Below are 279515 nucleotides of genomic sequence, written 5' to 3' on the forward strand. Positions count from 1 at the left end.
CTGAAACAGAGGGTCTGAAACAGAGGGGCTGAAACAGAGGGTCTGAAACTGAGAGGCTGAAACAGAGGGGCTAAAACAGAGTGCGAGAAACAGAGGGGCTGAAACAGAGGGGCTGAAACAGAGGGTCCGAAACAGAGGGCGAGAAACAGAGGGGCCAAAACAGAGGGCGAGAAACAAAGGGTCCGAAACAGAGTGCGAGAAACAGAGGGGCCGAAACAGAGGGCGAGAAACAGAGGGTCTCAAACAGAGGGTTTGAAACAGAGGGCGGGAAACAGAGGGTCTGAAACAGAGCGCGCGAAACAGAGGGTGTGAAACAGAGGGTCTGAAACAGAGGGTCTGAAACAGAGGGGCTGAAGCAGAGGGTCTGAAACAGAGGGTCAGAAACAGAGGGTCTGAAACAGAGGGCGCGAAACAGAGAGCACGAAACAGAGGGCGCGAAACAGAGGGTCTGAAACAGAGGGTCTGAAACAGAGGGGCTGAAACAGAGTGTGAGAAACAGAGGGTCTGAAATAGAGGGTGGGAAACAGAGTATCTGAAACAGAGGGTTTGAAACAGAAGGGCTGAAACAGAGGGTGCGAAACAGAGGGTGCGAAACAGAGTGGCTGAAACAGAGGGGCTGAAACAGAGGGCGCGAAACAGAGGGTCTGAAACAGAGGGGCTGAAACAGAGGGCGGGAAACAGAGGGTCTGAAACAGAGCGCGCGAAACAGAGGGTGCGAAACAGAGGGTCTGAAACAGAGGGTCTGAAACAGAGGGGCTGAAACAGAGGGTCTGAAACAGAGGTACTGAAACAGAGGGTCTGAAACAGAGGGTCTGAAACAGAAGGTCTGAAACAGAGGGGCTGAAACAGAGGGCGAGAAACAGAGTGTCTGAAACAGAGGGCCTGAAACAGAGGGTCTGAAACAGAGGGCGAGAAACAGAGGGTGAGAAACAGAGGGTCTGAAACAGAGGGTCTGAAACAGAGGGGCTGGAACAGAGGGCGAGAAACAGAGGGTCTGAAACAGAGGGGCTGAAACAGAGGGCGCGAAACAGAGGGTCTGAAACAGAGGGGCTGAAACAGAGGGGCTGAAACAGAGGGCGAGAAACAGAGGGTCTGAAACAGAGGGTCTGAAACAGAGGGCCTGAAACAGTGGGTCTGAAACTGAGAGGCTGAAACAGAGGGGCTAAAACAGAGTGCGAGAAACAGAGGGGCTGAAACAGAGGGTCCGAAACAGAGGGCGAGAAACAGAGGGGCCAAAACAGAGGGCGAGAAACAAAGGGTCCGAAACAGAGTGCGAGAAACAGAGGGGCCGAAACAGAGGGCGAGAAACAGAGGGTCTCAAACAGAGGGTTTGAAACAGAGGGTCTGAAACAGAGGGCAAGAAACAGAGGGTCTGAAGCAGAGGGTCTGAAACAGAGGGTCAGAAACAGAGGGTCTGAAACAGAGGGCGCGAAACAGAGAGCACGAAACAGAGGGCGCGAAACAGAGGGTCTGAAACAGAGGGTCTGAAACAGAGGGGCTGAAACAGAGTGTGAGAAACAGAGGGCGAGAAACAGAGGGTCTGAAACAGAGGGTCTGAAACAGAGGGTCTGAAACAGAGGGTGGGAAACAGAGTATCTGAAACAGAGGGTTTGAAACAGAGGGGCTGAAACAGAGGGTGCGAAACAGAGGGTCTGAAACAGAGTGGCTGAAACAGAGGGGCTGAAACAGAGGGCGCGAAACAGAGGGTCTGAAACAGAGGGGCGGAAACAGAGGGCGCGAAACAGAGGATCTGAAACAGAGCGCGCGAAACAGAGGGTGCGAAACAGAGGGTCTGAAACAGAGGGTCTGAAACAGAGGGGCTGAAACAGAGGGTCTGAAACAGAGGGACTGAAACAGAGGGTCTGAAACAGAGGGTCTGAATCAGAGGGGCTGAAACAGAGGGCGAGAAACAGAGTGTCTGAAACAGAGGGCCTGAAACAGAGGGTCTGAAACAGAGGGCGAGAAACAGAGGGCGAGAAACAGAGGGTCTGAAACAGAGGGTCTGAAACAGAGGGGCTGAAACAGAGGGCGAGAAACAGAGGGTCTGAAACAGAGGGGCTGAAACAGAGGGCGCGAAACAGAGGGTCTGAAACAGAGGGGCTGAAACAGAGGGGCTGAAACAGAGGGCGCGAAACAGATGGTCTGAAACACAGGGGCTGAAACAGATGGGCTGAAACAGAGTGCGAGAAACAAAGGGGCTGAAACAGACGGTCCGAAACAGAGGGCGAGAAACAGAGGGGCCAAAACAGAGGGCGAGAAACAAAGGGGCCGAAACAGATTGCGAGAAACAGAGGGGCCGAAACAGAGGGCGAGAAACAGAGGGTCTGAAACAGAGGGTTTGAAACAGATGGTCTGAAACAGAGGGCGAGATACAGACGGTCTGAAGCAGAGGGTCTGAAACAGAGGGCGTGAAACTGAGGGTCTGAAACAGAGGTGCTGAAACAGAGGGCGCGAAACAGAGATTATGAAATAGAGGGTGCGAAACAGGGGGCGCGAAACAGAGGGTCTGAAACAGAGGGGCTGAAACAGAGGGGCTGAAACAGAGGGTCTGAAACAGAGGGGCTGAAACAGAGGGCGCGAAACAGAGGGTCTGAAACTGAGGGTCTGAAACAGAGGGTCTGAAACAGAGGGTCTGAAACAGAGGGCGAGAAACAGAGGGACTGAAACAGAGGGTCTGAATCAGCGGGTCTGAAACAGAGGGGCTGAAACAGAGGGTCTGAAACAGAGGGACTGAAACAGAGGGTCTGAAACAGAGGGGCTGAAACAGAGGGACTGAAACAGAGGGCGCGAAATAGAGGGTCTGAAACAGAGGGGCTGAAACAGAGGGGCTGAAACAGAGTGCGAGAAACAGAGGGGCTGAAACAGACGGTCCGAAACAGAGGGCGAGAAACAGAGGGGCCAAAACAGAGGGCGAGAAACAAAGGGGCCGAAACAGATTGCGAGAAACAGAGGGGCCGAAACAGAGGGCGAGAAACAGACGGTCTGAAGCATAGGGTCTGAAACAGAGGGCGTGAAACTGAGGGTCTGAAACAGAGGGGCTGAAACAGAGGGCGCGAAACAGAGAGTCTGAATAGAGGGTGCGAAACAGGGGGCGTGAAACAGAGGGTCTGAAACAGAGGGGCTGAAACAGAGGGGCTGAAACAGAGGGTCTGAAACAGAGGGGCTGAAACAGAGGGCGCGAAACAGAGGGTCTGAAACTGAGGGTCTGAAACAGAGGGTCTGAAACTGAGGGTCTGAAACAGAGGGCGAGAAACAGAGGGACTGAAACAGAGGGTCTGAAACAGCGGGTCTGAAACAGAGGGGCTGAAACAGAGGGTCTGAAACAGAGGGACTGAAACAGAGGGTCTGAAACAGAGGGTCTGAAACAGAGGGGCTGAAACAGAGGGCACGAAACAGAGGGTCTGAAACAGAGGGTCTGAAACAGAGGGTCTGAAACAGAGGGCGAGAAAGAGAGGGGCTGAAATAGAGGGCGCGAAACAGAGGGTCTGAAACAGAGGGGCTGAAACAGAGGGGCTGAAACAGAGGGCGCGAAACAGAGGGTCTGAAACAGAGCGGCTGAAACAGAGGGCGCGAAACAGAGGTTCTGAAACAGAGGGCGCGAAACAGAGGGCGAGAATCAGAGGGTCTGAAACAGAGGGTCTGAAACAGAGGGTCTGAAACAGAGGGGCTGAAACAGAGGGGCTGAAACAGAGGGCGAGAAACAGAGGGGCTGAAAGAGAGGGGCTGAAACAGAGGGTCTGAAACAGAGGGGTCGAAACAGTGTCCGAAACAGAGAGCGAGAAACAGAGGGGCCAAAACAGAGGGCGAGAAACAGAGGGGCCGAAACAGAGGGCGAGAAACAGAGGGGCCAAAACAGAGGACGAGAAACAGAGGGGCCGAAACAGAGGGCGAGAAACAGAAGGGCCGAAACAGAGGGCGAGAAACAGTGGGTCTGAAAGAGAGGGCCTGAAACAGAGGGTCTGAAACAGAGGGTCTGAAACAGAGGGGCCGAAACAGAGGGTGAGAAACAGAGGGTCTGAAACAGAGGGGCCGACAGAGAGGGTCTGAAACAGAGGGCGAGAAACAGAGGGTCTGAAACAGAGGGTTTGAAACAGAGGGGCTGAAACAGAGGGCGCGAAACAGAGGGTCTGAAACAGAGGGGCTGAAACAGAGGGGCTGAAACAGAGGGCGCGAAACAGAGGGTCTGAAACAGAGGGGCTGAAACAGAGCGCGCAAAACAGCGGTTCTGAAACAGAGGGCGCGAAACCGAGGACGAGAAACAGAGGGTCTGAAACAGAGGGCGCGAAACAGATGGCGCGAAACAGAGGGTCTGAAACAGAGGTGCTGAAACAGAGGGCGCGAAACAGAGGGCGAGAAACAGAGGGTCTGAAACAGAGGGTCTGAAACAGACGTGCTGAAACAGAGGGCGAGAAACAGAGGGTCTGAAACAGAGGGGCTGAAACAGAGGGTGGAAAACAGAGAGCGCGAAACAGAGGGCGCGAAACAGACGGTCTGAAACAGAGGGTCTGAAACAGATGGGCTGAAACAGAGTGTGAGAAACAGAGGGCGAGAGACAGAGGGTCTGAAACAGAGGGTTTGAAAAAGAGGGGCTGAAACAGAGGACGCGAAACAGAGAGTCTGAAATAGAGGGGCTGAAACAGAGGGGCTGAAACAGAGGGCGCGAAACAGAGGGTCTGAAACATAGGGGCTGAAACAGAGTGCGCGAAACAGAGGGGCTGAAACAGAGGGCGCGAAACAGAGGGTCTGAAACAGAGGGGCTGAAACAGAGGGCGCGAAACAGAGGGTCTGAAACAGGGCGCGAAACAGAGGGTGCGAAACAGAGGTTCTGAAACAGAGGGTCTGAAACAGAGGGGCTGAAACAGAGGGTCTGAAACAGAGGGACTGAAACAGAGGGTCTGAAACAGAGGGCGAGAAACAGAGGGTCTGAAACAGAGGGCGAGAAACAGAGGTAGAGAAACAAACGGTCTGAAGCAGAGGGTCTGAAACAGAGGGTCAGAAACAGAGGGTCTGAAACAGAGGGCGTGAAACTGAGGGTCTGAAACAGAGGGGCTGAAACAGAGGGTCTGAAACAGAAGGGCTGAAACACAGGGCGCGAAACAGAGGGTCAGAAACTGAGGGTCTGAAACAGAGGGTCTGAAACAGAGGGTCTGAAACAGAAGGCGAGAAACAGAGGGACTGAAACAGAGGGGCTGAAACACAGGGCCTGAAACAGAGGGTCTGAAACAGAGTGCGAGAAACAGAGGTGGAGAAACAGAGGTTCTGAAACAGAGGGTCTGAAACAGAGGGGCTGAAACAGAGGGTCTGAAACAGAGGGTCTGAAACAGAGGGTCTGAAACAGAGGGTGGGAAACAGAGTGTCTGAAACAGAGGGTTTGAAACAGGGGGGCTGAAACAGAGGGTGCGAAACAGAGGGTCCGAAACAGAGTGTCTGAAACAGAGGGGCTGAAACAGAGGGTCTGAAACAGAGGGACTGAAACAGAGGGTTTGAAACAGGGGGGCTGAAACAGAGGGTGCGAAACAGAGGGTCTGAAACAGAGGGTCTGAAACAGAGGGGCTGAAACAGAGGGTCTGAAACAGAGGGACTGAAACAGAGGGTCTGAAACAGAGGGTCTGAAACAGAGGGTCTGAAACAGAGGGCGAAAAACAGAGGGTCTGAAACAGAGGGTCTGAAACAGAGGGGCTGAAACAGAGGGCCTGAAACAGTGGGTCTGAAACAGAGTGCGAGAAACAGAGGGCGAGAAACAGAGGTTCTGAAACAGAGGGTCTGAAACAGAGGGGCTGAAACAGAGGGTCTGAAACTGAGAGGCTGAAACAGAGGGGCTAAAACAGAGTGCGAGAAACAGAGGGGCTGAAACAGAGGGGCTGAAACAGAGGGTCCGAAACAGAGGGCGAGAAACAGAGGGGCCAAAACAGAGGGCGAGAAACAAAGGGTCCGAAACAGAGTGCGAGAAACAGAGGGGCCGAAACAGAGGGCGAGAAACAGAGGGTCTCAAACAGAGGGTTTGAAACAGAGGGCGGGAAACAGAGGGTCTGAAACAGAGCGCGCGAAACAGAGGGTGCGAAACAGAGGGTCTGAAACAAAGGGTCTGAAACAGAGGGGCTGAAGCAGAGGGTCTGAAACAGAGGGTCAGAAACAGAGGGTCTGAAACAGAGGGCGCGAAACAGAGAGCACGAAACAGAGGGCGCGAAACAGAGGGTCTGAAACAGAGGGTCTGAAACAGAGGGGCTGAAACAGAGTGTGAGAAACAGAGGGCGAGAAACAGAGGGTCTGAAACAGAGGGTCTGAAACAGAGGGTCTGAAATAGAGGGTGGGAAACAGAGTATCTGAAACAGAGGGTTTGAAACAGAAGGGCTGAAACAGAGGGTGCGAAACAGAGGGTGCGAAACAGAGTGGCTGAAACAGAGGGGCTGAAACAGAGGGCGCGAAACAGAGGGTCTGAAACAGAGGGGCTGAAACAGAGGGCGGGAAACAGAGGGTCTGAAACAGAGCGCGCGAAACAGAGGGTGCGAAACAGAGGGTCTGAAACAGAGGGTCTGAAACAGAGGGGCTGAAACAGAGGGTCTGAAACAGAGGGACTGAAACAGAGGGTCTGAAACAGAGGGTCTGAAACAGAGGGTCTGAAACAGAGGGGCTGAAACAGAGGGCGAGAAACAGAGTGTCTGAAACAGAGGGCCTGAAACAGAGGGTCTGAAACAGAGGGCGAGAAACAGAGGGTGAGAAACAGAGGGTCTGAAACAGAGGGTCTGAAACAGAGGGGCTGGAACAGAGGGCGAGAAACAGAGGGTCTGAAACAGAGGGGCTGAAACAGAGGGCGCGAAACAGAGGGTCTGAAACAGAGGGGCTGAAACAGAGGGGCTGAAACAGAGGGCGAGAAACAGAGGGTCTGAAACAGAGGGTCTGAAACAGAGGGTCTGAAACAGAGGGTCTGAAACAGAGTGTGGGAAACAGAGTGTCTGAAGCAGAGGGTTTGAAACAGGGGGGCTGAAACAGAGGGTGCGAAACAGAGGGTCCGAAACAGAGTGGCTGAAACAGAGGGGCTGAAACAGAGGGCGCGAAACAGAGGGTCTGGAACAGAGGGGCTGAAACAGAGGGCACGAAACAGAGTGTCTGAAACAGAGAGCGCGAAACAGAGGGTGCGAAACAGAGGGTCTGAAACAGAGGGTCTGAAACAGAGGGGCTGAAACAGAGGGTCTGAAACAGAGGGACTGAAACAGAGGGTCTGAAACAGAGGGTCTGAAACAGAGGGCGAGAAACAGAGGGTCTGAAACAGAGGGTCTGAAACAGAGGGGCTGAAACAGAGGGCCTGAAACAGAGGGTCTGAAACAGAGTGCGAGAAACAGAGGGCGAGAAACAGAGGTTCTGAAACAGAGGGTCTGAAACAGAGGGGCTGAAACAGAGGGTCTGAAACAGAGGGTCTGAAACAGAGGGGCTGAAACAGAGGGTCTGAAACAGAGGGACTGAAACAGAGGGTCTGAAACAGAGGGTCTGAAACAGAGGGCGAAACACAGAGGGTCTGAAACAGAGGGTCTGAAACAGAGGGGCTGAAACAGAGGGCCTGAAACAGTGGGTCTGAAACAGAGTGCGAGAAACAGAGGGCGAGAAACAGAGGTTCTGAAACAGAGGGTCTGAAACAGAGGGGCTGAAACAGAGGGTCTGAAACTGAGAGGCTGAAACAGAGGGGCTAAAACAGAGTGCGAGAAACAGAGGGGCTGAAACAGAGGGGCTGAAACAGAGGGTCCGAAACAGAGGGCGAGAAACAGAGGGGCCAAAACAGAGGGCGAGAAACAAAGGGTCCGAAACAGAGTGCGAGAAACAGAGGGGCCGAAACAGAGGGCGAGAAACAGAGGGTCTCAAACAGAGGGTTTGAAACAGAGGGCGGGAAACAGAGGGTCTGAAACAGAGCGCGCGAAACAGAGGGTGCGAAACAGAGGGTCTGAAACAAAGGGTCTGAAACAGAGGGGCTGAAGCAGAGGGTCTGAAACAGAGGGTCAGAAACAGAGGGTCTGAAACAGAGGGCGCGAAACAGAGAGCACGAAACAGAGGGCGCGAAACAGAGGGTCTGAAACAGAGGGTCTGAAACAGAGGGGCTGAAACAGAGTGTGAGAAACAGAGGGCGAGAAACAGAGGGTCTGAAACAGAGGGTCTGAAACAGAGGGTCTGAAATAGAGGGTGGGAAACAGAGTATCTGAAACAGAGGGTTTGAAACAGAAGGGCTGAAACAGAGGGTGCGAAACAGAGGGTGCGAAACAGAGTGGCTGAAACAGAGGGGCTGAAACAGAGGGCGCGAAACAGAGGGTCTGAAACAGAGGGGCTGAAACAGAGGGCGGGAAACAGAGGGTCTGAAACAGAGCGCGCGAAACAGAGGGTGCGAAACAGAGGGTCTGAAACAGAGGGTCTGAAACAGAGGGGCTGAAACAGAGGGTCTGAAACAGAGGGACTGAAACAGAGGGTCTGAAACAGAGGGTCTGAAACAGAGGGTCTGAAACAGAGGGGCTGAAACAGAGGGCGAGAAACAGAGTGTCTGAAACAGAGGGCCTGAAACAGAGGGTCTGAAACAGAGGGCGAGAAACAGAGGGTGAGAAACAGAGGGTCTGAAACAGAGGGTCTGAAACAGAGGGGCTGGAACAGAGGGCGAGAAACAGAGGGTCTGAAACAGAGGGGCTGAAACAGAGGGCGCGAAACAGAGGGTCTGAAACAGAGGGGCTGAAACAGAGGGGCTGAAACAGAGGGCGAGAAACAGAGGGTCTGAAACAGAGGGTCTGAAACAGAGGGTCTGAAACAGAGGGTCTGAAACAGAGGGTGGGAAACAGAGTGTCTGAAGAGGAGGGTTTGAAACAGGGGGGCTGAAACAGAGGGTGCGAAACAGAGGGTCCGAAACAGAGTGGCTGAAACAGAGGGGCTGAAACAGAGGGCGCGAAACAGAGGGTCTGGAACAGAGGGGCTGAAACAGAGGGCGCGAAACAGAGTGTCTGAAACAGAGAGCGCGAAACAGAGGGTGCGAAACAGAGGGTCTGAAACAGAGGGTCTGAAACAGAGGGGCTGAAACAGAGGGTCTGAAACAGAGGGACTGAAACAGAGGGTCTGAAACAGAGGGTCTGAAACAGAGGGCGAGAAACAGAGGGTCTGAAACAGAGGGTCTGAAACAGAGGGGCTGAAACAGAGGGCCTGAAACAGAGGGTCTGAAACAGAGTGCGAGAAACAGAGGGCGAGAAACAGAGGTTCTGAAACAGAGGGTCTGAAACAGAGGGGCTGAAACAGAGGGTCTGAAACAGAGGGTCTGAAACAGAGGGTCTGAAACAGAGGGTGGGAAACAGAGTGTCTGAAACAGAGGGTTTGAAACAGGGGGGCTGAAACAGAGGGTGCGAAACAGAGGGTCCGAAACAGAGTGTCTGAAACAGAGAGCGCGAAACAGAGGGTGCGAAACAGAGGGTCTGAAACAGAGGGTCTGAAACAGAGGGGCTGAAACAGAGTGTCTGAAACAGAGGGACTGAAACAGAGGGTCTGAAACAGAGGGTCTGAAACAGAGGGTCTGAAACAGAGGGCGAAAAACAGAGGGTCTGAAACAGAGGGTCTGAAACAGAGGGGCTGAAACAGAGGGCCTGAAACAGTGGGTCTGAAACAGAGTGCGAGAAACAGAGGGCGAGAAACAGAGGTTCTGAAACAGAGGGTCTGAAACAGAGGGGCTGAAACAGAGGGTCTGAAACTGAGAGGCTGAAACAGAGGGGCTAAAACAGAGTGCGAGAAACAGAGGGGCTGAAACAGAGGGGCTGAAACAGAGGGTCCGAAACAGAGGGCGAGAAACAGAGGGGCCAAAACAGAGGGCGAGAAACAAAGGGTCCGAAACAGAGTGCGAGAAACAGAGGGGCCGAAACAGAGGGCGAGAAACAGAGGGTCTCAAACAGAGGGTTTGAAACAGAGGGTCTGAAACAGAGGGCAAGAAACAGAGGGTCTGAAGCAGAGGGTCTGAAACAGAGGGTCAGAAACAGAGGGTCTGAAACAGAGGGCGCGAAACAGAGAGCACGAAACAGAGGGCGCGAAACAGAGGGTCTGAAACAGAGGGTCTGAAACAGAGGGGCTGAAACAGAGTGTGAGAAACAGAGGGCGAGAAACAGAGGGTCTGAAACAGAGGGTCTGAAACAGAGGGTCTGAAACAGAGGGTGGGAAACAGAGTATCTGAAACAGAGGGTTTGAAACAGAGGGGCTGAAACAGAGGGTGCGAAACAGAGGGTCTGAAACAGAGTGGCTGAAACAGAGGGGCTGAAACAGAGGGCGCGAAACAGAGGGTCTGAAACAGAGGGGCTGAAACAGAGGGCGCGAAACAGAGGGTCTGAAACAGAGCGCGCGAAACAGAGGGTGCGAAACAGAGGGTCTGAAACAGAGGGTCTGAAACAGAGGGGCTGAAACAGAGGGTCTGAAACAGAGGGACTGAAACAGAGGGTCTGAAACAGAGGGTCTGAAACAGAGGGGCTGAAACAGAGGGCGAGAAACAGAGTGTCTGAAACAGAGGGCCTGAAACAGAGGGTCTGAAACAGAGGGCGAGAAACAGAGGGCGAGAAACAGAGGGTCTGAAACAGAGGGTCTGAAACAGAGGGGCTGAAACAGAGGGCGAGAAACAGAGGGTCTGAAACAGAGGGGCTGAAACAGAGGGCGCGAAACAGAGGGTCTGAAACAGAGGGGCTGAAACAGAGGGGCTGAAACAGAGGGCGTGAAACAGAGGGTCTGAAACAGAGGGGCTGAAACAGATGGGCTGAAACAGAGTGCGAGAAACAAAGGGGCTGAAACAGACGGTCCGAAACAGAGGGCGAGAAACAGAGGGGCCAAAACAGAGGGCGAGAAACAAAGGGGCCGAAACAGTTTGCGAGAAACAGAGGGGCCGAAACAGAGGGCGAGAAACAGAGGGTCTGAAACAGAGGGTTTGAAACAGATGGTCTGAAACAGAGGGCGAGATACAGACGGTCTGAAGCAGAGGGTCTGAAACAGAGGGCGTGAAACTGAGGGTCTGAAACAGAGGTGCTGAAACAGAGGGCGCGAAACAGAGATTATGAAATAGAGGGTGCGAAACAGGGGGCGCGAAACAGAGGGTCTGAAACAGAGGGGCTGAAACAGAGGGGCTGAAACAGAGGGTCTGAAACAGAGGGGCTGAAACAGAGGGCGCGAAACAGAGGGTCTGAAACTGAGGGTCTGAAACAGAGGGTCTGAAACAGAGGGTCTGAAACAGAGGGCGAGAAACAGAGGGACTGAAACAGAGGGTCTGAATCAGCGGGTCTGAAACAGAGGGGCTGAAACAGAGGGTCTGAAACAGAGGGACTGAAAAAGAGGGTCTGAAACAGAGGGGCTGAAACAGAGGGACTGAAACAGAGGGCGCGAAATAGAGGGTCTGAAACAGAGGGGCTGAAACAGAGGGGCTGAAACAGAGTGCGAGAAACAGAGGGGCTGAAACAGACGGTCCGAAACAGAGGGCGAGAAACAGAGGGGCCAAAACAGAGGGCGAGAAACAAAGGGGCCGAAACAGATTGCGAGAAACAGAGGGGCCGAAACAGAGGGCGAGAAACAGAGGGTCTGAAACAGAGGGTTTGAAAGAGATGGTCTGAAACAGAGGGCGAGATACAGACGGTCTGAAGCAGAGGGTCTGAAACAGAGGGCGTGAAACTGAGGGTCTGAAACAGAGGTGCTGAAACAGAGGGCGCGAAACAGAGATTATGAAATAGAGGGTGCGAAACAGGGGGCGCGAAACAGAGGGTCTGAAACAGAGGGGCTGAAACAGAGGGGCTGAAACAGAGGGTCTGAAACAGAGGGGCTGAAACAGAGGGCGCGAAACAGAGGGTCTGAAACTGAGGGTCTGAAACAGAGGGTCTGAAACAGAGGGTCTGAAACAGAGGGCGAGAAACAGAGGGACTGAAACAGAGGGTCTGAATCAGCGGGTCTGAAACAGAGGGGCTGAAACAGAGGGTCTGAAACAGAGGGACTGAAACAGAGGGTCTGAAACAGAGGGGCTGAAACAGAGGGACTGAAACAGAGGGCGCGAAATAGAGGGTCTGAAACAGAGGGGCTGAAACAGAGGGGCTGAAACAGAGTGCGAGAAACAGAGGGGCTGAAACAGACGGTCCGAAACAGAGGGCGAGAAACAGAGGGGCCAAAACAGAGGGCGAGAAACAAAGGGGCCGAAACAGATTGCGAGAAACAGAGGGGCCGAAACAGAGGGCGAGAAACAGACGGTCTGAAGCATAGGGTCTGAAACAGAGGGCGTGAAACTGAGGGTCTGAAACAGAGGGGCTGAAACAGAGGGCGCGAAACAGAGAGTCTGAATAGAGGGTGCGAAACAGGGGGCGTGAAACAGAGGGTCTGAAACAGAGGGGCTGAAACAGAGGGGCTGAAACAGAGGGTCTGAAACAGAGCGGCTGAAACAGAGGGCGCGAAACAGAGGGTCTGAAACTGAGGGTCTGAAACAGAGGGTCTGAAACTGAGGGTCTGAAACAGAGGGCGAGAAACAGAGGGACTGAAACAGAGGGTCTGAAACAGCGGGTCTGAAACAGAGGGGCTGAAACAGAGGGTCTGAAACAGAGGGACTGAAACAGAGGGTCTGAAACAGAGGGTCTGAAACAGAGGGGCTGAAACAGAGGGCACGAAACAGAGGGTCTGAAACAGAGGGTCTGAAACAGAGGGTCTGAAACAGAGGGCGAGAAAGAGAGGGGCTGAAATAGAGGGCGCGAAACAGAGGGTCTGAAACAGAGGGGCTGAAACAGAGGGGCTGAAACAGAGGGCACGAAACAGAGGGTCTGAAACAGAGCGGCTGAAACAGAGGGCGCGAAACAGAGGTTCTGAAACAGAGGGCGCGAAACAGAGGGCGAGAATCAGAGGGTCTGAAACAGAGGGTCTGAAACAGAGGGTCTGAAACAGAGGGGCTGAAACAGAGGGGCTGAAACAGAGGGCGAGAAACAGAGGGGCTGAAAGAGAGGGGCTGAAACAGAGGGTCTGAAACAGAGGGGTCGAAACAGTGTCCGAAACAGAGAGCGAGAAACAGAGGGGCCAAAACAGAGGGCGAGAAACAGAGGGGCCGAAACAGAGGGCGAGAAACAGAGGGGCCAAAACAGAGGACGAGAAACAGAGGGGCCGAAACAGAGGGCGAGAAACAGAAGGGCCGAAACAGAGGGCGAGAAACAGTGGGTCTGAAAGAGAGGGCCTGAAACAGAGGGTCTGAAACAGAGGGTCTGAAACAGAGGGGCCGAAACAGAGGGTGAGAAACAGAGGGTCTGAAACAGAGGGGCCGACAGAGAGGGTCTGAAACAGAGGGCGAGAAACAGAGGGTCTGAAACAGAGGGTTTGAAACAGAGGGGCTGAAACAGAGGGCGCGAAACAGAGGGTCTGAAACAGAGGGGCTGAAACAGAGGGGCTGAAACAGAGGGCGCGAAACAGAGGGTCTGAAACAGAGGGGCTGAAACAGAGCGCGCAAAACAGCGGTTCTGAAACAGAGGGCGCGAAACCGAGGACGAGAAACAGAGGGTCTGAAACAGAGGGCGCGAAACAGATGGCGCGAAACAGAGGGTCTGAAACAGAGGTGCTGAAACAGAGGGCGCGAAACAGAGGGCGAGAAACAGAGGGTCTGAAACAGAGGGTCTGAAACAGACGTGCTGAAACAGAGGGCGAGAAACAGAGGGTCTGAAACAGAGGGGCTGAAACAGAGGGTGGAAAACAGAGAGCGCGAAACAGAGGGCGCGAAACAGACGGTCTGAAACAGAGGGTCTGAAACAGATGGGCTGAAACAGAGTGTGAGAAACAGAGGGCGAGAGACAGAGGGTCTGAAACAGAGGGTTTGAAAAAGAGGGGCTGAAACAGAGGACGCGAAACAGAGAGTCTGAAATAGAGGGGCTGAAACAGAGGGGCTGAAACAGAGGGCGCGAAACAGAGGGTCTGAAACATAGGGGCTGAAACAGAGTGCGCGAAACAGAGGGGCTGAAACAGAGGGCGCGAAACAGAGGGTCTGAAACAGAGGGGCTGAAACAGAGGGCGCGAAACAGAGGGTCTGAAACAGGGCGCGAAACAGAGGGTGCGAAACAGAGGTTCTGAAACAGAGGGGCTGAAACAGAGGGCGCGAAACAGAGGGTCTGAAACAGAGGGGCTGAAACAGAGGGTCTGAAACAGAGGGCGAGAAACAGAGGGTCTGAAACAGAGGGCGAGAAACAGAGGTAGAGAAACAAACGGTCTGAAGCAGAGGGTCTGAAACAGAGGGTCAGAAACAGAGGGTCTGAAACAGAGGGCGTGAAACTGAGGGTCTGAAACAGAGGGGCTGAAACAGAGGGTCTGAAACAGAAGGGCTGAAACACAGGGCGCGAAACAGAGGGTCAGAAACTGAGGGTCTGAAACAGAGGGTCTGAAACAGAGGGTCTGAAACAGAAGGCGAGAAACAGAGGGACTGAAACAGAGGGGCTGAAACACAGGGCCTGAAACAGAGGGTCTGAAACAGAGTGCGAGAAACAGAGGGCGAGAAACAGAGGTTCTGAAACAGAGGGTCTGAAACAGAGGGGCTGAAACAGAGGGTCTGAAACAGAGGGTCTGAAACAGAGGGTCTGAAACAGAGGGTGGGAAACAGAGTGTCTGAAACAGAGGGTTTGAAACAGGGGGGCTGAAACAGAGGGTGCGAAACAGAGGGTCCGAAACAGAGTGTCTGAAACAGAGGGGCTGAAACAGAGGGTCTGAAACAGAGGGACTGAAACAGAGGGTTTGAAACAGGGGGGCTGAAACAGAGGGTGCGAAACAGAGGGTCTGAAACAGAGGGTCTGAAACAGAGGGGCTGAAACAGAGGGTCTGAAACAGAGGGACTGAAACAGAGGGTCTGAAACAGAGGGTCTGAAACAGAGGGTCTGAAACAGAGGGCGAAAAACAGAGGGTCTGAAACAGAGGGTCTGAAACAGAGGGGCTGAAACAGAGGGCCTGAAACAGTGGGTCTGAAACAGAGTGCGAGAAACAGAGGGCGAGAAACAGAGGTTCTGAAACAGAGGGTCTGAAACAGAGGGGCTGAAACAGAGGGTCTGAAACTGAGAGGCTGAAACAGAGGGGCTAAAACAGAGTGCGAGAAACAGAGGGGCTGAAACAGAGGGGCTGAAACAGAGGGTCCGAAACAGAGGGCGAGAAACAGAGGGGCCAAAACAGAGGGCGAGAAACAAAGGGTCCGAAACAGAGTGCGAGAAACAGAGGGGCCGAAACAGAGGGCGAGAAACAGAGGGTCTCAAACAGAGGGTTTGAAACAGAGGGCGGGAAACAGAGGGTCTGAAACAGAGCGCGCGAAACAGAGGGTGCGAAACAGAGGGTCTGAAACAAAGGGTCTGAAACAGAGGGGCTGAAGCAGAGGGTCTGAAACAGAGGGTCAGAAACAGAGGGTCTGAAACAGAGGGCGCGAAACAGAGAGCACGAAACAGAGGGCGCGAAACAGAGGGTCTGAAACAGAGGGTCTGAAACAGAGGGGCTGAAACAGAGTGTGAGAAACAGAGGGCGAGAAACAGAGGGTCTGAAACAGAGGGTCTGAAACAGAGGGTCTGAAATAGAGGGTGGGAAACAGAGTATCTGAAACAGAGGGTTTGAAACAGAAGGGCTGAAACAGAGGGTGCGAAACAGAGGGTGCGAAACAGAGTGGCTGAAACAGAGGGGCTGAAACAGAGGGCGCGAAACAGAGGGTCTGAAACAGAGGGGCTGAAACAGAGGGCGGGAAACAGAGGGTCTGAAACAGAGCGCGCGAAACAGAGGGTGCGAAACAGAGGGTCTGAAACAGAGGGTCTGAAACAGAGGGGCTGAAACAGAGGGTCTGAAACAGAGGGACTGAAACAGAGGGTCTGAAACAGAGGGTCTGAAACAGAGGGTCTGAAACAGAGGGGCTGAAACAGAGGGCGAGAAACAGAGTGTCTGAAACAGAGGGCCTGAAACAGAGGGTCTGAAACAGAGGGCGAGAAACAGAGGGTGAGAAACAGAGGGTCTGAAACAGAGGGTCTGAAACAGAGGGGCTGGAACAGAGGGCGAGAAACAGAGGGTCTGAAACAGAGGGGCTGAAACAGAGGGCGCGAAACAGAGGGTCTGAAACAGAGGGGCTGAAACAGAGGGGCTGAAACAGAGGGCGAGAAACAGAGGGTCTGAAACAGAGGGTCTGAAACAGAGGGTCTGAAACAGAGGGTCTGAAACAGAGTGTGGGAAACAGAGTGTCTGAAGCAGAGGGTTTGAAACAGGGGGGCTGAAACAGAGGGTGCGAAACAGAGGGTCCGAAACAGAGTGGCTGAAACAGAGGGGCTGAAACAGAGGGCGCGAAACAGAGGGTCTGGAACAGAGGGGCTGAAACAGAGGGCGCGAAACAGAGTGTCTGAAACAGAGAGCGCGAAACAGAGGGTGCGAAACAGAGGGTCTGAAACAGAGGGTCTGAAACAGAGGGGCTGAAACAGAGGGTCTGAAACAGAGGGACTGAAACAGAGGGTCTGAAACAGAGGGTCTGAAACAGAGGGCGAGAAACAGAGGGTCTGAAACAGAGGGTCTGAAACAGAGGGGCTGAAACAGAGGGCCTGAAACAGAGGGTCTGAAACAGAGTGCGAGAAACAGAGGGCGAGAAACAGAGGTTCTGAAACAGAGGGTCTGAAACAGAGGGGCTGAAACAGAGGGTCTGAAACAGAGGGTCTGAAACAGAGGGGCTGAAACAGAGGGTCTGAAACAGAGGGACTGAAACAGAGGGTCTGAAACAGAGGGTCTGAAACAGAGGGCGAAACACAGAGGGTCTGAAACAGAGGGTCTGAAACAGAGGGGCTGAAACAGAGGGCCTGAAACAGTGGGTCTGAAACAGAGTGCGAGAAACAGAGGGCGAGAAACAGAGGTTCTGAAACAGAGGGTCTGAAACAGAGGGGCTGAAACAGAGGGTCTGAAACTGAGAGGCTGAAACAGAGGGGCTAAAACAGAGTGCGAGAAACAGAGGGGCTGAAACAGAGGGGCTGAAACAGAGGGTCCGAAACAGAGGGCGAGAAACAGAGGGGCCAAAACAGAGGGCGAGAAACAAAGGGTCCGAAACAGAGTGCGAGAAACAGAGGGGCCGAAACAGAGGGCGAGAAACAGAGGGTCTCAAACAGAGGGTTTGAAACAGAGGGCGGGAAACAGAGGGTCTGAAACAGAGCGCGCGAAACAGAGGGTGCGAAACAGAGGGTCTGAAACAAAGGGTCTGAAACAGAGGGGCTGAAGCAGAGGGTCTGAAACAGAGGGTCAGAAACAGAGGGTCTGAAACAGAGGGCGCGAAACAGAGAGCACGAAACAGAGGGCGCGAAACAGAGGGTCTGAAACAGAGGGGCTGAAACAGAGGGGCTGAAACAGAGTGTGAGAAACAGAGGGCGAGAAACAGAGGGTCTGAAACAGAGGGTCTGAAACAGAGGGTCTGAAATAGAGGGTGGGAAACAGAGTATCTGAAACAGAGGGTTTGAAACAGAAGGGCTGAAACAGAGGGTGCGAAACAGAGGGTGCGAAACAGAGTGGCTGAAACAGAGGGGCTGAAACAGAGGGCGCGAAACAGAGGGTCTGAAACAGAGGGGCTGAAACAGAGGGCGGGAAACAGAGGGTCTGAAACAGAGCGCGCGAAACAGAGGGTGCGAAACAGAGGGTCTGAAACAGAGGGTCTGAAACAGAGGGGCTGAAACAGAGGGTCTGAAACAGAGGGACTGAAACAGAGGGTCTGAAACAGAGGGTCTGAAACAGAGGGTCTGAAACAGAGGGGCTGAAACAGAGGGCGAGAAACAGAGTGTCTGAAACAGAGGGCCTGAAACAGAGGGTCTGAAACAGAGGGCGAGAAACAGAGGGTGAGAAACAGAGGGTCTGAAACAGAGGGTCTGAAACAGAGGGGCTGGAACAGAGGGCGAGAAACAGAGGGTCTGAAACAGAGGGGCTGAAACAGAGGGCGCGAAACAGAGGGTCTGAAACAGAGGGGCTGAAACAGAGGGGCTGAAACAGAGGGCGAGAAACAGAGGGTCTGAAACAGAGGGTCTGAAACAGAGGGTCTGAAACAGAGGGTCTGAAACAGAGGGTGGGAAACAGAGTGTCTGAAGCAGAGGGTTTGAAACAGGGGGGCTGAAACAGAGGGTGCGAAACAGAGGGTCCGAAACAGAGTGGCTGAAACAGAGGGGCTGAAACAGAGGGCGCGAAACAGAGGGTCTGGAACAGAGGGGCTGAAACAGAGGGCGCGAAACAGAGTGTCTGAAACAGAGAGCGCGAAACAGAGGGTGCGAAACAGAGGGTCTGAAACAGAGGGTCTGAAACAGAGGGGCTGAAACAGAGGGTCTGAAACAGAGGGACTGAAACAGAGGGTCTGAAACAGAGGGTCTGAAACAGAGGGCGAGAAACAGAGGGTCTGAAACAGAGGGTCTGAAACAGAGGGGCTGAAACAGAGGGCCTGAAACAGAGGGTCTGAAACAGAGTGCGAGAAACAGAGGGCGAGAAACAGAGGTTCTGAAACAGAGGGTCTGAAACAGAGGGGCTGAAACAGAGGGTCTGAAACAGAGGGTCTGAAACAGAGGGTCTGAAACAGAGGGTGGGAAACAGAGTGTCTGAAACAGAGGGTTTGAAACAGGGGGGCTGAAACAGAGGGTGCGAAACAGAGGGTCCGAAACAGAGTGTCTGAAACAGAGAGCGCGAAACAGAGGGTGCGAAACAGAGGGTCTGAAACAGAGGGTCTGAAACAGAGGGGCTGAAACAGAGTGTCTGAAACAGAGGGACTGAAACAGAGGGTCTGAAACAGAGGGTCTGAAACAGAGGGTCTGAAACAGAGGGCGAAAAACAGAGGGTCTGAAACAGAGGGTCTGAAACAGAGGGGCTGAAACAGAGGGCCTGAAACAGTGGGTCTGAAACAGAGTGCGAGAAACAGAGGGCGAGAAACAGAGGTTCTGAAACAGAGGGTCTGAAACAGAGGGGCTGAAACAGAGGGTCTGAAACTGAGAGGCTGAAACAGAGGGGCTAAAACAGAGTGCGAGAAACAGAGGGGCTGAAACAGAGGGGCTGAAACAGAGGGTCCGAAACAGAGGGCGAGAAACAGAGGGGCCAAAACAGAGGGCGAGAAACAAAGGGTCCGAAACAGAGTGCGAGAAACAGAGGGGCCGAAACAGAGGGCGAGAAACAGAGGGTCTCAAACAGAGGGTTTGAAACAGAGGGTCTGAAACAGAGGGCAAGAAACAGAGGGTCTGAAGCAGAGGGTCTGAAACAGAGGGTCAGAAACAGAGGGTCTGAAACAGAGGGCGCGAAACAGAGAGCACGAAACAGAGGGCGCGAAACAGAGGGTCTGAAACAGAGGGTCTGAAACAGAGGGGCTGAAACAGAGTGTGAGAAACAGAGGGCGAGAAACAGAGGGTCTGAAACAGAGGGTCTGAAACAGAGGGTCTGAAACAGAGGGTGGGAAACAGAGTATCTGAAACAGAGGGTTTGAAACAGAGGGGCTGAAACAGAGGGTGCGAAACAGAGGGTCTGAAACAGAGTGGCTGAAACAGAGGGGCTGAAACAGAGGGCGCGAAACAGAGGGTCTGAAACAGAGGGGCTGAAACAGAGGGCGCGAAACAGAGGGTCTGAAACAGAGCGCGCGAAACAGAGGGTGCGAAACAGAGGGTCTGAAACAGAGGGTCTGAAACAGAGGGGCTGAAACAGAGGGTCTGAAACAGAGGGACTGAAACAGAGGGTCTGAAACAGAGGGTCTGAAACAGAGGGGCTGAAACAGAGGGCGAGAAACAGAGTGTCTGAAACAGAGGGCCTGAAACAGAGGGTCTGAAACAGAGGGCGAGAAACAGAGGGCGAGAAACAGAGGGTCTGAAACAGAGGGTCTGAAACAGAGGGGCTGAAACAGAGGGCGAGAAACAGAGGGTCTGAAACAGAGGGGCTGAAACAGAGGGCGCGAAACAGAGGGTCTGAAACAGAGGGGCTGAAACAGAGGGGCTGAAACAGAGGGCGTGAAACAGAGGGTCTGAAACAGAGGGGCTGAAACAGATGGGCTGAAACAGAGTGCGAGAAACAAAGGGGCTGAAACAGACGGTCCGAAACAGAGGGCGAGAAACAGAGGGGCCAAAACAGAGGGCGAGAAACAAAGGGGCCGAAACAGTTTGCGAGAAACAGAGGGGCCGAAACAGAGGGCGAGAAACAGAGGGTCTGAAACAGAGGGTTTGAAACAGATGGTCTGAAACAGAGGGCGAGATACAGACGGTCTGAAGCAGAGGGTCTGAAACAGAGGGCGTGAAACTGAGGGTCTGAAACAGAGGTGCTGAAACAGAGGGCGCGAAACAGAGATTATGAAATAGAGGGTGCGAAACAGGGGGCGCGAAACAGAGGGTCTGAAACAGAGGGGCTGAAACAGAGGGGCTGAAACAGAGGGTCTGAAACAGAGGGGCTGAAACAGAGGGCGCGAAACAGAGGGTCTGAAACTGAGGGTCTGAAACAGAGGGTCTGAAACAGAGGGTCTGAAACAGAGGGCGAGAAACAGAGGGACTGAAACAGAGGGTCTGAATCAGCGGGTCTGAAACAGAGGGGCTGAAACAGAGGGTCTGAAACAGAGGGACTGAAAAAGAGGGTCTGAAACAGAGGGGCTGAAACAGAGGGACTGAAACAGAGGGCGCGAAATAGAGGGTCTGAAACAGAGGGGCTGAAACAGAGGGGCTGAAACAGAGTGCGAGAAACAGAGGGGCTGAAACAGACGGTCCGAAACAGAGGGCGAGAAACAGAGGGGCCAAAACAGAGGGCGAGAAACAAAGGGGCCGAAACAGATTGCGAGAAACAGAGGGGCCGAAACAGAGGGCGAGAAACAGACGGTCTGAAGCATAGGGTCTGAAACAGAGGGCGTGAAACTGAGGGTCTGAAACAGAGGGGCTGAAACAGAGGGCGCGAAACAGAGAGTCTGAAATAGAGGGTGCGAAACAGGGGGCGTGAAACAGAGGGTCTGAAACAGAGGGGCTGAAACAGAGGGGCTGAAACAGGGGGTCTGAAACAGAGGGGCTGAAACAGAGGGCGCGAAACAGAGGGTCTGAAACTGAGGGTCTGAAACAGAGGGTCTGAAACTGAGGGTCTGAAACAGAGGGCGAGAAACAGAGGGACTGAAACAGAGGGTCTGAAACAGCGGGTCTGAAACAGAGGGGCTGAAACAGAGGGTCTGAAACAGAGGGACTGAAACAGAGGGTCTGAAACAGAGGGTCTGAAACAGAGGGGCTGAAACAGAGGGCACGAAACAGAGGGTCTGAAACAGAGGGTCTGAAACAGAGGGTCTGAAACAGAGGGCGAGAAAGAGAGGGGCTGAAATAGAGGGCGCGAAACAGAGGGTCTGAAACAGAGGGGCTGAAACAGAGGGGCTGAAACAGAGGGCGCGAAACAGAGTGTCTGAAACAGAGCGGCTGAAACAGAGGGCGCGAAACAGAGGTTCTGAAACAGAGGGCGCGAAACAGAGTGCGAGAATCAGAGGGTCTGAAACAGAGGGTCTGAAACAGAGGGTCTGAAACAGAGGGGCTGAAACAGAGGGGCTGAAACAGAGGGCGAGAAACAGAGGGGCTGAAAGAGAGGGGCTGAAACAGAGGGTCTGAAACAGAGGGGGCGAAACAGTGTCCGAAACAGAGAGCGAGAAACAGAGGGGCCAAAACAGAGGGCGAGAAACGGAGGGGCCGAAACAGAGGGCGAGAAACAGAGGGGCCAAAACAGAGGACGAGAAACAGAGGGGCCGAAACAGAGGGCGAGAAACAGAAGGGCCGAAACAGAGGGCGAGAAACAGTGGGTCTGAAAGAGAGGGCCTGAAACAGAGGGTCTGAAACAGAGGGTCTGAAACAGAGGGGCCGAAACAGAGGGTGAGAAACAGAGGGTCTGAAACAGAGGGGCCGACACAGAGGGTCTGAAACAGAGGGCGAGAAACAGAGGGTCTGAAACAGAGGGTTTGAAACAGAGGGGCTGAAACAGAGGGCGCGAAACAGAGGGTCTGAAACAGAGGGGCTGAAACAGAGGGGCTGAAACAGAGGGCGCGAAACAGAGGGTCTGAAACAGAGGGGCTGAAACAGAGCGCGCAAAACAGCGGTTCTGAAACAGAGGGCGCGAAACCGAGGACGAGAAACAGAGGGTCTGAAACAGAGGGCGCGAAACAGATGGCGCGAAACAGAGGGTCTGAAACAGAGGTGCTGAAACAGAGGGCGCGAAACAGAGGGCGAGAAACAGAGGGTCTGAAACAGAGGGTCTGAAACAGACGTGCTGAAACAGAGGGCGAGAAACAGAGGGTCTGAAACAGAGGGGCTGAAACAGAGGGTGGAAAACAGAGAGCGCGAAACAGAGGGCGCGAAACAGAGGGTCTGAAACAGAGGGTCTGAAACAGATGGGCTGAAACAGAGTGTGAGAAACAGAGGGCGAGAGACAGAGGGTCTGAAACAGAGGGTTTGAAACAGAGGGGCTGAAACAGAGGACGCGAAACAGAGAGTCTGAAATAGAGGGGCTGAAACAGAGGGGCTGAAACAGAGGGCGCGAAACAGAGGGTCTGAAACATAGGGGCTGAAACAGAGTGCGCGAAACAGAGGGGCTGAAACAGAGGGCGCGAAACAGAGGGTCTGAAACAGAGGGGCTGAAACAGAGGGCGCGAAACAGAGGGTCTGAAACAGGGCGCGAAACAGAGGGTGCGAAACAGAGGTTCTGAAACAGAGGGTCTGAAACAGAGGGGCTGAAACAGAGGGTCTGAAACAGAGGGACTGAAACAGAGGGTCTGAAACAGAGGGCGAGAAACAGAGGTAGAGAAACAAATGGTCTGAAGCAGAGGGTCTGAAACAGAGGGTCAGAAACAGAGGGTCTGAAACAGAGGGCGTGAAACTGAGGGTCTGAAACAGAGGGGCTGAAACAGAGGGCGCGAAACAGAGGGTCTGAGATAGAGGGTTTGAAACAGAGGGGCTGAAACAGAGGGTCTGAAACAGAAGGGCTGAAACACAGGGCGCGAAACAGAGGGTCAGAAACTGAGGGTCTGAAACAGAGGGTCTGAAACAGAGGGTCTGAAACAGAAGGCGAGAAACAGAGGGACTGAAACAGAGGGGCTGAAACACAGGGTCTGAAACAGAGGGACTGAAACAGAGGGTCTGAAACAGAGGGTCTGAAACAGAGGGTCTGAAACAGAGGGCGAGAAACAGAGGGCGAGAAACAGAGGGTCTGAAACAGAGGGTCTGAAACAGAGGGGCTGAAACAGAGGGCGAGAAACAGAGGGTCTGAAACCGAGGGGCTGAAACAGAGGGTGTGAAACAGAGGGTCTGAAACAGAGGGGCTGAAACAGAGGGGCTGAAACAGAGTGCGAGAAACAGAGGGGCTGAAACAGAGGGTCCGAAACAGAGGGCGAGAAACAAAGGGGCCAAAACAGAGGGCGAGAAACAAAGGGGCCGAAACAGATTGCGAGAAACAGAGGGGCAGAAACAGAGGGCGAGAAACAGAGGGTCTGAAACAGAGAGTTTGAAACAGAGGGTCTGAAACAGAGGGCGAGAAACAGATGGTCTGAAGCAGAGGGTCTGAAACAGAGGGTCAGAAACAGAGGGTCTGAAACAGAGGGCGTGAAACTGAGGATCTGAAACAGAGGGGCTGAAACAGAGGGCGCGAAACAGAGGGTCTGAAATAGAGGGCGCGAAACAGGGGGCGCGAAACAGAGGGTCTGAAACAGAGGGGCTGAAACAGAGGGTCTGAAACAGAGGGGCTGAAACAGAGGGCGCGAAACAGAGGGTCTGAAACTGAGGGTCTGAAACAGAGGGTCTGAAACAGAGTGTCTGAAACAGAGGGCGAGAAGCAGAGGGACTGAAACAGAGGGTCTGAAACAGCGGGTCTGAAACAGAGGGGCTGAAACAGAGGGGCTGAAACAGAGGGTCTGAAACAGAGGGCACGAAACAGAGGGTCTGAAACAGAGGGTCTGAAACAGAGGGTCTGAAACAGAGGGCGAGAAAGAGAGGGGCTGAAATACAGGGCGCGAAACAGAGGGCCTGAAACAGAGGGGCTGAAACAGAGGGGCTGAAACAGAGGGCGCGAAACAAAGGGTCTGAAACAGAGGGGCTGAAACAGAGGGCGCGAAACAGAGGTTCTGAAACAGAGGGCGCGAAACAGAGGGCGAGAATCAGAGGGTCTGAAACAGAGGGTCTGAAACAGAGGGTCTGGAACAGAGAGGCTGAAACAGAGGGGCTGAAACAGAGGGCGAGAAACAGAGGGGCTGAAAGAGAGTGGCTGAAACAGAGGGTCTGAAACAGAGGGGGCGAAACAGAGGGTCCGAAACAGAGAGCGAGAAACAGAGGGGCAAAAACAGAGGGCGAGAAACAGAGGGGCCGAAACAGAGGGCGAGAAACAGAGGGGCCAAAACAGAGGACGAGAAACAGAGGGCCGAAACAGAGGGCGAGAAACAGAAGGGCCGAAACAGAGGGCGAGAAACAGTGGGTCTGAAACAGAGGGTCTGAAACAGAGGGTCTGAAACAGAGGGTCTGAAACAGAGGGGCCGAAACAGAGGGTGAGAAACAGAGGGTCTGAAACAGAGGGGCCGAAACAGAGGGGCTGAAACTGAGGGCGCGAAACAGAGGGTCTGAAACAGAGGGGCTGAAACAGAGGGGCTGAAACAGAGGGCGCGAAACAGAGGGTCTGAAACAGAGGGGCTGAATCAGAGCGCGCAAAACAGCGTTTCTGAAACAGAGAGCGCGAAACCGAGGGCGAGAAACAGAGGGTCTGAAACAGAGGGCGCGAAACAGATGGCGCGAAACAGAGGGTCTGAAACAGAGGTGCTGAAACAGAGGGCGCGAAACAGAGGGCGAGAAACAGAGGGTCTGAAACAGAGGGTCTGAAATAGACGGGCTGAAACAGAGGGCGAGAAACAGAGGGTCTGAAACAGAGGGACTGAAACAGAGGGCGCGAAACAGAGAGCGCGAAACAGAGGGCGCGAAACAGAGGGTCTGAAACAGAGGGTCTGAAACAGATGGGCTGAAACAGAGTGTGAGAAACAGAGGGCGAGAAACAGAGGGTCTGAAACAGAGTGTGGGAAACAGAGGACGCGAAACAGAGGGTCTGAAATAGAGGGGCTGAAACAGAGGGGCTGAAACAGAGGGCGCTAAAGAGAGGATCTGAAACAGAGGGGCTGAAACAGAGGGCGCGAAACAGAGGGTCTGAAACAGAGGGCGCGAAACAGAGGGTGCGAAACAGAGGGACTGAAACAGAGGGTCAGAAACAGAGGGGCTGAAACAGAGGGTCTGAAACAGAGGGACTGAAACAGAGGGTCTGAAACAGAGGGTCTGAAACAGAGGGTCTGAAACAGAGGGCGAGAAACAGAGGGTCTGAAACAGAGGGTTTGAAACAGAGGGGCTGAAACAGAGGGCGAGAAACAGTGTGTCTGAAACAGAGGGCCTGAAACAGAGGGTCTGAAACAGAGGGCGAGAAACAGATGGCGAGAAACAGAGGGTCTGAAACAGAGGGTCTGAAACAGAGGGGCTGAAACAGAGGGCGAGAAACAGAGGGTCTGAAACAGAGGGGCAGAAACAGAGGGCGCGAAACAGAGGGTCTGAAACAGAGGGGCTGAAACAGAGGGGCTGAAACAGAGTGCGATAAACAGAGGGGCTGAAACAGAGGTGCTGAAACAGAGCGTCCGAAACAGTGTGCGAGAAACAGAGGGGCTGAAACATAGGGGTGAAACAGAGGTACCGAAACAGAGGGCGAGAAACAGAGGGTGAGAAACAGAGGGTCTGAAACAGAGGGTTTGAAACAGAGGGGCTGAAGCAGAGGACGCGAAACAGAGAGTCTGAAATAGAGGGGCTGAAACAGAGGGGCTGAAACAGAGGGCGCGAAACAGAGGGTCTGAAACATAGGGGCTGAAACAGAGTGCGCGAAACAGAGGGGCTGAAACAGAGGGCGCGAAACAGAGGGTCTGAAACAGAGGGGCTGAAACAGAGGGCGCGAAACAGAGGGTCTGAAACAGGGCGCGAAACAGAGGGTGCGAAACAGAGGTTCTGAAACAGAGGGTCTGAAACAGAGGGGCTGAAACAGAGGGTCTGAAACAGAGGGACTGAAACAGAGGGTCTGAAACAGAGGGCGAGAAACAGAGGTAGAGAAACAAACGGTCTGAAGCAGAGGGTCTGAAACAGAGGGTCAGAAACAGAGGGTCTGAAACAGAGGGCGTGAAACTGAGGGTCTGAAACAGAGGGGCTGAAACAGAGGGCGCGAAACAGAGGGTCTGAGATAGAGGGTTTGAAACAGAGGGGCTGAAACAGAGGGTCTGAAACAGAAGGGCTGAAACACAGGGCGCGAAACAGAGGGTCAGAAACTGAGGGTCTGAAACAGAGGGTCTGAAACAGAGGGTCTGAAACAGAAGGCGAGAAACAGAGGGACTGAAACAGAGGGGCTGAAACACAGGGTCTGAAACAGAGGGACTGAAACAGAGGGCGAGAAACAGAGGGCGAGAAACAGAGGGTCTGAAACAGAGGGTCTGAAACAGAGGGGCTGAAACAGAGGGCGAGAAACAGAGGGTCTGAAACCGAGGGGCTGAAACAGAGGGTGTGAAACAGAGGGTCTGAAACAGAGGGGCTGAAACAGAGGGGCTGAAACAGAGTGCGAGAAACAGAGGGGCTGAAACAGAGGGTCCGAAACAGAGGGCGAGAAACAAAGGGGCCAAAACAGAGGGCGAGAAACAAAGGGGCCGAAACAGATTGCGAGAAACAGAGGGGCCGAAACAGAGGGCGAGAAACAGAGGGTCTGAAACAGAGAGTTTGAAACAGAGGGTCTGAAACAGAGGGCGAGAAACAGAGGGTCTGAAGCAGAGGGTCTGAAACAGAGGGTCAGAAACAGAGGGTCTGAAACAGAGGGCGTGAAACTGAGGATCTGAAACAGAGGGGCTGAAACAGAGGGCGCGAAACAGAGGGTCTGAAATAGAGGGCGCGAAACAGGGGGCGCGAAACAGAGGGTCTGAAACAGAGGGGCTGAAACAGAGGGTCTGAAACAGAGGGGCTGAAACAGAGGGCGCGAAACAGAGGGTCTGAAACTGAGGGTCTGAAACAGAGGGTCTGAAACAGAGTGTCTGAAACAGAGGGCGAGAAGCAGAGGGACTGAAACAGAGGGTCTGAAACAGCGGGTCTGAAACAGAGGGGCTGAAACAGAGGGGCTGAAACAGAGGGTCTGAAACAGAGGGACTGAAACAGAGGGTCTGAAACAGAGGGTCTGAAACAGAGGGCATGAAACAGAGGGTCTGAAACAGAGGGTCTGAAACAGAGGGTCTGAAACAGAGGGCGAGAAAGAGAGGGGCTGAAATACAGGGCGCGAAACAGAGGGCCTGAAACAGAGGGGCTGAAACAGAGGGGCTGAAACAGAGGGCGCGAAACAGAGGGTCTGAAACAGAGGGGCTGAAACAGAGGGCGCGAAACAGAGGTTCTGAAACAGAGGTCGCGAAACAGAGGGCGAGAATCAGAGGGTCTGAAACAGAGGGTCTGAAACAGAGGGTCTGGAACAGAGAGGCTGAAACAGAGGGGCTGAAACAGAGGGCGAGAAACAGAGGGGCTGAAAGAGAGTGGCTGAAACAGAGGGTCTGAAACAGAGGGGGCGAAACAGAGGGTCCGAAACAGAGAGCGAGAAACAGAGGGGCAAAAACAGAGGGCGAGAAACAGAGGGGCCGAAACAGAGGGCGAGAAACAGAGGGGCCAAAACAGAGGACGAGAAACAGAGGGCCGAAACAGAGGGCGAGAAACAGAAGGGCCGAAACAGAGGGCGAGAAACAGTGGGTCTGAAACAGAGGGTCTGAAACAGAGAGTCTGAAACAGAGGGTCTGAAACAGAGGGGCCGAAACAGAGGGTGAGAAACAGAGGGTCTGAAACAGAGGGGCCGAAACAGAGGGGCTGAAACTGAGGGCGCGAAACAGAGGGTCTGAAACAGAGGGGCTGAAACAGAGGGGCTGAAACAGAGGGCGCGAAACAGAGGGTCTGAAACAGAGGGGCTGAAACAGAGCGCGCAAAACAGCGTTTCTGAAACAGAGAGCGCGAAACGGAGGGCGAGAAACAGAGGGTCTGAAACAGAGGGCGCGAAACAGATGGCGCGAAACAGAGGGTCTGAAACAGAGGTGCTGAAACAGAGGGCGCGAAACAGAGGGCGAGAAACAGAGGGTCTGAAACAGAGGGTCTGAAATAGACGGGCTGAAACAGAGGGCGAGAAACAGAGGGTCTGAAACAGAGGGACTGAAACAGAGGGCGCGAAACAGAGAGCGCGAAACAGAGGGCGCGAAACAGAGGGTCTGAAACAGAGGGTCTGAAACAGATGGGCTGAAACAGAGTGTGAGAAACAGAGGGCGAGAAACAGAGGGTCTGAAACAGAGTGTGGGAAACAGAGTGTCTGAAACAGAGGGTTTGAAACAGAGGGGCTGAAACAGAGGACGCGAAACAGAGGGTCTGAAATAGAGGGGCTGAAACAGAGGGGCTGAAACAGAGGGCGCGAAAGAGAGGATCTGAAACAGAGGGGCTGAAACAGAGGGCGCGAAACAGAGGGTCTGAAACAGAGGGCGCGAAACAGAGGGTGCGAAACAGAGGGACTGAAACAGAGGGTCAGAAACAGAGGGGCTGAAACAGAGGGTCTGAAACAGAGGGACTGAAACAGAGGGTCTGAAACAGAGGGTCTGAAACAGAGGGTCTGAAACAGAGGGCGAGAAACAGAGGGTCTGAAACAGAGGGTTTGAAACAGAGGGGCTGAAACAGAGGGCGAGAAACAGTGTGTCTGAAACAGAGGGCCTGAAACAGAGGGTCTGAAACAGAGGGCGAGAAACAGATGGCGAGAAACAGAGGGTCTGAAACAGAGGGTCTGAAACAGAGGGGCTGAAACAGAGGGCGAGAAACAGAGGGTCTGAAACAGAGGGGCAGAAACAGAGGGCGCGAAACAGAGGGTCTGAAACAGAGGGGCTGAAACAGAGGGGCTGAAACAGAGTGCGATAAACAGAGGGGCTGAAACAGAGGTGCTGAAACAGAGCGTCCGAAACAGTGTGCGAGAAACAGAGGGGCTGAAACATAGGGGTGAAACAGAGGTACCGAAACAGAGGGCGAGAAACAGAGGGGCCGAAACAGAGGTCAAGAAACAGTGGGGCCGAAACAGAGGACGAGAAACAGAGGGGGCGAAACACAGGGTTTGAAAGAGAGGGTCTGAAACAGAGGGCGAGAAACAGAGGGTCTGAAACAGAGGTTCTGAAATAAAGGGCGCGAAACAGGGGGCGCGAAACAGAGGGTCTGGAACAGAGGGGCTGAAACAGAGGGGCTGAAACAGAGGGTCTGAAACAGAGGGTCTGAAACGGAGGGCGAGAAACAGAGGGTCTGAAACAGAGGGCGAGAAACAGAGGGTCTGAAACAGAGGGCGAGAAACAGAGGGCGAGAAACAGAGGGCCTGAAACAGAGGGTCTGAAACAGAGGGCGCGAAACAGAGGGCGCGAAACAGAGGGCGCGAAACAGAGGGCGAGAAACAGAGGGTCTGAAACAGAGGGACTGAAACAGAGGGTCTGAAACAGAGGGTCTGAAACAGAGGGTCTGAAACAGAGGGCGAGAAACAGAGGGTCTGAAACAGAGGGTTTGAAACAGAGGGGCTGAAACAGAGGGCGAGAAACAGTGTGTCTGAAACAGAGGGCCTGAAACAGAGGGTCTGAAACAGAGGGCGAGAAACAGAGGGCGAGAAACAGAGGGTCTGAAACAGAGGGTCTGAAACAGAGGGGCTGAAACAGAGGGCGAGAAACAGAGGGTCTGAAACAGAGGGGCAGAAACAGAGGGCGCGAAACAGAGGGTCTGAAACAGAGGGGCTGAAACAGAGGGGCTGAAACAGAGTGCGATAAACAGAGGGGCTGAAACAGAGGTGCTGAAACAGAGCGTCCGAAACAGTGGGCGAGAAACAGAGGGGCTGAAACATAGGGGTGAAACAGAGGTACCGAAACAGAGGGCGAGATACAGAGGGGCCGAAACAGAGGGCGAGAAACAGAGGGGCCGAAACAGAGGTCAAGAAACAGTGGGGCCGAAACAGGACGAGAAACAGAGGGGGCGAAACACAGGGTTTGAAAGAGAGGGACTGAAACAGAGGGCGAGAAACAGAGGGTCTGAAACAGAGGGTCTGAAATAAAGGGCGCGAAACAGGGGGCGCGAAACAGAGGGTCTGAAACAGAGGGGCTGAAACAGAGGTGCTGAAACAGAGGGTCTGAAACAGAGGGGCTGAAACATAGGGCGCGAAACAGAGGGTCTGAAACTGAGGGTCTGAAACAGAGGGTCTGAAACAGAGGGTCTGAAACAGAGGGCGAGAAACAGAGGGACTGAAACAGAGGGTCTGAAACAGAGGGGCTGAAACAGAGGGTCTGAAACAGAGGGGCTGAAACAGAGGGTCTGAAACAGAGGGCGAGAAACAGAGGGACTGAAACAGAGGGACTGAAACCGAGGGTCTGAAACAGAGGGTCTGAAACAGACGGTCTGAAACAGAGGGGCTGAAACATAGGGCGCGAAACAGAGGGTCTGAAACTGAGGGTCTGAAACAGAGGGACTGAAACAGAGGGACTGAAACCGAGGGTCTGAAACAGAGGGTCTGAAACAGAGGGCGCGAAACAGAGGATCTGAAACTGAGGGTCTGAAACAGAGGGTCTGAAACAGAGAGTCTGAACCAGAGGGCGAGAAACAGAGGGACTGAAACAGAGGGACTGAAACCGAGGGTCTGAAACAGAGGGTCTGAAACAGACGGTCTGAAACAGACGGTCTGAAACAGAGGGTCTGAAACAGAGGGCGAGATACAGAGGGACTGAAACAGAGGGTCTGAAACAGAGGGTCTGAAACAGCGGGTCTGAAACAGAGTGCGAGAAACAGAGGGACTGAAACAGAGGGTCTGAAACAGAGGGTCTGAAACAGAGGGTCTGAAACTGAGGGTCTGAAACAGAGGGCGAGAAACAGAGGGGCCGAAACAGAGTGCGAGAAACAGAAGGGCCGAAACAGAGGGCGAGAAACAGTGGGTCTGAAACAGAGGGTCTGAAACAGAGGGTCTGAAACAGAGGGGCCGAAACAGAGGGTCTGAAACAGAGGGCGAGAAACAAGGGTCTGAAACAGAGGGTTTGAAACAGAGGGGCTGAAATAGAGGGCGCGAAACAGAGGGGCTGAAACAGAGGGCGCGAAACAGAGGTTCTGAAACAGAGGGGCTGAAACAGAGGGCGCGAAACAGAGGTTCTGAAACAGAGGGCAAGAAACAGAGGGCGAGAAACAGAGGGTCTGAAATAGAGGGTCTGAAACAGAGGGTCTGAAACAGAGGGGCTGAAACAGAGGGGCTGAAACAGAGGGAGAGAAACAGAGGGGCTGAAACAGAGGGGCTGAAACTGAGGGGCTGAAACATAGGGGTGAAACAGCTGGTCCGAAACAGAGGGCGAGAAACAGAGGGGCTGAAACAGAGGGCAAGAAACAGAGGGGCCGAAATAGAGGGCAAGAAACAGTGGGGCCGAAACAGAGGACGAGAAACAGAGGGGCCGAAACAGAGGGCGAGAAACAGAAGGGCCAAAACAGAGGGCGAGAAACAGAGGGTCTGAAACAGAGGGTCTGAAACAGAGGGTCTGAAACAGAGGGGCTGAAACAGAGGGCGCGAAACAGAGGGCGCGAAACAGAGGGCGAGAAACAGAGGGCGCGAAACAGAGGGTCTGAAACAGAGGGGCTGAAACAGAGGGCGCGAAACAGAGGGTCTGAAACAGAGGGCGCGAAACAGAGGGTGCGAAACAGAGGGTCTGAAACAGAGGGTCTGAAACAGAGGGGCTGAAACAGAGGGTCTGAAACAGAGGAACTGAAACAGAGGGTCTGAAACAGAGGGTCTGAAACAGAGGGTCTGAAACAGAGGGCGAGAAACAGAGGGTCTGAAACAGAGGGTCTGAAACAGAAGGGCTGAAACAGAGGGCGAGAAACAGAGTGTCTGAAACAGAGAGCCTGAAACAGAGGGTCTGAAACAGAGGGCGCGAAACAGAGGGTGCGAAACAGAGGGTCTGAAACAGAGGGTCTGAAACAGAGGGCGAGAAACAGAGGGTCTGAAACAGAGGGTCTGAAACAGAAGGGCTGAAACAGAGGGCGAGAAACAGAGAGTCTGAAACAGAGAGCCTGAAACAGAGGGTCTGAAACAGAGGGCGAGAAACAGAGGGCGAGAAACAGAGGGTCTGAAACAGAGGGCGAAAAACAGAGGGTCTGAAACAGTGGGCCTGTAACAGAGGGGCCGAAACAGAGGGTGAGAAACAGAGGGTCTGAAACAGAGGGGCCGAAACAGAGGGCGAGAAACAGAGGGACTGTAACAGAGGGTCTGAAACAGATGGTCTGAAACAGAGGGGCTGAAACAGAGTGTCTGAAAAAGAGGGACAGAAACAGAGGGTCTGAAACAGAGGGTCTGAAACAGAGGGGCTGAAACAGAGGGCGCGAAACAGAGGGGCTGAAACCGAGGGTCTGAAACAGAGGGTCTGAAACAGAGGGCGCGAAACTGAGGGCGCGAAACGGTGGGTCTGAAACAGAGGGTCTGAAACAGAGGGGCTGAAACAGAGGGCGAGAAACAGAGGGTCTGAAACAGAGGGGCTGAAACAGAGGGCGCGAAACAGAGGTTCTGAAACAGAGGGCGCGAAACAGAGGGCGAGAAACAGAGGGTCTGAAACAGAGGGTCTGAAACAGAGGGGCTGAAACAGAGGGGCTGAAACAGAGGGGCTGAAACAGAGGGCGAGAAACAGAGGGGCTGAAACAGAGGGGCGGAAACAGAGGGGGCGAAACAGAGGGACCGAAACAGTGGGCGAGAAACAGAGGGGCCGAAACAGAGGGCGAGAAACAGAGGGGCCGAAACAGAGGGCGAGAAACAGAGGGCGAGAAACAGAGGGTCTGAAACAGAGGGTCTGAAACAGAGGGGCTGAAACAGAGGGGCTGAAACAGAGGGGCTGAAACAGAGGGCGAGAAACAGAGGGGCTGAAACAGAGGGGCTGAAACAGAGGGGGCGAAACAGAGGGACCGAAACAGAGGGCGAGAAACAGAGGGGCCGAAACAGAGGGCGAGAAACAGAGGGGCCGAAACAGAGGGCGGGAATCAGAACGGCCGAAACAGAGGGCAAGAAACAGAGGGCGAGAAACAGAGGTTCTGAAACAGAGGGGCTGAAACAGAGGGCGCGAAACAGAGGGCGCGAAACAGAGGGTCTGAAACAAAAGGGCTGAAACAGAGGGTCTGAAACAGAGGGCGTGAAACAGAGGGTCTGAAATAGAGGGTCTGAAACAGAAAGCGAGAAACAGAGGGCGAGAATCAGTGGGTCTGAAACAGAGGGGCTGAAACAGCGGGCGAGAAACAGTGGGGCTGAAACAGAGGGCGAGAAACAGAGGGTCTGAAACAGAGGGTCTGAAACAGAGGGTCCGAAATAGAGGGCGCGAAACAGAGGGCGCGAAACAGAAGGCGTGAAACAGAGGGTCTGAAACAGAGGGGCTGAAACAGAGGGCGAGAAACAGAGGGTCTGAAACAGAGGGCGAGAAACAGAGGGGCCGAAACAGAGGGCGAGAAACAGAGGGGCCGAAACAGTGGGCGAGAAACAGAGGGTCTGAAACAGAGGGTCTGAAACAGAGGGCGCGAAACAGAGGGCCTGAAACAGAGGGTCTGAAACAGAGGGTCTGAAACAGAGGGTGAGAAACAGAGGGTCTGAAACAGAGGGTCTGAAACAGAGGGGCTGAAACAGAGGGCAAGAAACAGAGGGTGAGAAACAGAGGGGCTGAAACAGAGGTGCTGAAACAGCGGGGCTGAAACAGAGGGCGAGAAACAGAGGGGCTGAAACAGAGGGGCTGAAACTGAGGGGCTGAAAGAGAGGGTCCGAAACAGAGGGGCCGAATCAGAGGGCGAGAAACAGAGGGACTGAAACAGAGGGTCTGAAACAGAGGGTCTGGAACAGAGGGGCTGAAACAGAGGGCCTGAAACAGAGGGACAGAAACAGAGGGCGAGAAACAGAGGGTCTGAAACTGAGGGTCTGAAACAGAGGGGCTGAAACAGAGGGCGAGAAACAGAGGGTGAGAAACAGAGGGGCTGAAACAGAGGGGCTGAAACAGCGGGGCTGAAACAGAGGGCGAGAAACAGAGGGGCTGAAACAGAGAGGCTGAAACTGAGGGGCTGAAAAAGAGGGTCCGAAACAGACGGGCCGAATCAGAGGGCGAGAAACAGAGGGACTGAAACAGAGGGTCTGAAACAGAGGGTCTGAAACAGAGGGGCTGAAACAGAGGGTCTGAAACAGAGGGACAGAAACAGAGGGTCTGAAACAGAGGGTCTGAAACAGTGGGGGTGAAACAGAGGGCGCGAAACAGAGGGTCTGAAACAGAGGGGCTGAAACATAGGGGCTGAAACCGAGGGTCTGAAACAGAGGGGCTGAAACAGAGGGCGCGAAACAGAGGTTGCGAAACAGAGGGTCTGAAACATAGGGTCTGAAACAGAGGGCGCGAAACAGAGGGCGAGAAACAGAGGGCGAGAAACAGAGGGTCTGAAACAGTGGGCGTGTAACAGAGGGCCTGAAACAGAGCGTCTGAAACAGAGGGTCTGAAACAGAGGGTCCGAAACAGAGGGCGAGAAACAGAGGGGCTGAAACTGAGGGTCTGAAACAGAGGGCGAGAAACAGTGGGTCTGAAACAGAGGGGCTGAAACAGAGGGGCTGAAACAGAGGGCGAGAAACAGAGTGTCTGAAACAGAGGGTCTGAAACAGAGGGGCTGAAATAGAGGGTCTGAAACAGAGGGCGAGAATCAGAGGGCAAGAAACAGAGGGCGAGAAACTGAGGGCGAGAAACAGAGGGTCTGAAACAGAGGGGCTGAAACAGAGGGCGAGAAACAGAGGGGCTGAAACAGAGGGGCTGAAACAGAGGGCACGAAACAGAGGGGCTGAAACAGAGGGCGAGAAACAGAGGTTCTGAAACAGAGGGCGAGAAACAGAGGGGCCAAAACAGAGGGCGAGAAACAGAGGGGGCGAAACAGAGGGCGAGAAACAGAGGGTCTGAAACTGAGGGTCTGAAACAGACGGTCTCAAACAGAGGGCGCGAAACAGAGGGAGCGAAACAGAGGGCGAGAAACAGAGGGTCTGAAACAGAGGGAGTGAAACAGAGGGGCTGAAACAGTGGGTCTGAAACAGAGGGTCTGAAACAGAGGGTCTGAAACAGAGTACGAGAAACAGAGGGGCTGAAACAGAGGGCGAGAAACAGAGGGTCTGAAATAGAGGGTCTGAAAAAGAGGTTCTGAAACAGAGGGGCTGAAACAGAGGACGAGAAACAGTGGGTCTGAAACAGAGGGCGAGAAACTGAGGTGCCGAAACAGAGGGCGAGAAACAGAGGGTCTGAAACAGAGGGCGAGAAACAGAGGGTCTGAAACAGAGGGTCTGAAACAGAGGGTCTGAAGCAGAGGGGCTGAAACAGAGGGCGCGAAACAGAGGGTGCGAAACAGAGGGCGCTAAACAGAGGGCGAGAAACAGAGGGTCTGAAACAGAGGTTCTGAAACAGAGGGTCTGAAACAGAGGCGCTGAAACAGAGGGTCTGAAACAGAGGGGCTGATACAGAGGACCAGAAACAGAGGGTCTGAAACAGAGCGTCTGAAACAGAGGGCGCGAAACACAGGGCGGGAAACAGAGGGGCCGAAACAGAGGGTCTGAAACAGGGCGCGAAACAGAGGGCGCGAAACAGAGGGCGAGAAACAGAGGATCTGAAACAGAGGGTCTGAAACAGAGGGTCTGAAACAGAGGGCGCGAAACAGAGGGGCCAAAACAGAGGGCGTGAAACAGAGGGGCCGAACCGGAGGGCGAGAAACAGAGGGTCTGAAACAGTTGGTCTGAAACAGAAGGTCTGAAACAGAGGGGCTGAAACAGAGGGGCTGAAACAGAGGGGCTGAAACAGAGGGTCTGAAACAGAGGGCGCGAAACAGAGGGCGCGAAACTGAGAGGGCAAAACAGAGGGTCTGAAAGAGAGGGGCTGAAACAGAGGGCGAGAAACAGAGGGTCTGAAACAGAGGGTCTGAAACAATGGGCGCGAAACAGAGGGGCCGAAGCAGAGGGCGAGAAACAGAGGGTCTGAGACAGAGGGCGCGCAACAGAGGGCGCGAAACAGAGGGCGCGAAACTGAGGGCGCGAAACAGAGGGTCTGAAACAGAGGGCGAGAAACAGAGGGCGAGAAACAGAGGGCCTGAAACAGAGGGTCTGAAACAGAGGGCGCGAAACAGAGGGCGCGAAACAGAGGGCGCGAAACAGAGGGCGAGAAACAGAGGGTCTGAAACAGAGGGACTGAAACAGAGGGTCTGAAACAGAGGGTCTGAAACAGAGGGTCTGAAACAGAGGGCGAGAAACAGAGGGTCTGAAACAGAGGGTTTGAAACAGAGGGTCTGAAACAGAGGGCGAGAAACAGTGTGTCTGAAACAGAGGGCCTGAAACAGAGGGTCTGAAACAGAGGGCGAGAAACAGAGGGCGAGAAACAGAGGGTCTGAAACAGAGGGTCTGAAACAGAGGGGCTGAAACAGAGGGCGAGAAACAGAGGGTCTGAAACAGAGGGGCAGAAACAGAGGGCGCGAAACAGAGGGTCTGAAACAGAGGGGCTGAAACAGAGGGGCTGAAACAGAGTGCGATAAACAGAGGGGCTGAAACAGAGGTGCTGAAACAGAGCGTCCGAAACAGTGGGCGAGAAACAGAGGGGCTGAAACATAGGGGTGAAACAGAGGTACCGAAACAGAGGGCGAGATACAGAGGGGCCGAAACAGAGGGCGAGAAACAGAGGGGCCGAAACAGAGGTCAAGAAACAGTGGGGCCGAAACAGGACGAGAAACAGAGGGGGCGAAACACAGGGTTTGAAAGAGAGGGACTGAAACAGAGGGCGAGAAACAGAGGGTCTGAAACAGAGGGTCTGAAATAAAGGGCGCGAAACAGGGGGCGCGAAACAGAGGGTCTGAAACAGAGGGGCTGAAACAGAGGTGCTGAAACAGAGGGTCTGAAACAGAGGGGCTGAAACATAGGGCGCGAAACAGAGGGTCTGAAACTGAGGGTCTGAAACAGAGGGTCTGAAACAGAGGGTCTGAAACAGAGGGCGAGAAACAGAGGGACTGAAACAGAGGGTCTGAAACAGAGGGTCTGAAACAGAGGGGCTGAAACAGAGGGTCTGAAACAGAGGGGCTGAAACAGAGGGTCTGAAACAGAGGGGCTGAAACAGAGGGCGCGAAACAGAGGATCTGAAACTGAGGGTCTGAAACAGAGGGTCTGAAACAGAGAGTCTGAACCAGAGGGCGAGAAACAGAGGGACTGAAACAGAGGGACTGAAACCGAGGGTCTGAAACAGAGGGTCTGAAACAGACGGTCTGAAACAGACGGTCTGAAACAGAGGGTCTGAAACAGAGGGCGAGATACAGAGGGACTGAAACAGAGGGTCTGAAACAGAGGGTCTGAAACAGCGGGTCTGAAACAGAGGGCGAGAAACAGAGGGACTGAAACAGAGGGTCTGAAACAGAGGGTCTGAAACAGAGGGTCTGAAACTGAGGGTCTGAAACAGAGGGTGAGAAACAGAGGGGCCGAAACAGAGTGCGAGAAACAGAAGGGCCGAAACAGAGGGCGAGAAACAGTGGGTCTGAAACAGAGGGTCTGAAACAGAGGGTCTGAAACAGAGGGGCCGAAACAGAGGGTCTGAAACAGAGGGCGAGAAACAAGGGTCTGAAACAGAGGGTTTGAAACAGAGGGGCTGAAATAGAGGGCGCGAAACAGAGGGGCTGAAACAGAGGGCGCGAAACAGAGGTTCTAAAACAGAGGGGCTGAAACAGAGGGCGCGAAACAGAGGTTCTGAAACAGAGGGCAAGAAACAGAGGGCGAGAAACAGAGGGTCTGAAATAGAGGGTCTGAAACAGAGGGTCTGAAACAGAGGGGCTGAAACAGAGGGGCTGAAACAGAGGGAGAGAAACAGAGGGGCTGAAACAGAGGGGCTGAAACTGAGGGGCTGAAACATAGGGGTGAAACAGCTGGTCCGAAACAGAGGGCGAGAAACAGAGGGGCTGAAACAGAGGGCAAGAAACAGAGGGGCCGAAATAGAGGGCAAGAAACAGTGGGGCCGAAACAGAGGACGAGAAACAGAGGGGCTGAAACAGAGGGCGCGAAACAGAGGATCTGAAACTGAGGGTCTGAAACAGAGGGTCTGAAACAGAGAGTCTGAACCAGAGGGCGAGAAACAGAGGGACTGAAACAGAGGGACTGAAACCGAGGGTCTGAAACAGAGGGTCTGAAACAGACGGTCTGAAACAGACGGTCTGAAACAGAGGGTCTGAAACAGAGGGCGAGATACAGAGGGACTGAAACAGAGGGTCTGAAACTGAGGGTCTGAAACAGCGGGTCTGAAACAGAGGGCGAGAAACAGAGGGACTGAAACAGAGGGTCTGAAACAGAGGGTCTGAAACAGAGGGTCTGAAACTGAGGGTCTGAAACAGAGGGTGAGAAACAGAGGGGCCGAAACAGAGTGCGAGAAACAGAAGGGCCGAAACAGAGGGCGAGAAACAGTGGGTCTGAAACAGAGGGTCTGAAACAGAGGGTCTGAAACAGAGGGGCCGAAACAGAGGGTCTGAAACAGAGGGCGAGAAACAAGGGTCTGAAACAGAGGGTTTGAAACAGAGGGGCTGAAATAGAGGGCGCGAAACAGAGGGGCTGAAACAGAGGGCGCGAAACAGAGGTTCTGAAACAGAGGGGCTGAAACAGAGGGCGCGAAACAGAGGTTCTGAAACAGAGGGCAAGAAACAGAGGGCGAGAAACAGAGGGTCTGAAATAGAGGGTCTGAAACAGAGGGTCTGAAACAGAGGGGCTGAAACAGAGGGGCTGAAACAGAGGGAGAGAAACAGAGGGGCTGAAACAGAGGGGCTGAAACTGAGGGGCTGAAACATAGGGGTGAAACAGCTGGTCCGAAACAGAGGGCGAGAAACAGAGGGGCTGAAACAGAGGGCAAGAAACAGAGGGGCCGAAATAGAGGGCAAGAAACAGTGGGGCCGAAACAGAGGACGAGAAACAGAGGGGCCGAAACAGAGGGCGAGAAACAGAAGGGCCAAAACAGAGGGCGAGAAACAGAGGGTCTGAAACAGAGGGTCTGAAACAGAGGGTCTGAAACAGAGGGGCTGAAACAGAGGGCGCGAAACAGAGGGCGCGAAACAGAGGGCGAGAAACAGAGGGCGCGAAACAGAGGGTCTGAAACAGAGGGGCTGAAACAGAGGGCGCGAAACAGAGGGTCTGAAACAGAGGGCGCGAAACAGAGGGTGCGAAACAGAGGGTCTGAAACAGAGGGTCTGAAACAGAGGGGCTGAAACAGAGGGTCTGAAACAGAGGAACTGAAACAGAGGGTCTGAAACAGAGGGTCTGAAACAGAGGGTCTGAAACAGAGGGCGAGAAACAGAGGGTCTGAAACAGAGGGTCTGAAACAGAAGGGCTGAAACAGAGGGCGAGAAACAGAGTGTCTGAAACAGAGAGCCTGAAACAGAGGGTCTGAAACAGAGGGCGAGAAACAGAGGGCGAGAAACAGAGGGTCTGAAACAGAGGGTCTGAAACAGAGGGGCTGAAACAGAGGGCGAGAAACAGAGGGTCTGAAACAGTGGGCCTGTAAAAGAGGGGCCGAAACAGAGGGTGAGAAACAGAGGGTCTGAAACAGAGGGGCCGAAACAGAGGGCGAGAAACAGAGGGACTGTAACAGAGGGTCTGAAACAGATGGTCTGAAACAGAGGGGCTGAAACAGAGTGTCTGAAAAAGAGGGACAGAAACAGAGGGTCTGAAACAGAGGGTCTGAAACAGAGGGTCTGAAACAGAGGGTCTGCAACAGAGGGCGCGAAACAGAGGGCGCGAAACAGTGGGTCTGAAACAGAGGGTCTGAAACAGAGGGGCTGAAACAGAGGGCGAGAAACAGAGGGTCTGAAACAGAGGGGCTGAAACAGAGGGCGCGAAACAGAGGTTCTGAAACAGAGGGCGCGAAACAGAGGGCGAGAAACAGAGGGGCTGAAACAGAGGGGCTGAAACAGAGGGGCTGAAACAGAGGGCGAGAAACAGAGGGGCTGAAACAGAGGGGCGGAAACAGAGGGGGCGAAACAGAGGGACCGAAACAGAGGGCGAGAAACAGAGGGGCCGAAACAGAGGGCGAGAAACAGAGGGGCCGTATCAGAGGGCGAGAAACAGAGGGCGAGAAACAGAGGGTCTGAAACAGAGGGTCTGAAACAGTGGGGCTGAAACAGAGGGGCTGAAACAGAGGGGCTGAAACAGAGGGCGAGAAACAGAGGGGCTGAAACAGAGGGGCTGAAACAGAGGGGGCGAAACAGAGGGACCGAAACAGAGGGCGAGAAACAGAGGGGCCGAAACAGAGGGCGAGAAACAGAGGGGCCGAAACAGAGGGCGAGAATCAGAACGGCCGAAACAGAGGGCGAGAAACAGAGGGCGAGAAACAGAGGTTCTGAAACAGAGGGGCTGAAACAGAGGGCGCGAAACAGAGGGCCCCAAACAGAGGGTCTGAAACAGAAGGGCTGAAACAGAGGGTCTGAAACAGAGGGTCTGAAAAAGAGGGTCCGAAATAGAGGGCGCGAAACAGAGGGCGCGAAACAGAAGGCGTGAAACAGAGGGTCTGAAACAGAGGGGATGAAACAGAGGGCGAGAAACAGAGGGCGAGAAACAGAGGGCGAGAAACAGAGGGGCCGAAACAGAGGGCGAGAAACAGAGGGGCCGAAACAGAGGGCGAGAAACAGAGGGTCTGAAACAGAGGGTCTGAAACAGAGGGCGCGAAACAGAGGGCCTGAAACAGAGGGTCTGAAACAGAGGGTCTGAAACAGAGGGGCTGAAACAGAGGGCGTGAAACAGAGGGTGAGAAACAGAGGGGCTGAAACAGAGGTGCTGAAACAGCGGGGCTGAAACAGAGGGCGAGAAACAGAGGGGCTGAAACAGAGGGGCTGAAACTGAGGGGCTGAAAAAGAGGGTCCGAAACAGAGGGGCCGAATCAGAGGGCGAGAAACAGAGGGACTGAAACAGAGGGTCTGAAACAGAGGGTCTGAAACAGAGGGGCTGAAACAGAGGGCCTGAAACAGAGGGACAGAAACAGAGGGCGAGAAACAGAGGGTCTGAAACAGAGGATCTGAAACAGAGGGGCTGAAACAGAGGGCGAGAAACAGAGGGTGAGAAACAGAGGGGCTGAAACAGAGGGGCTGAAACAGCGGGGCTGAAACAGAGGGCGAGAAACAGAGGGGCTGAAACAGAGGGGCTGAAACTGAGGGGCTGAAAAAGAGGGTCCGAAACAGAGGGGCCGAATCAGAGGGCGAGAAACAGAGGGACTGAAACAGAGGGTCTGAAACAGAGGGTCTGAAACAGAGGGGCTGAAACAGTGGGTCTGAAACAGAGGGACAGAAACAGAGGGTCTGAAACAGAGGGTCTGAAACAGTGGGGGTGAAACAGAGGGCGCGAAACAGTGGGTCTGAAACAGAGGGGCTGAAACATAGGGGCTGAAACCGAGGGTCTGAAACAGAGGGGCTGAAACAGAGGGCGCGAAACAGAGGTCGCGAAACAGAGGGTCTGAAACAGAGGGTCTGAAACAGAGGGCGCGAAACAGAGGGCGAGAAACAGAGGGCGAGAAACAGAGGGTCTGAAACAGTGGGCGTGTAACAGAGGGCCTGAAACAGAGCGTCTGAAACAGAGGGTCTGAAACAGAGGGTCCGAAACAGAGGGCGAGAAACAGAGGGGCTGAAACTGAGGGTCTGAAACAGAGGGCGAGAAACAGTGTGTCTGAAACAGAGGGGCTGAAACAGAGGGGCTGAAACAGAGGGCGAGAAACAGAGTGTCTGAAACAGAGGGTCTGAAACAGAGGGGCTGAAATAGAGGGTCTGAAACAGAGGGCGAGCATCAGAGGGCAAGAAACAGAGGGCGAGAAACTGAGGGCGAGAAACAGAGGGTCTGAAACAGAGGGGCTGAAATAGAGGGCGAGAAACAGAGGGGCTGAAACAGAGGGGCTGAAACAGAGGGCACGAAACAGAGGGGCTGAAACAGAGGGCGAGAAACAGAGGTTCTGAAACAGAGGGCGAGAAACAGAGGGGCCAAAACAGAGGGCGAGAAACAGAGGGGGCGTAACAGAGGGCGAGAAACAGAGGGTCTGAAACTGAGGGTCTGAAACAGACGGTCTGAAACAGAGGGCGCGAAACAGAGGGAGCGAAACAGAGGGCGAGAAACAGAGGGTCTGAAACAGAGGGAGTGAAACAGAGGGGCTGAAACAGTGGGTCTGAAACAGAGGGTCTGAAACAGAGGGTCTGAAACAGAGTACGAGAAACAGAGGGGCTGAAACAGAGGGCGAGAAACAGAGGGTCTGAAATAGAGGGTCTGAAAAAGAGGGTCTGAAACAGAGGGGCTGAGACAGAGGACGAGAAACAGAGGGTCTGAAACAGAGGGCGAGAAACTGAGGTGCCGAAACAGAGGGCGAGAAACAGAGGGTCTGAAACAGAGGGCGAGAAACAGAGGGTCTGAAACAGAGGGTCTGAAACAGAGGGTCTGAAGCAGAGGGGCTGAAACAGAGGGCGCGAAACAGAGGGTGCGAAACAGAGGGCGCTAAACAGAGGGCGAGAAACAGAGGGTCTGAAACAGAGGTTCTGAAACAGAGGGTCTGAAACAGAGGCGCTGAAACAGAGGGTCTGAAACAGAGGGGCTGAAACAGAGGACGAGAAAGAGAGGGTCTGAAACAGAGCGTCTGAAACAGAGGGCGCGAAACACAGGGCGGGAAACAGAGGGGCCGAAACAGAGGGTCTGAAACAGAGGGCGCGAAACAGAGGGCGCGAAACAGAGGGCGAGAAACAGAGGATCTGAAACAGAGGGTCTGAAACAGAGGGTCTGAAACAGAGGGCGCGAAACAGAGGGGCCAAAACAGAGGGCGTGAAACAGAGGGGCCGAACCGGAGGGCGAGAAACAGAGGGTCTGAAACAGTTGGTCTGAAACAGAAGGTCTGAAACAGAGGGGCTGAAACAGAGGGGCTGAAACAGAGGGGCTGAAACAGAGGGTCTGAAACAGAGGGCGCGAAACAGAGGGCGCGAAACTGAGAGGGCAAAACAGAGGGTCTGAAAGAGAGGGGCTGAAACAGAGGGCGAGAAACAGAGGGTCTGAAACAGAGGGTCTGAAACAATGGGCGCGAAACAGAGGGGCCGAAGCAGAGGGCGAGAAACAGAGGGGCCGAAACAGAGGGTCTGAGACAGAGAGCGCGCAACAGAGGGCGCGAAACAGAGAGCGCGAAACTGAGGGCGCGAAACAGAGGGTCTGAAACAGAGGGCGAGAAACAGAGGGCGAGAAACAGAGGGCCTGAAACAGAGGGTCTGAAACAGAGGGCGCGAAACAGAGGGCGCGAAACAGAGGGCGCGAAACAGAGGGCGAGAAACAGAGGGTCTGAAACAGAGGGTCTAAAAAATGAGGGCGAGAAACAGAGGGCGAGAAACAGAGGGCTCGAAACAGAGGGACCGAAACAGAGGGTGGCAAACAGAGGGGCCGAAACAGAGGGTCTGAAACAGATGGCGCAAAACAGAGGACGCGAAACGGAGGGCGATAAACAGAGGGTCTGAAACAGAGGGTCTGAAACAGAGGGTCTGAAACAGAGGGCGAGAAACAGAGGGCGAGAAACAGAGGGTCTGAAACAGAGTGTCTGAAACAGAGGGGCTGAAACAGAGCGCGCGAAACAGAGGGTCTGAAATAGAGGGCGCGAAACAGAGGGGGCGAAACAGAGGGTCTGAAACAGATGGGCTGAAACAGAGGGGATGAAACAGTGGGTCTGAAACAGAGGGGCTGAAACAGAGGGCGCAAAACAGATGGTCTGAAACAGAGGGTCTGAAACAGTGGGCCTGTAACAGAGGGGCCGAAACAGAGGGTGAGAAACAGAGGGTCTGAAACAGAGGGGCCGAAACAGAGGGCGAGAAACAGAGGGACTGTAACAGAGGGTCTGAAACAGAGGGTCTGAAACAGAGGGGCTGAAACAGAGTGTCTGAAAAAGAGGGACAGAATTAGAGGGTCTGAAACAGAGGGTCTGAAACAGAGGGGCTGAAACAGAGGGCGCGAAACAGAGGGGCTGAAACCGAGGGTCTGAAACAGAGGGTCTGAAACAGAGGGGCCGAAACAGAGGGCGCGAAACAGTGGGTCTGAAACAGAGGGTCTGAAACAGAGGACGAGAAACAGAGGGGCCGAAACAGAGGGCGAGAATCAGAAGGGCCGAAACAGAGGGCGATAAACAGAGGGTCTGAAACAGAGGGTCTGAAACAGAGGGTCTGAAACAGAGGGCGCGAAACAGAGCACGCGAAACAGAGGGCGAGAAACAGAGGGTCTGAAACAGAGGGTCTGAAACAGAGGGCGTGAAACAGAGGGGCTGAAACAGAGGGTCTGAAACAGAGGGTCTGAAACAGAGGGCGAGAAACAGAGGGCGAGAAACAGAGGGCGAGAAACAGAGGGCGAGAAACAGAGGGTCTGAAACAGAGGGCGAGAAACAGAGGGTCTGAAACAGAGGGTCTGAAACAGAGCGTCTGAAACAGTGGGCGCGAAACAGAGGGGCCGAAACAGAGGGTCTGAAACAGAGGGCGCGAAACAGAGGGCGCGAAACAGGGGCCGAGAAACAGAGGGTGTGAAACAGAGGGTCTGAAACAGAGGGTCTGAAACAGAGGGCGCGAAACAGAGGGGCCAAAACAGAGGGCGTGAAACAGAGGGGCCGAAACGGAGGGCGAGAAACAGACGGTCTGAAACAGTTGGTCTGAAACAGAGGTTCTGAAACAGAGTGGCTGAAACAGAGGGGCTGAAACAGAGGGGCTGAAACAGAGGGTCTGAAACAGAGGGCGCGAAACAGAGGGCGCGAAACTGAGAGGGCAAAACAGAGGGTCAGAAAGAGAGGGGCTGAAACAGAGGGCGAGAAACAGAGGGTCTGAAACAGAGGGTCTGAAACAAAGGGCGCGAAATAGAGGGGCCGAAGCAGAGGGCGCGAAACTGAGGGAGCGAAACAGAGGGTCTGAAACAGAGGGTCTGAAACAGAGGGCGAGAAACAGAGGGCGAGAAACAGAGGGTCTGAAACAGAGGGTCTGAAACAGAGGGCGCGAAACAGATGGCGAGAAACAGAGGGTCTGAAACAGAGGGTCTAAAAAATGAGGGAGAGAAACAGTGGGCGAGAAACAGAGGGCTCGAAACAGAGGGGCCGAAACAGAGGGCGACAAGCAGAGGGGCCGAAACAGAGGGTCTGAAACAGAGGGGCCGAAACAGAGGGCGAGAAACAGAGGGACTGAAACAGAGGGTCTGAAACAGAGGGTCTGAAACAGAGGGGCTGAAACAGAGTGTCTGAAAAAGAGGGACAGAAACAGAGGGTCTGAAACAGAGGGTCTGAAAGAGAGGGGCTCAAACAGAGGGCGCAAAACAGAGGGTCTGAAACAGAGGGTCTGAAACATAGGGGCTGAAACCGAGGGTCTGAAACAGAGGGGCTGAAACAGAGGGGCTGAAAGAGAGAGCGCGAAACAGAGGGTCTGAAACAGAGGGTCTGAAACAGAGGACGAGAAACAGAGGGGCCGAAACAGAGGGTGAGAATCAGAAGGGCCGAAACAGAGGGCGAGACACAGAGGGTCTGAAACAGAGGGTCTGAAACAGAGGGTCTGAAACAGAGGGGCTGAAACAGAGGGTCTGAAACTGAGGGTCTGTAACAGAGGGGCCGAAACGGAGGGTGAGAAACAGAGGGTCTGAAACAGAGGGGCCGAATCAGAGGGCGAGAAACAGAGGGACTGAAACAGAGGGTCTGAAACAGAGGGTCTGAAACAGAGGGGCTGAAACAGAGGGTCTGAAACAGAGGGCGCGAAATAGAGGGTCTGAAACAGAGGGTCTGAAACAGAGGGCGAGAAACAGAGGGCGAGACACAGAGGGTCTGAAACAGAGGGTCTGAAACAGAGGGCGCGAAACAGAGGGCGCGAAACAGAGGGCGCGAAACAGAGGGCGAGAAACAGAGGGTCTGAAACAGAGGTTCTGAAACAGAGGGTCTAAAAAATGAGGGCGAGAAACAGAGGGCGAGAAACAGAGGGCTCGAAACAGAGCGGCCGAAACAGAGGGCGGCAAACAGAGGGGCCGAAACAGACGGTCTGAAACAGATGGCGCGAAACCGAGGGCGCGAAACGGAGGGCGAGAAACAGAGGGTCTGAAACAGAGGGTCTGAAACAGAGGGTCTGAAACAGAGGGTCTGAAACAGAGGGCGAGAAACAGAGGGCGCGAAACAGAGGGCCCGAAACAGAGGGCGAGAAACAGAGGGTCTGAAACAGAGGGCGTGTAACAGAGGGCCTGAAACAGAGCGTCTGAAACAGAGTGTCTGAAACCGAGGGCGAGAAACAGAGGGGCCGAAACAGAGGGTCTGAAACAGAGGGTCTGAAACAGAGGGTCTGAAACAGAGGGCGAGAAACAGAGGGTCTGAAACAGAGGGTCTGAAACAGAGGGGCTGAAACAGAGGGCGAGAAACAGAGGGCGCGAAACAGAGGGCCCGAAACAGTGGGCGAGAAACAGAGGGTCTGAAACAGAGGGCGCGAAACAGAGGGCGTGAAACAGAGGGCGAGAAACAGAGGGTCTGAAACAGAGGGCGTGTAACAGAGGGCCTGAAACAGAACGTCTGAAACAGAGGGTCTGAAACAGAGGGTCTGAAACAGAGGGCGAGAAACAGAGGGTCTGAAACAGAGGGTCTGAAACAGAGGGGCTGAAACAGAGGGCGAGAAACAGAGGGTCTGAAACAGAGGGTCTGAAACAGAGGGCGAGAAACAGAGGGCGAGAAACAGAGGGCGAGAAACTGAGGGCGAGAAACAGAGGGTCTGAAACAGAGGGGCTGAAACAGAGGGCGAGAAACAGAGGGGCTGAAACAGAGGGGCTGAAACAGAGTGCGCGAAACAGAGGGGTTGAAACAGAGGGCGAGAAACAGAGGGTCTGAAACAGAGGGCGAGAAACAGAGGGGCCGAAACAGAGGGCGAGAAACAGAGGGGCCGAAACAGAGGGCGAGAAACAGAGGGTCTGAAACTTAGGGTCTGAAACAGAGGGTCTGAAACAGAGGGGGCGAAACAGAGGGCGCGAAACAGAGGTCGAGAAACAGAGGGTCTGAAACAGAGGGAGTGATACAGAGGGGCTGAAACAGAGGGTCTGAAACAGAGGGTCTGAAACAGAGGGTCTGAAACAGAGTACGAGAAACAGAGGGGCTGAAACAGAGAGCGAGAAACAGAGGGTCTGAAACAGAGGGTCTGAAAAAGAGGGTCTGAAACAGAGGGGCTGAAACAGAGGACGAGAAACAGATGGTCTGAAACAGAGGGCGAGAAACTGAGGGGCCGAAACAGAGGGCGAGAAACAGAGGGTCTGAAACAGAGGGCGAGAAACAGAGGGTCTGAAACAGAGGGTCTGAAACAGAGGGTCTGAAGCAGAGGGGCTGAAACAGAGGGCTCGAAACAGAGGGCGCGAAACAGAGGGCAAGAAACAGAGGGCGAGAAACAGAGGGTCAGAAACAGAGGGGCTGAAACAGAGGGTCTGAAACAGAGGCGCTGAAACAGAGGGTCTGAAACAGAGGGGCTGAAACAGAGGACGAGAAACAGAGGGTTTGAAACAGAGCGTCTGAAACAGAGGGCGCGAAACAGATGGCGAGAAACAGAGGGTCTGAAACAGAGGGTCTGAAACAGAGGGCGCGAAACAGAGGGCGCGAAACAGATGGCGAGAAACAGAGGGTCTGAAACAGAGGGTCTGAAACAGAGGACGAGAAACAGAGGGCTCGAAACAGAGGGGCCGAAACAGAGGGCGACAAACAGAGGGGCCGAAACAGAGGGTCTGAAACAGAGGGGCCGAAACAGAGGGCGAGAAACAGAGGGACTGAAACAGAGGGTCTGAAACAGAGTGTCTGAAACAAAGGGGCTGAAACAGAGTGTCTGAAAAAGAGGGACAGAAACAGAGGGTCTGAAACAGAGGGTCTGAAACAGAGGGGCTGAAACAGAGGGCGCGAAACAGAGGGTTTGAAACAGAGGGGCTGAAACATAGGGGCTGAAACCGAGGGTCTGAAACAGAGGGTAAGAAACAGAGGGGCTGAAACAGAGGGGCTGAAAGAGAGAGCGCGAAACAGAGGGTCCGAAACAGAGGGCGAGAAACAGAGGGCGAGAAACAGAGGGTCTGAAACAGAGGGGCTGAAACAGAGGGGCTGAAACAGAGGGTAAGAAACAGAGGGGCTGAAACAGAGGGGCTGAAAGAGAGGGCGCGAAACAGAGGGTCCGAAACAGAGGGTCCGAAATAGAGGGCGCGAAACAGAGGGCGCGAAACAGAGGGCGAGAAACAGAGGGTCTGAAACAGAGGGTCTGAAACAGAGGGCGAGAAACAGAGGGCGAGTAACAGAGGGTCTGAAACAGAGGGTCTGAAACAGAGGGGCTGAAACAGTGGGCGAGAAACAGAGGGTCTGAAACAGAGGGGCTGAAACAGAGGGCGCGAAACAGAGGGTCTGAAACAGAGGGGCTGAAACAGAGGGGCTGAAACAGAGGGAGAGAAACAGAGGGGCTGAAACAGAGGGGCTGAAACAGAGGGCGCGAAACAGAGGGTCTGAAATAGAGGGCGCGAAACAGAGGGGGCGAAACAGACGGTCTGAAACAGAGGGTCTGAAAGAGAGGGCGCAAAACAGAGGGTCTGAAACAGAGGGTCTGTAACAGAGGGGCCGAAACGGAGGGTGAGAAACAGAGGGTCTGAAACAGAGGGGCCGAAACAGAGGGCGAGAAACAGAGGGACTGAAACAGAAGAACTGAAACAGAGGGTCTGAAACAGAGGGGCTGAAACAGAGGGTCTGAAACAGAGGGAATGAAACAGAGGGTCTGAAACAGAGGGTCTGAAACAGAGGGGCTGAAACAGAGGGTCTGAAACAGAGGGTCTGTAACAGAGGGGCCGAAACGGAGGGTGAGAAACAGAGGGTCTGAAACAGAGGGGCCGAAACAGAGGGCGAGAAACAGAGGGACTGAAACAGAGGGCGTGTAACAGAGGGTCTGAAACAGAGGGGCTGAAACAGAGGGTCTGAAACAGAGGGAATGAAACAGAGGGTCTGAAACAGAGGGTCTGAAACAGAGGGGCTGAAACAGAGGGTCTGAAACAGAGGGTCTGTAACAGAGGGGCCGAAACGGAGGGTGAGAAACAGAGGGCGAGAAACAGAGGGTCTGAAACAGAGGGCGTGTAACAGAGGGCCTGAAACAGAGCGTCTGAAACAGAGGGTCTGGAACAGAGGGTCTGAAACCGAGGGCGAGAAACAGAGGGGCCGAAACAGAGGGTCTGAAACAGAGGGTCTGAAACAGAGGGTCTGAAACAGAGGGCGCGAAACAGAGGGCGCGAAACAGAGGGCGCGAAACAGAGGGCGAGAAACAGAGGGTCTGAAACAGAGGGCGTGTAACAGAGGGCCTGAAACAGAGCGTCTGAAAGAGAGGGTCTGAAACAGAGGGTCTGAAACAGAGGGCGAGAAACAGAGGGTCTGAAACAGAGGGTCTGAAACAGAGGGGCTGAAACAGAGGGCGAGAAACAGAGGGTCTGAAACAGAGGGTCTGAAACAGAGGGGCTGAAACAGAGGGTCTGAAACAGAGGGCGAGAAACAGAGGGCGAGAAACAGAGGGCGAGAAACTGAGGGCGAGAAACAGAGGGTCTGAAACAGAGGGGCTGAAACAGAGGGCGAGAAACAGAGGGGCTGAAACAGAGGGGCTGAAACAGAGGGCGCAAAACAGAGGGTCTGAAACAGAGGGTCTGAAACAGAGGGTCTGTAACAGAGGGCCGAAACGGAGGGTGAGAAACAGAGGGTCTGAAACAGAGGGGCCGAAACAGAGGGCGAGAAACAGAGGGACTGAAACAGAGGTTCTGAAACAGAGGGTCTGAAACAGAGGGTCTGAAACAGAGTACGAGAAACAGAGGGGCTGAAACAGAGGGTCTGAAAAAGAGGGTCTGAAACAGAGGGGCTGAAACAGAGGACGAGAAACAGATGGTCTGAAACAGAGGGCGAGAAACTGAGGGGCCGAAACAGAGGGCGAGAAACAGAGGGTCTGAAACAGAGGGCGAGAAACAGAGGGTCTGAAACAGACGGTCTGAAACAGAGGGTCTGAAGCAGAGGGGCTGAAACAGAGGGCTCGAAACAGAGGGCGCGAAACAGAGGGCGAGAAACAGAGGGCGAGAAACAGAGGGCCTGAAACAGAGGACGAGAAACAGAGGGTCTGAAACAGAGCGTCTGAAACAGAGGGCGCGAAACAGATGGCGAGAAACAGAGGGTCTGAAACAGAGGGTCTGAAACAGAGGGCGCGAAACAGATGGCGAGAAACAGAGGGTCTGAAACAGAGGGTCTGAAACAGAGGGCGTAAAAAATGAGGGCGAGAAACAGAGGGCGAGAAACAGAGGGCTCGAAACAGAGGGGCCGAAACAGAGGGCGACAAACAGAGGGGCCGAAACAGAGGGTCTGAAACAGAGGGGCCGAAACAGAGGGCGAGAAACAGAGGGACTGAAACAGAGGGTCTGAAACAGAGGGTCTGAAACAGAGGGGCTGATACAGAGTGTCTGAAAAAGAGGGACAGAAACAGAGGGTCTGAAACAGAGGGTCTGAAACAGAGGGGCTGAAACAGAGGGCGCGAAACAGAGGGTCTGAAACAGAGGGGCTGAAACATAGGGGCTGAAACCGAGGGTCTGAAACAGAGGGGCTGAAACAGATGGGCTGAAAGAGAGAGCGCGAAACAGAGGGTCTGAAACAGAGGGTCTGAAACAGAGGGGCTGAAACAGAGTGTCTGAAAAAGAGGGACAGAAACAGAGGGTCTGAAACAGAGGGTCTGAAACAGAGGGGCTGAAACAGAGGGCGCGAAAGAGAGGGTCTGAAACAGAGGGTCTGAAACAGAGGGGCTCAAACAGAGGGCGCGAAACAGAGGGTCTGAAACAGAGGGTCTGAAACAGAGGGGCTGAAACAGAGGGCGAGAAACAGAGGGCGCGAAACAGAGGGCCCGAAACAGAGGGCGAGAAACAGAGGGTCTGAAACAGAGGGTCTGAAACAGAGGGTCTGAAGCAGAGGGGCTGAAACAGAGGGCTCGAAACAGAGGGCGCGAAACAGAGGGCGAGAAACAGAGGGCGAGAAACAGAGGGTCTGAAACAGAGGGGCTGAAACAGAGGGTCTGAAACAGAGGCGCTGAAACAGAGGGTCTGAAACAGAGGGGCTGAAACAGAGGACGAGAAACAGAGGGTCTGAAACAGAGCGTCTGAAACAGAGGGCGCGAAACAGATGGCGAGAAACAGAGGGTCTGAAACAGAGGGTCTGAAACAGAGGGCGCGAAACAGAGGGCCCGAAACAGATGGCGAGAAACAGAGGGTCTGAAACAGAGGGTCTGAAACAGAGGGTCTAAGAAATGAGGGCGAGAAACAGAGGGCAAGAAACAGAGGCCTCGAAACAGAGGGGCCGAAACAGAGGGCGACAAACAGAGGGGCCGAAACAGAGGGTCTGAAACAGAGGGGCCGAAACAGAGGGCGAGAAACAGAGGGACTGAAACAGAGGGTCTGAAACAGAGGGTCTGAAACAGAGGGGCTGAAACAGAGTGTCTGAAAAAGAGGGACAGAAACAGAGGGTCTGAAACAGAGGGTCTGAAACAGAGGGGCTGAAACAGAGGGCGCGAAACAGAGGGTCTGAAACAGAGGGGCTGAAACATAGGGGCTGAAACCGAGGGTCTGAAACAGAGGGGCAGAAACAGAGGGCGCGAAACAGAGGGCGCGAAACAGAGGGTCTGAAACAGAGGGTCTGAAACAGAGGACGAGAAACAGAGGGGCCGAAACAGAGGGCGAGAATCAGAAGGGCCGAAACAGAGGGCGAGAAACAGAGGGTCTGAAACAGTGGGTCTGAAACAGAGGGCGAGAAACAGAGGGCGAGAAACAGAGGGTCTGAAACAGAGGGTCTGAAACAGACGGGCTGAAACAGTGGGCGAGAAACAGAGGGTCTGAAACAGAGGGCGCGAAACAGAGGGTCTGAAACAGAGGGGCTGAAACAGAGGGGCTGAAACAGAGGGAGAGAAACAGAGGGGCTGAAACAGAGGGGCTGAAACAGAGGGCGCGAAACAGAGGGTCTGAAATAGAGGGCGCGAAACAGACGGGGCGAAACAGAGGGTCTGAAACAGAGGGTCTGAAAGAGAGGGCGCAAAACAGAGGGTCTGAAACAGAGGGTCTGAAACAGAGGGTCTGTAACAGAGGGGCCGAAACGGAGGGTGAGAAACAGAGGGTCTGAAACAGAGGGGCCGAAACAGAGGGCGAGAAACAGAGGGACTGAAACAGAGGTACTGAAACAGAGGGTCTGAAACAGAGGGGCTGAAACAGAGGGTCTGAAACAGAGGGACAGAAACAGAGGGTCTGAAACAGAGGGTCTGAAACAGAGGGGCTGAAACAGAGGGTCTGAAACAGATGGCGCGAAACAGAGGGCGCGAAACGGAGGGCGAGAAACAGAGAGTCTGAAACAGAGGGTCTGAAACAGAGGGTCTGAAACAGAGGGCGAGAAACAGAGGGCGCGAAACAGAGGGCCCGAAACAGAGGGCGAGAAACAGAGGGTCTGAAACAGAGGGCGTGTAACAGAGGGCCTGAAACAGAGCGTCTGAAACAGAGGGTCTGGAACAGAGGGTCTGAAACCGAGGGCGAGAAACAGAGTGGCCGAAACAGAGGGTCTGAAACAGAGGGTCTGAAACAGAGGGTCTGAAACAGAGGGCGCGAAACAGAGGGCGCGAAACAGAGGGCGCGAAACAGATGGCGAGAAACAGAGGGTCTGAAACAGAGGGCGTGTAACAGAGGGCCTGAAACAGAGCGTCTGAAAGAGAGGGTCTGAAACAGAGGGTCTGAAACAGAGGGCGATAAACAGTGGGTCTGAAACAGAGGGTCTGAAACAGAGGAGCTGAAACAGAGGGCGAGAAACAGAGGGTCTGAAACAGAGGGTCTGAAACAGAGGGGCTGAAACAAAGGGTCTGAAACAGAGGGCGAGAAACAGAGGGCGAGAAACAGAGGGCGAGAAACTGAGGGCGAGAAACAGAGGGTCTGAAACAGAGGGGCTGAAACAGAGGGCGAGAAACAGAGGGGCTGAAACAGAGGGGCTGAAACAGAGGGCGCAAAACAGAGGGTCTGAAACAGAGGGTCTGAAACAGAGGGTCTGTAACAGAGGGCCGAAACGGAGGGTGAGAAACAGAGGGTCTGAAACAGAGGGGCCGAAACAGAGCGCGAGAAACAGAGGGACTGAAACAGAGGGTCTGAAACAGAGGGTCTGAAACAGAGGGTCTGAAACAGAGTACGAGAAACAGAGGGGCTGAAACAGAGAGCGAGAAACAGAGGGTCTGAAACAGAGGGTCTGAAAAAGAGGGTCTGAAACAAAGGGGCTGAAACAGAGGACGAGAAACAGATGGTCTGAAACAGAGGGCGAGAAACTGAGGGGCCGAAACAGAGGGCGAGAAACAGAGGGTCTGAAACAGAGGGCGAGAAACAGAGGGTCTGAAACAGAGGGTCTGAAACAGAGGGTCTGAAGCAGAGGGGCTAAAACAGAGGGCTCGAAACAGAGGGCGCGAAACAGAGGGCGAGAAACAGAGGGCGAGAAACAGAGGGCCTGAAACAGAGGACGAGAAACAGAGGGTCTGAAACAGAGCGCCTGAAACAGAGGGCGCCAACCAGATGGCGAGAAACAGAGGGTCTGAAACAGAGGGTCTGAAACAGAGGGCGCGAAACAGAGGGCGCGAAACAGATGGCGAGAAACAGAGGGTCTGAAACAGAGGGTCTGAAACAGAGGGTCTAAAAAATGAGGGCGAGAAACAGAGGGCGAGAAACAGAGGGCTCGAAACAGAGGGGCCGAAACAGAGGGCGACAAACAGAGGGGCCGAAACAGAGGGTCTGAAACAGAGGGGCCGAAACAGAGGGCGAGAAACAGAGGGACTGAAACAGAGGGTCTGAAACAGAGGGTCTGAAACAGAGGGGCTGATACAGAGTGTCTGAAAAAGAGGGACAGAAACAGAGGGTCTGAAACAGAGGGTCTGAAACAGAGGGGCTGAAACAGAGGGCGCGAAACAGAGGGTCTGAAACAGAGGGGCTGAAACATAGGGGCTGAAACCGAGGGTCTGAAACAGAGGGGCTGAAACAGAGGGCGCGAAACAGAGGGCGCGAAACAGAGGGTCTGAAACAGAGGGTCTGAAACAGAGGGGCTGAAACAGAGTGTCTGAAAAAGAGGGACAGAAACAGAGGGTCTGAAACAGAGGGTCTGAAACAGAGGGGCTGAAACAGAGGGCGCGAAAGAGAGGGTCTGAAACAGAGGGTCTGAAACAGAGGGGCTCAAACAGAGGGCGCGAAACAGAGGGTCTGAAACAGAGGGCGAGAAACAGAGGGCGCGAAACAGAGGGCCCGAAACAGAGGGCGAGAAACAGAGGGTCTGAAACAGAGGGCGAGAAACAGAGGGTCTGAAACAGAGGGTCTGAAACAGAGGGTCTGAAGCAGAGGGGCTGAAACAGAGGGCTCGAAACAGAGGGCGCGAAACAGAGGGCGAGAAACAGAGGGCGAGAAACAGAGGGTCTGAAACAGAGGGGCTGAAACAGAGGGTCTGAAACAGAGGCGCTGAAACAGAGGGTCTGAAACAGAGGGCGTGAAACAGAGGGCGCGAAACAGAGGGCGCGAAACAGAGGGCGAGAAACAGAGGGTCTGAAACAGAGGGTCTGAAACAGAGGGTCTAAAAAATGAGGGCGAGAAACAGAGGGCGAGAAACAGAGGGCTCGAAACAGAGGGGCCGAAACAGAGGGCAGCAAACAGAAGGGGCCGAAACAGAGGGTCTGAAACAGATGGCGCGAAACAGAGGGCGCGAAACGGAGGGCGAGAAACAGAGGGTCTGAAACAGAGGGTCTGAAACAGAGGGTCTGAAACAGAGGGTGTGAAACAGAGGGCGAGAAACAGAGGGCGCGAAACAGAGGGCCCGAAACAGAGGGCGAGAAACAGAGGGTCTGAAACAGAGGGCGTGTAACAGAGGGCCTGAAACAGAGCGTCTGAAACAGAGGGTCTGGAACAGAGGGTCTGAAACCGAGGGCGAGAAACAGAGTGGCCGAAACAGAGGGTCTGAAACAGAGGGTCTGAAACAGAGGGTCTGAAACAGAGGGCGAGAAACAGAGGGCGCGAAACAGAGGGCGCGAAACAGAGGGCGAGAAACAGAGGGTCTGAAACAGAGGGCGTGTAACAGAGGGCCTGAAACAGAGCGTCTGAAACAGAGGGACTGAAACAGAGGGTCTGAAACAGAGGGCGAGAAACAGAGGGTCTGAAACAGAGGGTCTGAAACAGAGGGCCTGAAACAGAGGGCGAGAAACAGAGGGTCTGAAACAGAGGGTCTGAAACAGAGGGGCTGAAACAGAGGGTCTGAAACAGAGGGCGAGAAACAGAGGGCAAGAAACAGAGGGCGAGAAACTGAGGGCGAGAAACAGAGGGTCTGAAACAGAGGGGCTGAAACAGAGGGCGAGAAACAGAGGGGCTGAAACAGAGGGCGCAAAACAGAGGGTCTGAAACAGAGGGTCTGAAACAGAGGGTCTGTAACAGAGGGGCCGAAACGGAGGGTGAGAAACAGAGGGTCTGAAACAGAGGGGCCGAAACAGAGGGCGAGAAACAGAGGGACTGAAACAGAGGGTCTGAAACAGAGGGTCTGAAACAGAGTACGAGAAACAGAGGGGCTGAAACAGAGAGCGAGAAACAGAGGGTCTGAAACAGAGGGTCTGAAAAAGAGGGTCTGAAACAGAGGGGCTGAAACAGAGGACGAGAAACAGATGGTCTGAAACAGAGGGTCTGAAACAGAGGGTCTGAAACAGAGGGTCTGAAACAGAGGGGCTGAAACAGAGTGTCTGAAAAAGAGGGACAGAAACAGAGGGTCTGTAACAGAGGGGACGAAACGGAGGGTGAGAAACAGAGGGGCTGAAACAGAGGGGCCGAATCAGAGGGCGAGAAACAGAGGGACTGAAACAGAGGGTCTGAAACAGAGGGGCTGAAACAGAGGGGCTGAAACAGAGGGTCTGAAACAGAGGGCGCGAAACAGAGGGTCTGAAACAGAGGGTCTGAAACAGAGGGCGAGAAACAGAGGGCGAGACACAGAGGGTCTGAAACAGAGGGTCTGAAACAGAGGGCGTGAAACAGAGGGCGCGAAACAGAGGGCGCGAAACAGAGGGCGAGAAACAGAGGGTCTGAAACAGAGGGTCTGAAACAGAGGGTCTAAAAAATGAGGGCGAGAAACAGAGGGCGAGAAACAGAGGGCTCGAAACAGAGGGGCCGAAACAGAGGGCAGCAAACAGAAGGGGCCGAAACAAAGGGTCTGAAACAGATGGCGCGAAACAGAGGGCGCGAAACGGAGGGCGAGAAACAGAGGGTCTGAAACAGAGGGTCTGAAACAGAGGGTCTGAAACAGAGGGTCTGAAACAGAGGGCGAGAAACAGAGGGCGCGAAACAGAGGGTCTGAAACAGAGGGGCTGAAACATAGGGGCTGAAACCGAGGGTCTGAAACAGAGGGGCTGAAACAGAGGGCGCGAAACAGAGGGCGCGAAACAGAGGGTCTGAAACAGAGGGTCTGAAACAGAGGACGAGAAACAGAGGGGCCGAAACAGACGGCGAGAATCAGAAGGGCCGAAACAGAAGGCGAGAAACAGAGGGTCTGAAACAGAGGGTCTGAAACAGAGGGTCTGAAACAGAGGGCGCGAAACAGAGGGCGCGAAACAGAGGGCGAGAAACAGAGGGTCTGAAACAGAGGGTCTGAAACAGAGGGCGTGAAACAGAAGGTCTGAAACAGAGGGTCTGAAACAGAGGGCGAGAAACAGAGGGCGAGAAACAGAGGGTCTGAAACAGAGGGGCTGAAACAGAGGGGCTGAAACAGAGGGTGAGAAGCAGAGGGGCTGAAACAGAGGGGCTGAAACAGAGGGGCTGAAAGAGAGGGCGCGAAACAGAGGGTCCGAAACAGAGGGTCCGAAATAGAGGGCGCGAAACAGAGGGCGCGAAACAGAGGGCGAGAAACAGAGGGTCTGAAACAGAGGGTCTGAAACAGAGGGCGAGAAACAGAGGGCGAGAAACAGAGGGTCTGAAACAGAGGGTCTGAAACAGAGGGGCTGAAACAGTGGGCAAGAAACAGAGGGTCTGAAACAGAGGGGCTGAAACAGAGGGCGCGAAACAGAGGGTCTGAAACAGAGGGGCTGAAACAGAGGGGCTGAAACAGAGGGAGAGAAACAGAGGGGCTGAAACAGAGGGGCTGAAACAGAGGGCGCGAAACAGAGGGTCTGAAATAGAGGGCGCGAAACAGAGGGGGCGAAACAGAGGGTCTGAAAAAGAGGGTCTGAAAGAGAGTGCGCAAAACAGAGGGTCTGAAACAGAGGGTCTGAAACAGAGGGTCTGTAACAGAGGGGCCGAAACGGAGAGTGAGAAACAGAGGGTCTGAAACAGAGGGGCCGAAACAGAGGGCGAGAAACAGAGGGACTGAAACAGAGGGTCTGAAACAGAGGGTCTGAAACAGAGGGGCTGAAACAGAGGGTCTGAAACAGAGGGACAGAAACAGAGGGTCTGAAACAGAGGGTCTGAAACAGAGGGGCTGAAACAGAGGGTCTGAAACAGAGGGTCTGTAACAGAGGGGCCGAAACGGAGGGTGAGAAACAGAGGGTCTGAGACAGAGGGGCCGAATCAGAGGGCGAGAAACAGAGGGACTGAAACAGAGGGTCTGAAACAGAGGGTCTGAGACAGAGGGCGCGAAACAGAGGGTCTGAAACAGAGGGTTTGAAACAGAGGGCGAGAAATAGAGGGCGAGACACAGAGGGTCTGAAACAGAGGGTCTGAAACAGAGGGCGCGAAACAGAGGGCGCGAAACAGAGGGCGCGAAACAGAGGGCGAGAAACAGAGGGTCTGAAACAGAGGGTCTGAAACAGAGGGGCTGAAACAGAGGGTCTGAAACAGAGGGACAGAAACAGAGGGTCTGAAACAGAGGGTCTGAAACAGAGGGGCTGAAACAGAGGGTCTGAAACAGAGGGTCTGTAACAGAGGGGCCGAAACGGAGGGTGAGAAACAGAGGGTCTGAGACAGAGGGGCTGAAACAGAGTGCGCGAAACAGACAGCGCGAAACAGAGGGCCAGAAAAAGAGGGTCTGAAACAGAGTGGCTGAAACAGAGGGGCTGAAACAGAGGGTCTGAAACAGAGGGGCTGAAACAGAGGGCGAGAAACAGAGGGGCTGAAACAGAGGGGCTGAAACAGAGGGTCTGAAACAGACGGCGCGAAACAAAGGGCGAGAAACAGAGGGCGAGAAACAGAGGGGCTGAAACAGAGGGGCTGAAACAGAGGGGCTGAAACAGAGGGGCTGAAACAGAGTGCGCAAAACAGAGGGTCTGAAACAGAGGGCGCGAAACAGAGTGCGAGAAACACAGGGTCTGAAACAGAGGGTCTGAAACAGAGGGGCTGAAACAGTGGGTCTGAAACAGAGGGGCTGAAACAGAGGGCGAGAAACAGAGGGGCTGAAACAGAAGGGCGAGAAACAGAGGGTCTGAAACAGAGGGTCTGAAACAGAGGGTCTGAAACAGTGGGCGCGAAACAGAGGGTCTGAAACAGAGGGGCTGAAACAGAGGGCGAGAAACAGAGGGTCTGAAACAGAGGGGCTGAAACAGAGGGCGAGAAAACGAGGGACTGAAACAGAGAGTCTGAAACAGAGGGTCTGAAACAGAGGGTCTGAAACAGAGGGCGCGAAACAGAGGGGCCAAAACAGAGAGCGAGAAACAGAGGGGCCGAAACAGAGGGCGAGAAACAGACGGTCTGAAACAGAGGGCGCGAAACAGAGTGCGAGAAACAGAGGGTCTGAAACAGAGGGTCTGAAACAGAGGGGCTGAAACAGAGGGTCTGAAACAGAGGGGCTGAAACAGAGGGCGAGAAACAGAGGGGCTGAAACAGAAGGGCGAGAAACAGAGGGTCTGAAACAGAGGGTCTGAAACAGAGGGTCTGAAACAGTGGGCGCGAAACAGAGGGTCTGAAACAGAGGGGCTGAAACAGAGGGCGAGAAACAGAGGGTCTGAAACAGAGAGTCTGAAACAGAGGGTCTGAAACAGAGGGTCTGAAACAGAGGGTCTGAAACAGAGGGTCTGAAACAGAGGGTCTGAAACAGAGGGGCTGAAACAGAGGGGCTGAAACAGAGGGCGCGAAACAGACGGCGCAAAACAGACGGCGAGAAACAGAGGGTCTGAAACAGAGGGGCTGAAACAGAGGGGCTGAAACAGAGGGTCTGAAACAGAGGGACTGAAACAGAGGGCGAGAAACAGAGGGGCTGAAACAGAGGGGCTGAAACAGAGGGTCTGAAACAGAGGGCGCGAAACATAGGGCGAGAAACAGAGGGCGAGAAACAGAGGGGCTGAAACAGAGGGGCTGAAACAGATGGGCTGAAACAGAGTGCGAGAAACAGAGGGGCTGAAACAGAAGGGCGAGAAACAGAGGGTCTGAAACAGAGGGTCTGAAACAGAGGGTCTGAAACAGTGGGCGCGAAACAGAGGGTCTGAAACAGAGGGGCTGCAACAGATGGGGAGAAACAGACGGTCTGAAACAGAGGGGCTGAAACAGAGGGCGAGAAACAGAGGGTCTGAAACAGAGAGTCTGAAACAGAGGGTCTGAAACAGAGGGTCTGAAACAGAGGGCGCGAAACAGAGGAGCCAAAACAGAGAGCGAGAAACAGAGGGGCCGAAACAGACGGCGAGAAACAGAGGGTCTGAAACAGAGGGTCTGAAACAGAGGGGCTGAAACAGAGGGCGCAAAACAGAGGGGCTGAAACAGAGGGGCTGAAACAGAGGGGCTGAAACAGAGGGCGAGAAACAGAGGGGCTGGAACAGAGGGCGAGAAACAGAGGGTCTGAAACAGAGGGTCTGAAACAGAGGGACAGAAACACAGGGGCTGAAACAGAGGGTCTGAAACACAGGGGCTGAAACAGAGGGTCTGAAACAGAGGGTCTGTAACAGAGGGGCCGAAACGGAGGGTGAGAAACAGAGGGGCTGAAACAGAGGGGCCGAATCAGAGGGCGAGAAACAGAGGGACTGAAACAGAGGGTCTGAAACAGAGGGGCTGAAACAGAGGGGCTGAAACAGAGGGTCTGAAACAGAGGGCGCGAAACAGAGGGTCTGAAACAGAGGGTCTGAAACAGAGGGCGAGAAACAGAGGGCGAGACACAGAGGGTCTGAAACAGAGGGTCTGAAACAGAGGGCGTGAAACAGAGGGCGCGAAACAGAGGGCGCGAAACAGAGGGCGAGAAACAGAGGGTCTGAAACAGAGGGTCTGAAACAGAGGGTCTAAAAAATGAGGGCGAGAAACAGAGGGCGAGAAACAGAGGGCTCGAAACAGAGGGGCCGAAACAGAGGGCAGCAAACAGAAGGGGCCGAAACAGAGGGTCTGAAACAGATGGCGCGAAACAGAGGGCGCGAAACGGAGGGCGAGAAACAGAGGGTCTGAAACAGAGGGTCTGAAACAGAGGGTCTGAAACAGAGGGTCTGAAAGAGAGGGCGAGAAACAGAGGGCGCGAAACAGAGGGCCCGAAACAGAGGGCGAGAAACAGAGGGTCTGAAACAGAGGGCGTGTAACAGAGGGCCTGAAACAGAGCGTCTGAAACAGAGGGTCTGGAACAGAGGGTCTGAAACCGAGGGCGAGAAACAGAGTGGCCGAAACAGAGGGTCTGAAACAGAGGGTCTGAAACAGAGGGTCTGAAACAGAGGGCGAGAAACAGAGGGCGCGAAACAGAGGGCGCGAAACAGAGGGCGAGAAACAGAGAGTCTGAAACAGAGGGCGTGTAACAGAGGGCCTGAAACAGAGCGTCTGAAACAGAGGGACTGAAACAGAGGGTCTGAAACAGAGGGCGAGAAACAGAGGGTCTGAAACAGAGGGTCTGAAACAGAGGGCCTGAAACAGAGGGCGAGAAACAGAGGGTCTGAAACAGAGGGTCTGAAACAGAGGGGCTGAAACAGAGGGTCTGAAACAGAGGGCGAGAAACAGAGGGCGAGAAACAGAGGGCGAGAAACTGAGGGCGAGAAACAGAGGGTCTGAAACAGAGGGGCTGAAACAGAGGGCGAGAAACAGAGGGGCTGAAACAGAGGGCGCAAAACAGAGGGTCTGAAACAGAGGGTCTGAAACAGAGGGTCTGTAACAGAGGGGCCGAAACGGAGGGTGAGAAACAGAGGGTCTGAAACAGAGGGGCCGAAACAGAGGGCGAGAAACAGAGGGACTGAAACAGAGGGTCTGAAACAGAGGGTCTGAAACAGAGTACGAGAAACAGAGGGGCTGAAACAGAGAGCGAGAAACAGAGGGTCTGAAACAGAGGGTCTGAAAAAGAGGGTCTGAAACAGAGGGGCTGAAACAGAGGACGAGAAACAGATGGTCTGAAACAGAGAGTCTGAAACAGAGGGTCTGAAACAGAGGGTCTGAAACAGAGGGGCTGAAACAGAGTGTCTGAAAAAGAGGGACAGAAACAGAGGGTCTGAAACAGAGGGTCTGAAACAGAGGGGCTGAAACAGAGTGTCTGAAAAAGAGGGACAGAAACAGAGGGTCTGAAAAAGAGGGTCTGAAACAGAGGGGCTGAAACAGAGGGCGCGAAACAGAGGGTCTGAAACAGAAGGGCTGAAACATAGGGGCTGAAACCGAGGGTCTGAAACAGAGGGGCTGAAACAGAGGGCGCGAAACAGAGGGCGCGAAACAGAGGGTCTGAAACAGAGGGTCTGAAACAGAGGACGAGAAACAGAGGGGCCGAAACAGACGGCGAGAATCAGAAGGGCCGAAACAGAAGGCGAGAAACAGAGGGTCTGAAACAGAGGGTCTGAAACAGAGGGCGTGAAACAGAAGGTCTGAAACAGAGGGTCTGAAACAGAGGGCGAGAAACAGAGGGCGAGAAACAGAGGGTCTGAAACAGAGGGGCTGAAACAGCGGGGCTGAAACAGAGGGTGAGAAGCAGAGGGGCTGAAACAGAGGGGCTGAAACAGAGGGGCTGAAAGAGAGGGCGCGAAACAGAGGGTCCGAAACAGAGGGTCCGAAATAGAGGGCGCGAAACAGAGGGCGTGAAACAGAGGTCTAGAAACAGAGGGTCTGAAACAGAGGGTCTGAAACAGAGGGCGAGAAACAGAGGGCGAGAAACAGAGGGTCTGAAACAGAGGGTCTGAAACAGAGGGGCTGAAACAGTGGGCAAGAAACAGAGGGTCTGAAACAGAGGGGCTGAAACAGAGGGCGCGAAACAGAGGGTCTGAAACAGAGGGGCTGAAACAGAGGGGCTGAAACAGAGGGAGAGAAACAGAGGGGCTGAAACAGAGGGGCTGAAACAGAGGGCGCGAAACAGAGGGTCTGAAATAGAGGGCGCGAAACAGAGGGGGCGAAACAGAGGGTCTGAAACAGAGGGTCTGAAAGAGAGTGCGCAAAACAGAGGGTCTGAAACAGAGGGTCTGAAACAGAGGGTCTGTAACAGAGGGGCCGAAACGGAGGGTGAGAAACAGAGGGTCTGAAACAGAGGGGACGAAACAGAGGGCGAGAAACAGAGGGACTGAAACAGAGGGTCTGAAACAGAGGGTCTGAAACAGAGGGGCTGAAACAGAGGGTCTGAAACAGAGGGACAGAAACAGAGGGTCTGAAACAGAGGGTCTGAAACAGAGGGGCTGAAACAGAGGGTCTGAAACAGAGGGTCTGTAACAGAGGGGCCGAAACGGAGGGTGAGAAACAGAGGGTCTGAGACAGAGGGGCCGAATCAGAGGGCGAGAAACAGAGGGACTGAAACAGAGGGTCTGAAACAGAGGGTCTGAAACAGAGGGGCTGAAACAGAGGGCGGGAAACAGAGGGCGCGAAACAGAGGGCGCGAAACAGAGGGCGAGAAACAGAGGGTCTGAAACAGAGGGCGTGTAACAGAGGGCCTGAAACAGAGCGTCTGAAACAGAGGGTCTGAAACAGAGGGTCTGAAACAGAGGGCGAGAAACAGAGGGTCTGAAACAGAGGGTCTGAAACAGAGGGGCTGAAACAGAGGGCGAGAAACAGAGGGTCTGAAACAGAGGGGCTGAAACAGAGGGGCTGAAACAGAGGGTCTGAAACAGAGGGCGAGAAACAGAGGGCGAGAAACAGAGGGCGAGAAACTGAGGGCGAGAAACAGAGGGTCTGAAACAGAGGGGCTGAAACAGAGGGCGAGAAACAGAGGGACTGAAACAGAGGGTCTGAAACAGAGGGTCTGAGACAGAGGGGCTGATACAGAGTGTCTGAAAAAGAGGGACAGAAACAGAGCGTCTGAAACAGAGGGTCTGAAACAGAGGGGCTGAAACATAGGGGCTGAAACCGAGGGTCTGAAACAGAGGGGCAGAAACAGAGGGCGCGAAACAGAGGGCGCGAAACAGAGGGTCTGAAACAGAGGGTCTGAAACAGAGGACGAGAAACAGAGGGGCCGAAACAGAGGGCGAGAATCAGAAGGGCCCAAACAGAGGGCGAGAAACAGAGGGTCTGAAACAGTGGGTCTGAAACAGAGGGTCTGAGACAGAGGGCGCGAAACAGAGGGCGCGAAACAGAGGGCGAGAAACAGAGGGTCTGAAACAGAGGGTCTGAAACAGAGGGCGTGAAACAGAGGGTCTGAAACAGAGGGTCTGAAACAGAGGGCGAGAAACAGAGGGCGCGAAACAGAGGGCGCGAAACAGAGCGCGAGAAACAGAGGGTCTGAAACAGAGGGTCTGAAACAGAGGGGCTGAAACAGTTGGCGAGAAACAGAGGGTCTGAAACAGAGGGGCTGAAACAGAGGGCGCGAAACAGAGGGTCTGAAACAGAGGGGCTGAAACAGAGGGGCTGAAACAGAGGGAGAGAAACAGAGGGGCTGAAACAGAGGGGCTGAAACAGAGGGCGCGAAACAGAGGGTCTGAAATAGAGGGCGCGAAACAGAGGGGGCGAAACAGAGGGTCTGAAACAGAGGGTCTGAAAGAGAGGGCGCAAAACAGAGGGTCTGAAACAGAGGGTCTGAAACAGAGGGTCTGTAACAGAGGGGCCGAAACGGAGGGTGAGAAACAGAGGGTCTGAAACAGAGGGGCCGAAACAGAGGGCGAGAAACAGAGGGACTGAAACAGAGGGACTGAAACAGAGGGTCTGAAACAGAGGGGCTGAAACAGAGGGTCTGAAACAGAGGGACAGAAACAGAGGGTCTGAAACAGAGGGTCTGAAACAGAGGGGCTGAAACAGAGGGTCTGAAACAGAGGGTCTGTAACAGAGGGGCCGAAACGGAGGGTGAGAAACAGATGGTCTGAAACAGAGGGGCCGAAACAGAGGGCGAGAAACAGAGGGACTGAAACAGAGGGTCTGAAACAGAGGGGCTGAAACAGAGGGGCTGAAACAGAGGGTCTGAAACAGAGGGCGCGAAACAGAGGGTCTGAAACAGAGGGCGCGAAACAGAGGGCGCGAAACAGAGGGCGAGAAACAGAGGGTCTGAAACAGAGGGTCTGAAACAGAGGGTCTAAAAAATGAGGGCGAGAAACAGAGGGCGAGAAACAGAGGGCTCGAAACAGAGGGGCCGAAACAGAGGGCGGCAAACAGAAGGGGCCGAAACAGAGGGTCTGAAACAGATGGCGCGAAACAGAGGGCGCGAAACGGAGGGCGAGAAACAGAGAGTCTGAAACAGAGGGTCTGAAACAGAGGGTCTGAAACAGAGGGCGAGAAACAGAGGGCGCGAAACAGAGGGCCCGAAACAGAGGGCGAGAAACAGAGGGTCTGAAACAGAGGGCCTGTAACAGAGGGCCTGAAACAGAGCGTCTGAAACAGAGGGTCTGGAACAGAGGGTCTGAAACCGAGGGCGAGAAACAGAGGGGCCGAAACAGAGGGTCTGAAACAGAGGGTCTGAAACAGAGGGCGAGAAACAGAGGGCGCGAAACAGAGGGCGCGAAACAGAGGGCGAGAAACAGAGGGTCTGAAACAGAGGGCGTGTAACAGAGGGCCTGAAACAGAGCATCTGAAACAGAGGGTCTGAAACAGAGGGTCTGAAACAGAGGGCGAGAAACAGAGGGTGTGAAACAGAGGGTCTGAAACAGAGGGGCTGAGACAGAGGGTCTGAAACAGAGGGCGAGAAACAGAGGGCGAGAAACAGAGGGCAAGAAACTGAGGGCGAGAAACAGAGGGCAAGAAACTGAGGGCGAGAAACAGAGGGTCTGAAACAGAGGGGCTGAAACAGAGGGGCTGAAACAGAGGGCGCAAAACAGAGGGTCTGAAACAGAGGGTCTGATACAGAGGGTCTGTAACAGAGGGCCGAAACGGAGTGTGAGAAACAGAGGGTCTGAAACAGAGGGGCCGAAACAGAGGGCGAGAAACAGAGGGACTGAAACAGAGGGTCTGAAACAGAGGGTCTGAAACAGAGGGTCTGAAACAGAGTACGAGAAACAGAGGGGCTGAAACAGAGAGCGAGAAACAGAGGGTCTGAAACAGAGGGTCTGAAAAAGAGGGTCTGAAACAGAGGGGCTGAACCAGAGGACGAGAAACAGATGGTCTGAAATAGAGGGCGAGAAACTGAGGGGCCGAAACAGAGGGCGTGAAACAGAGGGTCTGAAACAGAGGGCGAGAAACAGAGGGTCTGAAACATAGGGTGAGAAACAGAGGGTCTGAAGCAGAGGGGCTGAAACAGAGGGCTCGAAACAGAGAGCGCGAAACAGAGGGCGAGAAACAGAGGGCGAGAAACAGAGGGCCTGAAACAGAGGACGAGAAACAGAGGGTCTGAAACAGAGCGTCTGAAACAGAGGGCGCGAAACAGATGGCGAGAAACAGAGGGTCTGAAACAGAGGGTCTGAAACAGAGGGCGCGAAACAGAGGGCGCGAAACAGATGGCGAGAAACAGAGGGTCTGAAACAGAGGGTCTGAAACAGAGGGTCTAAAAAATGAGGGCGAGAAACAGAGGGCGAGAAACAGAGGGCTCGAAACAGAGGGGCCGAAACAGAGGGCGACAAACAGAGGGACTGAAACAGAGGGTCTGAAACAGAGGGTCTGAAACAGAGGGGCTGATACAGAGTGTCTGAAAAAGAGGGACAGAAACAGAGGGTCTGAAACAGAGGGTCTGAAACAGAGGGGCTGAAACAGAGGGCGCGAAACAGAGGGTCTGAAACAGAGGGGCTGAAACATAGGGGCTGAAACCGAGGGTCTGAAATAGAGTGGCTGAAACAGAGGGCGCGAAACAGAGGGCGCGAAACAGAGGGTCTGAAACAGAGGGTCTGAAACAGAGGGCGCGAAACAGAGGGCGCGAAACTGAGAGGGCAAAACAGAGGGTCAGAAAGAGAGGGGCTGAAACAGAGGGCGAGAAACAGAGGGTCTGAAACAGAGGGTCTGAAACAAAGGGCGCGAAATAGAGGGGCCGAAGCAGAGGGCGCGAAACTGAGGGAGCGAAACAGAGGGTCTGAAACAGAGGGTCTGAAACAGAGGTCGAGAAACAGAGGGCGAGAAACAGAGGGTCTGAAACAGAGGGTCTGAAACAGAGGGCGCGAAACAGAGGGCGCGAAACAAATGGCGAGAAACAGAGGGTCTGAAACAGAGGGTCTGAAACAGAGGGCGACAAGCAGAGGGGCCGAAACAGAGGGTCTGAAACAGAGGGGCCGAAACAGAGGGCGAGAAACAGAGGGTCTGAAACAGAGGGTCTGAAACAGAGGGGCTGAAACAGAGTGTCTGAAAAAGAGGGACAGAAACAGAGGGTCTGAAACAGAGGGTCTGAAACAGAGGGGCTCAAACAGAGGGCGCGAAACAGAGGGTCTGAAACAGAGGGTCTGAAACATAGGGGCTGAAACCGAGGGTCTGAAACAGAGGGGCTGAAACAGAGGGCGCGAAACAGAGGGCGCGAAACATAGGTTCTGAAACAGAGGGTCTGAAACAGAGGACGAGAAACAGAGGGGCCGAAACAAAGGGCGAGAATCAGAAGGGCCGAAACAGAGGGCGAGACACAGAGGGTCTGAAACAGAGGGTCTGAAACTGAGGGTCTGAAACATAGGGGCTGAAACAGAGGGTCTGAAACTGAGGGTCTGTAACAGAGGGGCCGAAACGGAGGGTGAGAAACAGAGGGTCTGAAACAGAGGGGCCGAATCAGAGGGCGAGAAACAGAGGGACTGAAACAGAGGGTCTGAAACAGAGGGTTTGAAACAGAGGGGCTGAAACAGAGGGTCTGAAACAGAGGGCGCGAAACAGAGGGTCTGAAACAGAGGGTCTGAAACAGAGGGCGAGAAACAGAGGGCGAGACACAGAGGGTCTGAAACAGAGGGTCTGAAACAGAGGGCGCGAAACAGAGGGCGCGAAACAGAGGGCGCGAAACAGAGGGCGAGAAACAGAGGGTCTGAAACAGAGATTCTGAAACAGAGGGTCTAAAAAATGAGGGCGAGAAACAGAGGGCGAGAAACAGAGGGGCCGAAACAGAGGGCGGCAAACAGAGGGGCCGAAACAGAGGGTCTGAAACAGATGGCGCGAAACCGAGGGCGCGAAACGGAGGGCGAGAAACAGAGGGTCTGAAACAGAGGGTCTGAAACAGAGGGTCTGAAACAGAGGGCGAGAAACAGAGGGCGCGAAACAGAGGGCCCGAAACAGAGGGCGAGAAACAGAGGGTCTGAAACAGAGGGCGAGTAACAGAGGGCCTGAAACAGAGCGTCTGAAACAGAGGGTCTGAAACCGAGGGCGAGAAACAGAGGGGCCGAAACAGAGGGTCTGAAACAGAGGGTCTGAAACAGAGGGTCTGAAACAGAGGGCGAGAAACAGAGGGTCTGAAACAGAGGGTCTGAAACAGAGGGGCTGAAACAGAGGGCGAGAAACAGAGTGCGCGAAACAGAGGGCCCGAAACAGAGGGCGAGAAACAGAGGGTCTGAAACAGAGGGCGCGAAACAGAGGGCGCGAAACAGAGGGCGAGAAACAGAGGGTCTGAAACAGAGGGCGTGTAACAGAGGGCATAAAACAGAGCGTCTGAAACAGAGGGTCTGAAACAGAGGGTCTGAAACAGAGGGCGAGAAACAGAGGGTCTGAAACAGAGGGTCTGAAACAGAGGGGCTGAAACAGAGGGCGAGAAACAGAGGGTCTGAAACAGAGGGTCTGAAACAGAGGGGCTGAAACAGAGGGTCTGAAACAGAGGGCGAGAAACAGAGGGCGAGAAACAGAGGGCGAGAAACTGAGGGCGAGAAACAGAGGGTCTGAAACAGAGGGGCTGAAACAGAGGGCGAGAAACAGAGGGGCTGAAACAGAGGGGCTGAAACAGAGGGCGCGAAACAGAGGGGTTGAAACAGAGGGCGAGAAACAGAGGGTCTGAAACAGAGGGCGAGAAACAGAGGGGCCGAAACAGAGGGCGAGAAACAGAGGGGCCGAAACAGAGGGCGAGAAACAGAGGGTCTGAAACTTAGAGTCTGAAACAGAGGGTCTGAAACAGAGGGGGCGAAACAGAGGGCGAGAAACAGAGGGCGAGAAACAGAGGGTCTGAAACAGAGGGAGTGAAACAGAGGGGCTGAAACAAAGGGTTGAAACAGAGGGGCTGAAACAGAGGGTCTGAAACAGAGTACGAGAAACAGAGGGGCTGAAACAGAGAGCGAGAAACAGAGGGTCTGAAACAGAGGGTCTGAAAAAGAGGGTCTGAAACAGAGGGGCTGAAACAGAGGACGAGAAACAGATGGTCTGAAACAGAGGGCGAGAAACTGAGGGGCCGAAACAGAGGGCGAGAAACAGAGGGTCTGAAACAGAGGGCGAGAAACAGAGGGTCTGAAACAGAGGGTCTGAAACAGAGGGTCTGAAGCAGAGGGGCTGAAACAGAGGGCTCGAAACAGAGGGCGCGAAACAGAGGGCGAGAAACAGAGGGCGAGAAACAGAGGGTCTGAAACAGAGGGGCTGAAACAGAGGGTCTGAAACAGAGGCGCTGAAACAGAGGGTCTGAAACAGAGGGGCTGAAACAGAGGACGAGAAACAGAGGGTCTGAAACAGAGCGTCTGAAACAGAGGGCGCGAAACAGATGGCGAGAAACAGAGGGTCTGAAACAGAGGGTCTGAAACAGAGGGCGCGAAACAGAGGGCGCGAAACAGATGGCGAGAAACAGAGGGTCTGAAACAGAGGGTCTGAAACAGAGGGTCTAAGAAATGAGGGCGAGAAACAGAGGGCAAGAAACAGAGGCCTCGAAACAGAGGGGCCGAAACAGAGGGCGACAAACAGAGGGGCCGAAACAGAGGGTCTGAAACAGAGGGGCCGAAACAGAGGGCGAGAAACAGAGGGACTGAAACAGAGGGTCTGAAACAGAGGGTCTGAAACAGAGGGGCTGAAACAGAGTGTCTGAAAAAGAGGGACAGAAACAGAGGGTCTGAAACAGAGGGTCTGAAACAGAGGGGCTGAAACAGAGGGCGCGAAACAGAGGGTCTGAAACAGAGGGGCTGAAACATAGGGGCTGAAACCGAGGGTCTGAAACAGAGGGGCAGAAACAGAGGGCGCGAAACAGAGGGCGCGAAACAGAGGGTCTGAAACAGAGGGTCTGAAACAGAGGACGACAAACAGAGGGGCCGAAACAGAGGGCGAGAATCAGAAGGGCCGAAACAGAGGGCGAGAAACAGAGGGTCTGAAACAGTGGGTCTGAAACAGAGGGTCTGAAACAGAGGGCGCGAAACAGAGGGCGCGAAACAGAGGGTGAGAAACAGAGGGTCTGAAATAGAGGGTCTGAAACAGAGGGCGTGAAACAGAGGGTCTGAAACAGAGGGTCTGAAACAGAGGGCGAGAAACAGAGGGCGAGAAACAGAGGGCGAGAAACAGAGGGTCTGAAACAGAGGGGCTGAAACAGAGGGGCTGAAACAGAGGGTGAGAAACAGAGGGGCTGAAACAGAGGGGCTGAAAGAGAGGGCGCGAAACAGAGGGTCCGAAACAGAGGGTCCGAAATAGAGGGCGAGAAACTGAGGGGCCGAAACAGAGGGCGAGAAACAGCGGGTCTGAAACAGAGGGCGAGAAACAGAGGGTCTGAAACAGAGGGTCTGAAACAGAGGGTCTGAAGCAGAGGGGCTGAAACAGAGGGCTCGAAACAGAGGGCGCGAAACAGAGGGCGAGAAACAGAGGGCGAGAAACAGAGGGTCTGAAACAGAGGGGCTGAAACAGAGGGTCTGAAACAGAGGCGCTGAAACAGAGGGTCTGAAACAGAGGGGCTGAAACAGAGGACGAGAAACAGAGGGTCTGAAACAGAGCGTCTGAAACAGAGGGCGCGAAACAGATGGCGAGAAACAGAGGGTCTGAAACAGAGGGTCTGAAACAGAGGGCGCGAAACAGAGGGCGCGAAACAGATGGCGAGAAACAGAGGGTCTGAAACAGAGGGTCTGAAACAGAGGGTCTAAGAAATGAGGGCGAGAAACAGAGGGCAAGAAACAGAGGCCTCGAAACAGAGGGGCCGAAACAGAGGGCGACAAACAGAGGGGCCGAAACAGAGGGTCTGAAACAGAGGGGCCGAAACAGAGGGCGAGAAACAGAGGGACTGAAACAGAGGGTCTGAAACAGAGGGTCTGAAACAGAGGGGCTGAAACAGAGTGTCTGAAAAAGAGGGACAGAAACAGAGGGTCTGAAACAGAGGGTCTGAAACAGAGGGGCTGAAACAGAGGGCGCGAAACAGAGGGTCTGAAACAGAGGGGCTGAAACATAGGGGCTGAAACCGAGGGTCTGAAACAGAGGGGCAGAAACAGAGGGCGCGAAACAGAGGGCGCTAAACAGAGGGTCTGAAACAGAGGGTCTGAAACAGAGGACGACAAACAGAGGGGCCGAAACAGAGGGCGAGAATCAGAAGGGCCGAAACAGAGGGCGAGAAACAGAGGGTCTGAAACAGTGGGTCTGAAACAGAGGGTCTGAAACAGAGGGCGCGAAACAGAGGGCGCGAAACAGAGGGCGAGAAACAGAGGGTCTGAAATAGAGGGTCTGAAACAGAGGGCGTGAAACAGAGGGTCTGAAACAGAGGGTCTGAAACAGAGGGCGAGAAACAGAGGGCGAGAAACAGAGGGCGAGAAACAGAGGGTCTGAAACAGAGGGGCTGAAACAGAGGGGCTGAAACAGAGGGTGAGAAACAGAGGGGCTGAAACAGAGGGGCTGAAAGAGAGGGCGCGAAACAGAGGGTCCGAAACAGAGGGTCCGAAATAGAGGGCGAGAAACTGAGGGGCCGAAACAGAGGGCGAGAAACAGAGGGTCTGAAACAGAGGGCGAGAAACAGAGGGTCTGAAACAGAGGGTCTGAAACAGAGGGTCTGAAGCAGAGGGGCTGAAACAGAGGGCTCGAAACAGAGGGCGCGAAACAGAGGGCGAGAAACAGAGGGCGAGAAACAGAGGGTCTGAAACAGAGGGGCTGAAACAGAGGGTCTGAAACAGAGGCGCTGAAACAGAGGGTCTGAAACAGAGGGGCTGAAACAGAGGACGAGAAACAGAGGGTCTGAAACAGAGCGTCTGAAACAGAGGGCGCGAAACAGATGGCGAGAAACAGAGGGTCTGAAACAGAGGGTCTGAAACAGAGGGCGCGAAACAGAGGGCGCGAAACAGATGGCGAGAAACAGAGGGTCTGAAACAGAGGGTATGAAACAGAGGGTCTAAGAAATGAGGGCGAGAAACAGAGGGCAAGAAACAGAGGCCTCGAAACAGAGGGGCCGAAACAGAGGGCGACAAACAGAGGGGCCGAAACAGAGGGTCTGAAACAGAGGGGCCGAAACAGAGGGCGAGAAACAGAGGGACTGAAACAGAGGGTCTGAAACAGAGGGTCTGAAACAGAGGGGCTGAAACAGAGTGTCTGAAAAAGAGGGACAGAAACAGAGGGTCTGAAACAGAGGGTCTGAAACAGAGGGGCTGAAACAGAGGGCGCGAAACAGAGGGTCTGAAACAGAGGGGCTGAAACATAGGGGCTGAAACCGAGGGTCTGAAACAGAGGGGCTGAAACAGAGGGCGCGAAACAGAGGGCGCGAAACAGAGGGTCTGAAACAGAGGGTCTGAAACAGAGGACGAGAAACAGAGGGGCCGAAACAGACGGCGAGAATCAGAAGGGCCGAAACAGAGGGCGAGAAACAGAGGGTCTGAAACAGTGGGTCTGAAACAGAGGGTCTGAAACAGAGGGCGCGAAACAGAGGGCGCGAAACAGAGGGCGAGAAACAGAGGGTCTGAAACAGAGGGTCTGAAACAGAGGGCGTGAAACAGAGGGTCTGAAACAGAGGGTCTGAAACAGAGGGCGAGAAACAGAGGGCGAGAAACAGAGGGCGAGAAACAGAGGGTCTGAAACAGTGGGGCTGAAACAGAGGGGGTGAAACAGAGGGTGAGAAACAGAGGGGCTGAAACAGAGGGGCTGAAAGAGAGGGCGCGAAACAGAGGGTCCGAAACAGAGGGTCCGAAATAGAGGGCGCGAAACAGAGGGCGCGAAACAGAGGGCGAGAAACAGAGGGTCTGAAACAGAGGGTCTGAAACAGAGGGCGAGAAACAGAGGGCGAGAAACAGAGGGTCTGAAACAGAGGGTCTGAAACAGAGGGGCTGAAACAGTGGGCGAGAAACAGAGGGTCTGAAACAGAGGGCGCGAAACAGAGGGTCTGAAACAGAGGGGCTGAAACAGAGGGGCTGAAACAGAGGGAGAGAAACAGAGGGGCTGAAACAGAGGGGCTGAAACAGAGGGCGCGAAACAGAGGGTCTGAAATAGAGGGCGCGAAACAGAGGGGGCGAAACAGAGGGTCTGAAACAGAGGGTCTGAAAGAGAGGGCGCAAAACAGAGGGTCTGAAACAGAGGGTCTGAAACAGAGGGTCTGTAACAGAGGGGCCGAAACGGAGGGTGAGAAACAGAGGGTCTGAAACAGAGGGGCCGAAACAGAGGGCGAGAAACAGAGGGACTGAAACAGAGGGACTGAAACAGAGGGTCTGAAACAGAGGGGCTGAAACAGAGGGTCTGAAACAGAGGGACAGAAACAGAGGGTCAGAAACAGAGGGTCTGAAACAGAGGGGCTGAAACAGAGGGTCTGAAACAGAGGGTCTGTAACAGAGGGGCCGAAACGGAGGGTGAGAAACAGAGGGTCTGAAACAGAGGGGCTGAATCAGAGGGCGAGAAACAGAGGGACTGAAACAGAGGGTGTGAAACAGAGGGGCTGAAACAGAGGGGCTGAAACAGAGGGTCTGAAACAGAGGGCGCGAAACAGAGGGCGAGAAACAGAGGGTCTGAAACAGAGGGCGAGAAACAGAGGGCGAGACACAGAGGGTCTGAAACAGAGGGTCTGAAACAGAGGGCGCGAAACAGAGGGCGCGAAACAGAGGGCGCGAAACAGAGGGCGAGAAACAGAGGGTCTGAAACAGAGGGTCTGAAACAGAGGGTCTAAAAAATGAGGGCGAGAAACAGAGGGCGAGAAACAGAGGGCGAGAAACAGAGGGCTCGAAACAGAGGGGCCGAAACAGAGGGCAGCAAACAGAAGGGGCCGAAACAGAGGGTCTGAAACAGATGGCGCGAAACAGAGGGCGCGAAACGGAGGGCGAGAAACAGAGGGTCTGAAACAGAGGGTCTGAAACAGAGGGTCTGAAACAGAGGGTCTGAAACAGAGGGCGAGAAACAGAGGGCGCGAAACAGAGGGCCCGAAACAGAGGGCGAGAAACAGAGGGTCTGAAACAGAGGGCGTGTAACAGAGGGCCTGAAACAGAGCATCTGAAACAGAGGGTCTGGAACAGAGGGTCTGAAACCGAGGGCGAGAAACAGAGGGGCCGAAACAGAGGGTCTGAAACAGAGGGTCTGAAACAGAGGGTCTGAAACAGAGGGCGAGAAACAGAGGGCGCGAAACAGAGGGCGAGAAACAGAGGGTCTGAAACAGAGGCCGTGTAACAGAGGGCCTGAAACAGAGCGTCTGAAACAGAGGGACTGAAACAGAGGGTCTGAAACAGAGGGCGAGAAACAGAGGGTCTGAAACAGAGGGTCTGAAACAGAGGGGCTGAAACAGAGGGCGAGAAACAGAGGGTCTGAAACAGAGGGTCTGAAACAGAGGGGCTCAAACAGAGGGTCTGAAACAGAGGGCGAGAAACAGAGGGCGAGAAACAGAGGGCGAGAAACTGAGGGCGAGAAACAGAGGGTCTGAAACAGAGGGGCTGAAACAGAGGGCGAGAAACAGAGGGGCTGAAACAGAGGGCGCAAAACAGAGGGTCTGAAACAGAGGGTCTGAAACAGAGGGTCTGTAACAGAGGGGCCGAAATGGAGGGTGCGAAACAGAGGGTCTGAAACAGAGGGGCCGAAACAGAGGGCGAGAAACAGAGGGACTGAAACAGAGGGTCTGAAACAGAGGGTCTGAAACAGAGTACGAGAAACAGAGGGGCTGAAACAGAGAGCGAGAAACAGAGGGTCTGAAACAGAGGGTCTGAAAAAGAGGGTATGAAACAGAGGGGCTGAAACAGAGGACGAGAAACAGATGGTCTGAAACAGAGGGTCTGAAACAGAGGGTCTGAAACAGAGGGTCTGAAACAGAGGGGCTGAAACAGAGTGTCTGAAAAAGAGGGACAGAAACAGAGGGTCTGAAAGAGAGGGTCTGAAACAGAGGGGCTGAAACAGAGTGTCTGAAAAAGAGGGACAGAAAACGAGGGTCTGAAACAGAGGGTCTGAAACAGAGGGGCTGAAACAGAGGGCGCGAAACAGAGGGTCTGAAACAGAGGGGCTGAAACATAGGGGTTGAAACCGAGGGTCTGAAACAGAGGTGCTGAAACAGAGGGCGCGAAACAGAGGGCGCGAAACAGAGGGTCTGAAACAGAGGGTCTGAAACAGAGGACGAGAAACAGAGGGGCCGAAACAGACGGCGAGAATCAGAAGGGCCGAAACAGAAGGCGAGAAACAGAGGGTCTGAAACAGAGGGTCTGAAACAGAGGGTCTGAAACACAGGGCGCGAAACAGAGGGCGCGAAACAGAGGGCGAGAAACAGAGGGTCTGAAACAGAGGGTCTGAGACAGAGGGCGAGAAACAGAGGGCGAGAAACAGAGGGTCTGAAACAGAGGGTCTGAAACAGAGGGGCTGAAACAGTGGGCAAGAAACAGAGGGTCTGAAACAGAGGGGCTGAAACAGAGGGCGAGAAACAGAGGGACTGAAACAGAGGGTCTGAAACAGAGGGTCTGAAACAGAGGGGCTGAAACAGAGGGTCTGAAACAGAGGGCGCGAAACAGAGGGTCTGAAACAGAGGGTTTGAAACAGAGGGCGAGAAATAGAGGGCGAGACACAGAGGGTCTGAAACAGAGGGTCTGAAACAGAGGGCGCGAAACAGAGGGCGCGAAACAGAGGGCGCGAAACAGAGGGCGAGAAACAGAGGGTCTGAAACAGAGGGTCTGAAACAGAGGGTCTAAAAAATGAGGGCGAGAAACAGAGGGCGAGAAACAGAGGGTCTGAAACAGATGGCGCGAAACAGAGGGCGCGAAACGGAGGGCGAGAAACAGAGGGTCTGAAACAGAGGGTCTGAAACAGAGGGTCTGAAACAGAGGGCGAGAAACAGAGGGCGCGAAACAGAGGGCCCGAAACAGAGGGCGAGAAACAGAGGGTCTGAAACAGAGGGCGTGTAACAGAGGGCCTGAAACAGAGCGTCTGAAACAGAGGGTCTGAAACCGAGGGCGAGAAACAGAGGGGCCGAAACAGAGGGTCTGAAACAGAGGGTCTGAAACAGAGGGTCTGAAACAGAGGGCGAGAAACAGAGGGCGCGAAACAGAGGGCGCGAAACAGAGGGCGAGAAACAGAGGGTCTGAAACAGAGGGCGTGTAACAGAGGGCCTGAAACAGAGCGTCTGAAACAGAGGGTCTGAAACAGAGGGTCTGAAACAGAGGGCGAGAAACAGAGGGTCTGAAACAGAGGGTCTGAAACAGAGGGGCTGAAACAGAGGGCGAGAAACAGAGGGTCTGAAACAGAGGGTCTGAAACAGAGGTGCTGAAACAGAGGGTCTGAAACAGAGGGCGAGGAACACAGGGCGAGAAACAGAGGGCGAGAAACTGAGGGCGAGAAATAGAGGGTCTGAAACAGAGGGGCTGAAGCAGAGGGCGAGGAACAGAGGGGCTGAAACAGAGGGTCAGAAACAGAGGTTCTGAAACACAGGGTCTGAAACAGAGTACGAGAAACATAGGGGCTGAAACAGAGAGCGAGAAACAGAGGGTCTGAAACAGAGGGTCTGAAAAAGAGGGTCTGAAACAGAGGGGCTGAAACAGAGGACGAGAAACAGATGGTCTGAAACAGAGGGCGAGAAACAGAGGGTCTGAAACAGAGGTGCTGAATTAGAAGGGCCTGAAACAGAGGGCGAGAAACAGAGGGTCTGAAACAGAGGGCACGAAACAGAGGGCGGGAAACAGAGGGTGAGAAACAGAGGGTCTGAAACAGAGGGGCTGAAACAGAGGGCGAGAAACAGAGTGGCCGAAACAGAGGGCGAGAAACAGAGGGGCCGAAACAGAGGGTTTGAAACAGAGGGGCTGAAACAGAGGGCGAGAAACAGAGGGGCTGAAACAGAGGGGCTGAAACAGAGGGGCTGAAACAGAGGGTCTCAAACAGAGGGCACGAAACAGAGGGCGAGAAACAGACGGTCTGAAACAGAGGGGCTGAAACAGAGGGCGCGAAACAGAGGGTCTGAAACAGAGGGCGCGAAACAGAGGGCGAGAAACAGATGGTCTGATACAGAGGGTCTGAAACAGAGGGGCTGAAACAGAGGGTCTGAAACAGAGGGGCTGAAACAGAGGGCGAGAAACAGAGGGGCTGAAACAGAGGGGCTAAACAGAGGGGCTGAAACAGAGGGGCTGAAACAGAGGGCGCGAAACAGAGGGTCTGAAACAGAGGGCGCGAAACAGAGGGCGAGAAACAGAGGGTCTGAAACAGAGGGTCTGAAACAGAGGTGCTGAAACAGAGGGTCTGAAAAAGAGGGGCTGAAACAGAGGGCGAGAAACAGAGGGTCTGAAACAGAGGGCGAGAAACAGAGGGTCTGAAATATAGGGTCTGAAACCGAGGGTCTAAAAAATGAGGGAGAGAAACAGAGGGCTCGAAACAGAGGGCTCGAAACAGAGGGGCCGAAACAGAGGGCGACAAGCAGAGGGGCCGAAACAGAGGGTCTGAAACAGAGGGGCCGAAACAGAGGGCGAGAAACAGAGGGTCTGAAACAGAGGGTCTGAAACAGAGGGGCTGAAACAGAGTGTCTGAAAAAGAGGGACTGAAACAGAGGGTCTGAAACAGAGGGTCTGAAACAGCCGGGCTCAAACAGAGGGCGCGAAACAGAGGGTCTGAAACAGAGGGTCTGAAACATAGGGGCTGAAACCGAGGGTCTGAAACAGAGGGGCTGAAACAGAGGGCGCGAAACAGAGGGCGCGAAACAGAGGGTCTGAAACAGAGGGTCTGAAACAGAGGACGAGAAACAGAGGGGCCGAAACAAAGGGCGAGAATCAGAAGGGCCGAAACAGAGGGCGAGACACAGAGGGTCTGAAACAGAGGGTCTGAAACTGAGGGTCTGAAACATAGGGGCTGAAACAGAGGGTCTGAAACTGAGGGTCTGTAACAGAGGGGCCGAAACGGAGGGTGAGAAACAGAGGGTCTGAAACAGAGGGGCCGAATCAGAGGGCGAGAAACAGAGGGTTTGAAACAGAGGGGCTGAAACAGAGGGTCTGAAACAGAGGGCGCGAAACAGAGGGTCTGAAACAGAGGGTCTGAAACAGAGGGCGAGAAACAGAGGGCGAGGCACAGAGGGTCTGAAACAGAGGGTCTGAAACAGAGGGCGCGAAACAGAGGGCGCGAAACAGAGGGCGCGAAACAGAGGGCGAGAAACAGAGGGTCTGAAAATGAGGTTCTGAAACAGAGGGTCTAAAAAATGAGGGCGAGAAACAGAGGGCGAGAAACAGAGGGGCCGAAACAGAGGGCAGCAAACAGAGGGGCCGAAACAGAGGGTCTGAAACAGATGGCGCGAAACCGAGGGCGCGAAACGGAGGGCGAGAAACAGAGGGTCTGAAACAGAGGGTCTGAAACAGAGGGTCTGAAACAGAGGGTCTGAAACAGAGGGCGAGAAACAGAGGGCGCGAAACAGAGGGCCCGAAACAGAGGGCGCGAAACAGAGGGTCTGAAACAGAGGGCGAGTAACAGAGGGCCTGAAACAGAGCGTCTGAAACAGAGGGTCTGAAACCGAGGGCGAGAAACAGAGGGGCCGAAACAGAGGGTCTGAAACAGAGGGTCTGAAACAGAGGGTCTGAAACAGAGGGCGAGAAACAGAGGGTCTGAAACAGAGGGTCTGAAACAGAGGGGCTGAAACAGAGGGCGAGAAATAGAGGGCGCGAAACAGAGGGACCGAAACAGAGGGCGAGAAACAGAGGGTCTGAAACAGAGGGCGCGAAACAGAGGGCGCGAAACAGAGGGCGAGAAACAGAGGGTCTGAAACAGAGGGCGTGTAACAGAGGGCCTGAAACAGAGCGTCTGAAACAGAGGGTCTGAAACAGAGGGTCTGAAACAGAGGGCGAGAAACAGAGGGTCTGAAACAGAGGGTCTGAAACAGAGGGGCTGAAACAGAGGGCGAGAAACAGAGGGTCTGAAACAGAGGGTCTGAAACAGAGGGGCTGAAACAGAGGGTCTGAAACAGAGGGCGAGAAACAGAGGGCGAGAAACAGAGGGCGAGAAACTGAGGGCGAGAAACAGAGGGGCTGAAACAGAGGGGCTGAAACAGAGGGCGAGAAACAGAGGGGCTGAAACAGAGGGGCTGAAACAGAGGGCGCGAAACAGAGGGGTTGAAACAGAGGGCGAGAAACAGAGGGTCTGAAACAGAGGGCGAGAAACAGAGTGGCCGAAACAGAGGGCGAGAAACAGAGGGGCCGAAACAGAGGGCGAGAAACAGAGGGTCTGAAACTTAGAGTCTGAAACAGAGGGTCTGAAACAGAGGGGGCGAAACAGAGGGCGCGAAACAGAGGGCGAGAAACAGAGGGTCTGAAACAGAGGGAGTGAAACAGAGGGGCTGAAACAGAGGGTTGAAACAGAGGGTCTGAAACAGAGGGTCTGAAACAGAGTACGAGAAACAGAGGGGCTGAAACAGAGAGCGAGAAACAGAGGGTCTGAAACAGAGGGTCTGAAAAAGAGGGTCTGAAACAGAGGGGCTGAAACAGAGGACGAGAAACAGATGGTCTGAAACAGAGGGCGAGAAACTGAGCGGCCGAAACAGAGGGCGAGAAACAGAGGGTCTGAAACAGAGGGCGAGAAACAGAGGGTCTGAAACAGAGGGTCTGAAACAGAGGGTCTGAAGCAGAGGGGCTGAAACAGAGGGCTCGAAACAGAGGGCGCGAAACAGAGGGCGAGAAACAGAGGGTCTGAAACAGAGGGGCTGAAACAGAGGGTCTGAAACAGAGGCGCTGAAACAGAGGGTCTGAAACAGAGGGGCTGAAACAGAGGACGAGAAACAGAGGGTCTGAAACAGAGCGTCTGAAACAGAGGGCGCGAAACAGATGGCGAGAAACAGAGGGTCTGAAACAGAGGGTCTGAAACAGAGGGCGCGAAACAGAGGGCGCGAAACAGATGGCGAGAAATAGAGGGTCTGAAACAGAGGGTCTGAAACTGAGGGTCTAAGAAATGAGGGCGAGAAACAGAGGGCAAGAAACAGAGGCCTCGAAACAGAGGGGCCGAAACAGAGGGCGACAACCAGAGGGGCCGAAACAGAGGGTCTGAAACAGAGGGGCCGAAACAGAGGGCGAGAAACAGAGGGACTGAAACAGAGGGTCTGAAACAGAGGGTCTGAAACAGAGGGGCTGAAACAGAGTGTCTGAAAAAGAGGGACAGAAACAGAGGGTCTGAAACAGAGGGTCTGAAACAGAGGGGCTGAAACAGAGGGCGCGAAACAGAGGGTCTGAAACAGAGGGGCTGAAACATAGGGGCTGAAACCGAGGGTCTGAAACAGAGGGGCAGAAACAGAGGGCGCGAAACAGAGGGCGCGAAACAGAGGGTCTGAAACAGAGGGTCTGAAACAGAGGACGACAAACAGAGGGGCCGAAACAGAGGGCGAGAATCAGAAGGGCCGAAACAGAGGGCGAGAAACAGAGGGTCTGAAACAGTGGGTCTGAAACAGAGGGTCTGAAACAGAGGGCGCGAAACAGAGGGCGCGAAACAGAGGGCGAGAAACAGAGGGTCTGAAATAGAGGGTCTGAAACAGAGGGCGTGAAACAGAGGGTCTGAAACAGAGGGTCTGAAACAGAGGGCGAGAAACAGAGGGCGAGAAACAGAGGGCGAGAAACAGAGGGTCTGAAACAGAGGGGCTGAAACAGAGGGGCTGAAACAGAGGGTGAGAAACAGAGGGGCTGAAACAGAGGGGCTGAAAGAGAGGGCGCGAAACAGAGGGTCCGAAACAGAGGGTCCGAAATAGAGGGCGAGAAACTGAGGGGCCGAAACAGAGGGCGAGAAACAGAGGGTCTGAAACAGAGGGCGAGAAACAGAGGGTCTGAAACAGAGGGTCTGAAACAGAGGGTCTGAAGCAGAGGGGCTGAAACAGAGGGCTCGAAACAGAGGGCGCGAAACAGAGGGCGAGAAACAGAGGGCGAGAAACAGAGGGTCTGAAACAGAGGGGCTGAAACAGAGGGTCTGAAACAGAGGCGCTGAAACAGAGGGTCTGAAACAGAGGGGCTGAAACAGAGGACGAGAAACAGAGGGTCTGAAACAGAGCGTCTGAAACAGAGGGCGCGAAACAGATGGCGAGAAACAGAGGGTCTGAAACAGAGGGTCTGAAACAGAGGGCGCGAAACAGAGGGTCTGAAACAGAGGGCGAGAAACAGAGGGCGAGAAACAGAGGGCGAGAAACAGAGGGTCTGAAACAGAGGGGCTGAAACAGAGGGGCTGAAACAGAGGGTGAGAAACAGAGGGGCTGAAACAGAGGGGCTGAAAGAGAGGGCGCGAAACAGAGGGTCCGAAACAGAGGGTCCGAAATAGAGGGCGAGAAACTGAGGGGCCGAAACAGAGGGCGAGAAACAGAGGGTCTGAAACAGAGGGCGAGAAACAGAGGGTCTGAAACAGAGGGTCTGAAACAGAGGGTCTGAAGCAGAGGGGCTGAAACAGAGGGCTCGAAACAGAGGGCGCGAAACAGAGGGCGAGAAACAGAGGGCGAGAAACAGAGGGTCTGAAACAGAGGGGCTGAAACAGAGGGTCTGAAACAGAGGCGCTGAAACAGAGGGTCTGAAACAGAGGGGCTGAAACAGAGGACGAGAAACAGAGGGTCTGAAACAGAGCGTCTGAAAAAGAGGGCGCGAAACAGATGGCGAGAAACAGAGGGTCTGAAACAGAGGGCGCGAAACAGAGGGCGCGAAACAGATGGCGAGAAACAGAGGGTCTGAAACAGAGGGTCTGAAACAGAGGGTCTAAGAAATGAGGGCGAGAAACAGAGGGCAAGAAACAGAGGCCTCGAAACAGAGGGGCCGAAACAGAGGGCGACAAACAGAGGGGCCGAAACAGAGGGTCTGAAACAGAGGGGCCGAAACAGAGGGCGAGAAACAGAGGGACTGAAACAGAGGGTCTGAAACAGAGGGTCTGAAACAGAGGGGCTGAAACAGAGTGTCTGAAAAAGATGGACAGAAACAGAGGGTCTGAAACAGAGGGTCTGAAACAGAGGGCGCGAAACAGAGGGTCTGAAACAGAGGGGCTGAAACATAGGGGCTGAAACCGAGGGTCTGAAACAGAGGGGCAGAAACAGAGGGCGCGAAACAGAGGGCGCGAAACAGAGGGTCTGAAACAGAGGGTCTGAAACAGAGGACGAGAAACAGAGGGGCCGAAACAGAGGGCGAGAATCAGAAGGGCCGAAACAGAGGGCGAGAAACAGAGGGTCTGAAACAGTGGGTCTGAAACAGAGGGTCTGAAACAGAGGGCGCGAAACAGAGGGCGCGAAACAGAGGGCGAGAAACAGAGGGTCTGAAACAGAGGGTCTGAAACAGAGGGCGTGAAACAGAGGGTCTGAAACAGAGGGTCTGAAACAGAGGGCGAGAAACAGAGGGCGAGAAACAGAGGGCGAGGAACAGAGGGTCTGAAACAGAGGGGCTGAAACAGAGGGGATGAAACAGAGGGTGAGAAACAGAGGGGCTGAAACAGAGGGGCTGAAAGAGAGGGCGCGAAACAGAGGGTCCGAAACAGAGGGTCCGAAATAGAGGGCGCGAAACAGAGGGCGCGAAACAGAGGGCGAGAAACAGAGGGTCTGAAACAGAGGGTCTGAAACAGAGGGCGAGAAACAGAGGGCGAGAAACAGAGGGTCTGAAACAGAGGGTCTGAAACAGAGGGGCTGAAACAGTGGGCGAGAAACAGAGGGTCTGAAACAGAGGGCGCGAAACAGAGGGTCTGAAACAGAGGGGCTGAAACAGAGGGGCTGAAACAGAGGGAGAGAAACAGAGGGGCTGAAACAGAGGGGCTGAAACAGAGGGCGCGAAACAGAGGGTCTGAAATAGAGGGCGCGAAACAGAGGGGGCGAAACAGAGGGTCTGAAACAGAGGGTCTGAAAGAGAGGGCGCAAAACAGAGGGTCTGAAACAGAGGGTCTGAAACAGAGGGTCTGTAACAGAGGGGCCGAAACGGAGGGTGAGAAACAGAGGGTCTGAAACAGAGGGGCCGAAACAGAGGGCGAGAAACAGAGGGACTGAAACAGAGGGACTGAAACAGAGGGTCTGAAACAGAGGGGCTGAAACAGAGGGTCTGAAACAGAGGGACAGAAACAGAGGGTCTGAAACAGAGGGTCTGAAACAGAGGGGCTGAAACAGAGGGTCTGAAACAGAGGGTCTGTAACAGAGGGGACGAAACGGAGGGTGAGAAACAGAGGGTCTGAAACAGAGGGGCCGAATCAGAGGGCGAGAAACAGAGGGACTGAAACAGAGGGTCTGAAACAGAGGGGCTGAAACAGAGGGGCTGAAACAGAGGGTCTGAAACAGAGGGCGCGAAACAGAGGGTCTGAAACAGAGGGTCTGAAACAGAGGGCGAGAAACAGAGGGCGAGACACAGAGGGTCTGAAACAGAGGGTCTGAAACAGAGGGCGCGAAACAGAGGGCGCGAAACAGAGGGCGCGAAACAGAGGGCGAGAAACAGAGGGTCTGAAACAGAGGGTCTGAAACAGAGGGTCTAAAAAATGAGGGCGAGAAACAGAGGGCGAGAAACAGAGGGCTCGAAACAGAGGGGCCGAAACAGAGGGCAGCAAACAGAAGGGGCCGAAACAGAGGGTCTGAAACAGATGGCGCGAAACAGAGGGCGCGAAACGGAGGGCGAGAAACAGAGGGTCTGAAACAGAGGGTCTGAAACAGAGGGTCTGAAACAGAGGACGAGAAACAGAGGGCGCGAAACAGAGGGCCCGAAACAGAGGGCGAGAAACAGAGGGTCTGAAACAGAGGGCGTGTAACAGAGGGCCTGAAACAGAGCGTCTGAAACAGAGGGTCTGGAACAGAGGGTCTGAAACCGAGGGCGAGAAACAGAGGGGCCGAAACAGAGGGTCTGAAACATAGGGTCTTAAACAGAGGGTCTGAAACAGAGGGCGAGAAACAGAGGGCGCGAAACAGAGGGCGCGAAACAGAGGGCGAGAAACAGAGGGTCTGAAACAGAGGGCGTGTAACAGAGGGCCTGAAACAGAGCGTCTGAAACAGAGGGACTGAAACAGAGGGTCTGAAACAGAGGGTGAGAAACAGAGGGTCTGAAACAGAGGGACTGAAACAGAGGGGCTGAAACAGAGGGCGAGAAACAGAGGGTCTGAAACAGAGGGTCTGAAACAGAGGGGCTGAAACAGAGGGTCTGAAACAGAGGGCGAGAAACGGAGGGCGAGAAACAGAGGGTCTGAAACAGAGGGTCTGAAATATAGGGTCTGAAACCGAGGGTCTAAAAAATGAGGGAGAGAAACAGAGGGCTCGAAACAGAGGGCTCGAAACAGAGGGGCCGAAACAGAGGGCGACAAGCAGAGGGGCCGAAACAGAGGGTCTGAAACAGAGGGGCCGAAACAGAGGGCGAGAAACAGAGGGTCTGAAACAGAGGGTCTGAAACAGAGGGGCTGAAACAGAGTGTCTGAAAAAGAGGGACAGAAACAGAGGGTCTGAAACAGAGGGTCTGAAACAGAGGGGCTCAAACAGAGGGCGCGAAACAGAGGGTCTGAAACAGAGGGTCTGAAACATAGGGGCTGAAACCGAGGGTCTGAAACAGAGGGGGTGAAACAGAGGGCGCGAAACAGAGGGCGCGAAACAGAGGGTCTGAAACAGAGGGTCTGAAACAGAGGACGAGGAACAGAGGGGCCGAAACAAAGGGCGAGAATCAGAAGGGCCGAAACAGAGGGCGAGACACAGAGGGTCTGAAACAGAGGGTCTGAAACATAGGGGCTGAAACAGAGGGTCTGAAACTGAGGGTCTGTAACAGAGGGGCCGAAACGGAGGGTGAGAAACAGAGGGTCTGAAACAGAGGGGCCGAATCAGAGGGCGAGAAACAGAGGGACTGAAACAGAGGGTCTGAAACAGAGGGTTTGAAACAGAGGGGCTGAAACAGAGGGTCTGAAACAGAGGGCGCGAAACAGAGGGTCTGAAACAGAGGGTCTGAAACAGAGGGCGAGAAACAGAGGGCGAGACACAGAGGGTCTGAAACAGAGGGTCTGAAACAGAGGGCGCGAAACAGAGGGCGCGAAACAGAGGGCGCGAAACAGAGGGCGAGAAACAGAGCGTCTGAAACAGAGGTTCTGAAACAGAGGGTCTAAAAAATGAGGGCGAGAAACAGAGGGCGAGAAACAGAGGGGCCGAAACAGAGGGCGGCAAACAGAGGGGCCGAAACAGAGGGTCTGAAACAGATGGCGCGAAACCGAGGGCGCGAAACGGAGGGCGAGAAACAGAGGGTCTGAAACAGAGGGTCTGAAACAGAGGGTCTGAAACAGAGGGTCTGAAACAGAGGGCGAGAAACAGAGGGCGCGAAACAGAGGGCCCGAAACAGAGGGCGAGAAACAGAGGGCCTGAAACAGAGCGTCTGAAACAGAGGGTCTGAAACCGAGGGCGAGAAACAGAGGGGCCGAAACAGAGGGTCTGAAACAGAGGGTCTGAAACAGAGGGTCTGAAACAGAGGGCGAGAAACAGAGGGTCTGAAACAGAGGGTCTGAAACAGAGGGGCTGAAACAGAGGGCGAGAAACAGAGGGCGCGAAACAGAGGGCCCGAAACAGAGGGCGAGAAACAGAGGGTCTGAAACAGAGGGCGCGAAACAGAGGGCGCGAAACAGAGGGCGAGAAACAGAGGGTCTGAAACAGAGGGCGTGTAACAGAGGGCCTGAAACAGAGCGTCTGAAACAGAGGGTCTGAAACAGAGGGTCTGAAACAGAGGGCGAGAAACAGAGGGTCTGAAACAGAGGGTCTGAAACAGAGGGGCTGAAACAGAGGGCGAGAAACAGAGGGTCTGAAACAGAGGGTCTGAAACAGAGGGGCTGAAACAGAGGGTCTGAAACAGAGGGCGAGAAACAGAGGGCGAGAAACAGAGGGCGAGAAACTGAGGGCGAGAAACAGAGGGTCTGAAACAGAGGGGCTGAAACAGAGGGCGAGAAACAGAGGGGCTGAAACAGAGGGGCTGAAACAGAGGGCGCGAAACAGAGGGGTTGAAACAGAGGGCGAGAAACAGAGGGTCTGAAACAGAGGGCGAGAAACAGAGTGGCCGAAACAGAGGGCGAGAAACAGAGGGGCCGAAACAGAGGGCGAGAAACAGAGGGTCTGAAACTTAGAGTCTGAAACAGAGGGTATGAAACAGAGGGAGTGAAACAGAGGGGCTGAAACAGAGGGTTGAAACAGAGGGTCTGAAACAGAGGGTCTGAAACAGAGTACGAGAAACAGAGGGGCTGAAACAGAGAGCGAGAAACAGAGGGTCTGAAACAGCGGGTCTGAAAAAGAGGGTCTGAAACAGAGGGGCTGAAACAGAGGACGAGAAACAGATGGTCTGAAACAGAGGGCGAGAAACTGAGAGGCCGAAACAGAGGGCGAGAAACAGAGGGTCTGAAACAGAGGGCGAGAAACAGAGGGTCTGAAACAGAGGGTCTGAAACAGAGGGTCTGAAGCAGAGGGGCTGAAACAGAGGGCTCGAAACAGAGGGCGCGAAACAGAGGGCGAGAAACAGAGGGCGAGAAACAGAGGGTCTGAAACAGAGGGGCTGAAACAGAGGGTCTGAAACAGAGGCGCTGAAACAGAAGGTCTGAAACAGAGGGGCTGAAACAGAGGACGAGAAACAGAGGGTCTGAAACAGAGCGTCTGAAACAGAGGGCGCGAAACAGATGGCGAGAAACAGAGGGTCTGAAACAGAGGGCGCGAAACAGAGGGCGCGAAACAGATGGCGAGAAACAGAGGGTCTGAAACAGAGGGTCTGAAACTGAGGGTCTAAGAAATGAGGGCGAGAAACAGAGGGCAAGAAACAGAGGCCTCGAAACAGAGGGGCCGAAACAGAGGGCGACAAACAGAGGGGCCGAAACAGAGGGTCTGAAACAGAGGGGCCGAAACAGAGGGCGAGAAATAGAGGGACTGAAACAGAGGGTCTGAAACAGAGGGTCTGAAACAGAGGGGCTGAAACAGAGGGCGCGAAAAAGAGGGTCTGAAACAGAGGGGCTGAAACATAGGGGCTGAAACCGAGGGTCTGAAACAGAGGGGCAGAAACAGAGGGCGCGAAACAGAGGGCGCGAAACAGAGGGTCTGAAACAGAGGGTCTGAAACAGAGGACGACAAACAGAGGGGCCGAAACAGAGGGCGAGAATCAGAAGGGCCGAAACAGAGGGCGAGAAACAGAGGGTCTGAAACAGTGGGTCTGAAACAGAGGGTCTGAAACAGAGGGCGCGAAACAGAGGGCGCGAAACAGAGGGCGAGAAACAGAGGGTCTGAAACAGAGGGTCTGAAACAGAGGGCGTGAAACAGAGGGTCTGAAACAGAGGGTCTGAAACAGAGGGCGAGAAACAGAGGGCGAGAAACAGAGGGCGAGAAACAGAGGGTCTGAAACAGAGGGGCTGAAACAGAGGGGCTGAAACAGAGGGTGAGAAACAGCGGGGCTGAAACAGAGGGGCTGAAAGAGAGGGCGCGAAACAGAGGGTCCGAAACAGAGGGTCCGAAATAGAGGGCGAGAAACTGAGGGGCCGAAACAGAGGGCGAGAAACAGAGGGTCTGAAACAGAGGGCGAGAAACAGAGGGTCTGAAACAGAGGGTCTGAAACAGAGGGTCTGAAGCAGAGGGGCTGAAACAGAGGGCTCGAAACAGAGGGCGCGAAACAGAGGGCGAGAAACAGAGGGCGAGAAACAGAGGGTCTGAAACAGAGGGTCTGAAACAGAGGGCGTGAAACAGAGGGTCCGAAACAGAGGGTCCGAAATAGAGGGCGCGAAACAGAGGGCGCGAAACAGAGGGCGAGAAACAGAGGGTCTGAAACAGAGGGCGAGAAACAGAGGGCGAGAAACAGAGGGTCTGAAACAGAGGGTCTGAAACAGAGGGGCTGAAACAGTGGGCGAGAATCAGAAGGGCCGAAACAGAGGGCGAGAATCAGAAGGGCCGAAACAGAGGGCGAGAAACAGAGGGTCTGAAACAGTGGGTCTGAAACAGAGGGTCTGAAACAGAGGGCGCGAAACAGAGGGCGCGAAACAGAGGGCGAGAAACAGAGGGTCTGAAACAGAGGGTCTGAAACAGAGGGCGTGAAACAGAGGGTCCGAAACAGAGGGTCCGAAATAGAGGGCGCGAAACAGAGGGCGCGAAACAGAGGGCGAGAAACAGAGGGTCTGAAACAGAGGGTCTGAAACAGAGGGCGAGAAACAGAGGGCGAGAAACAGAGGGTCTGAAACAGAGGGTCTGAAACAGAGGGGCTGAAACAGTGGGCGAGAAACAGAGGGTCTGAAACAGAGGGCGCGAAACAGAGGGTCTGAAACTGAGGGGCTGAAACAGAGGGGCTGAAACAGAGGGAGAGAAACAGAGGGGCTGAAACAGAGGGGCTGAAACAGAGGGCGCGAAACAGAGGGTCTGAAATAGAGGGCGCGAAACAGAGGGGGCGAAACAGAGGGTCTGAAACAGAGGGTCTGAAAGAGAGGGCGCAAAACAGAGGGTCTGAAACAGAGGGTCTGAAACAGAGGGTCTGTAACAGAGGGGCCGAAACGGAGGGTGAGAAACAGAGGGTCTGAAACAGAGGGGCCGAAACAGAGGGCGAGAAACAGAGGGACTGAAACAGAGGGACTGAAACAGAGGGTCTGAAACAGAGGGGCTGAAACAGAGGGTCTGAAACAGAGGGACAGAAACAGAGGGTCTGAAACAGAGGGTCTGAAACAGAGGGGCTGAAACAGAGGGTCTGAAACAGAGGGTCTGTAACAGAGGGGACGAAACGGAGGGTGAGAAACAGAGGGTCTGAAACAGAGGGGCCGAATCAGAGGGCGAGAAACAGAGGGACTGAAACAGAGGGTCTGAAACAGAGGGGCTGAAACAGAGGGGCTGAAACAGAGGGTCTGAAACAGAGGGTCTGAAACAGAGGGTCTGAAACAGAGGGCGAGAAACAGAGGGTCTGAAACAGAGGGTCTGAAACAGAGGGTCTGAAACAGAGGGCGAGAAACAGAGGGTCTGAAACAGAGGGTCTGAAACAGAGGGGCTGAAACAGAGGGCGAGAAATAGAGGGCGAGACACAGAGGGTCTGAGACAGAGGGTCTGAAAGAGAGGGCGCGAAACAGAGGGCGCGAAACAGAGGGCGCGAAACAGAGGGCGAGAAACAGAGGGTCTGAAACAGAGGGTCTGAAACAGAGGGTCTAAAAAATGAGGGCGAGAAACAGAGGGTCTGAAACAGATGGCGCGAAACAGAGGGCGCGAAACGGAGGGCGAGAAACAGAGGGTCTGAAACAGAGGGTCTGAAACAGTGGGTCTGAAACAGAGGGCGAGAAACAGAGGGCGCGAAACAGAGGGCCCGAAACAGAGGGCGAGAAACAGAGGGTCTGAAACAGAGGGCGTGTAACAGAGGGCCTGAAACAGAGCATCTGAAACAGAGGGTCTGAAACCGAGGGCGAGAAACAGAGGGGCCGAAACAGAGGGTCTGAAACAGAGGGTCTGAAACAGAGGGTCTGAAACAGAGGGCGAGAAACAGAGGGCGCGAAACAGAGGGCGCAAAACAGAGGGCGAGAAACAGAGGGTCTGAAACAGAGGGCGTGTAACAGAGGGCCTGAAACAGAGCGTCTGAAACAGAGGGTCTGAAACAGAGGGTCTGAAACAGAGGGCGAGAAACAGAGGGTCTGAAACAGAGGGTCTGAAACAGAGGGTCTGAAACAGAGGGCGAGAAACAGAGGGTCTGAAACAGAGGGTCTGAAACAGAGGGGCTGAAACAGATGGTCTGAAACAGAGGGCGAGGAACACAGGGCGAGAAACAGAGCGCGAGAAACTGAGGGCGAGAAACAGAGGGTCTGAAACAGAGGGGCTGAAACAGAGGGCGAGAAACAGAGGGGCTGAAACAGAGGGGCTGAAACAGAGGGCGCGAAACAGAGGGGCTGAAACAGTGGGCGCGAAACAGAGGGTCTGAAACAGAGGGCGAGAAAAAGAGGGGCCGAAACAGAGGGCGAGAAACAGAGGGGCCGAAACAGAGGGCGAGAAACAGAGGGTCTGAAACTGAGGGTCTGAAACAGAGGGTCTGAAACAGAGGGAGTGAAACAGAGGGGCTGAAACAGAGGGTCTGAAACAGAGGGTCTGAAACACAGGGTCTGAAACAGAGTACGAGAAACATAGGGGCTGAAACAGAGAGCGAGAAACAGAGGGTCTGAAACAGAGGGTCTGAAAAAGAGGGTCTGAAACAGAGGGGCTGAAACAGAGGACGAGAAACAGATGGTCTGAAACAGAGGGCGAGAAACAGAGGGTCTGAAACAGAGGTGCTGAATTAGAAGGGCCTGAAACAGAGGGCGAGAAACAGAGGGTCTGAAACAGAGGGCACGAAACAGAGGGCGGGAAACAGAGGGTGAGAAACAGAGGGTCTGAAACAGAGGGGCTGAAACAGAGGGCGAGAAACAGAGTGGCCGAAACAGAGGGCGAGAAACAGAGGGGCCGAAACAGAGGGTCTGAAACAGAGGGGCTGAAACAGAGGGCGAGAAACAGAGGGGCTGAAACAGAGGGGCTGAAACAGAGGGGCTGAAACAGAGGGTCTCAAACAGAGGGCGAGAAACAGACGGTCTGAAACAGAGGGGCTGAAACAGAGGGCGCGAAACAGAGGGTCTGAAACAGAGGGCGCGAAACAGAGGGCGAGAAACAGATGGTCTGATACAGAGGGTCTGAAACAGAGGGGCTGAAACAGAGGGTCTGAAACAGAGGGGCTGAAACAGAGGACGAGAAACAGATGGTCTGAAACAGAGGGTCTGAAACAGAGGGTCTGAAACAGAGGGTCTGAAACAGAGGGGCTGAAACAGAGTGTCTGAAAAAGAGGGACAGAAACAGAGGGTCTGAAACAGAGGGTCTGAAACAGAGGGGCTGAAACAGAGGTCGCGAAACAGAGGGTCTGAAACAGAGGGGCTGAAACATAGGGGTTGAAACCGAGGGTCTGAAACAGAGGGGCAGAAACAGAGGGCGCGAAACAGAGGGCGCGAAACAGAGGGTCTGAAACAGAGGACGAGAAACAGAGGGGCCGAAACAGACGGCGAGAATCAGAAGGGCCGAAACAGAAGGCGAGAAACAGAGGGTCTGAAACAGAGGGTCTGAAACAGAGGGTCTGAAACAGAGGGCGCGAAACAGAGGGCGCGAAACAGAGGGCGAGAAACAGAGGGTCTGAAACAGAGGGTCTGAAACTGAGGGCGTGAAACAGAAGGTCTGAAACAGAGGGTCTGAAACAGAGGGCGAGAAACAGAGGGCGAGAAACAGAGGGTCTGAAACAGAGGGGCTGAAACAGAGGGGCTGAAACAGAGGGTGAGAAGCAGAGGGGCTGAAACAGAGGGGCTGAAACAGAGGGGATGAAAGAGAGGGCGCGAAACAGAGGGTCCGAAACAGAGGGTCCGAAATAGAGGGCGCGAAACAGAGGGCGCGAAACAGAGGGCGAGAAACAGAGGGTCTGAAACAGAGGGTCTGAAACAGAGGGCGAGAAACAGAGGGCGAGAAACAGAGGGTCTGAAACAGAGGGTCTGAAACAGAGGGGCTGAAACAGTGGCAAGAAACAGAGGGTCTGAAACAGAGGGGCTGAAACAGAGGGCGCGAAACAGAGGGTCTGAAACAGAGGGGCTTAAACAGAGGGGCTGAAACAGAGGGAGAGAAACAGAGGGGCTGAAACAGACGGGCTGAAACAGAGGGCGCGAAACAGAGGGTCTGAAATAGAGGGCGCGAAACAGAGGGGGCGAAACAGAGGGTCTGAAACAGAGGGTCTGAAAGAGAGTGCGCAAAACAGAGGGTCTGAAACAGAGGGTCTGTAACAGAGGGGCCGAAACGGAGGGTGAGAAACAGAGGGTCTGAAACAGAGGGGCCGAAACAGAGGGCGAGAAACAGAGGGACTGAAACAGAGGGTCTGAAACAGAGGGTCTGAAACAGAGGGGCTGAAACAGAGGGTCTGAAACAGAGGGACAGAAACAGAGGGTCTGAAACAGAGGGTCTGAAACAGAGGGGCTGAAACAGAGGGTCTGAAACAGAGGGTCTGTAACAGAGGGGCCGAAACGGAGGGTGAGAAACAGAGGGTCTGAGACAGAGGGGCCGAATCAGAGGGCGAGAAACAGAGGGACTGAAACAGAGGGTCTGAAACAGAGGGTCTGAAACAGAGGGGCTGAAACAGAGGGTCTGAAACAGAGGGCGCGAAACAGAGGGTCTGAAACAGAGGGTTTGAAACAGAGGGCGAGAAATAGAGGGCGAGACACAGAGGGTCTGAAACAGAGGGTCTGAAAGAGAGGGCGCGAAACAGAGGGCGCGAAACAGAGGGCGCGAAACAGAGGGCAAGAAACAGAGGGTCTGAAACAGAGGGTCTGAAACAGAGGGTCTAAAAAATGAGGGCGAGAAACAGAGGGCGAGAAACAGAGGGTCTGAAACAGATGGCGCGAAACAGAGGGCGCGAAACGGAGGGCGAGAAACAGAGGGTCTGAAACAGAGGGTCTGAAACAGAGGGTCTGAAACAGAGGGCGAGAAACAGAGGGCGCGAAACAGAGGGCCCGAAACAGAGGGCGAGAAACAGAGGGTCTGAAACAGAGGGCGTGTAACAGAGGGCCTGAAACAGAGCGTCTGAAACAGAGGGTCTGAAACCGAGGGCGAGAAACAGAGGGGCCGAAACAGAGGGTCTGAAACAGAGGGTCTGAAACAGAGGGTCTGAAACAGAGGGCGAGAAACAGAGGGCGCGAAACAGAGGGCGCGAAACAGAGGGCGAGAAACAGAGGGTCTGAAACAGAGGGCGTGTAACAGAGGGCCTGAAACAGAGCGTCTGAAACAGAGGGTCTGAAACAGAGGGTCTGAAACAGAGGGCGAGAAACAGAGGGTCTGAAACAGAGGGTCTGAAACAGAGGGGCTGAAACAGAGGGCGAGAAACAGAGGGTCTGAAACAGAGGGTCTGAAACAGAGGGGCTGAAACAGAGGGTCTGAAACAGAGGGCGGGAAACAGAGGGTGAGAAACAGAGGGTCTGAAACAGAGGGGCTGAAACAGAGGGCGAGAAACAGAGTGGCCGAAACAGAGGGCGAGAAACAGAGGGGCCGAAACAGAGGGTCTGAAACAGAGGGGCTGAAACAGAGGGCGAGAAACAGAGGGGCTGAAACAGAGGGGCTGAAACAGAGGGGCTGAAACAGAGGGTCTCAAACAGAGGGCGCGAAACAGAGGGCGAAAAACAGACGGTCTGAAACAGAGGGGCTGAAACAGAGGGCGCGAAACAGAGGGTCTGAAACAGAGGGCGCGAAACAGAGGGCGAGAAACAGATGGTCTGATACAGAGGGTCTGAAACAGAGGGGCTGAAACAGAGGGTCTGAAACAGAGGGGCTGAAACAGAGGGCGAGAAACAGAGGGGCTGAAACAGAGGGGCTAAACAGAGGGGCTGAAACAGAGGGGCTGAAACAGAGGGCGCGAAACAGAGGGTCTGAAACAGAGGGCGCGAAACAGAGGGCGAGAAACAGAGGGTCTGAAACAGAGGGTCTGAAACAGAGGTGCTGAAACAGAGGGTCTGAAAAAGAGGGGCTGAAACAGAGGGCGAGAAACAGAGGGTCTGAAACAGAGGGCGAGAAACAGAGGGTCTGAAATATAGGGTCTGAAACCGAGGGTCTGAAACAGTGGGCGCGAAACAGAGGGTGCGAAACAGAGGTGCTGAAACAGAGGGCGAGAAACAGAGGGTCTGAAACAGAGGGGCTGAGACAGAGGGCGAGAAACAGAGGGTCTGAAACCGAGAGTCTGAAACAGAGGGTCTGAAACAGAGGGTCTGAAACAGAGGGCACGAAAGAGAGGGGCCGAAACAGAGGGCGAGAAAGAGAGGGGCCGAAACAGACGGCAAGGAACAGAGGTTCTGAAACAGAGGGGCTGAAACAGAGGGTGAGAAACAGAGGGCGAGAATCAGAGGGTCTGAAACAGAGGGGCTGAAACAGAGGGCGGGAAACAGAGGGTGAGAAACAGAGGGTCTGAAACAGAGGGGCTGAAACAGAGGGCGAGAAACAGAGGGTCTGAAACAGAGGGCGAGAAACAGAGGGGCCGAAACAGAGGGCGAGAAACAGAGGGGCCGAAACAGAGGGTCTGAAACAGAGGGGCTGAAACAGAGGGCGAGAAACAGAGGGGCTGAAACAGAGGGGCTGAAACAGAGGGGCTGAAACAGAGGGTCTGAACCAGAGGGCGGGAAACAGAGGGCGAGAAACAGAAGGCGAGAAACAGAGGGGCTGAAACAGAGGTGCTGAAACAGAGGGGCTGAAACAGAGGGCGTGAAACAGAGGGTCTGAAACAGAGGGCGCGAAAAAGATGGCGAGAAACAGAGGGTCTGAAACAGAGGGTCTGAAACAGAGGTGCTGAAACAGAGGGGCTGAAACAGAGGGCGCGAAACAGAGGGTCTGAAACAGAGGGCGAGAAAAAGAGGGGCCGAAACAGAGGGCGAGAAACAGAGGGGCCGAAACAGAGGGCGAGAAACAGAGGGTCTGAAACTGAGGGTCTGAAACAGAGGGTCTGAAACAGAGGGAGTGAAACAGAGGGGCTGAAACAGAGGGTCTGAAACAGAGGGTCTGAAACACAGGGTCTGAAAAAGAGGGTCTGAAACAGAGGGGCTGAAACAGAGGACGAGAAACAGATGGTCTGAAACAGAGGGCGAGAAACAGAGGGTCTGAAACAGAGGGGCTGAAACAGAAGGGCCTGAAACAGAGGGCGAGAAACAGAGGGTCTGAAACAGAGGGCACGAAACAGAGGGCGGGAAACAGAGGGTGAGAAAAAGAGGGTCTGAAACAGAGGGGCTGAAACAGAGGGCGAGAAACAGAGTGGCCGAAACAGAGGGCGAGAAACAGAGGGGCCGAAACAGAGGGTCTGAAACAGAGGGGCTGAAACAGAGGGCGAGAAACAGAGGGGCTGAAACAGAGGGGCTGAAACAGAGGGGCTGAAACAGAGGGTCTCAAACAGAGGGCGCGAAACAGAGGGCGAGAATCAGAGGGGCTGTAACAGAGGGGCTAAACAGAGGGGCTGAAACAGAGGGGCTGAAACAGAGGGCGCGAAACAGAGGGTCTGAAAAAGAGGGCGCGAAACAGAGGGCGAGAAACAGAGGGTCTGAAACAGAGGGTCTGAAACAGAGGGGTTGAAACAGAGGGTCTGAAACAGAGGGCGCGAAACAGAGGGCGAGAAACAGAGGGTCTGAAACAGAGGGTCTGAAACAGAGGTGCTGAAACAGAGGGTCTGAAAAAGAGGGGCTGAAACAGAGGGCGAGAAACAGAGGGTCTGAAACAGAGGGCGAGAAACAGAGGGTCTGAAATATAGGGTCTGAAACCGAGGGTCTGAAACAGTGGGCGCGAAACAGAGCGTGCGAAACAGAGGTGCTGAAACAGAGGGCGAGAAACAAGGGTCTGAAATAGAGGGGCTGAGACAGAGGGCGAGAAACAGAGGGTCTGAAACCGAGAGTCTGAAACAGAGGGTCTGAAACAGAGGGTCTGAAACAGAGGGCACGAAAGAGAGGGGCCGAAACAGAGGGCGAGAAAGAGAGGGGCCGAAACAGACGGCAAGGAACAGAGGTTCTGAAACAGAGGGGCTGAAACAGAGGGTGAGAAACAGAGGGCGAGAATCAGAGGGTCTGAAATAGAGGGGCTGAAACAGAGGGCGGGAAACAGAGGGTGAGAAACAGAGGGTCTGAAACAGAGGGGCTGAAACAGAGGGCGAGAAACAGAGGGTCTGAAACAGAGGGCGAGAAACAGAGGGGCCGAAACAGAGGGCGAGAAACAGAGGGGCTGAAACAGAGGGTCTGAAACAGAGGGGCTGAAACAGAGGGCGAGAAACAGAGGGGCTGAAACAGAGGGGCCGAAACAGAGGGGCTGAAACAGAGGGTCTGAAACAGAGGGCGAGAAACAGAGGGCGAGAAACAGAAGGCGAGAAACAGAGGGGCTGAAACAGAGGTGCTGAAACAGAGGGGCTGAAACAGAGGGCGTGAAACAGAGGGTCTGAAACAGAGGGCGCGAAACAGAGGGCGAGAAACAGAGGGTCTGAAACAGAGGGTCTGAAACAGAGGTGCTGAAACAGAGGGTCTGAAACAGAGGGGCTGAAACAGAGGGCGAGAAACAGAGGGGCTGAAACAGAGGGGCTGAAACAGAGGGGCTGAAACAGAGGGCGCGAAACAGAGGGCGCGAAACAGAGGGCGAGAAACTGAGGGTCTGAAACAGAGGGTCTGAAACAGAGGCGCTGAAACAGAGGGTCTGAAACAGAGGGGCTGAAACAGAGGGCGAGAAACAGAGAGGCTGAAACAGAGGGCGAGAAACAGAGTGTCTGAAATATAGGGTCTGAAACCGAGGGTCTGAAACAGTGGGCGCGAAACAGAGGGTGCGAAACAGAGGGGTTGAAACAGAGGGCGAGAAACAGAGGGTCTGAAACAGAGGGGCTGAGACAGAGGGCGAGAAACAGAGGGTCTGAAACAGAGAGTCTGAAACAGAGGGTCTGAAACAGAGGGTCTGAAACAGAGGGCACGAAACAGAGGGGCCGAAACAGAGTCCGAGAAAAAGAGGGGCCGAAACAGAGGGCGAGAAACAGAGGGCGAGAAACAGAGGGTCTGAAACAGAGGGTCTGAAACAGAAGGGCTGAAACAGAGGGTCTGAAACAGAGAGTCTGAAACAGAGGGGCCGAAACAGAGGGCAAGAAACAGAGGGTGCGAAACAGAGGGCGAGGAACAGAGCGTCTGAAACAGAGGGTCTGAAACAGAGGGTCTGAAACAGAGGGCACGAAACAGAGGGGCCGAAACAGAGTCCGAGAAACAGAGGGGCCGAAACAGAGGGCGAGAAACAGAGGGCGAGAAACAGAGGGTCTGAAACAGAGGGTCTGAAACAGAAGGGCTGAAACAGAGGGTCTGAAACAGAGGGTCTGAAACAGAGGGGCCGAAACAGAGGGCAAGAAACAGTGGGTGCGAAACAGAGGGCGAGGAACAGAGCGTCTGAAACAGAGGGGCTGAAACAGAGTGCGAGAAACAGAGGGCGAGAAACAGAGGGTCTGAAACAGAGGGCGCGAAACAGAGGGCGCGAAACAGAGGGTGAGAAACAGAGGGTCTGAAACAGAGGGCGAGAAACAGAGGGTCTGAAACAGAGGGGCTGAAACAGAGTGCGAGAAACAGAGGGCGAGAAACAGAGGGTCTGAAACAGAGGGCGCGAAACAGAGGGCGCGAAACAGAGGGTGAGAAACAGAGGGGCTGAAACAGAGGGCGAGAAACAGAGGGTCTGAAACAGAGGGGCTGAAACAGAGGGCGAGAAACAGAGGGTCTGAAACAGAGGGCGAGAAACAGAGGGGCCGAAACAGAGGGCGAGAAACAGGGGTACCGAAACAGAGGGTCTGAAACAGAGGGGCTGAAACAGAGGGCGAGAAACAGAGGGGCTGAAACAGAGGGGCTGAAACAGAGGGGCTGAAACAGAGGGTCTGAAACAGAGGGCGGGAAACAGAGGGCGAGAAACAGAAGGCGAGAAACAGAGGGGCTGAAACAGAGGTGCTGAAACAGAGGGGCTGAAACAGAGGGCGTGAAACAGAGGGTCTGAAACAGAGGGCGCGAAAAAGATGGCGAGAAACAGAGGGTCTGAAACAGAGGGTCTGAAACAGAGGTGCTGAAACAGAGGGGCTGAAACAGAGGGCGCGAAACAGAGGGTCTGAAACAGAGGGCGAGAAAAAGAGGGGCCGAAACAGAGGGCGAGAAACAGAGGGGCCGAAACAGAGGGCGAGAAACAGAGGGTCTGAAACTGAGGGTCTGAAACAGAGGGTCTGAAACAGAGGGAGTGAAACAGAGGGGCTGAAACAGAGGGTCTGAAACAGAGGGTCTGAAACACAGGGTCTGAAACAGAGTACGAGAAACATAGGGGCTGAAACAGAGAGCGAGAAACAGAGGGTCTGAAACAGAGGGTCTGAAAAAGAGGGTCTGAAACAGAGGGGCTGAAACAGAGGACGAGAAACAGATGGTCTGAAACAGAGGGCGAGAAACAGAGGGTCTGAAACAGAGGGGCTGAAACAGAAGGGCCTGAAACAGAGGGCGAGAAACAGAGGGTCTGAAACAGAGGGCACGAAACAGAGGGCGGGAAACAGAGGGTGAGAAAAAGAGGGTCTGAAACAGAGGGGCTGAAACAGAGGGCGAGAAACAGAGTGGCCGAAACAGAGGGCGAGAAACAGAGGGGCCGAAACAGAGGGTCTGAAACAGAGGGGCTGAAACAGAGGGCGAGAAACAGAGGGGCTGAAACAGAGGGGCTGAAACAGAGGGGCTGAAACAGAGGGTCTCAAACAGAGGGCGCGAAACAGAGGGCGAGAATCAGAGGGGCTGTAACAGAGGGGCTAAACAGAGGGGCTGAAACAGAGGGGCTGAAACAGAGGGCGCGAAACAGAGGGTCTGAAAAAGAGGGCGCGAAACAGAGGGCGAGAAACAGAGGGTCTGAAACAGAGGGTCTGAAACAGAGGGGCTGAAACAGAGGGTCTGAAACAGAGGGCGCGAAACAGAGGGCGAGAAACAGAGGGTCTGAAACAGAGGGTCTGAAACAGAGGTGCTGAAACAGAGGGTCTGAAAAAGAGGGGCTGAAACAGAGGGCGAGAAACAGAGGGTCTGAAACAGAGGGCGAGAAACAGAGGGTCTGAAATATAGGGTCTGAAACCGAGGGTCTGAAACAGTGGGCGCGAAACAGAGCGTGCGAAACAGAGGTGCTGAAACAGAGGGCGAGAAACAAGGGTCTGAAATAGAGGGGCTGAGACAGAGGGCGAGAAACAGAGGGTCTGAAACCGAGAGTCTGAAACAGAGGGTCTGAAACAGAGGGTCTGAAACAGAGGGCACGAAAGAGAGGGGCCGAAACAGAGGGCGAGAAAGAGAGGGGCCGAAACAGACGGCAAGGAACAGAGGTTCTGAAACAGAGGGGCTGAAACAGAGGGTGAGAAACAGAGGGCGAGAATCAGAGGGTCTGAAATAGAGGGGCTGAAACAGAGGGCGGGAAACAGAGGGTGAGAAACAGAGGGTCTGAAACAGAGGGGCTGAAACAGAGGGCGAGAAACAGAGGGTCTGAAACAGAGGGCGAGAAACAGAGGGGCCGAAACAGAGGGCGAGAAACAGAGGGGCCGAAACAGAGGGTCTGAAACAGAGGGGCTGAAACAGAGGGCGAGAAACAGAGGGGCTGAAACAGAGGGGCCGAAACAGAGGGGCTGAAACAGAGGGTCTGAAACAGAGGGCGAGAAACAGAGGGCGAGAAACAGAAGGCGAGAAACAGAGGGGCTGAAACAGAGGTGCTGAAACAGAGGGGCTGAAACAGAGGGCGTGAAACAGAGGGTCTGAAACAGAGGGCGCGAAACAGAGGGCGAGAAACAGAGGGTCTGAAACAGAGGGTCTGAAACAGAGGTGCTGAAACAGAGGGTCTGAAACAGAGGGGCTGAAACAGAGGGCGAGAAACAGAGGGGCTGAAACAGAGGGGCTGAAACAGAGGGGCTGAAACAGAGGGCGCGAAACAGAGGGCGCGAAACAGAGGGCGAGAAACTGAGGGTCTGAAACAGAGGGTCTGAAACAGAGGCGCTGAAACAGAGGGTCTGAAACAGAGGGGCTGAAACAGAGGGCGAGAAACAGAGAGGCTGAAACAGAGGGCGAGAAACAGAGTGTCTGAAATATAGGGTCTGAAACCGAGGGTCTGAAACAGTGGGCGCGAAACAGAGGGTGCGAAACAGAGGGGTTGAAACAGAGGGCGAGAAACAGAGGGTCTGAAACAGAGGGGCTGAGACAGAGGGCGAGAAACAGAGGGTCTGAAACAGAGAGTCTTAAACAGAGGGTCTGAAACAGAGGGTCTGAAACAGAGGGCACGAAACAGAGGGGCCGAAACAGAGTCCGAGAAAAAGAGGGGCCGAAACAGAGGGCGAGAAACAGAGGGCGAGAAACAGAGGGTCTGAAACAGAGGGTCTGAAACAGAAGGGCTGAAACAGAGGGTCTGAAACAGAGAGTCTGAAACAGAGGGGCCGAAACAGAGGGCAAGAAACAGAGGGTGCGAAACAGAGGGCGAGGAACAGAGCGTCTGAAACAGAGGGTCTGAAACAGAGGGTCTGAAAGAGAGGGTCTGAAACAGAGGGCACGAAACAGAGGGGCCGAAACAGAGTCCGAGAAACAGAGGGGCCGAAACAGAGGGCGAGAAACAGAGGGCGAGAAACAGAGGGTCTGAAACAGAGGGTCTGAAACAGAAGGGCTGAAACAGAGGGTCTGAAACAGAGGGTCTGAAACAGAGGGGCCGAAACAGAGGGCAAGAAACAGTGGGTGCGAAACAGAGGGCGAGGAACAGAGCGTCTCAAACAGAGGGGCTGAAACAGAGTGCGAGAAACAGAGGGCGAGAAACAGAGGGTCTGAAACAGAGGGCGCGAAACAGAGGGCGCGAAACAGAGGGTGAGAAACAGAGGGTCTGAAACAGAGGGGCTGAAACAGAGGGCGAGAAACAGAGGGTCTGAAACAGAGGGCGAGAAACAGAGGGGCCGAAACAGAGGGCGAGAAACAGAGGGGCCGAAACAGAGGGCGAGAAGCAGAGGGTCTTAAATTGAAGGTCTGAAACAGAGGGTCTGAAACAGAGGGGCTGAAACAGAGGGTCTGAAACAGCGGGCTGAAACAGAGGGCGAGAAACAGAGGGGCTGAAACAGAGGGGCTGAGACAGAGGGGCTGAAACAGAGGGGCTGAAACAGAGGGCGCGAAACAGAGGATCTGAAACAGAGGGCGCGAAACAGAGGGCGAGAAACAGAGGGTCTGAAACAGAGGGGCTGAAACAGAGGGTCTGAAACCGAGGGGCTGAAACAGAGGGCGAGAAACAGAGGGGCTGAAACAGAGGGGCTGAAACAGAGGGTCTGAAACAGAGGGTCTGAAACAGAGGGTGCGAAACAGAGGGCGAGAAACAGAGGGCGAGAAACAGACGGTCTGAAACAGAGGGGCTGAAACAGAGGGTCTGAAACAGAGGGCGCGAAACAGAGGGTCTGAAACAGAGGGCGCGAATCAGAGGGCGAGAAACAGAGGGTCTGAAACAGAGGGTCTGAAACAGAGGGGCTGAAACAGAGGGTCTGAAACAGAGGGGCTGAAACAGAGGGCGAGAAACAGAGGGGCTAAAACAGAGGGGCTGAAACAGAGGGGCTGAAACAGAGGGCGCGAAACAGAGGGTCTGAAACAGAGGGAGCGAAACAGAGGGTGAGAAACAGAGGGTCTGAAACAGAGGGTCTGAAACAGAGGCGCTGAAACAGAGGGTCTGAAACAGAGGGTGTGAAACAGAGGGCGAGAAACAGAGGGGCTGAAACAGAGGGCGAGAAACAGAGGGTCTGAAACAGAGGGTCTGAAACAGAGGGTCTGAAACAGTGGGCGCGAAACAGAGGGTCTGAAACAGAGGGGCTGAAACAGAGGGCGAGAAACAGAGGGTCTGAAACAGAGGGGCTGAAACAGAGTGCGAGAAACAGAGGGTCTTAAACAGAGGGCGAGAAACAGAGGGTCTGAAACAGAGGGTCTGAAACAGAGGGTCTGAAACAGTGGGCGCGAAACAGAGGGTCTGAAACAGAGGGGCTGAAACAGAGGGCGAGAAACAGAGGGTCTGAAACAGAGGGTCTGAAACAGTGGGCGCGAAACAGAGGGTCTGAAACAGAGGGGCTGAAACAGAGGGCGAGAAACAGAGGGTCTGAAACAGAGGGGCTGAAACAGAGGGCGAGAAACAGAGGGTCTGAAACAGAGGGCGAGAAACAGAGGGTCTGAAACAGAGGGTCTGAAACAGAGGGTCTGAAACAGTGGGCGCGAAACAGAGGGTCTGAAACAGAGGGGCTGAAACAGAGGGCGAGAAACAGAGGTTCTGAAACAGAGGGGCTGAAACAGAGGGCAAGAAACAGAGGGCGAGAAACAGAGGGTCTGAAACAGAGGGTCTGAAACAGAGGGGCTGAAACAGAGGGTCTGAAACAGAGGGGCTGAAACAGAGGGCGAGAAACAGAGGGGCTAAAACAGAGGGGCTGAAACAGAGGGGCTGAAACAGAGGGCGCGAAACAGAGGGTCTGAAACAGAGGGAGCGAAACAGAGGGTGAGAAACAGAGGGTCTGAAACAGAGGGTCTGAAACAGAGGCGCTGAAACAGAGGGTCTGAAACAGAGGGTGTGAAACAGAGGGCGAGAAACAGAGGGTCTGAAACAGAGGGCGAGAAACAGAGGGTCTGAAACAGAGGGTCTGAAACAGAGGGTCTGAAACAGTGGGCGCGAAACAGAGGGTCTGAAACAGAGGGGCTGAAACAGAGGGCGAGAAACAGAGGGTCTGAAACAGAGGGGCTGAAACAGAGTGCGAGAAACAGAGGGTCTGAAACAGAGGGCGAGAAACAGAGGGTCTGAAACAGAGTGTCTGAAACAGAGGGTCTGAAACAGTGGGCGCGAAACAGAGGGTCTGAAACAGAGGGGCTGAAACAGAGGGCGAGAAACAGAGGGTCTGAAACAGAGGGTCTGAAACAGTGGGCGCGAAACAGAGGGTCTGAAACAGAGGGGCTGAAACAGAGGGCGAGAAACAGAGGGTCTGAAACAGAGGGGCTGAAACAGAGGGCGAGAAACAGAGGGTCTGAAACAGAGGGCGAGAAACAGAGGGTCTGAAACAGAGGGTCTGAAACAGAGGGTCTGAAACAGTGGGCGCGAAACAGAGGGTCTGAAACAGAGGGGCTGAAACAGAGGGCGAGAAACAGAGGGTCTGAAACAGAGGGGCTGAAACAGAGGGCGAGAAACAGAGGGCGAGAAACAGAGGGTCTGAAACAGAGGGTCTGAAACAGAAGGGCTGAAACAGAGGGTCTGAAACAGAGGGTCTGAAACAGAGGGGCCGAAACAGAGGGCAAGAAACAGAGGGTGCGAAACAGAGGGCGAGGAACAGAGCGTCTGAAACAGAGGGGCAGAAACAGAGTGCGAGAAACAGAGGGCGAGAAACAGAGGGTCTGAAACAGAGCGCGCGAAACAGAGGGCGCGAAACAGAGGGTGAGAAACAGAGGGTCTGAAACAGAGGGGCTGAAACAGAGGGCGAGAAACAGAGGGTCTGAAATATAGGGTCTGAAACCGAGGGTCTGAAACAGTGGGCGCGAAACAGAGGGTGCGAAACAGAGGTGCTGAAACAGAGGGCGAGAAACAAGGGTCTGAAATAGAGGGGCTGAGACAGAGGGCGAGAAACAGAGGGTCTGAAACCGAGAGTCTGAAACAGAGGGTCTGAAACAGAGGGTCTGAAACAGAGGGCACGAAAGAGAGGGGCCGAAACAGAGGGCGAGAAAGAGAGGGGCCGAAACAGACGGCAAGGAACAGAGGTTCTGAAACAGAGGGGCTGAAACAGAGGGTGAGAAACAGAGGGCGAGAATCAGAGGGTCTGAAATAGAGGGGCTGAAACAGAGGGCGGGAAACAGAGGGTGAGAAACAGAGGGTCTGAAACAGAGGGGCTGAAACAGAGGGCGAGAAACAGAGGGTCTGAAACAGAGGGCGAGAAACAGAGGGGCCGAAACAGAGGGCGAGAAACAGAGGGGCCGAAACAGAGGGTCTGAAACAGAGGGGCTGAAACAGAGGGCGAGAAACAGAGGGGCTGAAACAGAGGGGCCGAAACAGAGGGGCTGAAACAGAGGGTCTGAAACAGAGGGCGAGAAACAGAGGGCGAGAAACAGAAGGCGAGAAACAGAGGGGCTGAAACAGAGGTGCTGAAACAGAGGGGCTGAAACAGAGGGCGTGAAACAGAGGGTCTGAAACAGAGGGCGCGAAACAGAGGGCGAGAAACAGAGGGTCTGAAACAGAGGGAGCGAAACAGAGGGTGAGAAACAGAGGGTCTGAAACAGAGGGTCTGAAACAGAGGGGCTGAAACAGAGGGTCTGAAACAGAGGGGCTGAAACAGAGGGCGAGAAACAGAGGGGCTAAAACAGAGGGGCTGAAACAGAGGGGCTGAAACAGAGGGCGCGAAACAGAGGGTCTGAAACAGAGGGAGCGAAACAGAGGGTGAGAAACAGAGGGTCTGAAACAGAGCGTGTGAAACAGAGGGCGAGAAACAGAGGGGCTGAAACAGAGGGCGAGAAACAGAGGGTCTGAAACAGAGGGTCTGAAACAGAGGGTCTGAAACAGTGGGCGCGAAACAGAGGGTCTGAAACAGAGGGGCTGAAACAGAGGGCGAGAAACAGAGGGTCTGAAACAGAGGGGCTGAAACAGAGTGCGAGAAACAGAGGGTCTTAAACAGAGGGCGAGAAACAGAGGGTCTGAAACAGAGGGTCTGAAACAGAGGGTCTGAAACAGTGGGCGCGAAACAGAGGGTCTGAAACAGAGGGGCTGAAACAGAGGGCGAGAAACAGAGGGTCTGAAACAGAGGGTCTGAAACAGTGGGCGCGAAACAGAGGGTCTGAAACAGAGGGGCTGAAACAGAGGGCGAGAAACAGAGGGTCTGAAACAGAGGGGCTGAAACAGAGGGCGAGAAACAGAGGGTCTGAAACAGAGGGCGAGAAACAGAGGGTCTGAAACAGAGGGTCTGAAACAGAGGGTCTGAAACAGTGGGCGCGAAACAGAGGGTCTGAAACAGAGGGGCTGAAACAGAGGGCGAGAAACAGAGGGTCTGAAACAGAGGGGCTGAAACAGAGGGCAAGAAACAGAGGGCGAGAAACAGAGGGTCTGAAACAGAGGGTCTGAAACAGAGGGGCTGAAACAGAGGGTCTGAAACAGAGGGGCTGAAACAGAGGGCGAGAAACAGAGGGGCTAAAACAGAGGGGCTGAAACAGAGGGGCTGAAACAGAGGGCGCGAAACAGAGGGTCTGAAACAGAGGGAGCGAAACAGAGGGTGAGAAACAGAGGGTCTGAAACAGAGGGTCTGAAACAGAGGCGCTGAAACAGAGGGTCTGAAACAGAGGGTGTGAAACAGAGGGCGAGAAACAGAGGGTCTGAAACAGAGGGCGAGAAACAGAGGGTCTGAAACAGAGGGTCTGAAACAGAGGGTCTGAAACAGTGGGCGCGAAACAGAGGGTCTGAAACAGAGGGGCTGAAACAGAGGGCGAGAAACAGAGGGTCTGAAACAGAGGGGCTGAAACAGAGTGCGAGAAACAGAGGGTCTGAAACAGAGGGCGAGAAACAGAGGGTCTGAAACAGAGTGTCTGAAACAGAGGGTCTGAAACAGTGGGCGCGAAACAGAGGGTCTGAAACAGAGGGGCTGAAACAGAGGGCGAGAAACAGAGGGTCTGAAACAGAGGGTCTGAAACAGTGGGCGCGAAACAGAGGGTCTGAAACAGAGGGGCTGAAACAGAGGGCGAGAAACAGAGGGTCTGAAACAGAGGGGCTGAAACAGAGGGCGAGAAACAGGGGGTCTGAAACAGAGGGCGAGAAACAGAGGGTCTGAAACAGAGGGTCTGAAACAGAGGGTCTGAAACAGTGGGCGCGAAACAGAGGGTCTGAAACAGAGGGGCTGAAACAGAGGGCGAGAAACAGAGGGTCTGAAACAGAGGGGCTGAAACAGAGGGCGAGAAACAGAGGGCGAGAAACAGAGGGTCTGAAACAGAGGGTCTGAAACAGAAGGGCTGAAACAGAGGGTCTGAAACAGAGGGTCTGAAACAGAGGGGCCGAAACAGAGGGCAAGAAACAGAGGGTGCGAAACAGAGGGCGAGGAACAGAGCGTCTGAAACAGAGGGGCAGAAACAGAGTGCGAGAAACAGAGGGCGAGAAACAGAGGGTCTGAAACAGAGCGCGCGAAACAGAGGGCGCGAAACAGAGGGTGAGAAACAGAGGGTCTGAAACAGAGGGGCTGAAACAGAGGGCGAGAAACAGAGGGTCTGAAATATAGGGTCTGAAACCGAGGGTCTGAAACAGTGGGCGCGAAACAGAGGGTGCGAAACAGAGGTGCTGAAACAGAGGGCGAGAAACAAGGGTCTGAAATAGAGGGGCTGAGACAGAGGGCGAGAAACAGAGGGTCTGAAACCGAGAGTCTGAAACAGAGGGTCTGAAACAGAGGGTCTGAAACAGAGGGCACGAAAGAGAGGGGCCGAAACAGAGGGCGAGAAAGAGAGGGGCCGAAACAGACGGCAAGGAACAGAGGTTCTGAAACAGAGGGGCTGAAACAGAGGGTGAGAAACAGAGGGCGAGAATCAGAGGGTCTGAAATAGAGGGGCTGAAACAGAGGGCGGGAAACAGAGGGTGAGAAACAGAGGGTCTGAAACAGAGGGGCTGAAACAGAGGGCGAGAAACAGAGGGTCTGAAACAGAGGGCGAGAAACAGAGGGGCCGAAACAGAGGGCGAGAAACAGAGGGGCCGAAACAGAGGGTCTGAAACAGAGGGGCTGAAACAGAGGGCGAGAAACAGAGGGGCTGAAACAGAGGGGCCGAAACAGAGGGGCTGAAACAGAGGGTCTGAAACAGAGGGCGAGAAACAGAGGGCGAGAAACAGAAGGCGAGAAACAGAGGGGCTGAAACAGAGGTGCTGAAACAGAGGGGCTGAAACAGAGGGCGTGAAACAGAGGGTCTGAAACAGAGGGCGCGAAACAGAGGGCGAGAAACAGAGGGTCTGAAACAGAGGGTCTGAAACAGAGGTGCTGAAACAGAGGGTCTGAAACAGAGGGGCTGAAACAGAGGGCGAGAAACAGAGGGGCTGAAACAGAGGGGCTGAAACAGAGGGGCTGAAACAGAGGGCGCGAAACAGAGGGCGCGAAACAGAGGGCGAGAAACTGAGGGTCTGAAACAGAGGGTCTGAAACAGAGGCGCTGAAACAGAGGGTCTGAAACAGAGGGGCTGAAACAGAGGGCGAGAAACAGAGAGGCTGAAACAGAGGGCGAGAAACAGAGTGTCTGAAATATAGGGTCTGAAACCGAGGGTCTGAAACAGTGGGCGCGAAACAGAGGGTGCGAAACAGAGGGGTTGAAACAGAGGGCGAGAAACAGAGGGTCTGAAACAGAGGGGCTGAGACAGAGGGCGAGAAACAGAGGGTCTGAAACAGAGAGTCTGAAACAGAGGGTCTGAAACAGAGGGTCTGAAACAGAGGGCACGAAACAGAGGGGCCGAAACAGAGTCCGAGAAAAAGAGGGGCCGAAACAGAGGGCGAGAAACAGAGGGCGAGAAACAGAGGGTCTGAAACAGAGGGTCTGAAACAGAAGGGCTGAAACAGAGGGTCTGAAACAGAGAGTCTGAAACAGAGGGGCCGAAACAGAGGGCAAGAAACAGAGGGTGCGAAACAGAGGGCGAGGAACAGAGCGTCTGAAACAGAGGGTCTGAAACAGAGGGTCTGAAACAGAGGGTCTGAAACAGAGGGCACGAAACAGAGGGGCCGAAACAGAGTCCGAGAAACAGAGGGGCCGAAACAGAGGGCGAGAAACAGAGGGCGAGAAACAGAGGGTCTGAAACAGAGGGTCTGAAACAGAAGGGCTGAAACAGAGGGTCTGAAACAGAGGGTCTGAAATAGAGGGGCTGAGACAGAGGGCGAGAAACAGAGGGTCTGAAACCGAGAGTCTGAAACAGAGGGTCTGAAACAGAGGGTCTGAAACAGAGGGCACGAAAGAGAGGGGCCGAAACAGAGGGCGAGAAAGAGAGGGGCCGAAACAGACGGCAAGGAACAGAGGTTCTGAAACAGAGGGGCTGAAACAGAGGGTGAGAAACAGAGGGCGAGAATCAGAGGGTCTGAAATAGAGGGGCTGAAACAGAGGGCGGGAAACAGAGGGTGAGAAACAGAGGGTCTGAAACAGAGGGGCTGAAACAGAGGGCGAGAAACAGAGGGTCTGAAACAGAGGGCGAGAAACAGAGGGGCCGAAACAGAGGGCGAGAAACAGAGGGGCCGAAACAGAGGGTCTGAAACAGAGGGGCTGAAACAGAGGGCGAGAAACAGAGGGGCTGAAACAGAGGGGCCGAAACAGAGGGGCTGAAACAGAGGGTCTGAAACAGAGGCCGAGAAACAGAGGGCGAGAAACAGAAGGCGAGAAACAGAGGGGCTGAAACAGAGGTGCTGAAACAGAGGGGCTGAAACAGAGGGCGTGAAACAGAGGGTCTGAAACAGAGGGCGCGAAACAGAGGGCGAGAAACAGAGGGTCTGAAACAGAGGGTCTGAAACAGAGGTGCTGAAACAGAGGGTCTGAAACAGAGGGGCTGAAACAGAGGGCGAGAAACAGAGGGGCTGAAACAGAGGGGCTGAAACAGAGGGGCTGAAACAGAGGGCGCGAAACAGAGGGCGCGAAACAGAGGGCGAGAAACTGAGGGTCTGAAACAGAGGGTCTGAAACAGAGGCGCTGAAACAGAGGGTCTGAAACAGAGGGGCTGAAACAGAGGGCGAGAAACAGAGAGGCTGAAACAGAGGGCGAGAAACAGAGTGTCTGAAATATAGGGTCTGAAACCGAGGGTCTGAAACAGTGGGCGCGAAACAGAGGGTGCGAAACAGAGGGGTTGAAACAGAGGGCGAGAAACAGAGGGTCTGAAACAGAGGGGCTGAGACAGAGGGCGAGAAACAGAGGGTCTGAAACAGAGAGTCTGAAACAGAGGGTCTGAAACAGAGGGTCTGAAACAGAGGGCACGAAACAGAGGGGCCGAAACAGAGTCCGAGAAAAAGAGGGGCCGAAACAGAGGGCGAGAAATAGAGGGCGAGAAACAGAGGGTCTGAAACAGAGGGTCTGAAACAGAAGGGCTGAAACAGAGGGTCTGAAACAGAGAGTCTGAAACAGAGGGGCCGAAACAGAGGGCAAGAAACAGAGGGTGCGAAACAGAGGGCGAGGAACAGAGCGTCTGAAACAGAGGGTCTGAAACAGAGGGTCTGAAACAGAGGGTCTGAAACAGAGGGCACGAAACAGAGGGGCCGAAACAGAGTCCGAGAAACAGAGGGGCCGAAACAGAGGGCGAGAAACAGAGGGCGAGAAACAGAGGGTCTGAAACAGAGGGTCTGAAACAGAAGGGCTGAAACAGAGGGTCTGAAACAGAGGGTCTGAAATAGAGGGGCTGAGACAGAGGGCGAGAAACAGAGGGTCTGAAACCGAGAGTCTGAAACAGAGGGTCTGAAACAGAGGGTCTGAAACAGAGGGCACGAAAGAGAGGGGCCGAAACAGAGGGCGAGAAAGAGAGGGGCCGAAACAGACGGCAAGGAACAGAGGTTCTGAAACAGAGGGGCTGAAACAGAGGGTGAGAAACAGAGGGCGAGAATCAGAGGGTCTGAAATAGAGGGGCTGAAACAGAGGGCGGGAAACAGAGGGTGAGAAACAGAGGGTCTGAAACAGAGGGGGTGAAACAGAGGGCGAGAAACAGAGGGTCTGAAACAGAGGGCGAGAAACAGAGGGGCCGAAACAGAGGGCGAGAAACAGAGGGGCCGAAACAGAGGGTCTGAAACAGAGGGGCTGAAACAGAGGGCGAGAAACAGAGGGGCTGAAACAGAGGGGCCGAAACAGAGGGGCTGAAACAGAGGGTCTGAAACAGAGGGCGAGAAACAGAGGGCGAGAAACAGAAGGCGAGAAACAGAGGGGCTGAAACAGAGGTGCTGAAACAGAGGGGCTGAAACAGAGGGCGTGAAACAGAGGGTCTGAAACAGAGGGCGCGAAACAGAGGGCGAGAAACAGAGGGTCTGAAACAGAGGGTCTGAAACAGAGGTGCTGAAACAGAGGGTCTGAAACAGAGGGGCTGAAACAGAGGGCGAGAAACAGAGGGGCTGAAACAGAGGGGCAGAAACAGAGGGGCTGAAACAGAGGGCGCGAAACAGAGGGCGCGAAACAGAGGGCGAGAAACTGAGGGTCTGAAACAGAGGGTCTGAAACAGAGGCGCTGAAACAGAGGGTCTGAAACAGAGGGGCTGAAACAGAGGGCGAGAAACAGAGAGGCTGAAACAGAGGGCGAGAAACAGAGTGTCTGAAATATAGGGTCTGAAACCGAGGGTCTGAAACAGTGGGCGCGAAACAGAGGGTGCGAAACAGAGGGGTTGAAACAGAGGGCGAGAAACAGAGGGTCTGAAACAGAGGGGCTGAGACAGAGGGCGAGAAACAGAGGGTCTGAAACAGAGAGTCTGAAACAGAGGGTCTGAAACAGAGGGTCTGAAACAGAGGGCACGAAACAGAGGGGCCGAAACAGAGTCCGAGAAAAAGAGGGGCCGAAACAGAGGGCGAGAAACAGAGGGCGAGAAACAGAGGGTCTGAAACAGAGGGTCTGAAACAGAAGGGCTGAAACAGAGGGTCTGAAACAGAGAGTCTGAAACAGAGGGGCCGAAACAGAGGGCAAGAAACAGAGGGTGCGAAACAGAGGGCGAGGAACAGAGCGTCTGAAACAGAGGGTCTGAAACAGAGGGTCTGAAACAGAGGGTCTGAATCAGAGGGCACGAAACAGAGGGGCCGAAACAGAGTCCGAGAAACAGAGGGTGAGAAACAGAGGGTCTGAAACAGAGGGGCTGAAACAGAGGGCGAGAAACAGAGGGTCTGAAACAGAGGGAGAGAAACAGAGGGTCTGAAACAGAGGGCGAGAAACAGAGGGGCCGTAACAGAGGGCGAGAAGCAGAGGGTCTTAAATAGAAGGTCTGAAACAGAGGGTCTGAAACAGAGGGGCTGAAACAGAGGGTCTGAAACAGTGGGCTGAAACAGAGGGCGAGAAATAGAGGGGCTGAAACAGAGGGGCTGAAACAGAGGGGCTGAAACAGAGGGGCTGAAACAGAGGGCGCGAAACAGAGGATCTGAAACAGAGGGCGCGAAACAGAGGGCGAGAAACAGAGGGTCTGAAACAGAGGGGCTGAAACAGAGGGTCTGAAAACGAGGGGCTGAAACAGAGGGCGAGAAACAGAGGGGCTGAAACAGAGGGGCTGAAACAGAGGGTCTGAAACAGAGGGTCTGAAACAGAGGGTGCGAAACAGAGGGCGAGAAACAGAGGGCGAGAAACAGACGGTCTGAAACAGAGGGGCTGAAACAGAGGGTCTGAAACAGAGGGCGCAAAACAGAGGGTCTGAAACAGAGGGCGCGAATCAGATGGCGAGAAACAGAGGGTCTGAAACAGAGGGTCTGAAATAGAGGGGCTGAAACAGAGGGTCTGAAACAGAGGGGCTGAAACAGAGGGCGAGAAACAGATGGGCTAAAACAGAGGGGCTGAAACAGAGGGGCTGAAACAGAGGGCGCGAAACAGAGGGTCTGAAACAGAGGGAGCGAAACAGAGGGTGAGAAACAGAGGGTCTGAAACAGAGGGTCTGAAACAGAGGCGCTGAAACAGAGGGTCTGAAACAGAGGGTGTGAAACAGAGGGCGAGAAACAGAGGGGCTGAAACAGAGGGCGAGAAACAGAGGGTCTGAAACAGAGGGTCTGAAACAGAGGGTCTGAAACAGTGGGCGCGAAACAGAGGGTCTGAAACAGAGGGGCTGAAACAGAGGGCGAGAAACAGAGGGTCTGAAACAGAGGGGCTGAAACAGAGTGCGAGAAACAGAGGGTCTTAAACAGAGGGCGAGAAACAGAGGGTCTGAAACAGAGGGTCTGAAACAGAGGGTCTGAAACAGTGGGCGCGAAACAGAGGGTCTGAAACAGAGGGGCTGAAACAGAGGGCGAGAAACAGAGGGTCTGAAACAGAGGGTCTGAAACAGTGGGCGCGAAACAGAGGGTCTGAAACAGAGGGGCTGAAACAGAGGGCGAGAAACAGAGGGTCTGAAACAGAGGGGCTGAAACAGAGGGCGAGAAACAGAGGGTCTGAAACAGAGGGCGAGAAACAGAGGGTCTGAAACAGAGGGTCTGAAACAGAGGGTCTGAAACAGTGGGCGCGAAACAGAGGGTCTGAAACAGAGGGGCTGAAACAGAGGGCGAGAAACAGAGGGTCTGAAACAGAGGGGCTGAAACAGAGGGCAAGAAACAGAGGGCGAGAAACAGAGGGTCTGAAACAGAGGGTCTGAAACAGAAGGGCTGAAACAGAGGGTCTGAAACAGAGGGTCTGAAACAGAGGGCGCGAATCAGAGGGCGAGAAACAGAGGGTCTGAAACAGAGGGTCTGAAACAGAGGGGCTGAAACAGAGGGTCTGAAACAGAGGGGCTGAAACAGAGGGCGAGAAACAGAGGGGCTAAAACAGAGGGGCTGAAACAGAGGGGCTGAAACAGAGGGCGCGAAACAGAGGGTCTGAAACAGAGGGAGCGAAACAGAGGGTGAGAAACAGAGGGTCTGAAACAGAGGGTCTGAAACAGAGGCGCTGAAACAGAGGGTCTGAAACAGAGGGTGTGAAACAGAGGGCGAGAAACAGAGGGGCTGAAACAGAGGGCGAGAAACAGAGGGTCTGAAACAGAGGGTCTGAAACAGAGGGTCTGAAACAGTGGGCGCGAAACAGAGGGTCTGAAACAGAGGGGCTGAAACAGAGGGCGAGAAACAGAGGGTCTGAAACAGAGGGGCTGAAACAGAGTGCGAGAAACAGAGGGTCTTAAACAGAGGGCGAGAAACAGAGGGTCTGAAACAGAGTTTCTGAAACAGAGGGTCTGAAACAGTGGGCGCGAAACAGAGGGTCTGAAACAGAGGGGCTGAAACAGAGGGCGAGAAACAGAGGGTCTGAAACAGAGGGTCTGAAACAGTGGGCGCGAAACAGAGGGTCTGAAACAGAGGGGCTGAAACAGAGGGCGAGAAACAGAGGGTCTGAAACAGAGGGGCTGAAACAGAGGGCGAGAAACAGAGGGTCTGAAACAGAGGGCGAGAAACAGAGGGTCTGAAACAGAGGGTCTGAAACAGAGGGTCTGAAACAGTGGGCGCGAAACAGAGGGTCTGAAACAGAGGGGCTGAAACAGAGGGCGAGAAACAGAGGGTCTGAAACAGAGGGGCTGAAACAGAGGGCGAGAAACAGAGGGCGAGAAACAGAGGGTCTGAAACAGAGCGTCTGAAACAGAAGGGCTGAAACAGAGGGTCTGAAACAGAGGGTCTGAAACAGAGGGGCCGAAACAGAGGGCAAGAAACAGAGGGTGCGAAACAGAGGGCGATGAACAGAGCGTCTGAAACAGAGGGGCAGAAACAGAGTGCGAGAAACAGAGGGCGAGAAACAGAGGGTCTGAAACAGAGCGCGCGAAACAGAGGGCGCGAAACAGAGGGTGAGAAACAGAGGGTCTGAAACAGAGGGGCTGAAACAGAGGGCGAGAAACAGAGGGTCTGAAACAGAGGGCGAGAAACAGAGGGGCCGAAACAGAGGGCGAGAAGCAGAGGGTCTTAAATAGAAGGTCTGAAACAGAGGGTCTGAAACAGAGGGGCTGAAACAGAGGGTCTGAAACAGAGGGGCTGAAACAGAGTGCGAGAAACAGAGGGGCTGAAACAGAGGGACTGAAACAGAGGGACTGAAACAGAGGTCGCGAAACAGAGGGTCTGAAACAGAGGGCGCGAAACAGAGGGCGAGAAACAGAGGGTCTGAAACAGAGGAGCTGAAACAGAGGGGCTGAAACAGAGGGTCTGAAACAGAGGGGCTGAAACAGAGGGCGAGAAACAGAGGGGCTGAAACAGAGGTGCTGAAACAGAGGGTCTGAAACAGAGGGTCTGAAACAGAGGGTGCGAAACAGAGGGCGAGAAACAGAGGGCGAGAAACAGACGGTCTGAAACAGAGGGGCTGAAACAGAGTGTCTGAAACAGAGGGCGCGAAACAGAGGGTCTGAAACAGAGGGCGCGAAACAGAGGGCGAGAAACAGAGGGTCTGAAACAGAGGGTCTGAAACAGAGGGGCTGAAACAGAGGGTCTGAAACAGAGGGGCTGAAACAGAGGGCGAGAAACAGAGGGGCTAAAACAGAGGGGCTGAAACAGAGGGGCTGAAACAGAGGGTGCGAAACAGAGGGTCTGAAACAGAGGGAGCGAAACAGAGGGTGAGAAACAGAGGGTCTGAAACAGAGGGTGTGAAACAGAGGCGCTGAAACAGAGGGTCTGAAACAGAGGGTGTGAAACAGAGGGCGAGAAACAGAGGGGCTGAAACAGAGGGCGAGAAACAGAGGGTCTGAAACAGAGGGTCTGAAACAGAGGGTCTGAAACAGTGGGCGCGAAACAGAGGGTCTGAAACAGAGGGGCTGAAACAGAGGGCGAGAAACAGAGGGTCTGAAACAGAGGGGCTGAAACAGAGGGCGAGAAACAGAGGGTTTGAAACAGAGGGCGAGAAACAGAAGGTCTGAAACAGAGGGTCTGAAACAGAGGGTCTGAAACAGTGGGCGCGAAACAGAGGGTCTGAAACAGAGGGGCTGAAACAGAGGGCGAGAAACAGAGGGTCTGAAACAGAGGGTCTGAAACAGTGGGCGCGAAACAGAGGGTCTGAAACAGAGGGGCTGAAACAGAGGGCGAGAAACAGAGGGTCTGAAACAGAGGGGCTGAAACAGAGAGCGAGAAACAGAGGGTCTGAAACAGAGGGCGAGAAACAGAGGGTCTGAAACAGAGGGTCTGAAACAGAGGGTCTGAAACAGTGGGCGCGAAACAGAGGCTCTGAAACAGAGGGGCTGAAACAGAGGGCGAGAAACAGAGGGTCTGAAACAGAGGGGCTGAAACAGAGGGCGAGAAACAGAGGGTCTGAAACAGAGGGCGAGAAACAGAGGGGCCGAAACAGAGGGCGAGAAACAGAGGGGCCGAAACAGAGGGTCTGAAACAGAGGGGCTGAAACAGAGGGCGAGAAACAGAGGGGCTGAAACAGAGGGGCTGAAACAGAGGGGCTGAAACAGAGGGCGCGAAACAGAGGGTCTGAAACAGAGGGAGCGAAACAGAGGGCGAGAAACAAAGGGTCTGAAACAGAGGGTCTGAAACAGAGGGTCTGAAACAGAGGGCGAGAAACAGAGGGTCTGAAACAGAGGGTCTGAAACAGAGGGGCTGAAACAGAGGGTCTGAAACAGAGGGTCTGAAACAGAGGGCGAGAAACAAAGGGGCTGAAACAGAGGGGCTGAAACAGAGGGGCTGAAACAGAGGGCGCGAAACAGAGGGTCTGAAACAGAGGGAGCGAAACAGAGGGCGAGAAACAAAGGGTCTGAAACAGAGGGTCTGAAACAGAGGCGCTGAAACAGAGGGTCTGAAACAGAGGGTCTGAAACAGAGGGCGAGAAACAGAGGGGCTGAAACAGAGGGCGAGAAACAGATGTTCTGAAACAGAGGGTCTGGAACAGAGGGTCTGAAACAGTGGGCGCGAAACAGAGGGTCTGAAACAGAGGGGCTGAAACAGAGGGCGAGAAACAGAGGGTCTGAAACAGAGGGGCTGAAACAGAGGGCGAGAAACAGAGGGTCTGAAACAGAGGGGCTGAAACAGAGGGCGAGAAACAGAGGGTCTGAAACAGAGGGTCTGAAACAGTGGGCGCGAAACAGAGGGTCTGAAACAGAGGGTCTGAAACAGAGGGCGAGAAACAGAGGGGCCGAAACAGAGGGCGAGAAACAGCGGGGCCGAAACAGAGGGACTGAAACAGAGGGCGAGAAACAGAGGGGCTGAAACAGAGGGGCCGAAACAGAGGGGCTGAAACAGAGGGTCTGAAACAGAGGGCGAGAAACAGAGGGGCTGAAACAGAGGGGCCGAAACAGAGGTGCTGAAACAGAGGGTCTGAAACAGAGGGCGAGAAACAGAGGGTCTGAAACAGAGAGTCTGAAACAGAGGGTCTGAAACAGAGGGTCTGAAACAGAGGGCACGAAACAGAGGGGCCGAAACAGAGTCCGAGAAAAAGAGGGGCCGAAACAGAGGGCGAGAAACAGAGGGCGAGAAACAGAGGGTCTGAAACAGAGGGTCTGAAACAGAAGGGCTGAAACAGAGGTTCTGAAACAGAGAGTCTGAAACAGAGGGGCCGAAACAGAGGGCAAGAAACAGAGGGTGCGAAACAGAGGGCGAGGAACAGAGCGTCTGAAACAGAGGGTCTGAAACAGAGGGTCTGAAACAGAGGGTCTGAAACAGAGGGCATGAAACAGAGGGGCCAAAACAGAGTCCGAGAAACAGAGGGGCCGAAACAGAGGGCGAGAAACAGAGGGCGAGAAACAGAGGGTCTGAAACAGAGGGTCTGAAACAGAAGGGCTGAAACAGAGGGTCTGAAACAGAGGGTCTGAAACAGAGGGGCCGAAACATAGGGCAAGAAACAGAGGGTGCGAAACAGAGGGCGAGGAACAGAGCGTCTGAAACAGAGGGGCTGAAACAGAGTGCGAGAAACAGAGGGCGAGAAACAGAGGGTCTGAAACAGAGGGCGCGAAACAGAGGGCGCGAAACAGAGAGTGAGAAACAGAGGGTCTGAAACAGAGGGGCTGAAACAGAGGGCGAGAAACAGAGGGTCTGAAACAGAGGGCGAGAAACAGAGGGGCCGAAACAGAGGGCGAGAAACAGAGGGGCCGAAACAGAGGGCGAGAAGCAGAGGGTCTTAAATAGAAGGTCTGAAACAGAGGGTCTGAAACAGAGGGGCTGAAACAGAGGGTCTGAAACAGCGGGCTGAAACAGAGGGCGAGAAACAGAGGGGCTGAAACAGAGGGGCTGAAACAGAGGGGCTGAAAAAGAGGGGCTGAAACAGTGGGCGCGAAACAGAGGATCTGAAACAGAGGGCGCGAAACAGAGGGCGAGAAACAGAGGGTCTGAAACAGAGCGGCTGAAACAGAGGGTCTGAAACCGAGGGGCTGAAACAGAGGGCGAGAAACAGAGGGGCTGAAACAGAGGGGCTGAAACAGAGGGTCTAAAACAGAGGGTCTGAAACAGAGGGTGCGAAACAGAGGGCGAGAAACAGAGGGCGAGAAACAGACGGTCTGAAACAGAGGGGGTGAAACAGAGGGTCTGAAACAGAGGGCGCGAAACAGAGGGTCTGAAACAGAGGGCGCGAATCAGAGGGCGAGAAACAGAGGGTCTGAAACAGAGGGTCTGAAACAGAGGGGCTGAAACAGAGGGTCTGAAACAGAGGGGCTGAAACAGAGGGCGAGAAACAGAGGGGCTAAAACAGAGGGGCTGAAACAGAGGGGCTGAAACAGAGGGCGCGAAACAGAGGGTCTGAAACAGAGGGAGCGAAACAGAGGGTGAGAAACAGAGGGTCTGAAACAGAGGGTCTGAAACAGAGGCGCTGAAACAGAGGGTCTGAAACAGAGGGTGTGAAACAGAGGGCGAGAAACAGAGGGGCTGAAACAGAGGGCGAGAAACAGAGGGTCTGAAACAGAGGGTCTGAAACAGAGGGTCTGAAACAGTGGGCGCGAAACAGAGGGTCTGAAACAGAGGGGCTGAAACAGAGGGCGAGAAACAGAGGGTCTGAAACAGAGGGGCTGAAACAGAGTGTGAGAAACAGAGGGTCTTAAACAGAGGGCGAGAAACAGAGGGTCTGAAACAGAGGGTCTGAAACAGAGGGTCTGAAACAGTGGGCGCGAAACAGAGGGTCTGAAACAGAGGGGCTGAAACAGAGGGCGAGAAACAGAGGGTCTGAAACAGAGGGTCTGAAACAGTGGGCGCGAAACAGAGGGTCTGAAACAGAGGGGCTGAAACAGAGGGCGAGAAACAGAGGGTCTGAAACAGAGGGGCTGAAACAGAGGGCGAGAAACAGAGGGTCTGAAACAGAGGGCGAGAAACAGAGGGTCTGAAACAGAGGGTCTGAAACAGAGGGTCTGAAACAGTGGGCGCGAAACAGAGGGTCTGAAACAGAGGGGCTGAAACAGAGGGCGAGAAACAGAGGGTCTGAAACAGAGGGTCTGAAACAGAGGGCGAGAAACAGAGGGCGAGAAACAGAGGGTCTGAAACAGAGGGTCTGAAACAGAAGGGCTGAAACAGAGGGTCTGAAACAGAGGGTCTGAAACAGAGGGGCCGAAACAGAGGGCAAGAAACAGAGGGTGCGAAACAGAGGGCGAGGAACAGAGCGTCTGAAACAGAGGTCGCGAAACAGAGGGTCTAAAACAGAGCGCGCGAAACAGAGGGCGCGAAACAGAGGGTGAGAAACAGAGGGTGTGAAACAGAGGGGCTGAAACAGAGGGCGAGAAGCAGAGGGTCTGAAACAGAGGGCGAGAAACAGAGGGGCCGAAACAGAGGGCGAGAAGCAGAGGGTCTTAAATAGAAGGTCTGAAACAGAGGGTCTGAAACAGAGGGGCTGAAACAGAGGGTCTGAAACAGAGGGGCTGAAACAGAGGGCGAGAAACAGAGGGGCTGAAACAGAGGGACTGAAACAGAGGGACTGAAACAGAGGTCGCGAAACAGAGGGTCTGAAACAGAGGGCGCGAAACAGAGGGCGAGAAACAGAGGGTCTGAAACAGAGGAGCTGAAACAGAGGGGCTGAAACAGAGGGTCTGAAACCGAGGGGCTGAAACAGAGGGCGAGAAACAGAGGGGCTGAAACAGAGGTGCTGAAACAGAGGGTCTGAAACAGAGGGTCTGAAACAGAGGGTGCGAAACAGAGGGCGAGAAACAGAGGGCGAGAAACAGACGGTCTGAAACAGAGGGGCTGAAACAGAGTGTCTGAAACAGAGGGCGCGAAACAGAGGGTCTGAAACAGAGGGTCTGAAACAGAGGGTCTGAAACAGAGGGGCTGAAACAGAGGGTCTGAAACAGAGGGGCTGAAACAGAGGGCGAGAAACAGAGGGGCTAAAACAGAGGGGATGAAACAGAGGGGCTGAAACAGAGGGCGCGAAACAGAGGGTCTGAAACAGAGGGAGCGAAACAGAGGGTGAGAAACAGAGGGTCTGAAACAGAGGGTCTGAAACAGAGGCGCTGAAACAGAAGGTCTGAAACAGAGGGTGTGAAACAGAGGGCGAGAAACAGAGGGGCTGAAACAGAGGGCGAGAAACAGAGGGTCTGAAACAGAGGGTCTGAAACAGAGGGTCTGAAACAGTGGGCGCGAAACAGAGGGTCTGAAACAGAGGGGCTGAAACAGAGGGCGAGAAACAGAGGGTCTGAAACAGAGGGGCTGAAACAGAGATCGAGAAACAGAGGGTCTTAAACAGAGGGCGAGAAACAGAAGGTCTGAAACAGAGGGTCTGAAACAGAGGGTCTGAAACAGTGGGCGCGAAACAGAGGGTCTGAAACAGCGGGGCTGAAACAGAGGGCGAGAAACAGAGGGTCTGAAACAGAGGGTCTGAAACAGTGGGCGCGAACCAGAGGGTCTGAAACAGAGGGGCTGAAACAGAGGGCGAGAAACAGAGGGTCTGAAACAGAGGGGCTGAAACAGAGAGCGAGAAACAGAGGGTCTGAAACAGAGGGCGAGAAACAGAGGGTCTGAAACAGAGGGTCTGAAACAGAGGGTCTGAAACAGTGGGCGCGAAACAGAGGCTCTGAAACAGAGGGGCTGAAACAGAGGGCGAGAAACAGAGGGTCTGAAACAGAGGGGCTGAAACAGAGGGCGAGAAACAGAGGGGCCGAAACAGAGGGCGAGAAACAGAGGGGCCGAAACAGAGGGTCTGAAACAGAGGGGCTGAAACAGTGGGCGAGAAACAGAGGGCGAGAAACAGAGGGTCTGAAACAGAGGGTCTGAAACAGAGGGGCTGAAACAGAGGGTCTGAAACAGAGGGTCTGAAACAGAGGGCGAGAAACAGAGGGCGAGAAACAGAGGGTCTGAAACAGAGGGTCTGAAACAGAGGGCGAGAAACACACGGTCTGAAACAGAGAGGCTGAAACAGAGGGTCTGAAACAGAGGGCGCGAAACAGAGGGTCTGAAACAGAGGGCGCGAAACAGAGGGCGAGAAACAGAGGGTCTGAAACAGAGGGTCTGAAACAGAGGGTGCGAAACAGAGGGCGAGAAACAGAGGGCGAGAAACAGACGGTCTGAAACAGAGGGGCTGAAACAGAGGGCGAGAAACAGAGGGCGAGAAACAGAGGGTCTGAAACAGAGGGTCTGAAACAGAAGGGCTGAAACAGAGGGTCTGAAACAGAGGGTCTGAAACAGAGGGGCCGAAACAGAGGGTGGAAAACAGAGGGTCTGAAACAGAGGGGCTGAAACAGAGGGCGAGAAACAGAGGGTCTGAAACAGAGGGTCTGAAACAGAGGGTCTGAAACAGTGGGCGCGAACCAGAGGGTCTGAAACAGAGGGGCTGAAACAGAGGGCGAGAAACAGAGGGTCTGAAACAGAGGGGCTGAAACAGAGAGCGAGAAACAGAGGGTCTGAAACAGAGGGCGAGAAACAGAGGGTCTGAAACAGAGGGTCTGAAACAGAGGGTCTGAAACAGAGGGTCTGAAACAGAGGGCGAGAAACAGAGGGGCTGAAACAGAGGGCGAGAAACAGAGGGACTGAAACAGAGGGTCTGAAACAGAGGGTCTGAAACAGTGGGCGCGAAACAGAGGGTCTGAAACAGAGGGGCTGAAACAGAGGGCGAGAAACAGAGGGTCTGAAACAGAGGGGCTGAAACAGAGGGCGAGAAACAGAGGGTCTGAAACAGAGGGCGAGAAACAGAGGGTCTGAAACAGAGGGTCTGAAACAGAGGGTCTGAAACAGAGGCGCTGAAACAGAGGGTCTGAAACAGAGGGTGTGAAACAGAGGGCGAGAAACAGAGGGGCTGAAACAGAGGGCGAGAAACAGAGGGTCTGAAACAGAGGGTCTGAAACAGAGGGGCTGAAACAGAGGGTCTGAAACAGAGGGTCTGAAACAGAGGGCGAGAAACAGAGGGCGAGAAACAGAGGGTCTGAAACAGAGGGTCTGAAACAGAGGGCGAGAAACACACGGTCTGAAACAGAGAGGCTGAAACAGAGGGTCTGAAACAGAGGGCGCGAAACAGAGGGTCTGAAACAGAGGGCGCGAAACAGAGGGCGAGAAACAGAGGGTCTGAAACAGAGGGTCTGAAACAGAGGGTGCGAAACAGAGGGCGAGAAACAGAGGGCGAGAAACAGACGGTCTGAAACAGAGGGGCTGAAACAGAGTGTCTGAAACAGAGGGCGCGAAACAGAGGGTCTGAAACAGAGGGCGCGAAACAGAGGGCGAGAAACAGAGGGTCTGAAACAGAGGGTCTGAAACTGAGGGGCTGAAACAGAGGGTCTGAAACAGAGGGGCTGAAACAGAGGGCGAGAAACAGAGGGGCTAAAACAGAGGGGCTGAAACAGAGGGGCTGAAACAGAGGGCGCGAAACAGAGGGTCTGAAACAGAGGGAGCGAAACAGAGGGTGAGAAACAGAGGGTCTGAAACAGAGGGTCTGAAACAGAGGCGCTGAAACAGAGGGTCTGAAACAGAGGGTGTGAAACAGAGGGCGAGAAACAGAGGGGCTGAAACAGAGGGCGAGAAACAGAGGGTCTGAAACAGAGGGTCTGAAACAGAGGGTCTGAAACAGTGGGCGCGAAACAGAGGGTCTGAAACAGAGGGGCTGAAACAGAGGGCGAGAAACAGAGGGTCTGAAACAGAGGGGCTGAAACAGAGATCGAGAAACAGAGGGTCTTAAACAGAGGGCGAGAAACAGAAGGTCTGAAACAGAGGGTCTGAAACAGAGGGTCTGAAACAGTGGGCGCGAAACAGAGGGTCTGAAACAGAGGGGCTGAAACAGAGGGCGAGAAACAGAGGGTCTGAAACAGAGGGTCTGAAACAGTGGGCGCGAACCAGAGGGTCTGAAACAGAGGGGCTGAAACAGAGGGCGAGAAACAGAGGGTCTGAAACAGAGGGGCTGAAACAGAGAGCGAGAAACAGAGGGTCTGAAACAGAGGGCGAGAAACAGAGGGTCTGAAACAGAGGGTCTGAAACAGAGGGTCTGAAACAGTGGGCGCGAAACAGAGGCTCTGAAACAGAGGGGCTGAAACAGAGGGCGAGAAACAGAGGGTCTGAAACAGAGGGTCTGAAACAGAGGGCGAGAAACAGAGGGGCCGAAACAGAGGGCGAGAAACAGAGGGGCCGAAACAGAGGGTCTGAAACAGAGGGGCTGAAACAGAGGGCGAGAAACAGAGGGCGAGAAACAGAGGGTCTGAAACAGAGGGTCTGAAACAGAGGGGCTGAAACAGAGGGTCTGAAACAGAGGGTCTGAAACAGAGGGCGAGAAACAGAGGGCGAGAAACAGAGGGTCTGAAACAGAGGGTCTGAAACAGAGGGCGAGAAACACACGGTCTGAAACAGAGGGGCTGAAACAGAGGGTCTGAAACAGAGGGCGCGAAACAGAGGGTCTGAAACAGAGGGCGCGAATCAGAGGGCGAGAAACAGAGGGTCTGAAACAGAGGGTCTGAAACAGAGGGGCTGAAACAGAGGGGCTGAAACAGAGGGGCTGAAACAGAGGGCGAGAAACAGAGGGGCTAAAACAGAGGGGCTGAAACAGAGGGGCTGAAACAGAGGGCGCGAAACAGAGGGTCTGAAACAGAGGGAGCGAAACAGAGGGTGAGAAACAGAGGGTCTGAAACAGAGGCGCTGAAACAGAGGGTCTGAAACAGAGGGTGTGAAACAGAGGGCGAGAAACAGAGGGGCTGAAACAGAGGGCGAGAAACAGAGGGTCTGAAACAGAGGGTCTGAAACAGAGGGTCTGAAACAGTGGGCGCGAAACAGAGGGTCTGAAACAGAGGGGCTGAAACAGAGGGCGAGAAACAGAGGGTCTGAAACAGAGGGGCTGAAACAGAGTGCGAGAAACAGAGGGTCTTAAACAGAGGGCGAGAAACAGAGGGTCTGAAACAGAGGGTCTGAAACAGAGGGTCTGAAACAGTGGGCGCGAAACAGAGGGTCTGAAACAGAGGGGCTGAAACAGAGGGCGAGAAACAGAGGGTCTGAAACAGAGGGTCTGAAACAGTGGGCGCGAAACAGAGGGTCTGAAACAGAGGGGCTGAAACAGAGGGCGAGAAACAGAGGGTCTGAAACAGAGGGGCTGAAACAGAGGGCGAGAAACAGAGGGTCTGAAACAGAGGGCGAGAAACAGAGGGTCTGAAACAGAGGGTCTGAAACAGAGGGTCTGAAACAGTGGGCGCGAAACAGAGGGTCTGAAACAGAGGGGCTGAAACAGAGGGCGAGAAACAGAGGGTCTGAAACAGAGGGGCTGAAACAGAGGGCGAGAAACAGAGGGCGAGAAACAGAGGGTCTGAAACAGAGGGTCTGAAACAGAAGGGCTGAAACAGAGGGTCTGAAACAGAGGGTCTGAAACAGAGGGGCCGAAACAGAGGGCAAGAAACAGAGGGTGCGAAACAGAGGGCGAGGAACAGAGCGTCTGAAACAGAGGGGCAGAAACAGAGTGCGAGAAACAGAGGGCGAGAAACAGAGGGTCTAAAACAGAGCGCGCGAAACAGAGGGCGCGAAACAGAGGGTGAGAAACAGAGGGTCTGAAACAGAGGGGCTGAAACAGAGGGCGAGAAACAGAGGGTCTGAAACAGAGGGCGAGAAACAGAGGGGCCGAAACAGAGGGCGAGAAGCAGAGGGTCTTAAATAGAAGGTCTGAAACAGAGGGTCTGAAACAGAGGGGCTGAAACAGAGGGTCTGAAACAGAGGGGCTGAAACAGAGGGCGAGAAACAGAGGGGCTGAAACAGAGGGACTGAAAAAGAGGGACTGAAACAGAGGTCGCGAAACAGAGGGTCTGAAACAGAGGGCGCGAAACAGAGGGCGAGAAACAGAGGGTCTGAAACAGAGGAGCTGAAACAGAGGGGCTGAAACAGAGGGTCTGAAACCGAGGGGCTGAAACAGAGGGCGAGAAACAGAGGGGCTGAAACAGAGGTGCTGAAACAGAGGGTCTGAAACAGAGGGTCTGAAACAGAGGGTGCGAAACAGAGGGCGAGAAACAGAGGGCGAGAAACAGACGGTCTGAAACAGAGGGCGCGAAACAGAGGGTCTGAAACAGAGGGCGCGAAACAGAGGGCGAGAAACAGAGGGTCTGAAACAGAGGGTCTGAAACAGAGGGGCTGAAACAGAGGGTCTGAAACAGAGGGGCTGAAACAGAGGGCGAGAAACAGAGGGGCTAAAACAGAGGGGCTGAAACAGAGGGGCTGAAACAGAGGGCGCGAAACAGAGGGTCTGAAACAGAGGGAGCGAAACAGAGGGTGAGAAACAGAGGGTCTGAAACAGAGGGTCTGAAACAGAGGGGCTGAAACAGAGGGTCTGAAACAGAGGGTGTGAAACAGAGGGCGAGAAACAGAGGGGCTGAAACAGAGGGCGAGAAACAGAGGGTCTGAAACAGAGGGTCTGAAACAGAGGGTCTGAAATAGTGGGCGCGAAACAGAGGGTCTGAAACAGAGGGGCTGAAACAGAGGGCGAGAAACAGAGGGTCTGAAACAGAGGGGCTGAAACAGAGTGCGAGAAACAGAGGGTCTTAAACAGAGGGCGAGAAACAGAAGGTCTGAAACAGAGGGTCTGAAACAGAGGGCGAGAAACAGAGGGGCTGAAACAGAGGGCGTGAAACAGAGGGTCTGAAACAGAGGGCGCGAAACAGAGGGCGAGAAACAGAGGGTCTGAAACAGTGGGGCTGAAACAGAGGGCGAGAAACAGAGGGTCTGAAACAGAGTGGCTGAAACAGAGGGCGAGAAACAGAGGGTCTGAAACAGAGGGTCTGAAACAGAGGTGCTGAAACAGAGGGTCTGAAACAGAGGGGCTGAAACAGAGGGCGAGAAACAGAGGGTCTGAAACAGAGGGGCTGAAACAGAGGGCGAGAAACAGAGGGTCTGAAACAGAGGGTCTGAAACAGAGGGTCTGAAACAGTTGGCGCGAAACAGAGGGTCTGAAACAGAGGGGCTGAAACAGAGGGCGAGAAACAGAGGGTCTGAAACAGAGGGGCTGACACAGAGGGCGAGAAACAGAGGGGCTGAAACAGAGGGGCCGAAACAGAGGGGCTGAAACAGAGGGTCTGAAACAGAGGGCGAGAAACAGAGGGCGAGAAACAGAAGGCGAGAAAAAGAGGGGCTGAAACAGAGGTGCTGAAACAGAGGGGCTGAAACAGAGGGCGTGAAACAGAGGGTCTGAAACAGAGGGCGCGAAACAGAGGGCGAGAAACAGAGGGTCTGAAACAGAGGGTCTGAAACAGAGGTGCTGAAACAGAGGGTCTGAAACAGAGGGGCTGAAACAGAGGGCGAGAAACAGAGGGGCTGAAACAGAGGGGCTGAAACAGAGGGGTTGAAACAGAGGGCGCGAAACAGAGGGCGAGAAACAGAGGGGCTGAAACAGAGGGGCTGAAACAGAGGGGTTGAAACAGAGGGCGCGAAACAGAGGGCGCGAAACAGAGGGCGAGAAACTGAGGGTCTGAAACAGAGCGTCTGAAACAGAGGCGCTGAAACAGAGGGTCTGAAACAGAGGGGCTGAAACAGAGGGCGAGAAACAGAGGGGCTGAAACAGAGGGCGAGAAACAGAGGGTCTGAAATATAGGGTCTGAAACCGAGGGTCTGAAACAGTGGGCGCGAAACAGAGGGTGCGAAACAGAGGGGTTGAAACAGAGGGCGAGAAACAGAGGGTCTGAAACAGAGGGGCTGAGACAGAGGGCGAGAAACAGAGGGTCTGAAACAGAGGGTCTGAAACAGTGGGCGCGAAACAGAGGGTCTGAAACAGAGGGGCTGAAACAGAGGGCGAGAAACAGAGGGTCTGAAACAGAGGGTCTGAAACAGTGGGCGCGAAACAGAGGGTCTGAAACAGAGGGGCTGAAACAGAGGGCGAGAAACAGAGGGTCTGAAACAGAGGGGCTGAAACAGAGAGCGAGAAACAGAGGGTCTGAAACAGAGGGCGAGAAACAGAGGGTCTGAAACAGAGGGTCTGAAACAGTGGGCGCGAAACAGAGGGTCTGAAACAGAGGGGCTGAAACAGAGGGCGAGAAACAGAGGGTCTGAAACAGAGGGGCTGAAACAGAGGGCGAGAAACAGAGGGTCTGAAACAGAGGGCGAGAAACAGAGGGGCCGAAACAGAGGGCGAGAAACAGAGGGGCCGAAACAGAGGGTCTGAAACAGAGGGGCTGAAACAGAGGGCGAGAAACAGAGGGCGAGAAACAGAGGGTCTGAAACAGAGGGTCTGAAACAGAGGAGCTGAAACAGAGGGTCTGAAACAGAGGGTCTGAAACAGAGGGCGAGAAACAGAGGGGCTGAAACAGAGGGGCTGAAACAGAGGGGCTGAAACAGAGGGCGCGAAACAGAGGGTCTGAAACAGAGGGAACGAAACAGAGGGCGAGAAACAGAGGGTCTGAAACAGAGGGTCTGAAACAGAGGCGCTGAAACAGAGGGTCTGAAACAGAGGGTCTGAAACAGAGGGCGAGAAACAGAGGGGCTGAAACAGAGGGCGAGAAACAGAGGTTCTGAAACAGAGGGTCTGGAACAGAGGGTCTGAAACAGTGGGCGCGAAACAGAGGGTCTGAAACAGAGGGGCTGAAACAGAGGGCGAGAAACAGAGGGTCTGAAACAGAGGGGCTGAAACAGAGGGCGAGAAACAGAGGGTCTGAAACAGAGGGCGAGAAACAGAGGGTCTGAAACAGAGGGTCTGAAACAGAGGGTCTGAAACAGTGGGCGCGAAACAGAGGGTCTGAAACAGAGGGTCTGAAACAGAGGGCGAGAAACAGAGGGGCCGAAACAGAGGGCGAGAAACAGCGGGGCCGAAACAGAGGGACTGAAACAGAGGGGCTGAAACAGAGGGCGAGAAACAGAGGGGCTGAAACAGAGGGGCCGAAACAGAGGGGCTGAAACAGAGGGTCTGAAACAGAGGGCGAGAAACAGAGGGGCTGAAACAGAGGGCGTGAAACAGAGGGTCTGAAACAGAGGGCGAGAAACAGAGGGGCTGAAACAGAGGGCGAGAAGCAGAGGGTCTTAAATAGAAGGTCTGAAACAGAGGGTCTGAAACAGAGGGGCTGAAACAGAGGGTCTGAAACAGAGGGGCTGAAACAGAGGGCGAGAAACAGAGGGGCTGAAACAGAGGGACTGAAAAAGAGGGACTGAAACAGAGGTCGCGAAACAGAGGGTCTGAAACAGAGGGCGCGAAACAGAGGGCGAGAAACAGAGGGTCTGAAACAGAGGAGCTGAAACAGAGGGGCTGAAACAGAGGGTCTGAAACCGAGGGGCTGAAACAGAGGGCGAGAAACAGAGGGGCTGAAACAGAGGTGCTGAAACAGAGGGTCTGAAACAGAGGGTCTGAAACAGAGGGTGCGAAACAGAGGGCGAGAAACAGAGGGCGAGAAACAGACGGTCTGAAACAGAGGGGCTGAAACAGAGTGTCTGAAACAGAGGGCGCGCAACAGAGGGTCTGAAACAGAGGGCGCGAAACAGAGGGCGAGAAACAGAGGGTCTGAAACAGAGGGTCTGAAACAGAGGGGCTGAAACAGAGGGTCTGAAACAGAGGGGCTGAAACAGAGGGCGAGAAACAGAGGGGCTAAAACAGAGGGGCTGAAACAGAGGGGCTGAAACAGAGGGCGCGAAACAGAGGGTCTGAAACAGAGGGAGCGAAACAGAGGGTGAGAAACAGAGGGTCTGAAACAGAGGGTCTGAAACAGAGGCGCTGAAACAGAGGGTCTGAAACAGAGGGTGTGAAACAGAGGGCGAGAAACAGAGGGGCTGAAACAGAGGGCGAGAAACAGAGGGTCTGAAACAGAGGGTCTGAAACAGAGGGTCTGAAACAGTGGGCGCGAAACAGAGGGTCTGAAACAGAGGGGCTGAAACAGAGGGCGAGAAACAGAGGGTCTGAAACAGAGGGGCTGAAACAGAGTGCGAGAAACAGAGGGTCTTAAACAGAGGGCGAGAAACAGAAGGTCTGAAACAGAGGGTCTGAAACAGAGGGTCTGAAACAGTGGGCGCGAAACAGAGGGTCTGAAACAGAGGGGCTGAAACAGAGGGCGAGAAACAGAGGGTCTGAAACAGAGGGTCTGAAACAGTGGGCGCGAACCAGAGGGTCTGAAACAGAGGGGCTGAAACAGAGGGCGAGAAACAGAGGGTCTGAAACAGAGGGGCTGAAACAGAGAGCGAGAAACAGAGGGTCTGAAACAGAGGGCGAGAAACAGAGGGTCTGAAACAGAGGGTCTGAAACAGAGGGTCTGAAACAGTGGGCGCGAAACAGAGGCTCTGAAACAGAGGGGCTGAAACAGAGGGCGAGAAACAAAGGGTCTGAAACAGAGGGGCTGAAACAGAGGGCGAGAAACAGAGGGTCTGAAACAGAGGGCGAGAAACAGAGGGGCCGAAACAGAGGGCGAGAAACAGAGGGGCCGAAACAGAGGGTCTGAAACAGAGGGGCTGAAACAGAGGGCGAGAAACAGAGGGCGAGAAACAGAGGGTCTGAAACAGAGGGTCTGAAACAGAGGGGCTGAAACAGAGGGTCTGAAACAGAGGGTCTGAAACAGAGGGCGAGAAACAGAGGGGCTGAAACAGAGGGGCTGAAACAGAGGGGCTGAAACAGCGGCGCGAAACAGAGGGTCTGAAACAGAGGGAGCGAAACAGAGGGCGAGAAACAGAGGGTCTGAAACAGAGGGTCTGAAACAGAGGCGCTGAAACAGAGGGTCTGAAACAGAGGGTCTGAAACAGAGGGCGAGAAACAGAGGGGCTGAAACAGAGGGCGAGAAACAGATGTTCTGAAACAGAGGGTCTGGAACAGAGGGTCTGAAACAGTGGGCGCGAAACAGAGGGTCTGAAACAGAGGGGCTGAAACAGAGGGCGAGAAACAGAGGGTCTGAAACAGAGGGGCTGAAACAGAGGGCGAGAAACAGAGGGTCTGAAACAGAGGGCGAGAAACAGAGGGTCTGAAACAGAGGGTCTGAAACAGAGGGTCTGAAACAGTGGGCCGAAACAGAGGGTCTGAAACAGAGGGCGAGAAACAGAGGGTCTGAAACAGAGGGTCTGAAACAGAGGGTCTGAAACAGTGGGCGCGAAACAGAGGGTCTGAAACAGAGGGGCTGAAACAGAGGGCGAGAAACAGAGGGTCTGAAACAGAGGGGCTGAAACAGAGGGCGAGAAACAGAGGGCGAGAAACAGAGGGTCTGAAACAGAGGGTCTGAAACAGAAGGGCTGAAACAGAGGGTCTGAAACAGAGGGTCTGAAACAGAGGGGCCGAAACAGAGGGCAAGAAACAGAGGGTGCGAAACAGAGGGCGAGGAACAGAGCGTCTGAAACAGAGGGGCAGAAACAGAGTGCGAGAAACAGAGGGCGAGAAACAGAGGGTCTAAAACAGAGCGCGCGAAACAGAGGGCGCGAAACAGAGGGTGAGAAACAGAGGGTCTGAAACAGAGGGGCTGAAACAGAGGGCGAGAAACAGAGGGTCTGAAACAGAGGGCGAGAAACAGAGGGGCCGAAACAGAGGGCGAGAAGCAGAGGGTCTTAAATAGAAGGTCTGAAACAGAGGGTCTGAAACAGAGGGGCTGAAACAGAGGGTCTGAAACAGAGGGGCTGAAACAGAGGGCGAGAAACAGAGGGGCTGAAACAGAGGGACTGAAAAAGAGGGACTGAAACAGAGGTCGCGAAACAGAGGGTCTGAAACAGAGGGCGCGAAACAGAGGGCGAGAAACAGAGGGTCTGAAACAGAGGAGCTGAAACAGAGGGGCTGAAACAGAGGGTCTGAAACCGAGGGGCTGAAACAGAGGGCGAGAAACAGAGGGGCTGAAACAGAGGTGCTGAAACAGAGGGTCTGAAACAGAGGGTCTGAAACAGAGGGTGCGAAACAGAGGGCGAGAAACAGAGGGCGAGAAACAGACGGTCTGAAACAGAGGGCGCGAAACAGAGGGTCTGAAACAGAGGGCGCGAAACAGAGGGCGAGAAACAGAGGGTCTGAAACAGAGGGTCTGAAACAGAGGGGCTGAAACAGAGGGTCTGAAACAGAGGGGCTGAAACAGAGGGCGAGAAACAGAGGGGCTAAAACAGAGGGGCTGAAACAGAGGGGCTGAAACAGAGGGCGCGAAACAGAGGGTCTGAAACAGAGGGAGCGAAACAGAGGGTGAGAAACAGAGGGTCTGAAACAGAGGGTCTGAAACAGAGGGGCTGAAACAGAGGGTCTGAAACAGAGGGTGTGAAACAGAGGGCGAGAAACAGAGGGGCTGAAACAGAGGGCGAGAAACAGAGGGTCTGAAACAGAGGGTCTGAAACAGAGGGTCTGAAATAGTGGGCGCGAAACAGAGGGTCTGAAACAGAGGGGCTGAAACAGAGGGCGAGAAACAGAGGGTCTGAAACAGAGGGGCTGAAACAGAGTGCGAGAAACAGAGGGTCTTAAACAGAGGGCGAGAAACAGAAGGTCTGAAACAGAGGGTCTGAAACAGAGGGCGAGAAACAGAGGGGCTGAAACAGAGGGCGTGAAACAGAGGGTCTGAAACAGAGGGCGCGAAACAGAGGGCGAGAAACAGAGGGTCTGAAACAGTGGGGCTGAAACAGAGGGCGAGAAACAGAGGGTCTGAAACAGAGTGGCTGAAACAGAGGGCGAGAAACAGAGGGTCTGAAACAGAGGGTCTGAAACAGAGGTGCTGAAACAGAGGGTCTGAAACAGAGGGGCTGAAACAGAGGGCGAGAAACAGAGGGTCTGAAACAGAGGGGCTGAAACAGAGGGCGAGAAACAGAGGGTCTGAAACAGAGGGTCTGAAACAGAGGGTCTGAAACAGTTGGCGCGAAACAGAGGGTCTGAAACAGAGGGGCTGAAACAGAGGGCGAGAAACAGAGGGTCTGAAACAGAGGGGCTGACACAGAGGGCGAGAAACAGAGGGGCTGAAACAGAGGGGCCGAAACAGAGGGGCTGAAACAGAGGGTCTGAAACAGAGGGCGAGAAACAGAGGGCGAGAAACAGAAGGCGAGAAAAAGAGGGGCTGAAACAGAGGTGCTGAAACAGAGGGGCTGAAACAGAGGGCGTGAAACAGAGGGTCTGAAACAGAGGGCGCGAAACAGAGGGCGAGAAACAGAGGGTCTGAAACAGAGGGTCTGAAACAGAGGTGCTGAAACAGAGGGTCTGAAACAGAGGGGCTGAAACAGAGGGCGAGAAACAGAGGGGCTGAAACAGAGGGGCTGAAACAGAGGGGTTGAAACAGAGGGCGCGAAACAGAGGGCGAGAAACAGAGGGGCTGAAACAGAGGGGCTGAAACAGAGGGGTTGAAACAGAGGGCGCGAAACAGAGGGCGCGAAACAGAGGGCGAGAAACTGAGGGTCTGAAACAGAGCGTCTGAAACAGAGGCGCTGAAACAGAGGGTCTGAAACAGAGGGGCTGAAACAGAGGGCGAGAAACAGAGGGGCTGAAACAGAGGGCGAGAAACAGAGGGTCTGAAATATAGGGTCTGAAACCGAGGGTCTGAAACAGTGGGCGCGAAACAGAGGGTGCGAAACAGAGGGGTTGAAACAGAGGGCGAGAAACAGAGGGTCTGAAACAGAGGGGCTGAGACAGAGGGCGAGAAACAGAGGGTCTGAAACAGAGGGTCTGAAACAGTGGGCGCGAAACAGAGGGTCTGAAACAGAGGGGCTGAAACAGAGGGCGAGAAACAGAGGGTCTGAAACAGAGGGTCTGAAACAGTGGGCGCGAAACAGAGGGTCTGAAACAGAGGGGCTGAAACAGAGGGCGAGAAACAGAGGGTCTGAAACAGAGGGGCTGAAACAGAGAGCGAGAAACAGAGGGTCTGAAACAGAGGGCGAGAAACAGAGGGTCTGAAACAGAGGGTCTGAAACAGTGGGCGCGAAACAGAGGGTCTGAAACAGAGGGGCTGAAACAGAGGGCGAGAAACAGAGGGTCTGAAACAGAGGGGCTGAAACAGAGGGCGAGAAACAGAGGGTCTGAAACAGAGGGCGAGAAACAGAGGGGCCGAAACAGAGGGCGAGAAACAGAGGGGCCGAAACAGAGGGTCTGAAACAGAGGGGCTGAAACAGAGGGCGAGAAACAGAGGGCGAGAAACAGAGGGTCTGAAACAGAGGGTCTGAAACAGAGGAGCTGAAACAGAGGGTCTGAAACAGAGGGTCTGAAACAGAGGGCGAGAAACAGAGGGGCTGAAACAGAGGGGCTGAAACAGAGGGGCTGAAACAGAGGGCGCGAAACAGAGGGTCTGAAACAGAGGGAACGAAACAGAGGGCGAGAAACAGAGGGTCTGAAACAGAGGGTCTGAAACAGAGGCGCTGAAACAGAGGGTCTGAAACAGAGGGTCTGAAACAGAGGGCGAGAAACAGAGGGGCTGAAACAGAGGGCGAGAAACAGAGGTTCTGAAACAGAGGGTCTGGAACAGAGGGTCTGAAACAGTGGGCGCGAAACAGAGGGTCTGAAACAGAGGGGCTGAAACAGAGGGCGAGAAACAGAGGGTCTGAAACAGAGGGGCTGAAACAGAGGGCGAGAAACAGAGGGTCTGAAACAGAGGGCGAGAAACAGAGGGTCTGAAACAGAGGGTCTGAAACAGAGGGTCTGAAACAGTGGGCGCGAAACAGAGGGTCTGAAACAGAGGGTCTGAAACAGAGGGCGAGAAACAGAGGGGCCGAAACAGAGGGCGAGAAACAGCGGGGCCGAAACAGAGGGACTGAAACAGAGGGGCTGAAACAGAGGGCGAGAAACAGAGGGGCTGAAACAGAGGGGCCGAAACAGAGGGGCTGAAACAGAGGGTCTGAAACAGAGGGCGAGAAACAGAGGGGCTGAAACAGAGGGCGTGAAACAGAGGGTCTGAAACAGAGGGCGAGAAACAGAGGGGCTGAAACAGAGGGCGAGAAGCAGAGGGTCTTAAATAGAAGGTCTGAAACAGAGGGTCTGAAACAGAGGGGCTGAAACAGAGGGTCTGAAACAGAGGGGCTGAAACAGAGGGCGAGAAACAGAGGGGCTGAAACAGAGGGACTGAAAAAGAGGGACTGAAACAGAGGTCGCGAAACAGAGGGTCTGAAACAGAGGGCGCGAAACAGAGGGCGAGAAACAGAGGGTCTGAAACAGAGGAGCTGAAACAGAGGGGCTGAAACAGAGGGTCTGAAACCGAGGGGCTGAAACAGAGGGCGAGAAACAGAGGGGCTGAAACAGAGGTGCTGAAACAGAGGGTCTGAAACAGAGGGTCTGAAACAGAGGGTGCGAAACAGAGGGCGAGAAACAGAGGGCGAGAAACAGACGGTCTGAAACAGAGGGGCTGAAACAGAGTGTCTGAAACAGAGGGCGCGCAACAGAGGGTCTGAAACAGAGGGCGCGAAACAGAGGGCGAGAAACAGAGGGTCTGAAACAGAGGGTCTGAAACAGAGGGGCTGAAACAGAGGGTCTGAAACAGAGGGGCTGAAACAGAGGGCGAGAAACAGAGGGGCTAAAACAGAGGGGCTGAAACAGAGGGGCTGAAACAGAGGGCGCGAAACAGAGGGTCTGAAACAGAGGGAGCGAAACAGAGGGTGAGAAACAGAGGGTCTGAAACAGAGGGTCTGAAACAGAGGCGCTGAAACAGAGGGTCTGAAACAGAGGGTGTGAAACAGAGGGCGAGAAACAGAGGGGCTGAAACAGAGGGCGAGAAACAGAGGGTCTGAAACAGAGGGTCTGAAACAGAGGGTCTGAAACAGTGGGCGCGAAACAGAGGGTCTGAAACAGAGGGGCTGAAACAGAGGGCGAGAAACAGAGGGTCTGAAACAGAGGGGCTGAAACAGAGTGCGAGAAACAGAGGGTCTTAAACAGAGGGCGAGAAACAGAAGGTCTGAAACAGAGGGTCTGAAACAGAGGGTCTGAAACAGTGGGCGCGAAACAGAGGGTCTGAAACAGAGGGGCTGAAACAGAGGGCGAGAAACAGAGGGTCTGAAACAGAGGGTCTGAAACAGTGGGCGCGAACCAGAGGGTCTGAAACAGAGGGGCTGAAACAGAGGGCGAGAAACAGAGGGTCTGAAACAGAGGGGCTGAAACAGAGAGCGAGAAACAGAGGGTCTGAAACAGAGGGCGAGAAACAGAGGGTCTGAAACAGAGGGTCTGAAACAGAGGGTCTGAAACAGTGGGCGCGAAACAGAGGCTCTGAAACAGAGGGGCTGAAACAGAGGGCGAGAAACAAAGGGTCTGAAACAGAGGGGCTGAAACAGAGGGCGAGAAACAGAGGGTCTGAAACAGAGGGCGAGAAACAGAGGGGCCGAAACAGAGGGCGAGAAACAGAGGGGCCGAAACAGAGGGTCTGAAACAGAGGGGCTGAAACAGAGGGCGAGAAACAGAGGGCGAGAAACAGAGGGTCTGAAACAGAGGGTCTGAAACAGAGGGGCTGAAACAGAGGGTCTGAAACAGAGGGTCTGAAACAGAGGGCGAGAAACAGAGGGGCTGAAACAGAGGGGCTGAAACAGAGGGGCTGAAACAGCGGCGCGAAACAGAGGGTCTGAAACAGAGGGAGCGAAACAGAGGGCGAGAAACAGAGGGTCTGAAACAGAGGGTCTGAAACAGAGGCGCTGAAACAGAGGGTCTGAAACAGAGGGTCTGAAACAGAGGGCGAGAAACAGAGGGGCTGAAACAGAGGGCGAGAAACAGATGTTCTGAAACAGAGGGTCTGGAACAGAGGGTCTGAAACAGTGGGCGCGAAACAGAGGGTCTGAAACAGAGGGGCTGAAACAGAGGGCGAGAAACAGAGGGTCTGAAACAGAGGGGCTGAAACAGAGGGCGAGAAACAGAGGGTCTGAAACAGAGGGCGAGAAACAGAGGGTCTGAAACAGAGGGTCTGAAACAGAGGGTCTGAAACAGTGGGCCGAAACAGAGGGTCTGAAACAGAGGGTCTGAAACAGAGGGCGAGAAACAGAGGGGCCGAAACAGAGGGCGAGAAACAGCGGGGCCGAAACTGAGGGACTGAAACAGAGGGGCTGAAACAGAGGGCGAGAAACAGAGGGGCTGAAACAGAGGGGCCGAAACAGAGGGGCTGAAACAGAGGGTCTGAAACAGAGGGCGAGAAACAGAGGGGCTGAAACAGAGGGCGTGAAACAGAGGGTCTGAAACAGAGGGCGCGAAACATAGGGCGAGAAACAGAGGGTCTGAAACAGTGGGGCTGAAACAGAGGGCGAGAAACAGAGGGTCTGAAACAGAGTGGCTGAAACAGAGGGCGAGAAACAGAGGGTCTGAAACAGAGGGTCTGAAACAGAGGTGCTGAAACAGAGGGTCTGAAACAGAGGGGCTGAAACAGAGGGCGAGAAACAGAGGGTCTGAAACAGAGGGGCTGAAACAGAGGGCGAGAAACAGAGGGTCTGAAACAGAGGGTCTGAAACAGAGGGTCTGAAACAGTTGGCGCGAAACAGAGGGTCTGAAACAGAGGGGCTGAAACAGAGGGCGAGAAACAGAGGGTCTGAAACAGAGGGGCTGAAACAGAGGGCGAGAAACAGAGGGGCTGAAACAGAGGGGCCGAAACAGAGGGGCTGAAACAGAGGGTCTGAAACAGAGGGCGAGAAACAGAGGGCGAGAAACAGAAGGCGAGAAAAAGAGGGGCTGAAACAGAGGTGCTGAAACAGAGGGGCTGAAACAGAGGGCGTGAAACAGAGGGTCTGAAACAGAGCGGGAGAAACAGAGGGCGAGAAACAGAGGGTCTGAAACAGAGGGTCTGAAACAGAGGTGCTGAAACAGAGGGTCTGAAACAGAGGGGCTGAAACAGAGGGCGAGAAACAGAGGGGCTGAAACAGAGGGGCTGAAACAGAGGGGTTGAAACAGAGGGCGCGAAACAGAGGGCGCGAAACAGAGGGCGAGAAACTGAGGGTCTGAAACAGAGCGTCTGAAACAGAGGCGCTGAAACAGAGGGGCTGAAACAGAGGGCGAGAAACAGAGGGGCTGAAACAGAGGGCGAGAAACAGAGGGTCTGAAATATAGGGTCTGAAACCGAGGGTCTGAAACAGTGGGCGCGAAACAGAGGGTGCGAAACAGAGGGGTTGAAACAGAGGGCGAGAAACAGAGGGTCTGAAACAGAGGGGCTGAGACAGAGGGCGAGAAACAGAGGGTCTGAAACAGAGGGTCTGAAACAGTGGGCGCGAAACAGAGGGTCTGAAACAGAGGGGCTGAAACAGAGGGCGAGAAACAGAGGGTCTGAAACAGAGGGTCTGAAACAGTGGGCGCGAAACAGAGGGTCTGAAACAGAGGGGCTGAAACAGGGGGCGAGAAACAGAGGGTCTGAAACAGAGGGGCTGAAACAGAGAGCGAGAAACAGAGGGTCTGAAACAGAGGGCGAGAAACAGAGGGTCTGAAACAGAGGGTCTGAAACAGTGGGCGCGAAACAGAGGGTCTGAAACAGAGGGGCTGAAACAGAGGGCGAGAAACAGAGGGTCTGAAACAGAGGGGCTGAAACAGAGGGCGAGAAACAGAGGGTCTGAAACAGAGGGCGAGAAACAGAGGGGCCGAAACAGAGGGCGAGAAACAGAGGGGCCGAAACAGAGGGTCTGAAACAGAGGGGCTGAAACAGAGGGCGAGAAACAGAGGGCGAGAAACAGAGGGTCTGAAACAGAGGGTCTGAAACAGAGGGGCTGAAACAGAGGGTCTGAAACAGAGGGTCTGAAACAGAGGGCGAGAAACAGAGGGGCTGAAACAGAGGGGCTGAAACAGAGGGGCTGAAACAGAGGGCGCGAAACAGAGGGTCTGAAACAGAGGGAACGAAACAGAGGGCGAGAAACAGAGGGTCTGAAACAGAGGGTCTGAAACAGAGGCGCTGAAACAGAGGGTCTGAAACAGAGGGTCTGAAACAGAGGGCGAGAAACAGAGGGGCTGAAACAGAGGGCGAGAAACAGAGGTTCTGAAACAGAGGGTCTGGAACAGAGGGTCTGAAACAGTGGGCGCGAAACAGAGGGTCTGAAACAGAGGGGCTGAAACAGAGGGCGAGAAACAGAGGGTCTGAAACAGAGGGGCTGAAACAGAGGGCGAGAAACAGAGGGTCTGAAACAGAGGGCGAGAAACAGAGGGTCTGAAACAGAGGGTCTGAAACAGAGGGTCTGAAACAGTGGGCGCGAAACAGAGGGTCTGAAACAGAGGGTCTGAAACAGAGGGCGAGAAACAGAGGGGCCGAAACAGAGGGCGAGAAACAGCGGGGCCGAAACAGAGGGACTGAAACAGAGGGGCTGAAACAGAGGGCGAGAAACAGAGGGGCTGAAACAGAGGGGCCGAAACAGAGGGGCTGAAACAGAGGGTCTGAAACAGAGGGCGAGAAACAGAGGGGCTGAAACAGAGGGCGTGAAACAGAGGGTCTGAAACAGAGGGCGCGAAACAGAGGGCGAGAAACAGACGGTCTGAAACAGAGGGGCTGAAACAGAGGGCGAGAAACAGAGGGTCTGAAACAGAGTGGCTGAAACAGAGGGCGAGAAACAGAGGGTCTGAAACAGAGGGAGAGAAACAGAGGGTCTGAAACAGAGGGCGCGAAACAGAGGGCGAGAAACAGAGGGTCTGAAACAGAGGGTCTGAAACAGTGGACGCGAAAGAGAGGGTCTGAAACAGAGGGGCTGAAACAGAGGGCGAGAAACAGAGGGTCTGAAACAGAGGGGCTGAAACAGAGGGCGAGAAACAGAGGGTCTGAAACAGAGGGTCTGAAACAGAGGGTCTGAAACAGTGGGCGCGAAACAGAGGGTCTGAAACAGAGGGGCTGAAACAGAGGGCGAGAAACAGAGGGTCTGAAACAGAGGGGCTGAAACAGAGGGCGAGAAACAGAGGGGCTGAAACAGAGGGGCCGAAACAGAGGGGCTGAAACAGAGGGTCTGAAACAGAGGGCGAGAAACAGAGGGCGAGAAACAGAAGGCGAGAAACAGAGGGGCTAAAACAGAGGTGCTGAAACAGAGGGGTTGAAACAGAGGGCGTGAAACAGAGGGTCTGAAACAGAGGGCGCGAAACAGAGGGCGAGAAACAGAGGGTCTGAAACAGAGGGTCTGAAACAGAGGTGCTGAAACAGAGGGTCTGAAACAGAGGGGCTGAAACAGAGGGCGAGAAACAGAGGGGCTGAAACAGAGGGGCAGAAACAGAGGGGCTGAAACAGAGGGCGCGAAACAGAGGGCGCGAAACAGAGGGCGAGAAACTGAGGGTCTGAAACAGAGGGTCTGAAACAGAGGGTCTGAAACAGAGGCGCTGAAACAGAGGGTCTGAAACAGAGGGGCTGAAACAGAGGGCGAGAAACAGAGGGGCTGAAACAGAGGGCGAGAAACAGAGGGTCTGAAATATAGGGTCTGAAACCGAGGGTCTGAAACAGTGGGCGCGAAACAGAGGGTGCGAAACAGAGGGGTTGAAACAGAGGGCGAGAAACAGAGGGTCTGAAACAGAGGGGCTGAGACAGAGGGCGAGAAACAGAGGGTCTGAAACAGAGAGTCTGAAACAGAGGGTCTGAAACAGAGGGTCTGAAACAGAGGGCACGAAACAGAGGGGCCGAAACAGAGTCCGAGAAAAAGAGGGGCCGAAACAGAGGGCGAGAAACAGAGGGCGAGAAACAGAGGGTCTGAAACAGAGTGTCTGAAACAGAAGGGCTGAAACAGAGGGTCTGAAACAGAGGGTCTGAAACAGAGGGGCCGAAACAGAGGGCAAGAAACAGAGGGTGCGAAACAGAGGGCGAGGAACAGAGCGTCTGAAACAGAGGGTCTGAAACAGAGGGTCTGAAACAGAGGATCTGAAACCGAGGGCACGAAACAGAGGGGCCGAAACAGAGTCCGAGAAACAGAGGGGCCGAAACAGAGGGCGAGAAACAGAGGGCGAGAAACAGAGGGTGAGGAACAGAGGGTCTGAAACAGAGGGTCTGAAACAGAAGGGCTGAAACAGAGGGTCTGAAACAGAGGGTCTGAAACAGAGGGGCCGAAACAGAGGGCAAGAAACAGAGGGTGCGAAACAGAGGGCGAGGAACAGAGCGTCTGAAACAGAGGGGCTGAAACAGAGTGCGAGAAACAGAGGGCGAGAAACAGAGGGTCTGAAACAGAGGGCGCGAAACAGAGGGCGCGAAACAGAGGGTGAGAAACAGAGGGTCTGAAACAGAGGGGCTGAAACAGAGGGCGAGAAACAGAGGGTCTGAAACAGAGGGCGAGAAACAGAGGGGCCGAAACAGAGGGCGAGAAACAGAGGGGCCGAAACAGAGGGCGAGAAGCAGAGGGTCTTAAATAGAAGGTCTGAAACAGAGGGTCTGAAACAGAGGGGCTGAAACAGAGGGTCTGAAACAGAGGGGCTGAAACAGAGGGCGAGAAACAGAGGGGCTGAAACAGAGGGGCTGAAACAGAGGGGCTGAAACAGAGGGGCTGAAACAGAGGGCGCGAAACAGAGGGTCTGAAACAGAGGGCGCGAAACAGAGGGCGCGAAACAGAGGGTGAGAAACAGAGGGTCTGAAACAGAGGGGCTGAAACAGAGGGCGAGAAACAGAGGGTCTGAAACAGAGGGCGAGAAACAGAGGGACCGAAACAGAGGGCGAGAAACAGAGGGGCCGAAACAGAGGGCGAGAAGCAGAGGGTCTTAAATAGAAGGTCTGCAACAGAGGCTCTGAAACAGAGGGGCTGAAACAGAGGGTCTGAAACAGAGGGGCTGAAACAGAGGGCGAGAAACAGAGGGGCTGAAACAGAGGGGCTGAAACAGAGGGGCTGAAACAGAGGGGCTGAAACAGAGGGCGCGAAACAGAGGGTCTGAAACAGAGGGTCTGAAACAGAGGGCGAGAAACAGAGGGTCTGAAACAGAGGAGCTGAAACAGAGGGTCTGAAACAGAGGGTCTGAAACCGAGGGGCTGAAACAGAGGGCGAGAAACAGAGGGGCTGAAACAGAGGGGCTGAAACAGAGGCTCTGAAACAGAGGGTCTGAATCAGAGGGTGCGAAACAGAGGGCGAGAAACAGAGGGCGAGAAACAGACGGTCTGAAACAGAGGGGCTGAAACAGAGGGTCTGAAACAGAGGGCGCGAAACAGAGGGTCTGAAACAGAGGGCACGAATCAGAGGGCGAGAAACAGAGGGTCTGAAACAGAGGGTCTGAAACAGAGGGGCTGAATCAGAGGGTCTGAAACAGAGGGGCTGAAACAGAGGGCGAGAAACAGAGGGGCTAAAACAGAGGGGCTGAAACAGAGGGGCTGAAACAGAGGGCGCGAAACAGAGGGTCTGAAACAGAGGGAGCGAAACAGAGGGTGAGAAACAGAGGGTCTGAAACAGAGGGTCTGAAACAGAGGGGCTGAAACAGAGGGTCTGAAACAGAGGGTGTGAAACAGAGGGCGAGAAACAGAGTGGCTGAAACAGAGGGCGAGAAACAGAGGGTCTGAAACAGAGGGTCTGAAACAGAGGGTCTGAAACAGTGGGCGCAAAACAGAGGGGCTGAAACAGAGGGGCTGAAACAGAGGGCGAGAAACAGAGGGTCTGAAACAGAGGGGCTGAAACAGAGTGCGAGAAACAGAGGGTCTTAAACAGAGGGCGAGAAACAGAGGGTCTGAAACAGAGGGTCTGAAACAGAGGGTCTGAAACAGTGGGCGCGAAACAGTGGGCGCGAAACAGAGGGTCTGAAACAGAGGGGCTGAAACAGAGGGCGAGAAACAGAGGGTCTGAAACAGAGGGTCTGAAACAGTGGGCGCGAAACAGAGGGTCTGACACAGAGGGGCTGAAACAGAGGGCGAGAAACAGAGGGTCTGAAACAGAGGGGCTGAAACAGAGGGCGAGAATCAGAGGGTCTGAAACAGAGGGCGAGAAACAGAGGGTCTGAAACAGAGGGTCTGAAACAGAGGGTCTGAAACAGTGGGCGCGAAACAGAGGGTCTGAAACAGAGGGGCTGAAACAGAGGGCGAGAAACAGAGGGTCTGAAACAGAGGGTCTGAAACAGAGGGTCTGAAACAGAGGGTCGGAAACAGATGGTCTGAAACAGAGGGGCCGAAACAGAGGGCAAGAAACAGAGGGTGCGAAACAGAGGGCGAGGAACAGAGCGTCTGAAACAGAGGGGCTGAAACAGAGTGCGAGAAACAGAGGGCGAGAAACAGAGGGTCTGAAACAGAGCACGCGAAACAGAGGGCGCGAAACAGAGGGTGAGAAACAGAGGGTCTGAAACAGAGGGGCTGAAACAGAGGGGGAGAAACAGAGGGTCTGAAACAGAGGGCGAGAAACAGAGGGGCCGAAACAGAGGGCGAGAAACAGAGGGGCTGAAACAGAGGGGCTGAAACAGAGGGGCTGAAACAGAGGGCGCGAAACAGAGGGGCTGAAACAGAGGGCGCGAAACAGAGGGTCTGAAACAGAGGGAGCGAAACAGAGGGCGAGATACAGAAGGTCTGAAACAGAGGGTCTGAAACAGAGGGGCCGAAACAGAGGGCAAGAAACAGAGGGTGCGAAACAGAGGGCGAGGAACAGAGGGTCTGAAACAGAGGGCGAGAAACAGAGGGGCCGAAACAGAGGGCGAGAAACAGAGGGGCTGAAACAGAGGACGAGAAGCAGAGGGTCTTAAATAGAAGGTCTGAAACAGACGGTCTGAAACAGAGGGGCTGAAACAGAGGGGCTGAAACAGAGGGGCTGAAACAGAGGGCGAGAAACAGAGGGGCTGAAACAGAGGGGCTGAAACAGAGGGGCTGAAACAGAGGGGCTGAAACAGAGGGCGCGAAACAGAGGGTCTGAAACAGAGTGCGCGAAACAGAGGGCGAGAAACAGAGGGTCTGAAACAGAGGGGCTGAAACAGAGGGTCTGAAACAGAGGGTCTGAAACAGAGGGTGCGAAACAGAGGGTCTGAAACCGAGGGTCTGAAACCGAGGGGCTGAAACAGAGGGCGAGAAACAGAGGGGCTGAAACAGAGGGGCTGAAACAGAGGGGCTGAAACAGAGGGCGAGAAACAGAGGGGCTGAAACAGAGGGGCTGAAACAGAGGGTCTGAAACAGAGGGTCTGAAACAGAGGGTGCGAAACAGAGGGCGAGAAACAGAGGGCGAGAAACAGACGGTCTGAAACAGAGGGGCTGAAACAGAGGGTCTGAAACAGAGGGCGCGAAACAGAGGGTCTGAAACAGAGGGCACGAATCAGAGGGCGAGAAACAGAGGGTCTGAAACAGAGGGTCTGAAACAGAGGGGCTGAAACAGAGGGTCTGAAACAGAGGGGCTGAAACAGAGGGCGAGAAACAGAGGGGCTAAAACAGAGGGGCTGAAACAGAGGGGCTGAAACAGAGGGCGCGAAACAGAGGGTCTGAAACAGAGGGAGCGAAACAGAGGGCGAGAAACAGAGGGTCTGAAACAGAGGGTCTGAAACAGAGGCGCTGAAACAGAGGGTCTGAAACAGAGGGTGTGAAACAGAGGGCGAGAAACAGAGGGGCTGAAACAGAGGGCGAGAAACAGAGGGTCTGAAACAGAGGGTCTGAAACAGAGGGTCTGAAACAGTGGGCGCGAAACAGAGGGTCTGAAACAGAGGGGTTGAAACAGAGGGCGAGAAACAGAGGGTCTGAAACAGAGGGGCTGAAACAGAGTGCGAGAAACAGAGGGTCTTAAACAGAGGGCGAGAAACAGAGGGTCTGAAACAGAGGGTCTGAAACAGAGGGTCTGAAACAGTGGGCGCGAAACAGAGGGTCTGAAACAGAGGGGCTGAAACAGAGGGCGAGAAACAGAGGGTCTGAAACAGAGGGTCTGAAACAGTGGGCGCGAAACAGAGGGTCTGAAACAGAGGGGCTGAAACAGAGGGCGAGAAACAGAGGGTCTGAAACAGAGGGGCTGAAACAGAGGGCGAGAAACAGAGGGTCTGAAACAGAGGGCGAGAAACAGAGGGTCTGAAACAGAGGGTCTGAAACAGAGGGTCTGAAACAGTGGGCGCGAAACAGAGGGTCTGAAACAGAGGGGCTGAAACAGAGGGCGAGAAACAGAGGGTCTGAAACAGAGGGGCTGAAACAGAGGGCGAGAAACAGAGGGCGAGAAACAGAGGGTCTGAAACAGAGGGTCTGAAACAGAAGGGCTGAAACAGAGGGTCTGAAACAGAGGGTCTGAAACAGAGGGGCCGAAACAGAGGGCAAGAAACAGAGGGTGTGAAACAGAGGGCGAGGAACAGAGCGTCTGAAACGGAGGGGCTGAAACAGAGTGCGAGAAACAAAGGGCGAGAAACAGAGGGTCTGAAACAGAGCGCGCGAAACAGAGGGCGCGAAACAGAGGGTGAGAAACAGAGGGTCTGAAACAGAGGGGCTGAAACAGAGGGCGAGAAACAGAGGGTCTGAAACAGAGGGCGAGAAACAGAGGGGCCGAAACAGAGGGCGATAAACAGAGGGGCCGAAACAGAGGGCGAGAAGCAGAGGGTCTTAAATAGAAGGTCTGAAACAGAGGTTCTGAAATAGAGGGGCTGAAACAGAGGGTCTGAAACAGAGGGGCTGAAACAGAGGGCGAGAAACAGAGGGGCTGAAACAGAGGGGCTGAAACAGAGGGGCTGAAACAGAGGGCGCGAAACAGACGGTCTGAAACAGAGGGCGCGAAACAGAGGGCGAGAAACAGAGGGTCTGAAACAGCGGAGCTGAAACAGAGGGGCTGAAACAGAGGGTCTGAAACCGAGGGGCTGAAACAGAGGGCGAGAAACAGAGGGGCTGAAACAGAGGGTCTGAAACAGAGGGTCTGAAACAGAGGGTGCGAAACAGAGGGCGAGAAACAGAGGGCGAGAAACAGACGGTCTGAAACAGAGGGGCTGAAACAGAGGGTCTGAAACAGAGGGCGCGAAACAGAGGGTCTGAAACAGAGGGCGCGAAACAGAGGGCGAGAAACAGAGGGTCTGAAACAGAGGGTCTGAAACAGAGGGGCTGAAACAGAGGGTCTAAAACAGAGGGGGTGAAACAGAGGGCGAGAAACAGAGGGGCTAAAACAGAGGGGCTGAAACAGTGGGGCTGAAACAGAGGGCGCGAAACAGAGGGTCTGGAACAGAGGGAGCGAAACAGAGGGTGAGAAACAGAGGGTCTGAAACAGAGGGTCTGAAACAGAGGCGCTGAAACAGAGGGTCTGAAACAGAGGGTGTGAAACAGAGGGCGAGAAACAGAGGGGCTGAAACAGAGGGCGAGAAACAGAGGGTCTGAAACAGAGGGTCTGAAACAGAGGGTCTGAAACAGTGGGCGCGAAACAGAGGGTCTGAAACAGAGGAGCTGAAACAGAGGGCGAGAAACAGAGGGTCTGAAACAGAGGGGCTGAAACAGAGTGCGAGAAACAGAGGGTCTTAAACAGAGGGCGAGAAACAGAGGGTCTGAAACAGAGGGTCTGAAACAGTGGGCGCGAAACAGAGGGTCTGAAACAGAGGGGCTGAAACAGAGGGCGAGAAACAGAGGGTCTGAAACAGAGGGTCTGAAACAGTGGGCGCGAAACAGAGGGTCTGAAACAGAGGGGCTGAAACAGAGGGCGAGAAACAGAGGGTCTGAAACAGAGGGGCTGAAAGAAAGAGAGCGAGAATCAGAGGGTCTGAAACAGAGGGCGAGAAACAGAGGGTCTGAAACAGAGGGTCTGAAACAGTGGGCGCGAAACAGAGGGCGAGAAACAGAGGGCGAGAAACAGAGGGTCTGAAACAGAGGGTCTGAAACAGAGGGGCTGAAACAGAGGGTCTGAAACAGAGGGGCTGAAACAGAGGGCGAGAAACAGAGGGGCTGAATCAGAGGGCGTGAAACAGAGGGTCTGAAACAGAGGGCGCGAAACAGAGGGCGAGAAACAGAGGCTCTGAAACAGAGGGGCTGAAACAGAGGGCGAGAAACAGAGGGTCTGAAACAGAGGGGCTGAAACAGAGGGTCTGAAACAGAGGGTCTGAAACAGAGGGCGAGAAACAGAGGGGCTGAAACAGAGGGCGAGAAACAGAGGGTCTGAAACAGAGGGTCTGAAACAGAGGGTCTGAAACAGTGGGCGCGAAACAGAGGGTCTGAAACAGAGGGGCTGAAACAGAGGGCGAGAAACAGAGGGTCTGAAACAGAGGGGCTGAAACAGAGGGCGCGAAACAGAGGGTCTGAAACAGAGGGCGAGAAACAGAGGGTCTGAAACAGAGGGTCTGAAACAGAGGGTCTGAAACAGTGGGCGCGAAACAGAGGGTCTGAAACAGAGGGTCTGAAACAGAGGGCGAGAAACAGAGGGGCCGAAACGGAGGGCGAGAAACAGCGGGGCCGAAACAGAGGGACTGAAACAGAGGGGCTGAAACAGAGGGACTGAAACAGAGGGGCTGAAACAGAGGGCGAGAAACAGAGGGGCTGAAACAGAGGGGCCGAAACAGAGGGGCTGAAACAGAGGGTCTGAAACAGAGGGCGAGAAACAGAGGGGCTGAAACAGAGGGCGTGAAACAGAGGGTCTGAAACAGAGGGCGCGAAACAGAGGGCGAGAAACAGAGGGTCTGAAACAGAGGGGCTGAAACAGAGGGCGAGAAACAGAGGGTCTGAAACAGAGGGGCTGAAACAGAGGGCGAGAAACAGAGGGTCTGAAACAGAGGGTCTGAAACAGAGGGTCTGAAACAGTGGGTGCGAAACAGAGGTTCTGAAACAGAGGGGCTGAAACAGAGGGCGAGACACAGAGGGTCTGAAACAGAGGGGCTGAAACAGAGGGCGAGAAACAGAGGGTCTGAAACAGAGGGGCTGAAACAGAGGGCGAGAAACAGAGGGTCTGAAACAGAGGGTCTGAAACAGAGGGTCTGAAACAGAGGGTCTGAAACAGTGGGCGCGAAACAGAGGGTCTGAAACAGAGGGGCTGAAACAGAGGGCGAGAAACAGAGGGTCTGAAACAGAGGGGCTGAAACAGAGGGCGAGAAACAGAGGGTCTGAAACAGAGGGCCTGAAACAGAGGGTCTGAAACAGAGGGTCTGAAACAGAGGGTCTGAAACAGAGGCGCTGAAACAGAGGGTCTGAAACAGAGTGTCTGAAACAGAGGGCGAGAAACAGAGGGGCTGAAACAGAGGGCGAGAAACAGAGGGTCTGAAACAGAGGGTCTGAAACAGAGGGTCTGAAACAGTGGGCGCGAAACAGAGGGTCTGAAACAGAGGGGCTGAAACAGAGGGCGAGAAACAGAGGGTCTGAAACAGAGGGGCTGAAACAGAGGGCGAGAAACAGAGGGGCTGAAAAAGTGGGCGAGAAACAGAGGGGATGAAACAGAGGGGCTGAAACAGAGGGGCTGAAACAGTGGGCGAGAAACAGAGGGTCTGAAACAGAGGGTCTGAAACAGAGGGTCTGAAACAGTGGGTGCGAAACAGAGGGTCTGAAACGGAGGGGCTGAAACAGAGGGCGAGAAACAGAGGGTCTGAAACAGAGGGGCTGAAACAGAGGGCGAGAAACAGAGGGGCTGAAAAAGAGGGCGAGAAACAGTGGGGATGAAACAGAGGGGCTGAAACAGAGGGGCTGAAACAGAGGGCGCGAAACAGAGGGTCTGGAACAGAGGGAGCGAAACAGAGGGCGAGAAACAGAGGGTCTGAAACAGAGGGTCTGAAACAGAGGCGCTGAAACAGAGGGTCTGAAACAGAGGGTCTGAAACAGAGGGCGAGAAACAGAGGGGCTGAAACAGAGGGCGAGAAACAGAGGGTCTGAAACAGAGGGTCTGAAACAGAGGGTCTGAAACAGTGGGCGCGAAACAGAGGGTCTGAAACAGAGGGGCTGAAACAGAGGGCGAGAAACAGAGGGTCTGAAACAGAGGGGCTGAAACAGAGGGCGAGAAACAGAGGGTCTGAAACAGAGGGCGAGAAACAGAGGGTCTGAAACAGAGGGTCTGAAACAGAGGGTCTGAAACAGTGGGCGCGAAACAGAGGGTCTGAAACAGAGGGGCTGAAACAGAGGGCGAGAAACAGAGGGTCTGAAACAGAGGGGCTGAAACAGAGGGCGAGAAACAGATGGTCTGAAACAGAGGGCGAGAAACAGAGGGGCCGAAACAGAGTGCGAGAAACAGAGGGGCCGAAACATAGGGTCTGAAACAGAGGGGCTGAAACAGAGGGCGCGAAACAAAGGGCGAGAAACAGAGGGTCTGAAACTGAGGGTCTGAAACAGAGGGGCTGAAACAGAGGGTCTGAAACAGAGGGGCTGAAACAGAGGGCGAGAAACAGAGGGTCTGAAACAGAGGGAGCGAAACAGAGGGCGAGAAACAGAGCGTCTGAAACAGAGGGTCTGAAACAGAGGCGCTGAAACAGAGGGTCTGAAACAGAGGGTCTGAAACAGAGGGCGAGAAACAGAGGGGCTGAAACAGAGGGCGAGAAACAGAGGGTCTGAAACAGAGTGTCTGAAACAGTGGGTCTGAAACAGTGGGCGCGAAACAGAGGGTCTGAAACAGAGGGGCTGAAACAGAGGGCGAGAAACAGAGGGTCTGAAACAGAGGGGCTGAAACAGAGGGCGAGAAACAGAGGGTCTGAAACAGAGGGCGAGAAACAGAGGGTCTGAAACAGAGGGTCTGAAACAGAGGGTCTGAAACAGTGGGCGCGAAACAGAGGGTCTGAAACAGAGGGGCTGAAACAGAGGGCGAGAAACAGAGGGTCTGAAACAGAGGGGCTGAAACAGAGGGCGAGAAACAGAGGGTCTGAAACAGAGGGCGAGAAACAGAGGGGCCGAAACAGAGGGCGAGAAACAGAGGGGCTGAAACAGAGGGGCCGAAACAGAGGGGCTGAAACAGAGGGTCTGAAACAGAGGGCGTGAAACAGAGGGCGAGAAACAGAGCGCGAGAAACAGAGGGGCTGAAACAGAGGTGCTGAGACAGAGGGGCTGAAACAGAGGGCGTGAAACAGAGGGTCTGAAACAGAGGGCGCGAAACAGAGGGCGAGAAACAGAGGGTCTGAAACAGAGGGTCTGAAACAGAGGTGCTGAAACAGAGGGTCTGAAACAGAGGGGCTGAAACAGAGGGCGAGAAACAGTGGGGCTGAAACAGAGGGGCTGAAACAGAGGGGCTGAAACAGAGGGCGCGAAACAGAGGGTCTGAAACAGAGGGTGCGAAACAGAGGGCGAGAAACAGAGGGTCTGAAACAGACGGTCTGAAACAGAGGGGCTGAAACAGAGGGTCTGAAACAGAGGGGTTGAAACAGAGGGCGAGAAACAGAGGGTCTGAAACAGAGAGTCTGAAACAGAGGGTCTGAAACAGAGGGTCTGAAACAGAGGGCACGAAACAGAGGGGCTGAAACAGAGGGCGAGAAACAGAGGGGCCGAAACAGAGGGCGAGAAACAGAGGGCGAGAAACAGAGGGTCTGAAACAGAGGGTCTGAAACAGAGGGTCTGAAACAGAGGGGCTGAAACAGAGGGCAAGAAACAGGGTGCGAAACAGAGGGCAAGGAACAGAGGGTCTGAAACAGAGGGGCTGAAACAGAGTGCGAGAAACAGAGGGCGAGAAACAGAGGGTCTGAAACAGCTGGCGCGAAACAGAGGGCGCGAAACAGAGGGTGAGAAACAGTGGGTCTGAAACAGAGGGGCTGAAACAGAGGGCGAGAAACAGAGGGTCTGAAACAGAGGGCGAGAAACAGAGGGGCCGAAACAGAGGGCGAGAAACAGAGGGGCCGAAACAGAGGGCGAGAAGCAGTGGGTCTGAAATAGAAGGTCTGAAACAGAGGTTCTGAAACAGAGGGGCTGAAACAGACAGCGCGAAACAGAGGGCGCGAAACAGAGGGCGAGAAACAGAGGGTCTGAAACAGAGGAGCTGAAACAGAGGGGCTGAAACAGAGGGTCTGAAACCGAGGGGCTGAAACAGAGGGCGAGAAACAGAGGGTCTGAAACAGAGGGGCTGAAACAGAGGTTCTGAAACAGAGGGTCTGAAACAGAGGGTGCGAAACAGAGGGCGAGAAACAGAGGGCGAGAAACAGACGGTCTGAAACAGAGGGGCTGAAACAGAGGGTCTGAAACAGAGGGCGCGAAACAGAGGGTCTGAAACAGAGGGCGCGAAACAGAGGGCGAGAAACAGAGGGCCTGAAACAGAGGGCCTGAAACAGAGGGCGCGAAAGAGAGGGGCCGAAACCGAGGGCGGGAAACAGAGGGTCTGAAATAGAGGGCGCGAAACAGAGGGCGAGAAACAGAGGGTCTGAAACAGAGGGTCTGAAACAGAGGGCGCGAAACAGAGGGGCCGAAACAGAGGGCGAGAAACAGAGGGACCGAAACAGAGGGCGAGAAACAGAGGGCGAGAGACAGAGGGTCTGAAACAGAGGGGCTGAAACAGAGGGGCTGAAACAGAGGGCGAGAAACAGAGGGTCTGAAACAGAGGGCTCGAAACAGAGGGCGCGAAACAGAGGAGCCGAAACAGATGGCGAGAAAGAGAGGGGCCGAAACAGAGGGCGAGAAACAGAGGGACTGAAACAGAGGGTCTGAAACAGAGGGGCTGAAACAGAGGGTCAGAAACAGAGGGTCTGAAACAGAGGGGCCGAAACAGAGGGCGAGAAACAGAGGGTGCGAAACAGAGGGCGAGGAACAGAGGTTCTGTAACAGAGGGGCTGAAACAGAGGGGCTGAAACAGAGGGCGCGAAACAGAGGGTCTGAAACAGAGGGCGTGAAACAGAGGGCGAGAAACAGAGGGTCTGAAACAGAGGAGCTGAAACAGAGGGGCTGAAACAGAGGGTCTGAAACCGAGGGGCTGAACCAGAGGGCGAGAAACAGAGGGGCTGAAACAGAGGGGCTGAAACAGAGGGTCTGAAACAGAGGGTCTGAAACAGAGGGTGCGAAACAGAGGGCGAGAAACAGAGGGCGAGAAACAGACGGTCTGAAACAGAGGGGCTGAAACAGAGGGTCTGAAACAGAGGGCGCGAAACAGAGGGTCTGAAACAGAGGGCGCGAAACAGAGGGCGAGAAACAGAGGGTCTGAAACAGAGGGCCTGAAACAGAGGGGCTGAAACAGAGGGTCTAAAACAGAGGGGCTGAAACAGAGGGCGAGAAACAGAGGGGCTAAAACAGAGGGCCTGAAAGAGAGGGGCTGAAACAGAGGGCGCGAAACAGAGGGTCTGAAACTGAGGGAGCGAAACAGAGGGTGAGAAACAGAGGGTCTGAAACAGAGGGTCTGAAACAGAGGCGCTGAAACAGAGGGTCTGAAACAGAGGGTGTGAAACAGAGGGCGAGAAACAGAGGGGCTGAAACAGAGGGCGAGAAACAGAGGATCTGAAACAGAGGGTCTGAAACAGAGGGTCTGAAACAGTGGGCGCGAAACAGAGGGTCTGAAACAGAGGAGCTGAAACAGAGGGCGAGAAACAGAGGGTCTTAAACAGAGGGCGAGAAACAGAGGGTCTGAAACAGAGGGTCTGAAACAGTGGGCGCGAAACAGAGGGTCTGAAACAGAGGGGCTTAAACAGAGGGCGAGAAACAGAGGGTCTGAAACAGAGGGTCTGAAACAGTGGGCGCGAAACAGAGGGTCTGAAACAGAGGGGCTGAAACAGAGGGCGAGAAACAGAGGGTCTGAAACAGAGGGGCTGAAACAGAGAGCGAGAATCAGAGGGTCTGAAACAGAGGGCGAGAAACAGAGGGTCTGAAACAGAGGGTCTGAAACAGAGGGTCTGAAACAGTGGGCGCGAAACAGAGGGTCTGAAACAGATGGGCTGAAACAGAGGGCGAGAAACAGAGGGTCTGAAACAGAGGGGCTGAAACAGAGGGCGAGAAACAGAGGGTCTGAAACAGAGGGCGAGAAACAGAGGGGCCGAAACAGAGGGCGAGAAACAGAGGGGCCGAAACAGAGGGTCTGAAACAGAGGGGCTGAAACAGAGGGCGAGAAACAGAGGGCGAGAAACAGAGGGTCTGAAACAGAGGGTCTGAAACAGAGGGGCTGAAACAGAGGGTCTGAAACAGAGGGGTTGAAACAGAGGGTGAGAAACAGAGGGGCTGAAACAGAGGGGCTGAAACAGAGGGGCTGAAACAGAGGGCGCGAAACAGAGGGTCTGAAACAGAGGGAGCGAAACAGAGGGCGAGAAACAGAGGGTCTGAAACAGAGGGTCTGAAACAGAGGCGCTGAAACAGAGGGTCTGAAACAGAGGGTCTGAAACAGTGGGCGCGAAACAGAGGGTCTGAAACAGAGGGGCTGAAACAGAGGGCGAGAAACAGAGGGTCTGAAACAGAGGGGCTGAAACAGAGGGCGAGAAACAGAGGGTCTGAAACAGAGGGTCTGAAACAGAGGGTCTGAAACAGTGGGCGCGAAACAGAGGGTCTGAAACAGAGGGGCTGAAACAGAGGGCGAGAAACAGAGGGTCTGAAACAGAGGGGCTGAAACAGAGGGCGAGAAACAGAGGGGCTGAAAAAGAGGGCAGGAAACAGAGGGGATGAAACAGAGGGGCTGAAACAGAGGGTCTGAAACAGAGGGTGAGAAACAGAGGGTCTGAAACAGAGGGTCTGAAACAGAGGGTCTGAAACAGTGGGTGCGAAACAGAGGGTCTGAAACAGAGGGGCTGAAACAGAGGGCGAGAAACAGAGGGTCTGAAACAGAGGGGCTGAAACAGAGGGCGAGAAACAGAGGGGCTGAACAAGAGGGCGAGAAACAGTGGGGATGAAACAGAGGGGCTGAAACAGAGGGGCTGAAACAGAGGGCGCGAAACAGAGGGTCTGAAACCGAGGGAGCGAAACAGAGGGCGAGAAACAGAGGGTCTGAAACAGAGGGTCTGAAACAGAGGCGCTGAAACAGAGGGTCTGAAACAGAGGGTCTGAAACAGAGGGCGAGAAACAGAGGGGCTGAAACAGAGGGCGAGAAACAGAGGGTCTGAAACAGAGGGTCTGAAACAGAGGGTCTGAAACAGTGGGCGCGAAACAGAGGGTCTGAAACAGAGGGGCTGAAACAGAGGGCGAGAAACAGAGGGTCTGAAACAGAGGGGCTGAAACAGAGAGCGAGAATCAGAGGGTCTGAAACAGAGGGCGAGAAACAGAGGGTCTGAAACAGAGGGTCTGAAACAGAGGGTCTGAAACAGTGGGCGCGAAACAGAGGGTCTGAAACAGTGGGGCTGAAACAGAGGGCGAGAAACAGAGGGTCTGAAACAGAGGGGCTGAAACAGAGGGCGAGAAACAGAGGGTCTGAAACAGAGGGCGAGAAACAGAGGGGCCGAAACAGAGGGCGAGAAACAGAGGGGCCGAAACAGAGGGTCTGAAACAGAGGGGCTGAAACAGAGGGCGAGAAACAGAGGGCGAGAAACAGAGGGTCTCAAACAGAGGGTCTGAAACAGAGGGGCTGAAACAGAGGGTCTGAAACATAGGGGCTGAAACAGAGGGTGAGAAACAGAGGGGCTGAAACAGAGGGGCTGAAACAGAGGGGCTGAAACAGAGGGCGCGAAACAGAGGGTCTGTAACAGAGGGAGCGAAACAGAGGGCGAGAAACAGAGGGTCTGAAACAGAGGGTCTGAAACAGAGGGTCTGAAACAGTGGGCGCGAAACAGAGGGTCTGAAACAGAGGGGCTGAAACAGAGGGCGAGAAACAGAGGGTCTGAAATAGAGGGGCTGAAACAGAGGGCGAGAAACAGAGGGTCTGAAACAGAGGGTCTGAAACAGAGGGTCTGAAACAGAGGGTCTGAAACAGTGGGCGCGAAACAGAGGGTCTGAAACAGAGGGGCTGAAACAGAGGGCGAGAAACAGAGGGTCTGAAACAGAGGGGCTGAAACAGAGGGCGAGAAACAGAGGGGCTGAAAAAGAGGGCGAGAAACAGAGGGGATGAAACAGAGGGGCTGAAACAGAGGGGCTGAAACAGAGGGTGAGAAACAGAGGGTCTGAAACAGAGGGTCTGAAACAGAGGGTCTGAAACAGTGGGTGCGAAACAGAGGGTCTGAAACAGAGGGGCTGAAACAGAGGGCGAGAAACAGAGGGTCTGAAACAGAGGGGCTGAAACAGAGGGCGAGAAACAGAGGGGCTGAACAAGAGGGCGAGAAACAGTGGGGATGAAACAGAGGGGCTGAAACAGAGGGGCTGAAACAGAGGGCGCGAAACAGAGGGTCTGAAACAGAGGGAGCGAAGCAGAGGGCGAGAAACAGAGGGTCTGAAACAGAGGGTCTGAAACAGAGGCGCTGAAACAGAGGGTCTGAAACAGAGGGTCTGAAACAGAGGGCGAGAAACAGAGGGGCTGAAACAGAGGGCGAGAAACAGAGGGTCTGAAACAGAGGGTCTGAAACAGAGGGTCTGAAACAGTGGGCGCGAAACAGAGGGTCTGAAACAGAGGGGCTGAAACAGAGGGTGAGAAACAGAGGGTCTGAAACAGAGCGTCTGAAACAGAGGGTCTGAAACAGTGGGTCTGAAACAGAGGGTCTGAAACAGTGGGCGCGAAACAGAGGGTCTGAAACAGAGGGGCTGAAACAGAGGGCGAGAAACAGAGGGTCTGAAACAGAGGGGCTGAAACAGAGGGCGAGAAACAGAGGGTCTGAAACAGAGGGCGAGAAACAGAGGGGCCGAAACAGAGGGCGAGAAACAGAGGGGCCGAAACAGAGGGTCTGAAACAGAGGGGCTGAAACAGAAGGCGCGAAACAGAGGGCGAGAAACAGAGGGTCTGAAACAGAGGGTCTGAAACAGAGGGGCTGAAACAGAGGGTCTGAAACAGAGGGGCTGAAACAGAGGGCGAGAAACAGAGGGTCTGAAACAGAGGGAGCGAAACAGAGGGCGAGAAACAGAGGGTCTGAAACAGAGGGTCTGAAACAGAGGCGCTGAAACAGAGGGTCTGAAACAGAGGGTCTGAAACAGAGGGCGAGAAACAGAGGGGCTGAAACAGAGGGCGAGAAACAGAGGGTCTGAAACAGAGTGTCTGAAACAGAGGGTCTGAAACAGTGGGCGCGAAACAGAGGGTCTGAAACAGAGGGTCTGAAACAGAGGGCGAGAAACAGAGGGTCTGAAACAGAGGGGCTGAAACAGAGGGCGAGAAACAGAGGGTCTGAAACAGAGGGCGAGAAACAGAGGGTCTGAAACAGAGGGTCTGAAACAGAGGGTCTGAAACAGTGGGCGCGAAACAGAGGGTCTGAAACAGAGGGGCTGAAACAGAGGGCGAGAAACAGATGGTCTGAAACAGAGGGGCTGAAACAGAGGGCGAGAAACAGAGGGCGAGAAACAGAGGGGCCGATACAGAGGGCGAGAAACAGAGGGGCTGAAACAGAGGGGCCGAAACAGAGGGGCTGAAACAGAGGGTCTGAAACAGAGGGCGTGAAACAGAGGGCGCGAAACAGAGGGTCTGAAACAGAGGGCGCGAAACAGAGGGCGAGAAACAGAGGGCCTGAAACAGAGGGCCTGAAACAGAGGGCGCAAAAGAGATGGCCGAAACAGAGGGCGGGAAACAGAGGGTCTGAAACAGAGGGCGCGAAACAGAGGGCGAGAAACAGAGGGTCTGAAACAGAGGGCGAGAAACAGAGGGGCCGAAACAGAGGGCGAGAAACAGAGGGGCCGAAACAGAGGGTCTGAAACAGAGGGGCTGAAACAGAGGGGCTGAAACAGAGGGTCTGAAACAGAGGGGCTGAAACAGAGGGTGAGAAATAGACGGGCTGAAACAGAGGGGCTGAAACAGAGGGCGCGAAACAGAGGGTCTGAAACAGAGGGAGCGAAACAGAGGGCGAGAAACAGAGGGTCTGAAACAGAGGGTCTGAAACAGAGGCGCTGAAACAGAGGGTCTGAAACAGAGGGTCTGAAACAGTGGGCGCGAAACAGAGGGTCTGAAACAGAGGGGCTGAAACAGAGGGCGAGAAACAGAGGGTCTGAAATAGAGGGGCTGAAACAGAGGGCGAGAAACAGAGGGTCTGAAACAGAGGGTCTGAAACAGAGGGTCTGAAACAGTGGGCGCGAAACAGAGGGTCTGAAACAGAGGGGCTGAAACAGAGGGCGAGAAACAGAGGGTCTGAAACAGAGGGGCTGAAACAGAGGGCGAGAAACAGAGGGGCTGAAAAAGAGGGCGAGAAACAGAGGGGATGAAACAGAGGGGCTGAAACAGAGGGGCTGAAACAGAGGGCGAGAAGCAGAGGGTCTTAAATAGAAGGTCTGAAACAGAGGTTCTGAAACAGAGGGGCTGAAACAGACAGCGCGAAACAGAGGGCGCGAAACAGAGGGCGAGAAACAGAGGGTCTGAAACAGAGGAGCTGAAACAGAGGGGCTGAAACAGAGGGTCTGAAACCGAGGGGCTGAAACAGAGGGCGAGAAACAGAGGGGCTGAAACAGAGGGTCTGCAACAGAGGGTCTGAAACAGAGGGTCTGAAACAGAGGGTGCGAAACAGAGGGCGAGAAACAGAGGGCGAGAAACAGACGGTCTGAAACAGAGGGGCTGAAACAGAGGGTCTGAAACAGAGGGCGCGAAACAGAGGGTCTGAAACAGAGGGCGCGAAACAGAGGGCGAGAAACAGAGGGCCTGAAACAGAGGGCCTGAAACAGAGGGCGCAAAAGAGATGGCCGAAACAGAGGGCGGGAAACAGAGGGTCTGAAACAGAGGGCGCGAAACAGAGGTCGAGAAACAGAGGGTCTGAAACAGAGGGCGAGAAACAGAGGGGCCGAAACAGAGGGCGAGAAACAGAGGGCGAGAGACAGAGGGTCTGAAACAGAGGGGCTGAAACAGAGGGGCTGAAACAGAGGGCGAGAAACAGAGGGTCTGAAACAGAGGGCTCGAAACAGAGGGCGCGAAACAGAGGAGCCGAAACAGAGGGCGAGAAACAGAGGGGCCGAAACAGAGGGCGAGAAACAGAGGGACTGAAACAGAGGGTCTGAAACAGAGGGGCTGAAACAGAGGGTCTGAAACAGAGGGTCTGAAACAGAGGGGCCGAAACAGAGGGCGAGAAACAGAGGGTGCGAAACAGAGGGTCTTAAATAGAAGGTCTGAAACAGAGGTTCTGAAACAGAGGGGCTGAAACAGACAGCGCGAAACAGAGGTCGCGAAACAGAGGGCGAGAAACAGAGGGTCTGAAACAGAGGAGCTGAAACAGAGGGGCTGAAACAGAGGGTCTGAAACAGAGGGGCCGAAACAGAGGGCGAGAAACAGAGGGTCTGAAACAGAGGGTCTGAAACAGAGGGCGAGAAACAGAGGGTCTGAAACAGAGGGCGAGAAACAGAGGGGCCGAAACAGAGAGCGAGAAACAGAGGGGCCGAAACAGAGGGCGAGAAACAGAGGGTCTTAAACAGAAGGTCTGAAACAGAGGGTCTGAAACAGAGGGGCTGAAACAGACGGCGCGAAACAGAGGGCGCGAAACAAAGGGCGAGAAACAGACGGTCTGAAACAGAGGGGCTGAAGCAGAGGGACTGAAACAGAGGGTCTGAAACAGTGAGGCTGAAACAGAGGGCGAGAAACAGAGGGTCTGAAACAGAGGGACTGAAACAGAGGGTCTGAAACAGAAGGTCGGAAACAGAGGACGCGAAACAGAGGGCGAGAAACAGAGGGCGAGAAACAGAGGGGCTGAAACAGAGGGGCTGAAGCAGAGGGGCTGAAACAGAGGGTCTGAAACAGTGGGGCTGAAACAGAGGGCGAGAAACAGAGGGTCTGAAACAGAGGGGCTGAAACAGAGGGCGAGAAACAGAGGGGCTGAAAAAGAGGGCGAGAAACAGAGGGGATGAAACAGAGGGGCTGAAACAGAGGGGCTGAAACAGTGGGTGCGAAACAGAGGGTCTGAAACAGAGGGGCTGAAACAGAGGGCGCGAAACAGAGGAGCCGAAACAGAGGGCGAGAAACAGAGGGACTGAAACAGAGGGTCTGAAACAGAGGGGCTGAAACAGAGGGTCTGAAACAGAGGGTCTGAAACAGAGGGGCCGAAACAGAGGGCGAGAAACAGAGGGTGCGAAACAGAGGGCGAGGAACAGAGGTTCTGAAACAGAGGGCACGAAACAGAGGGGCCGGAACACAGGGCGAGAAACAGAGGGTCTGAAACAGAGGGTCTGAAACAGAGGGCGAGAAACAGAGGGTCTGAAACAGAGGGCGAGAAACAGAGGGGCCGAAACAGAGAGCGAGAAACAGAGGGGCCGAAACAGAGGGCGAGAAACAGAGGGTCTTAAACAGAAGGTCTGAAACAGAGGGTCTGAAACAGAGGGGCTGAAACAGAGGGCGCGAAACAGAGGGCGCGAAACAAAGGGCGAGAAACAGACGGTCTGAAACAGAGGGGCTGAAGCAGAGGGCTGAAACAGAGGGTCTGAAACAGTGGGGCTGAAACAGAGGGCGAGAAACAGAGGGTCTGAAACAGAGGGACTGAAACAGAGGGTCTGAAACAGAAGGTCGGAAACAGAGGACGCGAAACAGAGGGCGAGAAACAGAGGGCGAGAAACAGAGGGGCTGAAACAGAGGGGCTGAAGCAGAGGGGCTGAAACAGAGGGTCTGAAACAGTGGGGCTGAAACAGAGGGCGAGAAACAGAGGGTCTGAAACAGAGGGGCTGAAACAGAGGGCTAGAAACAGTGGGGCTGAAAAAGAGGGCGAGAAACAGAGGGGATGAAACAGAGGGGCTGAAACAGAGGGGCTGAAACAGAGGGCGAGAAACAGAGGGTCTGAAACAGAGGGTCTGAAACAGAGGGTCTGAAACAGTGGGTGCGAAACAGAGGGTCTGAAACAGAGGGGCTGAAACAGAGGGCGAGAAACAGTGGGGATGAAACAGAGGGGCTGAAACAGAGGGGCTGAAACAGAGGGCGCGAAACAGAGGGTCTGAAACAGAGGGAGCGAAACAGAGTGCGAGAAACAGAGGGTCTGAAACAGAGGGTCTGAAACAGAGGCGCTGAAACAGAGGGTCTGAAACAGAGGGTCTGAAACAGAGGGCGAGAAACAGAGGGGCTGAAACAGAGGGCGAGAAACAGAGGGTCTGAAACAGAGGGTCTGAAACAGAGGGTCTGAAATAGTGGGCGCGAAACAGAGGGTCTGAAACAGAGGGGCTGAAACAGAGGGCGAGAAACAGAGGGTCTGAAACAGAGGGGCTGAAACAGAGGGCGAGAAACAGAGGGTCTGAAACAGAGGGCGAGAAACAGAGGGTCTGAAACTGAGGGTCTGAAACAGAGGGTCTGAAACAGTGGGCGCGAAACAGAGGGTCTGAAACAGAGGGGCTGAAACAGAGGGCGAGAAACAGAGGGTCTGAAACAGAGGGGCTGAAACAGAGGGCGAGAAACAGAGGGTCTGAAACAGAGGGCGAGAAACAGAGGGGCCGAAACAGAGGGCGAGAAACAGAGGGGCCGAAACAGAGGGTCTGAAACAGAGGGGCTGAAACAGAGGGCGCGAAACAGAGGGCGAGAAACAGAGGGTCTGAAACAGAGGGTCTGAAACAGAGGGGCTGAAACAGAGGGTCTGAAACAGAGGGGCTGAAACAGAGGGCGAGAAACAGAGGGTCTGAAACAGAGGGAGCGAAACAGAGGGCGAGAAACAGAGGGTCTGAAACAGAGGGTCTGAAACAGAGGGTCTGAAACAGTGGGTGCGAAACAGAGGGTCTGAAACAGAGGGGCTGAAACAGAGGGCGAGAAACAGAGGGGCTGAACAAGAGGGCGAGAAACAGTGGGGATGAAACAGAGGGGCTGAAACAGAGGGGCTGAAACAGAGGGCGCGAAACAGAGGGTCTGAAACAGAGGGAGCGAAACAGAGGGCGAGAAACAGAGGGTCTGAAACAGAGGGTCTGAAACAGTGGCGCTGAAACAGAGGGTCTGAAACAGAGGGTCTGAAACAGAGGGCGAGAAACAGAGGGGCTGAAACAGAGGGCGAGAAACAGAGGGTCTGAAACAGAGGGTCTGAAACAGAGGGTCTGAAACAGTGGGCGCGAAACAGAGGGTCTGAAACAGAGGGGCTGAAACAGAGGGCGAGAAACAGAGGGTCTGAAACAGAGGGGCTGAAACAGAGGGCGAGAAACAGAGGGTCTGAAACAGAGGGCGAGAAACAAAGGGTCTGAAACAGAGGGTCTGAAACAGAGGGTCTGAAACAGAGGGGCTGAAACAGAGGGCGAGAAACAGAGGGTCTGAAACAGAGGGGCTGAAACAGAGGGCGAGAAACAGAGGGTCTGAAACAGAGGGCGAGAAACAGAGGGGCCGAAACAGAGGGCGAGAAACAGAGGGGCCGAAACAGAGGGTCTGAAACAGAGGGGCTGAAACAGAGGGCGCGAAACAGAGGGCGAGAAACAGAGGGTCTGAAACAGAGGGTCTGAAACAGAGGGGCTGAAACAGAGGGTCTGAAACAGAGGGGCTGAAACAGAGGGCGAGAAACAGAGGGTCTGAAACAAAGGGAGCGAAACAGAGGGCGAGAAACAGAGGGTCTGAAACAGAGGGTCTGAAACACAGGCGCTGAAACAGAGGGTCTGAAACAGAGGGTCTGAAACAGAGGGCGAGAAACAGAGGGGCTGAAACAGAGGGCGAGAAACAGAGGGTCTGAAACAGAGTGTCTGAAACAGAGGGTCTGAAACAGTGGGCGCGAAACAGAGGGTCTGAAACAGAGGGGCTGAAACAGAGGGCGAGAAACAGAGGGTCTGAAACAGAGGGGCTGAAACAGAGGGCGAGAAACAGAGGGTCTGAAACAGAGGGCGAGAAACAGAGGGTCTGAAATAGAGGGTCTGAAACAGAGGGTCTGAAACAGTGGGCGCGAAACAGAGGGTCTGAAACAGAGGGGCTGAAACAGAGGGCGAGAAACAGAGGGTCTGAAACAGAGGGGCTGAAACAGAGGGCGAGAAACAGAGGGTCTGAAACAGAGGGCGAGAAACAGAGGGGCCGAAACCGAGGGCGAGAAACAGAGGGGCTGAAACAGAGGGGCCGAAACAGAGGGGCTGAAACAGAGGGTCTGAAACAGAGGGCGTGAAACAGAGGGCGAGAAACAGAGGGTCTGAAACAGAGGGTCTGAAACAGAGGGTCTGAAACAGTGGGCGCGAAACAGAGGGTCTGAAACAGAGGGGCTGAAACAGAGGGCGAGAAACAGAGGGTCTGAAACAGAGGGGCTGAAACAGAGGGCGAGAAACAGAGGGGCTGAAAAAGAGGGCGAGAAACAGAGGGGATGAAACAGAGGGGCTGAAACAGAGGGCGCGAAACAGAGGGTCTGAAACAGAGGGAGCGAAACAGAGGGCGAGAAACAGAGGGTCTGAAACAGAGGGTCTGAAACAGTGGCGCTGAAACAGAGGGTCTGAAACAGAGGGTCTGAAACAGAGGGCGAGAAACAGAGGGGCTGAAACAGAGGGCGAGAAACAGAGGGTCTGAAACAGAGGGTCTGAAACAGAGGGTCTGAAACAGTGGGCGCGAAACAGAGGGTCTGAAACAGAGGGGCTGAAACAGAGGGCGAGAAACAGAGGGTCTGAAACAGAGGGGCTGAAACAGAGGGCGAGAAACAGAGGGTCTGAAACAGAGGGCGAGAAACAGAGAGTCTGAAACAGAGGGTCTGAAACAGAGGGTCTGAAACAGAGGGGCTGAAACAGAGGGCGAGAAACAGAGGGTCTGAAACAGAGGGGCTGAAACAGAGGGCGAGAAACAGAGGGTCTGAAACAGAGGGCGAGAAACAGAGGGGCCGAAACAGAGGGCGAGAAACAGAGGGGCCGAAACAGAGGGTCTGAAACAGAGGGGCTGAAACAGAGGGCGCGAAACAGATGGCGAGAAACAGAGGGTCTGAAACAGAGGGTCTGAAACAGAGGGGCTGAAACAGAGGGTCTGAAACAGAGGGGCTGAAACAGAGGGCGAGAAACAGAGGGTCTGAAACAGAGGGAGCGAAACAGAGGGCGAGAAACAGAGGGTCTGAAACAGAGGGTCTGAAACACAGGCGCTGAAACAGAGGGTCTGAAACAGAGGGTCTGAAACAGAGGGCGAGAAACAGAGGGGCTGAAACAGAGGGCGAGAAACAGAGGGTCTGAAACAGAGTGTCTGAAACAGAGGGTCTGAAACAGTGGGCGCGAAACAGAGGGTCTGAAACAGAGGGGCTGAAACAGAGGGCGAGAAACAGAGGGTCTGAAACAGAGGGGCTGAAACAGAGGGCGAGAAACAGAGGGTCTGAAACAGAGGGCGAGAAACAGAGGGTCTGAAATAGAGGGTCTGAAAGAGAGGGTCTGAAACAGTGGGCGCGAAACAGAGGGTCTGAAACAGAGGGGCTGAAACAGAGGGCGAGAAACAGAGGGTCTGAAACAGAGGGGCTGAAACAGAGGGCGAGAAACAGAGGGTCTGAAACAGAGGGCGAGAAACAGAGGGGCCGAAACCGAGGGCGAGAAACAGAGGGGCTGAAACAGAGGGGCCGAAACAGAGGGGCTGAAACAGAGGGTCTGAAACAGAGGGCGTGAAACAGAGGGCGAGAAACAGAGGGTCTGAAACAGAGGGTCTGAAACAGAGGGTCTGAAACAGTGGGCGCGAAACAGAGGGTCTGAAACAGAGGGGCTGAAACAGAGGGCGAGTAACAGAGGGTCTGAAACAGAGGGGCTGAAACAGAGGGCGAGAAACAGAGGGTCTGAAACAGAGGGCGAGAAACAGAGGGTCTGAAACTGAGGGTCTGAAACAGAGGGTCTGAAACAGTGGGCGCGAAACAGAGGGTCTGAAACAGAGGGGCTGAAACAGAGGGCGAGAAACAGAGGGTCTGAAACAGAGGGGCTGAAACAGAGGGCGAGAAACAGAGGGTCTGAAACAGAGGGCGAGAAACAGAGGGGCCGAAACAGAGGGCGAGAAACAGAGGGGCCGAAACAGAGGGCGAGAAACAGAGGGTCTGAAACAGAGGGGCTGAAACAGAGGGCGAGAAACAGAGGGTCTGAAACAGAGGGCGAGAAACAGAGGGTCTGAAATAGAGGGTCTGAAACAGAGGGTCTGAAACAGTGGGCGCGAAACAGAGGGTCTGAAACAGAGGGGCTGAAACAGAGGGCGAGAAACAGAGGGTCTGAAACAGAGGGGCTGAAACAGAGGGCGAGAAACAGAGGGTCTGAAACAGAGGGCGAGAAACAGAGGGGCCGAAACCGAGGGCGAGAAACAGAGGGGCTGAAACAGAGGGGCCGAAACAGAGGGGCTGAAACAGAGGGTCTGAAACAGAGGGCGTGAAACAGAGGGCGAGAAACAGAGGGTCTGAAACAGAGGGTCTGAAACAGAGGGTCTGAAACAGTGGGCGCGAAACAGAGGGTCTGAAACAGAGGGGCTGAAACAGAGGGCGAGAAACAGAGGGTCTGAAACAGAGGGGCTGAAACAGAGGGCGAGAAACAGAGGGTCTGAAACAGAGGGGCTGAAACAGAGGGCGAGAAACAGAGGGTCTGAAACAGAGGGGCTGAAACAGAGGGCGAGAAACAGAGGGTCTGAAACAGAGGGCGAGAAACAGAGGGGCCGAAACAGAGGGCGAGAAACAGAGGGGCCGAAACAGAGGGTCTGAAACAGAGGGGCTGAAACAGAGGGCGCGAAACAGAGGGTGAGAAACAGAGGGTCTGAAACAGAGGGACTGAAACAGAGGGTCTGAAACAGAAGGTCGGAAACAGAGGACGCGAAACAGAGGGCGAGAAACAGAGGGCGAGAAACAGAGGGGCTGAAACAGAGGGGCTGAAGCAGAGGGGCTGAAACAGAGGGTCTGAAACAGTGGGGCTGAAACAGAGGGCGAGAAACAGAGGGTCTGAAACAGAGGGGCTGAAACAGAGGGCGAGAAACAGAGGGGCTGAAAAAGAGGGCGAGAAACAGAGGGGATGAAACAGAGGGGCTGAAACAGAGGGGCTGAAACAGTGGGTGCGAAACAGAGGGTCTGAAACAGAGGGGCTGAAACAGAGGGCGCGAAACAGAGGAGCCGAAACAGAGGGCGAGAAACAGAGGGACTGAAACAGAGGGTCTGAAACAGAGGGGCTGAAACAGAGGGTCTGAAACAGAGGGTCTGAAACAGAGGGGCCGAAACAGAGGGCGAGAAACAGAGGGTGCGAAACAGAGGGCGAGGAACAGAGGTTCTGAAACAGAGGGCACGAAACAGAGGGGCCGGAACACAGGGCGAGAAACAGAGGGTCTGAAACAGAGGGTCTGAAACAGAGGGCGAGAAACAGAGGGTCTGAAACAGAGGGCGAGAAACAGAGGGGCCGAAACAGAGAGCGAGAAACAGAGGGGCCGAAACAGAGGGCGAGAAACAGAGGGTCTTAAACAGAAGGTCTGAAACAGAGGGTCTGAAACAGAGGGGCTGAAACAGAGGGCGCGAAACAGAGGGCGCGAAACAAAGGGCGAGAAACAGACGGTCTGAAACAGAGGGGCTGAAGCAGAGGGCTGAAACAGAGGGTCTGAAACAGTGGGGCTGAAACAGAGGGCGAGAAACAGAGGGTCTGAAACAGAGGGACTGAAACAGAGGGTCTGAAACAGAAGGTCGGAAACAGAGGACGCGAAACAGAGGGCGAGAAACAGAGGGCGAGAAACAGAGGGGCTGAAACAGAGGGGCTGAAGCAGAGGGGCTGAAACAGAGGGTCTGAAACAGTGGGGCTGAAACAGAGGGCGAGAAACAGAGGGTCTGAAACAGAGGGGCTGAAACAGAGGGCTAGAAACAGTGGGGCTGAAAAAGAGGGCGAGAAACAGAGGGGATGAAACAGAGGGGCTGAAACAGAGGGGCTGAAACAGAGGGCGAGAAACAGAGGGTCTGAAACAGAGGGTCTGAAACAGAGGGTCTGAAACAGTGGGTGCGAAACAGAGGGTCTGAAACAGAGGCGCTGAAACAGAGGGCGAGAAACAGTGGGGATGAAACAGAGGGGCTGAAACAGAGGGGCTGAAACAGAGGGCGCGAAACAGAGGGTCTGAAACAGAGGGAGCGAAACAGAGTGCGAGAAACAGAGGGTCTGAAACAGAGGGTCTGAAACAGAGGCGCTGAAACAGAGGGTCTGAAACAGAGGGTCTGAAACAGAGGGCGAGAAACAGAGGGGCTGAAACAGAGGGCGAGAAACAGAGGGTCTGAAACAGAGGGGCTGAAACAGAGGGCGAGAAACAGAGGGTCTGAAACAGAGGGGCTGAAACAGAGGGCGAGAAACAGAGGGTCTGAAACAGAGGGGCTGAAACAGAGGGCGAGAAACAGAGGGTCTGAAACAGAGGGCGAGAAACAGAGGGTCTGAAACTGAGGGTCTGAAACAGAGGGTCTGAAACAGTGGGCGCGAAACAGAGGGTCTGAAACAGAGGGGCTGAAACAGAGGGCGAGAAACAGAGGGTCTGAAACAGAGGGGCTGAAACAGAGGGCGAGAAACAGAGGGTCTGAAACAGAGGGCGAGAAACAGAGGGGCCGAAACAGAGGGCGAGAAACAGAGGGGCCGAAACAGAGGGTCTGAAACAGAGGGGCTGAAACAGAGGGCGCGAAACAGAGGGCGAGAAACAGAGGGTCTGAAACAGAGGGTCTGAAACAGAGGGGCTGAAACAGAGGGTCTGAAACAGAGGGGCTGAAACAGAGGGCGAGAAACAGAGGGTCTGAAACAGAGGGAGCGAAACAGAGGGCGAGAAACAGAGGGTCTGAAACAGAGGGTCTGAAACAGAGGGTCTGAAACAGTGGGTGCGAAACAGAGGGTCTGAAACAGAGGGGCTGAAACAGAGGGCGAGAAACAGAGGGGCTGAACAAGAGGGCGAGAAACAGTGGGGATGAAACAGAGGGGCTGAAACAGAGGGGCTGAAACAGAGGGCGCGAAACAGAGGGTCTGAAACAGAGGGAGCGAAACAGAGGGCGAGAAACAGAGGGTCTGAAACAGAGGGTCTGAAACAGTGGCGCTGAAACAGAGGGTCTGAAACAGAGGGTCTGAAACAGAGGGCGAGAAACAGAGGGGCTGAAACAGAGGGCGAGAAACAGAGGGTCTGAAACAGAGGGTCTGAAACAGAGGGTCTGAAACAGTGGGCGCGAAACAGAGGGTCTGAAACAGAGGGGCTGAAACAGAGGGCGAGAAACAGAGGGTCTGAAACAGAGGGGCTGAAACAGAGGGCGAGAAACAGAGGGTCTGAAACAGAGGGCGAGAAACAGAGGGTCTGAAACAGAGGGTCTGAAACAGAGGGTCTGAAACAGAGGGGCTGAAACAGAGGGCGAGAAACAGAGGGTCTGAAACAGAGGGGCTGAAACAGAGGGCGAGAAACAGAGGGTCTGAAACAGAGGGCGAGAAACAGAGGGGCCGAAACAGAGGGCGAGAAACAGAGGGGCCGAAACAGAGGGTCTGAAACAGAGGGGCTGAAACAGAGGGCGCGAAACAGAGGGCGAGAAACAGAGGGTCTGAAACAGAGGGTCTGAAACAGAGGGGCTGAAACAGAGGGTCTGAAACAGAGGGGCTGAAACAGAGGGCGAGAAACAGGGGGTCTGAAACAAAGGGAGCGAAACAGAGGGCGAGAAACAGAGGGTCTGAAACAGAGGGTCTGAAACACAGGCGCTGAAACAGAGGGTCTGAAACAGAGGGTCTGAAACAGAGGGCGAGAAACAGAGGGGCTGAAACAGAGGGCGAGAAACAGAGGGTCTGAAACAGAGTGTCTGAAACAGAGGGTCTGAAACAGTGGGCGCGAAACAGAGGGTCTGAAACAGAGGGGCTGAAACAGAGGGCGAGAAACAGAGGGTCTGAAACAGAGGGGCTGAAACAGAGGGCGAGAAACAGAGGGTCTGAAACAGAGGGCGAGAAACAGAGGGTCTGAAATAGAGGGTCTGAAACAGAGGGTCTGAAACAGTGGGCGCGAAACAGAGGGTCTGAAACAGAGGGGCTGAAACAGAGGGCGAGAAACAGAGGGTCTGAAACAGAGGGGCTGAAACAGAGGGCGAGAAACAGAGGGTCTGAAACAGAGGGCGAGAAACAGAGGGGCCGAAACCGAGGGCGAGAAACAGAGGGGCTGAAACAGAGGGGCCGAAACAGAGGGGCTGAAACAGAGGGTCTGAAACAGAGGGCGTGAAACAGAGGGCGAGAAACAGAGGGTCTGAAACAGAGGGTCTGAAACAGAGGGTCTGAAACAGTGGGCGCGAAACAGAGGGTCTGAAACAGAGGGGCTGAAACAGAGGGCGAGAAACAGAGGGTCTGAAACAGAGGGGCTGAAACAGAGGGCGAGAAACAGAGGGGCTGAAAAAGAGGGCGAGAAACAGAGGGGATGAAACAGAGGGGCTGAAACAGAGGGCGCGAAACAGAGGGTCTGAAACAGAGGGAGCGAAACAGAGGGCGAGAAACAGAGGGTCTGAAACAGAGGGTCTGAAACAGTGGCGCTGAAACAGAGGGTCTGAAACAGAGGGTCTGAAACAGAGGGCGAGAAACAGAGGGGCTGAAACAGAGGGCGAGAAACAGAGGGTCTGAAACAGAGGGTCTGAAACAGAGGGTCTGAAACAGTGGGCGCGAAACAGAGGGTCTGAAACAGAGGGGCTGAAACAGAGGGCGAGAAACAGAGGGTCTGAAACAGAGGGGCTGAAACAGAGGGCGAGAAACAGAGGGTCTGAAACAGAGGGCGAGAAACAGAGAGTCTGAAACAGAGGGTCTGAAACAGAGGGTCTGAAACAGAGGGGCTGAAACAGAGGGCGAGAAACAGAGGGTCTGAAACAGAGGGGCTGAAACAGAGGGCGAGAAACAGAGGGTCTGAAACAGAGGGCGAGAAACAGAGGGGCCGAAACAGAGGGCGAGAAACAGAGGGGCCGAAACAGAGGGTCTGAAACAGAGGGGCTGAAACAGAGGGCGCGAAACAGAGGGCGAGAAACAGAGGGTCTGAAACAGAGGGTCTGAAACAGAGGGGCTGAAACAGAGGGTCTGAAACAGAGGGGCTGAAACAGAGGGCGAGAAACAGAGGGTCTGAAACAGAGGGAGCGAAACAGAGGGCGAGAAACAGAGGGTCTGAAACAGAGGGTCTGAAACACAGGCGCTGAAACAGAGGGTCTGAAACAGAGGGTCTGAAACAGAGGGCGAGAAACAGAGGGGCTGAAACAGAGGGCGAGAAACAGAGGGTCTGAAACAGAGTGTCTGAAACAGAGGGTCTGAAACAGTGGGCGCGAAACAGAGGGTCTGAAACAGAGGGGCTGAAACAGAGGGCGAGAAACAGAGGGTCTGAAACAGAGGGGCTGAAACAGAGGGCGAGAAACAGAGGGTCTGAAACAGAGGGCGAGAAACAGAGGGTCTGAAATAGAGGGTCTGAAAGAGAGGGTCTGAAACAGTGGGCGCGAAACAGAGGGTCTGAAACAGAGGGGCTGAAACAGAGGGCGAGAAACAGAGGGTCTGAAACAGAGGGGCTGAAACAGAGGGCGAGAAACAGAGGGTCTGAAACAGAGGGCGAGAAACAGAGGGGCCGAAACCGAGGGCGAGAAACAGAGGGGCTGAAACAGAGGGGCCGAAACAGAGGGGCTGAAACAGAGGGTCTGAAACAGAGGGCGTGAAACAGAGGGCGAGAAACAGAGGGTCTGAAACAGAGGGTCTGAAACAGAGGGTCTGAAACAGTGGGCGCGAAACAGAGGGTCTGAAACAGAGGGGCTGAAACAGAGGGCGAGTAACAGAGGGTCTGAAACAGAGGGGCTGAAACAGAGGGCGAGAAACAGAGGGTCTGAAACAGAGGGCGAGAAACAGAGGGTCTGAAACTGAGGGTCTGAAACAGAGGGTCTGAAACAGTGGGCGCGAAACAGAGGGTCTGAAACAGAGGGGCTGAAACAGAGGGCGAGAAACAGAGGGTCTGAAACAGAGGGGCTGAAACAGAGGGCGAGAAACAGAGGGTCTGAAACAGAGGGCGAGAAACAGAGGGGCCGAAACAGAGGGCGAGAAACAGAGGGGCCGAAACAGAGGGCGAGAAACAGAGGGTCTGAAACAGAGGGGCTGAAACAGAGGGCGAGAAACAGAGGGTCTGAAACAGAGGGCGAGAAACAGAGGGTCTGAAATAGAGGGTCTGAAACAGAGGGTCTGAAACAGTGGGCGCGAAACAGAGGGTCTGAAACAGAGGGGCTGAAACAGAGGGCGAGAAACAGAGGGTCTGAAACAGAGGGGCTGAAACAGAGGGCGAGAAACAGAGGGTCTGAAACAGAGGGCGAGAAACAGAGGGGCCGAAACCGAGGGCGAGAAACAGAGAGGCTGAAACAGAGGGGCCGAAACAGAGGGGCTGAAACAGAGGGTCTGAAACAGAGGGCGTGAAACAGAGGGCGAGAAACAGAGGGTCTGAAACAGAGGGTCTGAAACAGAGGGTCTGAAACAGTGGGCGCGAAACAGAGGGTCTGAAACAGAGGGGCTGAAACAGAGGGCGAGAAACAGAGGGTCTGAAACAGAGGGGCTGAAACAGAGGGCGAGAAACAGAGGGTCTGAAACAGAGGGGCTGAAACAGAGGGCGAGAAACAGAGGGTCTGAAACAGAGGGGCTGAAACAGAGGGCGAGAAACAGAGGGTCTGAAACAGAGGGCGAGAAACAGAGGGGCCGAAACAGAGGGCGAGAAACAGAGGGGCCGAAACAGAGGGTCTGAAACAGAGGGGCTGAAACAGAGGGCGCGAAACAGAGGGTGAGAAACAGAGGGTCTGAAACAGAGGGTCTGAAACAGAGGGGCTGAAACAGAGGGTCTGAAACAGAGGGGCTGAAACAGAGGGCGAGAAACAGAGGGTCTGAAACAGAGGGAGCGAAACAGAGGGCGAGAAACAGAGGGTCTGAAACAGAGGGTCTGAAACAGAGGGTCTGAAACAGTGGGTGCGAAACAGAGGGTCTGAAACAGAGGGGCTGAAACAGAGGGCGAGAAACAGAGGGTCTGAAACAGAGGGGCTGAAACAGAGGGCGAGAAACAGAGGGGCTGCACAAGAGGGCGAGAAACAGTGGGGATGAAACAGAGGGGCTGAAACAGAGGGGCTGAAACAGAGGGCGCGAAACAGAGGGTCTGAAACAGAGGGAGCGAAACAGAGGGCGAGAAACAGAGGGTCTGAAACAGAGGGTCTGAAACAGTGGCGCTGAAACAGTGGGTCTGAAACAGAGGGTCTGAAACAGAGGGCGAGAAACAGAGGGGCTGAAACAGAGGGCGAGAAACAGAGGGTCTGAAACAGAGGGTCTGAAACAGAGGGTCTGAAACAGCGGGCGCGAAACAGAGGGTCTGAAACAGAGGGGCTGAAACAGAGGGTCTGAAACAGAGGGGCTGAAACAGAGGGCGAGAAACAGAGGGTCTGAAACAGAGGGCGAGAAACAGAGGGTCTGAAACAGAGGGTCTGAAACAGAGGGTCTGAAACAGTGGGCGCGAAACAGAGGGTCTGAAACAGAGGGGCTGAAACAGAGGGCGAGAAACAGAGGGTCTGAAACAGAGGGGCTGAAACAGAGGGCGAGAAACAGAGGGTCTGTAACAGAGGGCGAGAAACAGAGGGGCCGAAACAGAGGGCGAGAAACAGAGGGGCCGAAACAGAGGGTCTGAAACAGAGGGGCTGAAACAGAGGGCGCGAAACAGAGGGCGAGAAACAGAGGGTCTGAAACAGAGGGTCTGAAACAGAGGGGCTGAAACAGAGGGTCTGAAACAGAGCGGCTGAAACAGAGGGCGAGAAACAGAGGGTCTGAAACAGAGGGAGCGAAACAGAGGGCGAGAAACAGAGGGTCTGAAACAGAGGGTCTGAAACAGAGGCGCTGAAACAGAGGGTCTGAAACAGAGGGTCTGAAACAGAGGGCGAGAAACAGAGGGGCTGAAACAGAGGGCGAGAAACAGAGGGTCTGAAACAGAGTGTCTGAAACAGAGGGTCTGAAACAGTGGGCGCGAAACAGAGGGTCTGAAACAGAGGGGCTGAAACAGAGGGCGAGAAACAGAGGGTCTGAAACAGAGGGGCTGAAACAGAGGGCGAGAAACAGAGGGTCTGAAACAGAGTGCGAGAAACAGAGGGTCTGAAACAGAGGGTCTGAAACAGAGGGTCTGAAACAGTGGGCGCGAAACAGAGGGTCTGAAACAGAGGGGCTGAAACAGAGGGCGAGAAACAGAGGGTCTGAAACAGAGGGGCTGAAACAGAGGGCGAGAAACAGAGGGTCTGAAACAGAGGGCGAGAAACAGAGGGGCCGAAACAGAGGGCGAGAAACAGAGGGGCTGAAACAGAGGGGTCGAAACAGAGGGGCTGAAACAGAGGGTCTGAAACAGAGGGCGTGAAACAGAGGGCGAGAAACAGAGCGCGAGAAACAGAGGGGCTGAAACAGAGGTGCTGAAACAGAGGGTCTGAAACAGAGGGCGCGAAACAGAGGGCGAGAAACAGAGGGTCTGAAACAGAGGGTCTGAAACAGAGGTGCTGAAACAGAGGGTCTGAAACAGAGGGGCTGAAACAGAGGGCGAGAAACAGATGGGCTGAAACAGAGGGGCTGAAATAGAGGGGTTGAAACAGAGGGCGCGAAACAGAGGGTCTGAAACAGAGGGTGCGAAACAGAGGGTCTGAAACAGACGGTCTGAAACAGAGGGGCTGAAACAGAGGGTCTGAAACAGAGGGGTTGAAACAGAGGGCGAGAAACAGAGGGTCTGAAACAGAGAGTCTGAAACAGAGGGTCTGAAACAGAGGGTCTGAAACAGAGGGCACGAAACAGAGGGGCTGAAACAGAGGGCGAGAAACAGAGGGGCTGAAACAGAGGGCGAGAAACAGAGGGCGAGAAACAGAGGGTCTGAAACAGAGGGTCTGAAACAGAGGGTATGAAACAGAGGGGCTGAAACAGAGGGCAAGAAACAGGGTGCGAAACAGAGGGCAAGGAACAGAGGGTCTGAAACAGAGGGGCTGAAACAGAGTGCGAGAAACAGAGGGCGAGAAACAGAGGGTCTGAAACAGCTGGCGCGAAACAGAGGGTGAGAAACAGTGGGTCTGAAACAGATGGGCTGAAACAGAGGGCGAGAAACAGAGGGTCTGAAACAGAGGGCGAGAAACAGAGGGGCCGAAACAGAGGGCGAGAAACAGAGGGGCCGAAACAGAGGGCGAGAAGCAGAGGGTCTTAAATAGAAGGTCTGAAACAGAGGTTCTGAAACAGAGGGGCTGAAACAGACAGCGCGAAACAGAGGGCGCGAAACAGAGGGCGAGAAACAGAGGGTCTGAAACAGAGGAGCTGAAACAGAGGGGCTGAAACAGAGGGTCTGAAACCGAGGGGCTGAAACAGAGGGCGAGAAACAGAGGGGCTGAAACAGAGGGGCTGAAACAGAGGGTCTGAAACAGAGGGTCTGAAACAGAGGGTGCGAAACAGAGGGCGAGAAACAGAGGGCGAGAAACAGACGGTCTGAAACAGAGGGGCTGAAACAGAGGGTCTGAAACAGAGGGCGCGAAACAGAGGGTCTGAAACAGAGGGCGCGAAACAGAGGGCGAGAAACAGAGGGCCTGAAACAGAGGGCCTGAAACAGAGGGCGCAAAAGAGATGGCCGAAACAGAGGGCGGGAAACAGAGGGTCTGAAACAGAGGGGCTGAAACAGAGGGCGAGAAACAGAGGGTCTGAAACAGAGGGGCTGAAACAGAGGGCGAGAAACAGAGGGTCTGAAACAGAGGGCGAGAAACAGAGGGTCTGAAACAGAGGGTCTGAAACAGAGGGTCTGAAACAGTGGGCGCGAAACAGAGGGTCTGAAACAGAGGGGCTGAAACAGAGGGCGAGAAACAGAGGGTCTGAAACAGAGGGTCTGAAACAGAGGGTCTGAAACAGTGGGCGCGAAACAGAGGGTCTGAAACAGAGGGGCTGAAACAGAGGGTCTGAAACAGAGGGGCTGAAACAGAGGGCGAGAAACAGAGGGTCTGAAACAGAGGGCGAGAAACAGAGGGTCTGAAACAGAGGGTCTGAAACAGAGGGTCTGAAACAGTGGGCGCGAAACAGAGGGTCTGAAACAGAGGGGCTGAAACAGAGGGCGAGAAACAGAGGGTCTGAAACAGAGGGGCTGAAACAGAGGGCGAGAAACAGAGGGTCTGAAACAGAGGGCGAGAAACAGAGGGGCCGAAACAGAGGGCGAGAAACAGAGGGGCCGAAACAGAGGGTCTGAAACAGAGGGGCTGAAACAGAGGGCGCGAAACAGAGGGCGAGAAACAGAGGGTCTGAAACAGAGGGTCTGAAACAGAGGGGCTGAAACAGAGGGTCTGAAACAGAGCGGCTGAAACAGAGGGCGAGAAACAGAGGGTCTGAAACAGAGGGAGCGAAACAGAGGGCGAGAAACAGAGGGTCTGAAACAGAGGGTCTGAAACAGAGGCGCTGAAACAGAGGGTCTGAAACAGAGGGTCTGAAACAGAGGGCGAGAAACAGAGGGGCTGAAACAGAGGGCGAGAAACAGAGGGTCTGAAACAGAGTGTCTGAAACAGAGGGTCTGAAACAGTGGGCGCGAAACAGAGGGTCTGAAACAGAGGGGCTGAAACAGAGGGCGAGAAACAGAGGGTCTGAAACAGAGGGGCTGAAACAGAGGGCGAGAAACAGAGGGTCTGAAACAGAGGGCGAGAAACAGAGGGTCTGAAACAGAGGGTCTGAAACAGAGGGTCTGAAACAGTGGGCGCGAAACAGAGGGTCTGAAACAGAGGGGCTGAAACAGAGGGCGAGAAACAGAGGGTCTGAAACAGAGGGGCTGAAACAGAGGGCGAGAAACAGAGGGTCTGAAACAGAGGGCGAGAAACAGAGGGGCCGAAACAGAGGGCGAGAAACAGAGGGGCTGAAACAGAGGGGCCGAAACAGAGGGGCTGAAACAGAGGGTCTGAAACAGAGGGCGTGAAACAGAGGGCGAGAAACAGAGCGCGAGAAACAGAGGGGCTGAAACAGAGGTGCTGAAACAGAGGGTCTGAAACAGAGGGCGCGAAACAGAGGGCGAGAAACAGAGGGTCTGAAACAGAGGGTCTGAAACAGAGGTGCTGAAACAGAGGGTCTGAAACAGAGGGGCTGAAACAGAGGGCGAGAAACAGATGGGCTGAAACAGAGGGGCTGAAACAGAGGGGTTGAAACAGAGGGCGCGAAACAGAGGGTCTGAAACAGACGGTCTGAAACAGAGGGGCTGAAACAGAGGGTCTGAAACAGAGGGGTTGAAACAGAGGGCGAGAAACAGAGGGTCTGAAACAGAGAGTCTGAAACAGAGGGTCTGAAACAGAGGGTCTGAAACAGAGGGCACGAAACAGAGGGGCTGAAACAGAGGGCGAGAAACAGAGGGGCTGAAACAGAGGGCGAGAAACAGAGGGCGAGAAACAGAGGGTCTGAAACAGAGGGTCTGAAACAGAGGGTCTGAAACAGAGGGGCTGAAACAGAGGGCAAGAAACAGGGTGCGAAACAGAGGGCAAGGAACAGAGGGTCTGAAACAGAGGGGCTGAAACAGAGTGCGAGAAACAGAGGGCGAGAAACAGAGGGTCTGAAACAGCTGGCGCGAAACAGAGGGTGAGAAACAGTGGGTCTGAAACAGATGGGCTGAAACAGAGGGCGAGAAACAGAGGGTCTGAAACAGAGGGCGAGAAACAGAGGGGCCGAAACAGAGGGCGAGAAACAGAGGGGCCGAAACAGAGGGCGAGAAGCAGAGGGTCTTAAATAGAAGGTCTGAAACAGAGGTTCTGAAACAGAGGGGCTGAAACAGACAGCGCGAAACAGAGGGCGCGAAACAGAGGGCGAGAAACAGAGGGTCTGAAACAGAGGAGCTGAAACAGAGGGGCTGAAACAGAGGGTCTGAAACCGAGGGGCTGAAACAGAGGGCGAGAAACAGAGGGGCTGAAACAGAGGGGCTGAAACAGAGGGTCTGAAACAGAGGGTCTGAAACAGAGGGTGCGAAACAGAGGGCGAGAAACAGAGGGCGAGAAACAGACGGTCTGAAACATAGGGGCTGAAACAGAGGGTCTGAAACAGAGGGCGCGAAACAGAGGGTCTGAAACAGAGGGCGCGAAACAGAGGGCGAGAAACAGAGGGCCTGAAACAGAGGGCCTGAAACAGAGGGCGCAAAAGAGATGGCCGAAACAGAGGGCGGGAAACAGAGGGTCTGAAACAGAGGGGCTGAAACAGAGGGCGAGAAACAGAGGGTCTGAAACAGAGGGGCTGAAACAGAGGGCGAGAAACAGAGGGTCTGAAACAGAGGGCGAGAAACAGAGGGTCTGAAACAGAGGGTCTGAAACAGAGGGTCTGAAACAGTGGGCGCGAAACAGAGGGTCTGAAACAGAGGGGCTGAAACAGAGGGCGAGAAACAGAGGGTCTGAAACAGAGGGGCTGAAACAGAGGGCGAGAAACAGAGGGTCTGAAACAGAGGGCGAGAAACAGAGGGGCCGAAACAGAGGGCGAGAAACAGAGGGGCTGAAACAGAGGGGCCGAAACAGAGGGGCTGAAACAGAGGGTCTGAAACAGAGGGCGTGAAACAGAGGGCGAGAAACAGAGCGCGAGAAACAGAGGGGCTGAAACAGAGGTGCTGAAACAGAGGGTCTGAAACAGAGGGCGCGAAACAGAGGGCGAGAAACAGAGGGTCTGAAACAGAGGGTCTGAATCAGAGGTGCTGAAACAGAGGGTCTGAAACAGAGGGGCTGAAACAGAGGGCGAGAAACAGATGGGCTGTAACAGAGGGGCTGAAACAGAGGGGCTGAAACAGAGGGCGCGAAACAGAGGGTCTGAAACAGAGGGTGCGAAACAGAGGGTCTGAAACAGACGGTCTGAAACAGAGGGGCTGAAACAGAGGGTCTGAAACAGAGGGGTTGAAACAGAGGGCGAGAAACAGAGGGTCTGAAACAGAGAGTCTGAAACAGAGGGTCTGAAACAGAGGGTCTGAAACAGAGGGCACGAAACAGAGGGGCTGAAACAGAGGGCGAGAAACAGAGGGGCTGAAACAGAGGGCGAGAAACAGAGGGCGAGAAACAGAGGGTCTGAAACAGAGGGTCTGAAACAGAGGGTCTGAAACAGAGGGGCTGAAACAGAGGGCAAGAAACAGGGTGCGAAACAGAGGGTCTGAAACAGCTGGCGCGAAACAGAGGGTGAGAAACAGTGGGTCTGAAACAGATGGGCTGAAACAGAGGGCGAGAAACAGAGGGTCTGAAACAGAGGGCGAGAAACAGAGGGGCCGAAACAGAGGGCGAGAAACAGAGGGGCCGAAACAGAGGGCGAGAAGCAGAGGGTCTTAAATAGAAGGTCTGAAACAGAGGTTCTGAAACAGAGGGGCTGAAAAAGACAGCGCGAAACAGAGGGCGCGAAACAGAGGGCGAGAAACAGAGGGTCTGAAACAGAGGAGCTGAAACAGAGGGGCTGAAACAGAGGGTCTGAAACCGAGGGGCTGAAACAGAGGGCGAGAAACAGAGGGGCTGAAACAGAGGGGCTGAAACAGAGGGTCTGAAACAGAGGGTCTGAAACAGAGGGTGCGAAACAGAGGGCGAGAAACAGAGGGCGAGAAACAGACGGTCTGAAACAGAGGGGCTGAAACAGAGGGTCTGAAACAGAGGGCGCGAAACAGAGGGTCTGAAACAGAGGGCGCGAAACAGAGGGCGAGAAACAGAGGGCCTGAAACAGAGGGCCTGAAACAGAGGGCGCAAAAGAGATGGCCGAAACAGAGGGCGGGAAACAGAGGGTCTGAAACAGAGGGCGCGAAACAGAGGGCGAGAAACAGAGGGTCTGAAACAGAGGGCGAGAAACAGAGGGGCCGAAACAGAGGGCGAGAAACAGAGGGCGAGAGACAGAGGATCTGAAACAGAGGGGCTGAAACAGAGGGGCTGAAACAGAGGGCGAGAAACAGAGGGTCTGAAACAGAGGGCTCGAAACAGAGGGCGCGAAACAGAGGAGCCGAAACAGAGTGCGAGAAACAGAGGGCGAGAAACAGAGGGTCTGAAACAGCTGGCGCGAAACAGAGGGTGAGAAACAGTGGGTCTGAAACAGAGGGGCTGAAACAGAGGGCGAGAAACAGAGGGTCTGAAACAGAGGGCGAGAAACAGAGGGGCTGAAACAGAGGGCGAGAAACAGAGGGTCTGAAACAGAGGGCGAGAAACAGAGGGGCCGAAACAGAGGGCGAGAAACAGAGGGGCTGAAACAGAGGGGCCGAAACAGAGGGGCTGAAACAGAGGGTCTGAAACAGAGGGCGTGAAACAGAGGGCGAGAAACAGAGCGCGAGAAACAGAGGGGCTGAAACAGAGGGCGAGAAACAGAGGGGCCGAAACAGAGGGCGAGAAACAGAGGGGCTGAAACAGAGGGGCCGAAACAGAGGGTCTGAAACAGAGGGTCTGAAACAGAGGGCGCGAAACAGAGGGCGAGAAACAGAGGGTCTGAAACAGAGGGTCTGAAACAGAGGTGCTGAAACAGAGGGTCTGAAACAGAGGGGCTGAAACAGAGGGCGAGAAACGGATGGGCTGAAACAGAGGGGCTGAAACAGAGGGGCTGAAACAGAGGGCGCGAAACAGAGGGTCTGAAACAGAGGGTGCGAAACAGAGGGCGAGAAACAGAGGGTCTGAAACAGACGGTCTGAAACAGAGGGGCTGAAACAGAGGGTCTGAAACAGAGGGGTTGAAACAGAGGGCGAGAAACAGAGGGTCTGAAACAGAGAGTCTGAAACAGAGGGTCTGAAACAGAGGGTCTGAAACAGAGGGCACGAAACAGAGGGGCTGAAACAGAGGGCGAGAAACAGAGGGGCTGAAACAGAGGGCGAGAAACAGAGGGCGAGAAACAGAGGGTCTGAAACAGAGGGTCTGAAACAGAGGGGCTGAAACAGAGGGCAAGAAACAGGGTGCGAAACAGAGGGCAAGGAACAGAGGGTCTGAAACAGAGGGGCTGAAACAGAGTGCGAGAAACAGAGGGCGAGAAACAGAGGGTCTGAAACAGCTGGCGCGAAACAGAGGGTGAGAAACAGTGGGTCTGAAACAGAGGGGCTGAAACAGAGGGCGAGAAACAGAGGGTCTGAAACAGAGGGCGAGAAACAGAGGGGCCGAAACAGAGGGCGAGAAACAGAGGGGCCGAAACAGAGGGCGAGAAGCAGAGGGTCTTAAATAGAAGGTCTGAAACAGAGGTTCTGAAACAGAGGGGCTGAAACAGACAGCGCGAAACAGAGGGCGCGAAACAGAGGGCGAGAAACAGAGGGTCTGAAACAGAGGAGCTGAAACAGAGGGGCTGAAACAGAGGGTCTGAAACCGAGGGGCTGAAACAGAGGGCGAGAAACAGAGGGGCTGAAACAGAGGGGCTGAAACAGAGGGTCTGAAACAGAGGGCGCGAAACAGAGGGTCTGAAACAGAGGGCGCGAAACAGAGGGCGAGAAACAGAGGGCCTGAAACAGAGGGCCTGAAACAGAGGGCGCAAAAGAGATGGCCGAAACAGAGGGCGGGAAACAGAGGGTCTGAAACAGAGGGCGCGAAACAGAGGGCGAGAAACAGAGGGTCTGAAACAGAGAGCGAGAAACAGAGGGGCCGAAACAGAGGGCGAGAAACAGAGGGCGAGAGACAGAGGGTCTGAAACAGAGGGGCTGAAACAGAGGGGCTGAAACAGAGGGCGAGAAACAGAGGGTCTGAAACAGAGGGCTCGAAACAGAGGGCGCGAAACAGAGGAGCCGAAACAGAGGGCGAGAAACAGAGGGGCCGAAACAGAGGGCGAGAAACAGAGGGACTGAAACAGAGGGTCTGAAACAGAGGGGCTGAAACAGAGGGTCTGAAACAGAGGGTCTGAAACAGAGGGGCCGAAACAGAGGGCGAGAAACAGAGGGTGCGAAACAGAGGGCGAGGAACAGAGGTTCTGAAACATAGGGGCTGAAACAGAGGGCGAGAAACAGAGGGTCTGAAACAGAGGGCACGAAACAGAGGGGCCGAAACAGAGGGCGAGAAACAGAGGGTCTGAAACAGAGGGTCTGAAACAGAGGGCGAGAAACAGAGGGTCTGAAACAGAGGGCGAGAAACAGAGGGGCCGAAACAGAGAGCGAGAAACAGAGGGGCCGAAACAGAGGGCGAGAAACAGAGGGTCTTAAACAGAAGGTCTGAAACAGAGGGTCTGAAACAGAGGGGCTGAAACAGACGGCGCGAAACAGAGGGCGCGAAACAGAGGGCGAGAAACAGACGGTCTGAAACAGAGGGGCTGAAGCAGAGGGGCTGAAACAGAGGGTCTGAAACAGTGGGGCTGAAACAGAGGGCGAGAAACAGAGGGTCTGAAACAGAGGGACTGAAACAGAGGGTCTGAAACAGAAGGTCGGAAACAGAGGACGCGAAACAGAGGGCGAGAAACAGAGGGCGAGAAACAGAGGGGCTGAAACAGAGGGGCTGAAACAGAGGGGCTGAAACAGAGGGGCTGAAACAGAGGGGCTGAAACAGAGGGCGCGAAACAGAGGGTCTGAAACAGAGGGCGCGAAACAGAGGGCGAGAAACAGAGGGTCTGAAACAGAGGGTCTGAAACAGAGGGGCTGAAACAGAGGGTCTGAAACAGAGGGGTGAAACAGAGAGCGAGAAACAGAGGGGCTGAAACAGAGGGCGAGAAACAGAGGGTCTGAAACAGAGGGTCTGAAACAGAGGGCGCGAAACAGAGGGCGAGAAACAGAGGGTCTGAAACAGAGGGGCTGAAACAGAGGGGCTGAAACAGATGGGCTGAAGCAGAGGGCGCGAAACAGAGGGTCTGAAACAGAGGGCGCAAAACAGAGTGCGAGAAACAGAGGGTCTGAAACAGAGGGTCTGAAACAGAGGGTCTGAAACAGAGGGGCCGAAACAGAGGGCGAGAAACAGAGTGTGCGAAACAGGGCGAGGAACAGAGGTTCTGAAACAGAGCGGCTGAAACAGAGGGCGAGAAACAGAGGACGAGAAACAGAGGGTCTGAAACAGAGGGCACGAAACAGAGGGGCCGAAACAGAGGGCGAGAAACAGAGGGTCTGAAACAGAGGGTCTGAAACAGAGGGCGAGAAACAGAGGGTCTGAAACAGAGGGCGAGAAACAGATGGGCCGAAACAGAGGGCGAGAAACAGAGGGGCCGAAACAGAGGGCGAGAAATAGAGGGTCTTAAACAGAAGGTCTGAAACAGAGGGTCTGAAACAGAGGGGCTGAAACAGACGATGCGAAACAGAGGGTGTGAAACAGAGGGCGAGAAACAGACGGTCTGAAACAGAGGGGCTGAAGCAGAGGGGCTAAAAAAGAGGGTCTGAAATAGAGGGGCTTAAACAGAGGGCGAGAAACAGAGGGTCTGAAACAGAGGGACTGAAACAGAGGGTCTGAAACAGAGGGTCTGAAACAGAGGACGCGAAACAGAGGGCGAGAAACAGAGGGCGAGAAACAGAGGGGCTGAAACAGAGGGTCTGAAACAGAGGGGCTGAAACAGAGGGGCTGAAACAGAGGGCGCGAAACAGAGGGTCTGAAACAGAGGGCGCGAAACAGGGCGAGAAACTGAGGGTCTGAAACAGAGGGTCTGAAACAGAGGGGCTGAAACAGAGGGTCTGAAACAGAGGGGTGAAACAGAGGGCGAGAAACAGAGGGGCTGAAACAGAGGGCGAGAAACAGAGGGTCTGAAACAGAGGGTCTGAAACAGAGGGCGCGAAACAGAGGGCGCGAAACAGAGGGTCTGAAACAGAGGGGCTGAAACAGAGGGCGCGAAAGAGAGGGTCTGAAACAGAGGGGCTGAAACAGAGGGTGAGAAACAGAGGATCTGAAACAGAGGGTCTGAAACAGAGGGTCTGAAACAGAGGGCGCGAAACAGAGGGGCCGAAACAAATGGCGAGAAACAGAGGGGCCGATACACACGGCGAGAAACAGAGGGTCTGAAACAGAGGGGCTGAAACAGAGGGGCTGAAACAGAGGGCAGGATACAGAGGGTCTGAAACAGAGGGTCTGAAACAGAGGGCACGAAACAGAGCGCGCGAAACAGAGGGTCTGAAACAGAGGGGCCGAAACAGAGGGCGAGAAACAGAGGGTCTGAAACAGAGGGTCTGAAACAGAGGTTCTGAAACAGAGGGGCTGAAACAGAGGGCACGAAACAGAGGGCGCGAAACAGAGGGCGAGAAACAGAGGGTCTGAAACAGAGGGGCTGAAACAGAGGGGCTGAAACAGAGGGTCTGAAACAGAGGGGCTGAAACAGAGGGCGAGAAACAGAGGGGCTGAAACAGAGGGGCTGAAACAGAGGGTCTGAAACAGTGGGCGCGAAACAGAGGGCGAGAAACAGAGGGCGAGAAACAGAGGGTCTGAAACAGAGGGGCTGAAACAGAGGGGCTGAAACAGATGGGCTGAAACAGAGGGCTCGAAACAGAGGGTCTGAAACAGAGGGCGCGAAACAGAGTGCGAGAAACAGAGGGTCTGAAACAGAGGGTCTGAAACAGAGGGGCTGAAACAGAGGGTCTGAAACAGAGGGTCTGAAAGAGAGGGCGAGAAACAGAGGGGCAGAAACAGAGGGTGAGAAACAGAGGGTCTGAAACAGAGGGTCTGAAACAGAGGGTCTGAAACAGTTGGCGTGAAACAGAGGGTCTGAAACAGAGGGTCTGAAACAGAGGGGCTGAAACAGAGGGGCTGAAACAGATGGGCTGAAAGAGAGGGTCTGAAACAGAGGGCGCGAAACAGAGGCTGCGAAACAGAGGGGCCGAAACAGAGGGCGGCAAACAGAGCGGCCGAAACAGAGGGTCTGAAACAGAGGGCGCGAAACACAGGGCGCGAAAGAGAGGGCGAGAAACAGAGGGTCTGAAACAGAGGGTCTGAAACAGAGGGCAAGAAACAGAGGGGCCGAAACACAGGGCGAGAAACAGAGGGGCCGAACAGAGGGCGAGAAACAGAGGGTCTGAAACAGAGGGTCTGAAACAGATGGGCTGAAATAGAGGGGCTGAAACAGAGGGGCTGAAACAGAGGGGCTGAAACAGAGGGCGAGAAACAGAGGGGCTGATACAGAGGGGCTGAAACAGAGGGTCTGAAACAGAGGGCGCAAAACAGAGTGCGAGAAACAGAGGGTCTGAAACAGAGGGTCTGAAACAGAGGGTCTGAAACAGAGGGGCCGAAACAGAGGGCGAGGAACAGAGGTTCTGAAACAGAGGGGCTGAAACAGAGGGCGAGAAACAGAGGGCGAGAAACAGAGGGTCTGAAACAGAGGGCACGAAACAGAGGGGCCGAAACAGAGGGCGAGAAACAGAGGGTCTGAAACAGAGGGTCTGAAACAGAGGGCGAGAAACAGATGGGCCGAAACAGAGGGCGAGAAACAGAGGGGCCGAAACAGAGGGCGAGAAATAGAGGGTCTTAAACAGAAGGTCTGAAACAGAGGGTCTGAAACAGAGGGGCTGAAACAGACGGCGCGAAACAGAGGGTGTGAAACAGAGGGCGAGAAACAGACGGTCTGAAACAGAGGGGCTGAAGCAGAGGGGCTAAAACAGAGGGTCTGAAACAGAGGGGCTTAAACAGAGGGCGAGAAACAGAGGGTCTGAAACAGAGGGACTGAAACAGAGGGTCTGAAACAGAGGGTCTAAAACAGAGGACGCGAAACAGAGGGCGAGAAACAGAGGGCGAGAAACAGAGGGGCTGAAACAGAGGGGCTGAAACAGAGGGGCTGAAACAGAGGGGCTGAAACAGAGGGCGCGAAACAGAGGGTCTGAAACAGAGGGCGCGAAACAGAGGGCGAGAAACAGAGGGTCTGAAACAGAGGGTCTGAAACAGAGGGGCTGAAATAGAGGGTCTGAAACAGAGGGGTGAAACAGAGGGCGAGAAACAGAGGGGCTGAAACAGAGGGCGAGAAACAGAGGGTCTGAAACAGAGGGTCTGAAACAGAGGGCGCGAAACAGAGGGCGCGAAACAGAGGGTCTGAAACAGAGGGGCTGAAACAGAGGGCGCGAAAGAGAGGGTCTGAAACAGAGGGGCTGAAACAGAGGGTGAGAAACGGAGGATCTGAAACAGAGGGTCTGAAACAGAGGGTCTGAAACAGAGGGCGCGAAACAGAGGGGCCGAAACAGAGGGCGAGAAACAGAGGGGCCGATACACACGGCGAGAAACAGAGGGCGAGAAACAGAGGTTCTGAAACAGAGGGTCTGAAACAGATGGGCTGAAACAGAGGGCGAGAAACAGAGGGGCTGAAACAGTGGGGCTGAAACAGAGGGGCTGAAACAGAGGGGTTGAAACAGAGGTCGCGAAACAGAGGGTCTGAAACAGAGTGCGCGAAACAGAGGGCGAGAAACAGAGGGTCTGAAACAGAGGGTCTGAAACAGAGGGACTGAAACAGAGGGTCTGAAACAGAGGGGCTGAAACAGAGGGCGAGAAACAGAGGGGCTGAAACAGAGGGACTGAAACAGAGGGTCTGAAACAGAGGGTCTGAAACAGAGGACGCGAAACAGAGGGCGAGAAACAGAGGGCGAGAAACAGAGGGGCTGAAACAGAGGGGCTGAAACAGAGGGGCTGAAACAGAGGGTCTGAAACAGAGGGCGCGAAACAGAGGGTCTGAAACAGAGTGCGCGAAACAGAGGGCGAGAAACAGAGGGTCTGAAACAGAGGGGCTGAAACAGAGGGCGCGAAAGAGAGGGTCTGAAACAGAGGGGCTGAAACAGAGGGTGAGAAACAGAGGATCTGAAACAGAGGGTCTGAAACAGAGGGACTGAAACAGAGGGCGCGAAACAGAGGGGCCGAAACAGAGGGCGAGAAACAGAGGGGCCGATACACACGGCGAGAAACAGAGGGTCTGAAACAGAGGGGCTGAAACAGAGGGGCTGAAACAGAGGGGCTGAAACAGAGGGCAGGAAACAGAGGGTCTGAAACAGAGGGTCTGAAACAGAGGGCACGAAACAGAGCGCGCGAAACAGAGGGTCTGAAACAGAGGGGCCGAAACAGAGGGCGAGAAACAGAGGGTCTGAAACAGAGGGTCTGAAACAGAGGGTCTGAAACAGAGGGGCTGAAACAGAGGGCACGAAACAGAGGGCGCGAAACAGAGGGCGAGAAACAGAGGGTCTGAAACAGGGGGCTGAAACAGAGGGGCTGAAACAGAGGGTCTGAAACAGAGGGGCTGAAACAGAGGGCGAGAAACAGAGGGGCTGAAACAGAGGGGCTGAAACAGAGGGTCTGAAACAGTGGGCGCGAAACAGAGGGCGAGAAACAGAGGGCGAGAAACAGAGGGTCTGAAACAGAGGGGCTGAAACAGAGGGGCTGAAACAGATGGGCTGAAACAGAGGGCGCGAAACAGAGGGTCTGAAACAGAGGGCGCGAAACAGAGTGCGAGAAACAGACGGTCTGAAACAGAGGGTCTGAAACAGAGGGGCTGAAACAGAGGGTCTGAAACAGAGGGTCTGAAACAGAGGGCGAGAAACAGAGGGGCAGAAACAGAGGGTGAGAAACAGAGGGTCTGAAACAGAGGGTCTGAAACAGAGGGTGCGAAACACAGGGCGCGAAAGAGAGGGCGAGAAACAGAGGGTCTGAAACAGAGGGTCTGAAACAGAGGGCAAGAAACAGAGGGGCTGAAACACAGGGCGAGAAACAGAGGGGCCGAACAGAGGGCGAGAAACAGAGGGTCTGAAACAGAGGGTCTGAAACAGATGGGCTGAAATAGAGGGGCTGAAACAGAGGGGCTGAAACAGAGTGGCTGAAACAGAGGGCGAGAAACAGAGGGGCTGATACAGAGGGGCTGAAACAGAGGGTCTGAAACAGAGGGCGCAAAACAGAGTGCGAGAAACAGAGGGTCTGAAACAGAGGGTCTGAAACAGAGGGTCTGAAACAGAGGGGCCGAAACAGAGGGCGAGAAACAGAGGGTGCGAAACAGAGGGCGAGGAACAGAGGTTCTGAAACAGAGGGGCTGAAACAGAGGGCGAGAAACAGTGGGTCTGAAACAGAGGGCACGAAACAGAGGGGCCGAAACAGAGGGCGAGAAACAGAGGGTCTGAAACAGAGGGTCTGAATCAGAGGGCGAGAAACAGAGGGTCTGAAACAGAGGGCGAGAAACAGATGGGCCGAAACAGAGGGCGAGAAACAGAGGGGCCGAAACAGAGGGCGAGAAATTGAGGGTCTTAAACAGAAGGTCTGAAACAGAGGGTGTGAAACAGAGGGCGAGAAACAGACGGTCTGAAACAGAGGGGCTGAAGCAGAGGGGCTAAAACAGAGGGTCTGAAACAGAGGGGCTTAAACAGAGGGCGAGAAACAGAGGGTCTGAAACAGAGGGACTGAAACAGAGGGTCTGAAACAGAGGGTCTGAAACAGAGGACGCGAAACAGAGGGCGAGAAACAGAGGGGCTGAAACAGAGGGCCTGAAACAGAGGGGCTGAAACAGAGGGGCTGAAACAGAGGGCGCGAAACAGAGGGTCTGAAACAGAGGGCGCGAAACAGAGGGCGAGAAACAGAGGGTCTGAAACAGAGGGTCTGAAACAGAGGGGCTGAAATAGAGGGTCTGAAACAGAGGGGTGAAACAGAGGGCGAGAAACAGAGGGGCTGAAACAGAGGGCGAGAAACAGAGGGTCTGAAACAGAGGGTCTGAAACAGAGGGCGCGAAACAGAGGGCGCGAAACAGAGGGTCTGAAACTGAGGGGCTGAAACAGAGGGCGCGAAAGAGAGGGTCTGAAACAGAGGGGCTGAAACAGAGGGTGAGAAACAGAGGATCTGAAACAGAGGGTCTGAAACAGAGGGTCTGAAACAGAGGGCGCGAAACAGAGGGGCCGAAACAGAGGGCGAGAAACAGAGGGGCCGATACACACGGCGAGAAACAGAGGGCGAGAAACAGAGGGTCTGAAACAGAGGGTCTGAAACAGATGGGCTGAAACAGAGGGCGAGAAACAGAGGGGCTGAAACAGAGGGGCTGAAACAGAGGTCGCGAAACAGAGGGTCTGAAACAGAGGGCGCGAAACAGAGGGCGAGAAACAGAGGGTCTGAAACAGAGGGTCTGAAACAGAGGGACTGAAACAGAGGGTCTGAAACAGAGGGGCTGAAACAGAGGGCGAGAAACAGAGGGGTTGAAACAGAGGGACTGAAACAGAGGGTCTGAAACAGAGGGTCTGAAACAGAGGACGCGAAACAGAGGGCGAGAAACAGAGGGCGAGAAACAGAGGGGCTGAAACAGAGGGGCTGAAACAGAGGGGCTGAAACAGAGGGGCTGAAACAGAGGGCGCGAAACAGAGGGTCTGAAACAGAGTGCGCGAAACAGAGGGCGAGAAACAGAGGGTCTGAAACAGAGGGTCTGAAACAGAGGGGCTGAAACAGAGGGCGCGAAAGAGAGGGTCTGAAACAGAGGGGCTGAAACAGAGGGTGAGAAACAGAGGATCTGAAACAGAGGGTCTGAAACAGAGGGTCTGAAACAGAGGGCGCGAAACAGAGGGGCCGAAACAGAGGGCGAGAAACAGAGGGGCCGATACACACGGCGAGAAACAGAGGGTCTGAAACAGAGGGTCTGAAACAGAGGGGCTGAAACAGAGGGGCTGAAACAGAGGGCAGGAAACAGAGGGTCTGAAACAGAGGGTCTGAAACAGAGGGCACGAAACAGAGCGCGCGAAACAGAGGGTCTGAAACAGAGGGGCCGAAACAGAGGGCGAGAAACAGAGGGTCTGAAACAGAGGGTCTGAAACAGAGGGTCTGAAACAGAGGGGCTGAAACAGAGGGCTCGAAACAGAGGGCGCGAAACAGAGGGCGAGAAACAGAGGGTCTGAAACAGAGGGGCTGAAACAGAGGGGCTGAAACAGAGGGTCTGAAACAGAGGGGCTGAAACAGAGGGCGAGAAACAGAGGGTCTGAAACAGAGGGGCTGAAACAGAGGGGCTGAAACAGATGGGCTTAAACAGAGGGTGCGAAACAGAGGGTCTGAAACAGAGGGCGCGAAACAGAGTGCGAGAAACAGAGGGTCTGAAACAGAGGGTCTGAAACAGAGGGGCTGAAACAGAGGGTCTGAAACAGAGGGTCTGAAACAGAGGGCGAGAAACAGAGGGGCAGAAACAGAGGGTGAGAAACAAAGGGTCTGAAACAGAGGGTCTGAAACAGAGGGTCTGAAACAGTTGGCGTGAAACAGAGGGTCTGAAACAGAGGGGCTGAAACAGAGGGCGAGAAACAGAGGGTCTGAAACAGAGGGGTTGAAACAGAGGGCGAGAAACAGAGCGTCTGAAACAGAGGGCGCGAAACAGAGGGGCCGAAACAGAGGGCGAGAAACAGAGGGGCCGAAACAGACGGCGAGAAACAGAGGGTCTGAAACAGAGGGTCTGAAACAGAGTGGCTGAAACAGAGGGGCTGAAACAGAGGGTCTGAAACTGAGGGTCTGAATCAGAGGGCGCGAAACAGAGCGCGCGAAACAGAGGGTCTGAAACAGAGGGTCTGAAACAGAGGGGCTGAAACAGAGGGGCTGAAACAGATGGGCTGAAAGAGAGGGTCTGAAACAGAGGGCGCGAAACAGAGGCTGCGAAACAGAGGGGCCGAAACAGAGGGCGGCAAACAGACCGGCCGAAACAGAGGGTCTGAAACAGAGGGCGCGAAACACAGGGCGCGAAAGAGAGGGCGAGAAACAGAGGGTCTGAAACAGAGGGTCTGAAACAGAGGGGCTGAAACAGAGGGGCTGAAACAGAGGGCAGGAAACAGAGGGTCTGAAACAGAGGGTCTGAAACAGAGGGCACGAAACAGAGCGCGCGAAACAGAGGGTCTGAAACAGAGGGGCCGAAACAGAGGGCGAGAAACAGAGGGTCTGAAACAGAGGGTCTGAAACAGAGGGTCTGAAACAGAGGGGCTGAAACAGAGGGCACGAAACAGAGGGCGCGAAACAGAGGGCGAGAAACAGAGGGTCTGAAACAGAGGGGCTGAAACAGAGGGGCTGAAACAGAGGGTCTGAAACAGAGGGGCTGAAACAGAGGGCGAGAAACAAAGGGGCTGAAACAGAGGGGCTGAAACAGAGGGTCTGAAACAGTGGGCGCGAAACAGAGGGCGGGAAACAGAGGGCGAGAAACAGAGGGTCTGAAACAGAGGGGCTGAAACAGAGGGGCTGGAACAGATGGGCTGAAACAGAGGGCGCGAAACAGAGGGTCTGAAACAGAGGGCGCGAAACAGAGTGCGAGAAACAGAGGGTCTGAAACAGAGGGTCTGAAACAGAGGGGCTGAAACAGAGGGTCTGAAACAGAGGGTCTGAAACAGAGGGCGAGAAACAGAGGGGCAGAAACAGAGGGTGAGAAACAGAGGGTCTGAAACAGAGGGTCTGAAACAGAGGGTCTGAAACAGTTGGCGTGAAACAGAGGGTCTGAAACAGAGGGGCTGAAACAGAGGGCGAGAAACAGAGGGTCTGAAACAGAGGGGCTGAAACAGAGGGCGAGAAACAGAGCGTCTGAAACAGAGTGCGCGAAACAGAGGGGCCGAAACAGAGGGCGAGAAACAGAGGGGCCGAAACAGACGGCGAGAAACAGAGGGTCTGAAACAGAGGGTCTGAAACAGAGTGGCTGAAACAGAGGGGCTGAAACAGAGGGTCTGAAACTGAGGGTCTGAATCAGAGGGCGCGAAACAGAGCGCGCGAAACAGAGGGTCTGAAACAGAGGGTCTGAAACAGAGGGGCTGAAACAGAGGGGCTGAAACAGATGGGCTGAAAGAGAGGGTCTGAAACAGAGGGCGCGAAACAGAGGCTGCGAAACAGAGGGGCCGAAACAGAGGGCGGCAAACAGAGCGGCCGAAACAGAGGGTCTGAAACAGAGGGCGCGAAACACAGGGCGCGAAAGAGAGGGCGAGAAACAGAGGGTCTGAAACAGAGGGTCTGAAACAGAGGGCAAGAAACAGAGGGGCCGAAACACAGGGCGAGAAACAGAGGGGCCGAACAGAGGGCGAGAAACAGAGGGTCTGAAACAGAGGGTCTGAAACAGAGGGTCTGAAACAGAGGGGCTGAAACAGAGGGGCTGAAACAGAGGGCAGGAAACAGAGGGTCTGAAACAGAGGGTCTGAAACAGAGGGCACGAAACAGAGCGCGCGAAACAGAGGGTCTGAAACAGAGGGGCCGAAACAGAGGGCGAGAAACAGAGGGTCTGAAACAGAGGGTCTGAAACAGAGGGTCTGAAACAGAGGGGCTGAAACAGAGGGCACGAAACAGAGGGCGCGAAACAGAGGGCGAGAAACAGAGGGTCTGAAACAGAGGGGCTGAAACAGAGGGGCTGAAACAGAGGGTCTGAAACAGAGGGGCTGAAACAGAGGGCGAGAAACAGAGGGGCTGAAACAGAGGGGCTGAAACAGAGGGTCTGAAACAGTGGGCGCGAAACAGAGGGCGGGAAACAGAGGGCGAGAAACAGAGGGTCTGAAACAGAGGGGCTGAAACAGAGGGGCTGAAACAGATGGGCTGAAACAGAGGGCGCGAAACAGAGGGTCTGAAACAGAGGGCGCGAAACAGAGTGCGAGAAACAGAGGGTCTGAAACAGAGGGTCTGAAACAGAGGGGCTGAAACAGAGGGTCTGAAACAGAGGGTCTGAAACAGAGGGCGAGAAACAGAGGGGCAGAAACAGAGGGTGAGAAACAGAGGGTCTGAAACAGAGGGTCTGAAACAGAGGGTCTGAAACAGTTGGCGTGAAACAGAGGGTCTGAAACAGAGGGGCTGAAACAGAGGGCGAGAAACAGAGGGTCTGAAACAGAGGGGCTGAAACAGAGGGCGAGAAACAGAGCGTCTGAAACAGAGTGCGCGAAACAGAGGGGCCGAAACAGAGGGCGAGAAACAGAGGGGCCGAAACAGACGGCGAGAAACAGAGGGTCTGAAACAGAGGGTCTGAAACAGAGTGGCTGAAACAGAGGGGCTGAAACAGAGGGTCTGAAACTGAGGGTCTGAATCAGAGGGCGCGAAACAGAGCGCGCGAAACAGAGGGTCTGAAACAGGGGGTCTGAAACAGAGGGGCTGAAACAGAGGGGCTGAAACAGATGGGCTGAAAGAGAGGGTCTGAAACAGAGGGCGCGAAACAGAGGCTGCGAAACAGAGGGGCCGAAACAGAGGGCGGCAAACAGAGCGGCCGAAACAGAGGGTCTGAAACAGAGGGCGCGAAACACAGGGCGCGAAAGAGAGGGCGAGAAACAGAGGGTCTGAAACAGAGGGTCTGAAACAGAGGGCAAGAAACAGAGGGGCCGAAACACAGGGCGAGAAACAGAGGGGCCGAACAGAGGGCGAGAAACAGAGGGTCTGAAACAGAGGGTCTGAAACAGATGGGCTGAAATAGAGGGGCTGAAATAGAGGGGCTGAAACAGAGGGGCTGAAACAGAGGGCGAGAAACAGAGGGGCTGATACAGAGGGGCTGAAACAGAGGGTCTGAAACAGAGGGCGCGAAACAGAGGGCGAGAAACAGAGGGCGAGAAACAGAGGGGCTGAAACAGTGGGGCTGAAACAGAGGGGCTGAAACAGAGGGGCTGAAACAGAGGTCGCGAAACAGAGGGTCTGAAACAGAGGGCGCGAAACAGAGGGCGAGAAACAGAGGTTCTGAAACAGAGGGTCTGAAACAGAGGGACTGAAACAGAGGGTCTGAAACAGAGGGGCTGAAACAGAGGGCGAGAAACAGAGGGTCTGAAACAGAGGGACTGAAACCGAGGGTCTGAAACAGAGGGTCTGAAACAGAGGACGCGAAACAGAGGGCGAGAAACAGAGGGCGAGAAACAGAGGGGCTGAAACAGAGGGGCTGAAACAGAGGGGCTGAAACAGAGGGGCTGAAACAGAAGGCGCGAAACAGAGGGTCTGAAACAGAGTGCGCGAAACAGAGGGCGAGAAACAGAGGGTCTGAAACAGAGGGTCTGAAACAGAGGGGCTGAAACAGAGGGCGCGAAAGAGAGGGTCTGAAACAGAGGGGCTGAAACAGATGGTGAGAAACAGAGGATCTGAAACAGAGGGTCTGAAACAGAGGGTCTGAAACAGAGGGCGCGAAACAGAGGGGCCGAAACAGAGGGCGAGAAACAGAGGGGCCGATACACACGGCGAGAAACAGAGGGTCTGAAACAGAGGGTCTGAAACAGAGGGGCTGAAACAGAGGGGCTGAAGCAGAGGGCGAGAAACAGAGGGTCTGAAACAGAGGGTCTGAAACAGAGGGCACGAAACAGAGCGCGCGAAACAGAGGGTCTGAAACAGAGGGGCCGAAACAGAGGGCGAGAAACAGAGGGTCTGAAACAGAGGGTCTGAAACAGAGGGTCTGAAACAGAGGGGCTGAAACAGAGGGCACAAAACAGAGGGCGCGAAACAGAGGGCGAGAAAAAGAGGGTCTGAAACAGAGGGGCTGAAACAGAGGGGCTGAAACAGAGGGTCTGAAACAGAGGGGCTGAAACAGAGGGCGAGAAACAGAGGGGCTGAAACAGAGGGGCTGAAACAGAGGGTCTGAAACAGTGGGTGCGAAACAGAGGGCGAGAAACAGAGGGCGAGAAACAGAGGGTCTGAAACAGAGGGGCTGAAACAGAGGGGCTGAAACAGATGGGCTGAAACAGAGGGCGCGAAACAGAGCGTCTGAAACAGAGGGCGCGAAACAGAGTGCGAGAAACAGAGGGTCTGAAACAGAGGGTCTGAAACTGAGGGGCTGAAACAGAGGGTCTGAAACAGAGGGTCTGAAACAGAGGGGCTGAAACAGAGGGTCTGAAACAGAGGGTCTGAAATGGAGGGCAAGAAACAGAGGGGCAGAAACAGAGGGTGAGAAACAGAGGGTCTGAAACAGAGGGGCTGAAACAGAGGGGCTGAAACAGAGGGTCTGAAACAGAGGGTCTGAATCAGAGGGCGCAAAACAGAGCGCGCGAAACAGAGGGTCTGAAACAGAGGGTCTGAAACAGAGGGGCTGAAACAGAGGGGCAGAAACAGATGGGCTGAAAGAGAGGGTCTGAAACAGAGGGGCTGAAACAGAGGGGCTGAAACAGAGGGTCTGAAACAGAGGGTCTGAATCAGAGGGCGCAAAACAGAGCGCGCGAAACAGAGGGTCTGAAACAGAGGGTCTGAAACAGAGGGGCTGAAACAGAGGGGCTGAAACAGATGGGCTGAAAGAGAGGGTCTGAAACAGAGGGCGCGAAACAGAGGCTGCGAAACAGAGGGGCCGAAACAGAGGGCGGCAAACAGAGCGGCCGAAACAGAGGGTCTGAAACAGAGGGCGCGAAACACAGGGTGCGAAAGAGAGGGCGAGAAACAGAGGGTCTGAAACAGAGGGTCTGAAACAGAGGGCAAGAATCAGAGGGGCCGAAACACAGGGCGAGAAACAGAGGGCGAGAAACAGAGGGTCTGAAAGAGAGGGTCTGAAACAGATGGGCTGAAATAGAGGGGCTGAAATAGAGGGGCTGAAACAGAGGGGCTGAAACAGAGGGCGAGAAACAGAGGGGCTGATACAGAGGGGCTGAAACAGAGGGTCTGAAACAGAGGGCGCGAAACAGAGGGCGAGAAACAGAGGGCGAGAAACAGAGGGGCTGAAACAGTGGGGCTGAAACAGAGGGGCTGAAACAGAGGGGCTGAAACAGAGGTCGCGAAACAGAGGGTCTGAAACAGAGGGCGCGAAACAGAGGGCGAGAAACAGAGGTTCTGAAACAGAGGGTCTGAAACAGAGGGACTGAAACAGAGGGTCTGAAACAGAGGGGCTGAAACAGAGGGCGAGAAACAGAGGGGCTGAAACAGAGGGACTGAAACAGAGGGTCTGAAACAGAGGGTCTGAAACAGAGGACGCGAAACAGAGGGCGAGAAACAGAGGGCGAGAAACAGAGGGGCTGAAACAGAGGGGCTGAAACAGAGGGGCTGAAACAGAGGGGCTGAAACAGAAGGCGCGAAACAGAGGGTCTGAAACAGAGTGCGCGAAACAGAGGGCGAGAAATAGAGGGTCTGAAACAGAGGGTCTGAAACAGAGGGGCTGAAACAGAGGGCGCGAAAGAGAGGGTCTGAAACAGAGGGGCTGAAACAGATGGTGAGAAACAGAGGATCTGAAACAGAGGGTCTGAAACAGAGGGTCTGAAACAGAGGGCGCGAAACAGAGGGGCCGAAACAGAGGGCGAGAAACAGAGGGGCCGATACACACGGCGAGAAACCGAGGGTCTGAAACAGAGGGGCTGAAACAGAGGGGCTGAAACAGAGGGGCTGAAACAGAGGGGCTGAAACAGAGGGTCTGAAACAGAGGGTCTGAATCAGAGGGCGCGAAACAGAGCGCGCGAAACAGAGGGTCTGAAACAGAGGGTCTGAAACAGAGGGGCTGAAACAGAGGGGCTGAAACAGATGGGCTGAAAGAGAGGGTCTGAAACAGAGGGCGCGAAACAGAGGCTGCGAAACAGAGGGGCCGAAACAGAGGGCGGCAAACAGAGCGGCCGAAACAGAGGGTCTGAAACAGAGGGCGCGAAACAGAGGGCGCGAAAGAGAGGGCGAGAAACAGAGGGTCTGAAACAGTGGGTCTGAAACAGAGGGCAAGAAACAGAGGGGCCGAAAAAGAGGGCGAGAAACAGAGGGGCCGAACAGAGGGCGAGAAACAGAGGGTCTGAAACAGAGGGTCTGAAACAGATGGGCTGAAACAGAGGGGCTGAAACAGAGGGGCTGAAACAGAGGGCGAGAAACAGAGGGGCTGATACAGAGGGGCTGAAACAGAGGGTCTGAAACAGAGGGCGCGAAACAGAGGGCGAGAAACAGAGGGCGAGAAACAGAGGGGCTGAAACAGTGGGGCTGAAACAGAGGGGCTGAAACAGAGGGGCTGAAACAGAGGTCGCGAAACAGAGGTTCAGAAACAGAGGGCGCGAAATAGAGGGCGAGAAACAGAGGGTCTGAAACAGAGGGTCTGAAACAGAGTGGCTGAAACAGAGGAGCTGAAACAGAGGGTCTGAAACAGAGGGTCTGAATCAGAGGGCGCGAAACAGAGCGCGCGAAACAGAGGGTCTGAAACAGAGGGTCTGAAACAGAGGGGCTGAAACAGAGGGGCTGAAACAGATGGGCTGAAAGAGAGGGTCTGAAACAGAGGGCGCGAAACAGAGGCTGCGAAACAGAGGGGCCGAAACAGAGGGCGGCAAACAGAGCGGCCGAAACAGAGGGTCTGAAACAGAGGGCGCGAAACAGAGGGCGCGAAAGAGAGGGCGAGAAGCAGAGGGTCTGAAACAGTGGGTCTGAAACAGAGGGCAAGAAACAGAGGCGCCGAAACAGAGGGCGAGAAACAGAGGGTCTGAAACAGAGGGTCTGAAACAGATGGGCTGAAACAGAGGGGCTGAAACAGAGGGGCTGAAACAGAAGGGCTGAAACAGAGGGGCTGAAACAGAGGGCGCGAAACAGAGGGTCTGAAACAGAGGGTCTGAAACAGAGGGGCTGAAACAGAGGGCGCGAAAGAGAGGGTCTGAAACAGAGGGGCTGAAACAGATGGTGAGAAACAGAGGATCTGAAACAGAGGGTCTGAAACAGAGGGGCTGAAACAGAGGGCGCGAAAGAGAGGGTCTGAAACAGAGGGTCTGAAACAGAGGGCGCGAAACAGAGGGCGAGAAACAGAGGGCGAGAAACAGAGGGGCTGAAACAGTGGGGCTGAAACAGAGGGGCTGAAACAGAGGGGCTGAAACAGAGGGGCTGAAACAGAGGTCGCGAAACAGAGGGCGCGAAATAGAGGGCGAGAAACAGAGGGTCTGAAACAGAGGGTCTGAAACAGAGTGGCTGAAACAGAGGAGCTGAAACAGAGGGTCTGAAACAGAGGGTCTGAATCAGAGGGCGCGAAACAGAGCGCGCGAAACAGAGGGTCTGAAACAGAGGGTCTGAAACAGAGGGGCTGAAACAGAGGGGCTGAAACAGATGGGCTGAAAGAGAGGGTCTGAAACAGAGGGCGCGAAACAGAGGATGCGAAACAGAGGGGCCGAAACAGAGGGCGGCAAACAGAGCGGCCGAAACAGAGGGTCTGAAACAGAGGGCGCGAAACAGAGGGCGCGAAAGAGAGGGCGAGAAGCAGAGGGTCTGAAACAGTGGGTCTGAAACAGAGGGCAAGAAACAGAGGGGCCGAAACAGAGGGCGAGAAACAGAGGGTCTGAAACAGAGGGTCTGAAACAGATGGGCTGAAACAGAGGGGCTGAAACAGAGGGGCTGAAACAGAAGGGCTGAAACAGAGGGGCTGAAACAGAGGGCGCGAAACAGAGGGTCTGAAACAGAGGGTCTGAAACAGAGGGGCTGAAACAGAGGGCGCGAAAGAGAGGGTCTGAAACAGAGGGGCTGAAACAGATGGTGAGAAACAGAGGATCTGAAACAGAGGGTCTGAAACAGAGGGGCTGAAACAGAGGGCGCGAAAGAGAGGGTCTGAAACAGAGGGGCTGAAACAGATGGTGAGAAACAGAGGATCTGAAACAGAGGGGCCGAAACAGAGGGCGAGAAACAGAGGGGCCGACACACACGGCGAGAAACAGAGGGTCTGAAACAGAGGGTCTGAAACAGAGGGGCTGAAACAGAGGGGCTGAAACAGAGGGCGAGAAACAGAGGGTCTGAAACAGAGGGTCTGAAACAGAGGGCACGAAACAGAGCGCGCGAAACAGAGGGTCTGAAACAGAGGGGCCGAAACAGAGGGCGAGAAACAGAGGGTCTGAAACAGAGGGTCTGAAACAGAGGGCACGAAACAGAGGGCGCGAAACAGAGGGCGAGAAAAAGAGGGTCTGAAACAGAGGGGCTGAAACAGAGGGGCTGAAACAGAGGGGCTGAAACAGAGGGCGAGAAACAGAGGGGCTGAAACAGAGGGGCTGAAACAGAGGGTCTGAAACAGTGGGTGCGAAACAGAGGGCGAGAAACAGAGGGCGAGAAACAGAGGGTCTGAAACAGAGGGGCTGAAGCAGAGGGGCTGAAACAGATGGGCAGAAACAGAGGGCGCGAAACAGAGGGTCTGAAACAGAGGGCGCGAAACAGAGTGCGAGAAACAGAGGGTCTGAAACAGAGGGGCTGAAACAGAGGGTCTGAAACAGAGGGTCTGAAACAGAGGGGCTGAAACAGAGGGTCTGAAACAGAGGGTCTGAAACGGAGGGCGAGAAACAGAGGGGCAGAAACAGAGGGTGAGAAACAGAGGGTCTGAAACAGAGGGTCTGAAACAGAGGGTCTGAAACAGTTGGCGCGAAACAGAGGGTCTGAAACAGAGAGGCTGAAACAGAGGGCGAGAAACAGAGGGTCTGAAACAGAGGGGCTGAAACAGAGGGCGAGAAACAGAGCGTCTGAAACAGAGGGCGCGAAACAGAGGGGCCGAAACAGAGGGCGAGAAACAGAGGGGCCGAAACAAACGGCGAGAAACAGAGGGTCTGAAACAGAGGGTCTGAAACAGAGTGGCTGAAACAGAGGGGCTGAAACAGAGGGTCTGAAACAGAGGGTCTGAATCAGAGGGCGCAAAACAGAGCGCGCGAAACAGAGGGTCTGAAACAGAGGGTCTGAAACAGAGGGGCTGAAACAGAGGGGCTGAAACAGATGTGCTGAAAGAGAGGGTCTGAAACAGAGGGCGCGAAACAGAGGCTGCGAAACAGAGGGGCCGAAACAGAGGGCGGCAAACAGAGCGGCCGAAACAGAGGGTCTGAAACAGAGGGCGCGAAACAGAGGGCGCGAAAGAGAGGGCGAGAAACAGAGGGTCTGAAACAGAGGGCAAGAAACAGAGGGGCCGAAAAAGAGGGCGAGAAACAGAGGGGCCGAACAGAGGGCGAGAAACAGAGGGTCTGAAACAGAGGGTCTGAAACAGATGGGCTGAAACAGAGGGGCTGAAACAGAGGGGCTGAAACAGAGGGCGAGAAACAGAGGGGCTGATACAGAGGGGCTGAAACAGAGGGTCTGAAACAGAGGGCGAGAAACAGAGGGCGAGAAACAGAGGGCGAGAAACAGAGGGGCTGAAACAGTGGGGCTGAAACAGAGGGGCTGAAACAGAGGGGCTGAAACAGAGGTCGCGAAACAGAGGGTCTGAAACTGAGGGCGCGAAACAGAGGGCGAGAAACAGAGGGGCTGAAACAGAGGGTCTGAAACAGTGGGCGCGAAACAGAGGGCGAGAAACAGAGGGCGAGAAACAGAGGGTCTGAAACAGAGGGGCTGAAACAGAGGGGCTGAAACAGATGGGCTGAAACAGAGGGCGCGAAACAGAGCGTCTGAAACAGAGGGCGCGAAACAGAGTGCGAGAAACAGAGGGTCTGAAACAGAGGGTCTGAAACAGAGGGGCTGAAACAGAGGGTCTGAAACAGAGGGTCTGAAACAGAGGGGATGAAACAGAAGGTCTGAAACAGAGGGTCTGAAATGGAGGGCGAGAAACAGAGGGGCAGAAACAGAGGGTGAGAAACAGAGGGTCTGAAACAGAGGGGCTGAAACAGAGGGGCTGAAACAGAGGGTCTGAAACAGAGGGTCTGAATCAGAGGGACTGAAACAGAGGGTCTGAAACAGAGGGGCTGAAACAGAGGGCGAGAAACAGAGGGGCTGAAACAGAGGGTCTGAAACAGAGGGACTGAAACAGAGGGTCTGAAACAGAGGGGCTGAAACAGAGGGCGAGAAACAGAGGGGCTGAAACAGAGGGACTGAAACAGAGGGTCTGAAACAGAGGGTCTGAAACAGAGGACGCGAAACAGAGGGCGAGAAACAGAGGGCGAGAAACAGAGGGGCTGAAACAGAGGGGCTGAAACAGAGGGGCTGAAACAGAGGGGCTGAAACAGAAGGCGCGAAACAGAGGGTCTGAAAGAGAGGGTCTGAAACAGAGGGGCTGAAACAGAGGGTCTGAAACAGAGGGTCTGAATCAGAGGGCGCAAAACAGAGCGCGCGAAACAGAGGGTCTGAAACAGAGGGTCTGAAACAGAGGGGCTGAAACAGAGGGGCTGAAACAGATGGGCTGAAAGAGAGGGTCTGAAACAGAGGGCGCGAAACAGAGGCTGCGAAACAGAGGGGCCGAAACAGAGGGCGGCAAACAGAGCGGCCGAAACAGAGGGTCTGAAACAGAGGGCGCGAAACAGAGGGCGCGAAAGAGAGGGCGAGAAACAGAGGGTATGAAACAGAGGGTCTGAAACAGAGGGCAAGAAACAGAGGGGCCGAAACAAAGGGCGAGAAACAGAGGGGCCGAACAGAGGGCGAGAAACAGAGGGTCTGAAACAGAGGGTCTGAAACAGATGGGCTGAAACAGAGGGGCTGAAACAGAGGGGCTGAAACAGAGGGCGAGAAACAGAGGGGCTGATACAGAGGGGCTGAAACAGAGGGTCTGAAACAGAGGGCGCGAAACAGAGGGCGAGAAACAGAGGGCGAGAAACAGAGGGGCTGAAAGAGTGGGGCTGAAACAGAGGGGCTGAAACAGAGGGGCTGAGACAGAGGTCGCGAAACAGAGGGTCTGAAACAGAGGGCGCGAAACAGAGGGCGAGAAACAGAGGGTCTGAAACAGAGGGTCTGAAACAGAGTGGCTGAAACAGAGGAGCTGAAACAGAGGGTCTGAAACAGAGGGTCTGAATCAGAGGGCGCGAAACAGAGCGCGCGAAACAGAGGGTCTGAAACAGAGGGTCTGAAACAGAGGGGCTGAAACAGAGGGGCTGAAACAGATGGGCTGAAAGAGAGGGTCTGAAACAGAGGGCGCGAAACAGAGGCTGCGAAACAGAGGGGCCGAAACAGAGGGCGGCAAACAGAGCGGCCGAAACAGAGGGTCTGAAACAGAGGGCGCGAAACAGAGGGCGCGAAAGAGAGGGCGAGAAACAGAGGGTCTGAAACAGTGGGTCTGAAACAGAGGGCAAGAAACAGAGGGGCCGAAACAGAGGGCGAGAAACAGAGGGTCTGAAACAGAGGGTCTGAAACAGATGGGCTGAAACAGAGGGGCTGAAACAGAGGGGCTGAAACAGAGGGGCTGAAACAGAGGGCGCGAAACAGAGGGGCTGAAACAGAGGGCGCGAAACAGAGGGTCTGAAACAGAGTGCGCGAAACAGAGGGCGAGAAACAGAGGGTCTGAAACAGAGGGTCTGAAACAGAGGGGCTGAAACAGAGGGCGCGAAAGAGTGGGTCTGAAACAGAGGGGCTGAAACAGAGGGTCTGAAACAGAGGGTCTGAAAAAGAGGGGCTGAAACAGAGGGGCTGAAACAGAGGACGAGAAACAGAGGATCTGAAACAGAGGGTCTGAAACAGAGGGCACGAAACAGAGCGCGCGAAACAGAGGGTCTGAAACAGAGGGGCCGAAACAGAGGGCGAGAAACAGAGGGTCTGAAACAGAGGGTCTGAAACAGAGGGTCTGAAACAGAGGGGCTGAAACAGAGGGCACGAAACAGAGGGCGCGAAACAGAGGGCGAGAAAAAAAGGGTCTGAAACAGAGGGGCTGAAACAGAGGGGCTGAAACAGAGGGTCTGAAACAGAGGGGCTGAAACAGAGGGCGAGAAACAGAGGGGCTGAAACAGAGTGGCTGAAACAGAGGGTCTGAAACAGTGGGCGCGAAACAGAGGGCGAGAAACAGAGGGCGAGAAACAGAGGGTCTGAAACAGAGGGGCTGAAACAGAGGGGCTGAAACAGATGGGCTGAAACAGAGGGCGCGAAACAGAGGGTCTGAAACTGAGGGCGCGAAACAGAGTGCGAGAAACAGAGGGTCTGAAACAGAGGGGCTGAAACAGAGGGTCTGAAACAGAGGGTCTGAAACAGAGGGGCTGAAACAGAGGGTCTGAAACAGAGGGTCTGAATCGGAGGGCGAGAAACAGAGGGGCAGAAACAGAGGGTGAGAAACAGAGGGTCTGAAACAGAGGGTCTGAAACAGAGGGTCTGAAACAGTTGGCGCGAAACTGACGGTCTGAAACAGAGGGGCTGAAACAGAGGGCGAGAAACAGAGGGTCTGAAACAGAGGGGCTGAAACAGAGGGCGAGAAACAGAGCGTCTGAAACAGAGGGCGCGAAACAGAGGGGCCGAAACAGAGGGCGAGAAACAGAGGGGCCGAAACAGACGGCGATAAACAGAGGGTCTGAAACAGAGGGTCTGAAACAGAGGGGCTGAAACAGAGGGGCTGAAACAGAGGGTCTGACACAGAGGGTCTGAATCAGAGGGCGCAAAACAGAGCGCGCGAAACAGAGGGTCTGAAACAGAGGGTCTGAAACAGAGGGGCTGAAACAGAGGGGCTGAAACAGATGGGCTGAAAGAGAGGGTCTGAAACAGAGGGCGCGAAACAGAGGCTGCGAAACAGAGGGGCCGAAACAGAGGGCGGCAAACAGAGCGGCCGAAACAGAGGGTCTGAAACAGAGGGCGCGAAACAGAGGGCGCGAAAGAGAGGGCGAGAAACAGAGGGTCTGAAACAGAGGGTCTGAAACAGAGGGCAAGAAACAGAGGGGCCGAAAAAGAGGGCGAGAAACAGAGGGGCCGAACAGAGGGCGAGAAACAGAGGGTCTGAAACAGAGGGTCTGAAACAGATGGGCTGGAACAGAGGGGCTGAAACAGAGGGGCTGAAACAGAGGGCGAGAAACAGAGGGGCTGATACAGAGGGGCTGAAACAGAGGGTCTGAAACAGAGGGCGCGAAACAGAGGGCGAGAAACAGAGGGCGAGAAACAGAGGGGCTGAAACAGTGGGGCTGAAACAGAGGGGCTGAAACAGAGGGGCTGAAACAGAGGTCGCGAAACAGAGGGTCTGAAACAGAGGGCACGAAACAGAGGGCGAGAAACAGAGGGTCTGAAACAGAGGGTCTGAAACAGAGTGGCTGAAACAGAGGAGCTGAAACAGAGGGTCTGAAACAGAGGGGCTGAAACAGAGGGGCTGAAACAGAGGGTCTGAAACAGAGGGTCTGAATCAGAGGGCGCGAAACAGAGCGCGCGAAACAGAGGGTTTGAAACAGAGGGTCTGAAACAGAGGGGCTGAAACAGAGGGGCTGAAACAGATGGGCTGAAAGAGAGGGTCTGAAACAGAGGGCGCGAAACAGAGGCTGCGAAACAGAGGGGCGGAAACAGAGGGCGGCAAACAGAGCGGCCGAAACAGAGGGTCTGAAACAGAGGGCGAGAAACAGAGGGCGCGAAAGAGAGGGCGAGAAACAGAGGGCGAGAAACAGAGGGGCTGAAACAGTGGGTCTGAAACAGAGGGCAAGAAACAGAGGGGCCGAAACAGAGGGCGAGAAACAGAGGGGCCGAACAGAGGGCGAGAAACAGAGGGTCTGAAACAGAGGGTCTGAAACAGATGGGCTGAAACAGAGGGGCTGAAACAGAGGGGCTGAAACAGAGGGGCTGAAACAGAGGGCGAGAAACAGAGGGGCTGATACAGAGGGGCTGAAACAGAGGGTCTGAAACAGAGGGCGCGAAACAGAGGGCGAGAAACAGAGGGCGAGAAACAGAGGGGCTGAAACAGTGGGGCTGAAACAGAGGGGCTGAAACAGAGGGGCTGAAACAGAGGTCGCGAAACAGAGGGTCTGAAACAGAGGGCGCGAAACAGAGGGCGAGAAACAGAGGGTCTGAAACAGAGGGTCTGAAACAGAGGGACTGAAACAGAGGGTCTGAAACAGAGGGGCTGAAACAGAGGGCGAGAAACAGAGGGGCTGAAACAGAGGGACTGAAACAGAGGGTCTGAAACAGAGGGTCTGAAACAGAGGACGCGAAACAGAGGGCGAGAAACAGAGGGCGAGAAACAGAGGGGCTGAAACAGAGGGGCTGAAACAGAGGGGCTGAAACAGAGGGCGCGAAACAGAGGGTCTGAAACAGAGGGCGCGAAACAGAGGCTGCGAAACAGAGGGGCCGAAACAGAGGGCGGCAAACAGAGCGGCCGAAACAGAGGGTCTGAAACAGAGGGCGCGAAACAGAGGGCGCGAAAGAGTGGGCGAGAAACAGAGGGTCTGAAACAGAGGGTCTGAAACAGAGGGCAAGAAACAGAGGGGCCGAAACAGAGGGCGAGAAACAGAGGGGCCGAACAGAGGGCGAGAAACAGAGGGTCTGAAACAGAGGGTCTGAAACAGATGGGCTGAAACAGAGGGGCTGAAACAGAGGGGCTGAAACAGAGGGGCTGAAACAGAGGGCGAGAAACAGAGGGGCTGATACAGAGGGGCTGAAACAGAGGGTCTGAAACAGAGGGCGCGAAACAGAGGGCGAGAAACAGAGGGCGAGAAACAGAGGGGCTGAAACAGTGGGGCTGAAACAGTAGGGGCTGAAACAGAGGGGCTGAAACAGAGGTCGCGAAACAGAGGGTCTGAAACAGAGGGCGCGAAATAGAGGGCGAGAAACAGAGGGTCTGAAACAGAGGGTCTGAAACAGAGGGACTGAAACAGAGGGTCTGAAACAGAGGGGCTGAAACAGAGGGCGAGAAACAGAGGGGCTGAAACAGAGGGACTGAAACATAGGGTCTGAAACAGAGGGTCTGAAACAGAGGACGCGAAACAGAGGGCGAGAAACAGCGGGTGAGAAACAGAGGGGCTGAAACAGAGGGGCTGAAACAGAGGGGCTGAAACAGGGACAGAAACAGACGGTCTGAAACAGAGGGGCCGAACAGTGGGCGAGAAACAGAGGGGCTGAAACAGAGGGGCTGAAACAGAGGGGCCGAACAGAGGGCGAGAAACAGAGGGTCTGAAACAGAGGGTCTGAAACAGATGGGCTGAAACAGAGGGGCTGAAACAGAGGGTCTGAAACAGAGGGCGAGAAACAGAGGGGCTGATACAGAGGGGCTGAAACAGACGGTCTGAAACAGAGGGCGCGAAACAGAGGGCGAGAAACAGAGGGCGAGAAACAGAGGGGCTGAAACAGTGGGGCTGAAACAGAGGGGCTGAAACAGAGGGGCTGAAACAGAGGTCGCGAAACAGAGGGTCTGAAACAGAGGGCGCGAAACAGAGGGCGAGAAACAGAGTGGCTGAAACAGAGGGTCTGAAACAGTGGGCGCGAAACAGAGGGCGAGAAACAGAGGGCGAGAAACAGAGGGTCTGAAACAGAGGGGCTGAAACAGAGGGGCTGAAACAGATGGGCTGAAACAGAGGGCGCGAAACAGAGCGTCTGAAACAGAGGGCGCGAAACAGAGTGCGAGAAACAGAGGGTCTGAAACAGAGGGTCTGAAACAGAGGGGCTGAAACAGAGGGTCTGAAACAGAGGGTCTGAAACAGAGGGGCTGAAACAGAGGGTCTGAAACAGAGGGTCTGAAATGGAGGGCGAGAAACAGAGGGGCAGAAACAGAGGGTGAGAAACAGAGGGTCTGAAACAGAGGGGCTGAAACAGAGGGGCTGAAACAGAGGGTCTGAAACAGAGGGTCTGAATCAGAGGGCGCAAAACAGAGCGCGCGAAACAGAGGGTCTGAAACAGAGGGTCTGAAACAGAGGGGCTGAAACAGAGGGGCTGAAACAGATGGGCTGAAAGAGAGGGTCTGAAACAGAGGGCGCGAAACAGAGGCTGCGAAACAGAGGGGCCGAAACAGAGGGCGGCAAACAGAGCGGCCGAAACAGAGGGTCTGAAACAGAGGGCGCGAAACAAAGGGCGCGAAAGAGAGGGCGAGAAACAGAGGGTCTGAAACAGAGGGTCTGAAACAGAGGGCAAGAAACAGAGGGGCCGAAACAAAGGGCGAGAAACAGAGGGGCCGAACAGAGGGCGAGATACAGAGGGTCTGAAACAGAGGGTCTGAAACAGATGGGCTGAAACAGAGGGGCTGAAACAGAGGGGCTGAAACAGAGGGCGAGAAACAGAGGGGCTGATACAGAGGGGCTGAAACAGAGGGTCTGAAACAGAGGGCACGAAACAGAGGGCGAGAAACAGAGGGCGAGAAACAGAGGGGCTGAAACAGTGGGGCTGAAACAGAGGGGCTGAAACAGAGGGGCTGAGACAGAGGTCGCGAAACAGAGGGTCTGAAACAGAGGGCGCGAAACAGAGGGCGAGAAACAGAGGGTCTGAAACAGAGGGTCTGAAACAGAGTGGCTGAAACAGAGGAGCTGAAACAGAGGGTCTGAAACAGAGGGTCTGAATCAGAGGGCGCGAAACAGAGCGCGCGAAACAGAGGGTCTGAAACAGAGGGTCTGAAACAGAGGGGCTGAAACAGAGGGGCTGAAACAGATGGGCTGAAAGAGAGGGTCTGAAACAGAGGGCGCGAAACAGAGGCTGCGAAACAGAGGGGCCGAAACAGAGGGCGGCAAACAGAGCGGCCGAAACAGAGGGTCTGAAACAGAGGGCGCGAAACAGAGGGCGCGAAAGAGAGGGCGAGAAACAGAGGGTCTGAAACAGTGGGTCTGAAACAGAGGGCAAGAAACAGAGGGGCTGAAACAGAGGGCGAGAAACAGAGGGTCTGAAACAGAGGGTTTGAAACAGATGGGCTGAAACAGAGGGGCTGAAACAGAGGGGCTGAAACAGAGGGGCTGAAACAGAGGGGCTGAAACAGAGGGGCTGAAACAGAGGGCGCGAAACAGAGGGTCTGAAACAGAGTGCGCGAAACAGAGGGCGAGAAACAGAGGGTCTGAAACAGAGGGTCTGAAACAGAGGGGCTGAAACAGAGGGCGCGAAAGAGTGGGTCTGAAACAGAGGGGCTGAAACAGATGGTGAGAAACAGAGGATCTGAAACAGAGGGTCTGAAACAGAGGGCGCGAAACAGAGGGGCCGAAACAGAGGGCGAGAAACAGAGGGGCCGATACACACGGCGAGAAACAGAGGGTCTGAAACAGAGGGTCTGAAACAGAGGGGCTGAAACAGAGGGGCTGAAACAGAGGGCGAGAAACAGAGGGTCTGAAACAGAGGGTCTGAAACAGAGGGCACGAAACAGAGCGCGCGAAACAGAGGGTCTGAAACAGAGGGGCCGAAACAGAGGGCGAGAAACAGAGGGTCTGAAACAGAGGGTCTGAAACAGAGGGTCTGAAACAGAGGGGCTGAAACAGAGGGCACGAAACAGAGGGCGCGAAACAGAGGGCGAGAAAAAGAGGGTCTGAAACAGAGGGGCTGAAACAGAGGGGCTGAAACAGAGGGTCTGAAACAGAGGGGCTGAAACAGAGGGCGAGAAACAGAGGGGCTGAAACAGAGTGGCTGAAACAGAGGGTCTCAAACAGTGGGCGCGAAACAGATAGCGAGAAACATAGGGCGAGAAACAGAGGGTCTGAAACAGAGGGGCTGAAACAGAGGGGCTGAAACAGATGGGCTGAAACAGAGGGCGTGAAACAGAGGGTCTGAAACAGAGGGGCTGAAACAGAGGGGCTGAAACAGATGGGCTGAAACAGAGGGTCCGAAACAGAGGGTCTGAAACAGAGGGGCTGAAACAGAGGGTCTGAAACAGAGGGTCTGAAACGGAGGGCGAGAAACAGAGGGGCAGAAACAGAGGGTGAGGAACAGAGGGTCTGAAACAGAGGGTCTGAAACAGAGGGTCTGAAACAGTTGGCGCGAAACTGACGGTCTGAAACAGAGGGGCTGAAACAGAGGGCGAGAAACAGAGGGTCTGAAACAGAGGGGCTGAAACAGAGGGCGAGAAACAGAGCGTCTGAAACAGAGGGCGCGAAACAGAGGGGCCGAAACAGAGGGCGAGAAACAGAGGGGCCGAAACAGACGGCGAGAAACAGAGGGTCTGAAACAGAGGGTCTGAAACAGAGGGGCTGAAACAGAGGGGCTGAAACAGAGGGTCTGAAACAGAGGGTCTGAATCAGAGGGCGCAAAACAGAGCGCGCGAAACAGAGGGTCTGAAACAGAGGGTCTGAAACAGAGGGGCTGAAACAGAGGGGCTGAAACAGATGGGCTGAAAGAGAGGGTCTGAAACAGAGGGCGCGAAACAGAGGCTGCGAAACAGAGGGGCCGAAACAGAGGGCGGCAAACAGAGCGGCCGAAACAGAGGGTCTGAAACAGAGGGCGCGAAACAGAGGGCGCGAAAGAGAGGGCGAGAAACAGAGGGTCTGAAACAGAGGGTCTGAAACAGAGGGCAAGAAACAGAGGGGCCGAAAAAGAGGGCGAGAAACAGAGGGGCCGAACAGAGGGCGAGAAACAGAGGGGCTGAAACAGAGGGTCTGAAACAGATGGGCTGAAACAGAGGGGCTGAAACAGAGGGGCTGAAACAGAGGGCGAGAAACAGAGGGGCTGATACAGAGGGGCTGAAACAGAGGGTCTGAAACAGAGGGCGCGAAACAGAGGGCGAGAAACAGAGGGCGAGAAACAGAGGGGCTGAAACAGTGGGGCTGAAACAGAGGGGCTGAAACAGAGGGGCTGAAACAGAGGTCGCGAAACAGAGGGTCTGAAACAGAGGGCGCGAAACAGAGGGCGAGAAACAGAGGCTGCGAAACAGAGGGGCCGAAACAGAGGGCGGCAAACAGAGCGGCCGAAACAGAGGGTCTGAAACAGAGGGCGCGAAACAGATGGCGCGAAAGAGAGGGCGAGAAACAGAGGGTCTGAAACAGTGGGTCTGAAACAGAGGGCAAGAAACAGAGGGGCCGAAACAGAGGGCGAGAAACAGAGGGGCCGAACAGAGGGCGAGAAACAGAGGGTCTGAAACAGAGGGTCTGAAACAGATGGGCTGAAACAGAGGGGCTGAAACAGAGGGACTGAAACAGAGGGGCTGAAACAGAGGGCGAGAAACAGAGGGGCTGATACAGAGGGGCTGAAACAGAGGGTCTGAAACAGAGGGCGCGAAACAGAGGGCGAGAAACAGAGGGCGAGAAACAGAGGGGCTGAAACAGTGGGGCTGAAACAGAGGGGCTGAAACAGAGGGGCTGAAACAGAGGTCGCGAAACAGAGGGTCTGAAACAGAGGGCGCGAAACAGAGGGCGAGAAACAGAGGGTCTGAAACAGAGGGTCTGAAACAGAGGGACTGAAACAGAGGGTCTGAAACAGAGGGGCTGAAACAGAGGGCGAGAAACAGAGGGGCTGAAACAGAGGGACTGAAACAGAGGGTCTGAAACAGAGGGTCTGAAACAGAGGACGCGAAACAGAGGGCGAGAAACAGAGGGCGAGAAACAGAGGGGCTGAAACAGAGGGGCTGAAACAGAGGGGCTGAAACAGAGGGGCTGAAACAGAGGGACTGAAACAGAGGGCGCGAAACAGAGGCTGCGAAACAGAGGGGCCGAAACAGAGGGCGGCAAACAGAGCGGCCGAAACAGAGGGTCTGAAACAGAGGGCGCGAAACAGAGGGCGCGAAAGAGAGGGCGAGAAACAGAGGGTATGAAACAGAGGGTCTGAAACAGAGGGCAAGAAACAGAGGGGCCGAAACAGAGGGCGAGAAACAGAGGGGCCGAACAGAGGGCGAGAAACAGAGGGTCAGAAACAGAGGGTCTGAAACAGATGGGCTGAAACAGAGGGGCTGAAACAGAGGGGCTGAAACAGAGGGGCTGAAACAGAGGGCGAGAAACAGAGGGGCTGATACAGAGGGGCTGAAACAGAGGGTCTGAAACAGAGGGCGCGAAACAGAGGGCGAGAAACAGAGGGCGAGAAACAGAGGGCGAGAAACAGAGGGGCTGAAACAGAGGGGCTGAAACAGAGGGTCTGAAACAGTGGGCGCGAAACAGAGGGCGAGAAACAGAGGGCGAGAAACAGAGGGTCTGAAACAGATGGGCTGAAACAGAGGGCGCGAAACAGAGGGTCTGAAACAGAGTGCGAGAAACAGAGTGCGAGAAACAGAGGGTCTGAAACAGAGGGTCTGAAACAGAGGGGCTGAAACAGAGGGTCTGAAACAGAGGGTCTGAAACAGAGGGCGAGAAACAGAGGGGCAGAAACAGAGGGTGAGAAACAGAGGGTCTGAAACAGAGGGTCTGAAACAGAGGGTCTGAAACAGTTGGCGCGAAACAGAGGTTCTGAAACAGAGGGGCTGAAACAGAGGGCGAGAAACAGAGGGTCTGAAACAGAGGGGCTGAAACAGAGGGCGAGAAACAGAGCGTCTGAAACAGAGGGCGCGAAACAGAGGGGCCGAAACAGAGGGCGAGAAACAGAGTGTCTGAAACAGAGGGTCTGAAACAGCGGGGCTGAAACAGAGGGGCTGAAACAGAGGGTCTGAAACAGAGTGTCTGAATCAGAGGGCGCGAAACAGCGGGGCAGAAACAGAGGGGGAGAAACAGAGGGTCTGAAACAGAGGGTCTGAAACAGAGCGTTCTGAAACAGAGGGTCTGAAACAGAGGGGACGAAGCAGAGGGCGAGAAACAGAGGGGCCGAAACAGAGGGTCTGAAACAGAGGGCGCGAAACAGAGGGCGCGAAACAGAGGGCGAGAAACAGGGGGGCCAATACAGAGGGCGGGAAACAGAGCGGCCGAAACAGAGGGTCTGAAACAGCGGGCGCGAAACAGAGGGCATGAAACAGAGGGCGAGAAACAGAGGGTCTGAAACGGAGGGCGCGAAACAGAGGGGCCGTAACAGAGGGCGGGAAACAGTGGGGCCGAAACAGAGGGTCTGAAACAGAGGGCGCGAAACAGAGGGTACAAAACAGAGGGCGAGAAACAGAGGGTCTGAAACAGAGGGTCTGAAACAGAGGGTCTGAAACTGAGGGCGCGAAACAGCGGGTGAGAAACAGAGGGGCCGAAACAGAGGGCGAGAAACAGAGGGGCCGAAACAGAGGGCGAGAAACAGAGGGCGAGAGACAGAGGGTCTGAAACAGAGGGGCTGAAACAGAGGGGCTGAAACCGAGGGCGAGAAACAGAGGGTCTGAAACAGAGGGCGCGAAACAGAGGGCGCGAAACAGAGGAGCCGAAACAGAGGGCGGGAAACAGAGGGGCCGAAACAGAGGGTCTGAAACAGAGGGCGCGAAACAGAGGGCGCGAAACAGAGGGCAAGAAACAGAGGGTCTGATACAGAGGGTCTGAAACAGAGGGCGCGAAACAGAGGGGCCGAAACAGAGGGCGAGAAACAGAGGGGCCGAAACAGAGGGCGAGAAACAGAGGGTCTGAAACAGAGGGTCTGAAACAGAGGGGCTGAAACAGAGGGTCTGAAACAGAGGGTCTTAAAATGAAGGGCCAAAACAGAGGGCGAGAAACAGAGGGTGCGAAACAGAGGGCGAGGAACAGAGGTTCTGAAACAGAGGGGCTGAAACAGAGGGCGAGAAACAGAGGGCGAGAAACAGAGGGTCTGAAACAGAGGGCACGAAACAGAGGGCCCAAAACAAAGGGCGAGAAACAGAGAGTCTGAAACAGAGGGTCTGAAACAGAGGGCGAGAAACAGAGGGTCTGAAACAGAGGGCGAGAAACAGAGGGGCCGAAACAGAGTGCGAGAAACAGAGGGGCCGAAACAGAGGGCGAGAAACAGAGGGTCTTAAACAGAAGGTCTGAAACAGAGGGTCTGAAACAGAGGGGCTGAAACAGACGGCGCGAAACAGAGGGCGCGAAACAGAGGGCGAGAAACAGACGGCCTGAAACAGAGGGTCTGAAACAGAGGACGCGAAACAGAGGGTCTGAAACAGAGGGCACGAAAGAGAGGGGCCGAAGCAGAGGGCGAGAAACAGAGCGGCCGAAACAAAGATTCTGAAACAGAGGGCACGAAACAGAGAGCGCGAAACAGAGGGCGAGAAACAGAGGGTCTGAAACAGAGGGTCTGAAACAGAGGGTGAGAAACAGAGGGCGAGAAACAGGGGGTCTGAAACAGAGGGACAGAAACAGAGGGCGCGAAACAGAGTGCGCGAAACAGAGGTCGCGAAACAGAGGGCGAGAAACAGAGGGTCTGAAACAGAGGGTCTGAAACAGAGGGCGAGAAACAGAGGGCGAGATACAGAGGGCCTGAAACAGAGGGCCTGAAACAAAGGGTCTGAAACAGAGGGCGCGAAAGAGAGGGGCCGAAACAGAGGGCGGGAAACAGAGGGTTTGAAACAGAGGGCGCGAAACAGAGGGCGAGAAACAGAGGGTCTGAAACAGAGGGTCTGAAACAGAGGGCGCGAAACAGAGGGGCCGAAACAGAGGGAGAGAAACAGAGGGGCCGAAACAGAGGGCGAGAAACAGAGGGCGAGAGACAGAGGGTCTGAAACAGAGGGGCTGAAACAGAGGGCGCGAAAGAGAGGGTCTGAAACAGAGGGGCTGAAACAGAGGGTGAGAAACAGAGGATCTGAAACAGAGGGTCTGAAACAGAGGGTCTGAAACAGAGGGCGCGAAACAGAGGGGCCGAAACAGAGTGCGAGAAACAGAGGGCGCGAAACAGAGGGCGAGAAACAGAGGGTCTGAAACAGAGGGGCTGAAACAGAGGGGCTGAAACAGTGGGTCTGAAACAGAGGGGCTGAAACAGAGGGCGAGAAACAGAGGGGCTGAAACAGAGGGGCTGAAACAGAGGGTCTGAAACAGTGGGTGCGAAACAGAGGGCGAGAAACAGAGGGCGAGAAACAGAGGGTCTGAAACAGAGGGGCTGAAACAGAGGGGCTGAAACAGATGGGCTGAAACAGAGGGCGCGAAACAGAGGGTCTGAAACAGAGTGCGCGAAACAGAGTGCGAGAAACAGAGGGTCTGAAACAGAGGGTCTGAAACAGAGGGGCTGAAACAGAGGGTCTGAAACAGAGGGTCTGAAACAGAGGGCGAGAATCGGAGGGGCAGAAACAGAGGGTGAGAAACAGAGGGTCTGAAACAGAGGGTCTGAAACAGAGGGTCTGAAACAGTTGGCGCGAAACAGAGGTTCTGAAACAGAGGGGCTGAAACAGAGGGAGAGAAACAGAGGGTCTGAAACAGAGGGGCTGAAACAGAGGGCGAGAAACAGAGCGTCTGAAACAGAGGGGCTGAAACAGAGGGCGCGAAAGAGAGGGTCTGAAACAGAGGGGCTGAAACAGAGGGTGAGAAACAGAGGATCTGAAACAGAGGGTCTGAAACAGAGGGTCTGAAACAGAGGGCGCGAAACAGAGGGGCCAAACAGAGGGCGAGAAACAGAGGGGCTGAAACACACGGCGAGAAACAGAGGGTCTGAAACAGAGGGCGAGAAACAGAGGGTCTGAAACAGAGGGTCTGAAACAGAGGGCACGAAACAGAGCGCGCGAAACAGAGGGTCTGAAACAGAGGGGCTGAAACAGAGGGCGAGAAACAGAGGGTCTGAAACAGAGGGTCTGAAACAGAAGGGCCAAAACAGAGGGCGAGAAACAGAGGGTGCGAAACAGAGGGCGAGGAACAGAGGGGCTGAAACAGTGGGGCTGAAACAGAGGGGCTGAAACAGAGGGGCTGAAACAGAGGTCGCGAAACAGAGGGTCTGAAACAGAGGGCGCGAAACAGAGGGCGAGAAACAGAGGGTCTGAAACAGAGGGTCTGAAACAGAGGGACTGAAACAGAGGGTCTGAAACAGAGGGGCTGAAACAGAGGGCGAGAAACAGAGGGGCTGAAACAGAGGGACTGAAACAGAGGGTCTGAAACAGAGGGTCTGAAACAGAGGACGCGAAACAGAGGGCGAGAAACAGAGGGCGAGAAACAGAGGGGCTGAAACAGAGGGGCTGAAACAGAGGGGCTGAAACAGAGGGGCTGAAACAGAGGGACTGAAACAGAGGGCGCGAAACAGAGGCTGCGAAACAGAGGGGCCGAAACAGAGGGCGGCAAACAGAGCGGCCGAAACAGAGGGTCTGAAACAGAGGGCGCGAAACAGAGGGCGCGAAAGAGAGGGCGAGAAACAGAGGGTCTGAAACAGAGGGTCTGAAACAGAGGGCAAGAAACAGAGGGGCCGAAACAGAGGGCGAGAAACAGAGGGGCCGAACAGAGGGCGAGAAACAGAGGGTCTGAAACAGAGGGTCTGAAACAGATGGGCTGAAACAGAGGGGCTGAAACAGAGGGGCTGAAACAGAGGGGCTGAAACAGAGGGCGAGAAACAGAGGGGTTGATACAGAGGGGCTGAAACAGAGGGTCTGAAACAGAGGGCGCGAAACAGAGGGCGAGAAACAGAGGGCGAGAAACAGAGGGCGAGAAACAGAGGGGCTGAAACAGAGGGGCTGAAACAGAGGGTCTGAAACAGTGGGCGCGAAACAGAGGGCGAGAAACAGAGGGCGAGAAACAGAGGGTCTGAAACAGATGGGCTGAAACAGAGGGCGCGAAACAGAGGGTCTGAAACAGAGTGCGAGAAACAGAGTGCGAGAAACAGAGGGTCTGAAACAGAGGGTCTGAAACAGAGGGGCTGAAACAGAGGGTCTGAAACAGAGGGTCTGAAACAGAGGGCGAGAAACAGAGGGGCAGAAACAGAGGGTGAGAAACAGAGGGTCTGAAACAGAGGGTCTGAAACAGAGGGTCTGAAACAGTTGGCGCGAAACAGAGGTTCTGAAACAGAGGGGCTGAAACAGAGGGCGAGAAACAGAGGGTCTGAAACAGAGGGGCTGAAACAGAGGGCGAGAAACAGAGCGTCTGAAACAGAGGGCGCGAAACAGAGGGGCCGAAACAGAGGGCGAGAAACAGAGTGTCTGAAACAGAGGGTCTGAAACAGCGGGGCTGAAACAGAGGGGCTGAAACAGAGGGTCTGAAACAGAGTGTCTGAATCAGAGGGCGCGAAACAGCGGGGCCGAAACAGAGGGGGAGAAACAGAGGGTCTGAAACAGAGGGTCTGAAACAGAGCGTTCTGAAACAGAGGGTCTGAAACAGAGGGGACGAAGCAGAGGGCGAGAAACAGAGGGGCCGAAACAGAGGGTCTGAAACAGAGGGCGCGAAACAGAGGGCGCGAAACAGAGGGCGAGAAACAGGGGGGCCAATACAGAGGGCGGGAAACAGAGCGGCCGAAACAGAGGGTCTGAAACAGCGGGCGCGAAACAGAGGGCATGAAACAGAGGGCGAGAAACAGAGGGTCTGAAACGGAGGGCGCGAAACAGAGGGGCCGTAACAGAGGGCGGGAAACAGTGGGGCCGAAACAGAGGGTCTGAAACAGAGGGCGCGAAACAGAGGGTACAAAACAGAGGGCGAGAAACAGAGGGTCTGAAACAGAGGGTCTGAAACAGAGGGTCTGAAACTGAGGGCGCGAAACAGCGGGTGAGAAACAGAGGGGCCGAAACAGAGGGCGAGAAACAGAGGGGCCGAAACAGAGGGCGAGAAACAGAGGGCGAGAGACAGAGGGTCTGAAACAGAGGGGCTGAAACAGAGGGGCTGAAACCGAGGGCGAGAAACAGAGGGTCTGAAACAGAGGGCGCGAAACAGAGGGCGCGAAACAGAGGAGCCGAAACAGAGGGCGGGAAACAGAGGGGCCGAAACAGAGGGTCTGAAACAGAGGGCGCGAAACAGAGGGCGCGAAACAGAGGGCAAGAAACAGAGGGTCTGATACAGAGGGTCTGAAACAGAGGGCGCGAAACAGAGGGGCCGAAACAGAGGGCGAGAAACAGAGGGGCCGAAACAGAGGGCGAGAAACAGAGGGTCTGAAACAGAGGGTCTGAAACAGAGGGGCTGAAACAGAGGGTCTGAAACAGAGGGTCTGAAACAGAAGGGCCAAAACAGAGGGCGAGAAACAGAGGGTGCGAAACAGAGGGCGAGGAACAGAGGTTCTGAAACAGAGGGGCTGAAACAGAGGGCGAGAAACAGAGGGCGAGAAACAGAGGGTCTGAAACAGAGGGCACGAAACAGAGGGCCCAAAACAAAGGGCGAGAAACAGAGAGTCTGAAACAGAGGGTCTGAAACAGAGGGCGAGAAACAGAGGGTCTGAAACAGAGGGCGAGAAACAGAGGGGCCGAAACAGAGTGCGAGAAACAGAGGGGCCGAAACAGAGGGCGAGAAACAGAGGGTCTTAAACAGAAGGTCTGAAACAGAGGGTCTGAAACAGAGGGGCTGAAACAGACGGCGCGAAACAGAGGGCGCGAAACAGAGGGCGAGAAACAGACGGTCTGAAACAGAGGGTCTGAAACAAAGGACGCGAAACAGAGGGTCTGAAACAGAGGGCACGAAAGAGAGGGGCCGAAGCAGAGGGCGAGAAACAGAGCGGCCGAAACAAAGATTCTGAAACAGAGGGCACGAAACAGAGAGCGCGAAACAGAGGGCGAGAAACAGAGGGTCTGAAACAGAGGGTCTGAAACAGAGGGTGAGAAACAGAGGGCGAGAAACAGGGGGTCTGAAACAGAGGGACAGAAACAGAGGGCGCGAAACAGAGTGCGCGAAACAGAGGTCGCGAAACAGAGGGCGAGAAACAGAGGGTCTGAAACAGAGGGTCTGAAACAGAGGGCGAGAAACAGAGGGCGAGATACAGAGGGCCTGAAACAGAGGGCCTGAAACAAAGGGTCTGAAACAGAGGGCGCGAAAGAGAGGGGCCGAAACAGAGGGCGGGAAACAGAGGGTTTGAAACAGAGGGCGCGAAACAGAGGGCGAGAAACAGAGGGTCTGAAACAGAGGGTCTGAAACAGAGGGCGCGAAACAGAGGGGCCGAAACAGAGGGAGAGAAACAGAGGGGCCGAAACAGAGGGCGAGAAACAGAGGGCGAGAGACAGAGGGTCTGAAACAGAGGGGCTGAAACAGAGGGCGCGAAAGAGAGGGTCTGAAACAGAGGGGCTGAAACAGAGGGTGAGAAACAGAGGATCTGAAACAGAGGGTCTGAAACAGAGGGTCTGAAACAGAGGGCGCGAAACAGAGGGGCCAAACAGAGGGCGAGAAACAGAGGGGCTGAAACACACGGCGAGAAACAGAGGGTCTGAAACAGAGGGCGAGAAACAGAGGGTCTGAAACAGAGGGTCTGAAACAGAGGGCACGAAACAGAGCGCGCGAAACAGAGGGTCTGAAACAGAGGGGCTGAAACAGAGGGCGAGAAACAGAGGGTCTGAAACAGAGGGTCTGAAACAGAGGGCACGAAACAGAGCACGCGAAACAGAGGGTCTGAAACAGAGGGGCCGAAACAGAGGGCGAGAAACAGAGGGTCTGAAACAGAGGGTCTGAAACAGAGGGTCTGAAACAGAGGGCTGAAACAGAGGGCACGAAACAGAGGGCGCGAAACAGAGGGCGAGAAACAGAGCGTCTGAAACAGAGGGGCTGAAACAGAGGGGCTGAAACAGTGGGTCTGAAACAGAGGGGCTGAAACAGAGGGCGAGAAACAGAGGGGCTGAAACAGAGGGGCTGAAACAGAGGGTCTGAAACAGTGGGTGCGAAACAGAGGGCGAGAAACAGAGGGCGAGAAACAGAGGGTCTGAAACAGAGGGGCTGAAACAGAGGGGCTGAAACAGATGGGCTGAAACAGAGGGCGCGAAACAGAGGGTCTGAAACAGAGTGCGCGAAACAGAGTGCGAGAAACAGAGGGTCTGAAACAGAGGGTCTGAAACAGAGGGGCTGAAACAGAGGGTCTGAAACAGAGGGTCTGAAACAGAGGGCGAGAATCGGAGGGGCAGAAACAGAGGGTGAGAAACAGAGGGTCTGAAACAGAGGGTCTGAAACAGAGGGTCTGAAACAGTTGGCGCGAAACAGAGGTTCTGAAACAGAGGGGCTGAAACAGAGGGAGAGAAACAGAGGGTCTGAAACAGAGGGGCTGAAACAGAGGGCGAGAAACAGAGCGTCTGAAACAGAGGGCGCGAAACAGAGGGGCCGAAACAGAGGGCGAGAAACAGAGGGGCCGAAACAGACGGCGAGAAACAGAGGGTCTGAAACAGAGGGTCTGAAACAGAGGGCACGAAACAGAGCGCGCGAAACAGAGGGTCTGAAACAGAGGGGCTGAAACAGAGGGCGAGAAACAGAGGGTCTGAAACAGAGGGGCCGAAACAGAGGGCGAGAAACAGAGGGTCTGAAACAGAGGGTCTGAAACAGAGGGTCTGAAACAGAGGGCTGAAACAGAGGGCACGAAACAGAGGGCGCGAAACAGAGGGCGAGAAACAGAGGGTCTGAAACAGAGGGGCTGAAACAGAGGGGCTGAAACAGTGGGTCTGAAACAGAGGGGCTGAAACAGAGGGCGAGAAACAGAGGGGCTGAAACAGAGGGACTGAAACAGAGGGTCTGAAACAGTGGGCGCGAAACAGAGGGCGAGAAACAGAGGGCGAGAAACAGAGGGTCTGAAACAGAGGGGCTGAAACAGAGGGGCTGAAACAGATGGGCTGAAACAGAGGGCGCGAAACAGAGGGTCTGAAACAGAGTGCGCGAAACAGAGTGCGAGAAACAGAGGGTCTGAAACAGAGGGTCTGAAACAGAGGGTCTGAAACAGAGGGTCTGAAACAGAGGGTCTGAAACAGAGGGCGAGAATCGGAGGGGCAGAAACAGAGGGTGAGAAACAGAGGGTCTGAAACAGAGGGTCTGAAACAGAGGGTCTGAAACAGTTGGCGCGAAACAGAGGTTCTGAAACAGAGGGGCTGAAACAGAGGGCGAGAAACAGAGGGTCTGAAACAGAGGGGCTGAAACAGAGGGCGAGAAACAGAGCGTCTGAAACAGAGGGCGCGAAACAGAGGGGCCGAAACAGAGGGCGAGAAACAGAGGGTCTGAAACAGAGGGTCTGAAACAGCGGGGCTGAAACAGAGGGGCTGAAACAGAGGGTCTGAAACAGAGTGTCTGAATCAGAGGGCTAGAAACAGAGCGCGCAAAACAGAGGGTCTGAAACAGAGGGCGCGAAACAGAGGGCGCGAAACAGAGGGGCCGAAACAGAGGGCGGCAAACAGAGGGTCTGAAACAGAGGGCGCGAAACAGCGGGGCCGAAACAGAGGGGGAGAAACAGAGGGTCTGAAACAGAGGGTCTGAAACAGAGCGTTCTGAAACAGAGGGTCTGAAACAGAGGGGACGAAGCAGAGGGCGAGAAACAGAGGGGCCGAAACAGAGGGTCTGAAAGAGAGGGCGCGAAACAGAGGGCGCGAAACAGAGGGCGAGAAACAGGGGGGCCAAAACAGAGGGCGGGAAACAGAGCGGCCGAAACAGAGGGTCTGAAACAGCGGGCGCGAAACAGAGGGCAGGAAACAGAGGGCGAGAAACAGAGGGTCTGAAACGGAGGGCGCGAAACAGAGGGGCCGTAACAGAGGGCGGGAAACAGAGGGGCCGAAACAGAGGGTCTGAAACAGAGGGCGCGAAACAGAGGGTACAAAACAGAGGGCGAGAAACAGAGGGTCTGAAACAGAGGGTCTGAAACAGAGGGTCTGAAACTGAGGGCGCGAAACAGCGGGTGAGAAACAGAGGGGCCGAAACAGAGGGCGAGAAACAGAGGGGCCAAAACAGAGGGCGAGAAACAGAGGGCGAGAGACAGAGGGTCTGAAACAGAGGGGCTGAAACAGAGGGGCTGAAACAGAGGGCGAGAAACAGAGGGTCTGAAACAGAGGGCGCGAAACAGAGGGCGCGAAACAGAGGAGCCGAAACAGAGGGCGGGAAACAGAGGGGCCGAAACAGAGGGTCTGAAACAGAGGGCGCGAAACAGAGGGCGCGAAACAGAGGGCAAGAAACAGAGGGTCTGAAACAGAGGGTCTGAAACAGAGGGCGCGAAACAGAGGGGCCGAAACAGAGGGCGAGAAACAGAGGGGCCGAAACAGAGGGCGAGAAACAGAGGGTCTGAAACAGAGGGTCTGAAACAGAGGGGCTGAAACAGTGGGCGCGAAACAGAGGGTCTGAAACAGAGGGGCTGAAACAGAGGGCGAGAAACAGAGGGGCTGAAACAGAGGGGCTGAAACAGAGTGCGAGAAACAGAGGGTCTTAAACAGAGGGCGAGAAACAGAGGGTCTGAAACAGAGGGTCTGAAACAGAGGGTCTGAAACAGTGGGCGCGAAACAGAGGGTCTGAAACAGAGGGGCTGAAACAGAGGGCGAGAAACAGAGGGTCTGAAACAGAGGGTCTGAAACAGTGGGCGCGAAACAGAGGGTCTGAAACAGAGGGGCTGAAACAGAGGGGCTGAAACAGAGGGCGAGAAACAGAGGGTCTGAAACAGAGGGTCTGAAACAGAGGGCGCGAAACAGAGGGGCCGAAACAGAGGGCGAGAAACAGAGGGGCCGAAACAGAGGGCGAGAAACAGAGGGCGAGAGACAGAGGGTCTGAAACAGAGGGGCTGAAACAGAGGGTGCGAAAGAGAGGGTATGAAACAGAGGGGCTGAAACAGAGGGTGAGAAACAGAGGATCTGAAACAGAGGGTCTGAAACAGAGGGTCTGAAACAGAGGGCGCGAAACAGAGGGGCCGAAACAGAGGGCGAGAAACAGAGGGGCTGAAACACACGGCGAGAAACAGAGGGTCTGAAACAGAGGGCGAGAAACAGAGGGTCTGAAACAGAGGGTCTGAAACAGAGGGCACGAAACAGAGCGCGCGAAACAGAGGGTCTGAAACAGAGGGGCTGAAACAGAGGGCGAGAAACAGAGGGTCTGAAACAGAGGGTCTGAAACAGAGGGCACGAAACAGAGCACGCGAAACAGAGGGTCTGAAACAGAGGGGCAGAAACAGAGGGCGAGAAACAGAGGGTCTGAAACAGAGGGTCTGAAACAGAGGGTCTGAAACAGAGGGCTGAAACAGAGGGCACGAAACAGAGGGCGCGAAACAGAGGGCGAGAAACAGAGGGTCTGAAACAGAGGGGCTGAAACAGAGGGGCTGAAACAGTGGGTCTGAAACAGAGGGGCTGAAACAGAGGGCGAGAAACAGAGGGGCTGAAACAGAGGGGCTGAAACAGTGGGTCTGAAACAGTGGGCGCGAAACAGAGGGCGAGAAACAGAGGGCGAGAAACAGAGGGTCTGAAACAGAGGGGCTGAAACAGAGGGGCTGAAACAGATGGGCTGAAACAGAGGGCGCGAAACAGAGGGTCTGAAACAGAGTGCGCGAAACAGAGTGCGAGAAACAGAGGGTCTTAAACAGAGGGTCTGAAACAGAGGGTCTGAAACAGAGGGGCTGAAACAGAGGGTCTGAAACAGAGGGCGAGAATCGGAGGGGCAGAAACAGAGGGTGAGAAACAGAGGGTCTGAAACAGAGGGTCTGAAACAGAGGGTCTGAAACAGTTGGCGCGAAACAGAGGTTCTGAAACAGAGGGGCTGAAACAGAGGGCGAGAAACAGAGGGTCTGAAACAGAGGGGCTGAAACAGAGGGCGAGAAACAGAGCGTCTGAAACAGAGGGCGCGAAACAGAAGGGCCGAAACAGAGGGCGAGAAACAGAGGGGCCGAAACAGACGGCGAGAAACAGAGGGTCTGAAACAGAGGGTCTGAAACAGAGGGCACGAAACAGAGCGCGCGAAACAGAGGGTCTGAAACAGAGGGGCTGAAACAGAGGGCGAGAAACAGAGGGTCTGAAACAGAGGGGCCGAAACAGAGGGCGAGAAACAGAGGGTCTTAAACAGAGGGTCTGAATCAGAGGGTCTGAAACAGAGGGCTGAAACAGAGGGCACGAAACAGAGGGCGCGAAACAGAGGGCGAGAAACAGAGGGTCTGAAACAGAGGGGCTGAAACAGAGGGGCTGAAACAGTGGGTCTGAAACAGAGGGGCTGAAACAGAGGGCGAGAAACAGAGGGGCTGAAACAGAGGGGCTGAAACAGAGGGTCTGAAACAGTGGGCGCGAAACAGAGGGCGAGAAACAGAGGGCGAGAAACAGAGGGTCTGAAACAGAGGGGCTGAAACAGAGGGGCTGAAACAGATGGGCTGAAACAGAGGGCGCGAAACAGAGGGTCTGAAACAGAGTGCGCGAAACAGAGTGCGAGAAACAGAGGGTCTGAAACAGAGGGTCTGAAACAGAGGGGCTGAAACAGAGGGTCTGAAACAGAGGGTCTGAAACAGAGGGCGAGAATCGGAGGGGCAGAAACAGAGGGTCTGAAACAGAGGGTCTGAAACAGAGGGTCTGAAACAGAGGGTCTGAAACAGTTGGCGCGAAACAGAGGTTCTGAAACAGAGGGGCTGAAACAGAGGGCGAGAAACAGAGGGTCTGAAACAGAGGGGCTGAAACAGAGGGCAAGAAACAGAGCGTCTGAAACAGAGGGCGCGAAACAGAGGGGCCGAAACAGAGGGCGAGAAACAGAGGGTCTGAAACAGAGGGTCTGAAACAGCGGCGCTGAAACAGAGGGGCTGAAACAGAGGGTCTGAAACAGAGTGTCTGAATCAGAGGGCGCGAAACAGAGCGCGCAAAACAGAGGGTCTGAAACAGAGGGTCTGAAACAGAGGGCGCGAAACAGAGGGCGCGAAACAGAGGGGCCGAAACAGAGGGCGGCAAACAGAGGGTCTGAAACAGTGGGCGTGAAACAGCGGGGCCGAAACAGAGGGGGAGAAACAGAGGGTCTGAAACAGAGGGTCTGAAACAGAGCGTTCTGAAACAGAGGGTCTGAAACAGAGGGGACGAAGCAGAGGGCGAGAAACAGAGGGGCCGAAACAGAGGGTCTGAAACAGAGGGCGCGAAACAGAGGGCGCGAAACAGAGGGCGAGAAACAGGGTGGCCAAAACAGAGGGCGGGAAACAGAGCGGCCGAAACAGAGGGTCTGAAACAGCTGGCGCGAAACAGAGGGCAGGAAACAGAGGGTGAGAAACAGAGGGTCTGAAACGGAGGGCGCGAAACAGAGGGGCCGTAACAGAGGGCGGGAAACAGAGGGGCCGAAACAGAGGGTCTGAAACAGAGGGCGCGAAACAGAGGGTACAAAACAGAGGGCGAGAAACAGCGGGTGAGAAACAGAGGGGCCGAAACAGAGGGCGAGAAACAGAGGGGCCGAAACAGAGGGCGAGAAACAGAGGGCGAGAGACAGAGGGTCTGAAACAGAGGGGCTGAAACAGAGGGGCCGAAACAGAGGGCGCGAAACAGAGGGCGCGAAACAGAGGAGCCGAAACAGAGGGCGGGAAACAGAGGGGCCGAAACAGAGGGTCTGAAACAGAGGGCGCGAAACAGAGGGCAAGAAACAGAGGGTCTGAAACAGAGGGTCTGAAACAGAGGGCGCGAAACAGAGGGGCCGAAACAGAGGGCGAGAAACAGAGGGGCCGAAACAGAGGGCGAGAAACAGAGGGTCTGAAACAGAGGGTCTGAAACAGAGGGGCTGAAACAGAGGGTCTGAAACAGAGGGTCTGAAACAGAGGGGCCGAAACAGAGGGCGAGAAACAGAGGGTGCGAAACAGAGGGCGAGGAACAGAGGTTCTGAAACAGAGGGGCTGAAACAGAGGGCGAGAAACAGAGGGCGAGAAACAGAGGGTCTGAAACAGAGGGCACGAAACAGAGGGCCCAAAACAGAGGACGAGAAACAGAGAGTCTGAAACAGAGGGTCTGAAACAGAGGGCGAGAAACAGAGGGTCTGAAACAGAGGGCGAGAAACAGAGGGGCCGAAACAGAGTGCGAGAAACAGAGGGGCCGAAACAGAGGGCGAGAAACAGAGGGTCTTAAACAGAAGGTCTGAAACAGAGGGTCTGAAACAGAGGGGCTGAAACAGACGGCGCGAAACAGAGGGCGCGAAACAGAGGGCGAGAAACAGACGGTCTGAAACAGAGGGTCTGAAACAGAGGACGCGAAACAGAGGGTCTGAAACAGAGGGCACGAAACAGAGGGGCCGAAGCAGAGGGCGAGAAACAGAGCGGCCGAAACAGAGATTCTGAAACAGAGGGCACGAAACAGAGAGCGCGAAACAGAGGGTCTGAAACAGAGGGTGTGAAACAGAGGGCGAGAAACAGAGGGGCTGAAACAGAGGGCGAGAAACAGAGGGTCTGAAACAGAGGGTCTGAAACAGAGGGTCTGAAACAGTGGGCGCGAAACAGAGGGTCTGAAACAGAGGGGCTGAAACAGAGGGCGAGAAACAGAGGGTCTGAAACAGAGGGGCTGAAACAGAGTGCGAGAAACAGAGGGTCTTAAACAGAGGGCGAGAAACAGAGGGTCTGAAACAGAGGGTCTGAAACAGAGGGTCTGAAACAGTGGGCACGAAACAGAGGGTCTGAAACAGAGGGGCTGAAACAGAGGGCGAGAAGCAGAGGGTCTGAAACAGAGGGTCTGAAACAGTGGGCGCGAAACAGAGGGTCTGAAACAGAGGGGCTGAAACAGAGGGCGAGAAACAGAGGGTCTGAAACAGAGGGGCTGAAACAGAGGGCAAGAAACAGAGGGTCTGAAACAGAGGGCGAGAAACAGAGTGTCTGAAACAGAGGGTCTGAAACAGAGGGTCTGAAACAGTGGGCGCGAAACAGAGGGTCTGAAACAGAGGGGCTGAAACAGAGGGCGAGAAACAGAGGGTCTGAAACAGAGGGGCTGAAACAGAGGGCGAGAAACAGAGGGCGAGAAACAGAGGGTCTGAAACAGAGGGTCTGAAACAGAAAGGCTGAAACAGAGGGTCTGAAACAGAGGGTCTGAAACAGAGGGGCCGAAACAGAGGGCAAGAAACAGAGGGTGCGAAACAGAGGGCGAGGAACAGAGCGTCTGAAACAGAGGGGCAGAAACAGAGTGCGAGAAACAGAGGGCGAGAAACAGAGGGTCTGAAACAGAGCGCGCGAAACAGAGGGCGCGAAACAGAGGGTGAGAAAAAGAGGGTCTGAAACAGAGGGGCTGAAACAGAGGGTCTGAAACAGAGGGGCTGAAACAGAGGGCGAGAAACAGAGGGGCTGAAACAGAGGGACTGAAACAGAGGGACTGAAACAGAGGTCGCGAAACAGAGGGTCTGAAACAGAGGGCGCGAAACAGAGGGCGAGAAACAGAGGGTCTGAAACAGAGGAGCTGAAACAGAGGGGCTGAAACAGAGGGTCTGAAACCGAGGGGCTGAAACAGAGGGCGAGAAACAGAGGGGCTGAAACAGAGGTGCTGAAACAGAGGGTCTGAAACAGAGGGTCTGAAACAGAGGGTGCGAAACAGAGGGCGAGAAACAGAGGGCGAGAAACAGACGGTCTGAAACAGAGGGGCTGAAACAGAGTGTCTGAAACAGAGGGCGCGAAACAGAGGGTCTGAAACAGAGGGCGCGAAACAGAGGGCGAGAAACAGAGGGTCTGAAACAGAGGGTCTGAAACAGAGGGGCTGAAACAGAGGGTCTGAAACAGAGGGCCTGAAACAGAGGGCGAGAAACAGAGGGGCTAAAACAGAGGGGCTGAAACAGAGGGGCTGAAACAGAGGGCGCGAAACAGAGGGTCTGAAACAGAGGGGCTGAAACAGAGTGCGAGAAACAGAGGGTCTTAAACAGAGGGCGAGAAACAGAGGGTCTGAAACAGAGGGTCTGAAACAGAGGGTCTGAAACAGTGGGCGCGAAACAGTGGGCGCGAAACAGAGGGTCTGAAACAGAGGGGCTGAAACAGAGGGCGAGAAACAGAGGGTCTGAAACAGAGGGTCTGAAACAGTGGGCGCGAAACAGAGGGTCTGAAACAGAGGGGCTGAAACAGAGGGCGAGAAACAGAGGGTCTGAAACAGAGGGGCTGAAACAGAGGGCGAGAATCAGAGGGTCTGAAACAGAGGGCGAGAAACAGAGGGTCTGAAACAGAGGGTCTGAAACAGAGGGTCTGAAACAGTGGGCGCGAAACAGAGGGTCTGAAACAGAGGGGCTGAAACAGAGGGCGAGAAACAGAGGGTCTGAAACAGAGGGCGAGAAACAGAGGGCGAGAAACAGAGGGTCTGAAACAGAGGGTCTGAAACAGAGGGTCTGAAACAGAGGGTCGGAAACAGATGGTCTGAAACAGAGGGGCCGAAACAGAGGGCAAGAAACAGAGGGTGCGAAACAGAGGGCGAGGAACAGAGCGTCTGAAACAGAGGGGCTGAAACAGAGTGCGAGAAACAGAGGGCGAGAAACAGAGGGTCTGAAACAGAGCGCGCGAAACAGAGGGCGCGAAACAGAGGGTGAGAAACAGAGGGTCTGAAACAGAGGGGCTGAAACAGAGGGCGAGAAACAGAGGGTCTGAAACAGAGGGCGAGAAACAGAGGGGCCGAAACAGAGGGCGAGAAACAGAGGGGCTGAAACAGAGGGCGAGAAGCAGAGGGTCTTAAATAGAAGGTCTGAAACAGAGGGTCTGAAACAGAGGGGCTGAAACAGAGGGTCTGAAACAGAGGGGCTGAAACAGAGGGCGAGAAACAGAGGGGCTGAAACAGAGGGGCTGAAACAGAGGGGCTGAAACAGAGGGCACGAAACAGAGGGTCTGAAACAGAGTGCGCGAAACAGAGGGCGAGAAACAGAGGGTCTGAAACAGAGGAGCTGAAACAGAGGGGCTGAAACAGAGGGTCTGAAACCGAGGGGCTGAAACAGAGGGCGAGAAACAGAGGGTCTGAAACAGAGGGTCTGAAACAGAGGGGCTGAAACAGAGGGTCTGAAACAGAGGGGCTGAAACAGAGGGCGAGAAACAGAGGGGCTAAAACAGAGGGGCTGAAACAGAGGGGCTGAAACAGAGGGCGCGAAACAGAGGGTCTGAAACAGAGGGAGCGAAACAGAGGGTGAGAAACAGAGGGTCTGAAACAGAGGGTCTGAAACAGAGGCGCTGAAACAGAGGGTCTGAAACAGAGGGTGTGAAACAGAGGGCGAGAAACAGAGGGGCTGAAACAGAGGGAGCGAAACAGAGAGTCTGCAACAGACGGTCTGAAACAGAGGGTCTGAAACAGTGGGCACAAAACAGAGGGGCTGAAACAGAGGGGCTGAAACAGAGGGCGAGAAACAGAGGGTCTGAAACAGAGGGGCTGAAACAGAGTGCGAGAAACAGAGGGTCTTAAACAGAGGGCGAGAAACAGAGGGTCTGAAACAGAGGGTCTGAAACAGAGGGTCTGAAACAGTGGGCGCGAAACAGTGGGCGCGAAACAGAGGGTCTGAAACAGAGGGGCTGAAACAGAGGGCGAGAAACAGAGGGTCTGAAACAGAGGGTCTGAAACAGTGGGCGCGAAACAGAGGGTCTGAAACAGAGGGGCTGAAACAGAGGGCGAGAAACAGAGGGTCTGAAACAGAGGGGCTGAAACAGAGGGCGAGAATCAGAGGGTCTGAAACAGAGGGCGAGAAACAGAGGGTCTGAAACAGAGGGTCTGAAACAGAGGGTCTGAAACAGTGGGCGCGAAACAGAGGGTCTGAAACAGAGGGGCTGAAACAGAGGGCGAGAAACAGAGGGTCTGAAACAGAGGGCGAGAAACAGAGGGCGAGAAACAGAGGGTCTGAAACAGAGGGTCTGAAACAGAGGGTCTGAAACAGAGGGTCGGAAACAGATGGTCTGAAACAGAGGGGCCGAAACAGAGGGCAAGAAACAGAGGGTGCGAAACAGAGGGCGAGGAACAGAGCGTCTGAAACAGAGGGGCTGAAACAGAGTGCGAGAAACAGAGGGCGAGAAACAGAGGGTCTGAAACAGAGCGCGCGAAACAGAGGGCGCGAAACAGAGGGTGAGAAACAGAGGGTCTGAAACAGAGGGGCTGAAACAGAGGGCGAGAAACAGAGGGTCTGAAACAGAGGGCGAGAAACAGAGGGGCCGAAACAGAGGGCGAGAAACAGAGGGGCTGAAACAGAGGGCGAGAAGCAGAGGGTCTTAAATAGAAGGTCTGAAACAGAGGGTCTGAAACAGAGGGGCTGAAACAGAGGGTCTGAAACAGAGGGGCTGAAACAGAGGGCGAGAAACAGAGGGGCTGAAACAGAGGGGCTGAAACAGAGGGGCTGAAACAGAGGGCACGAAACAGAGGGTCTGAAACAGAGTGCGCGAAACAGAGGGCGAGAAACAGAGGGTCTGAAACAGAGGAGCTGAAACAGAGGGTCTGAAACAGAGGGTCTGAAACAGAGGGGCTGAAACAGAGGGCGAGAAACAGAGGGGCTGAAACAGAGGGGCTGAAACAGAGGGTCTGAAACAGAGGGTGCGAAACAGAGGGCGAGAAACATAGGGCGAGAAACAAACGGTCTGAAACAGAGGGGCTGAAACAGAGGGTCTGAAACAGAGGGCGCGAAACAGAGGGTCTGAAACACAGGGCGCGAAACAGAGGGCGAGAAACAGAGGGTCTGAAACAGAGGGTCTGAAACAGAGGGGCTGAAACAGAGGGTCTAAAACAGAGGGGCTGAAACAGGGGGCGAGAAACAGAGGGGCTAAAACAGAGGGGCTGAAACAGGGGCTGAAACAGAGGGCGCGAAACAGAGTGTCTGAAACAGAGGGAGCGAAACAGAGGGTGAGAAACAGAGGGTCTGAATCAGAGGGTCTGAAACAGAGGCGCTGAAACAGAGGGTCTGAAACAGAGGGTGTGAAACAGAGGGCGAGAAACAGAGGGGCTGAAACAGAGGGCGAGAAACAGAGGGTCTGAAACAGAGGGTCTGAAACAGAGGGTCTGAAACAGTGGGCGCGAAACAGAGGGTCTGAAACAGAGGAGCTGAAACAGAGGGCGAGAAACAGAGGGTCTGAAACAGAGGGGCTGAAACAGAGTGCGAGAAACAGAGGGTCTTAAACAGAGGGCGAGAAACAGAGGGTCTGAAACAGAGGGTCTGAAACAGAGGGTCTGAAACAGTGGGCGCGAAACAGAGGGTCTGAAACAGAGGGGCTGAAACAGAGGGCGAGAAACAGAGGGTCTGAAACAGAGGGTCTGAAACAGTGGGCGCGAAACAGAGGGTCTGAAACAGAGGGGCTGAAACAGAGGGCGAGAAACAGAGGGTCTGAAACAGAGGGGCTGAAACAGAGAGCGAGAAACAGAGGGTCTGAAACAGAGGGCGAGAAACAGAGGGTCTGAAACAGAGGGTCTGAAACAGAGGGTCTGAAACAGTGGGCGCGAAACAGAGGGTCTGAAACAGAGGGGCTGAAACAGAGGGCGAGAAACAGAGGGTCTGAAACAGAGGGGCTGAAACAGAGGGCGAGAAACAGAGGGGCTGAAACAGAGGGCGAGAAACAGAGGGGCCGAAACAGAGGGCGAGAAACAGAGGGGCCGAAACAGAGGGTCTGAAACAGAGGGGCTAAAACAGAGGGCGAGAAACAGAGGGCGAGAAACAGAGGGTCTGAAACAGAGGGTCTGAAACAGAGGGGCTAAAACAGAGGGTCTGAAACAGAGGGGCTGAAACAGAGGGCGAGAAACAGAGGGCGCGAAACAGAGGGGCTGAAACAGAGGGCGCGAAACAGAGGGTCTGAAACAGAGGAAGCGAAACAGAGGGCGAGATACAGAGGGTCTGAAACAGAGGGTCTGAAACAGAGGGGCCGAAACAGAGGGCAAGAAACAGAGGGTGCGAAACAGAGGGCGAGGAACAGAGCCTCTGAAACAGAGGGGCTGAAACAGAGTGCGAGAAACAGAGGGCGAGAAACAGAGGGTCTGAAACAGAGGGCGCGAAACAGAGGGCGCGAAACAGGGTGAGAAACAGAGGGTCTGAAACAGAGGGGCTGAAACAGAGGGCGAGAAACAGAGGGTCTGAAACAGAGGGCGAGAAACAGAGGGGCCGAAACAGAGGGCGAGAAACAGAGGGGCCGAAACAGAGGGCGAGAAGCAGAGGGTCTTAAATAGAAGGTCTGAAACAGACGGTCTGAAACAGAGGGGCTGAAACAGAGGGGCTGAAACAGAAGGGCTGAAACAGAGGGCGAGAAACAGAGGGGCTGAAACAGAGGGGCTGAAACAGAGGGGCTGAAACAGAGGGGCTGAAACAGAGGGCTCGAAACAGAGGGTCTGAAACAGAGGGCGCGAAACAGAGGGCGAGAAACAGAGGGTCTGAAACAGAGGAGCTGAAACAGAGGGGCTGAAACAGAGGGTCTGAAACCGAGGGGCTGAAACAGAGGGCGAGAAACAGAGGGGCTGAAACAGAGGGGCTGAAACAGAGGGTCTGAAACAGAGGGTCTGAAACAAAGGGTGCGAAACAGAGGGCGAGAAACAGAGGGCGAGAAACAGACGGTCTGAAACAGAGGGGCTGAAACAGAGGGTCTGAAACAGAGGGCGCGAAACAGAGGGTCTGAAACAGAGGGCACGAATCAGAGGGCGAGAAACAGAGGGTCTGAAACAGAGGGTCTGAAACAGAGGGGCTGAAACAGAGGGTCTGAAACAGAGGGGCTGAAACAGAGGGCGAGAAACAGAGGGGCTAAAACAGAGGGGCTGAAACAGAGGGGCTGAAACAGAGGGCGCGAAACAGAGGGTCTGAAACAGAGGGAGCGAAACAGAGGGTGAGAAACAGAGGGTCTGAAACAGAGGGTCTGAAACAGAGGCGCTGAAACAGAGCGTCTGAAACAGAGGGTGTGAAACAGAGGGCGAGAAACAGAGGGGCTGAAACAGAGGGCGAGAAACAGAGGGTCTGAAACAGAGGGTCTGAAACAGAGGGTCTGAAACAGTGGGCGCGAAACAGAGGGTCTGAAACAGAGGGGCTGAAACAGAGGGCGAGAAACAGAGGGTCTGAAACAGAGGGGCTGAAACAGAGTGCGAGAAACAGAGGGTCTTAAACAGAGGGCGAGAAACAGAGGGTCTGAAACAGAGGGTCTGAAACAGAGGGTCTGAAACAGTGGGCGCGAAACAGAGGGTCTGAAACAGAGGGGCTGAAACAGAGGGCGAGAAACAGAGGGTCTGAAACAGAGGGTCTGAAACAGTGTGCGCGAAACAGAGGGTCTGAAACAGACGGGCTGAAACAGAGGGCGAGAAACAGAGGGTCTGAAACAGAGGGGCTGAAACAGAGGGGGAGAAACAGAGGGTCTGAAACAGAGGGCGAGAAACAGAGGGTCTGAAACAGAGGGTCTGAAACAGAGGGTCTGAAACAGTGGGCGCGAAACAGAGTGTCTGAAACAGAGGGGCTGAAACAGAGGGCGAGAAACAGAGGGTCTGAAACAGAGGGGCTGAAACAGAGGGCGAGAAACAGAGGGCGAAAAACAGAGGGTCTGAAACAGAGGGTCTGAAACAGAAGGGCTGAAACAGAGGGTCTGAAACAGAGGGTCTGAAACAGAGTGGCCGAAACAGAGGGCAAGAAACAGAGGGTGTGAAACAGAGGGCGAGGAACAGAGCGTCTGAAACAGAGGGGCTGAAACAGAGTGCGAGAAACAGAGGGTCTGAAACAGAACGCGCGAAACAGAGGGCGCGAAACAGAGGGTGAGAAACAGAGGGTCTGAAACAGAGGGGCTGAAACAGAGGGCGAGAAACAGAGGGTCTGAAACAGAGGGCGAGAAACAGAGGGGCTGAAACAGAGGGCGAAAAACAGAGGGGCAGAAACAGAGGGCGAGAAGCAGAGGGTCTTAAATAGAAGGTCTGAAACAGAGGTTCTGAAACAGAGGGGCTGAAACAGAGGGTCTGAAACAGAGGGGCTGAAACAGAGGGCGAGAAACAGAGGGGCTGAAACAGAGGGGCTGAAACAGTGGGGCTGAAACAGAGGGCGCGAAACAGACGGTCTGAAACAGAGGGCGCGAAACAGAGGGCGAGAAACAGAGGGTCTGAAACAGCGGAGCTGAAACAGAGGGGCTGAAACAGAGGGTCTGAAACCGTGGGGCTGAAACAGAGGGCGAGAAACAGAGGGGCTGAAACAGAGGGTCTGAAACAGAGGGTCTGAAACAGAGGGTGCGAAACAGAGGGCGAGAAACAGAGGGCGAGAAACAGACGGTCTGAAACAGAGGGGCTGAAACAGAGGGTCTGAAACAGAGGGCGCGAAACAGAGGGTCTGAAACAGAGGGCGCGAAACAGAGGGCGAGAAACAGAGGGTCTGAAACAGAGGGTCTGAAACAGAGGGGCTGAAACAGAGGGTCTAAAACAGAGGGGGTGAAACAGAGGGCGAGAAACAGAGGGGCTAAAACAGAGGGGCTGAAACAGTGGGGCTGAAACAGAGGGCGCGAAACAGAGGGTCTGGAACAGAGGGAGCGAAACAGAGGGTGAGAAACAGAGGGTCTGAAACAGAGGGTCTGAAACAGAGGCGCTGAAACAGAGGGTCTGAAACAGAGGGTGTGAAACAGAGGGCGAGAAACAGAGGGGCTGAAACAGAGGGCGAGAAACAGAGGGTCTGAAACAGAGGGTCTGAAACAGAGGGTCTGAAACAGTGGGCGCGAAACAGAGGGTCTGAAACAGAGGAGCTGAAACAGAGGGCGAGAAACAGAGGGTCTGAAACAGAGGGGCTGAAACAGAGTGCGAGAAACAGAGGGTCTTAAACAGAGGGCGAGAAACAGAGGGTCTGAAACAGAGGGTCTGAAACAGTGGGCGCGAAACAGAGGGTCTGAAACAGAGGGGCTGAAACAGAGGGCGAGAAACAGAGGGTCTGAAACAGAGGGGCTGAAACAGAGAGCGAGAATCAGAGGGTCTGAAACCGAGGGCGAGAAACAGAGGGTCTGAAACAGAGGGTCTGAAACAGAGGGTCTGAAACAGTGGGCGCGAAACAGAGGGTCTGAAACAGAGGGGCTGAAACAGAGGGCGAGAAACAGAGGGTCTGAAACAGAGGGGCTGAAACAGAGGGCGAGAAACAGAGGGTCTGAAACAGAGGGCGAGAAACAGAGGGGCCGAAACAGAGGGCGAGAACCAGAGGGGCCGAAACAGAGGGTCTGAAACAGAGGGGCTGAAACAGAGGGCGAGAAACAGAGGGCGAGAAACAGAGGGTCTGAAACAGAGGGGCTGAAACAGAGGGTCTGAAACAGAGGGGCTGAAACAGAGGGCGAGAAACAGAGGGGCTGAATCAGAGGGCGTGAAACAGAGGGTCTGAAACAGAGGGCGCGAAACAGAGGGCGAGAAACAGAGGCTCTGAAACAGAGGGGCTGAAACAGAGGGCGAGAAACAGAGGGTCTGAAACAGAGGGGCTGAAACAGAGGGTCTGAAACAGAGGGTCTGAAACAGAGGGCGAGAAACAGAGGGGCTGAAACAGAGGGCGAGAAACAGAGGGTCTGAAACAGAGGGTCTGAAACAGAGGGTCTGAAACAGTGGGCGCGAAACAGAGGGTCTGAAACAGAGGGGCTGAAACAGAGGGCGAGAAACAGAGGGTCTGAAACAGAGGGGCTGAAACAGAGGGCGAGAAACAGAGGGTCTGAAACAGAGGGCGAGAAACAGAGGGTCTGAAACAGACGGTCTGAAACAGAGGGTCTGAAACAGTGGGCGCGAAACAGAGGGTCTGAAACAGAGGGTCTGAAACAGAGGGCGAGAAACAGAGGGGACGAAACGGAGGGCGAGAAACAGCGGGGCCGAAACAGAGGGACTGAAACAGAGGGGCTGAAACAGAGGGACTGAAACAGAGGGGCTGAAACAGAGGGCGAGAAACAGAGGGGCTGAAACAGAGGGGCCGAAACAGAGGGGCTGAAACAGAGGGTCTGAAACAGAGGGCGAGAAACAGAGGGGCTGAAACAGAGGGCGTGAAACAGAGGGTCTGAAACAGAGGGCGCGAAACAGAGGGCGAGACACAGAGGGTCTGAAACAGAGGGGCTGAAACAGAGGGCGAGAAACAGAGGGTCTGAAACAGAGGGGCTGAAACAGAGGGCGAGAAACAGAGGGTCTGAAACAGAGGGCGAGAAACAGAGGGTCTGAAACAGAGGGTCTGAAACAGAGGGTCTGAAACAGAGGGTCTGAAACAGTGGGCGCGAAACAGAGGGTCTGAAACAGAGGGGCTGAAACAGAGGGCGAGAAACAGAGGGTCTGAAACAGAGGGGCTGAAACAGAGGGCGAGAAACAGAGGGTCTGAAACAGAGGGCCTGAAACAGAGGGTCTGAAACAGAGGGTCTGAAACAGAGGGTCTGAAACAGAGGCGCTGAAACAGAGGGTCTGAAACAGAGTGTCTGAAACAGAGGGCGAGAAACAGAGGGGCTGAAACAGAGGGCGAGAAACAGAGGGTCTGAAACAGAGGGTCTGAAACAGAGGGTCTGAAACAGTGGGCGCGAAACAGAGGGTCTGAAACAGAGGGGCTGAAACAGAGGGCGAGAAACAGAGGGTCTGAAACAGAGGGGCTGAAACAGAGGGCGAGAAACAGAGGGGCTGAAAAAGAGGGCGAGAAACAGAGGGGATGAAACAGAGGGGCTGAAACAGAGGGGCTGAAACAGAGGGCGAGAAACAGAGGGTCTGAAACAGAGGGTCTGAAACAGAGGGTCTGAAACAGTGGGTGCGAAACAGAGGGTCTGAAACAGAGGGGCTGAAACAGAGGGCGAGAAACAGAGGGTCTGAAACAGAGGGGCTGAAACAGAGGGCGAGAAACAGAGGGGCTGAAAAAGAGGGCGAGAAACAGTGGGGATGAAACAGAGTGGCTGAAACAGAGGGGCTGAAACAGAGGGCGCGAAACAGAGGGTCTGAAACACAGGGAGCGAAACAGAGGGCGAGAAACAGAGGGTCTGAAACAGAGGGTCTGAAACAGAGGCGCTGAAACAGAGGGTCTGAAACAGAGGGTCTGAAACAGAGGGCGAGAAACAGAGGGACTGAAACAGAGGGCGAGAAACAGAGGGTCTGAAACAGAGGGTCTGAAACAGAGGGTCTGAAACAGTGGGCGCGAAACAGAGGGTCTGAAACAGAGGGGCTGAAACAGAGGGCGAGAAACAGAGGGTCTGAAACAGAGGGGCTGAAACAGAGGGCGAGAAACAGAGGGTCTGAAACAGAGGGCGAGAAACAGAGGGTCTGAAACAGAGGGTCTGAAACAGAGGGTCTGAAACAGTGGGCGCGAAACAGAGGGTCTGAAACAGAGGGGCTGAAACAGAGGGCGAGAAACAGAGGGTCTGAAACAGAGGGGCTGAAACAGAGGGCGAGAAACAGAGGGTCTGAAACAGAGGGCGAGAAACAGAGGGGCCGAAACAGAGGGCGAGAAACAGAGGGGCCGAAACATAGGGTCTGAAACAGAGGGGCTGAAACAGAGGGCGCGAAACAAAGGGCGAAAAACAGAGGGTCTGAAACTGAGGGTCTGAAACAGAGGGGCTGAAACAGAGGGTGTGAAACAGAGGGGCTGAAACAGAGGGCGAGAAACAGAGGGTCTGAAACAGAGGGAGCGAAACAGAGGGCGAGAAACAGAGGGTCTGAAACAGAGGGTCTGAAACAGAGGCGCTGAAACAGAGGGTCTGAAACAGAGGGTCTGAAACAGAGGGCGAGAAACAGAGGGGCTGAAACAGAGGGCGAGAAACAGAGGGTCTGAAACAGAGTGTCTGAAACAGAGGGTCTGAAACAGTGGGCGCGAAACAGAGGGTCTGAAACAGAGGGGCTGAAACAGAGGGCGAGAAACAGAGGGTCTGCAACAGAGGGGCTGAAACAGAGGGCGAGAAACAGAGGGTCTGAAACAGAGGGCGAGAAACAGAGGGTCTGAAACAGAGGGTCTGAAACAGAGGGTCTGAAACAGTGGGCGCGAAACAGAGGGTCTGAAACAGAGGGGCTGAAACAGAGGGCGAGAAACAGAGGGTCTGAAACAGAGGGGCTGAAACAGAGGGCGAGAAACAGAGGGTCTGAAACAGAGGGCGAGAAACAGAGGGGCCGAAACAGAGGGCGAGAAACAGAGGGGCTGAAACAGAGGGGCCGAAACAGAGGGGCTGAAACAGAGGGTCTGAAACAGAGGGCGTGAAACAGAGGGCGAGAAACAGAGCGCGAGAAACAGAGGGGCTGAAACAGAGGTGCTGAGACAGAGGGGCTGAAACAGAGGGCGTGAAACAGAGGGTCTGAAACAGAGGGCGCGAAACAGAGGGCGAGAAACAGAGGGTCTGAAACAGAGGGTCTGAAACAGAGGTGCTGAAACAGAGGGTCTGAAACAGAGGGGCTGAAACAGAGGGCGAGAAACAGAGGGGCTGAAACAGAGGGGCTGAAACAGAGGGGCTGAAACAGAGGGCGCGAAACAGAGGGTCTGAAACAGAGGGTGCGAAACAGAGGGCGAGAAACAGAGGGTCTGAAACAGACGGTCTGAAACAGAGGGGCTGAAACAGAGGGTCTGAAACAGAGGGGTTGAAACAGAGGGGGAGAAACAGAGGGTCTGAAACAGAGAGTCTGAAACAGAGGGTCTGAAACAGAGGGTCTGAAACAGAGGGCACGAAACAGAGGGGCTGAAACAGAGGGCGAGAAACAGAGGGGCCGAAACAGAGGGCGAGAAACAGAGGGCGAGAAACAGAGGGTCTGAAACAGAGGGTCTGAAACAGAGGGTCTGAAACAGAGGGGCTGAAACAGAGGGCAAGAAACAGGGTGCGAAACAGAGGGCAAGGAACAGAGGGTCTGAAACAGAGGGGCTGAAACAGAGTGCGAGAAACAGAGGGCGAGAAACAGAGGGTCTGAAACAGCTGGCGCGAAACAGAGGGCGCGAAACAGAAGGTGAGAAACAGTGGGTCTGAAACAGAGGGGCTGAAACAGAGGGCGAGAAACAGAGGGTCTGAAACAGAGGGCGAGAAACAGAGGGGCCGAAACAGAGGGCGAGAAACAGAGGGGCCGAAACAGAGGGCGAGAAGCAGAGGGTCTGAAATAGAAGGTCTGAAACAGAGGTTCTGAAACAGAGGGGCTGAAACAGACAGCGCGAAACAGAGGGCGCGAAACAGAGGGCGAGAAACAGAGGGTCTGAAACAGAGGAGCTGAAACAGAGGGGCTGAAACAGAGGGTCTGAAACCGAGGGGCTGAAACAGAGGGCGAGAAACAGAGGGTCTGAAACAGAGGGGCTGAAACAGAGGGTCTGAAACAGAGGGTCTGAAACAGAGGGTGCGAAACAGAGGGCGAGAAACAGAGGGCGAGAAACAGACGGTCTGAAACAGAGGGGCTGAAACAGATGGTCTGAAACAGAGGGCGCGAAACAGAGGGTCTGAAACAGAGGGCGCGAAACAGAGGGCGAGAAACAGAGGGCCTGAAACAGAGGGCCTGAAACAGAGGGCGCGAAAGAGAGGGGCCGAAACAGAGGGCGGGAAACAGAGGGTCTGAAACAGAGGGCGCGAAACAGAGGGCGAGAAACAGAGGGTCTGAAACAGAGGGTCTGAAACAGAGGGCGCGAAACAGAGGGGCCGAAACAGAGGGCGAGAAACAGAGGGACCGAAACAGAGGGCGAGAAACAGAGGGCGAGAGACAGAGGGTCTGAAACAGAGGGGCTGAAACAGAGGGGCTGAAACAGAGGGTGAGAAACAGAGGGTCTGAAACAGAGGGCTCGAAACAGAGGGCGCGAAACAGAGGAGCCGAAACAGATGGCGAGAAACAGAGGGTGCGAAACAGAGGGCGAGAAACAGAGGGACTGAAACAGAGGGTCTGAAACAGAGGGGCTGAAACAGAGGGGCCGAAACAGAGGGCGAGAAACAGAGGGTGCGAAACAGAGGGCGAGGAACAGAGGTTCTGTAACAGAGGGGCTGAAACAGAGGGGCTGAAACAGAGGGCGCGAAACAGAGGGTCTGAAACAGAGGGCGTGAAACAGAGGGCGAGAAACAGAGGGTCTGAAACAGAGGAGCTGAAACAGAGGGGCTGAAACAGAGGGTCTGAAACCGAGGGGCTGAAACAGAGGGCGAGAAACAGAGGGGCTGTAACAGAGGGGCTGAAACAGAGGGTCTGAAACAGAGGGTCTGAAACAGAGGGTGCGAAACAGAGGGCGAGAAACAGAGGGCGAGAAACAGACGGTCTGAAACAGAGGGGCTGAAACAGAGGGTCTGAAACAGAGGGCGCGAAACAGAGGGTCTGAAACAGAGGGCGCGAAACAGAGGGCGAGAAACAGAGGGTCTGAAACAGAGGGTCTGAAACAGAGGGGCTGAAACAGAGGGTCTAAAACAGAGGGTCTGAAACAGAGGGCGAGAAACAGAGGGGCTAAAACAGAGGGGCTGAAAGAGAGGGGCTGAAACAGAGGGCGCGAAACAGAGGGTCTGAAACAGAGGGAGCGAAACAGAGGGTGAGAAACAGAGGGTCTGAAACAGAGGGTCTGAAACAGAGGCGCTGAAACAGAGGCGCTGAAACAGAGGGTCTGAAACAGAGGGTGTGAAACAGAGGGCGAGAAACAGAGGGGCTGAAACAGAGGGCGAGAAAAAGAGGGTCTGAAACAGTGGGCGCGAAACAGAGGGTCTGTAACAGAGGAGCTGAAACAGAGGGCGAGAAACAGAGGGTCTGAAAAAGAGGGTCTGAAACAGAGTGCGAGAAACAGAGGGTCTTAAACAGAGGGCGAGAAACAGAGGGTCTGAAACAGAGGGTCTGAAACAGTGGGCGCGAAACAGAGGGTCTGAAACAGAGGGGCTGAAACAGAGGGCGAGAAACAGAGGGTCTGAAACAGAGGGTCTGAAACAGTGGGCGCGAAACAGAGGGTCTGAAACAGAGGGGCTGAAACAGAGGGCGAGAAACAGAGGGTCTGAAACAGAGGGGCTGAAACAGAGAGCGAGAATCAGAGGGTCTGAAACAGAGGGCGAGAAACAGAGGGTCTGAAACAGAGGGTCTGAAACAGAGGGTCTGAAACAGTGGGCGCGAAACAGAGGGTCTGAAACAGAGGGGCTGAAACAGAGGGCGAGAAACAGAGGGTCTGAAACAGAGGGGCTGAAACAGAGGGCGAGAAACAGAGGGGCTGAAACAGAGGGGCTGAAACAGAGGGGCTGAAACAGAGGGCGCGAAACAGAGGGTCTGAAACAGAGGGTGCGAAACAGAGGGCGAGAAACAGAGGGTCTGAAACAGACGGTCTGAAACAGAGGGGCTGAAACAGAGGGTCTGAAACAGAGGGGTTGAAACAGAGGGCGAGAAACAGAGGGTCTGAAACAGAGAGTCTGAAACAGAGGGTCTGAAACAGAGGGTCTGAAACAGAGGGCACGAAACAGAGGGGCTGAAACAGAGGGCGAGAAACAGAGGGGCCGAAACAGAGGGCGAGAAACAGAGGGCGAGAAACAGAGGGTCTGAAACAGAGGGTCTGAAACAGAGGGTCTGAAACAGAGGGTCTGAAACAGAGGGGCTGAAACAGAGGGCAAGAAACAAGGTGCGAAACAGAGGGCAAGGAACAGAGGGTCTGAAACAGAGGGGCTGAAACAGAGTGCGAGAAACAGAGGGCGAGAAACAGAGGGTCTGAAACAGCTGGCGCGAAACAGAGGGCGCGAAACAGAAGGTGAGAAACAGTGGGTCTGAAACAGAGGGGCTGAAACAGAGGGCGAGAAACAGAGGGTCTGAAACAGAGGGCGAGAAACAGAGGGGCCGAAACAGAGGGCGAGAAACAGAGGGGCCGAAACAGAGGGCGAGAAGCAGAGGGTCTGAAATAGAAGGTCTGAAACAGAGGTTCTGAAACAGAGGGGCTGAAACAGACAGCGCGAAACAGAGGGCGCGAAACAGAGGGCGAGAAACAGAGGGTCTGAAACAGAGGAGCTGAAACAGAGGGGCTGAAACAGAGGGTCTGAAACCGAGGGGCTGAAACAGAGGGCGAGAAACAGAGGGTCTGAAACAGAGGGGCTGAAACAGAGGGTCTGAAACAGAGGGTCTGAAACAGAGGGTGCGAAACAGAGGGCGAGAAACAGAGGGCGAGAAACAGACGGTCTGAAACAGAGGGGCTGAAACAGAGGGTCTGAAACAGAGGGCGCGAAACAGAGGGTCTGAAACAGAGGGCGCGAAACAGAGGGCGAGAAACAGAGGGCCTGAAACAGAGGGCCTGAAACAGAGGGCGCGAAAGAGAGGGGCCGAAACAGAGGGCGGGAAACAGAGGGTCTGAAACAGAGGGCGCGAAACAGAGGGCGAGAAACAGAGGGTCTGAAACAGAGGGTCTGAAACAGAGGGCGCGAAACAGAGGGGCCGAAACAGAGGGCGAGAAACAGAGGGACCGAAACAGAGGGCGAGAAACAGAGGGCGAGAGACAGAGGGTCTGAAACAGAGGGGCTGAAACAGAGGGGCTGAAACAGAGGGCGAGAAACAGAGGGTCTGAAACAGAGGGCTCGAAACAGAGGGCGCGAAACAGAGGAGCCGAAACAGATGGCGAGAAACAGAGGGTCCGAAACAGAGGGCGAGAAACAGAGGGACTGAAACAGAGGGTCTGAAACAGAGGGGCTGAAACAGAGGGGCCGAAACAGAGGGCGAGAAACAGAGGGTGCGAAGCAGAGGGCGAGGAACAGAGGTTCTGTAACAGAGGGGCTGAAACAGAGGGGCTGAAACAGAGGGCGCGAAACAGAGGGTCTGAAACAGAGGGCGTGAAACAGAGGGCGAGAAACAGAGGGTCTGAAACAGAGGAGCTGAAACAGAGGGGCTGAAACAGAGGGTCTGAAACCGAGGGGCTGAAACAGAGGGCGAGAAACAGAGGGGCTGTAACAGAGGGGCTGAAACAGAGGGTCTGAAACAGAGGGTCTGAAACAGAGGGTGCGAAACAGAGGGCGAGAAACAGAGGGCGAGAAACAGACGATCTGAAACAGAGGGGCTGAAACAGAGGGTCTGAAACAGAGGGCGCGAAACAGAGGGTCTGAAACAGAGGGCGCGAAACAGAGGGCGAGAAACAGAGGGTCTGAAACAGAGGGTCTGAAACAGAGGGGCTGAAACAGAGGGTCTAAAACAGAGGGTCTGAAACAGAGGGCGAGAAACAGAGGGGCTAAAACAGAGGGGCTGAAAGAGAGGGGCTGAAACAGAGGGCGCGAAACAGAGGGTCTGAAACAGAGGGAGCGAAACAGAGGGTGAGAAACAGAGGGTCTGAAACAGAGGGTCTGAAACAGAGGCGCTGAAACAGAGGGTCTGAAACAGAGGGTGTGAAACAGAGGGCGAGAAACAGAGGGGCTGAAACAGAGGGCGAGAAACAGAGGGTCTGAAACAGTGGGCGCGAAACAGAGGGTCTGAAACAGAGGAGCTGAAACAGAGGGCGAGAAACAGAGGGTCTGAAACAGAGGGTCTGAAACAGAGTGCGAGAAACAGAGGGTCTTAAACAGAGGGCGAGAAACAGAGGGTCTGAAACAGAGGGTCTGAAACAGTGGGCGCGAAACAGAGGGTCTGAAACAGAGGGGCTGAAACAGAGGGCGAGAAACAGAGGGTCTGAAACAGAGGGTCTGAAACAGTGGGCGCGAAACAGAGGGTCTGAAACAGAGGGGCTGAAACAGAGGGCGAGAAACAGAGGGTCTGAAACAGAGGGGCTGAAACAGAGAGCGAGAATCAGAGGGTCTGAAACAGAGGGCGAGAAACAGAGGGTCTGAAACAGAGGGTCTGAAACAGAGGGTCTGAAACAGTGGGCGCGAAACAGAGGGTCTGAAACAGAGGGGCTGAAACAGAGGGCGAGAAACAGAGGGTCTGAAACAGAGGGGCTGAAACAGAGGGCGAGAAACAGAGGGTCTGAAACAGAGGGCGAGAAACAGAGGGGCCGAAACAGAGGGCGAGAAACAGAGGGGCCGAAACAGAGGGTCTGAAACAGAGGGGCTGAAACAGAGGGCGAGAAACAGAGGGCGAGAAACAGAGGGTCTGAAACAGAGGGTCTGAAACAGAGGGGCTGAAACAGAGGGTCTGAAACAGAGGGGCTGAAACAGAGGGTGAGAAACAGAGGGGCTGAAACAGAGGGGCTGAAACAGAGGGGCTGAAACAGAGGGCGCGAAACAGAGGGTCTGAAACAGAGGGAGCGAAACAGAGGGCGAGAAACAGAGTGTCAGAAACAGAGGGTCTGAAACAGAGGCGCTGAAACAGAGGGTCTGAAACAGAGGGTCTGAAACAGTGGGCGCGAAACAGAGGGTCTGAAACAGAGGGGCTGAAACAGAGGGCGAGAAACAGAGGGTCTGAAACAGAGGGGCTGAAACAGAGGGCGAGAAACAGAGGGTCTGAAACAGAGGGTCTGAAACAGAGGGTCTGAAACAGTGGGCGCGAAACAGAGGGTCTGAAACAGAGGGGCTGAAACAGAGGGCGAGAAACAGAGGGTCTGAAACAGAGGGGCTGAAACAGAGGGCGAGAAACAGAGGGGCTGAAAAAGAGGGCGAGAAACAGAGGGAATGAAACAGAGGGGCTGAAACAGAGGGGCTGAAACAGAGGGTGAGAAACAGAGGGTCTGAAACAGAGGGTCTGAAACAGAGGGTCTGAAACAGTGGGTGCGAAACAGAGGGTCTGAAACAGAGGGGCTGAAACAGAGCGCGAGAAACAGAGGGTCTGAAACAGCGGGGCTGAAACAGAGGGCGAGAAACAGAGGGGCTGAACAAGAGGGCGAGAAACAGTGGGGATGAAACAGAGGGGCTGAAACAGAGGGGCTGAAACAGAGGGCGCGAAACAGAGGGTCTGAAACAGAGGGAGCGAAACAGAGGGCGAGAAACAGAGGGTCTGAAACAGAGGGTCTGAAACAGAGGCGCTGAAACAGAGGGTCTGAAACAGAGGGTCTGAAACAGAGGGCGAGAAACAGAGGGGCTGAAACAGAGGGCGAGAAACAGAGGGTCTGAAACAGAGGGTCTGAAACAGAGGGTCTGAAACAGTGGGCGCGAAACAGAGGGTCTGAAACAGAGGGGCTGAAACAGAGGGCGAGAAACAGAGGGTCTGAAACAGAGGGGCTGAAACAGAGGGCGAGAAACAGAGGGTCTGAAACAGAGGGTCTGAAACAGAGGGTCTGAAACAGTGGGTCTGAAACAGAGGGTCTGAAACAGTGGGCGCGAAACAGAGGGTCTGAAACAGAGGGTCTGAAACAGAGGGCGAGAAACAGAGGGTCTGAAACAGAGGGGCTGAAACAGAGGGCGAGAAACAGAGGGTCTGAAACAGAGGGCGAGAAACAGAGGGGCCGAAACAGAGGGCGAGAAACAGAGGGGCCGAAACAGAGGGTCTGAAACAGAGGGGCTGAAACAGAAGGCGCGAAACTGAGGGCGAGAAACAGAGGGTCTGAAACAGAGGGTCTGAAACAGAGGGGCTGAAACAGAGGGTCTGAAACAGAGGGGCTGAAACAGAGGGCGAGAAACAGAGGGTCTGAAACAGAGGGAGCGAAACAGAGGGCGAGAAACAGAGGGTCTGAAACAGAGGGTCTGAAACAGAGGCGCTGAAACAGAGGGTCTGAAACAGAGGGTCTGAAACAGAGGGCGAGAAACAGAGGGGCTGAAACAGAGGGCGAGAAACAGAGGGTCTGAAACAGAGTGTCTGAAACAGAGGGTCTGAAACAGTGGGCGCGAAACAGAGGGTCTGAAACAGAGGGTCTGAAACAGAGGGCGAGAAACAGAGGGTCTGAAACAGAGGGAGCGAAACAGAGGGCGAGAAACAGAGGGTCTGAAACAGAGGGCGAGAAACAGAGGGTCTGAAACAGAGGGTCTGAAACAGAGGGTCTGAAACAGTGGGCGCGAAACAGAGGGTCTGAAACAGAGGGGCTGAAACAGAGGGGGAGAAACAGATGGTCTGAAACAGAGGGGCTGAAACAGAGGGCGAGAAACAGAGGGTCTGAAACAGAGGGCGAGAAACAGAGGGGCCGAAACAGAGGGCGAGAAACAGAGTGGCTGAAACAGAGGGGCCGAAACAGAGGGGCTGAAACAGAGGGTCTGAAACAGAGGGCGTGAAACATTGGGCGAGAAACAGAGCGCGAGAAACAGAGGGGCTGAAACAGAGGTGCTGAAACAGAGGGGCTGAAACAGAGGGCGTGAAACAGAGGGTCTGAAACAGAGGGCGCGAAACAGAGGGCGAGAAACAGAGGGTCTGAAACAGAGGGGCTGAAACAGAGGTGCTAAAAAAGAGGGTCTGAAACAGAGGGGCTGAAACAGAGGGCGAGAAACAGATGGGCTGAAACAGAGGGGCTGAAACAGAGGGGCTGAAACAGAGGGCGTGAAACAGAGGGTCTGAAACAGAGGGTGCGAAACAGAGGGCGAGAAACAGAGGGTCTGAAACAGACGGTCTGAAACAGAGGGGCTGAAACAGAGGGTCTGAAACAGAGGGGTTGAAACAGAGGGCGAGAAACAGAGGGTCTGAAACAGAGAGTCTGAAACAGAGAGTCTGAAACAGAGGGTCTGAAACAGAGGGCACGAAACAGAGGGGCTGAAACAGAGGGCGAGAAACAGAGGGGCTGAAACTGAGGGCGAGAAACAGAGGGCGAGAAACAGAGGGTCTGAAACAGAGGGTCTGAAACAGAGGGGCTGAAACAGAGGGCAAGAAACAGGGTGCGAAACAGAGGGCAAGGAACAGAGGGTCTGAAACAGAGGGGCTGAAACAGAGTGCGAGAAACAGAGGGCGAGAAACAGAGGGTCTGAAACAGCTGGCGCGAAACAGAGGGTGAGAAACAGTGGGTCTGAAACAGAGGGGCTGAAACAGAGGGCGAGAAACAGAGGGTCTGAAACAGAGGGCGAGAAACAGAGGGGCCGAAACAGAGGGCGAGAAACAGAGGGGCCGAAACAGAGGGCGAGAAGCAGAGGGTCTTAAATAGAAGGTCTGAAACAGAGGTTCTGAAACAGAGGGGCTGAAACAGACAGCGCGAAACAGAGGGCGCGAAACAGAGGGCGAGAAACAGAGGGTCTGAAACAGAGGAGCTGAAACAGAGGGGCTGAAACAGAGGGTCTGAAACCGAGGGGCTGAAACAGAGGGCGAGAAACAGAGGGGCTGAAACAGAGGGTCTGCAACAGAGGGTCGGAAACAGAGGGTCTGAAACAGAGGGTGCGAAACAGAGGGTCTGAAACAGAGGGTCTGAAACAGAGGGTCTGAAACAGTGGGTCTGAAACAGAGGGTCTGAAACAGAGGGTCTGAAACAGTGGGCGCGAAACAGAGGGTCTGAAACAGAGGGGCTGAAACAGAGGGCGAGAAACAGAGGGTCTGAAACAGAGGGGCTGAAACAGAGGGCGAGAAACAGAGGGTCTGAAACAGAGGGCGAGAAACAGAGGGGCCGAAACAGAGGGCGAGAAACAGAGGGGCCGAAACAGAGGGTCTGAAACAGAGGGGCTGAAACAGAGGGCGAGAAACAGAGGGCGAGAAACAGAGGGTCTGAAACAGAGGGTCTGAAACAGAGGAGCTGAAACAGAGGGCGAGAAACAGAGGGTCTGAAACAGAGGGTCTGAAACAGAGTGCGAGAAACAGAGGGTCTTAAACAGAGGGCGAGAAACAGAGGGTCTGAAACAGAGGGTCTGAAACAGTGGGCGCGAAACAGAGGGTCTGAAACAGAGGGGCTGAAACAGAGGGCGAGAAACAGAGGGTCTGAAACAGAGGGTCTGAAACAGTGGGCGCGAAACAGAGGGTCTGAAACAGAGGGGCTGAAACAGAGGGCGAGAAACAGAGGGTCTGAAACAGAGGGGCTGAAACAGAGAGCGAGAATCAGAGGGTCTGAAACAGAGGGCGAGAAACAGAGGGTCTGAAACAGAGGGTCTGAAACAGAGGGTCTGAAACAGTGGGCGCGAAACAGAGGGTCTGAAACAGAGGGGCTGAAACAGAGGGCGAGAAACAGAGGGTCTGAAACAGAGGGGCTGAAACAGAGGGCGAGAAACAGAGGGTCTGAAACAGAGGGCGAGAAACAGAGGGGCCGAAACAGAGGGCGAGAAACAGAGGGGCCGAAACAGAGGGTCTGAAACAGAGGGGCTGAAACAGAGGGCGAGAAACAGAGGGCGAGAAACAGAGGGTCTGAAACAGAGGGTCTGAAACAGAGGGGCTGAAACAGAGGGTCTGAAACAGAGGGGCTGAAACAGAGGGTGAGAAACAGAGGGGCTGAAACAGAGGGGCTGAAACAGAGGGGCTGAAACAGAGGGCGCGAAACAGAGGGTCTGAAACAGAGGGAGCGAAACAGAGGGCGAGAAACAGAGTGTCAGAAACAGAGGGTCTGAAACAGAGGCGCTGAAACAGAGGGTCTGAAACAGAGGGTCTGAAACAGTGGGCGCGAAACAGAGGGTCTGAAACAGAGGGGCTGAAACAGAGGGCGAGAAACAGAGGGTCTGAAACAGAGGGGCTGAAACAGAGGGCGAGAAACAGAGGGTCTGAAACAGAGGGTCTGAAACAGAGGGTCTGAAACAGTGGGCGCGAAACAGAGGGTCTGAAACAGAGGGGCTGAAACAGAGGGCGAGAAACAGAGGGTCTGAAACAGAGGGGCTGAAACAGAGGGCGAGAAACAGAGGGGCTGAAAAAGAGGGCGAGAAACAGAGGGAATGAAACAGAGGGGCTGAAACAGAGGGGCTGAAACAGAGGGTGAGAAACAGAGGGTCTGAAACAGAGGGTCTGAAACAGAGGGTCTGAATCAGTGGGTGCGAAACAGAGGGTCTGAAACAGAGGGGCTGAAACAGAGGGCGAGAAACAGAGGGTCTGAAACAGCGGGGCTGAAACAGAGAGCGAGAAACAGAGGGGCTGAACAAGAGGGCGAGAAACAGTGGGGATGAAACAGAGGGGCTGAAACAGAGGGGCTGAAACAGAGGGCGCGAAACAGAGGGTCTGAAACAGAGGGAGCGAAACAGAGGGCGAGAAACAGAGGGTCTGAAACAGAGGGTCTGAAACAGAGGCGCTGAAACAGAGGGTCTGAAACAGAGGGTCTGAAACAGAGGGCGAGAAACAGAGGGGCTGAAACAGAGGGCGAGAAACAGAGGGTCTGAAACAGAGGGTCTGAAACAGAGGGTCTGAAACAGTGGGCGCGAAACAGAGGGTCTGAAACAGAGGGGCTGAAACAGAGGGCGAGAAACAGAGGGTCTGAAACAGAGGGGCTGAAACAGAGGGCGAGAAACAGAGGGTCTGAAACAGAGGGTCTGAAACAGAGGGTCTGAAACAGTGGGTCTGAAACAGAGGGTCTGAAACAGTGGGCGCGAAACAGAGGGTCTGAAACAGAGGGTCTGAAACAGAGGGCGAGAAACAGAGGGTCTGAAACAGAGGGGCTGAAACAGAGGGCGAGAAACAGAGGGTCTGAAACAGAGGGCGAGAAACAGAGGGGCCGAAACAGAGGGCGAGAAACAGAGGGGCCGAAACAGAGGGTCTGAAACAGAGGGGCTGAAACAGAAGGCGCGAAACTGAGGGCGAGAAACAGAGGGTCTGAAACAGAGGGTCTGAAACAGAGGGGCTGAAACAGAGGGTCTGAAACAGAGGGGCTGAAACAGAGGGCGAGAAACAGAGGGTCTGAAACAGAGGGAGCGAAACAGAGGGCGAGAAACAGAGGGTCTGAAACAGAGGGTCTGAAACAGAGGCGCTGAAACAGAGGGTCTGAAACAGAGGGTCTGAAACAGAGGGCGAGAAACAGAGGGGCTGAAACAGAGGGCGAGAAACAGAGGGTCTGAAACAGAGTGTCTGAAACAGAGGGTCTGAAACAGTGGGCGCGAAACAGAGGGTCTGAAACAGAGGGTCTGAAACAGAGGGCGAGAAACAGAGGGTCTGAAACAGAGGGAGCGAAACAGAGGGCGAGAAACAGAGGGTCTGAAACAGAGGGCGAGAAACAGAGGGTCTGAAACAGAGGGTCTGAAACAGAGGGTCTGAAACAGTGGGCGCGAAACAGAGGGTCTGAAACAGAGGGGCTGAAACAGAGGGCGAGAAACAGATGGTCTGAAACAGAGGGGCTGAAACAGAGGGCGAGAAACAGAGGGTCTGAAACAGAGGGCGAGAAACAGAGGGGCCGAAACAGAGGGCGAGAAACAGAGTGGCTGAAACAGAGGGGCCGAAACAGAGGGGCTGAAACAGAGGGTCTGAAACAGAGGGCGTGAAACATTGGGCGAGAAACAGAGCGCGAGAAACAGAGGGGCTGAAACAGAGGTGCTGAAACAGAGGGGCTGAAACAGAGGGCGTGAAACAGAGGGTCTGAAACAGAGGGCGCGAAACAGAGGGCGAGAAACAGAGGGTCTGAAACAGAGGGTCTGAAACAGAGGTGCTAAAAAAGAGGGTCTGAAACAGAGGGGCTGAAACAGAGGGCGAGAAACAGATGGGCTGAAACAGAGGGGCTGAAACAGAGGGGCTGAAACAGAGGGCGCGAAACAGAGGGTCTGAAACAGAGGGTGCGAAACAGAGGGCGAGAAACAGAGGGTCTGAAACAGACGGTCTGAAACAGAGGGGCTGAAACAGAGGGTCTGAAACAGAGGGGTTGAAACAGAGGGCGAGAAACAGAGGGTCTGAAACAGAGAGTCTGAAACAGAGGGTCTGAAACAGAGGGTCTGAAACAGAGGGCACGAAACAGAGGGGCTGAAACAGAGGGCGAGAAACAGAGGGGCTGAAACAGAGGGCGAGAAACAGAGGGCGAGAAACAGAGGGTCTGAAACAGAGGGTCTGAAACAGAGGGGCTGAAACAGAGGGCAAGAAACAGGGTGCGAAACAGAGGGCAAGGAACAGAGGGTCTGAAACAGAGGGGCTGAAACAGAGTGCGAGAAACAGAGGGCGAGAAACAGAGGGTCTGAAACAGCTGGCGCGAAACAGAGGGTGAGAAACAGTGGGTCTGAAACAGAGGGGCTGAAACAGAGGGCGAGAAACAGAGGGTCTGAAACAGAGGGCGAGAAACAGAGGGGCCGAAACAGAGGGCGAGAAACAGAGGGGCCGAAACAGAGGGCGAGAAGCAGAGGGTCTTAAATAGAAGGTCTGAAACAGAGGTTCTGAAACAGAGGGGCTGAAACAGACAGCGCGAAACAGAGGGCGCGAAACAGAGGGCGAGAAACAGAGGGTCTGAAACAGAGGAGCTGAAACAGAGGGGCTGAAACAGAGGGTCTGAAACCGAGGGGCTGAAACAGAGGGCGAGAAACAGAGGGGCTGAAACAGAGGGTCTGCAACAGAGGGTCGGAAACAGAGGGTCTGAAACAGAGGGTGCGAAACAGAGGGTCTGAAACAGAGGGTCTGAAACAGAGGGTCTGAAACAGTGGGTGCGAAACAGAGGGGCTGAACAAGAGGGCGATAAACAGTGGGGATGAAACAGAGGGGCTGAAACAGAGGGGCTGAAACAGAGGGCGCGAAACAGAGGGTCTGAAACAGAGGGAGCGAAACAGAGGGCGAGAAACAGAGGGTCTGAAACAGAGGGTCTGAAACAGAGGCGCTGAAACAGAGGGTCTGAAACAGAGGGTCTGAAACAGAGGGCGAGAAACAGAGGGGCTGAAACAGAGGGCGAGAAACAGAGGGTCTGAAACAGAGGGTCTGAAACAGAGGGCGAGAAACAGAGGGGCTGAAACAGAGGGTCTGAAACAGAGGGTCTGAAACAGAGGGCGAGAAACAGAGGGGCTGAAACAGAGGGCGAGAAACAGAGGGGCCGAAACAGAGGGTCTGAAACAGAGGGGCTGAAACAGAAGGCGCGAAACTGAGGGCGAGAAACAGAGGGTCTGAAACAGAGGGTCTGAAACAGAGGGGCTGAAACAGAGGGTCTGAAACAGAGGGGCTGAAACAGAGGGCGAGAAACAGAGGGTCTGAAACAGAGGGAGCGAAACAGAGGGCGAGAAACAGAGGGTCTGAAACAGAGGGTCTGAAACAGAGGCGCTGAAACAGAGGGTCTGAAACAGAGGGTCTGAAACAGAGGGCGAGAAACAGAGGGGCTGAAACAGAGGGCGAGAAACAGAGGGTCTGAAACAGAGTGTCTGAAACAGAGGGTCTGAAACAGTGGGCACGAAACAGAGGGTCTGAAACAGAGGGTCTGAAACAGAGGGCGAGAAACAGAGGGTCTGAAACAGAGGGGCTGAAACAGAGGGCGAGAAACAGAGGGTCTGAAACAGAGGGCGAGAAACAGAGGGTCTGAAACAGAGGGTCTGAAACAGAGGGTCTGAAACAGTGGGCGCGAAACAGAGGGTCTGAAACAGAGGGGCTGAAACAGAGGGCGAGAAACAGATGGTCTGAAACAGAGGGGCTGAAACAGAGGGCGAGAAACAGAGGGTCTGAAACAGAGGGCGAGAAACAGAGGGGCCGAAACAGAGGGCGAGAAACAGAGTGGCTGAAACAGAGGGGCCGAAACAGAGGGGCTGAAACAGAGGGTCTGAAACAGAGGGCGTGAAACATTGGGCGAGAAACAGAGCGCGAGAAACAGAGGGGCTGAAACAGAGGTGCTGAAACAGAGGGGCTGAAACAGAGGGCGTGAAACAGAGGGTCTGAAACAGAGGGCGCGAAACAGAGGGCGAGAAACAGAGGGTCTGAAACAGAGGGTCTGAAACAGAGGTGCTGAAACAGAGGGTCTGAAACAGAGGGGCTGAAACAGAGGGCGAGAAACAGATGGGCTGAAACAGAGGGGCTGAAACAGAGGGGCTGAAACAGAGGGCGCGAAACAGAGGGTCTGAAACAGAGGGTGCGAAACAGAGGGCGAGAAACAGAGGGTCTGAAACAGACGGTCTGAAACAGAGGGGCTGAAACAGAGGGTCTGAAACAGAGGGGTTGAAACAGAGGGCGAGAAACAGAGGGTCTGAAACAGAGAGTCTGAAACAGAGGGTCTGAAACAGAGGGTCTGAAACAGAGGGCACGAAACAGAGGGGCTGAAACAGAGGGCGAGAAACAGAGGGGCTGAAACAGAGGGCGAGAAACAGAGGGCGAGAAACAGAGGGTCTGAAACAGAGGGTCTGAAACAGAGGGGCTGAAACAGAGGGCAAGAAACAGGGTGCGAAACAGAGGGCAAGGAACAGAGGGTCTGAAACAGAGGGGCTGAAACAGAGTGCGAGAAACAGAGGGCGAGAAACAGAGGGTCTGAAACAGCTGGCGCGAAACAGAGGGTGAGAAACAGTGGGTCTGAAACAGAGGGGCTGAAACAGAGGGCGAGAAACAGAGGGTCTGAAACAGAGGGCGAGAAACAGAGGGGCCGAAACAGAGGGCGAGAAACAGAGGGGCCGAAACAGAGGGCGAGAAGCAGAGGGTCTTAAATAGAAGGTCTGAAACAGAGGTTCTGAAACAGAGGGGCTGAAACAGACAGCGCGAAACAGAGGGCGCGAAACAGAGGGCGAGAAACAGAGGGTCTGAAACAGAGGAGCTGAAACAGAGGGGCTGAAACAGAGGGTCTGAAACCGAGGGGCTGAAACAGAGGGCGAGAAACAGAGGGGCTGAAACAGAGGGTCTGCAACAGAGGGTCGGAAACAGAGGGTCTGAAACAGAGGGTGCGAAACAGAGGGCGAGAAACAGAGGGCGAGAAACAGACGGTCTGAAACAGAGGGGCTGAAACAGAGGGTCTGAAACAGAGGGCGCGAAACAGAGGGTCTGAAACAGAGGGCGCGAAACAGAGGGCGAGAAACAGAGGGCCTGAAACAGAGGGCCTGAAACAGAGGGCGCAAAAGAGATGGCCGAAACAGAGGGCGGGAAACAGAGGGTCTGAAACAGAGGGCGCGAAACAGAGGGCGAGAAACAGAGGGACTGAAACAGAGGGCGAGAAACAGAGGGGCCGAAACAGAGGGCGAGAAACAGAGGGCGAGAGACAGAGGGTCTGAAACAGAGGGGCTGAAACAGAGGGGCTGAAACAGAGGGCGAGAAACAGAGGGTCTGAAACAGAGGGCTCGAAACAGAGGGCGCGAAACAGAGGAGCCGAAACAGAGGGCGAGAAACAGAGGGGCCGAAACAGAGGGCGAGAAACAGAGGGACTGAAACAGAGGGTCTGAAACAGAGGGGCTGAAACAGAGGGTCTGAAACAGAGGGTCTGAAACAGAGGGGCCGAAACAGAGGGCGAGAAACAGAGGGTGCGAAACAGAGGGTCTTAAATAGAAGGTCTGAAACAGAGGTTCTGAAACAGAGGGGCTGAAACAGACAGCGCGAAACAGAGGGCGCGAAACAGAGGGCGAGAAACAGAGGTTCTGAAACAGAGGAGCTGAAACAGAGGGGCTGAAACAGAGGGTCTGAAACAGAGGGGCCGAAACAGAGGGCGAGAAACAGAGGGTCTGAAACAGAGGGTCTGAAACAGAGGGCGAGAAACAGAGGGTCTGAAACAGAGGGCGAGAAACAGAGGGGCCGAAACAGAGAGCGAGAAACAGAGTGGCCGAAACAGAGGGCGAGAAACAGAGGGTCTTAAACAGAAGGTCTGAAACAGAGGGTCTGAAACAGAGGGGCTGAAACAGACGGCGCGAAACAGAGGGCGCGAAACAAAGGGCGAGAAACAGACGGTCTGAAACAGAGGGGCTGAAGCAGAGGGACTGAAACAGAGGGTCTGAAACAGTGGGGCTGAAACAGAGGGCGAGAAACAGAGGGTCTGAAACAGAGGGACTGAAACAGAGGGTCTGAAACAGAAGATCGGAAACAGAGGACGCGAAACAGAGGGCGAGAAACAGAGGGCGAGAAACAGAGGGGCTGAAACAGAGGGGCTGAAGCAGAGGGGCTGAAACAGAGGGTCTGAAACAGTGGGGCTGAAACAGAGGGCGAGAAACAGAGGGTCTGAAACAGAGGGGCTGAAACAGAGGGCGAGAAACAGAGGGGCTGAAAAAGAGGGCGAGAAACAGAGGGGATGAAACAGAGGGGCTGAAACAGAGGGGCTGAAACAGAGGGCGAGAAACAGAGGGTCTGAAACAGAGGGTCTGAAACAGAGGGTCTGAAACAGTGGGTGCGAAACAGAGGGTCTGAAACAGAGGGGCTGAAACAGAGGGCGCGAAACAGGAGGAGCCGAAACAGAGGGCGAGAAACAGAGGGGCCGAAACAGAGGGCGAGAAACAGAGGGACTGAAACAGAGGGTCTGAAACAGAGGGGCTGAAACAGAGGGTCTGAAACAGAGGGTCTGAAACAGAGGGGCCGAAACAGAGGGCGAGAAACAGAGGGTGCGAAACAGAGGGCGAGGAACAGAGGTTCTGAAACAAAGGGCACGAAACAGAGGGGCCGGAACAGAGGGCGAGAAACAGAGGGTCTGAAACAGAGGGTCTGAAACAGAGGGCGAGAAACAGAGGGTCTGAAACAGAGGGCGAGAAACAGAGGGGCCGAAACAGAGAGCGAGAAACAGAGGGGCCGAAACAGAGGGCGAGAAACAGAGGGTCTTAAACAGAAGGTCTGAAACAGAGGGTCTGAAACAGAGGGGTTGAAACAGAGGGCGCGAAACAGAGGGCGCGAAACAAAGGGCGAGAAACAGACGGTCTGAAACAGTGGGGCTGAAGCAGAGGGCTGAAACAGAGGGTCTGAAACAGTGGGGCTGAAACAGAGGGCGAGAAACAGAGGGTCTGAAACAGAGGGACTGAAACAGAGGGTCTGAAACAGAAGGTCGGAAACAGAGGACGCGAAACAGAGGGCGAGAAACAGAGGGCGAGAAACAGAGGGGCTGAAACAGAGGGGCTGAAGCAGAGGGGCTGAAACAGAGGGTCTGAAACAGTGGGGCTGAAACAGAGGGCGAGAAACAGAGGGTCTGAAACAGAGGGGCTGAAACAGAGGGCGAGAAACAGAGGGGCTGAAAAAGAGGGCGAGAAACAGAGGGGATGAAACAGAGGGGCTGAAACAGAGGGGCTGAAACAGAGGGCGAGAAACAGAGGGTCTGAAACAGAGGGTCTGAAACAGAGGGTCTGAAACAGTGGGTGCGAAACAGAGGGTCTGAAACAGAGGGGCTGAAACAGAGGGCGAGAAACAGTGGGGATGAAACAGAGGGGCTGAAACAGAGGGGCTGAAACAGAGCGCGCGAAACAGAGGGTCTGAAACAGAGGGAGCGAAACAGAGTGCGAGAAACAGAGGGTCTGAAACAGAGGGTCTGAAACAGAGGCGCTGAAACAGAGGGTCTGAAACAGAGGGTCTGAAACAGAGGGCGAGAAACAGAGGGGCTGAAACAGAGGGCGAGAAACAGAGGGTCTGAAACAGAGGGTCTGAAACAGAGGGTCTGAAACAGTGGGCGCGAAACAGAGGGTCTGAAACAGAGGGGCTGAAACAGAGGGCGAGAAACAGAGGGTCTGAAACAGAGGGGCTGAAACAGAGGGCGAGAAACAGAGGGTCTGAAACAGAGGGCGAGAAACAGAGGGTCTGAAACAGAGGGTCTGAAACAGAGGGTCTGAAACAGTGGGCGCGAAACAGAGGGTCTGAAAAGAGGGGCTGAAACAGAGGGCGAGAAACAGAGGGTCTGAAACAGAGGGGCTGAAACAGAGGGCGAGAAACAGAGGGTCTGAAACAGAGGGCGAGAAACAGAGGGGCCGAAACAGAGGGCGAGAAACAGAGGGGCCGAAACAGAGGGTCTGAAACAGAGGGGCTGAAACAGAGGGCGCGAAACAGAGGGCGAGAAACAGAGTGTCTGAAACAGAGGGTCTGAAACAGAGGGGCTGAAACAGAGGGTCTGAAACAGAGGGGCTGAAACAGAGGGCGCGAAACAGAGGGTCTGAAACAGAGGGAGCGAAACAGAGGGCGAGAAACAGAGGGTCTGAAACAGAGGGTCTGAAACAGTGGCGCTGAAACAGAGGGTCTGAAACAGAGGGTCTGAAACAGAGGGCGAGAAACAGAGGGGCTGAAACAGAGGGCGAGAAACAGAGGGTCTGAAACAGAGGGTCTGAAACAGAGGGTCTGAAACAGTGGGCGCGAAACAGAGGGTCTGAAACAGAGGGGCTGAAACAGAGGGCGAGAAACAGAGGGTCTGAAACAGAGGGGCTGAAACAGAGGGCGAGAAACAGAGGGTCTGAAACAGAGGGCGAGAAACAGAGGGTCTGAAACAGAGGGTCTGAAACAGAGGGTCTGAAACAGTGGGCGCGAAACAGAGGGTCTGAAACAGAGGGGCTGAAACAGAGGGCGAGAAACAGAGGGTCTGAAACAGAGGGGCTGAAACAGAGGGCGAGAAACAGAGGGTCTGAAACAGAGGGCGAGAAACAGAGGGGCCGAAACAGAGGGCGAGAAACAGAGGGGCCGAAACAGAGGCTCTGAAACAGAGGGGCTGAAACAGAGGGCGCGAAACAGAGGGCGAGAAACAGAGGGTCTGAAACAGAGGGTCTGAAACAGAGGGGCTGAAACAGAGGGTCTGAAACAGAGGGGCTGAAACAGAGGGCGAGAAACAGAGGGTCTGAAACAGAGGGTCTGAAACAGAGGGTCTGAAACAGAGGGCGCGAAACAGAGGGCGCGAAACAGAGGGGCCGAAACAGAGGGCGAGAAACAGAGGGGCCGAAACAGAGGGCGAGAAAGAGAGGGTCTGAAACAGAGGGAACTGAAACAGACGGTCTGAAACAGAGGGCGAGAAACAGAGCGCGCGAAACAGAGTGGCCGAAACAGAGGGCGGCAAACAGAGGAGCCGAAACAGAGGATCTGAAACAGATGGCGCGAAACAGAGGGCGCGAAACAGAGGGCGAGAAACAGAGGGTCTGAAACAGAGGGTCTGAAACAGAGGGCGCGAAACAGAGGGGCCGAAACAGAGGGCGGGAAACAGAGGGGCCGAAACAGATGGTCTTAAACAGAGGGCGCGAAACAGAGGGCGCGAAACAGAGGGTCTGAAACAGAGGGTCTGAAACAGAGGGTCTGAAACAGTGGGCGCGAAACAGAGGGTCCGAAACAGAGGGCGGGAAACAGAGGGGCCGAAACAGAGGGTCTGAAGCAGAGGGTGCGAAACAGAGGGCGCCAAACAGAGGGCGAGAAACAGAGGGTCTGAAACAGAGGGTCTGAAACAGAGGGCGCGAAACAGAGGGGCCGAAACAGAGGGCGAGAAACAGAGGGGCCGAAACAGAGGGCGATAAACAGAGGGTCTGAAACAGAGGGTCTGAAACAGAGGGGTTGAAACAGAGGGGCTGAAACAGAGGGTCCGAAACAGAGGGCGAGAAACAGAGGGGCCGAAACAGAGGGCGAGAAACAGAGGGGCCGAGACAGAGGGCGAGAAACAGAGGGGCCAAAACAGAGGGCGAGAAACAGAGGGTCTGAAACAGAGGGGCCGAAACAGAGGGCGAGAAACAGAGGGTCTGAAACAGAGGGCCTGAAACAGAGGGTCTGAAACAGAGGGTCTGAAACAGAGGGCACAAAACAGAGGGCGAGAAACAGAGGGACTGAAACAGAGGGCGTGAAACAGAGGGGCTGAAACAGAGGGTCTGAAACAGAGGGTCTGAAACAGAGGGTCTGAAACAGAGGGCGAGAAACAGAGGGGCTGAAACAGAGGGGCCGAAACAGAGGGCGAGAAACAGAGGGTCTGAAACAGAGGGCGAGAAAAACAGGGGCTGAAACAGAGGGTCTGAAACAGAGGGGCTGAAACAGAGGGGCTGAAACAGAGGGCGAGAAACAGAGGGTCTGAAACAGAGGGTCTGAAACAGAGGGGCTGAAACAGAGGGTCTGAAACAGAGGGCGAGAAACAGAGGGCGAGAAACAGAGGGTCTGAAACAGAGGGCGAGAAACAGAGGGTCTGATACAGGGGGGCTGAAAGAGAGCGCGAGAAACAGAGGGGCTGAAACAGAGTGGCTGAAACAGAGGGGCTGAAACAGAGGGCGCGAAACAGAGGGTCCGAAACAGAGGGCGAGAAACTGAGGGGCCGAAACAGAGCGTCTGAAACAGAGGGCGCGAAACAGAGGGCGCGAAACAGCGGGCGAGAAACAGAGGGTCTGAAACAGAGGGGCTGAAACAGAGGACGAGAAACAGAGGGTCTGAAACAGTGGGTCTGAAACAGATGGTCTGAAACAGAGGGGCTGAAACAGAGGGGCTGAAACAGAGGGGCTGAAACATAAGGTCTGAAACAGTGGGCGCGAAACAGAGGGCGCGAAACAGAGAGGGCGAAACAGAGGGTCTGAAACAGAGGGGCTGAAACAGAGGGCGAGAAACAGAGGGTCTGAAACAAAGGGCGCGAAACAGAGGGGCCGAAGCAGAGGGCGAGAAACAGAGGGGCCGAAACAGAGGGTCTGAAACAGAGGGCGCGAAACAGAGGGCGAGAAACAGAGGGTCTGAAACAGAGGGTCTGAAACAGAGGGCGCGAAACAGAGGGGCCGAAACAGAGGGCGGGAAACAGAGGGGCCGAGACAGAGGGCGAGAAACAGAGGGGCCGAAACAGAGGGCGAGAAACAGAGGGTCTGAAACAGAGGGGCCGAAACAGAGGGCGAGAAACAGAGGGTCTGAAACAGAGGGCCTGAAACAGAGGGTCTGAAACAGAGGGTCTGAAACAGAGGGGCTGAAACAGAGGGGCTGAAACAGAGGGGCTGAAACAGAGGGCGAGAAACAGAGGGGCCGAAACAGAGGGCGGGAAACAGAGGGGCCGAGACAGAGGGCGAGAAACAGAGGGGCCGAAACAGAGGGCGAGAAACAGAGGGTCTGAAACTGAGGGGCCGAAACAGAGGGCGAGAAACAGAGGGTCTGAAACAGAGGGCCTGAAACAGAGGGTCTGAAACAGAGGGTCTGAAACAGAGGGCACAAAACAGAGGGCGAGAAACAGAGGGTCTGAAACAGAGGGCGTGAAACAGAGGGGCTGAAACAGAGGGTCTGAAACAGAGGGTCTGAAACAGAGGGTCTGAAACAGAGGGCGAGAAACAGAGGGTCTGAAACAGAGGGGCTGAAACAGAGGGCGAGAAACAGAGGGTCTGAAACAGAGGGCGAGAAACAGAGGGTCTGAAACAGAGGGTCTGAAACAGAGGGTCTGAAACAGTGGGCGCGAAACAGAGGGGCCGAAACAGAGGGCGGGAAACAGAGGGGCCGAAACAGATGGTCTTAAACAGAGGGCGCGAAACAGAGGGCGCGAAACAGAGGGTCTGAAACAGAGGGTCTGAAACAGAGGGTCTGAAACAGTGGGCGCGAAACAGAGGGTCCGAAACAGAGGGCGGGAAACAGAGGGGCCGAAACAGAGGGTCTGAAGCAGAGGGTGCGAAACAGAGGGCGCCAAACAGAGGGCGAGAAACAGAGGGTCTGAAACAGAGGGTCTGAAACAGAGGGCGCGAAACAGAGGGGCCGAAACAGAGGGCGAGAAACAGAGGGGCCGAAACAGAGGGCGATAAACAGAGGGTCTGAAACAGAGGGTCTGAAACAGAGGGGTTGAAACAGAGGGGCTGAAACAGAGGGTCCGAAACAGAGGGCGAGAAACAGAGGGGCCGAAACAGAGGGCGAGAAACAGAGGGGCCGAGACAGAGGGCGAGAAACAGAGGGGCCAAAACAGAGGGCGAGAAACAGAGGGTCTGAAACAGAGGGGCCGAAACAGAGGGCGAGAAACAGAGGGTCTGAAACAGAGGGCCTGAAACAGAGGGTCTGAAACAGAGGGTCTGAAACAGAGGGCACAAAACAGAGGGCGAGAAACAGAGGGACTGAAACAGAGGGCGTGAAACAGAGGGGCTGAAACAGAGGGTCTGAAACAGAGGGTCTGAAACAGAGGGTCTGAAACAGAGGGCGAGAAACAGAGGGGCTGAAACAGAGGGGCCGAAACAGAGGGCGAGAAACAGAGGGTCTGAAACAGAGGGCGAGAAAAACAGGGGCTGAAACAGAGGGTCTGAAACAGAGGGGCTGAAACAGAGGGGCTGAAACAGAGGGCGAGAAACAGAGGGTCTGAAACAGAGGGTCTGAAACAGAGGGGCTGAAACAGAGGGTCTGAAACAGAGGGCGAGAAACAGAGGGCGAGAAACAGAGGGTCTGAAACAGAGGGCGAGAAACAGAGGGTCTGATACAGGGGGGCTGAAAGAGAGCGCGAGAAACAGAGGGGCTGAAACAGAGTGGCTGAAACAGAGGGGCTGAAACAGAGGGCGCGAAACAGAGGGTCCGAAACAGAGGGCGAGAAACTGAGGGGCCGAAACAGAGCGTCTGAAACAGAGGGCGCGAAACAGAGGGCGCGAAACAGCGGGCGAGAAACAGAGGGTCTGAAACAGAGGGGCTGAAACAGAGGACGAGAAACAGAGGGTCTGAAACAGTGGGTCTGAAACAGATGGTCTGAAACAGAGGGGCTGAAACAGAGGGGCTGAAACAGAGGGGCTGAAACATAAGGTCTGAAACAGTGGGCGCGAAACAGAGGGCGCGAAACAGAGAGGGCGAAACAGAGGGTCTGAAACAGAGGGGCTGAAACAGAGGGCGAGAAACAGAGGGTCTGAAACAAAGGGCGCGAAACAGAGGGGCCGAAGCAGAGGGCGAGAAACAGAGGGGCCGAAACAGAGGGTCTGAAACAGAGGGCGCGAAACAGAGGGCGAGAAACAGAGGGTCTGAAACAGAGGGTCTGAAACAGAGGGCGCGAAACAGAGGGGCCGAAACAGAGGGCGGGAAACAGAGGGGCCGAGACAGAGGGCGAGAAACAGAGGGGCCGAAACAGAGGGCGAGAAACAGAGGGTCTGAAACAGAGGGGCCGAAACAGAGGGCGAGAAACAGAGGGTCTGAAACAGAGGGCCTGAAACAGAGGGTCTGAAACAGAGGGTCTGAAACAGAGGGGCTGAAACAGAGGGGCTGAAACAGAGGGGCTGAAACAGAGGGCGAGAAACAGAGGGGCCGAAACAGAGGGCGGGAAACAGAGGGGCCGAGACAGAGGGCGAGAAACAGAGGGGCCGAAACAGAGGGCGAGAAACAGAGGGTCTGAAACTGAGGGGCCGAAACAGAGGGCGAGAAACAGAGGGTCTGAAACAGAGGGCCTGAAACAGAGGGTCTGAAACAGAGGGTCTGAAACAGAGGGCACAAAACAGAGGGCGAGAAACAGAGGGTCTGAAACAGAGGGCGTGAAACAGAGGGGCTGAAACAGAGGGTCTGAAACAGAGGGTCTGAAACAGAGGGTCTGAAACAGAGGGCGAGAAACAGAGGGTCTGAAACAGAGGGGCTGAAACAGAGGGCGAGAAACAGAGGGTCTGAAACAGAGGGCGAGAAACAGAGGGTCTGAAACAGAGGGTCTGAAACAGAGGGTCTGAAACAGTGGGCGCGAAACAGAGGGTCTGAAACAGAGGGGCTGAAACAGAGGGCGAGAAACAGAGGGTCTGAAACAGAGGGGCTGAAACAGAGGGCGAGAAACAGAGGGTCTGAAACAGAGGGCGAGAAACAGAGGGGCCGAAACAGAGGGCGAGAAACAGAGGGGCCGAAACAGAGGCTCTGAAACAGAGGGGCTGAAACAGAGGGCGCGAAACAGAGGGCGAGAAACAGAGGGTCTGAAACAGAGGGTCTGAAACAGAGGGGCTGAAACAGAGGGTCTGAAACAGAGGGGCTGAAACAGAGGGCGAGAAACAGAGGGTCTGAAACAGAGGGAGCGAAACAGAGGGCGAGAAACAGAGGGTCTGAAACAGAGGGTCTGAAACAGAGGCGCTGAAACAGAGGGTCTGAAACAGAGGGTCTGAAACAGAGGGCGAGAAACAGAGGGGCTGAAACAGAGGGCGAGAAACAGAGGGTCTGAAACAGAGTGTCTGAAACAGAGGGTCTGAAACAGAGGACGAGAAACAGAGGGGCTGAAACAGAGGGTCTGAAACAGAGGGCGAGAAACAGGGTCTGAAACTGAGGGCGAGAAAGAGAGGGTCTGAAACAGAGGGTCTGAAACAGAGGGGCTGAAACAGAGGGCGAGAAACAGAGGGTCTGAAACAGAGGGCGAGAAACAGAGGGTCTGAAACAGAGGGGCTGAAACAGAGCGCGAGAAACAGGGGGGCTGAAACAGAGTGGCTGAAACAGGGGGGCTGAAACACAGGGGCTGAAACAGTGGGTCTGAAAAAAAGGGTCTGAAACAGAGGGGCTGAAACAGAGGGTCTGAAACAGAGGGCGCGAAAAACAGGGCGCGAAACAGAGAGGGCGAGAAACAGAGGGTCTGAAACAGAGGGGCTGAAACAGAGGGCGAGAAACAGAGGGTCTGAAACAAAGGGCGCGAAACAGAGGGGCCGAAGCAGAGGGCGAGAAACAGAGGGGCCGAAACAGAGGGTCTGAAACATAGGCTGCAAAACAGAGGGCGAGAAACAGAGGGTCTGAAACAGAGGGTCTGAAACAGAGGGCGCGAAACAGAGGGGCCGAAACAGAGGGCGGGAAACCGAGGGTCTGAAACAGAGGGCCTGAAACAGAGGGTCTGAAACAGAGGGTCTGAAACAGAGGGCACAAAACAGAGGGCGAGAAACAGAGGGTCTGAAACAGAGGGTGTGAAACAGAGGGGCTGAAACAGAGGGTCTGAAACAGAGGGTCTGAAACAGAGGGTCTGAAACAGAGGGCGAGAAACAGAGGGGCTGAAACAGAGGGTCTGAAACAGAGGGCGAGAAACAGGGTCTGAAACTGAGGGCGAGAAAGAGAGGGTCTGAAACAGAGGGTCTGAAACAGAGGGGCTGAAACAGAGGGCGAGAAACAGAGGGTCTGAAACAGAGGGCGAGAAACAGAGGGTCTGAAACAGAGGGGCTGAAACAGAGCGCGAGAAACAGGGGGGCTGAAAACAGAGTGGCTGAAACAGGGGGGCTGAAACACAGGGGCTGAAACAGTGGGTCTGAAAAAAAGGGTCTGAAACAGAGGGGCTGAAACAGAGGGTCTGAAACAGAGGGCGCGAAAAACAGGGCGCGAAACAGAGAGGGCGAGAAACAGAGGGTCTGAAACAGAGGGGCTGAAACAGAGGGCGAGAAACAGAGGGTCTGAAACAAAGGGCGCGAAACAGAGGGGCTGAAGCAGAGGGCGAGAAACAGAGGGGCCGAAACAGAGGGTCTGAAACATAGGGTGCAAAACAGAGGGCGAGAAACAGAGGGTCTGAAACAGAGGGTCTGAAACAGAGGGCGCGAAACAGAGGGGCCGAAACAGAGGGCGGGAAACCGAGGGGCCGAAACAGAGGGTCTTAAACAGAGGGTCTGAAACAGAGGGTCTGAAACAGAGGGCGCGAAACAGAGGGGCCGAAACAGAGGGTGGGAAACAGAGGGGCCGAAACAGAGGGTCTGAAGCAGAGGGCGCGAAACAGAGGGGGAGAAACAGAGGGTCTGAAACAGAGGGTCTGAAACAGAGGGTCTGAAACAGAGGGCGCGAAACAGAGGGCGCGAAACAGAGGGGCCGAAACAGAGGGCGAGAAACAGAGGGGCCGAAACAGAGGGCGAGAAACAGAGGGTTTGAAACAGAGGGTCTGAAACAGAGGGTCTGAAATAGAGGGTCTGAAACAGAGAGCGCGAAACAGAGGGCGCGAAACAGAGGCGAGAAACAGAGGGTCTGAAACAGAGGGCGTGAAACAGAGGGCCTGAAACAGAGGGTCTGAAACAGAGGGTCTGAAACAGAGGGTCTGAAAGAGAGGGCGAGAAACAGAGGGTCTGAAACAGAGGCCGAGAAACAGAAGGTCTGAAACAGAGGGTCTGAAACAGACGGTCTGAAACAGAGGGCGAGAAACAGAGGGCGAGAAACAGAGGGTCTGAAACAGAGGGTCTGAAACAGAGGGCGCGAAACAGAGGGCGAGAAAGAGAGGGTCTGAAACAGAGGGAACTGAAACAGACGGTCTGAAACAGAGGGCGAGAAACAGAGCGCGCGAAACAGAGTGGCCGAAACAGAGGGCGGCAAACAGAGGAGCCGAAACAGAGGATCTGAAACAGATGGCGCGAAACAGAGGGCGCGAAACAGAGGGCGAGAAACAGAGGGTCTGAAACAGAGGGTCTGAAACAGAGGGCGCGAAACAGAGGGGCCGAAACAGAGGGCGGGAAACAGAGGGGCCGAAACAGATGGTCTTAAACAGAGGGCGCGAAACAGAGGGCGCGAAACAGAGGGTCTGAAACAGAGGGTCTGAAACAGAGGGTCTGAAACAGTGGGCGCGAAACAGAGGGTCCGAAACAGAGGGCGGGAAACAGAGGGGCCGAAACAGAGGGTCTGAAGCAGAGGGTGCGAAACAGAGGGCGCCAAACAGAGGGCGAGAAACAGAGGGTCTGAAACAGAGGGTCTGAAACAGAGGGCGCGAAACAGAGGGGCCGAAACAGAGGGCGAGAAACAGAGGGGCCGAAACAGAGGGCGATAAACAGAGGGTCTGAAACAGAGGGTCTGAAACAGAGGGGTTGAAACAGAGGGGCTGAAACAGAGGGTCCGAAACAGAGGGCGAGAAACAGAGGGGCCGAAACAGAGGGCGAGAAACAGAGGGGCCGAGACAGAGGGCGAGAAACAGAGGGGCCAAAACAGAGGGCGAGAAACAGAGGGTCTGAAACAGAGGGGCCGAAACAGAGGGCGAGAAACAGAGGGTCTGAAACAGAGGGCCTGAACCAGAGGGTCTGAAACAGAGGGTCTGAAACAGAGGGCACAAAACAGAGGGCGAGAAACAGAGGGACTGAAACAGAGGGCGTGAAACAGAGGGGCTGAAACAGATGGTCTGAAACAGAGGGTCTGAAACAGAGGGTCTGAAACAGAGGGCGAGAAACAGAGGGGCTGAAACAGAGGGGCCGAAACAGAGGGCGAGAAACAGAGGGTCTGAAACAGAGGGCGAGAAAAACAGGGGCTGAAACAGAGGGTCTGAAACAGAGGGGCTGAAACAGAGGGGCTGAAACAGAGGGCGAGAAACAGAGGGTCTGAAACAGAGGGTCTGAAACAGAGGGGCTGAAACAGAGGGTCTGAAACAGAGGGCGAGAAACAGAGGGCGAGAAACAGAGGGTCTGAAACAGAGGGCGAGAAACAGAGGGTCTGATACAGGGGGGCTGAAAGAGAGCGCGAGAAACAGAGGGGCTGAAACAGAGTGGCTGAAACAGAGGGGCTGAAACAGAGGGCGCGAAACAGAGGGTCCGAAACAGAGGGCGAGAAACTGAGGGGCCGAAACAGAGCGTCTGAAACAGAGGGCGCGAAACAGAGGGCGCGAAACAGCGGGCGAGAAACAGAGGGTCTGAAACAGAGGGGCTGAAACAGAGGGTCTGAAACAGAGGGTCTGAAACAGAGGGGCTGAAACAGAGGGGCTGAAACATAAGGTCTGAAACAGTGGGCGCGAAACAGAGGGCGCGAAACAGAGAGGGCGAAACAGAGGTTCTGAAACAGAGGGGCTGAAACAGAGGGCGAGAAACAGAGGGTCTGAAACAAAGGGCGCGAAACAGAGGGGCCGAAGCAGAGGGCGAGAAACAGAGGGGCCGAAACAGAGGGTCTGAAACAGAGGGCGCGAAACAGAGGGCGAGAAACAGAGGGTCTGAAACAGAGGGTCTGAAACAGAGGGCGCGAAACAGAGGGGCCGAAACAGAGGGCGGGAAACAGAGGGGCCGAGACAGAGGGCGAGAAACAGAGGGGCCGAAACAGAGGGCGAGAAACAGAGGGTCTGAAACAGAGGGGCCGAAACAGAGGGCGAGAAACAGAGGGTCTGAAACAGAGGGCCTGAAACAGAGGGTCTGAAACAGAGGGTCTGAAACAGAGGGGCTGAAACAGAGGGGCTGAAACAGAGGGGCTGAAACAGAGGGCGAGAAACAGAGGGGCCGAAACAGAGGGCGGGAAACAGAGGGGCCGAGACAGAGGGCGAGAAACAGAGGGGCCGAAACAGAGGGCGAGAAACAGAGGGTCTGAAACTGAGGGGCCGAAACAGAGGGCGAGAAACAGAGGGTCTGAAACAGAGGGCCTGAAACAGAGGGTCTGAAACAGAGGGTCTGAAACAGAGGGCACAAAACAGAGGGCGAGAAACAGAGGGTCTGAAACAGAGGGCGTGAAACAGAGGGGCTGAAACAGAGGGTCTGAAACAGAGGGTCTGAAACAGAGGGTCTGAAACAGAGGGCGAGAAACAGGGTCTGAAACAGAGGGCGAGAAAGAGAAGGTCTGAAACAGAGGGTCTGAAACAGAGGGGCTGAAACAGAGGGCGAGAAACAGAGGGTCTGAAACAGAGGGCGAGAAACAGAGGGTCTGAAACAGAGGGGCTGAAACAGAGCGCGAGAAACAGGGGGGCTGAAACAGAGTGGCTGAAACAGGGGGGCTGAAACACAGGGGCTGAAACAGAGGGTCCGAAACAGAGGGCGAGAAACTGAGGGGCCGAAACAGAGCGTCTGAAACAGAGGGCGCGAAACAGAGGGCGCGAAACAGCGGGCGAGAAACAGAGGTTCTGAAACAGAGGGGCTGAAACAGAGGACGAGAAACAGAGGGTCTGAAACAGTGGGTCTGAAAAAAAGGGTCTGAAACAGAGGGGCTGAAACAGAGGGTCTGAAACAGAGGGCGCGAAAAACAGGGCGCGAAACAGAGAGGGCGAGAAACAGAGGGTCTGAAACAGAGGGGCTGAAACAGAGGGCGAGAAACAGAGGGTCTGAAACAAAGGGCGCGAAACAGAGGGGCCGAAGCAGAGGGCGAGAAACAGAGGGGCCGAAACAGAGGGTCTGAAACATAGGGTGCATAACAGAGGGCGAGAAACAGAGGGTCTGAAACAGAGGGTCTGAAACAGAGGGCGCGAAACAGAGGGGCCGAAACAGAGGGCGGGAAACTGAGGGGCCGAAACAGAGGGTCTTAAACAGAGGGTCTGAAACAGAGGGTCTGAAACAGAGGGCACAAAACAGAGGGCGAGAAACAGAGGGACTGAAACAGAGGGCGTGAAACAGAGGGGCTGAAACAGAGGGTCTGAAACAGAGGGTCTGAAACAGAGGGTCTGAAACAGAGGGCGAGAAACAGAGGGGCTGAAACAGAGGGGCCGAAACAGAGGGCGAGAAACAGAGGGTCTGAAACAGAGGGCGAGAAAAACAGGGGCTGAAACAGAGAATCTGAAACAGAGGGGCTGAAACAGAGGGGCTGAAACAGAGGGCGAGAAACAGAGGGTCTGAAACAGAGGGTCTGAAACAGAGGGGCTGAAACAGAGGGTCTGAAACAGAGGGCGAGAAACAGAGGGCGAGAAACAGAGGGTCTGAAACAGAGGGCGAGAAACAGAGGGTCTGAAACAGGGGGGCTGAAAGAGAGCGCGAGAAACAGAGGGGCTGAAACAGAGTGGCTGAAACAGTGGGGCTGAAACAGAGGGCGCGAAACAGAGGGTCCGAAACAGAGGGCGAGAAACTGAGGGGCCGAAACAGAGCGTCTGAAACAGAGGGCGCGAAACAGAGGGCGCGAAACAGCGGGCGAGAAACAGAGGGTCTGAAACAGAGGGGCTGAAACAGAGGACGAGAAACAGAGGGTCTGAAACAGTGGGTCTGAAACAGATGGTCTGAAACAGAGGGGCTGAAACAGAGGGGCTGAAACAGAGGGGCTGAAACATAAGGTCTGAAACAGTGGGCGCGAAACAGAGGGCGCGAAACAGAGAGGGCGAAACAGAGGGTCTGAAACAGAGGGGCTGAAACAGAGGGCGAGAAACAGAGGGTCTGAAACAAAGGGCGCGAAACAGAGGGGCCGAAGCAGAGGGCGAGAAACAGAGGGGCCGAAACAGAGGGTCTGAAACAGAGGGCGCGAAACAGAGGGCGAGAAACAGAGGGTCTGAAACAGAGGGTCTGAAACAGAGGGCGCGAAACAGAGGGGCCGAAACAGAGGGCGGGAAACAGAGGGGCCGAGACAGAGGGCGAGAAACAGAGGGGCCGAAACAGAGGGCGAGAAACAGAGGGTCTGAAACAGAGGGGCCGAAACAGAGGGCGAGAAACAGAGGGTCTGAAACAGAGGGCCTGAAACAGAGGGTCTTAAACAGAGGGTCTGAAACAGAGGGTCTGAAACAGAGGGCGCGAAACAGAGGGGCCGAAACAGAGGGTGGGAAACAGAGGGGCCGAAACAGAGGGTCTGAAGCAGAGGGCGCGAAACAGAGGGCGCGAAACAGAGGGGGAGAAACAGAGGGTCTGAAACAGAGGGTCTGAAACAGAGGGTCTGAAACAGAGGGCGCGAAACAGAGGGGCCGAAACAGAGGGCGAGAAACGGAGGGTCTGAAACAGAGGGTCTGAAACAGACGGTCTGAAACAGAGGGCGAGAAACAGAGGGCGAGAAACAGAGGGTCTGAAACAAAGAGTCTGAAACAGAGGGCGTGAAACAGAGGGCGAGAAACAGAGGGTCTGAAACAGAGGGTCTGAAACAGAGGTTCTGAAACAGGAGGCGAGAAACAGAGGGCGAGAAACAGAGGGCGCGAAACAGAGGGGCCGATACAGAGGGCGGCAAACAGAGGGGCCGAAACAGAGGGTCTGAAACAGATGGCGCGAAACAGAGGGCGCGAAACAGAGGGCGAGAAACAGTGGGTCTGAAACAGAGGGTCTGAAACAGAGGGCGCGAAACAGAGGGGCCGAAACAGAGGGCGGGAAACAGAGGGGCCGAAACAGAGGGTCTTAAACAGAGGGCGCGAAACAGAGGGCGCGAAACAGAGGGTCTGAAACAGAGGGTCTCAAACAGAGGGTCTGAAACAGTGGGCGCGAAACAGAGGAGGCGAAACAGAGGGCGGGAAACAGAGGGGCAGAAACAGAGGGTCTGAAGCAGAGGGTGCTAAACAGAGGGCGCGAAACAGAGGGCGAGAATCAGAGGGTCTGAAACAGAGGGTCTGAAACAGAGGGTCTGAAACAGAGGGCGCGAAACAGAGGGCCGAAACAGAGGGTCTGAAACAGAGGGGCCGAAACAGAGGGCGAGAAACAGAGGGTCTGAAAAAGAGGGTCTGAAACAGAGGGTCTGAAACAGAGGGGCTGAAACAGAGGGGCTGAAACAGAGGTTCCGAAACAGAGGGCGAGAAACAGAGGGGCCGAAACAGAGGGCGGGAAACAGAGGGGCCGAGACAGAGGGCGAGAAACAGAGGGGCCGAAACAGAGGGCGAGAAACAGAGGGTCTGAAACAGAGGGGCCGAAACAGAGGGCGAGAAACAGAGGGTCTGAAACAGAGGGCCTGAAACAGAGGGTCTGAAACAGAGGGTCTGAAACAGAGGGCACAAAACAGAGGGCGAGAAACAGAGGGTCTGAAACAGAGGGTGTGAAACAGAGGGGCTGAAACAGAGGGTCTGAAACAGAGGGTCTGAAACAGAGGGTCTGAAACAGAGGGCGAGAAACAGAGGGGCTGAAACAGAGGGTCTGAAACAGAGGGCGAGAAACAGGGTCTGAAACTGAGGGCGAGAAAGAGAGGGTCTGAAACAGAGGGTCTGAAACAGAGGGGCTGAAACAGAGGGCGAGAAACAGAGGGTCTGAAACAGAGGGCGAGAAACAGAGGGTCTGAAACAGAGGGGCTGAAACAGAGCGCGAGAAACAGGGGGGCTGAAACAGAGTGGCTGAAACAGAGGGGCTGAAACAGAGGGTCTGAAACAGAGGGCGCGAAAAACAGGGCGCGAAACAGAGAGGGCGAGAAACAGAGGGTCTGAAACAGAGGGGCTGAAACAGAGGGCGAGAAACAGAGGGTCTGAAACAAAGGGCGCGAAACAGAGGGGCCGAAGCAGAGGGCGAGAAACAGAGGGGCCGAAACAGAGGGTCTGAAACATAGGGTGCAAAACAGAGGGCGAGAAACAGAGGGTCTGAAACAGAGGGTCTGAAACAGAGGGCGCGAAACAGAGGGGCCGAAACAGAGGGCGGGAAACCGAGGGGCCGAAACAGAGGGTCTTAAACAGAGGGTCTGAAACAGAGGGTCTGAAACAGAGGGCGCGAAACAGAGGGGCCGAAACAGAGGGTGGGAAACAGAGGGGCCGAAACAGAGGGTCTGAAGCAGAGGGCGCGAAACAGAGGGCGCGAAACAGAGGGGGAGAAACAGAGGGTCTGAAACAGAGGGTCTGAAACAGAGGGTCTGAAACAGAGGGCGCGAAACAGAGGGGCCGAAACAGAGGGCGAGAAACGGAGGGTCTGAAACAGAGGGTCTGAAACAGACGGTCTGAAACAGAGGGCGAGAAACAGAGGGCGAGAAACAGAGGGTCTGAAACAAAGAGTCTGAAACAGAGGGCGTGAAACAGAGGGCGAGAAACAGAGGGTCTGAAACAGAGGGTCTGAAACAGAGGTTCTGAAACAGGAGGCGAGAAACAGAGGGCGAGAAACAGAGGGCGCGAAACAGAGGGGCCGATACAGAGGGCGGCAAACAGAGGGGCCGAAACAGAGGGTCTGAAACAGATGGCGCGAAACAGAGGGCGCGAAACAGAGGGCGAGAAACAGTGGGTCTGAAACAGAGGGTCTGAAACAGAGGGCGCGAAACAGAGGGGCCGAAACAGAGGGCGGGAAGCAGAGGGGCCGAAACAGAGGGTCTTAAACAGAGGGCGCGAAACAGAGGGCGCGAAACAGAGGGTCTGAAACAGAGGGTCTCAAACAGAGGGTCTGAAACAGTGGGCGCGAAACAGAGGAGCCGAAACAGAGGGCGGGAAACAGAGGGGCAGAAACAGAGGGTCTGAAGCAGAGGGTGCTAAACAGAGGGCGCGAAACAGAGGGCGAGAATCAGAGGGTCTGAAACAGAGGGTCTGAAACAGAGGGTCTGAAACAGAGGGCGCGAAACAGAGGGCCGAAACAGAGGGTCTGAAACAGAGGGGCCGAAACAGAGGGCGAGAAACAGAGGGTCTGAAAAAGAGGGTCTGAAACAGAGGGTCTGAAACAGAGGGGCTGAAACAGAGGGGCTGAAACAGAGGTTCCGAAACAGAGGGCGAGAAACAGAGGGGCCGAAACAGAGGGCGGGAAACAGAGGGGCCGAGACAGAGGGCGAGAAACAGAGGGGCCGAAACAGAGGGCGAGAAACAGAGGGTCTGAAACAGAGGGGCCGAAACAGAGGGCGAGAAACAGAGGGTCTGAAACAGAGGGCCTGAAACAGAGGGTCTGAAACACAGGGTCTGAAACAGAGGGCACAAAACAGAGGGCGAGAAACAGAGGGTCTGAAACAGAGGGTGTGAAACAGAGGGGCTGAAACAGAGGGTCTGAAACAGAGGGTCTGAAACAGAGGGTCTGAAACAGAGGGCGAGAAACAGAGGGGCTGAAACAGAGGGTCTGAAACAGAGGGCGAGAAACAGGGTCTGAAACTGAGGGCGAGAAAGAGAGGGTCTGAAACAGAGGGTCTGAAACAGAGGGGCTGAAACAGAGGGCGAGAAACAGAGGGTCTGAAACAGAGGGCGAGAAACAGAGGGTCTGAAACAGAGGGGCTGAAACAGAGCGCGAGAAACAGGGGGGCTGAAACAGAGTGGCTGAAACAGAGGGGCTGAAACACAGGGGCTGAAACAGTGGGTCTGAAAAAAAGGGTCTGAAACAGAGGGGCTGAAACAGAGGGTCTGAAACAGAGGGCGCGAAAAACAGGGCGCGAAACAGAGAGGGCGAGAAACAGAGGGTCTGAAACAGAGGGGCTGAAACAGAGGGCGAGAAACAGAGGGTCTGAAACAAAGGGCGCGAAACAGAGGGGCCGAAGAAGAGGGCGAGAAACAGAGGGGCCGAAACAGAGGGTCTGAAACATAGGGTGCAAAACAGAGGGCGAGAAACAGAGGGTCTGAAACAGAGGGTCTGAAACAGAGGGCGCGAAACAGAGGGGCCGAAACAGAGGGCGGGAAACCGAGGGGCCGAAACAGAGGGTCTTAAACAGAGGGTCTGAAACAGAGGGTCTGAAACAGAGGGCGCGAAACAGAGGGGCCGAAACAGAGGGTGGGAAACAGAGGGGCCGAAACAGAGGGTCTGAAGCAGAGGGCGCGAAACAGAGGGCGCGAAACAGAGGGGGAGAAACAGAGGGTCTGAAACAGAGGGTCTGAAACAGAGGGTCTGAAACAGAGGGCGCGAAACAGAGGGGCCGAAACAGAGGGCGAGAAACAGAGGGGCCGAAACAGAGGGCGAGAAACAGAGGGTCTGAAACAGAGGGTCTGAAACAGAGGGTCTGAAACAGAGGGTCTGAAACAGAGAGCGCGAAACAGAGGGCGCGAAACAGAGGCGAGAAACAGAGGGTCTGAAACAGAGGGCGTGAAACAGAGGGCCTGAAACAGAGGGTCTGAAACAGAGGGTCTGAAACAGAGGGTCTGAAAGAGAGGGCGAGAAACAGAGGGTCTGAAACAGAGGCCGAGAAACAGAAGGTCTGAAACAGAGGGTCTGAAACAGACGGTCTGAAACAGAGGGCGAGAAACAGAGGGCGAGAAACAGAGGGTCTGAAACAGAGGGTCTGAAACAGAGGGCGCGAAACAGAGGGCGAGAAAGAGAGGGTCTGAAACAGAGGGAACTGAAACAGACGGTCTGAAACAGAGGGCGAGAAACAGAGCGCGCGAAACAGAGTGGCCGAAACAGAGGGCGGCAAACAGAGGAGCCGAAACAGAGGATCTGAAACAGATGGCGCGAAACAGAGGGCGCGAAACAGAGGGCGAGAAACAGAGGGTCTGAAACAGAGGGTCTGAAACAGAGGGCGCGAAACAGAGGGGCCGAAACAGAGGGCGGGAAACAGAGGGGCCGAAACAGATGGTCTTAAACAGAGGGCGCGAAACAGAGGGCGCGAAACAGAGGGTCTGAAACAGAGGGTCTGAAACAGAGGGTCTGAAACAGTGGGCGCGAAACAGAGGGTCCGAAACAGAGGGCGGGAAACAGAGGGGCCGAAACAGAGGGTCTGAAGCAGAGGGTGCGAAACAGAGGGCGCCAAACAGAGGGCGAGAAACAGAGGGTCTGAAACAGAGGGTCTGAAACAGAGGGCGCGAAACAGAGGGGCCGAAACAGAGGGCGAGAAACAGAGGGGCCGAAACAGAGGGCGATAAACAGAGGGTCTGAAACAGAGGGTCTGAAACAGAGGGGTTGAAACAGAGGGGCTGAAACAGAGGGTCCGAAACAGAGGGCGAGAAACAGAGGGGCCGAAACAGAGGGCGAGAAACAGAGGGGCCGAGACAGAGGGCGAGAAACAGAGGGGCCAAAACAGAGGGCGAGAAACAGAGGGTCTGAAACAGAGGGGCCGAAACAGAGGGCGAGAAACAGAGGGTCTGAAACAGAGGGCCTGAAACAGAGGGTCTGAAACAGAGGGTCTGAAACAGAGGGCACAAAACAGAGGGCGAGAAACAGAGGGACTGAAACAGAGGGCGTGAAACAGAGGGGCTGAAACAGAGGGTCTGAAACAGAGGGTCTGAAACAGACGGTCTGAAACAGAGGGCGAGAAACAGAGGGGCTGAAACAGAGGGTCTGAAACAGAGGGCGAGAAACAGAGGGTCTGAAACAGAGGGCGAGAAAAACAGGGGCTGAAACAGAGGGTCTGAAACAGAGGGGCTGAAACAGAGGGGCTGAAACAGAGGGCGAGAAACAGAGGGTCTGAAACAGAGGGTCTGAAACAGAGGGGCTGAAACAGAGGGTCTGAAACAGAGGGCGAGAAACAGAGGGCGAGAAACAGAGGGTCTGAAACAGAGGGCGAGAAACAGAGGGTCTGAAACAGGGGGGCTGAAAGAGAGCGCGAGAAACAGAGGGGCTGAAACAGAGTGGCTGAAACAGAGGGGCTGAAACAGAGGGCGCGAAACAGAGGGTCCGAAACAGAGGGCGAGAAACTGAGGGGCCGAAACAGAGCGTCTGAAACAGAGGGCGCGAAACAGAGGGCGCGAAACAGCGGGCGAGAAACAGAGGGTCTGAAACAGAGGGGCTGAAACAGAGGACGAGAAACAGAGGGTCTGAAACAGTGGGTCTGAAACAGATGGTCTGAAACAGAGGGGCTGAAACAGAGGGGCTGAAACATAAGGTCTGAAACAGTGGGCGCGAAACAGAGGGCGCGAAACAGAGAGGGCGAAACAGAGGGTCTGAAACAGAGGGGCTGAAACAGAGGGCGAGAAACAGAGGGTCTGAAACAAAGGGCGCGAAACAGAGGGGCCGAAGCAGAGGGCGAGAAACAGAGGGGCCGAAACAGAGGGTCTGAAACAGAGGGCGCGAAACAGAGGGCGAGAAACAGAGGGTCTGAAACAGAGGGTCTGAAACAGAGGGCGCGAAACAGAGGGGCCGAAACAGAGGGCGGGAAACAGAGGGGCCGAGACAGAGGGCGAGAAACAGAGGGGCCGAAACAGAGGGCGAGAAACAGAGGGTCTGAAACAGAGGGGCCGAAACAGAGGGCGAGAAACAGAGGGTCTGAAACAGAGGGCCTGAAACAGAGGGTCTGAAACAGAGGGTCTGAAACAGAGGGGCTGAAACAGAGGGGCTGAAACAGAGGGGCTGAAACAGAGGGCGAGAAACAGAGGGGCCGAAACAGAGGGCGGGAAACAGAGGGGCCGAGACAGAGGGCGAGAAACAGAGGGGCCGAAACAGAGGGCGAGAAACAGAGGGTCTGAAACTGAGGGGCCGAAACAGAGGGCGAGAAACAGAGGGTCTGAAACAGAGGGCCTGAAACAGAGGGTCTGAAACAGAGGGTCTGAAACAGAGGGCAGAAAACAGAGGGCGAGAAACAGAGGGTCTGAAACAGAGGGCGTGAAACAGAGGGGCTGAAACAGAGGGTCTGAAACAGAGGGTCTGAAACAGAGGGTCTGAAACAGAGGGCGAGAAACAGGGTCTGAAACAGAGGGCGAGAAAGAGAAGGTCTGAAACAGAGGGTCTGAAACAGAGGGGCTGAAACAGAGGGCGAGAAACAGAGGGTCTGAAACAGAGGGCGAGAAACAGAGGGTCTGAAACAGAGGGGCTGAAAGAGAGCGCGAGAAACAGGGTGGCTGAAACAGAGTGGCTGAAACAGGGGGGCTGAAACACAGGGGCTGAAACAGAGGGTCCGAAACAGAGGGCGAGAAACTGAGGGGCCGAAACAGAGCGTCTGAAACAGAGGGCGCGAAACAGAGGGCGCGAAACAGCGGGCGAGAAACAGAGGTTCTGAAACAGAGGGGCTGAAACAGAGGACGAGAAACAGAGGGTCTGAAACAGTGGGTCTGAAAAAAAGGGTCTGAAACAGAGGGGCTGAAACAGAGGGTCTGAAACAGAGGGTGCGAAAAACAGGGCGCGAAACAGAGAGGGCGAGAAACAGAGGGTCTGAAACAGAGGGGCTGAAACAGAGGGCGAGAAACAGAGGGTCTGAAACAAAGGGCGCGAAACAGAGGGGCCGAAGCAGAGGGCGAGAAACAGAGGGGCCGAAACAGAGGGTCTGAAACATAGGGTGCATAACAGAGGGCGAGAAACAGAGGGTCTGAAACAGAGGGTCTGAAACAGAGGGCGCGAAACAGAGGGGCCGAAACAGAGGGCGGGAAACTGAGGGGCCGAAACAGAGGGTCTTAAACAGAGGGTCTGAAACAGAGGGTCTGAAACAGAGGGTGCGAAACAGAGGGGCCGAAACAGAGGGCGGGAAACAGAGGGGCCGAAACAGAGGGTCTGAAGCAGAGGGCGCGAAACAGAGGGCGCGAAACAGAGGGGGAGAAACAGAGGGTCTGAAACAGAGGGTCTGAAACAGAGGGTCTGTAACAGAGGGCGCGAAACAGAGGGGCCGAAACAGAGGGCGAGAAACAGAGGGGCCGAAACAGAGGGCGAGAAACAGAGGGTCTGAAACAGAGGGTCTGAAACAGAGGGTCTGAAACAGAGGGTCTGAAACAGAGAGCGCGAAACAGAGGGCGCGAAACAGAGGCGAGAAACAGAGGGTCTGAAACAGAGGGCGTGAAACAGAGGGCCTGAAACAGAGGGTCTGAAACAGAGGGTCTGAAACAGAGGGTCTGAAAGAGAGGGCGAGAAACAGAGGGTCTGAAACAGAGGCCGAGAAACAGAAGGTCTGAAACAGAGGGTCTGAAACAGACGGTCTGAAACAGAGGGCGAGAAACAGAGGGCGAGAAACAGAGGGTCTGAAACAAGGGTCTGAAACAGGGGGCGCGAAACAGAGGGCGAGAAAGAGAGGGTCTGAAACAGAGGGTACTGAAACAGACGGTCTGAAACAGAGGGCGAGAAACAGAGGGCGCGAAACAGAGTGGCCAAAACAGAGGGCGGCAAACAGAGGGGCCGAAACAGAGGGTCTGAAACAGATGGCGCGAAACAGAGGGCGCGAAACAGAGGGCGAGAAACAGAGGGTCTGAAACAGAGGGTCTGAAACAGTGGGCGCGAAACAGAGGGGCCGAAACAGAGGGCGGGAAACAGAGGGGCCGAAACAGAGGGTCTGAAGCAGAGGGCGCGAAACAGAGGGCGCCAAACAGAGGGCGAGAAACAGAGGGTCTGAAACAGAGGGTCTGAAACAGAGGGTCTGAAACAGAGGGCGCGAAACAGAGGGGCCGAAACAGAGGGCGAGAAACAGAGGGGCCGAAACAGAGGGCGATAAACAGAGGGGCCGAGACAGAGGGCGAGAAACAGAGGGGCCAAAACAGAGGGCGAGAAACAGAGGGTCTGAAACAGAGGGGCCGAAACAGAGGGCGAGAAACAGAGGGTCTGAAACAGAGGGCCTGAAACAGAGGGTCTGAAACAGAGGGTCTGAAACGGAGGGCACAAAACAGAGGGCGAGAAACAGAGGGACTGAAACAGAGGGCGTGAAACAGAGGGGCTGAAACAGAGGGTCTGAAACAGAGGGTCTGAAACAGAGGGTCTGAAACAGAGGGCGAGAAACAGAGGGGCTGAAACAGAGGGGCCGAAACAGAGGGCGAGAAACAGTGGGTCTGAAACAGAGGGCGAGAAACACAGGGGCTGAAACAGAGGGTCTGAAACAGAGGGGCTGAAACAGAGGGCGAGAAACAGAGGGTCTGAAACAGAGGGTCTGAAACAGAGGGGCTGAAACAGAGGGTCTGAAACAGAGGGCGAGAAACAGAGGGCGAGAAACAGAGGGTCTGAAACAGAGGGCGAGAAACAGAGGGTCTGAAACAGGGGGGCTGAAAAAGAGCGCGAGAAACAGAGGGGCTGAAACAGAGTGGCTGAAACAGAGGGGCTGAAACAGAGGGCGCGAAACAGAGGGTCCGAAACAGAGGGCGAGAAACTGAGGGGCCGAAACAGAGCGTCTGAAACAGAGGGCGCGAAACAGAGGGCGCGAAACAGCGGGCGAGAAACAGAGGGTCTGAAACAGAGGGGCTGAAACAGAGGACGAGAAACAGAGGGTCTGAAACAGAGGGCGAGAAACAGAGGGGCCGAAACAGAGGGCGAGAAACAGAGGGTCTGAAACAGTGGGTCTGAAACAGATGGTCTGAAACAGAGGGGCTGAAACAGAGGGGCTGAAACAGAGGGGCTGAAACATAAGGTCTGAAACAGTGGGCGCGAAACAGAGGGCGCGAAACAGAGAGGGCGAAACAGAGGGTCTGAAACAGAGGGGCTGAAACAGAGGGCGAGAAACAGAGGGTCTGAAACAAAGGGCGCGAAACAGAGGGGCCGAAGCAGAGGGCGAGAAACAGAGGGGCCGAAACAGAGGGTCTGAAACAGAGGGCGCGAAACAGAGGGCGAGAAACAGAGGGTCTGAAACAGAGGGTCTGAAACAGAGGGCGCGAAACAGAGGGGCCGAAACAGAGGGCGGGTAACAGAGGGGCCGAAACAGAGGGTCTTAAACAGAGGGCGCGAAACAGAGGGCGCAAACAGAGGGTCTGAAACAGAGGGTCTGAAACAGAGGGTCTGAAACAGAGGGCGCGAAAAAGAGGGGCCGAAACAGAGGGCGGGAAACAGAGGGGCCGAAACAGAGGGTCTGAAGCAGAGGCGCGAAACAGAGGGCGCGAAACAGAGGGCGAGAAACAGAGGGCGAGAAACAGGGGGGCCGAAACAGAGGGCGAGAAACAGAGGGTCTGAAACAGAGGGGCTGAAACAGAAGGCGAGAAACAGAGGGGCTGAAACAGAGGGGCTGAAACAGAGGGGCTGAAACAGAGGGGCTGAAACAGAGGGCGAGAAACTGAGGGTCAGAAACAGAGGGTCTGAAACAGAGGGGCTGAAACAGAGGGTCTGAAACAGAGGGCGAGAAACAGAGGGCGAGAAACAGAGGGCGAGAAACAGAGTGTCTGAAACAGAGGGGCTGAAACAGAGGGCGAGAAACAGAGGGTCTGAAACAGAGGGTTTGTAACAGACGGCGAGAAACAGAGGGTCTGAAACAGACGGTCTGAAACAGAGGGTCTGAAACAGAGGGGCTGAAACAGAGGGCGCGAAACAGAGGGCGCGAAACAGAGGGCGCGAAACAGAGGGGCCGAAACAGAGGGCGAGAAACAGAGGGGCCGAAACAGAGGGCGAGAAACAGAGGGTCTGAAACAGAGGGTCTGAAACAGAGGGTCTGAAACAGAGGGTCTGAAACAGAGAGCGCGAAACAGAGGGCGCGAAACAGAGGCGAGAAACAGAGGGTCTGAAACAGAGGGCGTGAAACAGAGGGCCTGAAACAGAGGGTCTGAAACAGAGGGTCTGAAACAGAGGGTCTGAAAGAGAGGGCGAGAAACAGAGGGTCTGAAACAGAGGCCGAGAAACAGAAGGTCTGAAACAGAGGGTCTGAAACAGACGGTCTGAAACAGAGGGCGAGAAACAGAGGGCGAGAAACAGAGGGTCTGAAACAAGGGTCTGAAACAGGGGGCGCGAAACAGAGGGCGAGAAAGAGAGGGTCTGAAACAGAGGGTACTGAAACAGACGGTCTGAAACAGAGGGCGAGAAACAGAGGGCGCGAAACAGAGTGGCCAAAACAGAGGGCGGCAAACAGAGGGGCCGAAACAGAGGGTCTGAAACAGATGGCGCGAAACAGAGGGCGCGAAACAGAGGGCGAGAAACAGAGGGTCTGAAACAGAGGGTCTGAAACAGTGGGCGCGAAACAGAGGGGCCGAAACAGAGGGCGGGAAACAGAGGGGCCGAAACAGAGGGTCTGAAGCAGAGGGCGCGAAACAGAGGGCGCCAAACAGAGGGCGAGAAACAGAGGGTCTGAAACAGAGGGTCTGAAACAGAGGGTCTGAAACAGAGGGCGCGAAACAGAGGGGCCGAAACAGAGGGCGAGAAACAGAGGGGCCGAAACAGAGGGCGATAAACAGAGGGGCCGAGACAGAGGGCGAGAAACAGAGGGGCCAAAACAGAGGGCGAGAAACAGAGGGTCTGAAACAGAGGGGCCGAAACAGAGGGCGAGAAACAGAGGGTCTGAAACAGAGGGCCTGAAACAGAGGGTCTGAAACAGAGGGTCTGAAACAGAGGGCACAAAACAGAGGGCGAGAAACAGAGGGACTGAAACAGAGGGCGTGAAACAGAGGGGCTGAAACAGAGGGTCTGAAACAGAGGGTCTGAAACAGAGGGTCTGAAACAGAGGGCGAGAAACAGAGGGGCTGAAACAGAGGGGCCGAAACAGAGGGCGAGAAACAGAGGGTCTGAAACAGAGGGCGAGAAACACAGGGGCTGAAACAGAGGGTCTGAAACAGAGGGGCTGAAACAGAGGGCGAGAAACAGAGGGTCTGAAACAGAGGGTCTGAAACAGAGGGGCTGAAACAGAGGGTCTGAAACAGAGGGCGAGAAACAGAGGGCGAGAAACAGAGGGTCTGAAACAGAGGGCGAGAAACAGAGGGTCTGAAACAGGGGGGCTGAAAAAGAGCGCGAGAAACAGAGGGGCTGAAACAGAGTGGCTGAAACAGAGGGGCTGAAACAGAGGGCGCGAAACAGAGGGTCCGAAACAGAGGGCGAGAAACTGAGGGGCCGAAACAGAGCGTCTGAAACAGAGGGCGCGAAACAGAGGGCGCGAAACAGCGGGCGAGAAACAGAGGGTCTGAAACAGAGGGGCTGAAACAGAGGACGAGAAACAGAGGGTCTGAAACAGAGGGCGAGAAACAGAGGGGCCGAAACAGAGGGCGAGAAACAGAGGGTCTGAAACAGTGGGTCTGAAACAGATGGTCTGAAACAGAGGGGCTGAAACAGAGGGGCTGAAACAGAGGGGCTGAAACATAAGGTCTGAAACAGTGGGCGCGAAACAGAGGGCGCGAAACAGAGAGGGCGAAACAGAGGGTCTGAAACAGAGGGGCTGAAACAGAGGGCGAGAAACAGAGGGTCTGAAACAAAGGGCGCGAAACAGAGGGGCCGAAGCAGAGGGCGAGAAACAGAGGGGCCGAAACAGAGGGTCTGAAACAGAGGGCGCGAAACAGAGGGCGAGAAACAGAGGGTCTGAAACAGAGGGTCTGAAACAGAGGGCGCGAAACAGAGGGGCCGAAACAGAGGGCGGGTAACAGAGGGGCCGAAACAGAGGGTCTTAAACAGAGGGCGCGAAACAGAGGGCGCAAACAGAGGGTCTGAAACAGAGGGTCTGAAACAGAGGGTCTGAAACAGAGGGCGCGAAAAAGAGGGGCCGAAACAGAGGGCGGGAAACAGAGGGGCCGAAACAGAGGGTCTGAAGCAGAGGCGCGAAACAGAGGGCGCGAAACAGAGGGCGAGAAACAGAGGGCGAGAAACAGGGGGGCCAAAACAGAGGGCGAGAAACAGAGGGTCTGAAACAGAGGGGCTGAAACAGAAGGCGAGAAACAGAGGGGCTGAAACAGAGGGGCTGAAACAGAGGGGCTGAAACAGAGGGGCTGAAACAGAGGGCGAGAAACTGAGGGTCAGAAACAGAGGGTCTGAAACAGCGGGGCTGAAACAGAGGGTCTGAAACAGAGGGCGAGAAACAGAGGGCGAGAAACAGAGGGCGAGAAACAGAGTGTCTGAAACAGAGGGGCTGAAACAGAGGGCGAGAAACAGAGGGTCTGAAACAGAGGGTTTGTAACAGACGGCGAGAAACAGAGGGTCTGAAACAGACGGTCTGAAACAGAGGGTCTGAAACAGAGGGGCTGAAACAGAGGGCGCGAAACAGAGGGTCTGAAACAGAGGGTCTGAAACAGAGGGGCCGAAACAGAGGGTGAGAAACAGAGGTTCTGAAACAGAGGGGCCGAAACAGAGGGCGAGAAACAGAGGGTCTGAAACAGAGGGTCTGAAACAGAGGGTTTGAAACAGAGTGCGAGAAACAGAGGGTCTGAAACAGAGGGGCTGAAACAGAGGGTCTGAAACAGAGGGCGCGAAACACAGGGTCTGAAACAGAGGGGTTGAAACAGAGTGCGCGAAACAGAGGTTCTGAAACAGAGGGCGCGAAACAGAGGGGCTGAAACAGAGGTTCTGAAACAGAGGGCCTGAAACAGAGGGGCTGAAACAGAGGGCGCGAAACAGAGGATCTGAAACAGAGGGTCTGAAACAGAGGGTCTGAAACAGAGGGGCCGAAACAGAGGGTGAGAAACAGAGGTTCTGAAACAGAGGGGCCGAAACAGTGGGCGCGAAACAGAGGGTCTGAAACAGAGGGGCTGAAACAGTGGGGCTGAAACAGAGGGCGCGAAACAGAGGGTGAGAAACAGAGGTTCTGAAACAGAGGGGCCGAAACAGAGGGCGAGAAACAGAGGGTCTGAAACAGAGGGTCTGAAACAGAGGGTTTGAAACAGAGGGCGAGAAACAGAGGGTCTGAATCAGAGGGTCTGAAACAGAGGGTCTGAAACAGAGGGCGCGAAACAGAGGGTCTGAAACAGAGGGGCTGAAACAGAGGGCGCGAAACAGAGGGTCTGAAACAGAGGGCGCGAAACAGAGGGGCTGAATCAGAGGGTCTGAAACAGTGGCGCTGAAACAGAGGGTCTGAAACAGAGGGCGAGAAACAGAGGGCGAGAAACAGAGGTCGAGAAACAGAGGGCGAGAAACAGAGGTTCTGAAACAGAGGGGCTGAAACAGAGGGGCTGAAGCAGAGCGGGAGAAACAGAGGGGCTGAAACAGAGGGCGCGAAACAGAGGGGCCAAAACAGAGGGCGAGAAACAGAGGGGCCGAAACAGAGGGCGAGAAACAGAGTGGCTGAAACAGAGGGTTGAAACAGAGGGTCTGAAACAGAGGGGCTGAAACAGAGGGGCTGAAACAGAGGGTCCGAAACAGAGGGCGAGAAACAGAGGGGCCGAAACAGAGGGCGAGAAACAGAGGGGCCGAAACAGAGGGCGAGAAACAGAGGGGCCGAAACAGAGGGCGAGAAACAGAGGGTCTGAAACAGAGGGGCCGAAACAGAGGGCGATAAACAGAGGGTCTGAAACAGAGGGTCTGAAACAGAGGGTCTGAAAAAGAGGGCGAGAAATAGAGGGTCTGAAACAGAGGGTCTGAAACAGAGGGTCTGAAACAGAGGGCGTGAAACAGAGGGTCTGAAACAGAGGGGCTGAAACAGAGGGCGCGAAACAGAGGGTCTGAAACAGAGGGCGCGAAACAGAGTGCGCGAAACAGAGGGTCTGAAACAGAGGGGCTGAAACAAAGGGGCCGAAACAGAGGGCGAGAAACAGAGGTTCTGAAACAGAGGGCCCGAAACAGAGGGCGCGAAACAGAGGGTCTGAAACAGAGGGTCTGAAACAGAGGGGCCGAAACAGAGGGCGAGAAACAGAGGTTCTGAAACAGAGGGCCCGAAACAGAGGGCGAGAAACAGAGGGTCTGAAACAGAGAGTCTGAAACAGAGGGTTTGAAACAGAGGGCGAGAAACAGAGGGTCTGAAACAGAGGGTCTGAAACAGAGGGCGCGAAACAGAGGGTCTGAAACAGAGGGGCTGAAACAGACGGCTCGAAACAGAGGGTCTGAAACAGAGGGCGCGAAACAGAGGATCTGAAACAGAGGGTCTGAAACAGAGGGGCCGAAACAGAGGGTGAGAAACAGAGGTTCTGAAACAGAGGGGCCGAAACAGTGGGCGCGAAACAGAGGGTCTGAAACAGAGGGGCTGAAACAGAGGGGTTGAAACAGAGGGCGCGAAACAGAGGGTCTGAAACAGAGGGGCAGAAACAGAGGGGCAGAAACAGAGGGTGAGAAACAGAGGTTCTGAAACAGAGGGGCCGAAACAGAGGGCGAGAAAAGGAAGGTCTGAAACAGAGGGTCTGAAACAGAGGGTTTGAAACAGAGGGCGAGAAACAGAGGGTCTGAAACAGAGGGTCTGAAACAGAGGGTCTGAAACAGAGGGTCTGAAACAGAGGGCGCGAAACAGAGGGTCTGAAACAGAGGGGCTGAAACAGAGGGCGCGAAACAGAGGGTCTGAAACAGAGGGCGCGAAACAGAGGGGCTGAAACAGAGGGTCTGAAACAGTGGCGCTGAAACAGAGGGTCTGAAACAGAGGGTCTGAAACAGAGGGTCTGAAACTGAGGGTGTGAAACAGAGGGCGCGAAACTGAGGGCGCGAAACAGAGGGCGAGAAACAGAGGGTCTGAAACACAGGGTCTGAAACAGAGGGGCTGAAGCAGAGGGCGAGAAACAGAGGGTCTGAAACAGAGGTTCTGAAACAGCGGGGCTGAAACAGAGGGTCTGAAACAGCGGGCGAGAAACAGAGGGCGAGAAACAGAGGGTCTGAAACAGAGGGGCTTAAACAGAGGGTCTGAAACAGAGGGTTTGAAACAGACGGCGAGAAACAGAGGGTCTGAAACAGACGGTCTGAAACAGAGGGTCTGAAACAGAGGGGCTGAAACAGAGTGCGCGAAACAGAGGGTCTGAAACAGAGGGTCTGAAACAGAGGGGCCGAAACAGAGGGTGAGAAACAGAGGTTCTGAAACAGAGGGGCCGAAACAGAGGGCGAGAAACAGAGGGTCTGAAACAGAGGGGCTGAAACAGAGGGCGCGAAACAGAGGGTCTGAAACAGAGGGCGCGAAACACAGGGGCTGAAACAGAGGGTCTGAAACAGAGGGGCCGAAACAGAGGGCGAGAAACAGAGGGTCTGAAACAGAGGGGCTGAAACAGAGGGCGAGAAACAGGGTCTGAAACAGAGGGTTTGAAACAGACGGCGAGAAACAGAGGGTCTGAAACAGAGGGTTTGAAACAGACGGCGAGAATCAGAGGGTCTGAAACAGACGGTCTGAAACAGAGGGTCTGAAACAGAGGGGCTGAAGCAGAGGGCGAGAAACAGAGGGTCTGAAACAGAGGGTCTGAAACAGAGGGGCCGAAACAGAGGGTGAGAAACAGAGGTTCTGAAAAAGAGGGGCCGAAACAGAGGGCGAGAAACAGAGGGTCTGAAACAGAGGGTCTGAAACAGAGGGTTTGAAACAGAGGGCGAGAAATAGAGGGTCTGAAACAGAGGGTCTGAAACAGAGGGCGCGAAACAGAGGGTCTGAAACAGAGGGGCTGAAACAGAGTGCGCGAAACAGAGGTTCTGAAACAGAGGGCGCGAAACAGAGGGGCTGAAACAGAGGGTCTGAAACAGAGGGGCCGAAACAGAGGGTGAGAAACAGAGGTTCTGAAACAGAGGGGCCGAAACAGTGGGCGCGAAACAGAGGGTCTGAAACAGAGGGGCTGAAACAGAGGGGCTGAAACAGAGGGTCTGAAACAGAGGGCGCGAAACAGAGGGCGCGAAACAGAGGCGGAGAAACAGAGGGTCTGAAACAGAGGGTCTGAAACAGAGGGTCTGAAACAGAGGGCGCGAAACAGAGGGGCCGAAACAGAGGGCGCGAAACAGAGGGCGCGAAACAGAGGCGAGAAACAGAGGGTCTGAAACAGAGGGCGTGAAACAGAGGGCCTGAAACAGAGGGTCTGAAACAGAGGGTCTGAAACAGAGGGTCTGAAAGAGAGGGCGAGAAACAGAGGGTCTGAAACAGAGGCCGAGAAACAGAAGGTCTGAAACAGAGGGTCTGAAACAGACGGTCTGAAACAGAGGGCGTGAAACAGAGGGCGAGAAACAGAGGTTCTGAAACAGAGGGTCTGAAACAGAGGGCGCGAAACAGAGGGCGAGAAAGAGAGGGTCTGAAACAGAGGGTACTGAAACAGATGGTCTGAAACAGAGGGCGAGAAACAGAGGGCGCGAAACAGAGTGGCCGAAACAGAGGGCAGCAAACAGAGGGGCCGAAACAGAGTGTCTCAAACAGATGGCGCGAAACAGAGGGCGCGAAACAGAGGGCGAGAAACAGAGGGTCTGAAACAGAGGGTCTGAAACAGAGGGCGCGAAACAGAGGGGCCGAAACAGAGGGCGGGAAACAGAGGGGCCGAAACAGAGGATCTTAAACAGAGGGCACGAAACAGAGGGCGCGAAACAGAGGGTCTGAAACAGAGGGTCTGAAACAGAGGGTCTGAAACAGTGGGCGCGAAACAGAGGGGCCGAAACAGAGGGCGGGAAACAGAGGGGCCGAAACAGAGGGTCTGAAGCAGAGGGCGCAAAACAGAGGGCGCCAAACAGAGGGCGAGAAACAGAGGGTCTGAAACAGAGGGTCTGAAACAGAGGGTCTGAAACAGAGGGCGCGAAACAGAGGGGCCGAAACAGAGGGCGAGAAACAGAGGGGCCGAAACAGAGGGCGATAAACAGAGGGTCTGAAACAGAGGGTCTGAAACAGAGGGGTTGAAACAGAGGGGCTGAAACAGAGGGTCCGAAACAGAGGGCGAGAAACAGAGGGGCCGAAACAGAGGGCGAGAAACAGAGGGGCCGAGACAGAGGGCGAGAAACAGAGGGGCCAAAACAGAGGGCGAGAAACAGAGGGTCTGAAACAGAGGGGCCGAAACAGAGGGCGAGAAACAGAGGGTCTGAAACAGAGGGCCTGAAACAGAGGGTCTGAAACAGAGGGTCTGAAACAGAGGGCACAAAACAGAGGGCGAGAAACAGAGGGTCTGAAACAGAGGGCGTGAAACAGAGGGGCTGAAACAGAGGGTCTGAAACAGAGGGATCTGAAACAGAGGGTCTGAAACAGAGGGCGAGAAACAGAGGGGCTGAAACAGAGGGTCTGAAACAGAGGGCGAGAAACAGAGGGTCTGAAACAGAGGGTGAGAAACACAGGGGCTGAAACAGAGGGTCTGAAACAGAGGGGCTGAAAAAGAGGGGCTGAAACAGAGGGCGAGAAACAGAGGGTCTGAAACAGAGGGTCTGAAACAGAGGGGCTGAAACAGAGGGTCTGAAACAGAGGGCGAGAAACAGAGGGCGAGAAACAGAGGGTCTGAAACAGAGGGCGAGAAACAGAGGGTCTGAAACAGGGGGGCTGAAAGAGAGCGCGAGAAACAGAGGGGCTGATACAGAGTGGCTGAAACAGAGGGGCTGAAACAGAGGGCGCGAAACAGAGGGTCCGAAACAGAGGGCGAGAAACTGAGGGGCCGAAACAGAGCGTCTGAAACAGAGGGCGCGAAACAGAGGGCGCGAAACAGCGGGCGAGAAACAGAGGGGCTGAAACAGAGGGTCTGAAACAGTGGCGCTGAAACAGAGGGTCTGAAACAGAGGGTCTGAAACAGAGGGTCTGAAACTGAGGGTGTGAAACAGAGGGCGCGAAACTGAGGGCGCGAAACAGAGGGCGAGAAACAGAGGGTCTGAAACACAGGGTCTGAAACAGAGGGGCTGAAGCAGAGGGCGAGAAACAGAGGGTCTGAAACAGAGGTTCTGAAACAGCGGGGCTGAAACAGAGGGTCTGAAACAGAGGGTCTGAAACAGAAGGCGAGAAACAGAGGGTCTGAAACAGAGGGGCTTAAACAGAGGGCGAGAAACAGAGGGTCTGAAACAGAGGGTTTGAAACAGACGGCGAGAAACAGAGGGTCTGAAACAGACGGTCTGAAACAGAGGGTCTGAAACAGAGGGGCTGAAACAGAGTGCGCGAAACAGAGGGTCTGAAACAGAGGGTCTGAAACAGAGGGGCCGAAACAGAGGGTGAGAAACAGAGGTTCTGAAACAGAGGGGCCGAAACAGAGGGCGAGAAACAGAGGGTCTGAAACAGAGGGGCTGAAACAGAGGGCGCGAAACAGAGGGTCTGAAACAGAGGGCGCGAAACAGAGGGGCTGAAACAGAGGGTCTGAAACAGAGGGGCCGAAACAGAGGGCGAGAAACAGAGGGTCTGAAACAGAGGGGCTGAAACAGAGGGCGAGAAACAGAGGGTCTGAAACAGAGGGTTTGAAACAGACGGCGAGAAACAGAGGGTCTGAAACAGACGGTCTGAAACAGAGGGTCTGAAACAGAGGGGCTGAAACAGAGTGCGCGAAA

This window comes from Chiloscyllium punctatum, chromosome X (genome assembly GCF_047496795.1).
Source record: "Chiloscyllium punctatum isolate Juve2018m chromosome X, sChiPun1.3, whole genome shotgun sequence".
In the NCBI taxonomy this organism is placed as follows: Eukaryota; Metazoa; Chordata; class Chondrichthyes; order Orectolobiformes; family Hemiscylliidae; genus Chiloscyllium; species Chiloscyllium punctatum.